The 271,723-nt window shown below is 46.9% G+C and overlaps 3 protein-coding genes across 3 annotated transcripts; 2 read left to right on the top strand and 1 right to left on the bottom strand.

Annotated features, from left to right (window-relative positions):
* Positions 1–1,797: 1,797 nt before the first annotated feature.
* Positions 1,798–25,256, bottom strand: MORN5 (MORN repeat containing 5; the record flags this gene model as incomplete). Its single annotated transcript, XM_079789799.1, is given in 8 exon segments — positions 1,798–1,877; positions 19,652–19,783; positions 21,408–21,519; positions 23,296–23,443; positions 24,770–24,819; positions 24,821–24,841; positions 24,845–24,872; positions 25,210–25,256. Coding segments are annotated over 8 exon segments (618 nt in total).
* A 179-nt stretch (positions 25,257–25,435) lies between these two features.
* NDUFA8 (NADH:ubiquinone oxidoreductase subunit A8) lies at positions 25,436–38,514 on the top strand. Its single transcript, XM_079789798.1, has 4 exons — positions 25,436–25,588; positions 31,149–31,312; positions 34,420–34,585; positions 38,207–38,514. Exons 1-4 carry the CDS (start codon positions 25,538–25,540, stop codon positions 38,342–38,344), a joined length of 519 nt encoding a protein of 172 aa, XP_079645924.1. The 5' UTR covers positions 25,436–25,537; the 3' UTR covers positions 38,345–38,514.
* A 27,151-nt stretch (positions 38,515–65,665) lies between these two features.
* TTLL11 (tubulin tyrosine ligase like 11) lies at positions 65,666–258,918 on the top strand. Its single transcript, XM_079789791.1, is given in 10 exon segments — positions 65,666–66,352; positions 66,355–67,004; positions 104,484–104,580; positions 111,487–111,620; positions 138,298–138,873; positions 149,028–149,123; positions 149,877–149,992; positions 220,399–220,650; positions 229,806–229,912; positions 251,946–258,918. Coding segments are annotated over 10 exon segments (2,349 nt in total). The 5' UTR covers positions 65,666–66,315; the 3' UTR covers positions 252,230–258,918.
* Positions 258,919–271,723: the final 12,805 nt, after the last annotated feature.

The following is a 271,723-nucleotide window of genomic DNA, read 5'->3' as shown; positions in this document are numbered from 1 at the left end:
TTGGAAGATGGGGGAGAATTTGATATGTTGATGTGAAGGGAGCTAGGGCTTGAACTTGGGCACAAGTCCCGGTCTCATGCTGGCCTCGCTAGGTTCCAGAGCCACCATGTAATCTGTAATCTGGGGAGTGAGAGAGTACCTTTCTGCTGGCTGCCACTATTATTATTATTATCATCATCATCAGAACAGTTTATTCAAGCCAAAGCTCTGCAGGAGAGGAGAGGCGTGGCCAGCACCTCCCCCATGCCAGGCGCCATGGCCCTGCGCAGTTGCCTGTAAACCTCAGCTCAGGGTGTACAAGGCCATCGCTCCTGCAGGGCCCTCCCTTTATTTTATTGGTTGTTGCACCTCCCATCCCTGACCCCATCTCTGCCTCTTCCCCCTCCACCCACCTATTTGTCAAATGTCGATTTAGATATATATGTGTCTTTGAAAATAGTTTAGTTTTGTGTGTGTGTTTGCATGAATGGATGTAATTTCTGTTTTCAAAACCCAGTTTGGAACTCCCCAGTGGGGCTCCACCCTACCATTCTACTGAGGTGTTGTTGCGCCAGAGGAGAGAGGTGACCCCCCAGGACCCCTCCGTGATGTAGCTGAGTGGGCCCAGGCTTCCCTCTGACTCCTGACTCTGCCCAGCACGCCACCTCTGGCTCCCTAGTTTGAGGGCCAGTTTCCTGGCTCCACCAAGTCCTCCCAGGCCTGACTCCCTCTTGGGCAGCTCCTGGTGAGCCATGGGACAAGGCACAGGAGCCTGCAAGATCCAGCAGCCTCTAAGGAGGGACAGCTATACAAAGATCCAGGATGCTTGTGGCCCTAGAACATGTCACTGCTTCCTCTTCTGGCTGTCAGTTGGCATGTGATCTCTGGGGGGTGATTTTGAGGAATAATTACTCCGTGCACAGCAAACAAATTATTCTTTAAAGCAAGCACACATTGAATACCGGCTAAGTGCCAGCTCCTTGGATTATCTCGTTCAATCCACACAGCTACCCTATTGTTTTCAGCACCATTATACCCATTTTACAGATGATGAAACAGGCCCAGAGAAGTGAAGTGACTTGCCCCAAATTACATGATACCTATGGTTGAGCTGGGATTTAAATATAGGTGTGTATGATGCCGAAGCTGCATTTGTTCTATAGCACCACGCTGATTCTGGGCTCAAATGGAGCAGCTGCCAGAGGGAGAGACAGCCCTTGGTAACCATTCCTGGGCCCACCCAATGGTACCAGCTTTGAGTCTGGGCACAGTCATCCCATTCTATTGCCCTGTGAGACCAAGACTGGTAAGCCAGGCAACTCAGTATAGTAAAAAGAATCTGTACTTTGTCTTCAGAAGGACTTGGATTCAAATGCTGTGTGACCTGGGGTAAGTCACTCAGTCTCTCTGAACCTCAGATTCCCTCTCTTGAAGGCTGTTGTGAGGAGCAGAGATAACACACACACATACTACCTGCACATATTAGTTGCTCTTTCAATTACATATATCTATTATTGTAAGGTGATGGTTCTCAAACTTCCATGTGCATAGGGAATACGAGGAAGCGCAAATTGCTAGACCCCATTCCCAGAGATTCGGATTGGCAGGAATATCTAGTTCACAGATTCGCCCAGGTGATTCTGATGCAGGTGAAATGAGGATCCTGTTCCAAGAAATAGTTTAACTACACTTGGGGCCATTAACTGCAGAAAGCCTTTATTCCCGAGTCAAGTTCAGGTTCTTAACTACAGCCTGCCACCAGGGCCAGCCGATGCCAGTAGAACAGAGGGAAGCCTCTGGCCGAGGTGGCTGCAGAGCTCACAGCGTGGGCCTGTGACCCACAAACTCGTCCCAGCCCTTCCGACACGTCCGGATAATCCACTCATGCTCATCATCATCTGCAAGGGAAGAGGAAGAGCTGGTCATCACGGGGGCTCACGGTGCCTTATCTACCCCGGGAGACCCCCAGGTGGGGTCTTGGGGTGTGGGTGAATTCCAGCACCCCGGGGTCGCCTTGGTGGCCGGTCTCTTTAGCCAGCTCTGTGTTGGGAAGGAACAGATCGTTCACTAACAATGGATCCTTCAGTTGCCTGTGAGGGCCTGGTCTTGGGGGAATTGAACACAAAAGGGTTTATAGCTGGTGGATGCTGCTGATGGAGGTAGGAGTGACACTGTCTGGCCACTCTAAGCTGGGCAGCCTAACAGGTACTCACAGGGCAGCTCGCTCCGGCATCTGCCCAGTCTGACATCCATAAACAGCACCCCCAGGATGGTCCAGGCCCTGCTGGCAGTACAGGGAGCCAGAGCCTTCGGATCTTAGTTTCCACTCTGGACCCTTCCAAGTACCTGTGGTTCCCAGGGGGCTGACACCCTCTGTTTACTCAGATCCTTCCAGTGGGCAATGGAGAGCATCTGATGTTCGTGAAGGCCCGACGTGTGTTTATCTCCCTTATCTTAATCCTTGTGACCAAATGACCACAACGATCCCACTGTTCTGCAGATGGACAAACAGGCTCAGAAAAGTCAAGCCACTTGTCCACAGCCAGTGTCAGTGTGTGGAAAGCCCAAACTTCAACCTCGGGCTGTTTGACTACAAGGCCTGACCTGTTTTCTAAACCTGAGAGAGCGCTGAGCGTAACACATTCTTCAGCCCACAGTCCACCACCATCATCTCTCTATTCCAGGCCCCTCTGCAGACTGACTTGATTTTTATTTTTCCCCTTATCCCCTTGCCCCCAACCAGACCCAGCCCCTCCCCAACCGTGACAGAGACTCGAATGGTGGGATATGTACCCCTAAACATGCATGCAGCTCTGTAAAATATGTATGGCTGTTTTGTGTGCGTATGTGGTTTTAATTTACACAAATGCCATTGTGCTGTGAATTTCATTGTCTTCATATTTTCACTCAGCGGTACATTTTCAAGATCTATTCTTGTAGCTACACATACATCTAGCTTGTTGCTTCTTGTGTTTATGCTGCTGAGTCTGCTCTGACGCCTGGTGACCCTGTGAATGAGTGAGGGCCACAGTGTCCTGTCCCCAGCAGCCCTGCTCAGCTCCTGTAGACTCACGCCTATGGCTTCTTTCATGGAGCCAGTCCATCTCGTATTGGTCTTCCTCTTTTCCTGCTGCCTTCTGCTTTTCCCAGTATGATTGTCTCTTCCAAAGAACCCTGCCTTCTCATGATGTGCCTGACATAGGACAGCTTCCGGTTTGTCATTTCTGCCTCCAGTGATGTTTGAGGCTTCATTTGCCCTAGGACCCACTGCTCACCAGTGCTCCCCTACAACACTGTATTTCAAATGAATCTTTTTTTTTTCCTGTCAGTCTTCCTCACTGTCCATCTTTTGCTTCTGTACATAGTAATTGGGAATGTGAGGGGGTGGATGATCTTAGCCTTGGTCTCTAATGACACATTGTTGCTCTTGGTGATCTTTCTTAATTCTTCCATTGCATGGCTTTTTTTTTTTTTTTAAGCTGCTGCCTAATATTCCACAGTGGGCTTCCATCCCGTGTTGCTATCCATCCTCCCAGTGTTGGACATGCAAGTTGCCCCCAGCTTCTGTTACCAGGAATAATGTTGGGACAAACGTTCTTGGGCACACCCCTTCATGGACATGTGGGAGAACTTCTCTGGGTTACACTCCATGAGAAGGGTCATCGCATCGTACACAGGCTTCATTCACCAACTCAGCCCTGGTAGCACCACGCTGTCTGCCTGCTGTCCCTCCCTCATTCCTGGTTCCCCCTGTGCCTGGCCCTGGGGACAGAGAGAAGTAGCCCAAACCCCTGCCCTCAAGCAGTTCACAGGGCTACAGCTCTTGCCTAAGAGAGGGAGGCGAGGACGACCCATCCTCCTTGAGTGACAAATGGCGGTAGCTGAGCAAAAACAAAAATCCTGCCCTCCGAATCAGACCCCCCTGCCCACCGTCCTCTGCTGTGGAAGCACCATGTCCAAGATCATGGAGAAGGCGGCATACTGACAGCCTTCTGTGTGCTTTGTGCTTTACAAACACCAGATCTCATTGATTCTGTGATCGCCCAATGGGGCAGGGGAGATGCCCCCCATTTTATAGAGAGGATGAGCCTTGTCCCAGGTCTGCATCCACTGGAATTCAAACCAAGGCTCATCAGACTCCAAAGCCTGACTTCCCACTCCAAGGCAGAAGCGATGGTGCTGGAGGGTGACGGTGCCCCCACCCCCACTATTTCTTCACAGGTGGCCTAAGGGAAAAGGCTGGCTGCCCGGCATGCTTGGAAGAATGCCCTAAGCAGCTAGTGGGCCTCAGTTTCCCCTGGGGAGGCTGCCTGGGAATCTGAGAGTGGCTGCCAACCCCGGGGTAGGGGTGGGGGGAGGGTGGCGGCACACAAGGAGTTAAGCGCTGGTGAAGCCCACTTTTGCCACCACACGGAGCAGCCTGGTTGGTAATTACAGTTCTGAAGTCTCCAGGCTATTCGAATCAGTGCAGCTGCAACCTCTTCAGTGGTAACCCCTGAAACCAGACAAACCGGGTGTATTGTGCGGAACCAGTCCTCGGCCCCTCCCTGATCGTTACAAATTGACAGCAATGGACTTAACAGCCCTCTTCACTACCCCTTTCACTCTCTACCTGGCTGCACAGCCACCAATTTGAATCGCAGATGCCTCCCCTCCCGGCAGCTGCTCGCCAACCCTCCCTCCACCTCCCAGGCCCGCAGAGGCTCCAGGCCCTGCCACGCCAGGGTGAGGCATCCCAAGCACATTTCATCAATATTTAAAATGGAATTAAACCTGCCGCTTTGATTAATGCCTCCCAGATCCGGGGAGTTGTGATTACTATTTTGCAAATTGCAATTGTTGGAATATGTTAATATGATTGTCTGAGAACATCTTCACCTTCTCAGATAATTTCTCCCCTTTTGGGCAGGAGGGGGGAGAAGAGGGGAAAAATGATGGGGAAAAACAACCCCACAAACTCTTTAATCAATTGTAAATTATTACCCTTGGCACAATTGCTGGTGGTTCAGAGGGAGGAGGAGGGAGATTTCTGGTTCGGTGCATTTATTTTGAAAAGTTTTGCCCCCCGCCGGTTGGCCCAGTAATTCCACTATGGGACACTATCCTGAGGGAATAATCTATTTAGAATCAAGAAAACTGAAATAAGCTACATTTGTAAAAAACAGCTGAGTGATTACTTTGTCATATATTCATTCATTTAACAAATTATTTCCAAACACCAACTATGTGCTAGGCATTGAGTTAAATTGGGGAGCGGGGTGGAGGAGGGGGACGGTGAGTCACGTGAGGGGATATTTAGCAGCAATTGAAAATATATGGCTATGAAGTCTGTATTGCAACATAGGAGAAATGTTTTTTTATATGGTAAGTGAAAAAGAAAGGTGGGAAGAGGCAAGACACAAAATTACACAGCATAACCTGTGTAAAAACTGTGCACAAGGGAAAAATTAAAAATAATAAACCGAATGTGACTAATAGTCAGCTCTGAGCAGTAGGACTAGAAAGGTTCTTCTATTTTGGGTAGTTCCAAGTCTCTCATTAAAGTGTTTCGACAATAGGAAAAAAATAAAAATAATTATTGGCTTTTTTCCTACCCTCCAATTTAATGCCTTGGTAATGCATTTTAGTAATTGAAATAAAATATTTGTAGGTTCCTCAAAATACCAATAGGGTGCTTGAACTTCTAAACAGTACAAAGACCCAGCATCAAAATGTTGATAACATTGCATAAAGTCGGAGACTAGGCAAATCTCCTGTGTAGAAGAAGTCCAAGTAATTTATGGGAATGTGCTACCTTCAAGGAGATGGAACATAACCCCACTTCTTAAGTGTGGGCTGCACAGCGACTTCCTCCCAAAGAGGACAATCGGGAAAGGGAGTGAAAAGCATTACAGTGGAGAAACCTGACAAGCACACTTCAGCCAGGTGGTCAAGGTCAACACCAACAGTGATCAGTCGTATGGACAGTGTGTAGCCTCGATATGATGTGATACAAATGGCGCTTTATCTCTATTGTCCAAAGGCTTGACTCGGGCATTCTTCAAGTTTAGATCTGACTGCTTTGGGGCAGAAATATTTCTCTGTCTCCTTCTGCAGCTTTAGAAGTGACCTTGCTGCCACCTGCATATACCTACCTCCTAACTCCCACCCAATGGGTCTCACCAATCGTTAGGAGAATTGGGCTTCTTATAGAGAAGAAAAGGAACCTGCTGCAAGAGAGACCCCAAATCTGACCACGGGCTCCCCTCTGAGAAGCCTTCCCTGGAAAGGCTCTCCGCTCCTTTGCCTGGACTTCAAGGCCCTCCAGATCCTCCTGCTTCTGAGCCTGCCACCCTCCCCCACTTGCCTCACACTGTAAAATGCAGCCACCTTAAGGTACTGCAGTTGCCCGTGGGTATACATGCTCACCAGGGCCTCTGGGCCTTTGTACATGCTATTCCTCATTGGGGAACACCCTTCCTTTCAGGACCTGGTTCAGGTGCAAGGCCTCCCGTTTCTGGGCCTTAGTACATATGTAAGTAAAGAAAGACCTAAGCGAGAGTATAATAGCAGTATGTTTTACACATGTACACTTGACAAATTAATGTTTTTAACATAAGCAACCAAATGTAACATAAGAGTGTTATTTCAGTATTTCTTTCAAAGAAGTATAAAGCCACAGTGCATTAGAGGCCGTGTGACCAGGAAAGGGGGTGTGAATTTAGAGTTGCCTGATGAACATGATTTTCTTTTAGTCCTGTCACAATCCAAACTGAAGGACCCTCATGCATGTGTGTGGCTGGGGCCCTGCCCTCCTGGCTGTTCTCTGCCCCCATGGGCCCTGCTTGGATGTCACCTTCCCTGACCCAGGGCCAAGGTCATGCTGTCAATCACAGTCACCGCCACCAGCCCGGGGCAGCCACATCTGATTCACTTCAGGTCTTCAGGCCCCAGCACAGGTCTGGTACTTAAAATGTACCTAATAAACATATGATGAATGAATGGATAAGTAATGTACTTTATCCATTTGGGGACATAAAAGTAATAGGTTTATTATCCTGTGGGATTTGGACAAATGGGGAAGAATTTCTTCCCCTCCCTCAGCAAACGGAGCTCCTGAGGGCAGAGCACATGCCAGGGCCGCCTCACAGTGAGGGTGGGAGGGGCTGCTGTTTCCTTTTCTGACTTGAGGCCATGGATTGAGCAGCCCAACCGCACCAGGAGGATGGGTTGTCTGGGTTCATACCGGGGCGCCAACCACACTCAGAAAGCTCAAAGCCCTGGCGGGCCTGGGGCCTGCCTCACAGTGAAGGTGGGAGGGGCAGGCCTGCACAGGCCACTGCGTGGGGCCCAGGTCACCCAGGGTGTCATTAGTGCAGTCTGCAGGTCAGCGGGCCGGTGGGGAAGGAGAGAGTCTGAAAATCTCACAACAGATGCAAGGCAATATCAGCTCCTAGCTGGTTGGCAGGGAGGCAGTGTGGTATGATGGGTAAGAGCCCAGGCTTGGAGCACGAGCTTGCAGCACCTCTTTGGGTCTCTTCCTCATCTATGAAGGAGCCTGCCTGGAAGGTTTCTTGTGAGGAGCAAGTGAGATCATTCCTCAGAAGTACCCAGCACAGTGCGTGGTGTACAGGAAATGCTCCAGACCAGAAGGAAAGGCAAAGGTTGTCTCTGCAATGTAGACGTCAGGGCCCGCGTGACAGCACAGCATGGCCTGGGAGTTCTGGGTCCTACTGAGCCCTGTCGCCAACTTTCTTGGTGACCTTGGACAAATCACTCTCCCTCTCTGAGCCGGGCTCCCTGTCTCTACGGGGGCTTTAACCAGCCCTCCCACAGAGGGCAGAGTGAAGACTGGTCAGGATGAATAACACCAGGGGGGCACTCAGGAAGTGGGAGCTAGGATCACCATTTTGACAGGTGTCTTCAAGGGCAAGATCTTGAGGGACTCATCAGAGCACCCCTGGGACTTCTGGTTCCTTGTGGGGAAGGAGGAGGCCTTTACACAAGGATCATCATCCTAAGGATGAAGAGCGACAGCTCAGCTAATGGTTTTTGTTCAAAGCAAGGTGGGCAGGCTGGGGCAGGCAAGCCCAGAGAGGGCAAACGGGCGGGTTCAAGTTCCTAGGACCCACAAGCTGAATCTGCTACCTTCTGGCACGCCTTTGAGTCAAGCACACTTGCAGTCACCAGGGCTATCCACCCTGGGGGTGTGGGGTGGGGCAGAAAAGGGAGGACACCTAGATGAAACAAGACGTCTAGCTTTGGGGGAAGGGTAGAGATCACTCTGGCCAAGTTCCTAGGAGGTGCCCAGCTCTGTGGGCAGAGGGTCATGTCTGTCCTCTCCTCAGTGAGTGAGATGGGGTTGTCCCCATTTAAGATAAGGAAACTGAGGCTTAGAGTGAATCAATTCACCCACCTTATTCCACCAGGGCAGAAAGTGTGCTGGTGCAAAATTCACACTCAGTGAGTCTGTGCATGGGCACAGACGGGCATGTTTCCAAATGGGTGAACGCGTGTGAGAACCTACGGGTGGTGTGTGTGCAAGTGAGAATAGGTGTGTACTGTGAGTGTGCAAGTGGTGGTACTGAGGTGAAGCGGAGAAAGTGTGCGCACGGGAATGGTCAGTGCGTGTGACACGCAGTGTGTGGCTGGCCGGGGCAGTGTGTGAGTGCCTGAAGTCTGAGCGTGTGTGTGATCAGATGCTGAGATGGCTCAGTGCTCATCCAAACTGCCAGGCAGGACAGGCTCTGGGGAAGGAGGTTCTGGCGTGGGGGCTGCACTCTTGTCCTGGGGTCAAGACCTCTGTGTGAACCGTGGCTCCAAGCCAGCATGGGAGGTACACCTGTGGACAGGTGCCTGTCCCAAAAGCCCAGCCACACCCTCTGTGCAAATGCAGGGCTACGTGAGCTGGTGGGGCGAGGTCAGGCCCTGAGCGGGACCAGGCCCTGAAGTGAGGGTGGCCACACCCTCATCACAACTCCTGACAAGAAAGAAGCTTTGAACTTTGCTGGCAGTGGTGGTGGCCAGAGGCCAAGGCCACAGCATCACCAATATTGACTGGGTTTATTGTCTAGGCACAACCTGCAAAAAAAAGGGGGGGTGCACTTAGGACTGCTCTTGCTTTTCCCTGCAAAGGAGCATCCTCTGGGTGTGGTGGGTGAAAGGTGGATTAGCCCCGGCTGCTTCGCCCACTGGGAACTAGAGGTGCAGGGCGCAGCACCCACAGGTTTTTCAAGGCCTGTGCAAATATAAGAGGCTTGGGAAAATGATTGGCTCTAAAATAAAAAGGGAATCTGTAAAGCTGAACTTAATGTTATAATTAATGCATTCAGGCTTAATTAATTATTAAATTTAGAAATCAAAACAATTTTATTACACTTGAAACCAATTTGTAGACTTGGTTTCCTCGTTTTTCAAGAATTCTCCAGTGTGCACATGGCTCTTCAGAAATTGCAGCCAGTTGTTAAAGTCTGGTGGTCACACAATTTACCAAGCAAAGTTTAAAAAATCCTTTCGAAGTGTTAAAGCAAAAAAATTACATTTAATGTGGTAGTGTGGATATGTTTTGTTTAAAAATGTTGAAACGAATGGGATGTGGCCTCCAAGGTCAGACCCAGGGCTGGACTAGGGCTGTGGCTGGGGAGGGCTGAGTCTGGGCAAGGACCATGGCTACCAGGCAGTAGGAGCCACTTCCATGTCCAGGTGCCATGCCCTGCACTCGGCAGGCCTGACCTCATGCAATCCTCATAAACACCTCCGTCACAGGCACAGCTCGGGTTGTCCCAGACGGGAGTTTTAGGACCTTTAGTTTGGTGGGTAAAGGAAAAAGTGTGCATCGTCATGACGACCCTTGGGAATCTCTTAGGAAGTCCCCGTGCAGTCATCTCATTGAATCCACACAGTCAGTATTCTGACATTGTTGGAACAGTTATTTCTGCGATTGAGGTCCAGATGCAGACCACGTTGGTAAAACATACATATCCTCAAATACTAGAGTCATCTTGAGTGTGGCAAGGTGCTCACATGACAGGAGGCACAGAGGGCCCAAGACCAACTGAGCCATGTCTCCCACATTCACTCCAGAGCGAGTGTGTGCTGAGCGGGGGCCGGGGCGGGGTGGTGGCGGCGGGAAGAGATCAAGTCACCAACATCAGCACCACTGTTGCTATTCTGCTTGCTTCCCCGATCCCCACTGTTATTTTTCAAGCACTCATAACTGAATTTGCATGCCCTAAACACACTCATGATGCCACTGCACACAGGCAGCTCTGGGAGCAACGCACTGAGGCCGAGGTCACTCGCTTGGCCTGACTCTGACCTCTGCTCCCTTCTGTCCCTGCTTTCCAGCTGGGTGTGGATGATGGACCGAAGGGCAGAGGCCTGGCTGTTGGGACCTCTGTCTTCCTGCTGGCAGAAGCTGAGGGCTGAATTAAGGCTGGGGCAGTGAGTCATTGGGGCTCAGTGAAGGTCTGTGTCTGGGGAGATCCAGAACAATGCTGAGGGTTGGAGAGAGAGCAGGGACCTGCAGGCCTCCAGTCCAGTCTTTGAATCAGAAGCAGGTGGGTGGAGGTCAGAGGGCAGTTTGTCAAGGTGACACTGGCTCCTCCCTTTGGAGCACAGAGTTAAGGAAGCCCCTTCTTCTCAACTAGCACCCCCACACCAGGTGTAAATAATGGCAACTGTGATCGCTGATGTGCATTAAGCTCCTCATGGACCAGGCACGGCTCTCGCTGTGCCCCCTGCATCATCTCAATGATGCTCACCACAACTAGGAAGGCCCTAGTTCTACCCCCATTTTTTCAGATGAGGAAACTGAGGCTCAGAGAAGTTAAGAGACTCGCTCAAGGTCACACAGCTGGCAAATGGCAGAGCTGGGATCTGGTGGCAGATCTGGCTGTCTCTAAAGCCGGCCCCTAACCATGCCTGCCTCTCCCGCCCTGAGGTCTAGCAGGGCTCTCAGCCAACTGCCTTGACTCCCAGAGCTTCGGCTGAGGAAGAGAGGTGTGACTTCTGCCCCTGCGCTCCGGCCTGGCATTCTCCTCTGACTTCTGTTAAAGGAGACAGAACACCACTGCAGTGCTGGCCTGGGATGATTCCAGCCAGGGAAGGGGAAGCTGTGTCCTCTGGATGCCTCTAGGAGGCTGCCGTAGGGGGCGGGGGAAGGGCTGTTACCAGAATCCGATGGGCACAGGCTGGAAGGGGAATTTCCAGGAGGGCAAGGGGCAATTCCCGAAGGTCAGGCAGGGAGAGGCAGCAAGCTGGGGCGGGTGGTTATTCCTGGAGCAAAGATCCTGGAGGGGCTGATTCCAAGCCCTGTGGGCAAAATTCTCTCTGTGGGTTCAAGTGCACTTCTTTGGGGAGGTCCACAGCACTGCCTGGATTCTCAAAGGGGTTCGTGACCCAGAAAAGGCCACAGCACATCCTGCTGGTTCAGAGCATGGCCTCTGGTGTCAGGGAGACCTGTTTCAAATGCCAGTTCCTCCTTTCAGTAGCTGCACCCGTTGGTAAATAACTTACTTTCTGATCCTCAGTTTCCCCTCAGTTTGAGGGATAGTGATAGATTCCTGGGAGGACTGGGAAGGGATTGAGTCCCTGGCACCGTGGAGGTACTCATCCTCTTCCTTTGTACCCCTTTCGCTTGTCGCTGATGCCCAAGCGTGCTGGCGGGAGGTGTGAGCTGTGCGGGCATTTTACTTGGCAGTTACAAGTGGGATATTATCCCTCACAAAGCCTTCATTATGGCGCTGCTAACAATACCACAGATAAGGCAGGGATGCGCCTGCCTGCCAGCCCCCAGGTGATTATACATTTAGGTAAATTGCCTTTTGTCTTGCTGAGAGATGACAGCGGGAGGGGCTGTGCGGGAGCCTCGCTGGGCCTGTTTCCGGAACCCACAAGGGAAGCCTGGAGACAGACAGGTTTGCAGAAGGAGGCCTGGCTGGCAGTGGGAAAGCGGGGGCCCAGCCTGGCGGTCCCGCGGGCAGGCTGTGTAAGGTCAGGCAGGTGTTTTGTCCTCTCTGGGTCTCCAGTTTCTCACCGACCAGGTGAAGGCAGTGGCTTCAAGATGAAAGGAGTCTGGGTTTGTCGGTGGCATGGAAAGACCTTCTTTTTCTTTGGCCGGTTTGAGCAATAAAGTAGGCAGAGAACTCTAGAGAGAAAGAGTGCCCTGTGGCAATCTTACTGTCCTGGGGTCTTTTTGTCTGTCTGGGCTATAAGGAAGGTGCTCGCTCTGGTCTTTCTTTCATTAATAAACTCCAGCTTCTCATTCAGAACCAGCTAAATGTCATCTTCAGCTTTGAGTCAACTGGACCTGGGTTCCAAGTCCAGCTCTGCCGCCTATAACCTGTGTGACCTTGGGCAACGCATTTCACCCCAACCCCGTTTCGACATCTGTACAGTGGAAACGCTGTAATCAAGACCACTAATTCACAGCACTGCTGTGAGGACTGGGTGAAACAAAATAAAATAAAATATGGGAAGTGCTCAAGCCAGGGCCTGGGACATAGTAAGTACTCAGTAATGCTGACTGTTAAACTGTCCTGCTTTGTCACCTGCATAAACTATGGGCGCCTTTGAGTATCAATAGAACCATTTCTTCACTCCCATGCTCATGGCTGCATTGCATTTGATGCTAAGAACATACCATCTATTATTCAATCAGTTCCCTCCTCTCGGGCATTTGGGATATTTCTGGTTTTCAACTGTTTAAATAATCCCAGAGAAACTTCAGGGACCACGTGCTCTTTCATTTCTAGGGGTTCACTCTGCAGCTTCTCTCCGGCTGGGTGGGAGCAGAGAAACGCCACTATCCGGGAGCACCACGCCCTGCCTCTGTGGACAGACGATCCTGGAGCTAGCCTGGCCAAGTGGAAAGAGGAAAACCTCTCGGAGCAGGGGATCCCACTTCCTGCCAAATTTCCTGGGGAAATTCTTTAACCCCACGGAGCCTACTTCCTCATTGGTCAGACAGGGATCATGCCAATATTCCCCTCCCCCTTAGCTGAGTATCCTGTGCCTGGCAAATGCTCAGTCAGTGTCGACTCTCACCACATGGTGATCTTCATCCTCCTTCTCCATCTGTCCTCACCTGGTGAAGCTGGAGTTATCTCCCAAAGACAGCAAATCACACAGGCCATCCCAAAGGGGACCCCAATTCACACCCTTTCTTCCCATTGTCCATTTAACTGAGCACACATTCAAATGAGGCTTGCGATTTGATTTTAAATTCTGTCTGGAACCCACAGGTTCAAGCACAGAGGGGCCCTCTCTGCAAATAATCACTCGTATGTGATATTTTTAAGAAGCCAAATCCATTGTTTCTGATTGAAGGAAAGTTGGTGCTATTTTGAAGAGCAGCACGATTAAGATTAAGCGCTGGCGTTATCTCTTTAACCATCGAATTACACGCTGTTTGAAAGATTTGTGAGCTCTAGGACATTTGCCAGATGTGCTTGATTCGACATTTCAGACAACAAAGGGGATAATGTTGGTGGGAATCTTAACGGCATTTCTGATGATCAGGATATTCTTTGAGGCTGGTACTGAGACCTTTCGGGAAAGAATTTCAGCTTTTACATAAACTAATTTGGGATGCTCACTCTCTGTCTTCCACAAAGCAAATTTAGTTCATTGTTAGCTGTATATGTTAAAATGGTTATGAGGGTTTTTTTCCTTTGAATATTAATAATGTGCCTTTCAGCTGAGACACTCGCCTGGGGTGTCATTAATTGCGGGGAGGGAGCAAGGATTAGTGGTGCAGTTATTCTGTAAGTGATTTCTGCTAGTAGCATTGAGGCAAGCAACAGCTACACGAAGAGATGTGTGTGCAAGCTGCCAACAGCTCTGGCTTAGCCTTCCCGGGAGGAATGAAGGTGCGGGTGGGGGGGCGGTACAGGCATAAAGGGGAAAGGGGCAGAGTCCATCTCTCAATTTCCCACCATATTAAAGGTAATTATCCCACATACCCTAAGTGCTTCCTTATTGGCTTGCAGTGTGTAAAGGACCCTTTACAAAATAAGACAGCATTTCGGTTTGGGAACTGCGCGGTGTTTTTATCTTACGACTCTAAAATGGACCGTTGCATTCATTTAGGAACATTGCTGTGGTCCCACTGGGTGCCAGGATCTGTGTTTGGTGGAGGAACAACTGTGAATGAGTCATGTCTAGGAGCAGAGATAGCTGAGGAAAAAATAAACTACAGAACACGGCTGACAAGGAGAATGGTAAGAACAGAGTTGGGACCAAGTTGGGTTCGACTCTGTCACCAGCCGTGTGACGAGGAGCAGGTTATTAACTTATCTGAGACCAGGAGTCCTCACTGCAGATAACCCACTGGGATGGTAGAAAAAAGCAGAGATAAGCAGGTAAGGCGCTTAGCAAAGGCCAGGCAAGGATCCCCCACAAGGACCATTCCTTTCCCTGAGTTGTGGATGAGAGGTTCTGGTTTGAGACCTCTGATGGCTTAAGCTTTCAAGCTTTTTGAGGTGCAGAGAAATATACAGTCATGTGCTGTATAACAATGTTTCAGTCAACCATGGACCACATATTCAATGGTGGTCCCATTAGATTATAATGGGGCTGAAAAATTCCCATCACTTAGTGACATCATAGCCGGTGTAAAAGGGCACAGTGCAACACATTCCTCATGTGTTTGCGGTGATGCTGGTGGAAACAAACCTATTGCGCTAATTGTATAAAAGTATAGCAGATACAATTATGTATGGTATGTAATTCTTGATAATGATAATAATGACTGTGTTACTGGCTTCTGTATTTACTGTACTTTTTATCATTATTTTAGAGTGTACTCAGACACCTCATGTTTACCATGTCTCTTGATTGCATTATTTTCTCCTGTGACTGATTCAATCTGCATTGTTTTGTACAGTAATATGCTGTACAGGCTCATAGCCTGGGAGCAATAGGTTATACTATACAGCGTGTGTGGTGGGCTAGACCATCTAGGTGTGTGTACGTGCACTTTGCAATGTTGGCACAACGATGAAATCACCTAACAATGCGTTTCTCTGAACGTATTCCCTATTGTTAAGTGGCACATGACTATGATGGGCTGTTTTTATTACTCAAAATAATGCATTGCTTATTATGTGCCCGGGGCTGAATATTATATAATTTGTTGAAGAATATGAGGGACCTGTGGGCAGGTCCTCTGCCCGCTTGCTTGCTTTCATAATCAGCTCTGAGTCATGGGACCTGTGTGAGGTGCCAGGGACCCAGTGATGAATCAGACATAGTCATATAATCCCTGCCTTCAGGAAGCTCCCACTCATGTGGGGGTGATGGGCAAATAAAGCTACTTCTGTCACAGGCTAAGTGCCATTAGTGAGGCTTGTGGGGCACAGAGAAGACACGCCTAACCCAGACAGAAAGGTGGAGGGGGAAGGAAGGAGGGACAGATTGGTTAGGGAAGGCTGCCTAGAACAATGGCCTATCGATGGCTGGCCCTGGCCCTTAGGGGGTTGTGAAATCAATTTTGCAGATAGCAACCAGCACTTTAAAAATTTAAATTAAATAAAATTGAAAATATCACAGTATATCACATGTAGAAAGAATACATACATATGTGTGCATGTGTTTGTGTGTGTACTGGGCCATGATATAAATCTTTCCTCACTGCCAGCCAGGGTCGAAAGGTTTGAGAGTCACAATCCCAGAGAATTCTTGCCTGCCCGATCGCCAAAGTCTGGCACATTGTAGGCACTCAAAGACGCTTTGATGAGTGGAGGGATGGATTTCAATCCTCTCAGCAATCCGGCAAGCAGGAACCATCCTCCCAGTAAGAAAGGCATTCTTGAGAACCCAGACCTAGCAAACCCAGACTGGTCAGGCGTGTTTGCAGTTTGCAGCTTAGCAGTCCCCGGCTTTCCAGTCAGGCCTAAAGCAAGCTTCTCTGTCTGGGGAAGAAGCTGAGGCAGTTCCGAGAGGCTCCACAGGCAAGCAACCCTTCTTGGTGCCGCACCCAGGTGGCATGTGCTTCAGGCCCCCGTGTTTACTCTGGGGTGGCCTCAGTCACCTGCCTTAGGCCTGCATGGCCAGCACCCCTGTGCCTCCAGGATGCCAACAGGAAGTACTGTTTATGGGGACAGACCGGAATGCAGGGGAGAAAGACCCTGGGGGAAAACAGAAGATGGACAGAAGCCCGAATCAGTCCCTGGCAGGGTGAGTCAAGGGTAATGACTAGGTGGCACTCACAGAGACTTCCTTTTAGTGGTTTTCCAGGACACTCCGACCTTGATTTGTCCTATAATATCAGGACCAAAATACCCCTTGGCTGCCTTTCTCCTCCATCACAGACTCTTCAGGTTGGGAGGACCCTAGAAATTACCCACCCCAATGCCCTCATTTTACTGAAAAAGAGAAAGGGGCCCAGAGGGGGAAGGCACTGACCCAGGGTGAGCCAGCAAGTAACCTGAGAGTGGGGTGGGGGTAGGGGTGGAGGGGGGGAGGACCTCAAACCCAGGTCTCTGTGCCACCACCAGGGGCATGGGGTCCTTTAGCTGTCCCTCCCTTGATATCTTGCCAGAAGGATCTCCTATCTAATTTTATCCCCTTTGTCCCTTCTCTATATGTAACCACAGAAACCTTCCTAAAGGATAAATCAGTTACTTCCTATCTGCCTGAAACCTTCCCTGGCTCCCCACCGCCCTTCAAATGCAAAGACACCCACTGTCTTTCCTATTGCCCTCACACTCCCCAAGTCTCTCGGGCTCCCTCCCTTGCTCTTCTTCCTCACACATTGCTGTCTCACCTCCAGGAGAGATGCGCCCCTAGAAGTGCAGGGTTCTCCCCCATCTCTCATCCTTTCATGTGCTGGTCCCTCTGCCTTTAACACTCTTCCCAACCCTGCTGCACTTGTCTGCTCGTATTTAGGTTGCACATTAGATCTTGCTTTTCCCAGGAAACCTCCCTAGCCTGCTGGCATCCTGGGTTAAGTATCCCTGTTAGCTTCTCTTGCAGCAACTTGGTGTTGTTATGATCCATTTTACTGTCAGTTTCTCCTGCTCCCTGACAGAAGAGGCCATGATGCTGCTATCACCTTCATGCAGAATACAAAGCCAGATCCATAGCAACTGTTCAATAAGTATTTGTTGACCAGACAATCATCAATGTCTGTCCTTCTTCAAACTTCCTAAGAATGGCCTTTCCTTCCCATGATGCATTTTTAAGACTTAATTTTTTTAGAGCCATTTTAGGTTCACAATAAAATTGAGATGAAGGTGCAGAGATTTCCCATATACCTCCTGTCTCACACATGCAGAGTCTCCCCCATGACCAACATCCACCACCAGAGCTGTACATTTGTTACAACTGATGGACCTATGTTGGCAGATCACAAGTACCCAAAGTCCATAGTTTATATTAGGGTTCACTCTTGGTGTTGTACATTCTATGGGTTTGAATAAATATATAATGGCATGCATCCATCATTATAGTATACAGAGTATTTTCAGTGTCCTAAAAATCCTGTGCTCTGCCTATTCATGCCCCTAAATGCTTTTTAAAGTTTATCATTAAGCATAGCTTTTGCCCACAGGATTCTGGGAACACAATTTCTGATTCCCCAGCCACACCATATTTTTACATGCCTCTGTGTCTTTGTACATGCTGTTCCCTCTGCCTGAAATATCCTTCCAAAACATTCCTGTTTATGAACTCCTTACTCATCTTTAAGACCCATCACTTCTGACACCATTTTTTTCTGACTGACACCCTCCACCATCTTGGCCAGGTGATTAGTTCTCCCTCCTCAATACCCTTTCATCCTCCAGGGCTTCCCCTGACCAGGGCCCATATCTCATTATATTGTGATTGTATGTTTCTGTGTCTGTCTCCCCCACTAGACTGTGACTCTCCTTGGGACCAGGATGTCACCTCAGTGAGATAAGACTAGAATATAGTTCAAACCTAAAAACCTGAAAATGAATCAGTTGCATTGTACCACAACTGAAGAACAATTATACCAACACAGAATTCCCAAAATATGTCCATGGAACCCTAGTTCTATAAAAATGCTCCCAATTAATTTATACAGTGCAGTAGAGGGGACACTGTCTTACTGTATAAATTTCCCTATGGGGAGAGCCTGCTCTCATCAACCAGGATAGGACTTCTGGTCTACCTGGCAGTTTCTTTCTCATTATAGAGCCGAGTTTCTTGATCTGGATCTTTAGAGAGACTATCAACCTCTTAAGATTACATACAAAATACGTTTATGTGTGTGTGTGTGTAACATGTATGCTTGTGTGTGTGTGTGTGTGCATGTCTATACATTTTTCTAGGAGGAGGTCCATAGTTGTTATTCCTAGTGAGTCCGACTCTAGACAAGAGAAAGGTTAGGAATCACTGTGTTAAAGGAAAATGCTCACGTTCTTACTTGTACAGGGTGTCCCAAAAATACATACATACTTTAACAGCTGATGATTTCTGTTTTATTTTGAAAACAAAATGTGTTTTAACAAACACTGCCTTTATAATTATTCAAAATGTGTATACATTTTATTTTTGGATACCCTGTATATTGGCTTCCTGCTAGTCTGGTCACTGTCAGTCAGTCCTTCTCAGTCTGATCAGCTAGTGTTCACTTACCAAATTGAAGTTCTGGAACCTCCAAGGTACTCCCCTGGCTGAAGGGCCACCGGTTCTCTTTGACCACATGGTATCACTCACATCTAGGCCTTTAGCTGTGATGTCTCCTTTGGCTGGAAAGCCTCTCCCTGTGCCTTATGATCAACTCACAATTATTCTTTGGGTCTCAGCTTAGCTGTCATTTCCTTCTTGAGACCCTCTTCAAATTTTCAATTCTGGATTCTTTGTGCTCCCACCGAAGCATTCCCACCTCTCCGGCCCCACCTCCTATCTAGGGCCATGTTTTTCCCTTTTGTCGTGCTTATTCCATGATGTAGTCAGCTGTTTGTAGGAATTGTCTGCTACCTGTCCAACTATAAACTCCATGAAGGAAGGGGTTTGTGTCCAGCTTTCCCATGTTTTGCTGCCCAACCAAGCATAGTGTCTAGCATACAGTAGGTGTCCATTAAATACTAGTTGAAGGGGACCATGCAAAAATAAGTACCTTAGCCTGGCCGGTGTGGCTAAGTGATTGAGCATTGGACGTGTGAATTGGGAAGTGGCTGTTTGATTCCCAGTCAGGGCACACGCCCAGATTATGGGCTTGATCCCCAGTGTGGGGCATGCAGGAGGTAGCCAATCAATGATTCTCTCTCATCATCGATATTTCTCTCTCTCTCTCCCTCTCCTTTCCTCTCTGAAATCAATAAAAAATATATTTTTAAAAAGTACCTTAAGCCTTTCAGTGCTATATTTATGTGCTGAATTCCCAAAATATGTCCATGGAACCCTAGTTCTATAAAAATGCTCCCAATTAATTTATACAGTGCGGTAGAGGGGACACTGTCTTACTGTGTAAATTTCCCTATGGGGAGAGGCTGCTCTCATCAACCAGGACCACTAATGTCCTTTCCCTCACTCTGTGACTGTGTATAGAATTGATAGTTTAAGATTTTCAATTAGTGAAACATTCAGATAATCAGTGTTTGTCTTTTATCGGCAAAATTTTCTTTCTCATCCAATGCATGTGTGTGCGCACATATGCACAAACCTGCGTGTGGATGAGAGAAGAGAGAACATGTGCCACAGGGTGTCAGAATGAACATACCAGCATTTCGCAGAAAGTGATTCTTATAGTCCCTGACGACCCTCGTTTTCGGGTTGTAGAAGCCATCTCCACAGTCATAATAGCCTGCAGGGATTTTTCTAGGCGGGTCCATATTGGAGAGTTGAGAGATACCTTGAAAGGATAAATAATGGATAATTAACTCACCACCAAGGCCAAATTCAAGCCCAGCCTCTGCCAAAGTCCACTGTGGGCCAGGTGCTCATGTGAATATTGGTACCACTGTTGGACTAAACACTCCCCATGGAGGGCCAGGAGCAAAAGCAGCAGGAGCAGTGCCCAGGGGAGTGTCCCAGAAATGGCTCAGTGAGGGGGCGTCTTAGGAACTGGACCCCCATCTCTTTTCTTTGACCCCATCTTCCATTTCTAGGGACACCATGATAAGGACACATTTCTGGAGTCGGAGAGACCCTGAGGATGCCTCCGAGTGGGCCATTTGGATAGAAGGCATGTAAGGAGAGGAATGGCATTCAAGGTGCTGGCCGAGGCCAGAGCAGGTGCTTACACCTCACTCAGAAGCCCGTGGAGTCAGGCACGTATAAGGAAGAACAGAAGGAAAGAAATGGGCCAGGTGGGCAGGGATAAGGTAATAGAGAACCTTGACTCTCACCCAAATTACCATCATAGCCGCCATTTATTGCTTATTATGTGCCAGGTATTTGGCTAAGTGCATGACTCCTACTATTTCACTTCATTCTCACAGCAATCCTGTGGCCCTGTTTTACAGATAAGAAAACTGAGGCTCCAAGAGGGCAAGTGACTTGCTAGGAAGGTTATCCAGCTAGGAAGTGGGTAGATACCCAGTTTGTAACCTGAATATTGAGTTTCTGCTATCAGGGGAGGAGAGGGCCTCGGCACCACTCCCAGGACTGGGGACACTGGAACCACCATGAGGGAAAGAGGAGCTGGTGCATCTTTTAGGTCATGTTGTACATCTTGGAATATGGAGGCCTGAGCAAAGGGGACAGGGTTGGGATGAATAACTTCCTGGGTTTCATTTAATTTGTGGTTCTTGTAATTCCCTGTCCTCTGGACTGAGGCCTGGATGCCCACTGAGCATGGCCCCATGCTCAGAGCTCAGAGTCCTGCACACTGTAGGCTCTCCTATGTTGGTTAATGATGATCACTAGGGTACACCATTGACTAACAATTACTGAGCGCACTCTCCATGCCGAGCACTTTCTAGCCATTCTCTCCCTGAAGCCTCTTGCACATGGCCATCTCCCAGATGCCCAGAGAGGTGAAGGGGCAATCCGAACCCTCTCCCTGCCCTAACAATGCCTGCCCTGGCCCTGAGGGGAGGCTGTTGGAGAGGTCTTCCGAGTGCTGAGTGACTTGGGAAGGAAGTGGGTGCTTAGGATCAAGCTGCTCTGCTGGGAGTCACAGGAGGAGAGGGAAGGGTGCAGGGAAGGTCATCACACTGCCTTCAGGTCTGAAGAGGCCCAGCTTTGGCCAAACCAGCCGCTGTGTGAGAGCTGGGGGCCTGTGGCCGGGGAGCTCTTTGCCTCTAGGCCTCTGTTCGGGTGAAGAGCCCATGACAAAGTCCAGGCCCCGTCATCACTAACCCAGGAGGAGCCATTTGTAAGTGTCTCAAGTGGCTCCAGGTCCTGGCTCTTGTGTGTTCTGTGGCCCCTGCTCGTTTCCTCCTCTCCTTTGGGTTACTTCAATAGGCCACGCCCACTTATTCAAAACTGCCTTTCCTCTCCCTCTCAGTTTGGGAGTGAAGGAGCCTGGGTACCTGTAGGCTTCAAGCCGTGGCAGATCTCGGTGTAAAACCTCCGGTCGTAGCCGTCACAGTAATGCCAGTTCTTGGCGTCATACTGCAGTCCGTCGGAGAAGGTGTACGTGCCCTGGACGACAAGGAGCACACAGGCGGATCTGAGGAAGCCCTTCTTTAACCAAGAAGGACAGAGGCCAAGGGAAGAGGTGACTGCCCTACCGCCACAGAAAAGAAGTGGTAACTTCCACAGGTGATGAGAAGAAATGGAGGTACAGTGCTGAGCTTGGTGCCTGGCACTCAAAATATGACTAAACGTGACCTTGGGCAGATGGCCTACCCTCTCTAGCCCTTTGTGTCGCCCTTTGTACAATTAGGATAACAATAGCACATATTTAATAGGGTTGATTCAGTGAAATTCAAGGAAATAGTAGATGCAAAGCATTTAGCACAGTGCCTAGCATGTAGTAAGCACTCAATAGATGTTTAAAGTTATTATAACTCTTTTATTGTTACCAAAACTCAAAAGGTCAGAGCCATCTGTCACAGTCCTTTGTCCAAACACATCCATTCTGCTTCTGCTGCCTTAGTGCTAAAGGAAGAAGCCCCAGGATGCAGACATCGCATTGGCCTGAGCATCAGGAAACACGGGTGGAAATTCCAATACTATTAACTCACTGTGTGACCTTGGGTAAGTCACATCCCCTTCCTGGGGCTTAGATTCTTTAAGCTATAAGACAAGGGGTGTTTCTTAATCTTTTATAGGTCATGAGCCAGCCTCATACACACCCTTGGTGAGACTGATGAAAGTTATAGATCCTTCCCCAGAGAAAAATATAGTCCCATACACACAAGACTTTTCTATATAAATCAGGAGCTTTTGCTGGCTCCCTGAATTCTATTTGTGACCCACAAATTCCAGGTTCAGAATCCTTGGATTAGATGACTTAACATGATAGTATCAGTGGTGGTGGCAGTAACAGCTAACACTTATTGAGTGCCTACTGTGTGCCAGATACTGAGCTAAGCACTCACATATACTGCTTCATTTACTCTCACAGCCATCCCAGGAAGGGCCTGATACTATTGTGGCAGGCTGAATAATGGTCCTCAAAAATACATCTGATCTCTGGAACCTGTGAATATGTGGACTGTACGTGGGAAAGGGGACTTTGCAGATGTGCTTAAATTAAAGATCTTGAAGTGTCAAGATTATCTTGGATTATCTGGGTGGGGGGCCCAATGTAATCACCAGGGTCCTTATAAGAGGGAGGCAAGAGAGTCAGAGTGATAGACGATGAGGTGATGACAAAAGCAGAGGGAGAGGAGATGTAATGATGGAAGCAGAGGTCAGAGTGATGGGTGGCCATGAGCCAAGGAATGCAGGCAGCTTTTAGAAGCTGGAGGAGGTAAGAAAATGGATCCTCCCACAGAACCTTCAGAAGGAATGCCGTACTGCTCACCTGTTTCAGACTTCTGACTCCAGAACTGTAAGATACATGTTTCTGTTGTTTTAAGGCACTGGCTTTGTAGTGATTTGTAACAGCAGCAAGAGGAAATTAATAAAACTCATCCCCAATTTATTAGATAAGGAGCATGAGTCTCAAAGGGGAAGTCATGGGCTCAAGGTCACACAGTTAGTGGCTTAACAGGATTCAAACTCATCATGGCCTAACTCATCAGGGCCTCTCCAGGGGCCCTTCTGGATCCAGAGGGAGAAGACCCCAGATCCCTGGATGTCAAGAGGCACTGGATAGGGAAGGCAGGGTGTTGTGTGTATGTGTGCGTGTGTGCGTGTGCGTGTGTGCGTGCGTGTGCGTGTGTGTGTGTGTGTGTGTGTGTGTGTGTGTGGTGGGAGTCCTCCTGTCTGAGGCTTTCTCCTCGGCAGTCCCCTTCCCAGGCTAATCACCTTAACAGCCAATCCCTTTTCCCAAATGGCATCGTATCGGCTCCCATTGGGGAAGTACAGGGTTCCTTGGCCGTGAAACATGCCGTCCTTCATTTCCCCAACGTATCTTGTTTCAGTAGGGAGGATGTATTCGGCATCGCCCTCCATCCTGTAAGGACAAAGGAAATCACTGAGCCCTGAGTGGCAGCGGGAGGATCTGCGCCAGCAGGCACAGGAGAGCAAGGAGGAACCGAACCCCAGATCCTCAGATGTTATCATCCCAGCAATATTCTGCTTAAAACCAAAAGTTTTGTGTTGTTTCCCTCAAAAGTTCAAAAATAAGAAGAGCTGATGAAGGGAGGCAGTGTGATCTGTTCCTCCTCTTCCTCACAGAGAGGCTGTCCTGAAATATCCGTCATTCCTGGGAACATTCCTGGGTAGGCCCAGAGAGGGGAGGGGTTTGCCCAAGCCACACAGTAAGCGCTGTGAAGCAGAGAGTAGGGCCAGGTTTCCTGGCTGCTGGCTCTGTGTCTTTCCTGCAAAGACCAACCCAACCCTACCCATTGCATCACAAGTGGGATATTTGGAAAAGTATACAATTTGGACGGGTTACATGGGTCTGCTTAAGAAATATGCTTTCATTCATTCCTTTATTCATTCTCCATTATTCTTCACTAGCTGGAAGTCACTGCTCCTAACTGAACTCCTTTAGGCTTTTGTTTGTACCTCTGTTGGACGCTTGCCTAGTAATTGTATATTTCATCTCTCCTATTTAATCAAAGCATCTAGGAGGAAGGCCTTGGTATCCTCAACTCTTAGAATCATGTTTCTTCTTAAACAGATGCTCTATAAACATCTACTGAGTAAGAAATGAAGGAAACAGAAAGGTCAGTGAGATGACTGAACGGATGACAGATGCCACTGAGCTCTAGTCCCAAAGTGTGAAAGCTCTGTGGTTAAAGCAGTTTCTGAGCCATGCAGACCTGGAGGCCAAGCCTGGCTCCAGCTCTCTGTGCCTGTGTGACCTTGGGAAAGCTCCTTCACCTCTCTGAGCCAGTTTCTCATCTGCAGAATGGGGATAATGACAACTACCCCCTAAAGGTGTTGAGGTAATTAAATGATGGCTACAAAACTGTAGCAGAATGCCTGGCATATACTAAGAGCTCAAAAACTATTTTGCCTTTATTCTACCTTAAGTCTTCCTTCTTCTTCTACCTCTTTGCTTGAGATCACATAATTTCTTTTTTTTTTTTTTTAAGTTTACATTTCCTTTAATTCTTGCTCTTGTACTTGGCTTGTGATCGGGAAACGTAAGTTAATAAACATGTATCCTTTTCTCTTTTTTTTGCTTAATCCCATCACATCATTTCTAAGCATAGTTTCCATCTAATCCTTCCCTGAGATTAGATCCCCTTTTTATTACTGTAAATTGGACATCATTTTCCTTCTATAAACCTTCAACAGACATCTCCAGCTCACCCAAAATGGAACTCACCCTCTTCTCTGCCAAAGCAGCCCCTCCTCAGAGTTCTCAATTTTCATGAAATGGTATCAGAATTCTCCAGGTTCAAAGCTTGGAGCTGGGCACTGGGCTGGGACTGGAAGCAGTCTCTGAGTAGGACCAGGAGCCAATCAGCTGCCAAGTCCTGGCAATAAAATCCCCAAACTGTTACATGTTTCTATTTCCTGCAGACCCACTGCCTCTGCCTTGGCCCAAGTATATATGGAATGAACGTATCTCAGCTTTGACGCTTGAGCAAGTTACTTCCCTTCTCTGGGTCTCATTTTACTGAACTGTAAAATGGGAATAAACAATCCTACCTGACATTGTTGTTCTGAAGGTTAAAAGAGATAAAGTTTGTGAAAGTGTCTGCTACAAGGTCCCTTTAAAAGGCACAGATGTTCAAGACATAATGAATCAAATGAGGCCCTTACCTCCCATCTACAAATTCTCCAATATATTCGCTCCCCGTGTACTGCATGGCGCCTGCCTGCTTACAGTTTCCAGGCCTTGGGAGCCCGGAGTCTCAGTGTATACCGCCTCACTATGACAACCAGGAGAGGTGGGCGGAGCCAACGCGCTCGCTCAACTTCCTGCATTGCGCACGCTCCCTGGCTCGCAGAAGCGCAGAGCAGTGCGCCTGCGTGCCGCCAGCTGCGCATGCGCAGGCGCTAGGTGGCCCTTGGCGGTCGAAAGGGGAGTTCAAGGAGACGGGGGCGACGCGGCTGCGGCTGCCTCGTCCGGGTCGGGGTTACCGACATCATGCCGGGGATAGTGGAGCTTCCTACTCTGGAGGATCTGAAAGTGGAGGAGGTGAGACTTGTCCGGGAGGCAGGCAAGCGGGGCATATGGCTGAAGTTTCCCGGTCCTGGGCCCAGCCCTGCTTTAATTCAGCGGACCCTGGGCCCAGGACCCCTTACCCCCAAACCCCCAACACAAACCGGTCAACCCCCCGAACGCCCCTTCCTCAGCTCCGGGAGTCGCCACTCCAGCCCGCTGTGGCTCGAGAACTCTCCCCCCTCCCCCACAGCGACCTGCTTCCTTACTGTGAGTTACAGTGGGTACTTTTTATTAAGCACCAGCCAGGGGCACTTTACTTACTTTATGTCACTTAATACTCAAACCTCCCTGCGAAGTAAGTATGCAACCCCGGCTGCTCACCGTCAAGGGAAAGAGAGAGGCATCATCGGTGCAGAGTGCATTAGAATGGAGGTAGAAACCCGCAGAAAAAGGAGATGATGGTATTGCAGAGTGAAGTTGCTAACAGCCCTGGGAAGGTGCTCGGCATTAGGACATTTAAAGCACTCAGTTATTCAAGAGGTACTATTTGAATAATTACCGTATGAACATACACTGGGAAATAACAGGTAATGTCCCTGCCCTCATAGAGTTTATAATCTAATAAGGAGAGAGACGTACGAGGAGCCCATTACAGTACAGTGTAGTTAGCGCTATGAGAAGTATAATACTAATTATAGCAAACCTGAGCAAGCCTTTTGCAGATGCCAGGTGGGATTTCCGTGCATCCTTCCAGCAACACCGAGGAAGGATATAATTGGTCTGGCCATGTTGTAAGTTAGGAACAGGCCATGAGAGAGGAAGGGATTTGCCCAAGGTCACATGGCTAGTAAGCGGACGAGCAGGAATAGGAACTCAGCTCTGATTTTAAAAGCCATGCTTTTAAATGAATATTTTGGGCAGACCCTTTTCTATTTAGGAAGACAAGTGCTATTTGACGTGTCTCTAGTGTTGGTGGGAAGCAGTCGCTGAGCTGGAAGAGATACCTGGGCTGAGGCGGGACTGGGAAGCAACTTCCACAAGGCCAGACTATAAGTGAGGCGATGGGGAGAGGTGGGAGGTTTTAAGGCAGAGGACTGGCAGGATCCGGTAGAAGAAAAGATCAGGCCACATTGAAGGAGAGAACAGCAAGACTAAAATTAATGTGCCAGAAATTATATCCCAGGTACTGTATTAAGTGGTTTACCTGCATTACTCCACTTAATCTTATATGGCTGTGACAATGGCAACCATTATTTTTCTCAGATGAAGAAATTTTTAGTTGTGTTCAGGGACGTCATCATCAAGTGAAATTTGCTAAAAGGTGGGGGGTGGCGGGGGGGTTGAGTGCTGCCAACAGTCCATCTTTTGTTTCTTGCCCCATGGTGAAGCTGGCTTACAACTTGTGTTTTTCATTGGAACTTTAATTTGGTACAACAAACAACTGAGGTTTCACTTTCTGCAAGTATTCTATATCTGGAATAAATTTGCCTTTAGGCTTCACACAGTTAAATTGAGAAACAGGTAATCACATAAATAACTAAAATACAAGACAGGATAATTAAATGCTATGGAAGAGGGGCAGACATGGTTTAAGCAAAGAGAGTATGATTTGCAGTTGTAGCTAAATTCTAGGCCTAACTGCTCAGTTACCTTGATTAGTCACTTTTAGCATTTGCAGACACCGTTATTTTATTTGTAAGGTGAAGTGATTCCAGCTGTATAATTAATTTCCTGAGGCTATAAAGGGAACAGAGAAAACACTTCTTGGGCATATAAGAATTATAAGCAGAGATGGAGTGAAGAGCTTTCTAAGCGAGGGTAGGATCTGAGCAAAGGTAAGGAGATGGGAGAAGGCAGGAGACAGAAAATGGGTCCTGGGACCAGGGAATTCAGGGTTCTGAGAGACCAGCAAGAAGTTCTCTTTTGAAGTGTCATGGGTAGAGGGCTTGAAAGGTGATTTGGATCCAGAAGGCTTTGAGTACCCCATAGGAAGTTCAGGCTTTCTGCTTCTGTTAAATCCTAATCCTTCCAGGGTTTTGTTGTTCATTTGTTTCAATAGCAGAGTAAACTAAGAATTGTCTTTTAGGAAAATCACTCCAACAGCTCTGTCAAGAGTGGATTGAAGAGAAGACAAGAAAAAGAGGGAGACTAGTCTTGGTGGCTAGTTGTGTTGACCCCAACATAATTGGTGACTGTGCTTACAGAGAGGAAAGAACAAATTTGTCTAGAATTTATCAGTCTTAGCCAAAACTTAGGTATCAGAAGCAGGAAAGGTTGAGGAATCAATGTCAGATTTGCAACTTGACATTGGGACTGAGGGAGCCAGAAGGAGGCTGAGGTTGAGAGGCAAGTTAAACACATTTTGGAACTCACTGACTTTGGAGTTACAGTACACCCTATGGACAAGGTAGTCAGAAGTTTGGGCCGGAAGATCCTTGTACACATTGACAATTTTCAGTGAAAAATACAAGCTAATACGATGTGCTGTCTATGTGCTAGGCACTGTTCTCAATATATTAATCATAACCGTTCTATCAAATAGGCACTATTATCCTTCATTTTACAAAAATTAAGTAAAATATAAGTCATAGCATAAATTAAGTACTATAAAAAGAGGTGCTGACATGGTTTAAGGAAGAGAGAACAGGACTAGAAGATTGGTTGTAGATTGTAAGACTTTTTCTGCCTCTTTTCCACACCTGCAGACGAATATAAACCTGTGCAGTGAGGATCTTGTGAGGATAAATGAGGAAGGAGGTTGAAGTTCTGTGTTCTTTGAGACAAAGGGAGCTGAATGAATTTGAGAGGGTATTCACGGTGAGCAGCTGTGAAAGGAGGTTGTTTCTATTAGAATTCGTCAGTCTCAGTGAAGAAGCAGGTGAAGGAGATGATGACATTCTGAAGTTCTGTGCCACCTCAGTGATAGTGATGCCATGGGAAGAGGCCTGGTTGGAGGTCATTCTCTGGATTCCAGTTCTGTGGTTGCCACTGACCTGCTATGTCAGCTTGAGCACATCTGTTTTTCCTCAGGATAGAGTCAATGTGTGGTTCTCCCTCTTTATTTCCCTGTGATAGCAGATGTTACATGCTCAGCAACATGGGTGTATCTAGATTTTGGTAGGACCTCGACTTTTATAGGAAAGTAAAGCAAAGAATTCTGTTGTCTTTTGGGGCATGATAGCTAAGAAGGCATTTGAGTTATTAAATCAGCCATTTAAAGATATTTTATTTGACAAAGAAATAAATATAGCTAACTTAATTTTTAAAATATATTAAGTTTTAAAAAAAGTTTGCGTCTTGATTTTTATTTTTCCAGTTCTTTATAGGTAATATAGCAAAATAAGTGTGTACCACTTAATTAACCTAAATAAACACTTATTAATACAAAATTTTACAGATTTTTAAATTTACTAGCATTGCCATGGCAAATTTCACTTATACTGTATCATAAGTAATTGCTTTGATAATTGTAACAATTGTAATATTAATAGACATGGTCATAGCATTATTTTCCTCTTCCTGTAGAATATAGATGAATTACTCTCTTCATCTTTCTTTGCTTTTTAGCTTAGTAATAATTTAAGCTAAGCTGGGTGAAATTCATAAAATAAAATTATATAATTTTTATTATAGAAATAATAATTATAAAATTTTCACATAAAACTCAGTGGTATCATAAAACATAATACACTGTGACATTCTAGATTTTGTTCTAGATACAATGGGTCAGTTTTAGAAAATCTATTAATGCTCTACCTTACATTTATAGATTAATGAAAAGGAAACCTGAACATTTCAGTCTTTCCTGGTGGAGAAAACAACAGTACAACTAAACCAATTAGGATTAGAAAGAAGCGTTCTTAATGAGGAAAATCTAAACAACAATATCCCAGACACCAGCAGCAAATGTCATTCCAAACTTTGAAGTTAAGAAAAAGGCATGGATGCTGCCACCATCGCTGTTCATCTGTGCTATCCTGGAGGTTTGGGTCTGAGCAATAAGATGGGAAAGAGAACAAGAAAGAAAGAAAGGGTAAATATCAGAAAAGAGAGGAAGCCGTTTCTATTTGTAAATAGAAATTTTTTTCATTAATTCTCTTGAGTTTTGCATCAGAATTGACAAGAGTTCAGTAAGGTATAGCTAGAGAGAAGAGGCAATGTACAAATAAGCAGTAACCAATTTGAAAATCTAATAGAAAAAATATCCTTGTTTATTCCTCAGTTAAAGTACTGAGGAATAAACAAGAAATGTGCAGGGTTCGTATATGAAGGAAACTAATTTTAATCAAAGGACACAAGAATAACCTGAATAAACGTAGTGACATACTGCATTCTGGATGAGAAGGCATAATTCATGTATTCTTACCTTATTTGTAACTATCGTATCCCCAGTACTTGGCACGGAAGTGAATATTCAACAGTTACTTCTGCTAGACACTATTTTGGGTGCTTGGTGAACCAAAGTAAATGTTACAATTTCACTATAGTTTGACATCTTTTTGGATCTGTGTTGAAAAATCCATATCCTCTTGGACCTTACATTCTAGCAGTCACACACAGGGTGACCTCTGATGCAAGCTCACATAGGATGATTAGAGAAAGACTCTAAGGTGCAAAATTTGAACAGAGACCCAATAATGTAAAAATGCTCTTTTAATTTAATATATAACTAAATATAATGCAGTTCTATTGCAAAATTTTTTGTGTGTGTGGAGGGCAGTGTTCATCTGGAAGAATAGCCAAGACAATTTTGAGAAGGAAGAATAATGGGAAGGGTGGTCCTCCCAGACAACAAAGTGTTCTAATAAGTTACAGTAATTAAAACATTGTGGTACTGGCCCAAGAACAGGTACAGAAAAGGCCAGCAGGGCCATGGCTACAGCAGCTGGTAGATAGGCCAGGTGGTACGCAGTTCCTGTGAGCTGCTGTAGCTGCCCTGGTGCCTCAAAAAAGTGTTCTGGAATCAAGTGAGACTGACATAGTTGTAGGGATTCACATTTTTTAGTACTTTATTATTAGTAATAACTTGCTGGATGACACGATTGTACTGATGCTTTCTAGTCTCTCATCTTCTGTGATTCTGTAATCTTATGGGAATTTTAGATATCTTTCTACTATTAGATATAGTCTACTAGTCTAGTACCTGTATTAGATAGGTGTTAGCTAATAGTCTTGTATATTCTGTTATTCTATCACTTCTGATCCTGGAGAGGAGACTCATGAAAGCTCCCCAGGGTTGATTTCTCCCATTACTCCCCAGAAGCCTCCATCTTTCTTCAGAGCTCCCTTCTTTGTCACACAGACTAAGGATTCTGTTAGGGCTGCCATTTCCATGTCTAAATGGGGATAGGAACATCAACCTAAAGAGATGGTCATGAAGGTGTGTAAAGCCATGGATGTGAAAGAGCTTTGTGATCTCCAAAGCAATGTAGATCATCAAGGGTCACTAGGGCAGTCCCCTTGTCTTTACTTTCTTTTGTCAAAGTCATAACAGCTGTCTTTGTGTCCCCTCTGTTTTGAAGCCTGAGGTGAAGTTGAGGAAGCATGTCCTAGTCACAGATCTGTGATCTTTCTCCCATTGCTCCTTCCCCAGGTGAAAGTCAGTTCAGCTGTGCTTAAAGCTGCGGCCCATCACTATGGCGCTCAGTGCGACAAACCCAACAAGGAGTTCATGCTGTGCCGCTGGGAAGAGAAAGACCCGCGGCGGTGTTTAGAGGAAGGCAAGCTTGTCAACAAGTGTGCTCTGGAGTTCTTCAGGTAAACATCTTTGCACATCAGTGCCTATTTGATTGAACCATCCAGGTATATGTATCTCGGTGAACATCAGCTAATTAAAGGGAAGGATCATTTTTGTGACTAATGTTAGTAGGCAGAGTAAGTCTTTGAAATCAGAGAGACCAAAGTAAGCACACAATAACTGATAGTTATTTTTGTTATTTGTTTTTATTATTTGGGAAGTTTTTAATCTTCATGAATCTCAATTTTGAAATTATAGAATAATACCTATCTTATACAGAATTGTTAGGAAAAATTTGAAAAGGCACGTAAGAACAACTCAGCTCAGTGCTCACTAGCAGGTATCCCTAGTTTGTTACCATTGCCATTACTACAGAACACACAGTTAGGGAGGAAAGAAAAGTGTGTTCAGAGTCAAGTTTTGGGTAGGCCACTGTGCTTGATACTATAAGTAAAAAATCCAAATTGTAGTTGTAGAAAAAAATGTTTTAACAGCCATATTAATCAGATCTCTACTAAAAGGGACTGGAATTTAACGCCAAGGGATTTGACTCATGCAACTGTTAAATCCAGAAATAGGACTGGCATTGGGCAGGGCTGGATTCAAGGCCTTAAATAATTTCACAACAACGTGATGTTTTTTCCTCTCCTCCCCTGATCTCTTAGTTCTGCTTTTCTCTGCCAAACTCATTTTCAAAGAGACTCTTTCCTTGCTATAGCAAAAATGGGCACCAGCTACTCCAAGCTGCTATGCCACTTGCTTAGCAGATGTAGACACAGAGTGCCAATTTTCCAGTAATATGAGCAGACCAGTAATATGATTGGCCTGGCTGGTTGACTTCATATGCTTATCTTTGAATTAGTTGTGTTGCAGGAGATAAAATGCTATGGTTTGTCTGGCCTGAAGTGGGAGTAGACTTAGCTTCATCTAAACCACATTGCTGAGAGATAGGAAGGGGCTGTTTCCCAAAGGAAAATTAGAAGGATGTTACAGAAGAATGGGGAATGACTGCTGGCTAGGCAAAACCCACAGATGTCTGCTAAAATGACGTTAAAGGAAAAAAAATCAAATTTTGTCACATAATAGCTGGTTTTCTTTTTTGTTTCTGCTGTCTTTGTCCACATGCAGAGATATTTTTGTGGTTTAAATAGTGTGTCTACATTTTAAAATTGATTTTTCACTTGAAACTGTTGGGAACGTTCTTTCAAGTTGTTATATTCCCTTCATGGTCATCATTTTTACTGACTATATAATATTCTATTGGTGGATAAACCAACCATAATGTACTTGACCAATTCCTGTTATTAAACATCATTGTTGTTCCAGCTTTGATTGTTTTGGACAAATGTGCAGTGTTTACCTTTGTGAGTAGGTCTTTTTCATTTTTAAATTAGTTCCTTGACATAAATTTCCCAGCAGTGAGATTATTTTATAAAAGGCTTTAAACATTTTTACATCCTCAGCACTGTATCTAGGTATACCTCACCAGCATTACATGTTGTTTAAATATTTGGTAGGTACAAAATGGTATTCTTGCTTGAATTTGCATTGATTTGATTGCTAACATTGCTTATTTTTTCAATTTTTCTTTCCTTTTTTTTTTTTTTATTAAGAGTTTATTTGAGCCAAAACTGACGACATTGCCGGGAAGCAAGATCTCAAATGGTTCTAGGCTTTTTATTTTCTTTATTTTAAAAAAATATATATTTTATTGAATTTTTACAGAGAGGAAGGGAGAGGGATAGAGAGTTAGAAACATCGATGAAAGAGAAATATCGATCAGCTGCCTCCTGCACACCCCCTACTGGGGATGTGCCTGCAACCAAGGTACATGCCCTTGACCAGAATCAAACCTGGGACCTAGAGCCTGCAGGCTGATGCTCTATCCACTGAGCAAAACCAGTTAGGGCCAGATTTTTTATTTTCTGAGAGAACGTTAGCAAAGCATTTCTCTTTTGGCCCAGAGGTAGTACATTGAAGTGGGAAAGATTTGTGTGTTTTTTTGTTTTTCTTTTTGAAGTGGGAAATATTTGGATTTCACGAGTTCCTGAGGTGTCTAATTGCCTCCAGGAGAGGAAGTTCTCACTGCTGAAGTTGCTTGTTGAAGGTATTGGTAGATGACTATTGGGTATGGGTGCCAGGGTGCCAGGGCCCAGAGTAGTGGTTTGCAGACCTTCTTCTACAAAACTCCCATTGGAAACAGTAGCTCACTGACAGAGTGATTCGCAGTATCACTTGCGTATCACTTTTGTGCACCATGGAAATCCAGCCAGGTGAGGCTAGAGGTAAATCAGAAGAGTTCCCTAGAGCTTTCATAGTCCTTCTTCCTTCCTGTTGCACACCCCATCACCCCCAAGGTTATACTTGTTGTACTCAGAATAGCTGGAAAGGGTACGTAAGAAACTGATAGCAATGGAACCAAGCAGAAATACAAAGCAGATTTTTCTGTTTCTGTAGACCATCTCTGAGGCTCTTTCTGAGCCATGATAAATAAGATTTCTATGTTGAGTGTAGCTAGAGTCTTGGAATATGACAAGCAAGTGGTTCAAAACTATTCTTTTGGGACAGGCGATGTTCTGCATTTCTTCCATGGCCTCAAATACGGCTTTTACATAAAATAATGGTATTTTATTTTTGCTTTAGTTTGCATTTATTTGATTACTAGGAAAGCTGAATGGTAAGAGAAAGGGGATTCTGAAAAATAATTAATATGCTACTTTGCTTCTTCGTAGAGAGCACCAAATATAATTTAATTTTATTACTGACAACAGTAATCTCTGATTTTTGTTTCGTGCATTAATAGAATGAGGACCTTGAGCTTTTGAGGAGTGTAGGGCATTTTGCCTCTAACCTGTATGCTCCCAGGATCTTCTGCTTGGTAGTTTGTGTATTTGCTTTTTATAATCTGTCCCCTTTGCCATTATCTGTCCCCTCTGACTTCTGTCAGCATGCCCATCTCTGCTTATGCCTCTGTCTCTTCTAAACTTGCTAAGTTGATAATCTTTAGAACTGGATCTAAAGAATAAATAGGCTCCAAGTGAGGAGGTCTGGTCTGTTCTTATTTCCCCCACATTTCTGTTTTTCATTGTTTTGTGAAGAGCCCCCCTAACCTACCCTTCTTTTCCAGGCAGATAAAGCGTCACTGTGCAGAACCTTTTACAGAATACTGGACCTGCATTGATTATAGCGGCCTGCAGCTATTCCGTCGCTGTCGCAAACAGCAGGCAAAGTTTGACGAGTGTGTGCTGGACAAGCTGGGCTGGGTGCGACCTGACCTGGGAGAGCTGTCCAAGGTATAAAGGGTGTCCTGCTGGCAGCTCACTTTTTCACTAAGGGGAGGTTAAGGCAGGACGTGGTCAGAAAAAGGTTCTCTGCAAGTACAGGTATGATGTGAGAAATCCAAATTTACCTAACAGGTTAATTAGGGAGTGATTATACACAGTCCCGAAGGGAGTTTAACAGAGATGCTCCTTTAAATAGATCTTCCAGCATGTGCAGATTTGTTTGTGGGTAATTAGCTAATTGAAGAACAGAAGGGAGTAGATGAGGATAAACAAAGTGTTAGGGGACAGACACATTGTTGGTTGAAAACATTGAGGTTATGGTGGAATTCATTGGGTAAATAGGATCAGGGTTATGCCGGATTTTTCAGGAACATACCTAAGGTAAAAAAAGTACATGCCTGTAGTTTAGACAGTAAGTTTCCTACCCTTTCTCCTGTATTTCCTGTCTCAGTTGTGATACCACCACCTGTTGAAACATCAGAGCTGGAAACCTGAATGTCTTTTTTCTTCACTTCCATTCTTTCTCCCTTCTTCATACAGTCATCATTCCTATAGATCAGCAGGAAGAATTTTTGAATCCTCTCAGTGTCCCCGCGTCTTGGGCAGGAGTTCCTAACCTGGGCTATGTGAATTTCTGGGAAGGGAGGTAGATCAATTCGGATTTTAGAAGACAGTGCATCCTCTGACATTGAAGAATTTAGGAAATAATTACATTTTCATGATAGGCATGATCTGTGTGGAAAATAAATCAAATGTCACTTTCTTTTTAAAAACTTTAGGGGCTCCCTGTTGCCTGCCAGATAAAGTGTCCTCTCCATATCCTGGCATAAAAAGCCCTTTCTGATCTGACCCATCCCTGCTTCTTGAGTCTCATCACCCTGCATTCCCTCTGGGACAGCATACATACCGAGGCATGGAGGGAAAACTCAGGTTTTGAGTGGAGACAGATAGTAGATTTGAATCTTGGTTCCACTTCTTAATTGCTATAGGATCCCAAGCAAATTGCTTAAAATTTATTATCATATCAGGTCTGGCACCTGTGTTAATCCCCAGTTTTCTGTGAGGATTAAGCTAGAGAGCTCGTGTGAATCTCCTGCCTCGTGTTGGGCACACAGACCAGTAGTTACTGTCCGTTTCCTTTTGTGAGTGTATATTGTCTGTGGTCTTAAGCTCAGTGTCATAAGAAGATGGATGGCTTAGCAGTTTGTTTTTGTTTTTAGTATCTGGCTTGATTATTTTACTTCAGATACCTTCTTTTGCTGCACTGAACAAATTATTTTTAATAGTCGATAATTGTAAATTGGAAAGAGGTGGAACTTACATATTTAATAATGAAAACTACCTTTTCTCATTTCTGTCTTTCATGAAGAGAGAATTAATAAAGCATGCTGTTAAGAAAGCATATTTATTTAGGAGTCTCTGTGTTAACATTTTTAAAACCCTAAAAAAAAGTATTGTTTCCTTTTTTCAAAAGTTATTTCTTTAAGGGGATTATCAGTTTTAGTTATACTGAAATCAGTATCCAGTCTCCTATCAGCTGGACAAAACCTGACTTTTAGCTTCATTTACTTTTCTTTTTAATCCTCACCTGAGGATATTTTTCCATTGATTTTCCAGAGAGAGAGAGTTTGGAAGAGAGAGGGAAAGACAGAGAGAAATATCGATATGAGAGAAACACATTGGTTGCTTGCCTCCTGCACGCACCCTGACCAGGGCCCAGGCCAGGGAGGAGCCTGCAACCTAGGTACATGCCTTTGACCAGAATCGAACCTGTTCCCCTTGTGATTCCTACCCACTTGTCTAGTGTCAGCTCTCATGTCATGTCCTTTGAAGTTTCTGACTCTCCTAGGAAGAATTGCTCTTTCACCCGTGATCCTGTTATCCTGGTAATAGTAATATTGAAAAGGACTTATGGAGCACCTGCTGTTTATACATCAGGCACTTTTTGTATATGATCCTAATAGCCCTGTGAGCTCATAGCCCCATTTTAGAGATAAGAAACTGAAGGTTAAGTAGGCTGCTCAAGGTCATTTACCTAGGAGTTAATTTAACCACATGCTTCTGCACCTTTTCTCTTTTGAGTGTGGTGCAGAAGAGGAAGTTGTTATTGTTCTTTCCACAATCATTTGTCTTTTAAAGGGTTCTTTTATTGCTTTCAGTTTGAGAAAGATTTTTCTCAGTTTCAGAGATATCTTGAATTCCTTCAAGGAGCTTCAAATGTCAGCTGGGGGCATTTGGAATGACTCTCTCCAGCAGTAAAGAACCAGTATCAATCTCTAATTACAGCACAGAGATGAGAACACTGTTTTAAAAACAAAAGACTACTCTGGACTTGTAGTCAGAAGATTTGGGTTCTGGCACCAGCTCTGACATTTACCGTGTACTTTTATCTTAGGCAAGTCAGCCACCCTGTCCTCATCTGTAAACTAGAGATAATAATGCTTTGTAGGGTGGTTATAGTAATAATTACTAATTGTGTACATGAAAGCTCTGTTCCTGATATAGGAAGACTAATCTGGTCATGTTATGTGGAGTGACTTAAGAGTTCAGACCATTAGATAACCAGACAGTAACTGTGGCCTTGTTGTGTCTGTCTTCTCTGGGCCTATTTCCTCATCTTTAAAATGAGAACAGTTTCTGCTGGGTTTTCAATAGAGATTTTTATGGCCATCTCAGGGGATAATGTGGGTGTAAACACCTCCCATCTCTCTCCCTGTTCTATAGTTCAGTGCTCCACCCTCTCGCCTGGCCTGTGAGCTCAGCTCTCCACTTCTGTCCACTTTAGCTTCTACACCTTTCAGTCTGCAGATGTGATTGAGTTACTTCCCTGCTTCAGGTTACCGTCAGGTTAAAATTCAAACACCTTGGCATATCCTACCCTTCATCATCTGGCCCCTGCCTACCAGTGTAGCATGCTATGGAAAAGCACAGGCTTTGGACACAGATCTGACTTTGGGAATTAGCTAGGTAGCCCCAGTGAACGCTGCACAATACCCCAGGGTGTGAGAATGAGGTGGAACAATGTGCCCAGCATCGTTTCTGACAGCACTGGGTGGTGGTTAGGTGGGTGCTCCGTTTCCCTCCACTCTCCATGCAGCCTTCCCTTTGGCCATTGTACAGACACGCCTCTCTGCCTTCATATGGACTGTTTATTTACTGGCAATCTTCCTAATCTTCCTAATCTTCCTGCTGGCTCCTGGTCATCCTTCAAGATTAAGCTAAACATTGCTCCCTCCCCTCCTGAAATAGTCCAGGCCCCTAGCCCTCAGGACGGGTTAGATGTGTGGAGTCCTTGCCATCCTAGCACTCGGTTTGTGTCTCGGTTACTGTAATTCGGTTAGGAAGTCGTTGATTTTCTTGTCTGGCTCCCTCACTAGACTGAGCCCATTGATAACAGTGTATATCTTGTTCCCTTCTGTGTCCCAAACTTCTGCCATGTGGAGTGACACAAAGTGAGTGGTCTTAAATGTTTACTCAAGGGTTAAATGAGTCTAAATGTGATTTGCTGGCGCTCAGAGAAGAGGAGTAGTTGGGGCAGAGAAGCAGAGAGGAAACAATGGGAGGCATCTGGGGTCACAGCCACTCCACCTGACTTTCACCTTTGCGTCTTTTCCTCTTCACCCCTCGCAGGTCACCAAAGTGAAAACAGATCGACCTTTACCGGAGAATCCCTATCACTCAAGACCGAGACCAGAGCCCAACCCTCCGATAGAAGGAGATCTGAAGCCTGCCAAACATGGCAGCCGCTTTTATTTCTGGACCATGTAAAGATGGGTCCATGGCCCACACTCAGCCACACACCCAGACAATGGATGAAAACTCACATGCAGTTAGCATCGACTGATAGAGTTCTTTCCGGGATCACAAACATTAACAAAAAGTTAATTTATGTGACTTGGCAGTTATTCTATACCATTTCCTGGCCATTAAAAAATTTAAAGGAAACAGTTGTATTTTATTATGTTTTATATAACCTTTTGGCCTTTAAAGATGACTTCCCCTTGTGTTTTCTTCTTGTGGTCCTGCCTGTTCCTCTCTCTTTGCTTTAAGTAGGCATTTGCGAATGTGGCAATTTGGTGGTAGAGAAATGACTATGATGGAAAGGCTTTGTTACCTGAGACAGCTGCTTGGGGCAAGGGGGGGAAGGTGTTCACAGATTTTGGAGTTGACTCTCTTTCCAATCTGACCTCTGAAATAGATTTCCTTAAAGGTCATATAAGGGGAGCATCCAGCATAGGAGAAGCAAAGAAATGTTTGAGCCTGTGACTCAGGCCACGGGAGGGGCCTCCTGGCTGAGTCCTAGGCAGTTTTGCTCAGGGTTTCTTAAAGAACCAAACTTCCACCACTTCCCCTTGATATCCCATCCTCAAGCATTATAACCCAGATGTTTTTCCTGATAGACCAGGGAGGTGGACGCTGAGCTCTCAGCTCCAAAGCCAGGAAGTCGGGAGGTCTGAGTGTCAATTCCAACCTTGGGTGTGTTCCTTAACCTCTTGTGAGAGGTTGAATTTGAGGACAAACTAAAGGGAACATGCTTATCTACCTCCTGAGCAGGTTAAAGCCACAAGTATTTATAAAACCCTGGTTCAAAGCCCTATTATGTCTTTATTTGCCCCTTTCATTCAGTTTCTTTTTCACTAGTAGGCTATTTCCTCTCCATCTGACTGGGTCACTTTACACCTGGTTGTGGCTTGAAATTGCATATGACCCTGCATGTCATTTCAACTCCCCGGGCGTGGGTTTCCAATGTGCAGAGTTCAAAAATGTGAAGTCATCGCATAAGAGTCTGTCTAAAGACCATTCCAACTCCCCTTCTAGATAGTCTAAGTGGGGAGATTGCTGGGAGGCCTTGGGCGGATGAGGTGTAGGACCGGTTGCCCCAAGTGTTCGGACACTCAAGACAAAGCACTGCATGGTCTGCTTTCCTCTATCCTCACCCAGTTTGACCCCACAGTTGGGATCATTTTAGGTGACCCTTCTCCCTCCTATTCTGCAAACATTCCTTGCCAGCTGCCTTTGCCTCATTCTCCAATTAAATGAAGAAAAATAATAGGTTCTTACAGTTATAAAACAGCTACGGCAACATCCATTAGCCTCTTGGAGGCCAAGTAATTGGACGTCACTTCTGATGTGAAAGTTTGGAGATGGCTCCAAGTTGGCATTTCCATGATACCTCAAGCTATGTGTTGCTTCCTAGGTCTCTTCTGCAAAGGAAGCTGGGGCTTGCATTGTGTGCCTTGTGCCAAGTGCTTTACATATGTCACCTTCAATGCTTAGAGCCCTTTGAAAACGATTCTATTATATGCCATGCCCATTTCACAGATGAAGGCACTAAAGCTTAGGGAGAAGTTAAGCCCCAGTCTTCTATGGTATGCAAATGAAGATTGTCTGGTTCCAATGGCCACACTTTTTTTTTTTTTTTAACATATTTTATTGATTTTTTTACAGAGAGGAAGGGAGAGGGATAGAGAGTTAGAAACATCGATGAGAGAGAAACATCGATCAGCTGCCTCCTGCACACCTCCTACTGGGGATGTGCCCGCAACCAAGGTACATGCCCTTGACTGGAATCGAACCTGGGATCTTTCAGTCCGCAGGCCGACGCTCCATGCACTGAGCCAAACAGGTTAGGGCCCAATGGCCACACTCTTGTCCTTCAGAGTCATCGGTGGCTTTCAGCCTTGGGTGCAGGCTACAATCACTGAGAGACCTTTAATTACTGGTAAACTGGATCCCACCCCTAGAGATCCGGATTTAAAATGTCTGCCTTGTGACCTGGGCATGGAGTTTTTAAATCTCCCCAGGTTATTCCAAGGTGAAACCAAGGTATAGGGCCACTGAATGATGTTATACATGAAGCATGTCCAGGAGGTGAAGTGGCTATGCTGAGATATAAACCCAGATTCATCTGATTCCAGAGCCCATACTTTAAATATATGCCACGGCTTGTGAAACACCTGGGGATCTTAGGAACATGAAGATTCTGATTCAGAGGGTTTGGAGTAGGACCCACTATTTGCTGGTCTGCAGACTACACTTTGGGTAACCAGGTGATAAACATTCTGAGAACAGAATCTATGAGTATCCTGCTTCAGTGTCCAGCCCTGGGCACTCCCCGAGTGTTGGTTCACCTCCTCAGAATCAGAGCAGCAGGTCCTGAACTGTTAATGTCTTTAAATTCAATTCTAGGATGTTTTAACTTTTGCCCAAGTTGGACAGCAGTTCTTGCCTTTCCCAACCTCCCCCCGCCCCCGCCCCATCCTCCCACCTTGCTTTGAATTCCTTGAACAAAGAAACTAACTTTTGGCTTTCCTGTAGTCTTGATAGAATTATACCACATCATAGCCTTCTAGGACCAAAGAGTCTAAGATAAAATTCCTAAAATCTCTCAGAACAAATGCATCTTGCAATTTCAGTAGGCAAAAGGTCACAGGACAATTTGGAAGTAGAGTAAAGGATCCCTGAGCAGGGCTCCAGATAATAGAAAAATCTTCCTGCTTGAGAATAATGAGACTGATTCCTTACATTCCCAAAGGAATTTTATCTGCCCCCTTTCCTCGGCCAAGCCTGTTCCTGTCTTCCCTGAGTTAATGGTGTCTCCATCCTTCCAGTGTCAAAACATGAGATGCACCTTTGACTCCTGCTCACTCCAGTACCGGGCCCTGGTGAGTTCCTACTATTATCTCTCACATTGGGACTTCCTCTTTTATCTCACTGTCACTGTCCTGGCCTGTTTTTGTCCCCTTGCCTGGATTTCTAACACTACTTCTGATGCAGTCTCCTGCCTTCATCTCACCCTCCAGTCCCTCCTCCACTTGCGGCATGTGCCTCTGCTGCTCAAAAACCTTCAGTGGCTCCCGAAAGGCTATTAACTACCGCCAAATCCTTACTGGCACGTGGATGCCCCACAATCTGGCCTTCGCCTAGTTCATTTTCCCCACCGTTATCTTACTTCTCCTTACCATGTACTCTATAGTCTCCCAAATGTCGTTTCTCAAATAGTGTTTTCCAAATTCCAAGTCTTTAATAAAGCTGCCATCCACTTGCCAGGAAACAATTCTTTTCCCATCTCTGCCTCTTGACAGTCTACCCATCTCTCAAGGCAAACACGAGTGCTGTCTTCCCCAGGAAGCGTCCCCTTCCTACAGCCAGAGTGGCCTTTCCTGCTCCTTTGTTCCCTTGACACAGCATAGCCTGCGGGTTGAGCACCAGGGCTCTGGAGTGGGCTGTCTGGATCGGAATGCAGGCTCTGTCAGTTAATAGCTGTGTGATCCTAGGCAAGTTACTTAACCTTTCTGTACTTTATTCTCCTCATCTGTAAAATGGGGAACAATAATAGTACCTACCTCCTGGGATGCCTTTGAGGATTTAATGAGTTATGCACATGAAATGCATAGGATAGTGTTGATAAATGACAGCGATTATTATAACACCCTATTTGAGTAGCACTGGTCATGGCACTGGGTCTCAGTCCTGTAAGACCTAGACTTCCACCTTATTTATATGTCTACATTTTAGTGCCCAGCACATGCCAGACATGCAGGATATGATCAACTATACACCAGGTTTATCCCCCCCCGCCCCCAATATATTTTTGTTGATTTCAGAGAGGAAAGGAGAGGGAGAGAGAGATAGAAACATCAATGATGAGAGAGAATCATTGATCGGTTGCCTCCTGCATGTCCCCCACTGGGGATCGAGCCCACAACCCGGGCATGTACCCTTGACCGGAATTGAACCCAGTACCCTTCAGTCCGCAGGCCAACACTCTATCCACTGAACCAAACCAGCGAGGGCTATCTTTCCATAGAACATCCAAACCCTCTCCTTGCCACAAAACAACAAACTAATTATGTAGAAATAGGAGTAATTCTTTGAGATTAAACTGCCATTTTGTAAGTATCAAATCCTAACTGAAATGTTTTGGTATAATAACAGATACATTCTTATACCCTGAAATGGATCATGATATACCTGGGTTTTAAAAAGTGCCAGCTGCCTCAGTTTGGGGGTTGTAACATCTTTGTGTGCCATTTGTAATGTGTGTCCCATGGTATTTGTTTTAATAAGATACTGACATTTACAAATTTATTTACTTTGCAAAAATAAATTAGAACAGATTCAAGAGATTAGCAGGCGTCCTCAAACTACGGCCCGCGGGCCACATGCGGGTGTTTTTGCCGTTTTTGTTTTTTTACTTCAAAATAAGATATGTGCAGTGTGCATAGGAATTTGTTCATAGTTTTTTTTTTTAACTTTAGTCCGGCCCTCCAACGGTCTGAGGGACAGTGACCTGGCCCCTGTTTAAAAAGTTTGAGGACCCCTGGATAGGAGGGGGACCAGGAAGAAGCCCCAGGTGTCACATCTGAGAAGTGGCCTGTCTGGGAAACAAATGGAGGTTGTCTGCTTCCAATGGCCTTCAAAGTCATTGACTCTCAGCCTTCAGTGCACACTGGAATCACCTGGAGACCTTCAAACACTGATGTCTGGTTCCCACCCCCAGGTTTTCCGGTTTAATTGGCCTGTGGAGTGGCCTGGACATACAGATTTTGTAATAACGAATATGACTCTTGCTCATTTACACTCAAATAGTCTTTCTTCAGGGGGAGAAAGAAGGATATAGTTGCAGCTAGCACCCTGGAAATCTATTGACTAACTCTAATCCATTGAGCAAATATTTTACAGCCTGCTAGGTGCTAGTTAGTGTGCCAGACATGGGTGATGCGCAAGACAGGCAGGGCCCTGCTCTCGTGGGCATCCAGCCGGTGGTGGAGGCAATGACTAGGTAAATACAGAAACAAGGTGGTTTCGGATGTGATAGTCCTGCGAAGGAACCGAACAGGTTCAGATAAAAGCCAGGAGCTCAGGGATGCGGGAGGGCGTGTTTAGGAAGAGAGGCCATTGAAGCTCTCAGAGGAAGCACTGTTTGCCTTCCTCCCAAAGGGTGAAGAGGAGCCAGCCAGCTCAAGGAAGAGTGTCCCAGTCTGAGGGAACAGCAGAAGCAAAATCCTGAGGCAGGATAGGGCTCAGTGCTTCAGAAAGTCTGGCTGCAGTGTGTTTTTGTGGGTTTAAGCCCCGTGCAGTTGTGGCTTACTTCCCCCTGTCTTTAATCTGACAGGGACACTTCCTGACAGGTGTCTCCACAAAGTTCTGCATAACGTCCACACTGCTCACTGTGACAGTCAGTCTCGCCAGAGTCTGACTCAGAGCCCTGCAGCTTCATCTCCTGCGTGTCTCCCCCACACTCGATCCAAATGAGCTCTCCTCTGTGCCATTTCCCACAGCTCACCTTTCCTTGTGCTGTGTCCTCGGCCCAAAGGGTCTTCCCACTGCTTCTTGGTGAACCCTTCTCTCGAGATGCAGCTCAAAGTCCCTCAACACTCCCCCAAGGTAAATGGCACCTTCCTCTGTGTTCACGAGCATTGTGCATTCTGGCCATTGGATGTATTATGAGCAAGAACCGCGTCTTGTTTTCCGTGGCATCTGCCTCTTCACAGAACAGCGGCTAGGAGATAGCACTTGGTAACGACTTGTTGAGTGAATGTCACCCAGCCATTGGCCTTCCCAAAAGGGAGTACCCTGGTTAAGCATTAAATGTGTGTCCCTCTGTGCAGAATAAACACGAGGGTGTTTTCTATTCAAAGAGAGGCTCAGATTTCCCCTGTAATGATTAGCACCACTGCAGGGGAAAGAGAACACTCAGGGTTTTTAAAAATTTTGTTTCTATTTTTTCCGAAAGCCTCCCAAATCCCCATCACGGTCTCAGTAAAAATGCCGCCTGTGAACTGAAGGGAGGAGCGGAAAAGGTCAGATTCGGCTATGGTGATAGGAAATATAATTGCATACTGGTATTCCTTTAATTTGAGGATTGAATGCAAATTAAGCAGATATGCCCTTTCTGGAAGCCTCGTTTTAATCAACTCTGCTCCTCTGTTGCAGGAGTTGGAGCTGAAAAGAAAATAACAGGAATGTTTCTTTCACCTGCAAACTAAGGTGTCACGTGATGTGACCGTGGTTTGCCATACAGGCTTTATTTATTTATTTGTTTGTTTAGATTGTGGAACGTGTAGCACCTTTGTGTTGCTGGGGTCATTCCCGAGGATCTGAGGTTCCCAATGGTGAATTCAAACCAAAGAACTTTCAAGAAAATTCTTGAGCAGCCTTTCTTCCATGTCAGTGTGCTGGGTAGCAGGTACCGCTGGAGGAGGAAGGTGGGTTCCTGTTTCTGGCTCCATCTCTGACCTTGTCATATGACCTTGGCAAAACACTCTCACCTCTGAGCCACTTTCTTTCGCAGTAAAACAAAGTATTGAGCCAAGGTGGTATGTAGGCTCTTTTCCATGCCAAGGGTTATACGAAACATAGTTTCTCTACTGGCCAACTTATTGAGGGAGATGGTAGAGTTTTGATGATCTTCTTGGGGTAGATCTAATCACCTGGGCAGTTCATTTTGGAAATTTTATTAAAATGAGAAGAGCATTTTGGGCCCTTGCTGTTTTTCTAAAAAGTCACCCACACTGACATTTAACGACATGACATGGAAGAGGTTCAGGGATTTTGTCATCCATCTCCCTCATTAGGAATGGTTTTGTGTAACTTTCTTGTTATTTGAGCCGAGGTTTGTTCAGAGGATTATTATGAAGGCTTTGATCTTAAAAGTCAAAGGACAGAAACCCTTTAGAGATCACAGCTAATTGAACCACCTTCTGATTGGGCCAAGTCCAGACTGAAGCCCTCAGCCCTTGTACGTTCCGCTGGCTGAGGCCGCAGGGTGGTGCTGGAGTGGGAAGGTCCCCCCCCCCCCCCCCGCGCCTCCCCGCCCCCATGGAATCAGACAGCAAGCACTGGGAATAACAGAGGGGAGCTGAACCAGAAGCCAAGGAGGCTGAAATGAGATAAACTGAGATAGGGAGTGGTTGGGAGACAAGCATCTTAATAGAAACATCTGCAAAGGCTGTATACTGGCAGTTTTCAGAAGAGAAAATCAGAATGGCCAATAAACATATGAAAAGATGTTTAACCTCACTAGTAGAACAATGCAAACTAAAGCCACAACGAGATGCCATTTTATTAGTTCAGGAAAACCATAAAAGGTTGATAATATCAAGTATTGATCCAGATATGGGGAAATGGGTATTCTCTTACCCTGCTGGGAGGAGTATAAACTGATACATTATGTTTGGAGGCCAATTTTCTGCACCATTCCACACCTGTAAAAATTTATACTACAGAAGTGCTGATTCAAGTATTTTAAGATGTGTACAAGGATATTCATTGCATGTTGCTTGTAAAAACGGACACACAGGAGGAAACAACCTAAATGTCCTTTGGTCGTAGCAGAGCAGTTGAATGAGTTGCAACAGTCAGACAATGCGATGCAGTCCTGAGCAGCAAGTGAACAGACAGGAGTGACTTTCTATTCACATGAGAGACTTCTATGAGATATGGCTCCCTTGTTGTCGAATTATACGGTGATTATTTGTCCCCAGGTCTACCTGTCTTTCTTGACTTGAGCATCTCAGAGACAGGAACTGTGTGTATGTTATCTCTGGCAGAAGCAGAATTTAAACTGAGACCTGATTACCTCCAAAACCTGGGGTCATTGCTTCACTCCAGACTGAGCTGTTGGTTTGGAGTTGGTGAATGGGAGAATTGGAAATGGGGGAGGAGGAGGAACAGGAGAGAAAATGGAGAGAAGTGGCTTGCCCAAGGCCCCTCAGCTCTGTCCACTTACTTGGCAAGCAGGATCCAAATGGCTGCTCTGTCTGGTGACTAACGAGATGGTTCAGTCCTCTGCTGGACTGGAGACTACTTCACTTCTCTGAGGTTTAATTTCCTCCTCTGAGAAATGAGGGTAACAAGCATGGCTCTGTTGATTTTGGTAACAAGATGGTCGTACAGTGCCTGGCACCACATCGATGCACAGTAAATGTGACCTCTTCAAGCTGACAGGTGCACCCAGCAGTGGGGTTGATTGACAAGCTGGACAGGCAGGGGAGCCCAGGTTTTCTAGAGAAAGGGGAGGAAGGCTGATGGAACACAATGCCCCTGGAAGGCATTCCCCCCCCCCCCCCGCATTCCCTGTGAGTTCGCCCACAATGATGCTAATGAAAAGGCCATGTTCCCCAACAAAAGCACCCACCCAGCTCCCAAGCCTGGAGACAGCTTGACTCAGTGGATAGCTCTCATCTTTGGGGAGGATTTCAGCCTGTGGGTAGACAGGGAATGCAGGGTCCCTCTTGTGCTGTGTCTGGCCTCCCACTTGTTGGCAAACCCAGGGCCAGAAATCTCGAGGGAGACTGGACTAACTCACAGGGCATCAGAAGGGGGAGGACCTTACAGACCAATAAATTCCTTTTACTTCACATATAGGGAAATTAAGGCCCACAGATAGGACAGGTTCAGATAGCAGCAATACTAGGACTGAACTTTGACTTCCAACTTCCTACTTTGGACTACCTGTGGGGCTGCAATCAGAATTAAAAAGTTGTGCTGAGCTGGTTGTGTGGACAATAGACAGGAAGGACTTGCCTGCAGGGGGAACAGCGTGAGCCGAGGTCTGAAAGTGGGAGGTCCATCATGGAAACGGTAATAAGCACAGCTAACATTTGGTGCCTACTCTTCGCTGGGCACTGTGCCAAATGTTTGACATTTATTGGCCCATTTATTCCTCATAACGGTGCCACAAAATAGGTATTCTTGTTGTTTCTATTTTGCTCTGTTTCAGAAGAAACTGGAGCTCAGAAAGTTATGGCATTGTCCCAGGTCACACAGCTCAAAAATGGCAGAACTGGGATTTAAACCCAATTTCGTCTGACTCCAAAACTGTAAGTCTTTCTAAAATTTTTATTAAATTTGTTGAGGTAACATTGGTTAGTAGCATTATATAATTTTCAAGTATACAATATTGGAATTTGATATCTGTAAACACTATAGCATGCTCACCACCAAAAATCTAGTTTCCACTAGTTTTCATACATTTGACCTCCTTTACCCAGTGTTTCCCTGTGCCCTCTGGTAACCACCATTCTGTTGTCTGTATTTATGAGTTTGTTTTGTTAGCTTGTTATTTTTTTTGTTTTATATTCCACCTATGAGTGATATCATATGGTTTTAGTCCTTTTTCCATATGACTTATTTCAGTTAGCATTATACTATTGAGATCTATCCATGTTGTAGCAATGGGAATGTTTCATCTTTTTTATGGCTGAGTAGTATTACCTTGTGTATATACCACATCTTCTTTACCCATTTATCTGTCGATGGACACTTAGGTTGTTTCCATGTCTTGGCTATTGTAAATAGTGCTGCAATGAACATAAGTGTGCATCTATCTTTACAAATTAGTGTTTTCACATACTTCAGATAAATATCCAGAAGAATTACTGGGTCATATGGTAGTTCTATTCTTAATTTTTTTTAAAGACCCTCCATACTGGCTGCACTATAACTCTTAACCAGTCTTAACACCCCAGATATAGATAATGCATGTGGAAATGCTGGGCACTTAGTAAGCTTGAAAAAGGTAGTTGACAATTTCCATGATTCAGTCAAACTCACATTTTCCAAATGACTACTCAGTGCCCAGCACTCCCACATGCATTATCTATGTCTGGGGTGTCAATTACTGCTTCTGCTACTACTGTTGTGATTACCCACTTGGATCAATGTGCCAGTTCTTCTAGTTAAGGATAAATTCCCAAGTTTTAGTTGGGGAGCTGAGGCCCAGAGAAGTTAGGTAGCCTGCTCACAGCAACACAGCCGGCTGGGGACAGAGTGAGGCATCAGACTCAAAGAGATAAGCAAAAAGGATGGCCTGGCCAAGTCTCAGGAGGTGGGGAGGGATGGGGCAGGCCCAGGCCCAGGGCAGCAGCCCCTTCCTGGCTTCCTGACAGCGCTATTGTTTGAAGCCTGTTCTTGGACATCCAGGAAATAGGCGACATCACTCCCAACAAAGGAGAGGAAGCTGCTTGAATGTTTCAGCTCCACCTCACGCGCTTGTCCTGGGGCTGGAGATGGGAGACCAGCCAAGGCCGCCTGACCCCTCAGCTCAGCCAGGCCATCCATCCCCCACCCTCGTGTCTCCTCTCTGCCTGTCCACATCCAAACCCTTCAAGCCCTAGGAGCCATCACCAGAGCCCCATTGGCACCCCTCTTGGTAAAGGTCTGTAGCCCCTCAAGTCCTGTTCTGTGGAACTCACCTTTCACCATGCTCCATGGCTGCACCTTTCATTCTGGCTCCAGCTCTGGCTCTTCCTCACAGGGCCTCAGTTTCCCCATCTGTGCAGAGGCAGAACCAATCAGGTAGGGCTCTTTCACCTCCGATGCTCTGGAATTCTGAGTCCAAGAACTTTCCTGCTTGGATGAGGAGGAAGAAGTGTCCTGGGCAGCACATGGGACCCCAGAAAGAGGAGTTCCAGGTAGCAGAGCTGCCATTGCAGGTGGGACGAGGCAACGGCATAAAGCAGAAATCGGGAATGGTCTTTCTCCTGGGCTCTGGAATCAGATAGGCTCTGGGTTCAAACTCCAGTTCTACCATTTACTGACAGTGTGAACTTGAACAAGTTACACCACCTCTCTGAGCCTTTGTGTCCTCACTCATGAAATGCAAGCAGTAAGACCTACTTGGCAGAGTGGTTGTGGGAATTAAATGGGGCCATCCCTGGGCATAAATGGGGCACGAGGCATGTGGCAAGAACGTGTTGCCCTTTTCCTCACTTCAGTGACTTTTCTGGCAGGAACTGGACTGTGATGGAGAAATAGACACTGCAATATCCTAATTAAGAAGCTCAAAGCTCGGGGGGCACGGGGAGAATAGACACTGTTCTGCTTCCTGACTCTCTGAGTGTGTGTGAAGCATGGCCCATCTGTCAGCGGGAGAGGTCTGTGTCTGGCATTTCCCAAGATCACAGGCCACTGTTGCCCAGGGTTGCAGTGTCCCCTGAGCATGTCTTGGTATAGAACAGAAAACACCGCCTGTAGGATTGGGACATGCCCTTGAGGGTCATCTGGTTCACCTTCTAATCTAGAACACAGTTAAGTGAGGCCTAGAGATGGCAAAAACTCCCTTCCCCGAGGTCACAGAGCCAGGCAGGACTGGAACCCAGGCCTCTAGCCTCCCAGTCCCAGGCTCTTACCACTGCGGAGGGCCCTGGGGTCTGAGAGGTTCCCTTAACTCCCCAGCTCTAGAAGAGACTCTTGGCTGGAAATGGGAGGGAGGCAGGCTCAGCTGTGCTCGTGGAGAAAGGATGATCCTGACCCCATCCTTCCCAGAGAGCCTTTCTCCTGGGGCTCCCCTGCGTTCCTGACCTGGCCCACCCAGCCGGGGTTGGTGACTTTGGCCCTTCTCTCCACCTCTCTGACCTCAAGCTCCTCTTCTGTTAAACAGACACCTTGAAAAACCCTGTAAAGATGAGGCGTTGTTTTAGACCTTTAATTTTGGTTACGGCTTATTTGAGACCAGAACTCCGTCTCTACTTCCAGGGGAGCCCCCTCCCCAATACTACACTGTCCCAGCCTGGCAATGGTGCCATCCTGGGGGTGGGGGAGGGGTGTGCAGGAGAAGAGAGGAGGGTTGGAGGTTAGGAGCCCCCTACCCTCAAGCCTCCCATCATAGGGAACAAATCTCCAGGAAGCCCAGCGGGGTGGCCAGGTCCCAGCGATAATTACAGGAGATGTCAGGAAGGCCCAGCGGTTGCCATGGCGACTTCCTGAATTGCAGTGCCTGTTCCTGCTGAGGCTTTAACCTGGGCAGCCCCTGCGCCTGGCTGGGCCTCTGCGAGGGGGCGGGCGCATGGGAACGTGGCATGCCTACTCATATAGAATCCGTGCACATGTGCGTGAGCTGGGGCAGCAGCGTGCGTGTGGCTGAAGCACACGCTCTGGCCTAGGATACTTGACCCGTGCAAAACCTGACAGTGAGTGGAGCCTCTAGGGATGACAACAAGCGAAGGAACAGAGGAATCCAGGAAGGGTGTTCATGGCAGAGGGAGCGGCAGGGGGCGCTAGAGAGCAGTACAGGGAGAGGCTGGTTGGAGGATGAAGTTGGTCAGGCCAGATCATGCGGGGCTTTGCATGCCAGTCTAAGGAGCTTGGACCTTCCCCTGGAGGCACTGGGGAGCCAGAGAGGCTTTCAGGCAGTGCGGTAGCATGGTTGGACCCAAGATCCCTCAAGCAGCCCAGGGAGGGTGAATGAAAGGGGAGAGAATGAAGGCAGGTAGACTAGTGTGGGGGCTGATCCTTCTTACCTGGCTGTATTTTGTTTTTAATTAGCATGTATCTTACTAACTCATATCATTTTCTTATTTATAATGTATGTTGTTTATTTTCTATCTTCCCCACTTGGATGCCAGCTCACAAGAGCCGAGGGGTCTGTCTGCTTCATTCATTGATGTGTATCAAGCACCAAGAAGAGTGTCTGGCACATAGGTACTCAATAAATATTTGCCAAATGAATGAATGAATGAATGAATGAATGAATGAGGCCTGGACAGGAGGTGTGCAGAAGGGATGGAGAGAAGTGTAAGGACTGAGAGAGAGAGGGGGGTACCAGGTAAAATGGTTGGTTGGATGAAGGTTGAGTTGGTTATTAGTAGGTGTATGCCTAAGGCACTTCTGAGTTGGTGGGGGTGGCCCTGGCAGGTGCTCTTTTGACTCAGGTTGAGATTGTGGGATGATTCCAGGTGGGATGCAGGATACTGGGGACACAATGAACTAGAGGGCCAGATGCGGAAATTGAGGCAGGCTCCATGTGCTGTGTGCTGGGCCTGAGGGCACTGGGAAGGAGCCTTTGGGTCACCAAACATCTAGAGTCTTCCCCTGAGTCCTCTGGGGTTTTCCGTCTTTAGCCTCTTCTAGATGCTGTCCAACGAGAGTCATACCATGTCATTTGAAATGTTCTAGTAATACATACAAAACTAAAAAGAGACAGGTGAAGTTAGTTGAATAGCACATTTTACTTAACCCAATATGTCCACAATATTATCATTTCAATAGGTTATCAATATAAAGACTTGTTAACAAGATACTTGACATACTTGTTTTTGGTACAAAGTCTTTGAAAACAGGTATCTATTCCACATTTAGAGCACACCTCAGTTTGGGCTAGTCACATGTCAAGTGCTCAATAGTCATATGTGACTACTGCATTAGACATACCAGTAATGAGGTCCTAGGTGGGGCTGAGTCTGTAGAGGTGGCGTGGGGACACCAGCTGATGAGGGATAAGGTGGGGGAAGGGGAACAACATGGGTCAATGCCCAGACTTTTCCTGCTGCTTTCTTTTGGTTCAGCCCTTCTCACTCCATCACTCAATCATGCAACACACTTTTAAGGAGCAGTTACTATGTGTGAGGTATTGTGCCTGGCATAGCAATTCTTACTACAATGATAGGTGATAGGAATATCACCTAGATGAGGAAGCAATGCCCAGAGAAGTTGAGTGTCTTTCTGGAGGTCACACAGCTAGTAAACCCTCTGAACTCTTTCCCCTGCGCCATGTTACATGGATCACCTAGAAAGTAAAACCCCCAGGAAGGAGGAGGCTGGGATACAGGTGGGATCTACAGAGATCTTTCCCAATGAAATGCATGCCTCTAGGCTCTACACCTCCCTGGAGACATGCTTCCTCTCCTCCCTCCTCAACATTCCCCCACCCCACTGCCTAGCTTTCAAGCCCAGGCCTCAGAACCAGTATTTCCTGATTAACCTGGGTTTAGGCCATCTTCTTCCTGGATCACACTCAGTCCAGCAGCCCCCAGAAGGGACAGTGATTGGTGGCTTTTGCTGACTTTTGCTGACCTGGTGACAGCTCCAGAGGCTTGACTGGCACCAGCCTGGATGTCCCCAACTGTTCTTAGTGTTCAAAGGTGAGGGTTCAAGTCCTGATGCCTTTTTTACCTGTTGGTGACCTTGGGGAAGAGACTTTGACCCTCAGGTGTTGGGTCCTGCTTCCACATAAGAGGAGTAGCCTGCCCCTCAGGAGGAGGCCACATGATGGCCCCAAATCACAGTGTCCATGCGAGGGGTCACACAGGGCTTGGAACGAGACCATTTTCCAAGAAAGACAAACTCATGTGACTTTTGCTTAGATACCCTGACTCAGTGACCTTCAGCAGCTGGGGGCCCGGAGGGAGGGTTCCTTAGGAGGAAAAGCTCTGAAACATGTACCTGGCCTCTGTGCTCTGGGGATAAATCTGGCTCAAGGGGTCCCTTCCTTTGAGCTCTCCTTCATCCTATCATTTACTAAGAACCTGGTGCCAAGTGGACACCAAGTGAATTAAATAACTCTTCTTTACCGATGAGGAAACTGAGGCACAGGAAAGTTTGGCAAATTGCCCAAGGACACCCAGCCAGGAAGTAGCGGAGCTGGGCTTTAAGCCGTGGCCTCCTGGTCCAGAGCCATTGCCGCTGGCCTCTGTCCAGCACACCAAGGTTCCAAGGGCTGTCCCCCAGGGGACGCTCCCAGCAGCTGCCTCACAGATAGCCTGGGTCCCTGGAGGGCTGGGGTTAGCCATGCAGCAAGACACTCGTGTGGGGCCGAGCGTGGCCGGATTCACAGGTTGAAGACTGTTCCTCTGGGCTTCCGGCCTCCGTGCCTTCCCCCACAGCCCCTTCCCTGGCCGCCTCCCTTCCTGGCCCGGTGCTGGGGGTGACCAGCGGGTGGAGTGGCATCCGGGCTGGGGCTCGAGCTGTGAAGAGGGTGTCTGGGCAGAGACTGATGGCCTGTCAGTTGGCTGCCAGCACATCCTCAAATTCTTTGTCTCTGCAGAGCAGGGACTATGCAGGGGGGTGGAGGGTGGGACACTGCAGAAGAGGGGGGGGGGGTGTCAAGTGGCGGGAAGTGGGATATCTCCATAGCCTGCAGTCTCTGCTCTTGGCTAGTCCTTAGGCTTGGTCTGTGTTGTGTGTTTGTGTGTGTACACGCAAGTGTGTGTATGTGCACACATGTGTGTTTGTGTCTGAGGAAATCAGGCCCTTGCCCCCTGTTTGGGGGCCAGACAGACAGGAGTTCAAATTCTGGCTCTGCTCCACACTTGCTGGGGAGCCTCAGGCACGTCTCTTTCCCATTTGCTCTTCCCTATGTAAAGCTGCGCTGATTAGAACATTTGGCCTGAAATTCTAGAAGCCTTGGGGTTCTCTCAATGAAGGGAGCAGCAGGGGCTGGGTCTCACAACAGGGGAGGTGAACCCCCCGACCCCACAGGGCCTGTCAGTAGGGCAAAAGCTCCTCTGCCCAGCCTGGGCATCCTGGCTGACTGCAGGGCAATGGGGCCGAGGGAGGGGCGGCCAGGGAGGAGGTGGGGAGAACAGAAGCTGTCATCAGTCCTGAAAGAAACTGCTCCCCAGCAGCGCTTGAGCCAACCACATACACGGTCCTGCCAGGTCACCTGGCTGTAAAGGACACCCCCCCCCCCCCACACACACACACAGAGTCACATAACCCTGCTCACACAGCCTTCCCGCACACACACAGCCACATTCAGTCCCGCCACTCAGCTCCATGGACTCACAGGGAGGGAGCCAAGCAACCTCTCTCTCTCTCTCTCTCCTCTCTCTCTCTCTCTCTCTCTCTCTCTCTCTCTCTCTCTCACACACACACACACACACACACAGAGTTACAGGACACATGGTCACAGGCACAAAGCCCTGTGTATAGTCACATGATGACTTGCAGAATCGTAGGTGCCCTGGGGCACACAGACCCTGCTGCCAGCAAGCATGAAGTCCACACAGGCAAGTGTGCCCCTTTTGGGGGGCAGCCACCCTGTGCCCAGCTCTTTGGAGAACCAGGGTGAAACCTCATAGACATTCAGTGTCACAGGGGCCTGCTCTGGGTGGGGCCTGGGGTCATGAGGAGCCTTCTGTGGGACCCTGATCCCCCTCTTTAATTAAAGGGGCTAGATGCCTCCCCCACCGCCCCCATCAGAATCCAACGCACTAGGTATCCTTTCTCTCAGCGGATGCCTCCTCTAGTTCTTGGGGGGCGGGAGGGGGAATGCAGTGAGCACCTCACCGAGGGGCAGACAGACTAGGGAGGAGGAGGCGGGAGTGCCCAAGGACACAGCCAGGAGATGTCAGAGACAGGATTCGAACCTGGGGTGGTGAGCCCGCAAACCCGCGCTCTCCCCGCCGCCCACTTCCCACCTGCTGGGCTAGGGCCCCGCCGCGTGCTCCGTGCCCTCCACCCCAGCACCCAAGGGCCTCAGGCACAAAGCCACTTGGCGGCGCTCGAGGGGGCGCGCGTGGGAGCGCGCGCGGGGGCCCGCGCCTCCGGCCAAGATGTTCCCTCTCGGCGTGATTGACAGGCTCGAGTGCCGAGAAACAAAATTGTTTATGCGCTAATGAATAAGGCCCTGATTGCAAGATCCTGTTTGGAAAATTATAGTGCGGCGGCGGCGGCGCGGCCGCGGCGGCCCAATTACAGCCCGCGCTGCATATTCATTTCGTCTCTCCTTTGCATCGAGATGAACGGGCGGCCCCGCGCCCTGCAAAGGCAACGCCAAATTTACTCCCAGGTTCCGCAGTCCTCCGCGCCATTGTCTGTCCCGCCACCTGCCTCCTGCCAGCCTGATTGCGGGCACCGGCGCGGCCCGGAGGCGCAAGGAGGGCGGCCCCGAAAGTTCGCCCTCCCCCTTCTCCTTGCGTCCCATCTCTGTCCTCTCTCTGCCTTCCTCAGCCGCCCGTCTCTGACTCCCTTTCTCTCTTCCCGGCTCTATTTCTCGCTCGTGTCTCTCCCTCTTTTCTTTCTCGTCTCTCCGTGTGCCTGACACACGTTCTGGGACTCTCTCTAGATCTCTATCTCCCTGTGTTCAGCTCTCAGGTCTGGAGCCTCAAGCACAGGGACTTTCAGCCCCTTCTCCCCTCCCTGCTCCAGCTGCAGACATTCGCTGGGTTCCTGGGTCCCTGGGAGCGGGATGGGGGCCTGTCTGTTCTGTGGAGGCCGTGGAGGTAGGAGGTGGATTCCACCACCACCTTGGCCTTGAGGATGGGGTGGCTGGGCCAGTCCCCCAAACCAGGCTGCTTGGGAGAAAGGTTCTTCCCTGGGGCTGTTAGCTCCCGTCTCCCCGCTGCGTCCCCCAACACATCCTGCAGCCCAGGCACCTGGCCTGGCCAGGCGATGCTCTCTCCCACCTGGCGCCTTCGCACAGGGCTGTTGTTCTCTTGCAGGCAACCCTCCTGTCCTCCAAGCCCCCTCCTAAGCAGCAACAGGACAGCTCCCTCCCCTGAGCACCCTTGTTTCCAGGCGAGTCCTTCTGTTAAAACAATGGACAGGGGTCCACACACATCTTTCTCCAGGGGCTTGACCTGTGGGGCCTGGGGACTGGGGCCAAGTCACCCTGGTGCCCAAACTAATACCGCCTCTGTGATATGGGGACACAGTCACCCCATCCTTGTTGTAGGGCGTTGGTGGGCAGGAGCAGAGGCTGGGAGGTGGGCCTGATGGCTCCCAGCCCACCTGGGCCCCACAGGTCAGGATCAGCGGTGCCTCCAAGCCTTGGACCTCGCGCCACAACAAGCACGTCTGCCTCTTCTCATTGGAGTCGCTGCCTTAGTTGACAGGCGCCTGCGGCCCAGGTGTGACCAGCATATCTCCTGGTGAGGGTGATGGTAGTGGGGCTTTCAGAGGGTGAGGACCACGCACACGGGAGGTTGTGCTCCTCCCTGGGGCCTCCTGGAATGACTAACACACTTCTTCTCGGGGTGGAATTGAGGAACTCAGATGTGCACAAAAATCATCTGCCATGTACACCAACTGTTGTAGACAAACATCCCTGTCAGAGACACACAAAATCACACACACACACACACACACACACACACACACACACACACACACCTCCCTGAAAGACCCACACCATCTGAGGCTGGTCCCAGGGGCCGTGTATGAGACAGCACTGCCATCTGGTGGTTGTTCTGGTACGCTCTTTGTCAGGCCAGACTGGCTTCCTAGAGTCACAGCTAAGCCATAATGGGGGCACCCAGACCCAGAGAACTGGGACTCCCAGGGAAGAAAAGGCATGCAAGTGTCCCTGAGGATGAGTTTCAGTTCCCTGCCCCTATTTCCATGTACCCCAGGAGCAGATCTTACTAACAGGAGGACCATCCAGGGATGGTGAGAGTGAGGGATGTCCCCATCCTGGGAGGTATACAAGCTGAGCTGGAGCCACCTGCAGATTGTTGGCCTTTTTTTTTTTTTTAATAATTTTTTTAAAAATATATTTTATTGATTTTTTACAGAGAGGAAGAGAGAGGGATAGAGAGTTAGAAACATCGATGAGAGAGAAACATCGATCAGCTGCCTCCTGCACACCCCCTACTGGGGATGTGCCCGCAACCAAGGTACATGCCCTTGACCGGAATCGAACCCGGGACCCTTGAGTCCGCAGGCCGACGCTCTATCCACTGAGCCAAACCGGTTTCGGCAGATTGTTGGCCTTTCGTGGCAGAGCAGACAACCTTGGAAGCCATCCCCAGCTTGGGATGATATATCCAGCCTCATCATTCCCCACCCAGTCCAGACACCCTCCCGTTCAGTTTGTTCATTAACCATCAAATTTGAGAGCTTCTCAGCACCTGGAGCATCGGTGTGGGATGGGTCCTGGGAGATGCAGTCGCCAAGGGTGGCAAAGCCATATCTCAGGGGCTTTCAAGGCCAGTCTTAGAAGCATTGACTTTATTTGGGGGTAACAGGGACCTGGGGACAGGCTCAGACAGGGAGGTGACATGTTCAGATGGGCATGTAAAAGCCCGCTAATGAGAAGAGGGTGAGGGCAGGAGGGCCAGCTGGGTGACAGCAGTGGCCTGGCCAGGGCAGGGGTTTGGCGTGGGTGGTGAAAAGGATGCAGATTCCAGAGCTATTAAGGAGATCGACTCAACAGGCTTTGGTGAGGGATTGGCCTGTGGTGGGAGGGAGTGGGGGGAGGGGAGCATGACAGTGAAGTTACCTCCGGGGATGTCAGTGCTGGATGGGGGTTCGGGGAGAGATGATGAGAACGATTTGGATCTGTTGAGCCTGAGAGCCAAGGGCACATCATGGGGAAGTATCCAGAAGGCAGGTGAAGTCAGGTCTGGTGGCATTCCCGTGGGAGTTGGAAGGCTATAGGTTGACAGCGAGTGAAAGCAATGAATGGGTGCCGTTACACAGGCAGGGCCCTGAGAAGCCCTAAGCACTGAAAAGCTGATGGTGCTCACCCTACCTTCATTAGTCAAACAGAAGGATGCTAAATTGTAGGCTATAACGTTTCGTGTGTTATACAAATGCCATTATCATCAAATGGATGGGTTCGTAGAAACTGACATTTTCCTCCCCCTCTTCCTGGTCTGATGGCGCTCTGCGGCTATCTGCCTGCCTGCCCGGTGATCCAGCTGCCAATCCAGGCAAGAGCGGCGAGGTCAGAGGCCCTGGAAACATCAACTGTCAGGGTCAGAGGGGAGCAGGTGTCACAGTCTGACAGGGAACAGTTGGGGAGTGTCACTTTGTTGGGGCCAAGGAAAGAGAGAATTTTAAGAAAAAGAGTGTGATCAGTCACGGGAAAGCCGAGAGGCTAAAGAGGTGAGGGCTGAGGATGTGCAGATGTGGCAATGGGGCTAGCAGGTGGGCCCTGATACAGACACTAGCTCAGTAACGGGAAGCTGGTCCCCCCTCCGGTAGGTGTCCCTGCCTAACGGGACCAGCCTTAGGTGGGAAAACCTGGGTGCTTTGACCTTGAGTTCCTCCAGACTGAGAAACTGGAGGGGATGGGACCCCAGGGCAGGGGTTGAGGGGAGCTGGCCTGGGAAGGAGAAAAGCAGACCAACCAGTACATCTATGGACCTACAGTAGTACTTCAGGGGAGCGGCCGGGCAGCTGGTGGGAGTCCTTTCTTTACCACAAGAGGGCAGCATAAGAACAGGTCATGTCTTGGCCCAGCATTCTTCCATCTAAGGACTGTATTCCCAGGCTCAGACAGGGAGGTGGCATGTTCAGATGGGCATGTAAAAGCCCGCTAATGAGAAGAGGATGAGGGCAGGAGGGCCAGCTGGGTGACAGCAGTGATCTTGGGCTCCCTGGGTATCAATTTCTTTCCCTGTAAAGTGTGGCAATTGGACATCATCATGTCCTAGAACAGGTTGGGGATCCCCTTCATTTCATAGGGAGAAACATAGATTTGCAAAACGTGCATAGATCCTGTGTCATTAGCATGCATATGCATATATGCACATACACACACAAGCTGAGGCACACACTGACACATGCTCACGGGCGCACGTAGAGAAACAAGCAGACACATGGGGGGATGTGCCTTCCTCAGAGCACACCTCCAGCCCTCCCTGCATCCAGAGCAGACATGCCCCACCCCTTGGCAGGTTCGGGAGGGAACTTCAACTTCTTCTTGGAATGGAAGACATGGAAGGTGTCTTGGGCCCCATCTTGGATAATGCCGGGAACTTCTTTAGGTCCAGGGAGTTGTGGAGATTCTGGCGGAGGGTGAGGTGCAAGGCATGACCTACAGCTGAAGCCACCAGGCCCCATGCGCTTCCAGCACCCAGGGGCTGAGGCTGAGCCGAGGGGCCCCCAGACCTATGGGCCCAGTCATGCAGCATTAAGGCCAAGTCCCCATCCTTTGGTGGCTTTGGCCTTGGCAGAGAGATAAGAGGTGCCGCATCATGCCCTGGGGTAAGGGTTACAGGGCCCCAGCCACCCACACAGGCAACAAACAGACCCAGGCCAGGCACAGCGGGGACAGGAAAAATTAAGGGATGCCTGAGTTTGCCATGGGGCTGGAGACTTCTGGGGACACCAGGGCAGCTGTGCCCTGTAGGAAAGCTATCCAGCCCTGCCCTGCAGGTAGTCCTTGGACTGAGCCAGGACTGGCTGTGGCATTGGCCTCTGAGGTATAAGGGCGCCAGGCAGATCCTGGCCACAGAGGGGGCTAGGAGGGGAGGAATGCAGACAGGCCAGAAGCTGCCCCAGGTCCTAAAGGGAGCCAAGCTAGCTGTTGCTGGGGTCCAGAGAGTTCCTCCTCTGGGTGCCCACTTGGGGCCTGGTGCTTTGCAGCCATTGCTCATTTAATCCTTATCAAACCTCATACCAAGTCACATCGATAATTCCTTTGGCATTAAAAAAAATTGAGATACAATTCACCTACCATAAACGCACCATTTTAAAGCATACTACTCAGAATTTTTGTATATTCACAGGCGGGCCTAGAGGGTCTGGTGGGCTCATCTGCCAGGCACTGAGCCCCTCTGTGCAGCCCCAGAAACTAGGAACTCATGGGAGACCGGCCAGGAAATACGCCAGAGGGATTGGGATTGTGCAGCGGCACCAGCTGGGGGAGCCACCATGGAGAGAGGCAGAGAATTGGCTGCTGTCGGGTCACTGCCCCAGCTGAGATGTGACTCACACCCAGGATCTGAACAAGGCTCAGGGTCTTTGCATCTGAGTACTTGGGGGGTGGGGGTTGTTGAAGCCTGCCCTCTCCTCTCTGTGTAACGCTGAGCTAGCCCCTGCCTCTCTAGATGCCACTTCCCCATCAGGACTCTCTGTTCTGGGACAGCACCCCTGAGATCTGAAGATGAAGATAGCCATCGAGTTCCTCAAGTCTCCTCCATTGCAATTTACCGAGCACCTACTTTTTGCCAACCCCTGTGCCAGCATTGCCTCCTAAAACCCTCTCCACAACCTTACGAGGAACCTGAGGCTCAGAGAGGTTAGGCGGCTGGCCGGAGGTCACACAGTAAGTATGTACTGAGATGAAATTCCAAGGACTTTCTTCCATGGCCCCATTCATCCTCCAATTCCATGGTTTTTAAGTGCCTCTGCTTCAGAATGTGCTTCAGTTTGTCTCTGTATTTTTAGGAATTTTTCCCTCCCCCACCTCCCAGGTTTAGTTGCAAAAGGAGGGAGCATGGAGGGGGCAGAGGTTGCTGTCAGAGAGGTCTCCTCTGCCTCCCAAATTGCCTCTGGATTCTTCCGTGGAAGCCTGGCAGCTTCTCCAGGCACACCTCCCTCCCTCTCTCCCTGCAATCCCCTGGCCTCTTAAGAAGCTGGAGGAACAATTGCTAATCAGCTTCCAAGAGAGAGACTGGGGAATGAATGGAGCAGCCAACAACAGGCCTCAATTGCTGGCAGCTGGTCCCCTTCCCCAGCCGCAGCCCCAGCGCTGGCTCCTCGCTCTCCTTCTCAATTCCAGTTTTCCTCCTCCTGCCCGATTTCCTCAGGTCTCTTCAGGTTTCTTCCTTAACTCGATGAAGCCACAGAGGTTAAGGGACACCTCCCCCTGCCTGAAACACCCATTCCTTCACTTACCTCCCCATGGTGAGGCCCCCAAAACGCCGATCATATTTTCATCTCCAAGCCTTTGCACACCCCACTCCTTCTGCACGGGCAGCCCTCCTCTAGCCGACAAACTCCTACTCATCTGCTAAGGCCCAGCGTACATGTCCCCTCCCACGGGACACCTGTTACTATAGGCAATGGAGGGGGGGTACTGCTTCCTAACAAGATTGAGAGCAGCAGGGGGTCCCCTGGGTGGTAGGGTTTTGGCTTGGAGGTTGCAAGCAAGAAGAATCTTTTCTGCACTTCCTCATTCACCGTCCCTCTCTCGTTTCCCTTTCTCTTTTCTCATTTCTGACTCAGGGACTCAGGCTAAATGACCTTCAAGATCCCTTCCAACATCCCATGTTGATACTTCTGCCATCATCCTTTGGGGGCCAGGTGACTCTGTATTTATTGAGTGCCAGCCACGTTCCAGGCATGTTCTGAGCATTTTACCTGCCCTCACCCTGGAAGCTGCCAGAAGCCCCTGAGCTCCCGGAGGGCCACACTACTCTCCTTTAAAGTGTGGTTCCGAGACTGGGGCCCACTACCCTGGTCCCTATCTGAGATGCATTGTGGTTGTCATGAGGGAGTTCCCTAACCACCTCTGGCTTCCTCCATCCTCACGTGGTGGGACTGCCTAGCTTCTCTTGCTCAGAGGTTTTACTTGCTCTGGTCAATGCTAAGTAAGCAGAACTGTCACGCATCACTTCCGAGTCAAACTTTAAAAACAAAAATACATGTTTGCATATAAAACCCGGTGGGAGCTGTTCCATTTTATTCAGATCCTTGATGGGAACTTCTCTGCACCTCATCCTCCTTCAGCCTCTTCCAAAACCGGACCTAAGGCGCCACCTGGTGGCAGCCTTTGGTTCTAACATGGCAGAAAAACCCAGCTGGAGTAAAAGCTGCCCACACCCCTCTCCCCTGAACTGTTTCTTTCCCTGGATATGAACTTGCTGTAAACGTGATAGAACAACAATTGATGAACATTTTTTCAATATTTTTATTGATTTCATAGCGGAAGGTAGAGGGAGAGGGAGAGAGAGATAGAACCATCAATGATGAGAGAGAATCATTGATTGGCTGCGTCCTGCGCGCCCCACACTGGGGATGGAGCCTGCAACCCAGGCATATGCCGTGATTTCCTGGTTCATAGATGAATGTTCAACTACTGATCCATGCTGCCGGACTGTATGTTGGCTTATTTGAATCCAATGTTTTTTTCTGTATGTAATTTTCACATAGCTGAGGATTAGTGTATACATATGTTTATGTATAAATACACATTCATATATATGGACTCAGTTACATTTAAACATATGTTGTATGTTTTTGTAAACAAAGTCTTGGTGTGGGAGTTGGTGTGGGTGTTGGGAGCCAGGTGCTAGTGTCAGACCACCCTGAGTTTGAATCCTGTCTTTGCCCTTACTAGCTGTGTGACTTGGGCAAGTGACTTCCCTGAGTAGCAATTTCCTTCACCATCTGTAAAGTATGGTTAATAATGGGACTTATCCTGGGCTGTTGGGAAGGTAATGACACGATGTATGCAAAATGCTTTATACAGTTCCCAGGACAGAGAGGTTTCTCACTGATAATAAATGACTATATAAAGCTTAGTCTGCCTTTCTGATTCGTAGCAGAAATCTCTAGAAATGGGATGAGTTTCTGGGTTCAAGGATATCAAGGGCCTCAACAGTGATACAGTTTGTCAAAATTGAGAGGAAGATTTCAGCAAGATCCCCAGCACCACAGCTGTTCTCATGTGTCTCTATATTCTCCAGGCCCTGTTTACGCAGAACAATTTTTAAGCATTGTAATTATAATGCTTGCACAGTTTGCTTAGTATTACATCGTCAACATTTTCCTGGAGGGCTAAAGCTGTCATTGACATTTGCCATAATTTGCTTAACTATTTCCTTACTGCTGAATATCTGAGCAGTTTTTCATTCATTCATTCATTCATTCATTTGCTATTGAATGCCTACTCTCTGCCAGGCACTGAACTAGGCATTGGGGTATGGGATCACCAAGAAGAGCACACTCCTTGCTTTTGGCACTTGGATTCTGGCCAGTGAGTCAAACCACTATCAGTAAATAGACAAGTAAAACTCTATCAGCAGTGGTGTGTGCTGTGAATGAAAAAGAGACACCTACTGGTGAGACCTACTTTTTAAAACATTTGTATATAGTATTTTGGAAGTAGTCCTAGTCCCTAACTCTCACCTGTTCTTGCTCCTCAGCAGCCATAACTGAAGCTTCTCTTTGGGGAATCCCATATGGGGTTGAATTTTCCACTAACATATATTAGAGCTTCCTGATAAGTCAGAGCTTTCAAACACCTGACATTGAGCTCAAACAGGCCTTGCTTCCTGTTCTTCCTTCCTCCAAGGCTTGTGTTTCAAACCGTCCAGCCTGCTCCCCACCCCCTCCCCCAAGAGGCTTATGATTATCATCATCTTAAATCTATGTGCACTGAGCCTTTTCCTCACCTTCCCCTCAACACAGGGCCACCACTAGCCCTAGGATCCTTTGAACCAATCAGCAAAGGTGCCCACTTTGGGCCGACAAAGCCTTGATGGGTGAGTCTTGGTGGGCAGGACACAAGTTGGATATCCGCTCTTGTGAGGCCTTGTGGTTCACTTGCATGATTCTATATGGCAGCTCTGCCCACAGCCTCCGGAATGACCACCTCGCCTACCTTCTATCTTCCTGAGTCTTACTCCATCAGTTTATATTCTATCTCTTATGGGAAGTCTTAGCTAGCATTCTAATCCACAGTAAATTCTTCATTCCTTGAAGCCCTAGTTTTTATTTTATTTTTTTAAAAACTATATTTTATTTATTTTTTTTACAGAGAGGAATGGAGAGGGATAGAGAGTTAGAAACATCGATGAGAGAGAAACATCAATCAGCTGCCTCCTGCACACCCCCTACTGGGGATGTGCCTGCAACCAAGGTGCATGCCCTTGACCGGAATCGAACCTGGGACCCTTCAGTCCGCAGGCCGATGCTCTACCCACTGAGCCAAACCAGTTAGGGTGAAGCCCTAGTTTTTAACTCTTTGCTTTATTTGGCACTTAATTGTATACTGCCTTATGATCCCTCTTGTATCATTATTTCATCTGAAAAGGTCTGATTTAGATTGAGAGATCAGAGGTATCTCTATAGATGTGTTATTTACACTGAGTGCTGAAGAAGTGGGCAGAGACCTATCGAAAGAGTGTCCCAGGCAGAGGAACGGGCAAGTGCCAAGGCCCTGAGGCAGAAGATGTATTAGATATAAGGCCAACACGAGTATCTTTACATGAAATGGCCTATGCAGGTTTGACAAATGAAGTGGAAGACACCTCACTAAGTTGTGAATTCATACTACTTTACGAGGCAACCTTTGTTCTAGCCCCTGGAAATGAGGCTATGGAGATTAATTGAACCAGACATATTCCTTTCCAGACTAATGGAGGAGGCTAAGATGATTTCAGGAGACAGACCATGGTGGGAGGTTATGATGCATGTCAGTAGAAGGGTAGAGGCAGTAACTATTTCTGCCTTTGGGGACTGAGGGAAGCTTGACCAAGGAGACATCCGAGTGGGGTCTGACATAGGAGTTTCCCAGGTAGAGACACAAAGGGAGAGGAAGTCCAGGGAGTGCCCAAAGGGATGGAGGCAGGAGAGAAGGGTGATTTCAGAGCGTGGCAACCAGGAAAGGTTAGGAAAATTAACATGCTTGGACTTAATCTGTAGGTAGTGGGATAGGGGAGGATCCTAAGCAGGAGAGTGGCTGGTCTGGCTGCCGTGCGGAGAATGAATAGGGATGTGGAGTCAGGGAGACCCATGAAGAGTCTGGTACAATGACCCAGGCTAAACGCTTAAATTGGGACAATGATTATAAGAATGCACAAGAGAGGAAAGATACAAAAGACATTTTCATGTAAAATCTATAAGGCTTGGAAACGGACTGGTTTTTGGAAGGCCGGGGAGAGGATGAGTTAAAACTTTGCAACTTTCAAACACGGGTGACTGAATGAAGGTGGTGTCCCTTGCTGAGACCAGAAATACTAGGAGGAGAGATAGGATTTGGGGGGACAGGTTGGTGGAGAGAGATTGGGGTGCTGTGAGAGCTTCTTTTTGGTACCATGGACAGCGCCAAGGTTCTCCAGAGGCCTTGGAGTACAATATGTAGGGCAGTGGTTTTGGACTGTGGCTGCCTTAAAATCAGCAGAGGAGCTAGTTTAACATGCAGGCTTCCGGCCCACGCAGATGTTCTTCATCAAAGTCTCTGGCGCTCCTGGCGTTAGGGGCCTACATTCTAAATAAGCACTCCTGGTAACTCAGGTGCAGGTAGGTGATCAGCTGACTGTACTTACACACCAAAATAAAGCCCTCCCCTGGATTGGCTTTAAAAACACCTGACAGCCCAAAAGAATTGAAAGCAGGGACCTGGAAAGGTACTTGTGCGCCCGTGTTTATAGCAGCATTAGTCACAATAGCCAACAGGTGGAAACAAGCCAACTATCCTTTGACGATGGACGGAGACAATGTGGTGGAATAGATACAACGGACATTATTCAACCTTAAAACGGGAAGAAGTTGTGAGACATGCTACAGCATGGATGGACTGTGAAGGCATTATGCTGGGTGAAATAAGCTGGTCACAGAAGGACAAACACTGTATGATTCCACTTAAATGAGGTACCTACAGGGGTCAAATTCATAGACAGAAAGCAGGGCAGCGGTTGCCAGGAGCTGGGGGATGGAGAATGAGGAGTTAGGGTTTAATGGGTATAGGGTTTCAATTTAAGAAGAAAAAGTTCTGGAACTGGATGTTGGTGATGGCTGTTGCTCAGCGATGTGAATGTACTTAATGCTATTGAACTGTACACCTAAAAATGGTTCAAATGATAACTTTTTTTGTTGTTTATTTTACCACAAAACCCGACATAGTAGGAAAAGTAGTGGTGAATGTCCTCAAGATTCCCTACAGATTTAGAGGGAATCTGTAGGGCTTCTCCCTGGCTTCCGCATCTCATAGGGAGCTCTCCGACCCCAGGAAAGGGGGCTCCCCTTCTCTGGATGGGGGCTCTCCCAGGCGCAGCAGGTGTTTCTTCACACGGTAAGCTGCTCCCTCAGGGCCTGGACTTGTCACGTCCATCATCGGGCTGATGGTGCAGTTCCTCACAATGGGAGAGGCTATGCCTCCTCCTGCAGACTGGCAGTTGTCCCAGGGCGTGGGTGGGGGGTGGGGCCTCTTGTTGGGGAGCTTTGTCTCTGCTCCCCAGGCCCAGGCCCAGGAGCCGCACGGGTGCCCGACACTTTTCTACCCTGCATGTCACCTCCAGCCGCTCTGAGCTCGGCGCCCTGGGCGGGCAGGCGGGCGCGCGCCGCTCCGCCCTTTCCCTGCCCCCCGCTCCCCCATTCCCGCTTTGCCCTCTTCCAAGATGGCCGCTGCCGCCTCTGTGACCGGCCTGGTCACGTGGTACCGCCGCCTGTGAGGTCGAAGAGGCCGGGACGGCGGCGATTGTCCCTCCCCACGCGCCGTCCACAGGCGTCGACTGCCCCTGTCAACCGGAGCCTGAGCGATCATGGCAACGGGCTCGGGCGGGGAGAGCGTGGCAGCGGTGGCGGCGGCGGCGGCGTCAGTTTGGTCGCGGCCCGGGGCGGCAGAGCGGCGGCGGCGGCGGTGGCAGTGGCGCTGGCACCGGCCCTGAGCGCCATGCAGCCGGGCGGCTCCGAGAGGGAGCTGGCGGCCGGGTGGGAGGCGGCGGCGGCGGGGCCAGTCCGCGTGGACCCTGGCGCGTCCGGGGAGCCGGAGCGCAAGGCGAGGGAGGAGCGGGCCTCGGCCGGGGCCCCGGCGCAGCCCCGGGCGGCCGAGGAGGGCGACGCCCGTCTCCTCCGGCGGTCGCCGTCCACGCCGCCCGGGTGCAGGCCGAAGCCGGCGCCCGCGCGGGGCCTCGGGCCGCTCGGGCCGCTCGGGAAGCCCCGGAGCAAGGGCCGAAGCGGCAGGCGGAGCCCGGGCCGCCGGTCGGACGGGTACTACTCCCTGCGGCCAGTCACCGTGGACAGCTCCAAGGCCAGGACCTCGCTGGACGCTCTGAAGATCAGCATCCGTCAGCTCCAGTGGAAGGAGGTGAGGCGGCCGCGCGCGTGGGCCGGGGGCGGGGGTGGGCGGGACGAGCCCGCGGGAGCCGGCGGCCCGGGCCGGGGGCGGGCGCCGCTCTCGAGTCCCTCCCAGAGGCTGTCAGCCCCCAGGCCCGTTAGCCGCCCCTGCCTCTGGCTCCCCTGCAGCGCTCAGCTCCTGTCCCCCCACTTTGTAGATATGTGTTTGTATGTCTGGCTCCTCCACTAGCTTGTGAGTCCCGGAGACCTGGGACCCTCTCTCTTCCGCTTTTTCATTCAAGTTGTATTTGTGTGGCCCTTACTGTGTGACTTTTGCGCAGTGGAACAGTTTGTACTTTGTAGGCAGACAGACCCGGGTTCTCACCCTACCCCGCTGCTTAGCCATGTGACCTTGAGCAAGTTGCTTTGCCTTTTAAGCCTATTTCGTCCTCTGTAAAGTGAGGCTAATAATAACTATCTCACAGTTTTGTAGGTATTAGAATATTGTAGCATAGCACAAGTGTGCAATAAATACCATACTCTCTCTCTTCCTCCATCACCATTATGACCATCCCCACCACCACCGCCGCCATTCTCCTCATCCTCCTCAGTGTAGGCACTGTATTTTATGTTCCAGGGCTTGGCATGCAGCAGGTTTCAGTCAGTGGTAGATGAAAGGGTGAATGAAGGAATGGGTTATTTGTTCCTGAACCCATTTTTGACCCCGTGGAGGCTGGGATGAAGCACCAATGACATCCAGACATGTCTGTTGCAGTTGGCTTAGTGGATAAAGTCAGTTGACTTTATTTGCAGCTCCTAAGACTATTTAACTTGCTTTCATGTGTGTGAGGACTGTGATTTAGGGTAGTCGAGTCTGGAGACTTAGGCCCACATGGCCTGCTGATGGGACAGGATCTGCCACAGGCAGCTTGAGGACTCGGGGACTTAGCCCTGAGCCGTGGCTGTGGTGGATGTCCAGGAACAGTTATGAAGTTGGAACATGCATAGAGACGGCCACAGAACGGATTGATGAGGTCACAGGTCTGATGTCCCAGCAGGAAGGAGTCATGTAATGTGGAGGGAAGTTAAGAATCAGGCAGGGCAGACTTCCAGGTAAGTAGATGTTAGCCATTGGGGAATAACTCCAGGTGTCAGGGTCCTCAGCCTTGGGGCTTGGGATTGAGGGGAGGAGTTTCAAGCCTAGGACACCTGGAGAAAGTGAGGGAGGACTCCCGGATCTGGACAGGGTCCCAGATTCACCCCAGAGATCTGAGGACCAGAACAAGATAAAATTAGAGAACTCATCAGTGCCAGAGTCCTGATGGAGAGAGAATCCAGGGACTGAAACCAGGCCACAGTGCCAGGCAAGCTGATTGGCCCAAGCAGGGCCTGTGCGTAGCTTAGCCCCGTGGGAGAGAGATGTGTAGCTGGCTAGATCTTGAGAGCCAGAGCCAGATGGACTCAGAAATCAGCAGGCATACATGCCAGCCCAGGTTTGTTCTCTCATTCCATAAGTGTTCACGGTGGATGCTGGGCCCTGAAGATCAAAGATGCTTAAGATGTAAGATACTCTTGCCCTCAGAGATCTTAAAGTTCAGCAAGGGATAAAACACAATGAAGAAACCACTGCAGCAATCACAGGGTCTTCGCTTCTGCTTCCTGAAACCCTCTTTTCCCAATTAGGTGTATGTCTGACTCTGTCACTTCAGATCTCTGATCAAATGCCACTTCCTCAGACAGGCCTTGCGTGCTGATCCCTCTTTATTCATTTATTTTCCATAGCACTAAACTCTACCTGACACTGTATTATGTATTGTTTGTTTATTGTCTGTTTCCCTCATTAGAATGTAAGCTCCATGAGGGCAGGTGTTTTATTTTATTTACCTCAGCTGCTTGGCACATAGAAGGTGCTCAATAAAACTTTATTGAATGAATGAATATGTCATGTGGTAAGTGTTTCTCTCTCTCTATGTAAAGTTGTATGTGTTGTGGGAGGTGGAGGAGGGCCACTCAGGGAGGGCTTCCTGGAGGAGAGAGATGGGAGCTGAGTGCTGAAAAGGAGTAGGCGTTATTTAAGGACTGTCGACTCCAATCCCTGGTAGAGGGAGTATTTGGGCAAAGCAGAGGTGTTTTGGGGTTCAGTATGGCTGGATATTGAGTGGGTGGCACAGTAGTGAGAGATGAGGTTGGAGAAATGGCAGGGATCAGATAGTGTGCCACACTGTGGGATTTGGTCTTTTTTTGGAAGGCTATGTGAGTCACTACAGAATTTTACGTTTCTTCCATGAATTGGCTGTGATGTCTTGGCAATTGCATTAAATGTTTTAGGCCTCAGTTTGCCTATCAGTTGGATGGAGGGGGTTGAACTGGTTCAGTGGTTCCTAGTCTCTCTACTGCTCCAACCACATAATGGTGGTGTTATTCTACCTGAGACCCTTACACTGGTGAAGCCAGTGGGGTGGGCAGTTTCCAGGGCACTACTGGTAACCGCCCTGTTTCCCCCAGTGTGAGTAGGGATGCTCATTCTAGTATATTTTATACCATAATTCACTCACAGTAAGATTTTACTATTAGATATATGATTATTTACTTAATGCCATTGTCTCCTATTAGTCAGTGAGATTCTGAGGACGGGTGGTGTCTGACTCATGTCCCTAGTGCCCAGCACATTGAGGGTGTTCAATGAATACTCACCAAATGATTGAATGAAATACTTGCAAAGGAGCCCATATCTCATCTGAACCTAGAATGTGGAGTTTGAAAAGTGCCAGACTAGGTAAGCTTTAAAGTTTCTCCCAGCTTTAAACCCGGATTATGGCATTCTTACTCCCGGCTACAAAGTTGACTTCATGACAAGTAACCTGTATGTAAACCAGGTCCTAACGAAGTGCCAGCACAGGAACTCTCCAGGCCTCGGTGTCCCATCTGTTACAGGGCGATGTTGGACAAGATCATCTCTAACGCTCAGCACTGACTTTCTAGCAGCAGGAACATCTACTGGGGGCTGCCATGCAAGGAATTGAGCCAGTGTCCCTTGCATGACATACTGTGCTACTGCTGCAGGATTTGAGGGTGCCCAGCTGGCCGGCTTTGGCAGGTGGTGGGTGGGTAGCCCAGGCAAGAAATAAGGTCATAAATACCAACCAGGGTGAAAGTTCTGTCTCCTCTTTTGAGTGCATAGTGAGGGGCTACATGACACAGTCCCCTTAGCAGGGTAGCACCCAGTCAGCATGTGAATTCCCACATTTGCTCTGCTACAGGGCACAATCTCTCCCTCCTTTACTTTTCTTCATTCCACGTTCATTTAACAACAACTATAACAAACCCTTATATAGCTCTTACCCTGTCGGACACTTTTCTGAGCGTTTTACATGCATATAATGATTTCATTCTCCCAACACCCCAATATAGTAAATGCCTGATTGTCTCCCTCTTACAGAGGAGGAAGTTGAAGTGCACAGAGGTTAACTTATCTAAGGCCACACAGCTGGTAAGTGGCAGAGCCAGCATTTGAAACAGGTATTTCATTTGAAGTCAGCTGTCAGTTCTGTCTTTCCCCCCTGCTCCCTCTGGCTCTCTGTCTGCAGACCTGGCTTAGGGGTTGCAGATACAGATGTGACTGGGATTCGTTCCTTGCCCTCCAGCAGTGCCCAGTGCAATCTAGTCCAGGGACAGACATACCCCAGACTGTTACAATCTAGTCTGGGAGTTGAGTGGGTAAAGGGCATTTCATACAGAGCAGGAACAAAAGCAAGGAGTACAGATCAGGTTTTATATGTAGGATGGGATGCTGGCAGCTTAGGGGGCATGTGGGAGCGTGGAGAGGGAGGGAGAAGGAGCCGGATCACAGAGGACACTGAAAGGCTGTACCAAGAAGCTCGCGCTTCTGCCTGGATGTGATCACAGGTTCTTGCCACATGCAGCCTGGGCTTCCCTTACCCACTCTCAGTCCCAAGTGAACCACGCCAACTGATGATTCCGTTTTAGCCATGTTCACTCTGGTCAGGTCTAATTCAACTGTGCCCATAACCTTAAAATTTGTTTGAAAGGAAAAATCGCATATGTTAGCTCTGTGATCTTGGAGATAAGATGTAAGTTTATTGTAGAATAGGAAAATCATGTTTACAGGGTCACCACTGAAGTTACAACATGAAAGAGAGGGATGGTTTCTGGCTCATGGTAGATGATCAAGAAATATTTACAAAATTGTATGGTCCACTTCCAATCATGTGAGCCTCTCTCTTCATCTCCTGTATATTCTTTTGTGGTTTTGACACACTCATTAAAGAAAACCTTAGGGAGAAGGCGCCTCAGAGAATAGATGCCATTGTCTTTGTGAGCTGCCCTCCCTGGAGATGTAGGTTGTGTATATGCGCACAGTGGTGCCATGGACACCGGCTAATGTGGATGAGAGATTTGATAGAGGGACCTTTGTTGTAAAGGTATAGAGGCCCGATGCACAAGCCCTGTCCCGAGATCTACGTATTGCCGTGTGAGCTCTTTGTTTCAGAGACTCCAAACCATGAGGACAGTGACCATGTTTCTCTCTGACACCTCTCCTTCTGCATCACATCACCTCGTGCCTTGCTGCCTCAGCTGCTGTTTGTGTACACATTTGCTTCCCTGAGTGTGTTTGAACAATTGTCTAGTAATTTTTATAAATGCCTCTTAAACCCTTAGCAGGCATTTCTGATGGTGCCTTCTCTTCTCTCATCTGCTTCTGTGTCATCTGAATAAAGCCTTCTCATCCTTAATGGAGCTGGGAGAAGAGGGCGGTCCCCCCCTCCCCACCCCCCACCCATGCCATCATCCCCAGGTGTAGTGTTACTTTTCTAGGAATTCCTTCAGTCCTCTGCCTAGGACTCTTATGAAGGCCAGCTTCCATATTTGCTCTTTATGCTGGTAGGGAGATTTTATTTCTCTTTGTGTTGGAACTATGAATTGTTGGAATTTAAGAAAGCAACATTGGAAAACTTTCTGGATGTCTGAGGTTATTTACAAATTCCTTTGTTCAATTTTCCAAAACAATATGTGCTTATAAAAACATATACAGTTCACAAGTATATAAAATAAAAATCAAAAATCCCTACTCCCCACTCTCTATTCCCCTCCCTTCTTCCCCACCATTTCTTCCTGGAGGCAACACCAGGATTACAGTTTGGTATGTTTCTTTTCAGATTTTTTTCTAATTCCTGTATGTATCAGCATAACTAAATTGGGCTATGGTAACAAGCAACCACGAAATATTAGTGGCTTCACCACAAAAGTTTATTGCTTGCTCACACTTAAGGGTTCAGTGTGGGTTGAGGGTGGTGGTGGGAGATGGGGTTCTCATCCATCTTGGTTATTCAGAGACCCACGCTTCCAGCACATCACAATAAGTCACTGAGGGAAGGGAACATGGGAAATTGTGGCTTTTAAGACTTCTATCCAGAAGTGACTGCTCACATCTTATTCATCAAAGCATGGCTAACTTCAGGGGGGCTGTGCTGTGCTGTCCTCCCCTGAGGGGGTAAGAGGAGAATCTGAATATCGTGCCAGGGACTACTCTGTAGCTATACTAAAACCCATTGAACTGTACACTTTCAATAAGTGAATTGTCTGGTATGTGAAGTATCCTATATAATAAAACCCTAATATGCAAATCGACCGAACGGTGGAACAACCGGTTACTATGATGCACACTGACCACCAGGGGGCAGACGCTCAACGCAGGAGCTGCCCCCTGGTGGTCAGTGCACTCCCACAGGGAGAGCACCACTCAGCCAGAAGCTGGGCACGGCTGGTGAGCGCAGCGGCGGTGGTGGCAGCCTCTCCTGCCTCTGTGGCAGCACTAAGGACCCCTCGGGGGATGTCCACCTCCCAGCTTAGGCCCACTCCCTGTGGCAGGCGGACAACCCTTGAGGGGGTCCTGGACTGAGGGACCCCCCCCAGTGCACGAATGTTGTGCACTGGGCCTCTAGTATTTCAATAAAGCTGTTGAAAAAATGCTACATGCTTACCCAGTTCTCATCATTGAAGAATTCTTGTCTTCTAGGTTGTAATTGCAAATATGCTTAGAAATTCAAATTAGTCCAGTGCACCCTGTTAATTCTGCATTGCACTATTGCCTGTTATTGGTACACTAGAGGCCCAATGCATGAAATTTGTGCAAGAGTAGGCCTTCCTTCCCCTGGCTGCCGGCACCAGCTTCCCTCTAGCACCCAGGACCCAGGCTGGCTTCCCTCTGGCCACCCACAGGCACCCGGGACCCAGGCTGGCTTCCCCTGTCCGCCCGGCTTTGTCAGGAAGGATGTCTTAAATTATGTCTGGTCTAATTAGCATATTACTCTTTTATTATTATAGACTGTAGGCCCGATGCACAAAGATTCGTGCAAGAATGGGTCTTCCTTCCCCTGGCTGCTGGCACCGCCTTTGCTCCAGCCCAGAGCCGCCTTTCCGCCTTCCCACTTCCCATGCTGCCCAGAGGCCTGGAGTGGCTGGGGAGGTGTGGAACGCCTGTGTCATCGCCATGGCAAATCAACCTGCCATCTTTGTTGGGTTAATTTGCATACTCACTCCTGATTGGCTGGTGGGTGTCATGAAGGTACTTCCAATTTGCATCTTTCTCTTTTATCAGTGTAGATGGGCTCCTTGGTTACCTGTGTCTAATGGAATCTTGTCCTGGTGGCGTAAAGTAGTGGCAGCTGTAACAGTTATTTGTTTTGTTTTTGTGGGGGTTAACTTGAATATTTGCCTAAAGAATAAAGTTTATGCTTCTTATGAGGGCTCCATATAATTCTTTCTACCACCTGAGATGCAGTATAGCATGGTGGATAAAAGCTTGGGATTTGTAGCCAATTTAACATTAGGCCAATTTTATTGTGAGCCTCAGTTTCTTTACCTATATAACTAGAGGCCCAGTACATGGATTCATGCACCGGTGGGGTCCCTCGGCCTGGCCTGTACCTTTCACAATCTGGGACCCTTTGGGGGATGTCAGACTGCTGGTTTCGGCCTGATCCCCACAGGCCAGGCCGAGGGACTCCACCAGTGCATGAATCCGTGCACTGGGCCTCTAGTATGCATATAAGATCTTTGGTTAATTTCTTCTCGCCTTCCCCCTTCCCCACTTCCCTCTGAGATTCATCAGTCTGCTCCATGTTTCCATGCCTGTGCATTGAGCATCTGTCCCCTGGGGGTCAGTGCCCATCATAGCTACTGGTCAAATGGTTGGACAGTCACTTAGGCTTTTATATATATAGATGGACATCATATACCAGTAATCAGACCTCATGGAGTTGTTTGTTGCCAGCCTAAAAAGATATAATCATGTCAAGTCCTGGTACATAAAGACTCGATTGAATTTTTTTTATTAGCATCTGGCCCTAAGCTTCTTTAGACTTTCTTCATATATTCCAGGCAGCAAACTCATCCTATCTTTGGCATTGCAGAGTTCAAGCCAGAAATAGAGAGCCAGCTGTTTGTAATCTTTGGGTTTGGGCCGGGTTTACTTTCCATGACAACATAGCTTTCTTTAGCCTGTGCACTTGTTCCTTTCTTAAGGAATCTTAGGCTCTGTGTGAAACTACCTACACAAATCCTTATCCTCTTACTGGATTTTTATGACATTTTCTTTGAAATTACGAAACTTTATGACTCTCTAGGTAGGTTGCAACGATGTTCCTCTAATGGTATGTTCTAACTGTGAAAACTTCTTACTCCTAAGACATTTTTTCTCGGAAAAAGGGCTGTGTGCAGGGAATAAAGGGAGAGGCAAATGGTCCCTCTTGGGTGACAGTTTAATAAGTGTCAGCTGGTCACTAAGGATTGTTGTTTAAAGAGTTTATGCAGCACTATTCCATTAGAATGTGCAGAAGTATTTCTGGAAAATATGGTGACTAAAGCATGCAGATATGATCTTAAGTTCTGAGGCTTTGAAAGGTCTTCATTATTCAACAAATATATGCTGAATGTCTACTGTGCCCCAAGCCCTGTGCAAGGCACTGTTAGTAAAGACACAATCAGACGCCATCCCTGTCTTGAACCAGGTCCACTTCTATCCCATACTGTCCTTTTGTGTGAATTAGAAAAAGGTGCCCCTGCTCCTTAAGGAGAAAAATATTAAATTAGTCAATATATTATTTATACTCAAAACAGATTTGTTATAGCAAATGGATTATTAGTGAGAAATGAATACTAGCTATTGAATAATATTTACATGGTAGAATGAAGTTCTTATTGATGTTAAACTTGGAATTCAGAAATATTCTGGCATAGTAAACATCAGATGATTGAACCCCAATATGAAACTTCACATTTATCTAGTGTACTAAGACAATGAAGGATTTTTAAGAAAAAGTTAAAGGAACTCACCAATTATACATCAGATGTAATAGCAGATCTTATTTAGAAACATGATCTATTTTAGATGTTACTGGACTAACAAAGTCTTTTGGTAATCCAGTTTGTCAAAGGAGAACATATATATTGTCTTGTTAAAATAGACACTTGACTACCGTGTGCCAGAAAATTCTCATCATAAATATAAAATTGCCCAAATCATCTGATATTTATTTACCCAACCAGAATATTTCTGAATTCCCTGCTTAAATCAACAAGTACTTTCATTATGATAACATGTAAAATTACATAGTACTAATATTTGTTATGAATAATCCATTTGTAGTAGAGTAAAAAATATAATTATAAAATATGAAAAGTGTTCAAAACATTAAAGATGTCTGTCTGTGGACAGCATCATGGCACCCTTCTGCATGACCTAAAAAGCCAGACGTGGTGGCCTTACAGGCCCCAGGCTAGCAGGGTAGACATAGCTGGTGATTCTAATGTGAGATGCTGAGTTCTACTAGCAGTGTGTATACACTGTGGTGGGAGACAGAGGGAGGCAAGACAAGTCAAAGGCTTGTGTGTGTGTGTGAGAAATGAGTAAGGAGCATCATCTTTTGACATATTTGGCTGTCAAGTAGCCTCTAAACCTTCTTTCTAGATTCCAGCTACTCTCTGAATAAGTGAGGTAGCTGAGTTACAGATTGGAGAGGCGTTTATACTTTTAATAAGACTGTGATGCTCTCTCCTCTTGCCTACACCTTCCTCTGTCTTTAGGTCTCTGTTATCATAGCATGAATCAGCTTTATTGTTATAGCTTGTTTAATTTTCTTTCTTTCCCTGTTATAAATTTTTTTCTTTATTTTATTTTAAAAAAATATTTTTTTATTGATTTCAGAGAGGGAGAGGGAGAGGGAGAGAGAGATAGAAACATCAATGATGAGAGAGAATCATTGATCAGCTGCCTCCTGCACACCCCACACTGGGGATTGAGCCCGCAACCCAGGCTTGTGCCCTGACCGGGAATCGAACTATGACGTTCTGGTTCATAGGTCCTCGCTCAACCACTGAACCACCCCAGCCGGCCTCTTTCCCATCAAATTTTAAATTCAACTAGTGCAAGAGCCACATTTGTCTTATTTATTATTGAATCCTTACACTCCAATGCACAATGCCTGGCATCTTATATAATAAGCTTTTGACAGATATTGGCTGAATGATTTTTTTATTCATTCCTTAGACATTTCCTGAACTCTCATTTTGTGCCATGGACTCCACTGAGCACAGGGCAAACAAAGAAATGACCCCAAGAGTGAATCAGGGAGCTCACTGTCTAGTTATCACGCTCTAGTGGAGGAAGAGCAGTGTTAAAGAGAGATGGAGAATAGCTGACTCAGATTCTGGCTCAGTGAGGGCCTCCTATAGCAGGGGCCTCTCAGCTGAGTCTGGATGGAAGAGAGGGGTGAGCAAGGTTTCCAGGGGGTAGAAACAGGACAAGTATTCAGACAGGGATCAGCATGTTGGCATGCTAGGGCACAAGGAATTGGGGGGACTGCAAACATTTATCTGGCTGGAGTACAGAATTTGAGGAAGGGAGAGCCATGAATGATTGGACCTGAGAGGTAGGCAGGAGCCAAGGCTGATAGGTTGGGGGAGCCATTGGAAGGTTTTGAATAGGTGTGTGTGTGTAACAAAAATCACATTTGTATATTGGACAGAACCCTCTGGCTGTGGTGTGGAAGGTGTGTTTAGGGGTTGGGTGGTTAATTGGAAGTAGAGAAAACCCTGAGGGCAAAGACAGTGGCTTCCTGGTCAATTTCCAGCTTCTGGCAGGGGAACCTTCCAGCATCCCTCTGATGCAAGTGGTGTTTATCTCATTAGCTCTACCTTACAGATGAGGTACCCAGGGCCGGGACTGACCGAAGGACTCAAACCCAGGTCTTCGGCTATGCCAAGTCAAGTTCAGTCTCCTTGTCCCATGTTGCCAGGCAGGTTGGCAGTGCTGGGGAGAGAATTGGCTCCTGGTGTCTCTTCTCCCCAGGGATCGCTCTCCTACTTTCTTATGAGGGAGGGGACTCTGTCTTCCAGCCACCTAATGTGGCCCTTCAGGTCATGGTACCGCCTTCCCTTAGCCTCCTTCCAGGCAGAAAGAGATGGAGGCCCAGGGGGAGCTGAAAGCTGTCCTCACCAAAGCAGTGGGGAGAGATTTGTGGGCTATTGGCATTCTCATTGCCTGGGTATCACGCTGCTATTTAATAAAGGCCTCATTGCTTGATGGGCCATTACATAACCAATGATATATTTCAACTTCATTGAGGAGGAAGATGCAGAGTTAAATCATATTCAGACAGTGTGGAAACAAAAGCACAAAGAGGCCATTCACATGCATGGCCCTCCTCCAAGGGGGAGGGAAGGGAACAAACCATCATGGGGTCCCAGCTAAACCAGGCACACAGGTTAGGAGCTTTTGCATTTTTTTTCTTACTTAGTGCTTGTGGAGAAGGTGCTGTGCGTTCTGTAGGTGAGGAAGCCGAGTGCCTGGGACACTGGCCATCGAGGTGGAACTAGCATCTGAACCCTGGGTCCGCCCTTGCAATGCCTGCTCCTTCCCTGCACCACGCTGCCTCCCCTGTGCACTCTGTTCTCTCTAGGAGACAAACCATGACTGATTGTTGTGCAAAGGATGAATGGTGTGGAGGTCAGCAGCCTGTGCCAGTTTAGAGTGAACACTCCCCGAAGGCAGGAGCTCATCTGTCTGCCCCTGGTCTTGGCGGGGTGCTGCACATGCTACATACAGGGCAGTCTTGACCTTCACCCTCTCAATCCTTTCCCTCTTGTCCGCCTCCCCTCTCCTCTGCTTCTCTGCCCCACTTCAATATCCAGTCAGTTATGAGCCTCACCATGAAGCCTCGCCCTCCGCACAGAAGCAGTGGCTTCTCCCTCTTCGTCCTCATGGCACTTGGTCCATCCCTCTGTACATATTGCTTTTCATGGGGGACAGTGATTTGTAGGGGTACCAAACCCTGAGCAGTTTGATGACAGTGATGGGGTTCCGTGTATGTGTGTGTGTGTGTGTGTGTGTGTGTGTGTGTGTGTGTCTAGTGCCTGGCCTAGAGCAGGTGCTCATGCAGGGACCTGGAAGAATGGAGGACAGGTGCCTGCGCTGGCCTCACCTGCAGCAGGGGGCTCTCACTTGCCCTCACCTGGGAGAGTGACCACCCCTCCCCCCCACTCCTCACCCCAGCCTCGCTTGTCTTCTGTCCTGACACCCTTGCTGACCAATAGTGAACAGACTTGCTCTGGAATATGTCTGATGTGACCACAGAGACAGGGCTTAGATACTCGGGCAGTTTCCCGAGGCGCAGAGAGAGACTCTCTTAGTCCTCGCTGTATCCCCAAGCTCAGTGACACTGTTGAACACCAAGGGATTTTGTGCTTCTCAGGATCTGTTTTCTTTGTTCACTGTGTGTATTTGTTAAACTAGGCTGAACTGTGTGACAAGGAGACACAACATGTAAGGGCTCAACATAATGGCAGGCTCGCCCTTGTGAACAGCCTGGGTGGAGTTAGTTTGGTGGGGTATCGTTCGGGGACTTGGGGTCTTTCCATTTGTGGCTCTGCCATCCCTCAGAGTCTCTGCATCAGCAGCCAGGCAGCAGGCAAGGAAGGTGTGAGGAGGAGCACACACGGGAGGTTTCTCTGCGTCCTGCAGGCCGCACAGAGCACTTCTGCCCACATTCCACTGGGGGGAGCTGAGACACATGGCACAGAGGAAACCTGAGTGGACAGGAGTGGCAAAAGCATTTTATTCAGGAGCTGTTGTAATAGGAGAAAGAGACCTGGGCATGAAAGTGGGCTCCACTCCAAGAACAAGTGAGGATTTAGAGCCAGGGAGCAGGGTGGGTCAGTGGGTGGAAAATTCCTAAGAGGAAACATAGGGGTAAAGAGGAACCCTGGCTAAACCAATTTGATAGGGTTCTTGCTGCAAACAGGCCAGGGAGGTGATAAGCAGGGTGGGAGATGAGGAGTCTGATTACATATCGAGGGGGATTAGATATTGGGGAGGTTCTTGCTAATATTAAGCAGGATTCTTGCTAAAACTGGGCAATGCAGAGACCAATATGGAAGTGCAAAGGTTGAGACCTAGAGGGAGAGGGTTTAGAGGAGCCTGATTGGAATTTGGTCAAGGAGGGAGTCTTTATCACTGCAAGGGGGACTGGGAAATGTCATCTACTGTTGTGTCCAGGAAGAGGAAGAGAAGGATTTTGGGGAACAGCCCGTGATCTGCCACAGTGAAGTGTGGAAAAAGGATTTGGAGTTTGTCAAAACCGGGTTCAAATCCAGGCTCTGCTCCTTGCTAGCTGTGTGGATTTAAATTAAATAACTCGTCCAAACTTGGAGCCTCAGTTTCCTCAGCTGAATAACGGCGGATAGTGACCCCTGCCCTAGACAGTGATTGAGAGATAAGTAGTACGTAATAGGTATCCAATACATTGTGACTATTATTATTACTCTAGGCACTATTCTCTTTATTATTGCCATGTATCTCAATTTTACTTGACTGAAAATTTATTAACATGTACATGATAAAAATCTACATAATGAAAGTATAAACACTGAATAATATGTATCTCACTCATCCTACCTTCAGTTCACTTCCTCAGAGGCAACCACGATGAGCAGTCTCTTGGTGTGTTTCCAGAGCTATGTCTACACAGGCGAACTAGTGTACACAGCCCTTTTTATTTACCTAATGCTTTCAGGTGATACACTCTACTCTGCACCTTTGATTTCATTTAACAAGTAACTTAGCTATTGATTTATATCAGTGTATAGTGACTTACTGCATCCTTTCTTTAGGGCTGCGTAACATTCTGTAGTAAGTGTCTAGCACTTACTTAACTGGGGGCCCACTGATAGCATTTAACTGTTTATAGTGTTTTGCCACTCTATAAAGCTGCAGTGACCATGTCCTTGAATATTTCTCTGTGCACTTGTGTGAAAACTTCCATAGGATAAAAAACCTAGGATTCATACTGTGCATTTAATTCTCTTCAAAAGTAGGACTTAACATTTGGAATGCTTCTCTCTGAGAGCTGTTGTGGAGAGAAAGGATTGGGAATTAGAGACTTGGCTTGTCAGGAGAAGGTGAGGGATAAAGTACCTTGTTTGTTTTTTTTTTACATTTAAAGCCATTACTAACATAAACCTTTATTGCCTCTTCCCATGATGCCTCAATTCCCGATTCCACAGCAGGGATATTTGGCAGATTTATAAACCAATGCAAATGCAAATCGGCCTTTAGCTTCAGAGTTTATTTTCCCACATAAACAAATTGTCAACCAACTTTCTAAGTTCTACACCCAACAAAGGAGTTGGATTGACCACAATAAAAACAAAAGTCTACTTTTTGTTTGTTTTTGAGTGGCAGATGCAAACAGCATCCAGTGCTTTCTCTATATTAGCTATTTTTCACACATTATCTCATTGAATCCTTGCAGACCTTTGAAATGAAAAATATTATCCCTGTTTTCCAAACAAAGAAAGGAACTTGCTCAGGGTCATGCAAAACCAAGGTCTGAACTCAAGTCTTGATGACATACTACTCAGTGATCCTGCTTTCATGGGACTTAGAGTTTAGTTGGGAGTGATGGACACTTCAAAACTTATTACAAAAATAGTCATGAGTGACCCAGCATGTATTCTTACTGAGGAAATCAGTAGAGCTTCACTGATTGTCAAGTTTTACCTATTGCATGAACATCTGATAATCAGTAGTGCCTCTTAACGATTTTGTGGCCTTTCGGAGGAGGACCTGTTATGGCTGCAAGCTAGGTATCTGGCACCCTTAGGCCTGACCTCATTCATCTAGCAACTCTCACGTGGCTAGTCCAGTCTGCATCTTTGGATGGTCTCAGCTTCTCAGTTCAATATTGCTCTCTGCATGACCCTGAACTCTGGCTTGGTGATTTGTGTCCTTCCCTGATGTCTTCCCCATACCCTTTATCAAACTTCTCCATTTAAAACACTTTCTAAATTGTATGCCATTATCATTATTAATGACTCACCACAACCCCACACCACCACTCTGCTCCCCCTGTTCCCCAGCCTTTGAGCTGGTGTCACCTCGACACTCAATCTCTACTTTTTGAAAACTGGGTTCAGTTCTTCTAGCTCCCAGGAGATCTACTGCCTATGAACAAAAATTGGTACATTAAACTCCCTCCCATTCCCACATTTTCAAACATCATATCAAGAGAACTGCATCCATCGTATCCTGGGGAGGGCCAGTTTTTCCATAACATGGCGTAGAATCAGTGCTTTGTGCCTGTGAATCTTTTATATTAATTTCATATATCTTATTAGCTGTTGGTTCCATGTTAGCACACTCCTCTTGTTGGGTTATAAATTCACTCTTGTTTTATTTATTAACACATTTATTAAAGGCCTGATAGCATTAGGCCACCACCTCTATTATCTCACTTATGGCTCAGAAATAACTCTGCAGAGGGGGTATTATTAGCTCCCTTTGCTGTTGGGGAAAGCAAGGCTCAGAGAGGTTCATTAACTTGTCCATGTTTCATCTAGTGAGTGGTAGGTCTGGGATTTGAACCTAAGTGTTTGGACTCTAATAAATCTGTAACCTCTCCCAGATGAAAGCTGCAGCTTGTAGTTTCTTATTAACCTGCTGCTTTGGTTACTCTACTCAGCTCCTTAATTAGCGATGACTCTGAATCAGTAGCATGTTACTGAGCCTTCAGGTGTGGGAATGGGTTTTGTTTTGACAGAAGTCACACAATCCATACTGAGAAGACATTACTTAATCCAAAATAAGAGACAGTAAAAATCCATAGGAAATCTGGAAGAAAGGAAGGGGAGCATTTTAATTTGACTGACTGACTGGCTGATCTCTAGAGGATTTTTATCCCCCCCTCCCCTCCAATTCCTTTTCTTCTTGGAAGGCTAAGTTACTTCAAGGAGCTCTGCCTGTTTCTTAAAAATATCCAGGAGCTGGCAGTTAAAAGTAAGCTCCTGTGTATTGGGTTTTAGGTTTCCTGAAGCCTTTACTTAGCATCTCCCAAGCTTGCCTGATCACAAGAATCACCTAGGGCATTTGCTAAAATTTGATTTCTCAGTAGTGGTGGGACCTGGAGACTTATTTATTTTTTTTAAACAAGCTCCCTTGGGCTATTCTTATGATCAGATGAGATTGGGAAACATTGAGCATCATCTTGGGAAATTAGACCCTCTTTGTGGAGTGGCCACCTTAGATTTGAAGCTGGTCACATTGTATGGCAGAGATGAGAACATGAATGAATTCTGCACTCAGAAAGCATGGGATTCAAACCCCCACCTGATCACTTAAAATGGTGTTATCTCAGGCACATAACCGAACGTCCTCATCTCCGGACCTCTGTTGCTATCTCCCCTGCCTGCAGACAGGACATGGTCTTCCTTTCTCTCACCACCTACCCTCTCCTCCTTTGTCTCCTTATTCTTCAGCTCTCAGGGGTGCACTCCCAAGTCCCCTCAAGCTGGGTCACTCATGATTATTTTTGTAATAAGTTTTGAAGTGTCCATCACTCCCAACTAGACTTTTAAGTCCCACGAAAGCAGGAACCATGACTCTCATGATTATTATCCTATCTAATAAAGAGGTAATATGCAAATTGACCATCACTCCAACACACAAGATGGCCACCCCCATGTGGTCAAAGATGGCTGCCCCCATGTGGACACAAGATGGCCGTCACAAGATGGCCAGCAGGGGAGGGCAGTTGTGGGTGATCAGGCCTGCAGGGGAGGGCAGTTAGGGGTGACCAGGCTGGCAGAGGAGGGCAATTGGGGAGGACCAGGTCTGCAAGGGAGAGCAGTTAGGGGCGACCAGGCCGGCAGGGGAGGGCAATTAGAGGTGACCGGGCCAGCAGAGGAGGGCAGTTAGGGGCAACCAGGCCTGCAGGGGAGGGCCGTTAGGAGGGACAAGGCCTACAGGGAGGGCAGTTGGGAGGGACCAGGCCTGAAGGGGAGGGGAGTTGGGAGCGACCAGGCCTGCAGGGGAGGACAGTTGGGGGCAACCAGGCCTGCAGGGGAGGACAGTTAGGGGCAATCAGGCTGGCGGGAGGGCAGTTAGGGGCGACCAGGCTGGCAAGGGAGGGCAGTTAGGGGTGACCAGGCTGGCAGGGGAGGGCAGTTAGGGGCAATTGGGCCAGCAGGGGAGCAGTTAGGCATCGATCAGGCTGGCAGGGGAGTGGTTAGGGGGTGATCAGGCTGGCAGGCAAAAGCAGTTAGGGGCAATCAGGCAGGCAGGCGAACGGTTGGGAGCCAGCAGTCCTGGATTGTGAGAGGGATGGCCAACTGCCCGTTTAGGCCCGTGGGATCGGGCCTAAATGGGCAGGCAGATAACCCTCGAGGGGTCCCAGATTGGAGAGCGTGCAGGCTGGGCTGAGGGACACCCCCCCCCCCACCCCATGCACGAATTTCATGTATTGGGCCTCTAGTTTATTACTATAATGTTTATTGTGTTAGTATTATGCCTCTTGTGTTCATTATTGCACACCCAACACTTAGCACAATGCAGTGTAAATGAACTCTGGGCTTTGTTCTCCTCATTTGTAAAAATGGATGAATATAGTCTATCCACAGGGGTACCTGGAGATTACTGGTAAATGAAATAGTGAGCGTGGAAGCTACTGATATACAGTAGGCATCTAATAAGTGTTAGTTTTTGCCTTCCTTTGGAGAACCCACTTATGACTATTGTTCTGGATAGCTGATAGGTTATAACTAAGGCTTTAAGGCGGTTTGCTTGACACACTATTCTAAAAGTCCCTAATATTTTTAAAGTTTTAGAGGTTAGTTGTCTATTTTCCTCCCAAGCCCAAAGACTGTCTTCCACTAGTCTTTTAACTTCATTCTGGTGATTCATTTTGAGGTCTCCAATAATTTTTCCTGATTTCCTTTGGCTAGCATTTCTTTAACTTTTCTTTATTCAGTTTGGTGCTAGGAATGAAAATGGCATAATTATAGATTGAATGTAGTATTTTAAAAAGATTATGCATGGTAGAATGGGTTTCAAAGATAGCTTTATGGTATCTCTTTTACTAGAATTCTTTAGAAGAGAATAAGAACATTGACTTGTGAAGATTTCTTCTAATCCTTTGACTGTGAAATCCAGGCTGATATTAGCTGAACCAAATTCAGAATTTTATCTTGTTTTCCTACCCAGTTAGGAATAACTTTTGCATGTGTGACTGCCACTCAGATTTAAAGTATAGGAAGACTTGCCCTTATGAGGTCTTTCCTCCCACATCTGGCCAATGGAGCTGCCAGTGCCCCTTATGAGGCTGAAAACTGAAGCAGTTTGCTTTACTTCTCTGTGCCTCTATATTCTCCTCTATAAAATGGGTATGAAAATTGTACTTACCCCTAAGGTTGTTAGCAGTTTTAAGTGACTGTATACCTTTGAAGTGATTAGAATCATGGCTGGCACATAGTAAGCACTTGGCAAGTGTGATGGTAGTGGTTTTTTTTAATAACTCAGCACCTAGTCCAGTAGCCAGCACATAATAGGCATTCAATTAATGTTTGTTGAGTGGGTGAACTAATTAATTAGGACTAGAATCTTAGGTCTCCTGATTTTTAATTCTATAATATTTGTACTTACATTATTTGCAATAGGATACAGGTTTTCCCAAGGCTAACTTTGCTGGTTCAATTTCTTCAGGATGCACCAGGAAAGCACCAGGTTTATAACACTGTGAAAATACAAAGGCGTTTAAACTGGTACCAGAGTGCTTAAAAACCTGTGGGCTGTGGAAGCTGACTGCAAGCCATGAGTGGGCTGGCTTTGCCTTAATAGACCACGTTAGCTGATCTAAAGGGTGATATACACTTAATGCAATTGCCCAATTATGTGGCCATCAGGGAAATGCCAGCTGTCATTGCCCACTGAGCTGGGCCATAAATCAGTTTGTCCTGAGGTCACTAAGTAAATTAAAAGGTATTACTTAAATACTTAGTAGAGACATAATATCCCATCACAAGGAGCAAGGGAAAGCAGTGACTTTTGCCACAGCTATTGGCTGTGTTAAGCTGTGAAAAATGAGGAGATTTGGAACTTGACAATGTAGTTCAACATGGGAAACAAAAGGAGACTCCAAAGTTTGATAAGGATGCTCATATTCTCACCCCTGCTCCATCTATTTGGTTGTTATTGCTTTTAAAATAATTTCTTTTAAAATTCTGAACAGAAGGGGTAGCTCTAGCTGTGAACTAGTCCATCGTCCTTGAACTGGCCCACATCGAAGGGTGTACAATTCCTTTATAAGGAATGAATTGCCTCATTCACCTGCAGAGTCATTAAGCCCTGGGCTGGAGAAATTGATGACCAGAGCCTGCACATATCTGCTGTATGCCTGAGCAGTTTCACATTAAGATTTGTTTTGAGGCTTATAGATTCTTGTTCCATTCGGTTCCCTTTCTGTTATAAGACCCCATAGTCTTGCTTTATTCCCTCCACACCAAACCACATGCCATTCATTTCTCCAGTATCTATTACTTGCCAACACCCACCATACCCCTATGCTCTTGGCAAGGCACTTGGAATACAAAGAGAATTAAGATGTTGTTCCTGCCCTGGAGAGACTTCTAATCATGTTCCCTCATGCTCTCATGCCTTTACTCCTAGGCTGACTCCTCCACCAGAGACTATCTTCCTGGCTCTGGGCTTAGCAAATTCCAGCTCAACAAATTTCTACCAAATCACATCTTTTCCCCCAGAGGAGTAACTCACATCCTGCTTCATGTCCCTCATGTGCTGGAGCATTTGCCACTTTGCATTGTGATTTATTTACAAGTCCACATCCTAAAGACAGGGACTGTGCCTTATTCTTCTCTGAGTCCCCAGTGCCTACCATTGAGTTGATGCATAATAATGTCTACTGAGTGAAAGACTGAGTTACTAGAAGACTATAGCTGTTATGTAAGGAGTGTAGGAGAGCAGAATGGAGCCGGAGAATAAAGGTGCTTTTCTAATATTTCTGTTACCAGCAGGGGGAGAGATGTATTCATAAATGTCCCATGGTGTAAGCCTTGAGTTTCTGTGGTCTGAAAGGCCCATGAGAGGCTCAGGGTCTTTCTGAGTGCCATCTCAAATTTATAATGATTACTTCAAGTAAAGTAGGTATGACCTTGATTAACCTGAATCATGTCACCTTATGGCAGGCTAATTTCTATCTTTCCTTTGAATATGTTGTCATTTCTTGTTCTTCTTAGGAGGGAGGTTAAGGAGTTGTGGTGGTTATTTATTCACAGATTCACAGTTATAGACAACAACATTCTGTCCACTCTGAACTCCTTTGGATGTAACATTGGAGCTTAGTTGTTTGTTCCTGGTACCCACTGTCTAGGACAGCTAGGAAGGAGTCCCCCTCCCTTTCTGACCCTTGCCCTTTGGTTTTCTCTCTCAGTAACCACTCAAAAAATGCACTCACCCTTTCTCCATTTCTCTGTGATTCATGAATTTGCACTTCTTGCTTTGACTTCTCTTCATGCCCATTCCGGTATTTCTAATCCTTTGTAAGCTAGTTCTAATTAGATGTCCTGTTGTCCCTTTGAGCTCAGTACTTCTAAAAGATAACTGTTTGTCTCCCATATGTACTCCCATTTCTATTCACTCTATTCCGTTAGTGGCTCTGCTGAGCATGGGAATCGGAAGGTGAGGGTTAGGTTTGGCAGAGGTGCCAGGAAGAAGCAGGCACTCAGAGCCAGAGTACTTTGGCAGAGGCGGTTCAGCACCCTGGAGAGCTCCCAGTGGGCCCAGTCCCCTACTCCGGACTCTACCCTTTCCGTTCCCCACACATCAGCCTTATTATACAGGGAGGTGTCCTTGTCTCTGGAATTTTATGGTTGTTAACGGAACCTCATTCATTTCTCCTAGGCTTTAGTTCTCTGGGGACTGAGGACATAATGGGCTGAGTTCTGTTCCCTGCTCTACTTACTGGATACACTACCAGGGACCAAGTTATCTAATTACTCTGTGCCTGTTTCTTCAACTGTAACATGGAATATGTAATATGTCTACCTATCTGACAGTGTTGTTGTGAGCCCTGATTGAGATAGTGCATGTAAAGTATGCAGCATGTAATATGAACTCAATAAATAGTAGCCACAATTTTAAAAATTATAGATACTATTGGTACGATTATATTTTTTTATAATATGTGATGGTATGATGAGTCAGTGGCCTGTCTCTGGGAGATTAGAGGCTGGTTTTAGGGCCAGGAGGCACAAAGGAGTTTAGTGGGGGCAGAGTCTATCCTCCTTTATCTAGTAAGTCCCCCAGGAAACCACGGTTTTGTCCCTGGGGAACATTATTAAGACAGCAGTGGGTGATTTGGGGTCAGCACAAATCATAATCAGTTGTTGGTAAGGAAGAGCAGACCCTCCTAGGTTTGCAGAATGGGAAATACCTGTGTGTGGCAAATGGGGAACAGGCCTGAAGGCAGCTCGGGTGTTCGTGGCCACAGACAGAGGAGGCCTGGATCTCCAGGCTCTCGCTTGCGCTTCGCTTGGTCTTTACACATGCTTTTGTTTCCTCCTGTGGAAACCCCTTTCCCCCTTTAGTCTGGCAACTTCTCTCTTTCTCATCGAGAGTCAGCTCAAATGTCCTCGACCTCTCTGAACCTTGTTTGTTTCCTTTGTAAAATGGGAGTAGAATGGCTATTCATAAGGTTGTGTAGCAATTAAAGGTGACAGTGTGGGTGAAGAGGGTAGCTCGGAGGCAGGTGTGTAGTAATGCTCAGTAAGATAGTGGCTACAGGCATTACAACAATCTGCTTAGGTGTCTGGCTCAGCTGCTTCACTCTGAGCTCCTGCAAGATCAGGACTCTTTCATTCATCCTATTTTCACCTCTCCAGCCCCGTGTCCTACCACTAACCCTCTGCTCCCATAGGTGGAGCCTCTTAGTGTTCCCTGAGCGCTGCCTGCCTCAAAGGCACAACTTGCTTGTATGTTGAATGGATTAATTGATGTCCTGGCTGAGCCAGGGTGCCTTTAGACCAGCTTTCAGTGGGAATTGCCACTGTGGAAAGTACTGAAATGTCATGGGAATCTGGTTAGCTGGGGATGAGCTGCCCCAAGAGGTGTCAGGAGTGACTTCAGGAAAAGTTGTTTGATATCCTGGCTGGGAGGAGTGCTGCTGAAATGGGAAACCTGATTTGCTTTGTTCCATTTCAGTTAATAAACACATTTAAAATTTTTATGTGGAAGAGACTTAGTAATTGGAGGCCTCGTGGTGGATTGATATAATTTACCCACAGTAAGGGAGTAGAGAGCAGAGAGATTACTGTTGATAATTTTGCAGAGCGTAATGGAGTTAATTTATAATTGATATTGGAGTGCTTTTCCATAGGCTGAATTATGATGGAATGGAGAGTCATTTAATGTGGTTATTTTGTTGTTTGTGTCACCCTTATGAATTGGAAAGTGGAAAAAGAACATAGTGCTAAATTGGTATCTAATCTTTTCAGACTATTTGCTAAATAAACTGGAATTTTAATTAAAACTGCAAGCTGAGAGGTAAATCACTTCAGAATTTTGTGAAGTGTTGCTTTTTCTTTTGCCTAATATAATTACTACTAATATAGATTCTTTACAGGCGGGAAATTAGACATCAGAATAAATAACTGGAGAAGATTGCTGCGGGACACTGAAATTATGAAGGGGGCAACGTTATCTTCCTCTGCTTCCAACATGGGCTTTTTTTTTTTCTCTGTAGTTAAATTGTTTGGTAACAATTTTGATCTCATTAAAAGTCTTTCGATCAGAAGCAGAAGCAAGGCAGAGGACAGGCCTTACCACAGCTCTTCCAGCTTCAATTCATATGTGTCATTTATAATGAATGGATTTAATAAAAAATACAACATGCTTTGTATTAATTCAGTGAACAGGGAATGGCATACTTACCCAGAGTAACATACTTGCGGTAAGGAGGAAGTGGTGAACAGGAAAGGGAAACTTCATAGATCATGAAAATTGCTACTTTCCAGCAAAAGGTTGTTAATTACTTATCCTCCTGCTGTATTTATTGGCTCTATTAGAGGATGAGTAATTATTGTCTTCCTGGGAAACCCACTGGAGCCAGATGCGCCTGTATTAAACTGGAAGGCTCCTCAGTGCCACTTATCCCTGTGGGGTCCTCTCCATCCCAACGGCCAGGAACCTGGAGGAGATGGGCCACGCGTGTGCCCACGGGCACAGAAGAGGCACAGAAGTGCATGGAGTGGCAGAGTAATTCTTACACACTGAACGATGCTTTCCCATGCTTCTTCCCAGAGCATTCTTTCTCTCTTTGCCCAGTCATCACCCCACCCATCCCCTTCCTCCCAGCCTTGGCTGGCTTCCTCGTCCTCAGTCCCTGTCCTCAGTCTCTAGACTCTACCTCCCCTCCACTCTCCACTCCTGCCCGGCCCAGCCTTGCCCTGCTTGAGTGAACCTTGGCTCTCTTCCACCTGCAGAATTGCGTTCCAATTCCTCAGCTTGCCCGTGAGCCCTTCGTGATCTGTCTTGGCTCAGAGACTGCTCCAACTTTGGCTCCAGGCACACAGAAGCTCTCATGCTCTCCTAGATTCCCTGCCCTGCAGGCGTCTTCCCACTGCTTGATTTCCCTTTCTCTTCATCTCTGCCTGGCAAATGCCTCCTTCCCACTAGCTCAAATGGCCCCTCCTTGGTTAAACTTTCCTCGCCTTGAGTGGAAACGTTGCTCCTCCTGGGCTCTCACAGCACTTCGTCACACAGAACCTGCTATCTGTTAACACCTCTGTCTCTATCCCAGGCTGGCTCCGGAATCCCCGGGGCTGTGATTCACTGCTGTTCTCCAGAAGGTGGATTTGTTGAGGGCCAGCCTCTGCTCTCTACACGGGGGATGTCTGGGGACTCTGCTTCTCTCCTTTCTCACCACGGGACTCAGTTAGGTGAGGAGCAATCTGGGAGGCTCACTTTCAATATTCTGTTATTGGACTAATTGAGCTCCTACAATGTGCCGGGCCTGTCACAAATGCTCTTTTACTTGCATAGTTGTTTTTAATCTTCACCACACCCCCTGTGAGGGAGGCTTTGCTAGTCCCCTTTCTCAGATGATGAAACCGAGGGCCTTAGTCATTGGCAGAGCTGAGATTTGAATCCAGATTCTTGACCTCAAGTCAAGGAGCTATCCTGCAAGCATGGGCTTTCTGCAGAGGTTAGGCGCCCACCCAGAAGACCTACATGCTGCAAATCCCCTGATGTAGCTTGTGCACGTTTTTCTTGAGGCTGGTCCTAGAAAACACCCTGCCCAGCAGCTCCTTTGGGTAATATCTTACCAGCCAGTAGATATGGGTGAAGGGTGCTGGGAAGGAGCAGAAGCGAGGAAGGAAAGCAGCATTGTTTGAACACCTCCTGCACACCAGGCATTGTGTGCCAGGCACAGTGCTAGGTGATCAGACACATTATTAATCCATCTAATAACCAATCACATTGCCATTATTGTCCCTCTGAGGTAACAGGCTTGACCTATATGTGGGCTTTTCCCCCAGCCCCATCCAGAGACACTGTGGTCATGAAGCTGGCCGGTCCCTCACCAGCACAGGGAGGCCTTTTCTCATCAGGCCCACTTTCCACAGGCAGGAAGGAGCCTGGCCCCTCAGTGGGGTGGTTGGTTGGCTTTTCTCACCTGGCTGAGAGGATAGCGATGCCATTGCTCAGAGCTGAGTAATAGAGTGAGCCGCCCTCCCTCTCTTAGGCTTGGAGAGGGCTCACCTTCCTTTGATATGCTCACATTTGTCATATAGAACCGAGTCCCATCTGGGCACACCCTTCAGAATTGGATGGATTTCCACCAGTATTTTCTTTGTCTTTCTTTCTTTCTTTCTTTCTTTCTTTCTTTCTTTCTTTCTTTCTTTCTTTCTTTCTTTCTTTCTTTCTTTCTTTCTTTCTTTCTTTCCTTCCTTCCTTCCTTCCTTCCTTCCTTCCTTCCTTCCTTCCTTCCTTCCTTCCTTCCTTCCTTTCTTTCTTTCTTTCTTTCTTTCTTTTTATTTAATATATTTTTATTTATTTCAGAGAGAGGAAGGGAGGAGAGAGAGATTGAAACATCAATGATGAGAGAGAATTCATTGATTGGCTGCCTCCTGCATGCCCCCTTCTGGGGATCGAGCCTGCAACCCTGGCATGTGCCCTTGACCAGATTCGAACCGGGACTCTTCAGTCCGCAGGCTGACACTCTATCCATTGAGCCAAACCAGATAGGTCTGTCTCCTTGCTTTCTTGATTGAAAAAAGTGTTAAATTTTTAGTCCATTCTTGAAGGGCAATTGCTCAGTCCTTTCTCTGTCTAACTGGCCTTCTCTGGCATTTCTGTGCCACATTCTTTCTTCTTTTTTTTTAAAAAAAATAATTCTTTATTGTTGAAAATATTACATATGTCCCCCTCCCCCCATTTTCCCCTCCAGTCCTTCACCCCTCTCCACACGCCCCCCCAGGCCTTCAGCATTCTATTGTTTGTTCATGGGTTATGCATATATGCATGCAAGGTCTTTGGTTAATTACTTTCCACCCACCCTCCCCACCTTCGCTCTGAGATTCTGCACTCTGTTCCATGCTTCCATGTCTCAGCATCCACTCCATTCATCAGTTTATTTTGTTACTTAGATCCCACATATGAGTGTGATCATGTGATACTTGTCTTTCTCTGACTGACTAATTTCACATAGCATGATACTCTCCAGGTCCCTCCATGCTGTCTTAAAGGATAAGATATTCTGTTTTGTTTGGTTTTTTTTACTACTGGGTAGTAGTCCATCGTATAAATGTACCACAGCTTTTTTTACCCACTCATCTACTGATGGCGTGCCACAATCTTTCTTGAAGTGTTAACCACAACTTAATTTTTTATAGTTATATTTGCTCAGGTTTTTGGTCACAGACTAATCCATCTATCCACCCATCTATCTTGGAACAGTCCAAAGAGCACAGTCTTTGGAGATAGACTAGCATGACTTCAAGTTCTGGTTTGCCACTTATTAGCAGTGGGATTGCATTTTAAAAAAAGTATTTTTGTTGATTTCAGAGAGGAAGGGAGAGGGAGAGAGAGAAACATAAATGAAGAGAGAGAATCATTGATTGGCTGCCTCCTGCATGCCCCATACTGGGGATCAAGCCCACAACCTGGGCATGTGTCCTGACCAGGAATCGAACTGTGACCTCCTGGTACATGGGACAATGCTCAACCAACTAAACTACACCAGCCGGACAAGATTGTATTATTTTATGTGCAAAATGAAGGCATGTATGTGCAAAATGATACCTGGTACATAATTAGTACTCAATAAATAGTTATTGCTATCCTATATAATAAAGAGGTAATATCAATGGTAAGATATGTACACATATAATACCTTAATAAAAAAATTGGAAAGAAAAAAAAAATAAAAGTCTACATTAGTCCTCCAAAAATAAAAAATAAAAAATAAAAAAAAATAAAGAGGTAATATGCAAATTGACCATCACTCCAACACACAAGATGGCTGCCCCCATGTGGTCAAAGATGGCTGCCCCCATGTGGACACAAGATGGCCGCCACAAGATGGCCTGCAGGGGAGGGCAGTTAGGGGTGACCAGGCCTGCAGGGGAGGGCAGTTAGGGGCATCTAGCTGGCAGGGGAGCAGTTAGACATCGATCAGGCTGGCAGGGGAATGGTTAGGGGGTGATCAGGCTGGCAGGCAGAAGTGGTTAGGGGCAATCAGGCAAGCAGGCAGGCGAGCAGTTAGGAGCCAGCAGTCCTGGATTGTGAGAGGGATGTCCGACTGAACATTTAGGCCCGATCCTGGGGTGGGATCTGGCCTAAACAGGCAGTTGGACATCCCTTGAGGTGTCCCAGATTGGAGAGGGTGCAGGCTAGGCTGAGGGACACCTCCCCACCCCCGTGCACGAATTTCGTGCACGGGGCCTCTAGTATTCATTATAAAGCTATATTAGTCTTAGATTCCTTCATTTTCAGAATGCTTTCCTTCTCCATGACCCAGCTCTAAAACTGGAATGGTGTATATAGTATCTATTGCTATGTGACAGATTTTCCCCAAACTTAGTAGCTTAAAACAACACACATTTATTATCTCTGTGGGTTAGGAGTTTGAGCATGGCTGATCTGGGTTGTGGCTCAGAGTCTCTCTCAAGGCTGCAGTTAAGCTGCGGGCCAGGGTCACAGTCTCTAAAGACTTGCCTGGGGTCCAGCTTACTCCCATGGCTGTGGGCAGGAGGCTTTGATTTCTTAACCTCTTCCTAGGCTTCCCCAAAATGTGTGATGATGATGATGATGATGTGTGTGTGTGTGTGAGAGAGAGAGAGAGAGAGAGAGAGAGAGAGAGAGAGAGAGAGAGGAGGGAGGTGCTTCAGTCTTTTTATAAAGATACTAGAGGCCCGGTGCATGAAATTCGTGCACTGGGGAGGGTGTCCCTCAGCCCAGCCTGCACCCTCTCCAATATGGGACCCCTCAGGGGATGTCCAACTGCAGGTTTAGGCCCGATCCCTGTGGAATCGGACCTAAACCTGCAGTTGGACATCCCTCTCACAATCTGGGACCGCTGGCTCCTAACCGCTCACCTGCCTGCCTGATTACCCCCTAACTGCTCCCTTGCTGGCCTGATTGACACCTAACTGCTCCTCTGCAGGCCTAATTGCCCCCAAATACCCTCCCCTGCTGGCCTGATCACCCCCAAGGCTTTTATTAGTATAGATATGACCCTGCACAGAAAATTTTACTAACCCTGCTTTACAATAAGGGCTTGACGATTGAATCATTAGGACCAGACACCAAGATTTCCTTTCTTTGAATAGTGGAGGGAACAATTATCTTGTCTTTAAGTTGCCCGGAAATTAAAATGAGATAATGACTTAGAAAAGTATAAAAGTAGCATATAAAGACAACTCTTTAAAATGAAAAACACTATTTTTATTCTCCCCTTTCTTTACAGCTTTTATTTAAACTTTGAAATTTATAAAAATTTCACTCCAATTTTCATTTCTTTATATTCAATATTATTTTGTATTGGTTTCAGGTTTATATTAGTTACAGAATAGTGGTTAGACAATCATATACTTTACAAAGTGTTCCCTGATATTTCTAGTACCCACCTGGCATCATACCATCATTACAACACTATTCACTATATTCCCTATTTAAGTGACAATGGGTTTACAGGTTCCTTTCAGTCTTTCTTTTGTGTTGCTCATCCTTCCTTTTCTTTCTCAATTCTTCCCTCATTTTCTTTATATAGTATCTCAATTGGCCATCAAAGCTCAGTGAAGGCACTGGGACACGCTTCATCCATTTTACAGACCAGGAAACTGAGGCCAATTCCAGTTGGCTGTGGAACTTGACTCAGCACACAGGAAGCCCTCAGAGCCATGCTCTTTGCGCTTCCTAGCGGGCAGCCACCCAGCAAACAGAACAAACCTTCCAGTCAGGCTTCCGAGCCTCTTTCTCGAGCACCTCTTCATTGCGGATGCTCCACATTCTTTCCTCTCCCCATCCCCTGCCCCCCATTCTTTACTGCCCCCGCTTCTCTGGAGCAGGTGGAAGGCTTCGTACTCACTGCCTAGGCATGCTCTGCCATGGGGCAGGGCACCACGGGTTTGCTTTTGGGTCAAGGCAGGAGCAGGAGCTTCTGAAGTGTGAAGGCCGCCTGAGCAAGGCCCATTAGCACTGGGAGCTTCTCTGAATCACATCAGTCAGTCCAGTACCCTGTAGTGCAGCACCCCTCCACTGAGGTGGCACCACCCCTCAACCCCCGCCTCAGGGGTGAGGGTCCTTGCCCCTCTGCCTGGGAGTCCTTCCATGCCCCTTGATCCCTGGCTGGGCTCTAGTACCCACCTGGCATCATACTATCATTACAACACTAATGACTATATTCACCCGCGTCTTGGGGCCACTTCAGAACCTGTCTCTCTGCAGATGAGACAGATCCCCTTGGTCTCCGCAAAGCTATGAATCTGTGGCCAGAGGCCAGGTCTGGGTCTCAGCAACCCATGCCTGCAATGTTCCCAGGGATCCCCGGGAGCGGCTAGGTGGGTCCGGCCTCACCTCCCCGGGGCAGCGATGTTCCCAAAGCCCCATGGGAGCAGCTAGGCAGGTCAGGCCTTGCCTCCGCCTCCCCCGGGCCGCGATGTTCCCAGAGACCCCCGGGAGCAGCTAGGCAGGAGCGGCTAGGCGGGTCTGGCCTCGCCTCCCCGGGGCGGCGATGCTCCCAGGGACCCCTGGGAGCGGCTAGGCGGGTCCGGCCTCGCCTTCCCAGGGCGGCGATGAACCCGGACCCCTCCTGTGCCGTCTGGCACTGCCTACCCCACCGCCTCCCCGACCATGGCCTGGTACCTTGTGGGCAGTGTCTGGCGCTGCCTACAGGGCCTCCTCTGCTCCCGATGGACCCGTACCCCCGGAAGCAGGCCATGGTGCTGCCTGCCCTGCCTTCATATGCAAATTATCCGCCATCTTTGGTGGGTTAATTTGCATACTCACTCTGATTGGCTGTGGGCATAGCGAAGGTACAGTCAATTTACATATTTGTCTATTATTAGGTAAGACTAGTAGTCCTGTGCACAAATCCGTGCGCCAGTAGCTCGCTGCCGCCCTCCAGTAGCTCTCCGCCTGCTGCCCTGCCCTCCTGTAGCTCCCCCCCTGTCCCCCCTCATAGCTTGCTGCCTTGCCCCCTCCTGTAGCTCTCTGCTGCCCGCTTGTAGCCAGTAGCTTGCTGCCACCCCTCCTGTAGCTCTCCACCCACTGCCCTGCCCTCTTGTAGCTCCCACTGCCCCACCCTCCTGCTGATCCATGATCTGGTCGTTACACTGTTGGTCATTACGCTTCATGGCGTAACGACCATTTGCATATTATATCTTTATTATATAGGATTAGCATATTGGAAGTATCCTAATATCTGAATGTCACTTGTGCTGTAGCTATTGGTCACATAGACCAAGTCTGTGACAATGTGGGTGAAGACTACAAGAGTATGAGTTCCAGGAAACAGGGATGGTTGGAGGCTCCCTACAACAGATGGGTAGGTAGGGGAGAGGGTAGCCTTCTGTCTGGTGGGGAGGCAGTCATGTAAACAGAAACACACCCCCAAAGTGGTGGCTGCATCACCCACATCAACAGGGTACAGAGGGGGCATTGGAGGGGACTCTATTAACTCTGCCTGGGGGCACCATGGAAAGTACCCCAAGTGCAGGTTACCACGGTGTTTTTATTCCAGAGATGTCCTAATGATGCTTGATATTTTCATGGCATCTTTTTACATTGAAGTTACTCATGAGGTGATTTCCTTGGACATTAAAAACAATAACCTGTCCTTTATAACAGCAATTTGCTGTTTACAAAATGCTTTTCCATGCATTGCCTCTGTCCACATAACAGCCCTGAGAGGTAGAAAGGTTTTATTGCTATTGTTTTCCTCTTCAGTAGATGAGCAGCTGAGGCTAAAGGGCCAGGGTCCACATGTCAAGGCCTCCGGTAGGGTGTGGTGGGTCGGGGCTTGAGCCAGGGTCTTCCCAGTCCAAGCATGGTGCTTTGGCTGCTACACTTTCTTTGTGTTCCCCCTGAGGCTTCCGGCCCCTCGTTTTAAAGCTGCAGTTTGGGTCAGTTCCCTCTGTAGATGCATTACACATATGCTTGCCCATATCAAAGCTTATTTGCCACTTTTATGCCCAATCACTTGAAAGATTTTCTGTTCATGAAGAAAATCATTCACAAAGTACAGAAATGTGAATTGTGCTTTCATCAGCATGCACTGTGAAATTTCTTTTTGCAAAAGCCCTTGCGGGGGTTCAAACTTGCTCTCTGGGTCATTAGAAGAGAGACCTGAATATCAGTTCCTTAAGCACAAATATGCTCAAAGGACATTTACTGATTTCAATTCTTGTCTGAGCCTGGCTATTTTGCAAGTGTGTTTTAGTCCTTTTGTGCAAGAGGGAAAGGGATTTTGGGTCCCTTCAGGTGTATTTGCTGAAGGAGGAACTTCCTTTGTGGAAAAGATGGTAGCATGTAGTGTGAGGGTAGTTTAGTTACTATAGTTCATGTATGACTGATAAATACCACTACAGTGATCAGTTCAAAATTAGTTGTGTGTAGCTGGTTAAGTACATGGGCCTTGGAATCAGGCAGACCTGGATTTAATCCTGTCTCTGCCCTTACTAGCTTTTACCTTGGGAAAGTTATTTAATCTCTCAAAGCTTTGGTTTCTTCAACTGTAAATAGGATTAATAGTAGCACCTTCCTCATAAGGTTGTTGTGAGGATTAAATGAGATAAGTTGTTTAACAATTAGACATAGCATTACCTAAATGTTAACTTTAATGATAACGATGATCATGATGATGTATTTGAGTAGCTGCTATTCATAACTTCACATATGCATTCTAACATGGTATCTCTTAACAGCTAGAGGCTTCAGGGAGTCTCTGAATCTCCTGGAGTAAATGTGATGATGTGACCTTGAGAAAAATGAGGAGTGGGGAGTCTGGGAAGCATTTGTCAATTTTCAGTTGCCCTATGAAAATCCATGCACCATTCCAGGCTACAGAGAGCTCAGAGTAGAGCCTCAAATGACCCCTTAGTGTCAGAGGGTGTAAGCAAACAGTTTTTGATGTTGTTTTATTATGGTAAAATATACATACCATCTTAACCTTGTTAGGTGTACAATTCAGTGGCGTTAAATACATTCACATTGTTTTTCAACCATCGCCACCATCCATCTCCAGAACTTATTGCATGTTCCCAAACGGAAACTCTGTACCCATTAAACAAATAATTTCCTGTTGTTCCCTCCCCCACCCCTAGAAACCACTATTTACTTTTCCTAGGAATCTGACTACACTAGCTGTCTCATATATGTGGAACCATACAATATTTGTCCTTTTGTGTCTGTTTTATTTCACTTAGCATAATGTCCTCACGGGCCATCTGTATTATAGCAGGTGTCAAAATTTCATTCCTTCCTAAGGCTGAGTAATAGTATATGTATACCACATTTTCTTTATTGATTGATGGACAGTTGATGGACACTTGGACTGTTTCCACTTTTTGGTTGTGAATAATGCTGCCATGAACATTTGTGTATCAATATTTATTTGAGTCCTTGAATTCTTTGGGTATATATCCAGAAGTGTAATTGCTGGATTATGTGGGAATTTTGTTTCCCACAGAAGTTGTTTTGCATTCCCAATGTGCAAGAGTTCCAATTTCTCTACATCCTTATCAACACTTATTATTTTTTATAATAGCCATCCTAATGGATGTGAAGTGGTGTCTCATTGTGATTTCAATTTTCATTTCCCTGATGATTAGCATTGTTGAGCATCTTTTCATGTGTATGCTAACCATCAGCATATCTTTTTTTGGAGAAATATCTATTCAAATCCTTTGCTTATTCTTTTAATTGGGTTGCTTTTTGTTGTTGAGTTGTAGGCAGTTTAAAATATATTCTGAATATTAATTCTTTGTCAGAGATATAATTTTAAAATATTTTCTCCCATTCCATGGGTTGCCCTTTCATTCTGTTGACAGTGTCCTTTCATGCAAAAAGTTTTAATTTTGATGAAGTTCTATTTATTTATTTATTTATTTATTTATTTATTTATTTATTTATTTATTCCCTGTTCTTTGGTGTCATATCCAAGAAATCATTGCCAAATTCAATGCCATAAATTTTATCCCCCATATTTTTCCTGTATTTTCTTTAGTGTTAGCTCTTAAGATTAGGTCTTTGGCTCATTTTGAGTTAATTTTTGTGTATGGTGTAAGGTAAGGATCCAACTTTATTCTTTTTGCATGTGAACATCCAGTTTTCCCAGCCCCATTGAATAGTTTTGTCATCCTTGTCAAAACCATTTGACCATAAATGCAAGGGTTTATTTCTGGGTTCTCTATCCTATTCTATTGATCTATATATCTGTCTTTGTGCTAGTACCATGATATTTTTTTATAACTTTATTTTCATTATTTTTATTTAGGGCTATAATAGGTTCACAGCAAAATTGAGTAGAAGGAACAGATATTTCCTTTATATTCACTGTCCCCACACATCACAGCCTCTTCCTCTATCAAAATCCCAAACCAGAATAGTACATTCATTACAATTGATGAGCCTACATTGATACATCATTATCACCCAAAGTCCATAGTTTATATTATGTACCCTTGGTAGGGTACATTCTGTGGGTTTGAACAAGTGTATAATGAGTTTTGCCTTTTCCAGAATGTCATATAGTTGGAATCATACAGTATGTAGCCTTTTCAAATGGGCTTCTTTCACTTAAAAATATATACTTAATACCTTCCACCATGTCTTTTCGTGACTTGAGAGCTCATTTCTTTTTAGTGCTGAATGATATTTCATTGTCTGGATATACCATGGTTTATTTTATATATATTCACCCATTGAAGGGCATCTTGGTTGCTTCTAAGTTTTGGCAATTATGAATAAAGCTGCTATAAACATCTGTGTGTAGGTTTTTATGTGGAAATAAGTTTTCAACTCATTTGGATTTTATATCAATTGTTTATACCAACAATTGACATTTCAACAATATTAAATCTTCTAATCCATGAACATGGGATGTCTTTTTACTTATATGTGTCTTTTTTTTTTCTCATAACATTTCGTAGTTTTCAGCGTACAAGTCTTTTGCCTCAGTGGTGATTTCCTAAGATCCTCTCTAATAAAATGGTAATATGCAAATTAACCATCACTCCGCTACGTAAGCCACACCCACCAGCCAAGCCACGCCCACCAGCCAATCAGGGCGAGTATGCAAATTAACCCCAATCCAAGATGGCTACAGCCACAGAGAGCAAGGTTTCCTAGGTAACAGAGTAAGCCAAGCTTTCCATAGCCGTTGCAGGCCTAAGCCTCCACTCAAGCTACAAAGTTTCAATTATAGAAGGTAAACAAATTCAAACAAATGGCGGCAGAATGGAGCTTGAGAGAGCAGGCCAGGGTTGCCGGCGGCAACAGGGGAAGCAAAGCTTTCCGCACACCCTGGCCGGGCTCACCTGCTTAAGGCAACAAAGTTTCAATTGTAGAAGGTGAATTAACTGCCACAGAAATGGCTGCCGGAGCCCCAGGCTTGGCTCCACTCCAGGCTACAAAGTTTCAATTGTAGAAGGAAAATAAATTCCAGATACCAGGGCCTCCCCTTGGGTTGCCAGGGGGCGTGGCCAGCCTGCAAACCACCACAGGTCCCTCATTCAGGCCGCCCCACACCCCAAGGGAACCCCCACCCTTATCTGTGACACCCTTCAGGGCAAACCAGCTGGCCCCCACCCGTGCACCAGGCCTCTATCCTATCTAATAAAAGAGTAATATACAGATTGATCATCACTGCAACACACAATATAGCTGCCCCCATGTGGTCAAAGATCCTGCCCCCATGTGGACACAAGATGGCCACCACAAGATGGCCAGCAGGAGAGGGCAGTTGGGAGGCACCCGGCCTGCAAGGGAGGGCAGTTGTGAGGGACCAGGCCTGCAAGGGAGGGCAGTTGAGAGGGACCAGGCTTGCAAGGGAGGGCAGTTGGAGGTGATCAACCCTGCAGGAGAGGGCAGTTAGGGGTGACCAGGCTGGCAGAGGAGGGAAGTTGGGGGCAAACAGGCTGGCAGGGGAGCAGTTAAGCATCAACCAGGCTGGCAGCAGAGTGGTTAGGGGGTGATCAGGCTGGCAGGCAGAAGCGGTTAGGGGCAATCAGGAAGGCAGGCAGGCAAGCAGTTGGGAGTCAGCAGTCCTGGATTGTGAGAGGGATGTCCGACTGCCCGTTTAGGCCCGATCCCACCAGGAGTCCCAGATTGGAGAGGGTGCAGGCTGGGCTGAGGGACAATCCCCTGCCGTGCACGAATTTCGTGCACCGGGCTTCTAGTATATATATATATATTATTTATCTTAATCCTCACCCAAGGAGTGAGGATATTTTTCCATTGATTTTTAGAGAGAGTAGAAGGGAGGGGCAGGGAGAAAGAAAGAGAGAGGAGAAAAACACTGACTTGAGAGGCACATCGATTATTTGCCTCCTGCTCGTGCCCCAATCGGGGCCGGGAATTGAACCTGCAACCTAGAAATTTGCCCTTGACCAGAAATTGAGCCAAACTCTTTGCTCCCAGGGCTGATGCTCTAACCATTGAGAAAACTGGCCAGGGCAGTATTGTATTCTTTTTGATGCTACTGTAAATGTAATTGTTTTCTTAATTTCCTTTTGGGATTGTTCATGGTTAATATATAGAAAAACAATGATTTTTGTATATTGATTTTGTATCTGCAACTTTGCTGAATTTGTTTATTTCTAACAGTTATGTGTGTGAGTGATCTTTAATGTTTTTTACATATAAAATCATGTCATATGCAAACAGATATATTACTTCTTTCTTCCGAACTTGGATAGCTTGTATTTCTTTCTCTTGCCTACTGCTTTGGCTAGAACTTCCAGTAGCATGTTGGACAGAGGTAGTGAAAATGGGCAGCATTGAAAAAGATCTTTTTTTAAAAATACATTTTTATTGATTTCAGATAGTAAGGGAAAGGGGGAGAGAGATAGAAACATCAGTGATGAGAGATAATCATTGATTGGCTGCCTCCTGCATGCCCCCTACTGGGGATCGAGCCCGAAATCAGGCACATGCCCCTGACCGGAACCGAACCCGGGACCCTTCAATCCGCAGGCCGATGCTCTGTCCACTGAGCCAAACCGGCTAGGGTGAAAAAGATCTTTAAAAGAGATGGGATTATGAAGCCTTTGACCTATTTAAAATTGTGTTTCTCTGTGTTCTCAGTATCTAGCACAGGGCCTGGCATGGTAATTATTGAATGAATGGATTTTTTAAAAAGGTAGTTTCTCAAAACAAAATGAGTTAGAAGCACTTCTGAATGAAGGGTTGATTGGGGAGAAGGTATCAAGGATTGAGTTGTGAGCATATGTGTGTTAAGGAGTCAACAGTTGTCCCCCGACAGAGAGCAGGTGTTGGTCCCACATTTTGAGCAGCAAAACCATTTTGCATTGTAGAAACTTTGCTGGGAGAGTCTGCTTTTGAAAGAGCTACCTCCCTGATTAAGTTAATTCCCTTTCTTCATATTAGCACTTACCAGCTGGAAGAAAATAACATATGTTGTATCTCTTTGTATTTATGACTACTGAATTAATAAGTTCAGTCCATTGGATGCAAAGAAAATGAGTGAAATGCTATACATTATAGATGGACTTGTTAATGCTAATAGAGTGTAACATATGCCTCACTTTGGCACAGTTTAGAAATAATGTGAATGATTTAAAGTACGTGAGTCTGTTTGCCTTCATTCTAATTGGGAATAGTTGGAAAGCTTCGAGTCACCACCATTTCATTAGTAATGCTGTGTTCTTCCATTGGAATGTAGCCCTCTCAAATTGGAGCAGATAAAAATTCTGATTAACTGTAGTCTTAGAGTGGGAAAATCAAATGATCTTATTAAATGTGTTGGTATTTCTCTTCATCTGGACTTTAAACAAGCAGGTTCTAAATATGGACTAACATGTCCTCACTTTTTCCTTTAACAAGGGTCATCTGAGTTACAGATTTAAAAATACATTCTGTAAATGCAGAATTTGGTAACTTTTACAACAATTCTGTAAATTCAGAATTAGATCAAATTTGATAATCTAGGCCAGGGGTCCTCAAACTTTTTAAACAGGAGGCCAGTTCACTGTCCCTCAGACCGTTGGAGGGCCGACTATAGTTTAAAAAAAACTATGAACAAATTCCTATGCACACTGCACATATCTTATTTTGAAGTAAAAAAACAAAACGGCAAAAACACCCGCATGTGGCCCGCGGGCCGTAGTTTGAGGACGCCTGCTCTAGGCTGTGGTGGAAAGAGCAGGCCCTTTGTCTCAGTGAGGGAAACCCTATAGCTTGTGCAAAAAGCAGGTGTGTTTTAAGGATACAAGACTGTCTTATAGGACCCAAGGACAGGAGGACAGCCAGGCTCAGGAGGTTCTGAGTCCAGGACCTGGAAGCCCTAGGTCAGTGATGGCGAACCTATGACACGCGTGTCAGCACTGACACGCATAGCCATTTCTGATGACACGGGGCCGCATGCCGAGGATGAAACATTTGCGACTAGAGTCTTGGAGTTAGTTTTTTCCTCAAAGTGACACACTACCCGAGTTATGCTCAGTTTTTTGGCGAAGTTTGACACACCAAGCTCAAAAGGTTGCCCATCACTGCCCTAGGAACTGGGGTCCCTCAGTATGTGTCTCCAGGGCCACAGCGTCTCACCTCTACGTTATCTCTGCACCTGCTCGTTTTCTGTCTCTCAGCAGATTGGCTGCCTTTGCTTCTCTGTGCACACAGTGAAGCACAGCTGCCTGGCTCTGGCTTTTTATCACTTCCAGTTCAAGGGCCAGCCGAGGCTGCCCAGCATCTCTGATTTCCAAATTCCTGGGAGAATCTGGTTATCTCATCTTGAGTCAGATGACCACTCCTGGTTTGTTCATTTATTTATTTAAAAACTCTTACTGAATGCCAGGAACTGTTTTAGGCACTGGGGATGCATCCTGCCCTACGGACCGTGTGTGTGTGCATGTGTGTGAGAGAGAGAGAAAGAGAGAGAGAGAAAGAGAAAGAGAGAAAGAGAGAAAAAGACTGTGAAAACTCATTCTTTGGGGACTGGGTTAAGAGTTGTAGTTTTCAGAGAAATAGAAGAATGGCTTGGAATCCAGATAGGCCTGGCTTTAGATCTTGATTCTTCCCTTACCAGCTATGCGTGACCTTGAGCATATTAGAATACCATTCTCAGCCCCAATTTTCTCATCAGTAAAATGGGAATAATCCTTGGTAGGTAGTTATGAGGATTAAAATGAAAAGGTACCTGTAAAGTCATGAGTGTAGTGCCTGCCACATGGAATCAGAACTCCACTCTCCTGGTTGTGACCCTGAGCAAGTTACTTAACCTGCCTGAGTCTGTCTCCTCACCTGTAAAATGGGAAAGAATATCAGCTACGGCACGTGCTTATTATGAGGACTGAATCATGTGATGTGTGCCAGGGTGCCGGGAGTTTGTACACAGTAGACATCAGTGTGGTCACTGCTCCTCTTGCTCTTGTGGTGATTAGTCACATTTTTTTCTCTTTCTTCTAGTTCCCTTTTGGCCGCCGCTCGCCCTGTGACATCTACTGGCATGGTGTTTCATTTCACGACAACAACATATTCTCTGGTCAAGTGAACAAGTTTCCAGGTATCCACTGTTATTTTTGTTGTTGGCATTTACAAATGTTTCCAGGCTGGGTCTCAGGGTACACTTGTCCTCAATAACATGACAGTGCTTTGAGATCAAACTCGAGATCTCTGCTTTGAGATCAAACTCGAGATCTCTTCATTGGAATTGCTGCCTGCACTCTGCCCCAGTGCCATCACCTTGGGAGGGATGCTAACGCAGAGGAATCTGGACTTAACCCACCAGGGGGTTGAAGATTGGAGGCTCAAAAACATCAAAAGACAGGCTTTCCAGGTCTGATTCCACTGGTAAAAGGACATGATTTTCACTTTTTCAGTTATAGATATAACATGGGGGTGTGGTGAGGGGATTATATTCTCAAAATGAAAAAAATAGACCATTTTACTTAAATAATTTGCAGGAAACAGAAGTACTAAAATTCAAGGAATATGTCACAGAAATGGGGTTAGCAGTTTTCATTTTCTTGAAGTATCACATTTGGAGGTACCGTTTTAAAAACCAAATGCACTTTTCTGGGAATAATAGGTGGCAGAACCTCTGCTTTTACCCAAAGCCATTATCCCAGTAAGACTTACCTGCAAGGGAAAGTGGCATAGCCAACATTTTAAGATACCCCCTCAGTCCACTCCCAACCACCCCTTGTGCCTCTACCACCCTCTTCTGCTGTGTCTGCTATTCATTATTTTTAATGGCTAAGTGAAGAGGGTAGTTACAGTGAGTGGAGGTGCTTGGGGGAAAGGAACATTGTTGAGCTGGGTCTGATCATAGCCAAAGCGTCTTCCACTGATTTTTTGAAATTTTAACAGATGGTTCCAAGCATGTTATAATATAATAATAAAAATGGTTTTTAAAAAGATCATCGCCTCCTTTAACAAAACCACAATGTGGATATTTCTGTATTTCCTCCCAAACCTTAACCCTGTTTATATATCTTTTTGACATAATTGCAGTCAGAGTGTAGTTGCCTGGATATAAGGTGGTTTCTCTTAGTGTTATATTATTTATGTTTATTTTATTTATTTATTTACTTATTTTTTATTAAAGAAATTCTCTGCTTTAAATATATTTTTAAAATTGATTTCAGGGAGGAAGGGAGAGGGAGAGAGAGAGAGATAGAAGCGTAAATGATTAGAGAGAATCATTGCTCGGCTGCCTCCTGCACATCCCCGCCTGGGATCGAGCCCACAACCCAGGCATGTGTCTTGACTGGGAATCAAACCGAGACATCCTGGTTCATAGGTCGATGGTCAACCACTCAGCCACACCAGCTGGGCTATGCTTATTTTAAAAAGGAGAATCAGTTTGTTTTTTCCTTTGGCAATACATGCCACATCTGTAAGAAAACACCTCTCAGAAAACCCAGTATCCATACATTATACACTGGCTGGTTGTGCCTTGTCCACTAGGGGCTTTTCAACTGAGCATGCAAACTGCCCCACGCCACACGTGGCTGAGATTCACATAGAAGGATATAGGTCAGGACATACAGCTTACCAGCGGGTCAGTACCCAGCATGTCTCTCCAGCGGAGTCTTTGCAAGGGTTCCAGGGGCTAGTGAGAGAAAGCTCAGGTGCAAGGAGATAAGACCCACATTGGTGGATGGGAATCTGTCTTGGCTTAGATGACTCATAGGACCCAGGATCTCATGTAGCTACTCCACAGCATAGCTTCCAGGGTTCCCGCCAGGGTCATGCTAAGTGACAAGCATCACCACTCTCAGGAAAGCCTGGAGTCCTGGCTTCCTACCTGGTATTTATGTAATTTGCCAATCAGGGTCATTTTAACCATATCCTTTGTTGTCTAGTAACACAGCTGACTCTCCACCTTTATTGGTTTCCAGGGGAACAGAATTAGAAAATTAACCTGAGGTCAAATTTGTCCTTAGAGAAGGAGAGAAGATTTTGTTACAGAACAAGAATGATGCTTGCAGTCAGGGTTCTTGCACACGGTCTAATGGAATAGTTATTGCTTTCAGTCTTACTGCACAGAAAAAGGTGACTTTTGTTGTTGTTGTTAATCCTCACCCGAGGATATTTTTCCATTGATCTTTTAAGAGAGAGTGGAAGGGAGGGGGAGAGACAGAGAGAGAAACATCAATATGAGAGAGACACATCAACAGATTGCCTCCCCCATGATCCCTGACCAAGGCCAGGGACCAAGGTATATGACCTTGACCAGAATCAAACCTGGGACTTTAAGTCTCTATCCACTGAGCAAAACTGGCTAGGGCAAAAAAGGTGACTTTTTGGTGCTACTAAAGGACTTATTGGGATATCAGGAGAGCATAATCTGAAAGAGAACAACTCTTTGAATGAGGACAGAGTTCCTAAGACCTGAATCTTAAGTGAGGCTTCATTTACATTTCTGATCTGCTCACGTGTCATCTAGAGAGAAGGAAAAAGGTAGGAGCTGTGACCCTTCATTCAGAACACAAATTAGAAATACAGAGAAAAATATTGCCAAAGGCGTGGCTTCATTAAAGGTGAGAAAAGGATATTCATCTCAAAGAAGCAAGTTTATCCCATCCTATATTCCACCTGCCAGTGATTAGCACATATAATTTTCCCCTTTACTAACAGCAGTTAATTAGCTCTAATGACAAAGTAGGACCTCGAACCTCTAGGCAGAGGGACAGTGTGGCCACAAACTTCTCTCTGAGAAAGACGGCAGTGCTCAGCAATGGGTGATCACTGAGCAGTCTGTCCTTTGGCTCCAGTTTGTGTCCAAGCTTATCTTCTGTCTCTGATATATCCCATTATTTAACAAATGCACTTTGTATGCATTGTATGTTACTTATAGCATGTCCTAGTGGACGTGCCTGGCAAGTATAAACACTTCCCACACTGAACAAGCAAAACTTTTGGACACGCATATGGGAGTAATTTATTTTATTTGTGTTAGCACGTTAGATTTTAGCCATTTTTCTATGGACAATTTCCCCCAAAGTTTGTTATTATATCTTAACTGATGAATTAAGACTTTCTATAAAAAATAATCTGCTTTAAGAAAGCCTGAAACTCTCAATTCTCAGCTTACAAACAAGTCTTTTGATGAGTTTCAGGGTCTGAGATGTTGACAGCACGTGGCGGTGGTGCCTGAGAGCCCACCCTGAGGAGGGGACTAGGGAAGGGGCTCCACTGAGGAATCCATGGGGGCAGCCACCTGGCAAGCACTGGGCTGGGCTGGGGACTCAAGGACATGGAGAGAGGCCTGTGGAGAGGGAAGTGTGATACCAAATATGTGCTGTGCTAGAGGAAACTTGGGATGCCTTGGGGGTTTGGAGCTAGGACACTCGCCCTCATCCAAATTCGCTTGGAATAGGTGGGGTGAGAGATCCTGGAGAGGAGGATTGACATGTGAGCTGAGCCTCCAGGGATGGATGGGCCTGAACCTCATGTAAAGCAAGGGAGCAGAGCTGGTGCAAAGACATAGACTGCTTAGAACTCACTGCTCACTCAGCCAGGGGAAGTGGCCCACGATGGTTAGAAAGGGTCACATGTAATAGGGGCAGCGAGTGATGCTAGGCAGGGACAAAAGGTCATGGGAAGCCGCTGAGGAATTTTAAGCCACAGAGTGACATGGGCCAGTTTGGATTTCAGAAAGGTCATCCCAAGGGGTGCATTGGAGGTGGGTGGAAGCTGAGAGAGGAAATGCAGAGAGAGCTAAGAGACTGCTGCAGCATCCAAGCAAAGAAGGTGAACTTATCAGTGGGGCTGGGAATGGAGGAAAGAGGATGGATCTGAACGGACTGTTTGTTTGACCTCTGGTTTGTGTTTCTGTTATAAATGATATTTGGATTGAATAATGCTTCCAGTGCAGCTCAGATTTTATTTTGTTCTTGTTTCTTGTTTTTGTTTTTTAAATTGGGCAAAGCTGTTACACTCTTCTGTAACTCCACACGGGAAGAGATCTACCAGGTCTTGGGACTTTGATGCAAAAAAAAGAACTCAGGCCTCGGGGGGAGTGGCAGGAGGCAAGATCTTGGTGTGAGAAGCTCCAACCTGCTTTAGGGGAACTGCCGAGACAGAGGCATCTTTGGGATAGATCTTGATGAGAAACCTAGATACCCAGTCAGCCTCAAAAGAACATGTTAGTAGTCCCTGAAGTCACAGACAGGAGGACTCCAGGAAGAACATTGGAGAGAACAAGGCAAAGACGTTGCTCAGGTACCAGGAACAAAGGACAGGTTTCTAAAATTTGGGGACAAAGCAATGGAACCCCAGAAAAGCAGTTGAACTCCTCCTCATTTAATTGGACTACAAAGTTGGGGTCAAAGAGTGCCTTGTTCCTAGTCTTGGGAACTGATGGTTAGACCTAGGCTCCACCTCAGGTCAGAATGGGTCCCAAAGCCTAGGGCAGAGGTCACAGATAGGGTCAGGCAGATTCTGGCAGTGACCTCCCTATTCACACATTTACTCTGGGAACATTGGCTCTGGCTCAGCTAGAAGGCCGGCTACTCTTGCCAGCATCTTATTGAGAGAAGATGGCACGCCTCACATCTGTTTCTGAGCCACTGCCCGAGGGTAGGGATGCCAGCAGCTTCCTCGTGGGCTTAAGTGAAGGGTGGAGACCTTCTTCCTGGCAGCACTGGGTGGCATCACAGCCAAGATATGGTAGCGGAACAAAGGCTTTGGTGGTCAGTGGACTGAGGGAAGTCTACACAGGTGCCTGCTGGAGACAGGTGTACTGGCGGGGTTAGGGCTGAGCTGTCTATAGCCAGCAGGCCGGCAGGGTCTGGGAAAGGTTGCCATTGGTGGGCAGAACTGCTTCTGAAGTTGACTGTTTTCAGTAGAGGATTACCTAGAGACAGACACAAAGGTAAACTCGGAAACAGATCCTTAGCTGGTATAGAGACCTCCAGTGCGCAGCACAGAAGGAGTCACTGCAGATTGAAAATGAGTATTTACTTCACTTGCTGGACCTCGATTTTCATAAAACTTTTCTGGAACATTCAAATGGCACTCCTGTTCTCAGAGCACTTCTGTCTGCATTGTGTGTGTCCTTCTGACCTGCTGAGTGGTTTCTGAGCCTTTCCCAGTTATAGCGCCCTGATGTGGAGCATACCACCACATTCTGGTCAGGAGGCAGCATCTGCGTGATGTAAGGTGCTGCGCCACAGTTCGTCCCGAGGGTTTAGTTTAATACTAACAGAGACCGTAGTCAGACATGAGTGAAGAGTTCCCAAGAAAACGGACAATTTGTTTTTGTGTCCCATGTGTTCAGCTCCAGTGTTTCTAACTCAAAATTTCATAGGGGAATAAAGAGGAATAGCTTTGATTTTCCAAACTCATGCATATTTCTTGGGAAGCTCAGGACAGTGTCCTCAGTGAGTTTATTTTATTTTATATCGAAGAGTCCACATTAGAGCCCAGTTTATTAGAACTTTTTAAGCCCCTTTATTTCTTGCTTAATCCTTCTCTATATCCTTCTAAAAAAGAACTAAGAACCTGGGCATTGACATGTTGAAGCTGCAATTTTTAGGTTTATCGCTCTTTTTAATATGCTGAGGGAAGCAAGAAGTAGGTTACTAAAACCTTCATTCTCAAGTGTTTACCCTTTGCTTCTTGAACATGGCAGTTTAGAGAAACTTCGTTCAGTCTGATTGTGGCCTCTTGGAAGGTGTGATAATTCGGACATGCCGAGCTAATATGAAGCTTGGTACTTTCTATTAACAAAAATAACTTCGCTCAGCCCTAGCTGGTTTGGCTCAGTGGGTAGAGTGTTGGCCTGCAGACTGAAGGGTCCCGGTTCAATTCCAGTCAAGGATTTAAAAATAAAAACCAAAAAACTTCACTCACCAATTTTCTAGTGTAGCTCTCTCAGGGTGAAGAACATTTTTTTGTTGTTGCTGTTAATCCTCACCTGAGGGTATTTTCCCATTATTTATTAGAAAGAATGGAAGGGAAGGGGAGAGAAACATCAATGTAAGAGAGACACATCAATTGGTTGCCTCCAGCATGTGCCCCACCAGGGCCAGGATCAAGCCTGCAACTGAGGTATGTATCCTTGACAGGAATCGAACCCAGGACCCTTTGGGCTAACACTCTATTCACTGAGCTAAACAGGCTAGGGTGTGAAGGCCATTTTTAGCGGCAATATTTGCTTTGAGAAATAAACATGCCTAAACATAAAATAATTTGCTTAAAATTTGCTAGGGTAAACACTTACTTCCCTTGTCAGTGTTACTCAAGATGTGAGAAAAAAAAAAAGTCACCATTCTTTTCAAATGTTTTATAAGTGAGATATTTCAGTTCCCTCCGGATAAATTAATGAGATCTGGTCAATGTCTGCATCAGTACTTAGAACTGAAGAACTCCTATGGATTCCATTTCCCCTTAAACTATAATTATGCTATGATATCTTCTCCAGTCCATGTCCTTATTCAGGGAGATAGATTTTATGCTGAAAGGTATATATACTTTTATACATTTAATACTCATGAAAGATTAAAACAAACAATTTAATTAAGCTTCTCATGATGTAAGCACAGTCTACTAGATAATATTCTCTAGGGTATAAGATGGAAGGAATCCCAAAAATAGGTATGGTGGCCCCAAATTTTAAAAAGATATTAAGTTTTAAGTGTAAGATATAACTGCGTCTCTTTATTCATTATCTAGGGGCTGACAAAGAATGTAGTAATAAGCTAGGGGGAAACTCATTCCTTTGAATTGATGTTTCATTTTTATAAGGAAAAAAATTCACCTATCACCTCAAGTTTGTCATTAATTTGGTAGGTCTTAACAAACCATGAGTCACCGCCGTGGGGAACAACTCATACCATTTTTTTTATCCAGTCTGAAAAGTGACTATGTTGGGTGGGTGGTTTTAAAAGTCCCAAACAATGGCTGTTTTATAGCTAGTGGCCCACTGTTGTTAAAACCTCACAGCTTCTCTCCTCCCCAGGCATGACGGAGATGGTGCGTAAAATTACTCTGAGCAGAGCAGTGAGAATTATGCAGAATCTCTTTCCTGAGGAGTACAACTTCTACCCTCGCTCTTGGATTCTGCCTGACGAGTTCCAGCTCTTTACTGCTCAGGTAGATGGCACTCCGTCCCATGGCCTTGAATCATACTGTGGTTGTGACCGTGTCCTGGGTCCTGTGTGCTGGGAGCTGGGGCCAGAGGTCCCCAGGGAGCTGAGACTGGCCAAGGGAGTTTCTAACAGCACACAGTAGGTGTTGGCAGCGACCACGGCAGATTGCAGAGTTGAACAGGTAGGGTGACAGGTAGGTAAACTGAAGAAGTCCTGACATGAGACGGTCCGGATACTGATATTTGAAGCTGTATCAGGGGGTCCGGGTTTGGGGAGCCAGGGAGACAGAGCAACAGAGCTGGAGCAGATGGCTGAGCACATAAGAGGACTGGGATTATGAGTGAATCTGGAGGTGTGGTCCCAGGGTATGAAATGTGGGAGATCAGGCTCCGCTTCAAGGCGTGGTAGTAGGTCTGACAAACTGAGGGGTGGGAGGAACCTTTTAAGTGTCAATTTGTTCCAGAATCAGTATTCAAATCACCCATTCCATATTGAAGCAGTATGTTTGAGCATGAAATATTTAGTTGAAAGCCAATTGGCCATATATGTTTTAGTCCGTTTCTGGACTCTACTTTGTTCCATTCATCTGTGTGTTTACTTTTAGCTAAGAAAGCTATGGCTTTATCAGGTAGTGCCAGTCTTCCCACTTGGTTTATCTTCAGAATTGTTTTGGCTACTTTTGGTCTTTTGCATCTCTGGATCAATTTTATAATCAGTTTGTCCCATTTCTACAAAGAAGCCTGCTAGGACTTTGAATCTATAGCTCAGTTTGGAGACAGTGGATATATTAACAATGCTGAGTTAGATACATGACTTTTTATTTTTTTTAATTTAAATATATTTTTATTAATTTTAGAGAGGAAGGGAGAGGGAGAAAGAGATAGAAACATCAATGATGAGAGAGAATCATTGTTCTGCTGCCTCCTGCATGCCCCCTGCTGGGATCAAGCCTGAAACCTGGGCATGTGCCCTTGACCAGAATTGAACCCAGTCTGCAGGTCGACACTCTGTCCAGTGAGCCAAACCGGCCAAACCCATTGACCCCCTGTACCTTCTTCCCACTCCCTCCCCAGGCCTTCACCAATCTATTGTCTGTCCATGGGTTATACATATATGCATACAAGTTCTTTGGCTATTCTCTTCCCACTCCCCCTTCCTTTATTTATATCTTTCTTAACTTATCTCAACAATGTTTTATAGTTTTCCCTACAAGTTTTTATTTTTTATGTTAATTGTAAATGATATTTTTGAATATCATTTTCCAATTGTTTGTTGCTAGTTATAAACATCCAATTAGCTTTTTAATTTTGAACTGTATCATATGACCTTGCTTGATTCCCTAATTAATTCTAGAAGTCCCTTTTTGTAGATTAGGATTTTCTATGTATACAATTAATTCATCTGTGAACGAATGTTATTTCTTCCTTTGTAATCTATGTGCCTTTTTTTTTTTCTTGTTAAACTGCCCTGGGCTAGGACCTCTATACAATGTTGAACAGAAGTGATTGGAGTAGACGTCCTTGCCTTGTTCCCAGTCTTTGGGGGAAGCATACAGTCTTTCACTGTTACATATGATGTTAATATTAACTAGAGGTTGTTCATAGATGCCCTTTGTAAACTTGATGATGATGTCTTCTATAATTTACAGAAAGTTTTCATCATGAATGGGTGCTTAATTTTGTCAAATGCCTTTATGTACCTGTGAAGATGATATGGTTTTTTTCTTTATTTTGGTAATATGATGAATCACACTGATTAATTTTTTAAATGTTAAACTAACCTGATACAAGTCCTACTTGGTTCTAATATATTATTCTTTTTATATACTGCTATATTTTGTTAGGATTTTCTATGTCTTTGTTCATGAGAAATGCTGGCACTTGATGTCTTTGTTTGGTTTGGTATCAGGCAATCTTCATTAAGTGATTTGGCAAATGTTTCTTCTATTTTTTGAAGATTTTATATAATACTAGTATCATTTCTTTCTTATAAGTTTGATGGAATTCATTATTGGAGGTATTTGGGCATGGAGCTTTCTTTCTGGGAATATGTTTTTTTTATTTTTAAAAATACATATAGGTAATTTTTCTTTCAAGGGACTAGTCCATTTTTTCTAAATTGTCAAATCAATTGACATAACATTTTAAAAAATAGTATTTCCTTATTATTTTTTAACATCTATGAGATATGTAGTGATCCTCCCCTATTTCATTGCTGAGATTGGTAATTTGTGTTTGCTTTTTTTTATAATCAGTCTAGCTAAAGGCTTATTAATATTGTTGCTCTTTTCAAAGAACCAATTTATGATTTTATTATTTTCTCTCTTGTTTGTCCATTTTCTATATCATCGATTTCTAATTTTTATTATTTCTCTCTATTTCTTTTGGGTTCACTCATCGCTTCTTTCTAAAATAAAAAGCTATTTATTTTTTTAATTTTAATTCTTTATTGTTTAAAGTTAAAATAAAAAGCTATTTTAAAGAGAAACCTAAGTCCATTGATTTTAAACATTAAAGCAATAAGTTTTCCTCTAAGCACTGCTTTAAATACATCTCAGAAATCTTTGTATGTTACATTTTCATTACCATTAAGTTTAAAATGTTATATAATTTCCCTTAAGATTTATTTGATCCCTGGGTTATTTAGAAATGTGTTGTTTAACTTTTAAATAATTTGGAATTTTACCAATATCTTTTGTTATTGATTTCTAATTTAATTGCTGACATAAGAGTGTGTATTCGGTATTACCTTGCTCATTTTAACTTCATTGAAAGTTGTCTTATGATTCATATATTGTCTATATTGATGAATGTTTCATGTGCATTTAAAAATAAAATATACTCGAGTTGTTGGGATAGCATCCTACAAATGTCAATTAGGTCAAATTGGTACTTGGTACTGTTCACGTGTCCCTTACTTATTAATTGCCTACTTGTTCTGTCAGTCATTGAGAGAGTATGTTGAAGTTTCCAACTCTCATTGTGGACTGTCTCCTCATTTTAGTTATGTCAGTTTTTGCTTTACATATTTTAAAATTCTGTTCTTAGTTTGATGATTTGACTCTTTTATAAGGTAACTTTCCTTGTCCTGAAGTCTACTTGATATTAATATAGCACCTCTGGCTTTCTTTGGCTTAGAATTTTCATGGTATATCTTTTACCAGTCTTTTACTGTTAACCTGTCTACATTTTTTAAAGAGTGTGTCTTTTTGACAGTGTGTGATTGGGGTATAGTATTTTATCCAGTTTAATAACCCCTGCCCTTTAATTGGTGTGTTTAGCCCATTCATACTTAATCTAATCACCAATATGGTTGGCTTCAAGTATGACATCTTGCTATTTCTTTTCTATTTATACTATATGTTTGGATTAATTGAATATTTTTAGTGTTTTGTTTTATCTTCTCTTTAAGCTTCTGAGTTATACTTCTTTTAAAAGTGTTTTTTGTTTTTGTCCTGCTCCTAGAATGTAGGGTTTATAATGCATCTTTAACTTCTCACATTTACCTTTAAGTATTTCCTACTTCAAGTAAAATATAAACACCTTACAACATTATATTTCTACTTCCACTCTTTTCCTTTGTGCTATTGTCATATATTTTACTTCTGTGTTATAAACCTCATAATACATTATTATTTTTTCTTTGAAAAGTCAATCTATATATATAAAAGCCTAAGCGACTGTTATGACCAAATGACTGGAATGACCAGAATGACCGGTCAACTAGTCGCTATGACATGCACTGAACACCAGGGGGCGGACACTCAATGCAGGAGCTGCCCCCCGGTGATCAGTGTACTCCCATAGCCAACCTCCCATGGCCAACAAACCTCCCTTGATCCCTCCCCCTGTCCTGCAGGCCCTGTCCAGCAGGCCCCGGCTGGCAGGCCCTCAGGCCCCAGCAGGCCTGGCCCCAATCCGGACTGGCCGAGACAGCCCCAATAGGCCCTGATCACCTGCCAGGTCTAGAGACCCCACCTGTGCACAAATTTCTTGCACCACGCCTCTAGTTATCTTATAAAGAAATTGAGTATATTTGTCTTTTATACTCACCCATACATTTACATTTTCAGAATTCTTCATCCCTTTGTGTAGCTCCAGGATTCCATCTGGTATTATTTTCCTTCAACTTAAAGAATATTCTTTAACATATTTCTTGTAATGCAGGTCTGCTGATGACAAATTGTCTCAGCTTTTGTTTGTTTGGAAATGCCTTCAGTTTTGTAAATGTTTTGAAATAATTTTGGACTTACAAAAAAGTTGCAAATGTGTAGTAGAGAGTTCACATATACCTTTCATCTAGCTTCCCTTATTATTAATATATTATACAAGTACTAAAACTTAGACATTAGCATTGGTATAATATTAGTAAACTATCTATACACCTTATTTGAATTTTTCCTATTTTCCTACTAATGTCCTTTTTCTGGTACAGGACCCACTCCATGATCCCTCATTGCATTTAATTGGTAAAAGTACTTAATAATTACAAAGAGATATACCTCCTGATTTTTATCTGCCACATGTGGGTATAGAACCAGCACATTGGTTTCTCCACCCCTCCTGCCAGTGTGGCATCTTCTTTATATCCTTAGTTATAGGAGTTCTGTTTAGCTAGATTTCAGGTGGTTCTAAATGATGAGTTTTCTGTAGTTTAGTTGTAATTTTGATGTAGTTGTGGGAGGATTTGAGTATCACATTTACCTACACTGCCATCTTCACTGGAACCCAGGTCTTCTTTAATCTCTTTGAACAGTGATTTTTTGTTTTTGTTTTTAATGTACAGCTCTTTCATATCTTATGTTAAATTTATCCCTAAGTATTTCAAATTTTGACACGTGAGCAATCTTTTGGTTTTAAACTTCAACTTCTTGTTATTCATTGTGAGTATGTAGAAATATAATTGATTTTTATTTGTTAATCTTGAATCCTACAACCTTGCTAAACTCTCCTAATAATTCCAGTAGCTTATTTTGAAGGTTTGATGGGGTTTTCTATATAGACTATCATGTTCTCTGAGAATCGGATGGTTTTATGTCTTGCTTTCCAATCAGCCCTTTATTTATTTTTCTTGCCTTATTGTCCTGGCTAGAATCCCCACATAGTGTTATAAAGGCAAAAGAGATGCTGAGGGTTGTATTAAGACATTATATCTTATGTAGGGAAGGACAGATGTGAGGGATATTTCGAAGGTGGAATCTACAGGTCTTGGAGACAGATCAGAGATGGGTATGCAGAGGAGGTACAGTTGATGTTTTCAGGAATCTGGTGGGGATGCAGTTGCCAAGATGGGAAGCCCCAGAGGAGGAGGAGGTTTAGTGGGAAAGATGGGAAGCTGAGTAAGTGCTTGTTGCTTAACTGTCAGCTTTCTGAGTTTAGCCATTCAGATAGACTCTTTATCTTCGGTAAAATGGGGGTGTGGGGGTTGGCAATTGCTCTATCTCTTTCTGTTTTAGCATTCTAAACTCTCAAGTGTCACAGTCCATTTGATTAATGCTGAAGGTACTTAGAATGGATAGTTCCCTAATATAAAGGAGGAATTCTGTGTCTCTTAAAGGACAATAATCTAGAATCTGCTGATTCAGGGTCTGGCACATGCAGAACAAGACTATGAAAACCCTATCATAGTAACTCACTGGAAAGCCCTGGTACCATCACTTATTTCTCATGGGATCTCAAGTAAGTCTCTTCCCCTCTCAGCCCCATTTCTCCAACTGTTAAATGGGGAAATGATTATAACCTCGGAGTGATTGTGAGCATCCAGTGAGTATTTGATGATGAAATGCTTCATTAGCTGCAAATCTGAATTTAAAAAGAATACACGTGGCATTCTAATTTTTAATGTCACCTTTGTTTTAATACAAAATTATACATTCAGTTTAAGAATTCAAATATAGGGATGTATAATGTAAAAAGTGGAAAAATATTCCCACTCCTCAGAAATTACTGGACACTTTAGTGTATATTTTTCCAGCTATTTCCTATTTATAAACAAATATGCACTGTAACACACATGGCTTTTTTTCTTTAAAAATGGGATTTTACCATACATTCTCTTTTTTAGCTCTTTTCCCCACTGAATATGTTTTAGGCATCTTTCCATGTCAGCACTATATAGTAATCAATTGTATGAATGCACAATAACTTTAAAAATTACTTCTCTGTTGATGGACATTTAGGTGGCTCTCAAATTCCTTAGTTTAATAAGTAATGCTGTTGGGCATTCTCTCAGATTTATATCTTTCTACACCTGTGCCAGCATTTCCTTCAGGTGGACATCTCAAAGTGGAATTACTGTATTAAAGGGTTGTGCATTTACATTTTGACTGGTAAAGCTAAACCGAAGGCATCATTAGAAATGGTGCATTTAATTATGAGGGTAAACTGTCTTGTCAGGGCCATGGCAGTGAGCTCTCAGAGCGTATGTGGGCTTTGCTTTGTGATTCTTGGTAGCAACAGGAAGAGGTCTGAGTAGCTGTGAAACATTCTAAAAACTGACACTGAATATTTTATTTCTGACATTAATTAGGATTAAATTTGCTTCATTAAAGAAAGGGGAAGATCCTCACTCCTCTGCTATAACCATTTGCAAAACTGGTTCCCAAATATGATCAGCAGGTGGCACCAGCGGGAAGCAAGTAGGATTCTCAGTGGAAATTTCTGTGAAAACTAGAGGTGGATGCAGGCTTCCTTTCCAATTTTAGCAGATGGCCAATAAAAAAATTCCTTGGAGTTTATTTTGCATATGGTCTCCCATCTGGGTATTTGAGAAAAGTACAGTTTTGTTATCAAAACAGTATTTATTATGGTGAAGGAGTTTGTATTTCGCAGAAGAATTTTTCAGTGAATAAAGCCAAAAAGCTGCTCAATAATGCTTTCAAGTTTCTTGGAGGGAACCAGTGAGCATGGTGTCCTTCCACTGTCCTCTCCAGTTACCCTCCTTAGTTAGCTTTGATTGATTCAGCTCCTCGAGGCTGAATGAAGCACATTATTTGCAAAACCCCCAGGGAACAATGTTCTCCACTGGCTTTAGAACTAGGAAAATGTGGACTTACTTATAAGTGGGTCAGAGTCCAGGCAGAAAGAAAAGCTGCAATATGAAGCATATGTTCCTTGTCCTCATCCCACGTTTATCAAATAAACTTCTGGTGAGTTGCTTATTTGCATAATTTTCCTTCATTTGGACAGCATGCTGATCTGACTGACCTTCAGGGCACCCTATAGTTGAAGTTCACCTACTGGGTGAAGTTTAAACTCCTACACATGCCTTGCAGAGCCGCTGCCCACCTCTGCAGCCTCAGCATCCAGTTTCCCACCTCTTCCTCTGGATCCTTCCATATTGAACTGCTTTAAGTACACACCTCTGCACACACCTCTCCTTTTGCCTGGAGCACTGGTCATTATCCTTCCTGCCCCTCTCCCAACTCCATAGCTGCCTTCTGTCACCTGACAAATTTTGCTAATTTTTCAGACCCCTGCTTATCTTTTACTTTCTCTATAAAGCCTACTCTGTCCCGCCCCACTGGGAAGCATTTTGGGTTTCTTTCTTCAATGTACACTGCACTCATGTTTATCACACTGTTTAGTGACTACATGTTTAGTTATCTTTCTCTCCCGCTCTAAGTTCCACGAGGACAGCGAGTGACTGGACCAGTCTTACTCATCATTGTATCCCTAGAGCTTGTCACGGTGCCTGGCTGTAGTGGGAAGTCAAGTATATTTGCCAAATTGAATTGCAAATTAATATGTATGGTTTAAAATAATTTCTCTTGTGAGTTTAGCCATCAAAAGTTAGCTTCTCCAAGGCCAAGGGTATTAGCCTGACCCAACCTGTCACTTTAAAAGGGTGTGGGCCACACCTGGGCCATGAGGAACTTACCAAAGTAATGCCATCCAGTGAGATGGTGGTTGGGCTGCTGACCTTTCCCAATGATGCCCAAACTCTACCCCACACAGAGTTCTGCACATGGGCAGCAGGCTTGGGAGCCATCAGGGAGACCAGAATGCCTTCTGCTTATGCAGCCTGGCAGCCCGGGAGGCCAGAGTTCTGGTGCATAACTAGTAGAAGACAAGACAGAAGTGAGGGGGTTCCAGCTGTCAGAAGCAGGCAGATGATTCAAAGCTGCTGGCAGAGATGCTGTAGGAGCCATGGTTTCACCTCCCTGGCTGCTTCAAGTTTTATTGCCTTTGTTGCCAAAAATAGAACTTCACCGCCTGCTTAGATATATCATGCTGTTCTTGTGTCCCTTGCTTAACAGCTCAATTTGTTTACTGGAAAAATATCATCCGAAACTCAAGATGGTGCTCATCTCTGGAAAAGCATGCTTAGGTCCTATTCATTAGGACATCCTTTTAATTAGCCCGAGTGACACTGGCATTTGTGTGGTGCTTCGCAGTTCACTGTGTGCTTTTCATATGCATGGCCTCTGTTATTCTCCCTCAATTTGAGGAATTATCATTATCTCCAATTTACAGGTGAGAAGACAGAGGTTCAGAATCAAGGGTTCTTGCTCATGGTTACACATGACTCTACAACAGCTAGTGCACTCAGACCTCTGACTCAGTACAGTTCAAACATTTCCTGAGACCTACTAAGTGCCAAGTGGTAGGGGTACAGGTCAATGTATCCTTGCCCTATGCAATCATTTAATGTGAAATGAAACACTGAACCAGGGTCAGGAGGCCTGCTCCACTTCTGGTTCTACCTCCTTTCTCCCCACCCCCCAGTTTTATTGAGATATAATCTACACTAATAAAAGACAAAGATGCAAATTGACCGTGCCTCCACAACACCCACCAGCCAATCAGGAGTGAGTATGCAAATTAACCCAACAAAGATGGTGGGCTAATTTGCATACACAGCTGCTCCAGGCCTCTGGACAGCGTGGGAAGGTGGAAAGGTGGCTCCGGGCCGGAGCAAAGGCGGTGCCGGCAACCAGGGGAAGGAAGGCCCATTCTTGCACGAATCTTCATGCATCGGGTCTCTACTTGAGACATAATATTGTATATTTTTACATCATGATGATTAGATGCACACATATATAGCAAAATGATCATGATAGTAAGGTTAGTGAACACATTCATCATCTCACATAATTACAGTATTTTTGTGGTGAGAACATTCAAGATCTACTTTCTTAGCAACTTTCAAGTATATAAACCAGTATTGTGAACTATAGTCACCATGCTCTGTATTAGATTCCCAGAACTATTTATCTTATAACTGGGAGTTTGTATCCTTTGTCCAATATCTCCCCATTTCCCTCATCCCTCATCCCTCATCCCTGACAACCACAATTCCACTCTCTGTTTCTATGAGTTTGCCATGTGTTGCAAATGGCAGGATTGCCTGGCCAGTGTGGCTCAGTGGTTGAACTTTGACCTATGAACCAGGAGGTCAGGGTTTGATTCCCAATCAGGGCGCATGCCCAGGTTTTAGGCTTGATCCCCAGCAGGAGATAGCTGATCATTGATTTTTCTCTCTCTCTCTTCCTCTCTGAAATCAATAAAAATTATATTTAAAAAAGCAAATGGCAGGACTTCCTTTTTTATGGCTCAATAATATTCTGAGAGAGAGAGAGAGAGAGAGAGATTTTCTTTATCTATTCATCTGTTGATGGGTACTTAGGTTGTTTCCATGTGTTGGTTATGGTGAACAATGCTGCAATGAATCTGAGAATGCAGATACCTCTTAGACATAGTGATTCCATTTCCTTACCCAGAAGTGGAATTCTGGATCATATGGCAATTCTAGTTTTAAATTTTTTGAGAAAGATCTATATTGTTTTACATAGTGACTGTACCAATTTACATTCATACCAGTAAGTGGGAGGTGACATCTCATTGTGGTTTTGATTTGCATTTCCCTGATGATTGGTGATATTGAGCATCTTTTCACTTACCTGTTGGCCATTTGTATATCTTCTCTGTTCGGGCCCACTGCCCATTTTAAAAAATATATATTTTATTGATTTTTTACAGAGAGAAAAGGAGAGGGATAGAGAGTTAGAAACATGGATGAGAGAGAAGCATCAATCAGCTGCCACCTGCACACCCCCTACTGGGGATGTGCCAGCAACCAAGGTACATGCCCTTGACCGGAATTGAACCTGGGACCCTTAAGTCCCCAGGCCGACGCTCTATCCAGTGAGCCAAACCGGCTAGGGCCCAGTGCCCATTTTTAAATGAAATTATTATTGTTATTTGCTATTAAATTGTATGAGTTCCTTACATAATTTGGATATTAATCCCTTACCAGATATATGGTTTGCAAATATCTTCTCCCATTCTGTAGATTGACTCTTCGTTTTGTTTATAGTTTATTTTGCTGTGCAGAAGCTTTTCAGTTGATGTCGTCCCGCTTGTTGATTTTGGCTTTTGTTGGTGTCATATCCTGCTGCCACCTCTTAGCTGGGTATGGGACCATGGCCAAGTCATCTACACCCCCATTTCCAGGCTTCAGTGCTTCCTCTACAAGAAGAAAAGATTGCAGAACATCACTAAGGTTCCTTCCACTTCTAACCTTTTGATTCTGTGAGTTTGGCTTTCCTGGACTTCCATAAAACTCTCTGCTGGAGTTAAAATTCTTCACAAATTTCTGTTGCCAAGGTTTTAGTTGGAGCACAAAGGGCCTTATGTAATCAATCATCTTCTTGCAAATGCTGGGTCAGTGCAGTCCTGGGCATAGGGAAGCGCTGATGGTGAAGGCTGCCCTGCAGCTGCTTCTGGAACTCCACGGGGGCCGGCTGGCTCCTCACCTCCACCTCACCCTCCCAGGAGGGTCACTGAAGCTGTATCTGCACATTCCGTCCTGAGCCCTATGGGGTGGTTGGCTGAGGCCAGCAAATATTGGCTAAGCCAAGACATCCTTCCTGTTGGTTCCCTCTAAAGCCCTTTCAGAAAGATTCATATCTGCCCAAGTTCTTGCACCTCTGACTGTCTCTCCTGCCAGGGACAACCTTCCTGTGTTTGTCCACCCGACAAGCTTTCTGAGCTTCCCTGTGTCAGAGTTGATGCCACCAAATCTATGAAGGTCTTTTCTGATACCCCCTCTCCCACTCCACCTCCCACTCTCCTGCCGCCCAGACCCATGGACAGTTCCTCTGGGACCCCTTCTGGACTCTCCCTCAATTATAGGACCCCCAACATGCTATTTTGTGGCAGTGCTTCTGGTTGAGAGATAGTGAGGCAAGGGCTCGGGTCATTAAGACCTAGGTTAAAATCCTTCCTTCATCACTTTTAAAGTGTGTACCTGGATAAGTTACTTAATTATCCTGAGCCTCAGTTTCCTCAAAACCTGTAACACCACAGGGATGCTATGAGAATCATACTCTATCCCCTCAGTGAATGGACATTTACTTATCTTCTGTCCCTGTGAAACTGGGGGCTCCCAGGGAGCTTGGAGAGTCATTTCCATCTCCCCTGCCCAGCACTGGGGATACTCAGGCATATGTGTGTGAAATGAATAATATGGAAAGAAGTTTTGTGGTCTTTGATGGAAATTTAAGCTAGCGCTAAGACTGTTTACACAAAGTATTATGGGTGTTTCTGGCTTATTGGAAATGGCCTTATTTTAATTTTTAATAAAAATCTAATCTTGAGACTAGTCATCTCATTATTTGATGATAGGTCATTTAGGAGGGAAAAGAGCTAAGACTTCTCTTTGACTGAATGGCATCAAGCTTGGCTTAAACATTTTCCTGCTAAGGTTCCCCCTCCCCCCCATAAGCAGACTAGTGCAATAATACTTTTAAAAGTAGAAACTCTATTGTTTAATTTCTACATTTCAATTGGTCCCAAATACATTTAACACTTTAAATGACAACTATTATAATCTTGCTGCTTTGCAGTCCTGATTTTGTATGAGGAATTTTGAGGTAAGTACTATCATTAAAGGGCTGGTGCTTTAACGTGTCCCCCACTCCCCTCTAAAGAAAGGCAAGCTGTGAAAAAGTGAAAGAGGTAAACATTTTTCTGGGAGACTGTTTTAAAGGTCAAGAAAACCCTGCTTTCTAAAGCGAAGAAAAGGTCATCTTTCACCCTTCAATTTTTGTCCTTTCATTTCATTTTGCAAAAGTTTTTCATGATGTCGCCTTAGTCACTTGAGTAGAGATGCCTAATTTTCTATAAGAAAATAGTGGAACCAATCTTGAGATAGATCAGTGCCTATTTCAAAGGGAAATTATGAAAATTGCTCTGCCTGTACCTTCTTTCCTCATTTCCAAAGAAATGAAGAAGTCTCTCCTACTCTGTTTCTTGTTCAACTTCTTTTCTGTGTAATGGCTTCTTGGAGGAGTGCTAATGAAAGGCGACGCGAAATCGAGATTTGGATTTAGAAAGATGCTGTAATTGAATTCTCTGGCCTCATTAATGAATGATTCTCTTGTCCTTCCCTCTCACCCAAACTTCCACTGACTTCCTCCTTGCCTCCTCCTGAAATTAACCCCATACATTTTCTAGAAGGCTTAGAAGAGTAGGATAAAAGGACTTGTTTGGTTAGAATAGATCTAATAAGTGCTTTTCTATTCTTTTGGAACTAATGGCTCTCTTCCATTTTCTTTTAACTTTTCATTTTGTCATAATTTCAGACTTACTGAAAAATTGTAAGAATAATAAAGTTTTCTGCACACCCTTCACTCAACCCCTACATTTGCGATCCCCCCTCTCCATTTTGAGAGTAATTTGCATACATGATGCCCTTTTACTCATAAGCATACCGTGCATATTTCCTAAATAAAAGAGTATTTTCTTTTATAGCCACAGTGTAATTATTGAAATCATGAAATGAACATCGACCAATACTATTTTCTAATTTAATCATATTCAGAATTTATTCAGATTTTGACTATTGCCCCTTTAGTCTCCTTTAACCTGGAAGAATTTCTCAGTCTTTTTTCGTTTTCATGCCAGAGGTATTTTTGATGAGCACAGGGTATTTAGCAGACTGCCCCTCAATTTGGGTTTGTCTGGGGTTTCCTCGTTAGGTTCAGGATATACATTTTTGGCATTGAATAGCACAGAAGCTGTTTTTCTCAGAGGTATCATCTCTGGGGGCACATGCTGGCAACATGTCTCATTACTGGTGATGTTAACTTTAATCATTTGGTTAAGGTGGTGTCTGCCGGATTTCCACGGAGGAGTTGCCATTTCCCTCTTTCTAATGATTAAGTATCTTGAGGGGAGATATTTAAGACTATGTAATATCCTGTTATTCCTCAAACTTTTACCTCTAGTTTTAACCTCGGTTAATGATTCTTGCCTAAATCAGTTATTATTGTGATGGTTGCCAAATGGTGATTAACCACCATTCCTTCTGCATTTGTTAGTTGAGTTTCTACTGCAAGGAAGAACTTTGCCTTTTAATTTATTTATCTATGTGAATATGCATGCACATTAGTGTGGACTCGTGGATTCTTATGTTATTGGATGAGTTATAATCCTCTTTTATTTATTTTGAAGCTCAAATGCTCCTCGATTTGTCCAGTGGAGCCCGGTGTCCTCTCAGCAGCCCCTGTTACTCTCCGAGTGCTCTGTTCTGCCACGACAAGAGGCCCCAGGCTTTTTGTGTTTTCCCTGCACCAGCCTGGGAATCAGCCAAATTTCCAAGAAGCCCTAGTGTTTTTGTGCTGGTGCTGTGGGTGCTCACTGCTATAGGGGTGTCATTCCAATGCCCTCCCCTTTTATAAACATATTTTGGGACATTCTCTTCACCATCCTGAATGAAATATAATCAACCTTCACACATATTTTTTCAAAGGACAACAACACCTAAATGTTGTTTAAAAAAGAAAAATAATAAAAAGTTCTTTATAACAAAATTTTATACATTTCAATAAGTAACTGCTCTGGGGGCACAGTTACATAAGAATATGTAATTAAGTGGCCTGATGTTTGCATCTAACTGTAGGCTCAGACCTCCCGGTTCCGTGCTTCCCTCCCACCACAGGGATTAGAAACCACACCTTATTTCAGGCGAAATCTGACCTTTCCGTGGTGCAGTGGAGTTCCTTTGAATCCGAATGTTTGCGCCAATAGGGGACCGGTGTTCTGGTGCTCGCAGCTGTTCAGTGTTTGCCTGCATCTAACTGTAATGAATGAGTTTGGATTTAAGGAAAGTAGGACAATTTGATTAAACATTATTCATATTCTTTCTCATATGTCTATATATTATACATGATATCATAAATATGATATTTTAAAATATTTGGCTTTTTAAAAAAATATATATTTTCATTGATTTCAGAGAAGAGGGGAGAGGGAGAGATAGAGATAGAAACATCAATGATGAGAGAGAGAGACAATGATTGGCTGCCTCCTGCACACCCCCAACTGGGGATCAAGCCTGCAACCTGGGCATGTGCCCTGACTGGGAATTGAACCACGACCTCCTGGTTCATAGGTTGATGCTCAACCACTGAGCACACTGGCTGGGCTAAATATTTGGCATTTTACTTACTTACTTACTTACTTACTTACTTATTTTTTTTGAGTTTCTTTCTGGGCCAACAGTTCTTTTGAGACCCAATTTCAATGTCAAACAGTTCCTTATGTGCACATGTCAGCAATGATATTTCAGTTCTGGATGGTGGACAAATGGTGGTAATGCAGGTCCGACCCTCTCTGGTTTCGTCCTGGGCAACCTGCAGTGACGCACAGCTGCTGACTGCTAGTATGGCAAGGCGACGTCAGCATCTTCCATCTCTGGACTGCTTCTCTTCTGTTTTCATGGCTGGAGTAGTCCTGTCGATTCCTCTCTGTTGCCGGAATCCACATGGTCTCAGAGTTGTTTTCTGAAAATATACAAACATATTCTCGACCAAAAGTTAATAAAGGAATATTTCCTATAAATTTGACTTGGGATCCTTTTTCATTTTTTGCCCAAATGATTTTCCTCTGGCTTGTTTTGACACCATGTATGTTTTTCATGGGTGTCTTGCTTTTAGCATTACAATTAATTTTCTAAAGTACAAATTTTCTAGATGTAATTTACTTACAGGATATTTTTCCTTACATGATATTCTTCTACTATCCCCCCTTTTTTGATTTAAATATTAGGAGGCTTTAATATTTGGCATTTTAAACTGTTCTTTACATATAATCACATTGTGTTATGTGGGTAACTCAGATAGCATAAGCCATGTGCCTTTAGTGACACAGTGCTTCTGAAATATTCAATAAAATTCCAGGGCGGGGGAGGTGAAGTATAAGTTTCCCTGTATTTACATGGTTGTTGCATTCCTGGAAAATGGTGGTGCTCAACTTAAATCATGTGGGAAATTCTTTTTGTTTACATGTGACAGTGGATAGGAGGTCTAGGCTATCTCTATGTATACACATAAATAGGTCTTTCACTTTATGAAGGTGTGGCGGGGCTGCCCAGTGCGTGGCAGTCTGGCATTCAGGCCCCTGCCCATCAAATGCCAGTAATACTCTCCATTCACTGGGACAACCAAAAGCACTCCCCAAAATTTCCAAAACCCTCCCTAGGTGGCAGTATTGGTCTCACTGAGAAACACTGATTGATCTCTGTGGAGCAGGAACATTTTTCTCTTCCTTTAAGAAACACAAATACCTGTAATGGCTTAAAGGCGTTTAATTTCTAACACTTTCCAGATTTGTGTCCAACACTGCAGGTTTCCCTGATTTCCACCTTACTTTGAGAATGAGGATTGACCCCGCTCTGTGTCCCTGCCTAGAGAGGGAGGCAGCCTCGGTCTCACTGCACACAGGGTGGGCGTCCCCACAGGGGAACAAGGTCGTGACCTCTCATAGCACAGTGCTATCCTGTAGGCAGTCTTGTCATAACCCTTGTTCTCCAGAGAGCTTCTAGAGAGAGTTCTGGAAGTCCTAAGCAGAGAAATCCCTCCATTGTATAGATGAGGAAACTGAGACACAGAGAAGGAAAGTGGCCTGGCCCAGTAACACAGCAAGTCAGAGATACTCCTGAGGCCTAGAGACTAGAGAATAAACAAATGTTAGGGATTGGAAAGGACCTGAGAAACCATCCAGGCCATTCCCCCTGGGTGACCAGGCTCCAGCCTGTACATGATCATCTTTAAAAATAGCTGGTTCCTCCTCTGTAAAACTCAACAAGGACTCTGCCTCATGGGCTGTTGGCAGACGCTCATGGGATGAGTATTAAATAAGATCGCTGTAGACCACCCACCACGATGCTCAATGAATGGCTGTTTCTTTCTCTTGCCCCTTTCCTCCCCCCAGTGTGACATGTTTAAAGCAACTTCTAGATATTTAGGAAGCGTTTACAGCTCGCGATAAAAAGGTTTATCAGAGTAAAAGCACTCAGACTTATCTCTGCTGTGTGTGGACTCCCCCTTTGTTAGATAACCGGGAATGCTTTAAAAAGTATCCGGGCGAACCACTAACAAGGAGATCAATCCTATTTGGATTCAAGGTGAAGGCAAAAGAGTAAATGGTCCCTCAGATTAATTGTTGTATATTTAGTGTTATAATACATATTGACTAATGTCACCATTGACTAATGTCACCGTGTCACCATGTCTTATACATGGAAATGATAATCAGTCCACATTATTAATGAGAATGTAGGTGAGCTCCTGTCGGTGTTCTCCAGGTGCATTACAGTTTTACAAGTGTTCCCTGGGCATGCATGGCTGGAAATGCTGGGCCAGAGAGCTTTATTGTAATCCCATTTTTTACATGGATGAGGTTAGTGTTGCTGTAGGGTAACAAATACCCTACTATTTTTTGTGCACATCTCTCTGTGACTGTTAGTTTATGGGATTGTATCCTGATATCCTGAAATGCTGTCCTGTTGAGTTGTAGCACAGCTGCCCTGCCTTTATGGGTCATAGGCGAGGTCTCAGAGCCGAGCCTCCCGGGACCTGATGGCTCCTAGGGCCTGGAAGACACTGCCTGCCACCGCCTGGGGGCACACTGAAGAGCCCTGGCACGCTGAGACCAGAGTCTCTAAACAAAACTATGTAGTTGCAGTCTCTCCTCTGTTTATCTCCCTTCTGCTCCCCTCGGGTCATTGATAAAGGCTTTTTAAAGCTTTACATCTGGTCCTGAGGAACTAAGGAAAGTGTTGGAGCCCATGCTTGGTTCCGAGCACTGAAGGGGGTCAGTGACTAGTGGTGGGACAGTGACTAGTGAGATATCCCCCAAGGGAAGTGGATTTGGGGCAAGAGACTGCGGAGCCTGTTCCCACATGGAGAGATGTCCTCCACTCCCTCTCAGATTTATTAAGGAAACCGGGAAGTTTTCTCACAGGTGACTCTGAAGTTAAGTGATGGCCAGAAGTTAGGAAGGGACTGCTGGGCTGACATTCCCTGTGAGCCCATGGAGAGCTGAGCCCAAGTTCTCGTTCCGTGGCCACCTCCCATTGAAGTGAAGGGGGTGGGGTGGGACCCAGTGTTTGTTAAAGGAAAAGTGGCGTACAGAGCTGGCCTTACATGGCACAGGAGGAGTTTCTTTGTAAAACTCGCCCAGCTTGGCTGCCAACCAGCGTGCTCATTTAGAACACCACAGAGCATCGGTGATCAAAGGCATGTCGGAGTAATTCCTTCCATGTCAACACCTTCCCGCTTCTCCCTGACATTTAAACCAGCGGCTGGAATCCAGCGCTTGTGGAGACCCTGACCTTACTCGCCTGATGTAAACCATCAGGCTAATGACTGTCTGGTCCCCGGCAGGCACTTGGCTGCCCAGCCTGGTTCTCGAGTAGATTGGTGTCTTGGCTTGCGGGTTTCCATGCAGTAGAGGGAAACCTCTAGTTACAAAATCCCAAAATGAAAATGCTGTTACTTATCTTGTAGATTAGATCTCCTGTGTACATGGTGACAGGCCTGGCCCAGTGCCTGGCGCTCGTCATTCCTGCAGTGGGTGGAAGGGCATTGGGAGGGAAGATGCCCGGTGTGAGTGTTGCAAAGTAGGACACGGATATTCTCATAGTTGTTAAAGTGCAGTGTGTAAAGTATGGCAAGAATGTAAGAGGCATATGAGGGACTCTGGTGCTGGGAAGGAGGAAAGCTAGGGCTTTTGATTGTAATGGAGTCATATACATTTGAGGTGAGCTAAAGATTATTTCGCCAGTTCATTAGCAGGAAAGCCTCAGTATCGGAAAAACGATTTTAGCTGGAAGGGGAGCTTACTCAGCAATCGAGTGTTGTGTTCAGATGGAATCAGCGCGATGCCTTCTGGGACCTCAGTAGGAGACTGTGGGGAAGAAAGGAAGGGAGTGAGGCCTGTGAGGCCAGGGCGGCAAACCAGGCTGTGGACTCTGCTGTATGGCCCAAAGGAGTAGAGGAAAGGCTGCCATCCAAGGGGACCAGGAAACAGCTGAGACAGGCCCAGTCACCAGGGAGCCACGCTGGTCTGAGATGAGCCTCAGTAGGGAATCTGGAGGACGATCAGGAAACCAAGGCAGAGTGATACAGTAGAAAGAACTGATAACAACAGTAGTGCTGTGCTAAGTCCAAATGTGAGGCATTATTTTATCCTTACAGCAGCATGGGAGCTGGGCACTGTTCTTCCTGTGATGGGAGAGGATACTGGACACAGGTCAGGGCCCTGCTGCTAGGAGGCAGCCGATCTGAAATTTGAACCCAGGTCTGTCTCCAAAGCCCGTGCCCTGCACTCTGCTGCTCCCCACGGACACTCAGATACGTGGCCCCAGTGAAGGTGAAGGGGAGCAGCAGCCTAGGGGGCCCCATGCCAGGGCCCTTAGGAAGTAGCTTCAGGCCCAGCAGGCCTGGTCTGAGCCCCTGTGCTAGGGATTCTCAGGGGGAGAGGGGGAGGGTGGGACAGGCCAGGCAGGGCTGACTGGCCTGGCCGGTGAACCAGGTGTCCTTGGGTTCTCACTCCCCTTATGTGGCTTCAGCAATAAAGGTTCAGGTGTTATGGGGGGAGCTGAAAGGAACGTGGACAGTCTCACAACTGGTTCCTTCCTGTTAAGCAGGATTTATTGTCCCAGGTGTGTTCTAGAGTGGGGCTTTGATTGTTCACTAATGATGGGTAGATTATGGCCACGTAAAGTTGCTATTGACTGAAAGTGGGATCCATTGCATTGCCTTGTCAACACCTGGATTTGGGCAAAGTGTGCAGAGTGGCTCCTCTTTGCTATTTGGTTGTCATGATCAGAAGGGCCAGCTTCCCCAAGCTGCCTCGTGATGCTGTCACCTCCCAGGTAAATTTGAGAGCACCTTCAAAGGAAAGGGCACCTGGGGCCCAGGACTTCTGGCTGAGGGACTGCAGGCTTCTTACTTTATTCTTTGGACCTCAAGGTCCTCATTCTTCCTAGAATGGAGATTTGATCATTAAATCAGGTGACAGCTCTGAAAAGCACTGAAATTTATTGTAATACCAAACGCACGCGATATTGTATTGAGAACGAGGAGAGAGTGCTTATTCCTAAGGTCTTACCTGAAAGACCACTCCAGATGCGCCCATCAGTTATGGTAGAAAGAACCTGGGGTTGGAAATCTGGAAATTTTATGCTGTAGTTCTGGCTCTGCCACTAGTTGTATGGCCTTGGTCACGTCTTCCGTTTCTTTGTTTATAAAGTGTGTGTGTGTGTGTGTGTGTGTGTGTGTGTGTGTGTGTGAGTGATAATTCCTTCCTGGCTAGATGTGGAGATATAGGCAACTAGCTCTGTGGCTGTGTGGAGTCCCTCTTCTTACCCTGCTGGCCCCAACTCAGGCAAGATGAGCAGGTTGGCTTGGCTATAACTTTGTATTCCCACAGTGATTTCCCTTCTTACTGTATTAAACAGAAGTTCCTACATCTCAACTGCTTTGAGTTTTCCCAAAGAACATAGTTGTCATGGAAAGGTCACAGACTTTTGACTCTGATCAACTTGGTTTCATTATAACTTTACTGCCCGTTGGCTGTGTGACCTTGACCCTGGGACCCCATCCTTTCTTGCAGGGCTGTTGTGAGGATTCCCTGGATGGTGGCTGCATAGCACATAAGGCAGGAGATGTGTCCCACGGGTGGTAGTTTTCCCTTTCCGCTTTCTTATCTTTAAAATACTTTTGTTTCTATAGAAGAAGTTAGTTTATCTGGCAATCTATCAACTAGATATATGTTAATTAATGTTTCTGGGTTCATAAATGCTATGGCAATCTAGCTTTCTTATCACTTCATTTTGGAAAACATTTATTAAGCACTCACTCAGCTATATACTGGGAATAGTGAGTAAAATAAGACCTGGTCTTCATCCTCAGCGAGCACATCCTCAAATGGGAGAGATGTCATCACAATCAATAATAATAGCCTACCATTTGTTAGCCCCGGCACTTCACATTCTTTGCCTTTTTTAATCCTTATACTAACCCTATGGCAGAGGCACTACCATTACTCCTATTTTCCAGGTTAACAAACTGAGGCCAGAGAGGTAAGGAAATTGTTGAGGGTTATGTAGCTACTAAGTGGCAATAGGGCTGGGCTCCATAGCACTGGAGGGAGTCTAGCTTCAGCACCCATATTCTTAGCTTTCACAATGTACTTAAATATCCTACATAATAAAAGCCCAGTGACCATAACGGCAGAACGACCAGAATGACCACTCGACCAGTCGCTATGAGGTGCACTGACCACCTCTTGGTTCCTTTCCCCAGCCGGCAGGCTCCCATCGCCCGATGGCAAACAGGGACCCAGGGGTGGGTGGCGGGGGATGCAGGCAGTGCCAGCCTGGCTCATTGTAGAAGCTTTAGCCATCATCCGCGGAACGGAGGACCCGGATCTCTCCCCCAACCTCCCAGCCCACATTTCCAGACAATTATAGAATCTCCCCAGCTGGGTGCCCTCTAGGTCCCTCTATCTAGCTCAACCTCTTCCCGGCATCCCCTCCAGTGGTCGGCAAACTGCGGCTCACGAGCCACATGCGGCTCTTTGGCCCCTTGAGTGTGGCTCTTCCATAAAATACCACATGCGGGCGCATACGTACAGTGCAATTGAAACTTCGTGGCCCATGCGCAGAAGTTGGTTTTCGGCCTGGGCGAGTCTATTTTGAAGAAGTGGCATTAGAACACTCAAGGGGCCAAAGAGCTGCATGTGGCTCGCGAGCCGCGGTTTGCCGACCACTGCCCTAAACCCCTCTTACTCCTCTTACATTCCCTGTGAATATAACATCATCCACCTAGACATTCGGAAGTTGTCCCACATGCTCCTGTCTCCCTCACCTAGTCACCCAGTCCTGTCGATCTTACCTCCAAAATATTCCTCAAACCAGCCTCCTTTCCCTAATCCCACTGCGAGCCTCGGCTCAGGCATTTTCCCTCTGTCCCTGACCGCATACCCTACCCCCAAACTGTTTTCTACGCAGCAGCCAGAATAATATTTCTAAATACACGGCTAATTATGTTGCTCTCTCCTCAAAACCTTCACAGACTCCTCATCACTTCAGGACATTGTCCAAACTTTCCAAAATGATATTCAGGGCCATTCCCTGTCAGGCCCTCTCTCATGCCCAAGTTTGGTCTTCCATTCCCCTTCCTCACATACCCCTCATTCATTCTAGACGTGGGTTCTGGAACCTGCCGCCTGCGCTCAGATCCTGACTCCAGTCCTGCTGGCTGTGTACCTTTGGCAGATTTTTTAACATTCCTGGGTCCCCATTTCCTCATCTGTAAAATAGGATTGTTGAGGATTGAATGAGATAGTGCGTGCGAAGTGCTTCCAACAGTACCTGACCCCGAATATGTGCCCGGTGGGTTTGGGCTGATGTGATTGTTGTTGCAGTGATCTGGCCCGGCAGGTCTCAGCAGTTAGATTTCCAGTGCACTCCCCGCTCCACCCACTCTCTGCTCTCCAGCCATCGGGGCACTTTGCAGTTTCCCAGACACATGCCACTCTCTCCTGCCTTCATAAAACCCATGTGGCAGCATCTTCCTGCTCAGATCTTCCTCTTTGCCTCAACTGCCTACCTCACAGTCTGGCCCTGGGTAGCCTAATTTTCAACTGACTCAGGAATTGCCTGAATGCTGGGAGTAGGGATTTGCCCTGAGTGTGAGGCTCGGTCTTCTGAAGCTGGAAGGGGAAAGGGCTGGTCCCTGCACCCTGTCCAGCATGTGCTTTGTGACATGTTTGTCTCCCCAGAGGCTTGTTTTTGCTTAAGATCTGCCTCTGCCTGTGCCATGAAGGGTCTGGGTTGCTAAGATTGAACATACATCCACCCGAGTGATAGAGGACTACTCTAACTGGCTTTGACTTCCCGGGTATTGCAGATACAGTTTCTTAAGAAATCGTCCTCCTACCTGCCCCTCACTGCTAATAGTGCTTTATGGCTTGGTATTCCTGTTGCTGAATTTCTCTCTCAAAATATTTTAGCATGCTTCCCCCAGATGCCCAGCCAACTTCCTCAAGTGCATCGTAAATCTCCCATCCAGATCCGCTCTGGTGGATTATCCCGATGTGCTGCTCACAGCAGCTCAGTATGAACTCTCCGCCGATAAATGTCACTTACATGTTTATAACACAGCCTTCAACTGTGGTGATGTCAAGATAAATCATTGTTAGAACCTGTGTGCTGGCAGAAGCCAGGAACCTTAGTGTGACCTCTTTATTTTATAGGTGAGTACAACAGAGGCCAGGAGGTCAAGTGACTCTTTCAAGGTCACTCTCCCAAGGTCACCTGACTGAAGTGGGAGTAGGAGCTAGATTTTCTGTCTTTCGCTTCAGTAGTCTTTCTATTACACCAAAAGCTATTTCTTTTCTATTTTTTAATTTAAAAAATTTTCAACTTTATAAAAATTGTGGGAAAATATGCATAACATAAAACTACCATCTTAATCATTTTTAAGTGTCCAGTTCAGTGACATTAAGTACAGTCACATTGTTGTCCAACCATCACCACCATCCATCTCCAGAACTTTTTTCATCTTCCTGAACTGAAACTCTACCCATCAAACACTAACTCCCTCCCCCAGTCTCTGGCGACCATCATTCTACTTTCTGTCTTTATGAATTTGACTACTCTGGGTACCTCATAAGTGGAAGCATACAGTATTTGTCCTTTTATGTCTGGCTTATTACTTCACTTAACATAGTGTCCTCAAGGTTCATCCATGTTGTTGCAGATGTCAGAATTTCCTTCCTTTTTATGGCTGAATAATATTCCATCGTGTGCGCACACCATATTTTTTTAAATCCTTCTTTTGCTGATGGACACTTGGGTTGTTCCCACCTTTGACTATTGTGAGCAATGCTGCTATGAACAAGGAGGTACAACTATCTGTTCACCAAAAGCTATTCCTTATAAAAATCTTTATATTTAGAGGCACTCACTGCTGCCTGCAATTGCTATTTTTTTTCTAACAGAAAGTTTAGAAAATACAAAAAAAGTGCAATGAGGAATATAATAATTACTGATTTTTATGGCATATATTTCCAGAATTTCATATTCATGTTGACCCAAATTTTAAAAGTTTATATAGGCTGAGAGAATTTAAACAGATAGGCCAATCTGTGTAGTAGGGAGGACCCTTGGAAATAGTTAGGACAGAGAATGAAAACTGAATGTGACCTTGGCTAACCCTGGCATTTTAGAGATGAGTTCATCCCAAAGTATAATCTTACCTTTACAGTACCACAGCTTTTTAGTGGTGCTTCTTTAAGACAATTTTAACATCTTAATAGAGTGTCTTACTGCTAAGAAGAGCCAGAATTTTGAATGTGGGGAGTGGGGGGTTGTCCCAGTTATATTTCTTAAATATCCACTAGGGGGCAGTAAAAGACACATAAATTTTTTAACAGGCCAGATGACTGCCAAGCAATCAGGCCACCACATCCTCGTGGTATCTCTTTCAGCCATCAATGCATACAGTTACAAGATAATGGATTTCACATCCAACAGCAGGTTTGGGTAAAAATGGAGATACCATCAGCTTTAGCCTAAGAGCAGGTCTTCCTCATGTTCAAGCTGACATCGATGCAGAAAACTTCATTTAGTATGTTAATCCCAGATTATCTTTTTAGTTAAGTCACATTAGTCCAGTGACTCTCAAACTGAGTGAACATCAGAGTCACCCACCATGCTTTTTCCAAAATACACCTGCCCAGGTCTTTCCCCACATCTATTAAGTCAGAATTTCGGGGGTTGGGGCCTGGTTATATAGATTATATTTAGATTCTGGTCCATGACTTCTTGCTAAGAACCAATGCATTAGTTCTTAACATTAATAACTTTAAATAGCTGGGAGCAAAGGGTCACCCTTGAGTAAAACCTCAGAGGAGAATGGATTTGAAATTTTAGAAAATCTCTCTCCCTTTTTAAAATAGAAGTTGCTGAAAGATCTGGGGGCTGGGGAACCACTTTCAGCACAACTATCTGGCTTTCCCATCGACTGTGCCAGGAACCCAGACAGAAGGTCCTGGCAAACTCGGCGTCTGTGCTTCCAGTTCCAAGGAGGCCATGCTCAGGGGCTACCCTCTTTAATGTGAAGACAGAGACCAATACTGTCTGCTCCATTAAGAGAATCTTTCCTATAGTATTCAGGAAAAAGAGACCTTTGATTTTATCTTATCAGAGGTAAAAATGACGCAGGGAATGTGCAGTGGGGTGAAAAGACCTCAGCTTTCAACTTCACCATCCCCTTAGCCAGTTGTGGGACCCAAGCAAGTCATGTCACCTCTCAGAGCGTCAGCTTCGGCATTTGAATTATAGAGGACTGGGCTGTGCTGATCTCCGAGGATCATTCCAATTCTAAAAATTCAGCGATTCTGTTAGCATTAATAATCCTGATTTGTATGGTACTACCCTGGCAAAGAGCAAAAGAAATATCCAGTAATGCAATGAATGGCAGAGACTATTGACCATGTAGTTTAATTTATTTAAGGCATATACTGGATTCAAAGGAGAAAATATTGCTCCTGATAATATATTAAACTGTTAGCATCTTCAGCATTGCAAAAGCTTTCCAGAGGGAGGAATTACCCATCGGTGCAAAGCTGACATTTTTCACTTCCTGATCCATAACTGCCATTTCTCCAGCACACTTCTATTTACTGTAAAGGGCCAAATGTATGAATGCTTTGGATGAATATTAAATAACTACACATCAACGTCAAGGTCACAGTTGTAAGAAAGGCTTGGTGGAGGGCCCAGGGAGGCTTGCATTGATCTCTGGTGAGGTTCCATTCTCGAATCCTGCTGACAAGGGGGAAAAATTGATGTGGGCCATTATTAAGGCTTTAAGTGTTTCTCCATTGTTAAAGATCTTTTACAAGCCTGGAGTAACTGATAGTGCCCAAGGAATTGGCAAAAGCTTCACTTAGAAATATAGGCTGGTCAGAGAGATAAGTAAAACTCAGAGTGCACATGTCCTGGGTTGGGCTTACACAGCAAAGGTGGAGGCCAGGGCGAGCCCAGCGCTGGGGCATGCCGCCTGCACTCTGAGTTACAGACTTCAGAATGGAAGGAAGGCCTGTTCTTGGGCTCTTTCATGCCAGATGTGGCAGAGAGAGTGGCTTTAAAGCCCATCCTTGAATTTCCTCCAGCCCCTTCACCCCGTCCTCCTGTGAAAACCTCCTCTCCTGTGTTCAGCCCATACATTCCCCACAGCTGCATGAAGGATATGACAAGGGTCCGGGGGAATTGGCTGCATATGAATTATGCAGACCTGAATCCAGACTGACTGTCTGGACTGGTCAAGTGGCCTGGATAATTATGTGAATGTCCTGCTGACCTGGAGCTGGTAGGACAGCAAATATTGTGGATGGCAGAATCTAGTTTCATAAAGGTCTCAATAGACTGAAGGATTGGTTACGTGTGCTAGGTGAGCCTGATAAGAGATATAAATGATGAAACTAGCATTTCTGTGCACTGGCTCTGTGTTTAGTATTGTGCTTGGCCCTTTGCAATTTTTGTTTATTTCTTCCTTACAATGATCCATGAGGGTTTGTTTTATATTCCCATTTTTAAGACAAGGAACTCAGACATGGCAGTACAAAAGGAGGTACAAGCACATTAGAGTCTTTGATCTGGATTCCAATCCCAGTTCCGCCCCTCTGTTAGCTGGCAAGTTACTCCATCTTTGAAAAACAGCCTCAGCTAGGCTTGATGGCTGCCTTGGATGTGTCAGGGCCTGTGGGCTTAGCCCTTTGCATTTATTATCTCATTCATTCTCAGAACACTCTTTCTCCTCTTTTACAGATGAGGAAGGCACAGATAACTTAAGTAATTTGCCCAAGGTCACACAGTAAGTAGTAGGGCCAGGATTCGAGACCAGGCAGCCTGACGCAACGCCCAGACTCTTAACAACTGATGCACCATCTCCTGCTTTCTGTATCATAAGAGGAGAGCCACCATATTTTCTTAGATAACTTACGTAAAGTGCCTGATATAGTGCCTGGCACATAGTTGGCACTCTTAAACAGTAATAGATCATCATCATCATCAATTACATGACTTGCTCAGGGTTATAGCTAATAACCAGCAAAGATCTGGGATTCGAACCCAGGTCTAATGACAGCAAATCCACTGTGTTCTCGATCTCCCTCTTGGAGGACAAGATTGGGGGGAAGCCTTGGGTTACTGTGTTGGTACCTAGCACAGTGTTATCTCCCTGGCAGGTGCTCAGTGAGTGTCACATAGGCAAGACTCAAGTTGTTACTCATTCACTAAACATTTGCCAACATCCTGCTCTGTCTTGGGGGTCCAGAGAGAAGAAAAACATCATGCTAACCTTTCTTTTCTCCCCCCAGGTTCAAATGGTGAAAGACGGTGACCCCTCCTGGAAACCCACTTTTATTGTGAAACCTGATGGTGGTTGTCAGGGTGACGGAATCTACCTCATTAAAGACCCCAGTGACATCCGCCTGTCAGGGACCCTGCAGCGCAGGCCGGCGGTGGTCCAGGAGTACATCTGCAAACCTCTCCTTATCGACAAGCTCAAGTTTGACATTCGCCTGTATGTCTTACTGAAGTCCTTGGACCCCTTAGAGATTTACATAGCCAAAGATGGACTCTCCAGATTTTGTACAGAGCCATATCAGGAGCCCACTCCCAAAAATCTGCACCACATCTTTATGCACTTAACCAACTACTCACTGAACATCCATAGCGGTAACTTTGTCCACTCGGATAGCACTAGCACAGGCAGCAAAAGGACTTTTTCTAGCATTCTTTGTAGGTTGTCTTCCAAAGGCGTTGACATCAAGAAGGTCTGGTCTGATATCATCTCCTTGGTGATTAAGACCGTCATTGCCCTGACTCCAGAGCTCAAAGTTTTCTACCAGTCGGACATCCCTGCAGGGAGGCCGGGGCCCACATGCTTCCAGGTAACCATCCCTGGTTCCCAGCCGAGAGTTCCCAGCCTTGGCCTCATGGGGGATGAGCGTGGGGGAGGGGGAGTGGCCGGAGATGGGGAGGGGTGGTTGCTGGTGTGATAAACCGGGGTCCAACTTGTGCTTTCTATTTGCTAGCTGTGTGATTTGGGGTAAGTTACTTCCCTCTTCTCATCTATAAAATGAGACAAATAGTATCTCCCTTAAAGGATCAAGGATCTTATAAGAATTAAATGAGACAACGTATGCAAAGCACAGTGCCTGCCATTCATTTATGCATTCTTTCTTTCGGCAATTTTTACCGCCAGCTGAGTAGGGGGCCGGGCACTGTCTGAGCTCCTAGTGAGACAGTGGCGTGATGGGACAAGGGTCAGAATTTAGGGGACTGAGCCAGAGTGTGGTAGGGAAGGAAATGAGGATGAGGATAGAGCATTCTTTCAGGTCATTTGGCTGTGAAGGTGAGGGTGGGGTGGGGGGTGGAGGAGGAGGGAAAGAGGGACATGGAGTTCAGGCACCCAGAAGGCACAGTTTTCTGCCACCAGATAAACAGAATGGGAAGGAGATAATAAGACGGAGTCTGGGACCCTCTCCATCTAATCTTTTAAAGTATCTTGCAGCATTTGTATATAAAAAAGAGTTCACGGACATATATGTAAGCATATATTCACAGAACAACAAAATAATCATCCCCAGCCCACCTCCCAACCCCAGAGTTCCAATTACCATGCTGCTCCCCATCCCATTCTGACCCCCGAAGCATCCATTATCCTGAATTTTATGTTTATCGCTTCCTTGCTTTAAAAATATTTACAGTACCCTGAATGTATCCCTAAACAACATATTGTTTGCTTTGCTTGCTTTTGAGCTTTGTGAGAACTCTGTTATAAGGTGTGTAGACAGAGTAACATTCTTTCCATGCATGTTCATGGGAATCACTGGTGCCGTTTGATTCCCACTGCTGCAGAGCCCATTGTGAGTGTGCACAGTCTGTTCATCAGTTCTCCTGCCAGTGAACACTAGGGTTGTTTCTAGTCCCCTGTCTAAAACCGTGACAGGGAAGTAACAGCAGAGAGGAGGCTGGTCCCGGAGGGGGTGGGGAGGTTGCACTCCAGGGAGGCTACCTCAGGCGCTGGGCACTAGTCAGCGGGATTTTCAGGCAGGCTGGTGGAACCCTTTGGGGGCGGGAGGGAATCCAGGCAATGATCAGTTTCAGGAGGGGCTAATTGTCATCCAGAGACCTGTCCGTAGGCTCTTGGACTCCCAGGCTTTGGTTCCCAGGCAGGATGTCCAGCTCAGCCATCAGGTACGTAGCTTATGGCATTAGAAAGGGTCAGTGGGCAGAACCTAGAGGTAGCACCAGAAAAAACAGGGCCTGGCCGGAGCCATCAATACGTTAGGGCAAAGGAGGCATTTGCAACGTGGAGGCATCCAGGGGTCATCCCGGGGGACTGTGTGGTCACATCTGTTTGGCCGTGACAGCTATTCCAGGAGTATCATGTGGGCCTGGCCTGCATGGCCAAGCCACAGAGCCCTGGCACAGTGAGAGTGCAGGGTGGAGGGCCAGGGCGGTTGTCTTGCTGTGGACAAGTGGCCTGGGCGGCCATTGGGGTGGAACCAGGGGCCCAAGCTGTGGGGAACTGGAGGGCAGACAGGGAGAGAGCCACTGGTTTGGACAGATCACATCTAGCAAATGGAACCCCAGTCCTGTGACCATTTTCCATTGCTTGACCACACTAAACGCTTCCAGGCCTGGGGTCAGGGGAGGAGCACAGCACCAGAAGTAAACTCCAGGGGGAGCTCTTGGGCCTCTGCTTCTTTGTGAATGACCACTCACTTCCCACCTGCCTCCCTAGGAGCCTTGTGAAGAAATGTAGGTGAAAAGGCTTTGACAACTAGAAAGTGTTAGGTATTTGAAATGTGTTTATCACACATTTCAGACTCATAGCAATTGATAAAATATTATCCTTTTCTCCTTGGAGTCCTCTCTTGCTTTTTTTATTCGTATCACTTGTTAAAACACTTGTTAGTTTGAGTTTCATACACCTGAATTAACTTGGAACCCAAAGATTTAGGGACAATGTATGGTTCTGCCATTGACTTGCTGTGTGATGTTGCATACGTCACTTAATTTCTCTGTGCCTCAGTTTCCTCAACTACCTTACAGGCTTGTTGCCCAACTCACATGAGATAAAGATTATGCAGGGCTCTGCAAACTATAATAATGTTCTGTGCATGTATAGTATGATGCATTGTTTCTTTGCTATGAAGCCTCTTTTGCTTATAGCTTGGGCCTGGCCCAGACTGCAGCATTCCAGGACATAAACGCCAGCCGGTAAAAGTACATTTATCTTAAACATGTGACTGTGACCCCTTTCCAATCATAGCCACAATAACTACTTGGGAAATCGTGATAGCCCATAGCGGCTGCTGGCGTAGCTCGGGCTGTGGGCAGGTTTCCTGCAATGTGTTGCCTAGGAACGTGGCCGCCCTGTCATTCTGGCCTTTCCCCCTGTCATTTCCCTGGTCGCCCCCAGCAACATATCCTCATGTCAGTCTTCTTGAGGGCAGAAGTGTGACCTTGGCTTAAACAGTGAGGTCTGTCTGGGTGTAGATGATTCATGTGGCAGAAATGCACAGGCGGAGGAAAAGTTTCCAGCTCAGCGTTCAAGAACATCCGATCCCAATTCCATTGCTCGGTCTCTATCTGCCTATAGCTCCGTGTCTAATTCTCTCCTTGGCTGTGACCTTCTCTCCTTCCCCCCGCCCCCATGTCTGGAGGAGACACCTTCCCTAGGTCCTCAGGTGCTTCTCCTCTTTCTTCATTGTTCTTGTGACTTCCTCCTGCCCCTTCAGCCCCAGACAGCCCATGGGAAGGAGGGGAAGAAACAGTCTATGGGTCTTGCAAGGCCTTGGGTTTTGTTCTCAGATGCCCTGGGTTTGAGCTAATCCCAGCTCCTCCTTCCAGCACTTCTAGCTGCAAGCTTGGCAAGTTAGCCTCTCTTTACCCCAATTTCCTTATCTGCAAATAGAGATACTATTTGTATCTACCTCACAGAACTGTTGTAAGATTGAATGAGAGAAAGCCATATGGAACATTTGGCACAGTACTGAGCACACAGTAATCACTTAATAAATGACAGTTTTAATTATTATATCATGTTATTTATAACAACAGTTCTCAAACTTGTCTCTGAGGAAGCGCCTTGAGGTTATATGGAGCCATGAAATTGTCTGGAACACCAGTGTTCCTAGGCACCTAGTTTAAGAACCAAGTCCTTAGCTTAGTGTTGGCTGCCTCCCAGCCTGGCTCCAACCTCACTTCCCCCCCTCACCCCCCCCCCATCCTTCCTGAACCTTTTAGGCTCACCAAATAGAGCCAATTCCTGTCTCTTGGGCATAATTTGTGTTTGTTCTCTTCTGTCTTGGCCTGCCATGCTCTCTCCTATTCTTGTAATTTTTTGAAATCCAATGCTTTCCAATAAGATACTGCTCAAATCCCATCTTCTCTGTTAAGCCTTCCTTGACCACTTCTGATATCAGGCTTTTTTTTTTCTTTTGGACTCTCACACACGCCCTGGGTACTCACTGAGACGAGCTAGTTGTGGGGTATGTGGGTATGGATGTGCCCTTAAGAGGTACACAGTTGAGTGGGGAAGACCAATATGTGGGAATTCCTTGTAATAAATGCTGTAAGAGGACACGTGCAGAATGCTGGGAGAGCACAGAAAAGGGAGTCACTAACAGCCTAACTCAGTTAGGGAAGGCTGCTCAGAGGAGGAGATGCTTAAGCAGGAGCTTACAGCATGAAGAATTCACCAAGCAGAAAAAGATGAGGGATACCATGCTCTCCTGGTTTCCCTCCTGCCTCTCAGCCCCTTCCTCTGGACCTGTCAGTGTTGGAGATTCCCAGGACTCAATACTCCGAGAGCTTCTGTCTTATCTACAATCACTCTCTGATCTCATCCAGCCCCAGGGCTTTTAAGGATCAGCTATGTGCCCTTGACTCCTAAATTTGTATCTCCAGTCTTGACCTCTCCTTGAGCTCCACACTGATATAACCAACTGCACACTTAATCTTTTTACTTGGATTTCTAGTGGGCATCTCCCACTTGACATGTGCAAAATGAAACTTGATTTCCCTCCTGAAACAACTCTCCATTGTCTTTCCTGTTTCAGTACATGAATAGCATTCAATTAGTTGCTCAGAACAAAAATCTGAGTCATCCTTAGTTATTATTTTTCCTCCTTTCTACATCCATTCTGTAAGCAACTCTTGCAAATAGGCTTTAAAATGTAACCACTTCTAACCAGCTCCACTGCTACCATCCTAGGCTAGGCAGCCATCACCTTGCACTTATACCACAGCAGTAGCCTCCTAGTTGATGCCCCTATTCCCATTCTTCTATCTGTAGCCTCTTTTTCTCACTGTAACCAAAGTGATTCTTTTAAAACATGTCAGATCAAATTATTTCCCTTGTGCAAACTCTCCAATAGCATTCTCATTGCATTTAAAATCCTGGCTCCTTACCATGGCTTACAAGATGCTACATGATTTGTCCATTGTCTTTTTACCTGACCTCATCTCCTACTACTTGCTCTCACTCTTGCTCCTTGATGTTCCTCACAAGTGGCCTTTGTTTTGTTGTTCATTCAGCCTGAAGTGCTTTAGCTTAACTCTCCAAATCACTTATTTGCTCACTTCATTCAGTCCCTGTTCATATATCACCTCTTGAGACTTTTGCTTCTGGTCATGATGGAGTAACAAAGACTGGACCTATACATACAAAACCAATACATTAAAAAAAAAAAAAGGACTGGACCTAACCCCCTGCAAACAAGTATAACACCAGACAAAATGCATGAAATAACTGTTTTAAGACTTTGAACAATAGATAGCCCAGCACTGGGATTCCTGAGGAAAAGGGGACTAAAACTACAGTTGCCTTGGTTTTCTGTTTGGGGCAATTTCTGGAACATGGGAGAGAAAAACCTAACAGATCCCTGTGACCTCAATGAGTTGAGGAAATGGAGATCAAATTTTGGGAAGGCTGAGGTGGCTGGAATTCTGTGGGCAGAATTCTGAAAAGGAGGGAGCTAAGGTGTATAATTATGTACAAAATTTTTAAAGAAAATATAAGCTTAATGAAGAGAAAATGGAAGTTATTAAAAAGAACCAAAATGGAACTTCTAGAGAAGAAAATACAATAACTGAAATGAAAATTTCACTGGATGGGATTAACAGCACATTAGACACTGAAGAAAAAATTATCAGTGAACTTGAAGACATACAATAGACTGTATCCAAAATGAAACAGAGATAGGAAAATGGCAGGAAAAATAAATGAACAGACCATCAGTGACCTGTAGTACAATAGCAGGTGGTCTAACATGTATAATTGGAGTTCCCTGAGCATAAGAGACAAGGAAGATACAGAACATTGTATAAAGAAATGGCCAAAGATTTCCAAATTTGACAAAAAATATAAACCCATAGTTCAAGAAGCATGAGAAGCTACAAGTAGGATACATAACCATACACACACATGCTCACTCAAGGCTTATCATAATTAAATTATGGAACACCAATGATGATAAAATTTAAAAGCAGCTAGAGAGAAAATAAACACACATTGTGTTCAGAGGAACAAAGAATAACCAACAAGTTAACATCAGCAACTGTACAAGTCAGAAGACAGTGGGATGACCAATGTCACCTCCTTAGAAAGGACTTCCCTGACCATCCTATCTAAACCACCAGACCCTCCCTTTCTCCCACTGTTACACTCAGTGTTCTTACCTTGCATTAGTTCATAATTCCCATGTTGTGTCTCTCTCTCCACTGGAATGTAAGCTCCAAGAGGGCAGGATGTTAAAACATCCTTTGCCTTGTTCACTGCTTTATTCCCAGTGCCTAGAACAGTACTTAGTATTTAGTAGGTGCTCATTAAATATTTGATAAGTAAAATTGTCTTCCAGGCAAAATAGTATAAAGGCAGAGGGGGAGTAAAGCATTCTAGAACTACTCATAGTTCGGCACAGTTGGAGCCTGAAATGTGCAGTAGTGAATGGGGGTTGGGATGGGAGGAAATAAAGCTGAGTGTGATACAGATGCCAGATCAGAGAGGAATTTGTAGGCCATGCTGTGGAACATGGGCTTCATTCTGTAGGTGGGGATTTTAGGCAGAGGAGTGTTGATATTCTAATTGCATTTTATAAAAATACTGTGTCAGCCCCCTGTGCCCAGGGAAACAAATGGGAAAGTCCCGGTACAAGATGGTGCAGACCTAATCCAGACTAGGAGCAGTGAGGAGAGGGCAGATTTAGATAGTTCTTTGGAGGTAGAATGTACAAGAGTTGGTGTGCAGGTAGATAGAAAGGATGAAGGAGAAATTTTTGGCTTGTGTGATTGGGTGATAAGGAATACTGTGTAGGCAAAGTCAACTTTAGAAAGATGGTATGTTAATTATCTATTGCTGTGTAATAAACTACCCCCAAATTTAGCAGCTTAAACTAGTAAACTATTGTCTCACAGTTTCTGTGGATCAGGAGTCTAGGCTTAGCCAACTGCCTGTGGCTCAAAATCTCTCACAAGGCTGCAGTGAGCCTGTTGGCCAGGGCTGCAGTCATCCCAAGGCTTTACTGGGAAGAGATCCTCTTCCAAGCTCACTCACATGGCTGCTGGCTCAGGTCCCCGCTTTCTGCCCCCGGCTGTTGTCCCACCTGGGCCTCTCCATTGGGCAGCTCACAACACAGGCTGGCCTCCCTCAGAGTGAGCGAGCAAGGGAGTTAAGGGAATGCATGCCAAGGTGGAAGTCATGATAGTTTATAACCCAATAGTGGCAGTGATGTTCCATTATTTCTGCCCTATATTATTAGAAAGAAGTCACCAGGTTCAGTCCACACTCAAGGAGAGGGGATTATACAAGGGCATGAACAGCAGGAAGTCGGGGTCATTGGGACCTTAGAGATTGCCGACCACAGATAGTGAGCTTGGAGATGTTTGATTTGAGGAGTCTGGGATCTCAGTTGGAATACCCTGGATGCAGATGGATGAGTAGTTTTGGATCTCAGGAGAGAATCCCCTCTCCTTGGAATGTAGCTTGGAGCTTTCACATTAGTGTTCTCCCCAAATTTGGAAGCTACTAGAAGTCAGAGATGAAGACTAGAGATCTTTGAGTCCCCAGGGTCCCCCTCAAGTAGGAGGCGAGCAATACATACGTGCTGACTGAATTACTTGGAGGAGGGCAGAGTATCACATGATCGAAAAGGTCTCTCTCTTCTCTCTCTCTCACCATTTGACAATTCCTGCTCTACCATGGAACCAGGGAGAGACCTCCCCCTTTCTAAGCTGCAGGTTTCTGGTCTGCATAAAGCAGATGTTAGACTAGCTTAGTAATTTTTTTCAATGGAACTTTCTCCAGTGCTTCCCCAGGAAAAAAAAAACCAACACCCCATTTTGAAAAATACTGGATCAGGTAAATCCCAATTTTCTGCCAGCTCATCATTCTCAGATTTTACAAGATCCACTCTAAGCTCCTCCCCGTTCTGTGATTCTGTTTATTGAGATCCATTGGTGCAACATATTTCATCGAACTTTTGAAAAGAAAATCATATTTCCTTGAATTTGTGAAAAAATACATATACTAAAACTGACTTTCATTAAATGCTTACAGTCAGGCACTGTGCAAAATACATTCTTTCTTTATTTGGTCCTGCTTCCCTGCTTCATGAGGGCAGGGACTTGGTCTAGTTCATCACTGTATTTCCAGAAGCTAGAATAGTTCCAGGACATAGGGAGCATTTCAATAGCTATTTTACAAATGAATGAACGAAGGTAAGGACTGTTCTTATTCCCATTTTACAGGTGAGGAAACTGGGGCCTAGAGCTGCTAAGTAACTTGCCTGTAGATACACAAGTTAAAGGCAAAACTAAAATTTGAAATTAGCTCCTCTGGACTCAAAGCCACAGATGTCATTTCTGGTCAGTGAGACGAGTAGGAAACTGGAAGGGGGGTCAGCATATGTTGAGTGCCTCCTATATGATGAACATAGTCCTAGGTACCTTTTCCTTCCATGATCAACTGCTCGGCAAGGTAGCCACTATTATCTCCATTTAGAACATACCTAGAGTTGTTTAGCTAGAATGAAAGACTGAGCTGGAATTGCAGCCTAGGTCTTTCTGACTCCAAACCATTCTTCAACTACATGCACCAAAGTTTGGGTTCTGGAAAATATTATGCCACTGGCAGGTTTAGGTCAGTATGGCTGATGAGGTTTTGTCACCCCTTCTCCAGCATTTCTATAGCTTTACATTCACGAAACCACTGTGTGTTGAACTGGAAAGAGCCCGCAGGCTGAGAAAGTATGAGTCCAAACTTCTAAGATGTAGCAAAAAGTAAGCGTTGATAACCAAGGATGATAAACGTTGGTACAGCAGCCCGCCATTCCCTGTGGCCTCATCCACATCACATGTCTCAGACCAGGTCTGAAGTTAGACAGATGATGTCACCAGAGTCTCTTAAAGGCCTCATCACTCATATCCACTTGTCATATATTATTAAGCAGATCTATAATACATGTAACATTTTCTACTGGATTTCCATTTTTTTCATTTCATGACCAGGGAAAGAAAAATAGAGTGAGGATGACTTTTCCCAGCTTCTCATCCTTATTGCCCTTCTTTGAAGAATAACCTTGTCTTGAATTATCCCCCCAAATGGTCATTTAGGCTCTGATTTCATTAATAAGGATAAAGCCACAGTTTAATAATTATCATTTAACTGATGCATATTCTATCTAGACAAGTAAATGGATTTCCTCCCATCTTTTTGAGTCTACAGAGGAGGGTGCAGCTATATCTTTTTCTTTTCTCACCTTTATTCTCCACATTATTTTTTGAAACGTTGGGATTGCATCAATTATGTTATAAGCTTTCTATCTTATCACCTCCTGTAGAGATAATGAGAGGTCTCTTAAGAATCTGAAAGAACCTGACATCCTCACTGTCTGAGTCTGAATCTAATTAGGACCTGTGATCTCAAGGATGAGGAGGAATTATCTAGGTGAAGGGTTGTTTCAGGCAGATGCACGGGTGGCTTAGGGCTTGTAAGGAATTGAAAGAGGCTAGAAGAGGAGAAAGCCTCACCGAGTCAGCATGCTGGGTTCAAGGGCAGATGGCCAACAAATGGTTAGCTTTTGGAGTTAGCTTTGGGTGTGGGCCAGATTCGTGAGCATGTGATCTGCACAATCACCCAGTGCCCCATGGTCAGAAGGGCTCCGTGCCTGGTTTCGTGCTCTGTTCTCACTATCGTGACATTGTTAATACTTTTTGAACAAGGAACTTTGTGTTTTCATCTTGCATTGGGTTCCACAAATTATGTAGCCTTGTCCTGGTTGGGTATGAAATCCGGCTCTGTCACTTACTAGGGAGGCGGCCTTGGGGAAATCCATTGGCCTTTCTGAGACTCAGTTTCTGCTTCATGGAGAGTATAATCTCTAAATACACTGTCACATGGATTAAATGAGATGGTGAAGTTACTGGTGCCTAGTAGGTGCTTATAAATATTCCCATCTCCTTAGCTAAGATGGTATATCAGAATCATCAGGGGAATTTGTTATTCAAAATACATTTGCCTGCATTCCACTCTGGAAGATTCTGACTCAGAGGTGTGGATTGGGGATGCACAGTGGTTGTGGAAGGGGTCCTTAAATGATACTGATATACACCCAAGGTTGAGAAAGGTAGCCTTGGGTTTTCAGAGATCTAGCTAAGAAGCAACTTAATAGAGGAGAGCAAAAGGAGAGGGAGAAGTTGATGGACTACTACTGATCCTTAACATAATGAAAAACCTGTTAAAGAAGAAAGAGGTCATCATCTATAGCACTTCAGATGATGGTGATAGTGCTGCAATGCACTGTGGGAACTCATCCCATTATCAAGGCTCCTATAAAATGTTCTGCCGTCCATTTGGCTTGACAAGTATGCCCAGAGGAAGAGGGGCTGCGGACAAGAGAAGCCAGGGTCAAGGCCCAGGTTGGGGGCCACATTTCAATTTATTTTCACTTTACTGACCTTTACACCAACCCCAATTCCTGAAAAGAAATTGCAGCTAGAGGGAGTAATTCTGAATTATTTTTATCCTGTGCAGATTTTAGGCTTTGACATTCTTCTAATGAAAAATCTGAAGCCTATACTACTTGAAGTTAATGCAAATCCCAGCATGAGAATTGAACATGAGCAAGAAGTAAGTCTTTTGAGTATCTCATTGAATATATTGCCTTATAGCTGATGTTTCTGCTCTCATATTATTCACTTGGCTAAACAAGATTCAGCTTTCCCAAATCTGCACAGCAAAGTTCTGTTTGAGTCTAAATAACTCCAGTTTTGTTGAGCTCTGAATGTAGTCTATTAATGTAAGACCTATCCGACCTGTGGTAATTTCCCAGCATGCTGTTCTTCTAGTTTTTTTTAAGATCTGGAAATGTAGAAGCAGCTGAGCCTTTCCATCAGTTTTGACATGAACTAATTAGCCTCGGGAGATGAACTAATTGAAATTCTATGAATATGATTTAGCCATGTCGACATGCTTGAATCACTAAGATAAATAGTACATTTAACAGTGGTTATATTACACCCCCCCCCCCCCGAAAAAAATGCATTAAAAAGACTGGAAGGAAATACACCAAATACTAGTAATAGGTTTTAGGGGGATTATGTGGATTTTTAAAATTTTCTTAACTCCTTTCAATATTTCTAAATTTTCTACAGTGAGCATGTATAGTTGTAATAACCAGAAAAACATACTACTATTTTTCCTCCTCATGCATTTTGTTAATTTGTAAAAGGAAACTGACATTTTTAAGGTTGTATACAGGGAGCCTTTAAAATAGTCTCGTCTAGATTAACATAAGCAAACTCGACCACTGGGTACAGACAGTCACTTGATACTGAATCCCTGAGTCTCTCCTCTGTAACATGGAATTCTTACCCATTCAAGCTTTCTCCAGGGGTGTTTGAAAATGTCCCCAGCCTTGTCGATGAGGAGGTGAAAGTGGCCGTGATCAGAGACACCCTGCGCCTCATGGACCCACTGAGGAAGAAAAGAGAAAACCAGTAAGTGCTTTTTGTATCATCTATTTCTATCAACTCTGCTCCCCATGCCCTATGCAGCAGGTAAGTTAAGTTCTTGGAACATGTTAACGTCATGAGTGAGATTTACATATGAAATAATCGAATGAATCATTTTTCATTTATGAATATCAGGCTCCAAACATAGTGATTCAGAGATGGAGACTTGCCTATGAATTTCTAGGTAGTTGTTATCTGGATCTGAAAGTCTAAAAGCCCACATCCCCCTAGTGACGGGGTCCCACCACTGTTGACGTGGTGCTTCTCTTTGAAATCCTCAAGCAGAGGGAGAGAGTAAAACAATCAGAAGAGGGCCACAGGTACTATGGACGTGGTGAGTAGATTGCTTCCTTTTTATTTTCTTCATGATGGCTGCACTCTTTGCAGTATAAACTTTTCGTTTTGACATTTGCAGAGCCAATTTATTGACTTCTGGTGCTTCTATAATATTTACAACAGTTATAGTTCCTGTCAGTCCCACCTACCCAGTGGACGTCATATTGGGATGTTGGTGAAAGCATGCCCCCCTCCCATGGAATCACCCCTGAAATGAATGACATTTCACTTGGGTATTTTGTTTGTTTTGCTTTCCGTAAATTCCTGGCTTCCACAAAGTAAGGGTTGAGTAAATATCACTGTGGTGGTTTTAGGCAGAAAAATCAAAGACAGGCGTTTCAAATAGCACTCCCCATACCCCGCCACAAATCAGATGGACCCAAATGCTCCCAGACAAGTAAAGTGCTTGTCAGCTATGGTTCCAGGCTGTGAGGAATGCTGACTTCCCTAAGCAAGTGGTGTTTTGCAGGTTCCTGGACTGCAGCCCCTCACCAACTGGGCTCAAGCTCAAATACTGTTAGAACCACCCTGCAGTACTGCCCTCCTCTTGGCTGCATTCTCGAATCATCTGGAGAGCTTTCAGACACACCAGTGCAAGGGCCCCCGCTTCTACAGATGTTGATTTTAATTAGCCGGGGCGGGAAGCCTGGCCACAGACATTTTTGAGGTTCCCTAGGCGACTCTACCGTGCAGCCATGGTTGGCACCACTGCCCTGCAGGAAATGTCACTCTGATGGAGTGTTTGTCATACTCTGAGTCAGGCTGGGTGGTGCCTGCTTGACTGAGTTCCCCTCCATAGTGCACTTCACCATGTGAGGTGCACACTGTCATTGTTGGCAAGACTCAGCCAAGGATGGTCACCTCTCATTTGCATGGGCCAAGCCTGCCAGATGTGGCTTTCACCCATTAGACATTTAAAGTGACAGCGTGGCAGGTCTGCCAAATCCTCGGGGCAACTCAAACACTATGGCAGCCAGACAATGTCCATGTGTGCATGCTTGCAGCTGCGTTCTTGAGCCATCTTTAAAGAAAAGCGGCAGATTTATGCAGCTTGGTCAGATTAATTGCAATATAACTCATTTCTCAAAAATCTATGATGAGTATCTAATGGTTATTGATCTCACTAGTAGAGATTAGGTCTTGAAAGACTGGTGAGATTTTGGTGTCATGCTGGTACAAGCTTTTTAAAGGTGACCTTGATACATTAGCATTCTGGTTCCTTCGGTGGGAAACAAGTTCAAAGGCCATTGTGTGGCCCAGCCCTCTCAAACTCTGCCACCAAAATCATTTTTGCATTAAGTGGACCTGAACGTGATTTGCTTTCTTTTTCTTGTTCTAAGTTGTTTTGCTTTACCTCCTACACCTGGCATTCGGCATAGCTCATGTGAGCTGTGGATGCGATTTTTAATAGCAGTGGGACACAGAGCCATTAGGAAGGATGGGAAAGGCATTTACAACTTATTAAGTCATAAGTGGCAGCACTTCATCTTTAATTTAAAAAGCATTGACTTTTCTTTTAATTGATAACCAGGAGCAGTTTGAACTTCAAGAATCTGACTTCAATTCTAATATAAAAATTCTTTCATCTCACCCTTTCCTTACCTACAATATTAAGGGTATATGTTAATAGCTAAATGTGATTACTTATATTTTCCCTTAATTTCATCTTTAAAAAAACACACCAGCAATGATTGTTCATGAAAGCACTTAGTAATATGTGAGGTGCACTTCTACGCAAGAGATTATTATGTTCATTTTGATAACTTTACCAGGCAGAGAAAAAGGCTGAAATTCGTCTCCACTCCTTTGTGTAGAAATGTTTCAGGATAGCTTGGAAAAGCACCATGTTTATGGCCACAAAAAAGGCACAGGGTTGCACTGAATCACCCGTGTCCACTGAGACCATGTCACTCCAACTGTAGGAAATGATGTCACATAGACTTCTCAGCTGGAAGTTACCTTTAGAAGCCAGAGCTTTTGCGTTTGCATAGGATGTGACTTAAACCCTTGAAAACAAATGGTATGCTAGCCTTTCTCTTCAACTTGTTAGCAAAAGTTGTCCCTCAGTAGCTCCTTCTTAAGTACATTTTGTCAGCAAGACTGCTGAGGTAGGTCTTCATTTTTCTGCACAGACTGAAGGCAAAAGGTTGCCTCAACTGCTCAGATCTCTAAATTCCTCTGAGATGATGCAGAGGGGGCATTAGAAGGGCCTAGGATGTGTGTGCATCATGCATCTTCACACACCCCGGGGGCCTGTAGGCTGCAGTTATGTTCGTGGCGGGACTGAAATCAGTCCTCATGCCTTTTCTGGGGTGAGAACTTGCTGATACCCTTTGGCATAGTTGAAAGAGCTTTTTCTTGATCTAGAGAGACTGAGATGCAAATTCTGACCAGGTGGATGTTGCAGAGCAGTTTTGAGCCTCAGTATCCTTTTCTATAAAATGGGGATAATAACATTTATTTTTTTTATTGTTTAAAGTATTACACATAGTATAAATATATATATCCCTTTTTTAAATGAAACAATGTGCAAAATTTGTAATATATAGTAGGCACTTAATAATGCTTCGTTTACTACCCAACAATAAAGTTATCTACTAAAACATTTAAAAAACCCACAAAAAATAATGCTTACTTCCTGTTATCTTTTCTGTATACTTAAAGTAAAATTTTGAGTTTAAAACCAATAATATATCCTAAAACTGAAGCTACTAGATCACTTTGACATTGATGCTGGTTGCCAATGGAAACGTCTGTTTCCAACTAGCAAGATGTAACAGGCCCAGGCATATTTATTTGTTGGGTTAGGAATAAAATCACTGTCATATGAGAACTATTTGGAACTCTGATAACATCTACTGGTATATAATAAAAGCCTAAGTAACTGTTACAGCCGAACAACTAGAACGACCAGTCACTATGATGTGCACTGACCACCAGGGGGCAGACGCTCAACACAGGAGCTGCCCCCTGGTGGTCAGTGTACTCCCACAGAAGGAGCGCCGCTCAGCCAGAAGCCAGGCTCACGGCTGGTGAGCACAGCAGCTGTGGCGGGAGCCTCTCCTGCCTTCATGGCAGTGCTAAGGAGCATTGAGCCTAGCAGTAAGGAGCGAGCAGGAGGGCGGTAAGGAGCGAGGGTTCCTGAACTGTGAGAGGGCGCAGGCCAGGCTGAGGGACCCTCCCCTCCCCAGTGCATGAATTTCATGCACCAGGCCTCTAGTTTTGTAGTAAGTAGTTAGTATATTCATTTTCATACCAGGGCTCTTTGGAGGCACTGTTGGGACATTGGAATGGGGAGGCTAGTGGGATGGGACTCTGGAACCATCATATATCTATACAAACACATATGTGGAGGTAAAAATTGCATAATATAAAATTAGCCATTTAAAAATGTACAATTCGCCTTGGTTGGTGTGGCTCAGTTGGTTGGAGCATCGTCCTGTACACTGAAAGATGGGGGATTTGATTCCCGGTCAGGGCACATGCCCAGGTTGTAGGTTTGAGCCCTAGTCTTGATCTATGAGAGGCAACAGATCAATGTTTCTCTCTCTCAAAAAAAAAAAAAAAAAAAAAAAAACTCAATAAAAAAATAAAAGTGCACAATTCAGCAGCACTTAATATATTCGCAATGTTGTGCAACCATCACCCCATCTAGTTTAAAAATGCTTGTCACCTTGAAAGGAACTTCTGTACACATTAAACAGGCACTGCCCATTGCCCCCTATACCAATCTACTTTCTGTCTTTGGATTTACCTATTTACCTATTCTGGACACTTCATATAATACTCAGTCTTTTGTGTCTGGCTTCTTTCACTTAGCAAATGTTTTTTTGGTTCACCCATGTTGTAGCATGTATCACAACTTTATTTTTATGACCAAAATAGAGGCCCAGTGCATGGATTCATGTACCAGCGAGGTCCCTTGGCCTGGCCTGCGGGGGTTGGGTCGAAACTGGCTCTCCGACATCTCCAGAGGGGTCCTGGATTGTGAGAGGGCACAGGCCAAGCCGAGAGATCCTACCGGTGCACAAATTCGTGCACATATACATATAAGATCTTTGGTTAATCTCTTCCTGTCCTCCCCTCTCCTCTGAATTTCATCAGTCTGTTCCATGTTTCCATGCCTATGGTTTCTGCTCCTGCATTGAGCATCTTCCCCCTGGTGGTCAGTGCACATCATAGCTACTGGCTGGTCGACCGGTCGCTTAGGCTTTTATATAGAGAGATAATATTCTATTATTTGGATATACTACATTTTATATTTATTTGTCACTTGGTGGACATTTGGGTGAAAGCCATCTCTTTTTCAACCAGAATGATCTGTTTTCTATTTTGGCATTCTACCATAGATTTCATTTGAGGGAAAAGAAGCTTTTTTGCTACAAGAAGTTTTTAAAACCTTTGGTTTAATCCAACCCCCTTATTTTATGAATGGAAGCACAGACTATTAGAATTGGAAGGGACCTTAGAAACCATCATGCCAATCAACTCCCTGGTTCAGGAATCTTCCTCCTACCATCCCTGACAGAGGAGCAGTGTCCACAAGTTACTGGACATGGCACCCATCAGGTCTGGGGTGATGTCCTCAATCTCTGATCATTGCTCCAGGAGCTTGGCCAAGTGGCTTTGTTCTCTGATCTTGTCTATAATATGGGATCCTGGCATTTCCTGGGCTGGATTGTCATGGTCGTCACATGAAATGACACATGGGGGAGAGCCTTAGACAAACTCGAGTTCTTCAGGTCACCAGGTGGCCAGTCAGACTTTATAGTTATGCTGACGGTGACAGCTACGTCACCAGCTATGGGGCAGCCTAACAGAATTGTGTGTATAGTGGTTCTGAATCGTAGAAGATAAAACTAAGAAGGAGGTCAGTAACTTGCCCCAAATCACAAAACTGGTTAGAGGCAGAGCAGATGAGCTGTGGGTCCCCTGACTTTTACCCCAGGGTTCTCTCTTCGCTTTGCTACAGTGCTCCATTGACCTTCAGCTGCTACTTCAATTCAAAGCTAAACTCATAAGATAAGGGATGGAAATCAGGAAAATCAACAGAAAATCCTCCCCTGCTCCCCTTATTAAAAGGTATTTGGGTAGCTTGAAAAAACTTTTTTTAAAATTTTATCAGAAGTAGAAGTGAATAAATTGCATTCCCTGATTATTTTAAAAACAAGATGATGCCATCAATTGATTAATTTGGGGGAAGTCAGTTTACCCCTTAAAGGAGCCATTTTACTCATATTTTGCTCCTTTTCTGGAATGTAGATATTTCTGGTAACCAGATTCCTTTCTCAGGAATCATAATAAGTTAGGACCCCAGAGTAATAAAAATGAAGCCAGAGACAGGCTTGGAGGACTCTAGGGGAATTTTCTTGCTATCACGATGCCATGCAGTGCCTGGGAGCTGGGTGTACACTGCTTGCCTCCTATTCAAAAGTGTATTTTTGGAACCTGCCTTATATAAGGCACAGAGGCCCCTTTCCCACAGTAACGTTTCCCCCTCCTCTCCCAGTTTCATTTACCTCTTGTCACCATAACAACCAGGCTTATTACACAGGCAGGGCTCAGCCTGCAGGGCAGCTTTTGCCCTGATGCAGAGAGGATTGTCCTCTGAGAGCTTCCCTGGGAGCTCAGGCTCCACTTCTTACCTTGACTCCAAGGATGGCCCCTATGCCATGTTCAGAACCAACATGTTAGGTGAATCCCCACCTGAGGTCCATTCCACATGGAATCTAGGATAGGTGAGACATTCTAAGAGAACAGAGATCACGGAATCTTTTGGTGGCTCCATTCCATGCCATCGCGGGGAGGGGAGGGGCTCATTTCTTCCACCAGGAACGTCCTTTTATCCGTTGTCTTATTTCAGATCCAGCTCATCCGAGGATGGTAACTCTGTCCAGGATTGTTGAGAGCACATTAATCAGAGGTCCTTAGAGCCCAGACCTCTGCCCTTAAATTGGCAGTACGTCCTACTGAAATCCCCTCAACACTAGACGAGAGGTTTCTACACTATCTCAACTAAATATACCTTCGTACATGTAGAACATCACCTTTCTTATCAGAGAGTGTTCTAGGAACACTTTTTTTCAGGAGAATGGCCTGTCCATGTGTGCACAGCTGAAATTTTGGTAAAATTCTTGGGTTTTGTTGATTCCTAAGGATTCCTTTGTGGCAAGACCACAAGCATCTTTGAATATTTCATATAAGTCAAGAATCTAGTACACTGGGAGATGAATATTTGCATATCAATTTGCATTTCAGTTATACCATGTGTGCATTTGAGAAACAGGTATTGATTATTTAGAGTTTTTATTGAGCACTTACTGTGTGTCAGGGAGAAGACTACAGAAGTGAATTAGCTCACAAGCCAATTGAGGAGGCAAGACCCACACATAAATATCTATGAGGTGGAAAGTGTGACAAACTGCCAAGGGAGGAAAATGTAGGAAAAGATTATTTTCTGAAGAATTAAAAAAAAATGACTAAGAGGAGGTGGCACTAGAGATGGGTTTAAAGGATGCATAGAATTTGAAGCATGAAAATGGATAGAAGGCCATCCCTGGTGAGGGAGACCAGGCACAGGGCTCTATTGGGGGGAACTTTGGGAATGTGAGTCAGCTGGGGAGAAAGTGTAGGAAGTGGATTAGTAGAGAGGAGGGACTTCTGGGAAGGGGGATGGAGACCAGAGGTGATGCCTTGAATGTCAAGCTAAGGAAACCAGAGCTTGTTTCTAATCAGGAGTACAGGAAGGATTTAAGGGTATCTGTGAACCCAAAACCACACAAAATTGTGTTTTTCCTGGAGAAAAGGCCAGAAATTCATCATAATTTCAAAAAGTTAACCCAATAGTTTTGTTATCATCAGAGGCTATAGAGAGCTGAAGCACTTTGTCCAAGGTTGGGTGTCCTGGCTTCAGATACGCTGTGCCCCCCTCCAACCCTCGAAAGTTCTCACGTTTTAGATGGCAGTCAGCAAACTGAAAAATGTGCATGCACGTTTTAGTGAGAGCAGACAGGACATGACTGCTGATAGGTGCATTATGTTGTGTGCAGGACATAAAACCAGGCAACTCTCTTCCATTGAAAAATGTGGAAGAATTAAGTCAGAAGTAACCAGCACGCGCCTCTCTTGCATGAAGTTAGTTGAGCAGGAACCATTTCTGAGGCTTATGGGGAAGGTGGAGTTTCCTGAGCTGATGTGAGAGTGTCTTTTCAGAAACCATTAGACAGGAGCCAAGCCGTCTGTCCGCAGGGAGCAAATGGGACAGCGGACAAGCATATGGCTGGTCCGTCCCCATTCTGGGGAAGTGCAGTGCGGAATCCTGCAGCGGCCCGTCCAGAGCCATTCCAGGTGGTAAAGGGATAGCAAATGTACTTGGAAACTTCCTTACACCTTGCTCCAGTGAGCCTTAAATGTCTGTGTGCTTTAAACCAGGAGCTGCTGGCATTGGGAAGGAGGTGGTATGGTCTGCGCTCAGGATACCAAGGTTTTGGTACCAATTCTACGTGACCTCAGACTTGTCACTATGCTTCACTGAGCTTGGTTTCCTCATCAGAGAAACAGTGGAGGTGAGGGCTGCCCCTCTGCCTCTTTTATCAACTGTTTCTGGAGTGCTTACCGTGTGCAGGACAGTAATGTGTCCACTCAGCCCCAGTTCAGCCTCACACAGCTGCATGCAGCCGGTGCCATCACTGCTCAGTTTATACTAGTAAGTGAGGACGCTGAGACTTGGTGAGGCTGAGTGACACCCCCAAGACCTCACTACTTACGCGTAACAGATGGAGACATAAAGCCGGTCTGTCTCACTCTCGCCTTGAGAGAGAATGTTTGTGAAGGTATTTAGCCCATCAGAGAGATGTGTGTCCATGAGGTGTTATCATTACCTGGTTGGGTTTCCGCCTTCCTTGTAAACTTTGGGGCACGGACTCATCTCTTTATCTGCAAGCACTGAACATGAGTAAGTGCCTATGGCTGATTGATTATCTCTTGTGAGGAAGCTCTGTGGCCATTTCATTTTCAATAACCTTCAAAACCAGAATGAATAAAACATAAGCCGGTGTGCAGAGAACACCAACTTAAAGCAGGATCTACACTTGAGACAAAAGAAAATAGTACCAGAATAAATTATTTGTGTGCAGTGTGCCTCCCGGCTGGCAACATTTCGAAGTTCAAAAGAGGGCTGGGTGAGCCAAGAAGTAGGTCCGACCATATGATGTCACCAATATTAGACCTTTCCTTGGATCTACAAGAATGGCATTTTTCATATGATTCAACCTAATAGCTGGCTTGGAGTAATCATGGCAGGCTTCTTGGAGGTGGTAAGAGCTTGTATTCACTTGAGCTTGGTTTGGTGAGAAAGTGTAAGTTTGGGGGAGGAAGGATGGAGGCAGGAAGCTGGGCCAAGGGGTTAGCAGGATCGGGGAGGTCCATGGCAGGCCAGGACCACCAACCATGCTTCCTTTGGGGTGGAGAGGACAGATGCTTCTCTGTTACACACTTCTTACTACATTTTTTTTTCTCATAGAAAAATCATATGTGGTTATTGTAGAAAATTAGAAAATGTTGAAATTTGTATAGCATGAAATAAAAGTCTCCAGCAAATTCAACCTCCAGACTTAAACTTTATTAACGCTTTAGTTCATAAAAACAGTAAAATTTTCTTCTCTCTATATTGTTTTAGAGTTGGGGCCATGTTATATAATTTTTTTTAAAAATATATATCTTTATTGATTTCAGAGAGGAAGGGAGAAGGATAGAGAGATAGAAACATCAATGATGAGAGAGAATCATTGATCGGCTGCCTCCTGCATGTCCCCTATTGGGGATCGAGCCCACAACCCAGGCATGTGCCCTTGGCCGGAATCGAACCTGTGACTCTTCAGTCCGCAGGCCGATGCTCTATCCACTGAGCTAAACCGGCTAGGGCCATGTTATATAATTTTTTATGCTGTTTTAGTTTCTTTCCATTTTTTGTGTGACAGTAATTTCCCCTTTTGATTAACAACTCTAAACATCATTTTCATCAATGGCTGGGGCAGAATCTGCCTCCGTGTTGGTGAGTGCTTCATTTATGTCCAGCATCTTGTGCTTAAAGCTCTGCATGCAATTTGAATGTTGTCTTAGGATGGAGAGAGCCCCTGAGGAAGCAGACCTGGAGATCCACTCGGGTTTGTAGTGCACAGGGGTGAGCAGAGTGAGTTAGAGAAGGGGCCCGGAGTCAGAGGCTTCATAGTGAATCCTGGCACTGCCATTACAGCCGTAAATGGTACGGTTTTCTCCCTTCTCTGAGCTTTGGTTTCTTCATCCATAAAAGGGAGTTTGCAGTTGGATGTTTTAAACCCGCAGAGCAATGCGGAGTTCTTAAATTGGAGGAAGGGAAAAATGTTACTTACTCCTAAGAGCCTTTGCCATGGGAAATGCCCCATCTGAATGCATTTAATTAAATGAAAAAAATATATATACAACCTGGCAGCTTTTTTTTTTTTTTTTAAAGGAAAAAGAATGTGAAGGAAGAGCTTGTGAAGTCAGTGGGAAGGGAGCTCCAACAGTGACAGGTTCATCTTTGGCTGTGGGGACGGGTTTGCTTTCCCGCTAATTATCTGCTAGATTAAAAGAAAAGAAAGATAAAAATTAAAGCCAGTCTTAGTAATCATTTGAAAGCTCTTGGTTATTACACCAAATGGTGGGGAGTATTCTCCAGCTGCTTTCTTTCCTTGTCTTGTTACACAATTTCCTTTTTTCTTCTTCTTCTTCCCTTTAAGCAGCATCATAGAGGCTGGCAACTCTCAGCACAGAGGCTAATGTGAGGGTGGGGAAGAGGGTGGAATCTGCACAGTTCAGCATGGGAGGATCCACCCCCAAGCTCATCCGAGCTGCGAGCTCATCACAGTGAGAATCAGCAGCACTCCTTGTCCAGCTGTGGACTGGCTTTCAGGGTGTGCATTTCCTGTCGAGGTGGATGTCTTCACTTGCTTAGAGAAGATGGCTTTCTTCCTCCAGACCGTCCCTGCCTCTGCAGCCCCGGGGTCAGCCTGGAGGAGCTGCTAGCACGTGCCTGAGAGAATGCAGGCCTGCATGCGTGAGGGAATGAGTGTTGTGGGCCTTGTGCTGGCGGCGAGGTCAGGATGCAGTGGCAGCTCCAGCCGTGAGGGCAGGTGGAGACAGTGAGAGGGGGCTAGGCAGGGAAAACAAGGCCCCCTGAGGGCCACAAGGCAGAATAGACACGGGACCCTCAAGGCACAGAAAGAACTCTAGCTGGGTGGTTCACAAAAGCTCCAAGCTGGAAACAATCGAACTGTCCATCAACAGGAAAATACATGCAGCATGGGTATTCACTCACTGGAATACCCTATGTCAATGGAAACGCACAAACTATAGCTCCGTGTGCTGATATTAGTGTTGAGCAGAAGAGACAGGTCATGGAAGAATATCTACAGCATGGTTCCAATGAAATAAAACTCAAAACAGGCTAACTAAACTTTACTTTATAGTGATGCAACCGTAATGGCAAAAGTATGAAGAAAAGCAAGGAACAATGAATGATCAGAGAGTTTACGGCGGTGACTTCTAGGCAGGGCTTGGGAGAGGCAGATGTGCCCTGCGAGAGGCACATGGCAGTTGGGATCCTGGCTCTGCTCTAGTGCTTACCCTGGGACAGCTGCATAACTGTTAGTCTGTTTTCTACACTTTGGGCATGTGTGATCTATCACAATTTTACAGGTAAAGGAAAGCAGTCCAGGGAGGTAGGCTGATAGAGAGTAAGCAGGGAGGGTTTCAGATGCTGCAGGACCTAATGGGTCAGGCCAGGAATTTGGCTTTTTTTCACCCTAAAAGCAATGGACACATTTTAAACAGCAGGGCATGATGAGATTTGTGTTTTAAAAAGATCATGTTGGCTGTAGCATGAAAACCAACCTGGAGCAAGGCGAGGATGGGTGTGGGGCCAGCAAAGAGTTTTGAGAGATGGTTGTGTGGATTAGATGGCAGTGGCAGGGATGGAGAGACGTCACCTTCAAGAGGTATTTAGGAGGATGAGTGGTAAGACTTGATGATGAATTGGATGTGAGAGGTGAGAGTGGAGGAGGGGCCGGTTTAACAGCTGGGTGGCTGTTGGTGCCAGGGAGCAGCTTTGTGGGGGGAGGGAGAGCACGATGCCGGATTGGATACTTCCACATGGTCTGTCTACTAGTTAGTTGGATACATGAGCCAGGGGGGCAGGAGAGGGGGTGGGTCCCATTATGAGAATAAATGTTCCCTAAAGTAGATCAAGGCATCCACATGGGCAAACCAGACACTATGTCGTCCAGGGATCTAGGGGAAACTGGTGAAGTGGAGTGAGCTGAGGAGGTCTAGGTGGAGATCCTGACTCTGCCCCTTTCTGGCAGATTCTTTAGCTCCTCCCAGCATTGACTCTGCGGCGGCATGCTCATGGGCTCACCCGCTTGCTGGCTCCATTGCTGGGCACAGAACCATCCCGCCCTCTAGGCACCTTTTGCACATCATCATGCTGTTTTAATTTACTTTTAGGCTCTCAGAGCTGTGCGGGTGCCTTGGTGTCCTTCACAAGCACCTGGCCCTGTGCCCTGGCAGGAGGAGTGACGAACTAAGCTCTTGGCGCAGGTGGGGAGGGTTTCTCTACTGCACCTGCTTTGGGGGGCTTCCCCAATCAGCCTCCTCTTCTGCGCATTTTCATCATTGCCATGGTCACCCCACAGCTGTACAGTGCTCTGCAGCTCAGGGAGTCATTTCAAAGCCAGTGACCTGGAATAATACTCATCCAGCCATGCAAACGAGGCAGGTGCGAATCATCATTCCCATTTTACAGGCAAGGACACGTGACATTCCACAGGCTTGGGTTTTAGGAGAGGGCATTGCCAACGATGGGAACATTTATCCACGTGTGCAAATCTAGCCGAGGCCTCTGATAAGTTGTACTTGTGCCCTCCATGACCTCTCTCAGGTGCTGTGAGGGACAGTGACTGGAATCTGTCCTCAGAGGCCCGATTAGAAAGTGGGCTGGACATCCTCCAATAGGAGGAAAAGGTGAGGAGAATAAAAGACCCCAGAGGATTCTTGCCATTTTTAGTTTGAAAGGTTGTTGTGTGGGAGAGGGGATAAAACTCTGCAGCCTCCAATGGGCAGAACAAGGAAACATGGCTGAAATTTGCAGAGAGATTTAAGCTCAAGGAAAGGAGAAAGAAACAAGTTACTTTACTTGAAATATTAAAGGTTGGATCAAAGGAGTAGTGAGTTCACGTAGCTGGAAGTATTTAAGACAAGACTAAGTGGCCACATGTAGGGAAGGTGCGCCAGCTCTGGGATCAAACAGACACGAGTTCAGTTCCTGGTCCTGAGATGGTGGGCCAGTCACCTACCCTCCCCGAGTCCCGGTTTCCTCACCTGCACAGTGGGATAAAGGTGCAGGTGGGCTGTGAGCATCCAGCAGGGGACCAAAGCAGACCGCCAGGTGCACTAACTCCACAGAGTCTCTTGAGTTCCTATTAGTGTCATGACATCCGTCATCTGGTTTAATTGTCACCAGGTTGCATGAGCAGGCCTGCCCCTCCCATCTGTGGGGCCTGAGAAGAGCACACATTGAGGTCCCAGCCTCCTGCCAGCCCTCATTCTCTCCCCCTCCCAACACCATCCACCACTGCACAGGGTGGGGAGGTTCCCCAGTTCACACACCTAAGCCCGGTGGGCACTGCTCCTCAGGTATTGGGGAGGGGGGGAATGGGGGTATACCTGAAGCACCATTCATCCTTAGAAGGATGGACTCCAGCCATTGAGGAGGGGACTTACAGGGTGCTGGGTGCCCAGAGAGCATGGGACACAGCCATCGTGTGGGCATGTCTCCTTAGCCTCCAGGACTGCTTGGCCCATGTGAGGGGGGCTGCCAGACTTGGCCTGAAGCAGGGCCCTTTCAGTGCAGAGCCCGGGCAGGGCCTGGTAGCCAAGTCTATGTAGCCAAGAATTTTCTGCAAGATTCTCAAGTGGTGCTCAGTTATCTTGGGTATGCTGGGCATGAGCAGGCTGAGAGGAAAGGGACAAAGCCAGAAAGTGGGGAGAGAGCAGGGGGCTGGGATGGGGTGGGACAGAGCCAGCAGCCAAACTGTAATCTGGATCAGGGATCTTATTTCCAAGACAGTGGCGGAACTGCATGGGCAGGGTGTTGCCCTTAGAGTCCATGGGCGGAATCAGGGAGCCTCCTGATTCTGGGCTGTCCAGACAATGGGAGGGAGATCTGAGAGCACAGGTGACTCCCCTGGGAGTGGGGCTGGAGCTGGGCTGGGGGAGAAAGAGGCAAGGACCAGGCCTTAGCCATCTAGCCTGAATTTCAGATGGAACTGCAGTCCTCTTAGCACAGCCAGCATGGCGGCCGGATGGCACAGCTGGATCACACTCTGGGTCTGAGTCAGCAAGACCACCGTAGAGCCCCTTGAACGGGTGCTTTGGCATCTGCTAATTTACCCCTGCTGAGACCAGCACAGGCCCTGGGCTGGATGGAGGCAGAGTCCTTGGATATACTAGTAGGGTCTTAGAGCCTGCAGCTAAGGAGGGGCCAACAGAAAAGGCTGTGAAGACTGTATGGGCAGCTCCCAAACTTTAGTGGGGGGCTAGAATCACCAGGGGGGGGGTCGTTGCTAAACCCAGATTGCTGAGTATCACCCCCAGTTTCGATTTGTTTGCATGTCTAACATGGTTCCAGGTGATACGGATTCTGCTGGTCCAGGCACAACAGGACACCAAGAACCACTTGCCTGCCAGCCCCCGGTCCTTTGTCTGTTCCAAGCCACTTGAGGACCCAGCCCCTCAGGCCCTGGGGAGTTTGGCACTGAGCTCTCACTGGGGTTGTCAGGGCTCATTCTTATGCGAAAGAGATGTCCGATGCCCCTGGTGAAGGAGGCGCTGGAGACAGTTTGTCAATAACACAGAGAACAAGACGCCCCAGTTTTCTATAATTCTACTCATAGGTGTCGCATATGCTGCATATGACCACAGAACTGAAAACACAGGGCCGCTTCATAAATTCACGTTCCTGTTAATCTGTTTCCTTTTCCTGCCTTTCTGTGCAGGTTTCTTAAGACAAGTGAAATATTAAGTGATTGTAAAAATCTAACCTTTAAGGCACAACGAAACCCTTATAACACACTTCTTCTAACGAGGGGAAATGTTGCAGATATTTCCGTCTCTTCTAGCTGGTTTGCAGGCAAAGTCCTTGACGCATCCTTAATTTTGACTCAGCCTTTCTCTACAGCAGAACAAGTGGTGGAGAAAATTTTTCTCTAGGCAACAGCAACATTTCTGTCTCATTTGTTTGGTTTTCCGCTGGAACGACAGCTTGCGGGGTTGCTAATTTGAACGTAGGTCCTTCTAGGAATGCAGTGTTCATGATCAGTAAATACATCAGGTTGCAGATTTTAGCCATTTAATTGCTGAAAATGGGAATGTGTTCTTGCTATGAATATTTAAAAATGAACAACAGGCAAATTGTATTTTACTCCCAAATTTCACTGTAGTTCTGAACCAGTTTCCATTTCAGCATCATCTGATTACCCGATGCTGTGAGCAATATTTTTCTTCAGGGAATTTAGTAGCGGGGTTACTTTGTTCCAAACCACAGACAAGGCATTTACAGGGAACAGGTCATCTTAGCACCATTTCGTTCATCCTCACCTTCATAAATACCCTTGCTGGAAATGGAACTTGAACCAGTACTTTTTATAAATGAGCTTGTAGCACCATGCAATGGAAAAGACAAAAGGTTCTAAAATTCAGTGGGTTTGAATCTTGACTTTTCGTCTTGTTCACGGTGTTGGGCGGGGCAGGTACTTAACTTCTCTAAGTCTCTGTTCATCTATAAAATGTGTTAATAGTAATAACTACTTAGGATTGTTGTGATCATTACATGAATTAAAGTACTTAAATGCATAGCATAATGACTAGACATGCTAACTTTTAATAAGTAGTAGATACTTTGTAATTATTCTTCCTGTGATTATACAAAGTGCCTCTCACAGTGCTGAGCACACAGGAGTTCAATAAGTGGTAATTACTACTATTATTATTATCAGTATCATCATAATTCTTATTGATGGACACATTAGATATACAGTTTCCACCATGCAAAACTATGCTTTATTTTTAAAGATATTTGATCCAATGGGAATTTATATGAGTAAATGGACAGTTTAGTAAGGTTGAAGTAAATGAATGATGCTCATATTAATACTTTAATGAAAATAATCACTCATGCAAAACATTTGCTCAGTTTGTGCCTCAAACTAAAAACGGGTTTTGGAGATTTTCAAGAACTCCTCTGTTGCACCACGGGTTACGGTCTACCCGTGGAAAGGCAGCTCTGACCATGGCAGATGACCTAGGCTGGGAGTCAGGGTCCTGGGATGAATGTCGGCCCCACAGCCACCTCTGCATTTGACCTTGGACAGGCCCCCACACTTCAGGCTGTGGTTTGTTCATCTCTAGAGTCAGCTATGGTGGGAAAATGCTGGGAGCCCCCAAGTGCATGTGATTTATTCCCTTTAAAAAGAGAGATGTGAAAAATTTTTAAAAAGAAGACTTCATGCTTTAAAAACCCTTAGACTCTGCACATTTTGCCAGTTGCTTTAAACCGCCAGCTAGTAGGTGCCAGATATTTGCGGCAGGCTTAATTGGAAGTTGTGTTCTTCATCTGCAGTGTGCGCGTTCACACTACATGTGCTTCTGACAGCTCTCGCCATCGGCCTCCTGCTTCCCACCCGAATGAGTTGCCTCTCCTCTGCATTCAGAACACTCTAGTCCTGGTCACGAACGTTAATTAGTCTGAAGAAGAGAAACGGGATTGTGCTTCTAAAAATAGTTCTGATTCAGTAGGCCATTTTTTATAATCTTAGTGCTTCATGAGGGTGACATTACAAGGCTTTGCATTTATTCTCTGCCTAAGTTCATTGCTAGCATCTTTGAAATTGGTGAACTGGTGCTTGTAATCAGGGGATGGAATGGTGCTTATCTCTGTGCTTAGCTATTGCACATGTGGTCCAGCATCTCCCATGGTTTGAATCTCAGCACTTACTCTACCAATTATTTGCGGGAAATCTTTCCTCTGGTCTTGGAAGCCTGTTGGCTTGGCCTGTCATAGGGTAATAGTTTGGAAGCATGATGTCCGAGAAACAGACAAACAGGTATCACTATGGGCAACACAATATAAGAAAAGGAAGGAGCGCTGGTGTGGGAGACCCGAGTCCTAGTCTTGGCTCTGCCACTGACTTGCTTTACTCCCACATGCTGTAGGCCAGGCACTGTGCTGGGACCTGTGGGTGTGAAGCTAATTCGCATGGCTCCTCTGCCCCGCTCCATCACCTGGGCTCTCTCTCTTCACCGAGGGGCGTGGGCTTGACTGCTGAGAGCTCTTTCTATTCTAACATTCTGTATTGGTAGGAATAGTCATAAATCTCAGGCTTGTTATTTAGTAGGCATTTTGGTAGAACTCTGGCAGCAGGCAAATCTCAGAAGGAGTTCCAAATTATGGATGGCTGTTTTCTTAGCTTGGTTTTACCTCCAAAAGGTTTGTTGTTGGCCTGTGTGTGTGGGTGTAGGAGGGGGAGTAATCTCCATAAACGGGTTCTTGGCTCCATCTTAGTAATTGGGAAAATTGCTTTCAGATTAAGATCTCAAGGTGGGTAGGGTATGCCCTTGTACTCGTCTTGATTTAGGATGTAGTCATTTGAAGTTGTTTTTTATCTTTTAGTTTGTTTTACATTTTAGTTTGTTTTACATTTGAGTTGTTTATCCCTGAACTCTCCCATTTTTCTCCTCCTTAAACTATGTGTCCTAATCTGAACTCAAGGAATTAGGTTCCTATAGGGTAAGAATGTTTGGGGCCATTTATCACGTATTTGCTGATGCTTAAGCTATCTCTTCTTTAAGAAAGAGCCATGCCTGTCTCGAGGTTTATCTGTGCAGCGGGGATCGGAATGGACAGACTCTCTGAAGGAGGCCCAATCCACAGCCCTCTCTTCCACCTAAATTCTGAATTACTGGAGAATAAGACACAGGACTAAAGAGGATAAGAGCCCAAATATCACATCCATTATGGAAATGGTGATGCTGGAGAATGTCTTAAGTCTGTGGGCAAATGAGACTCCTGGTGTTGAATCCAGAGAGATTCCTGCAGGCAGCACCGCCCCCATCCCTAGCAGGACTGTGGGATTGGGATCCAGGGCCTGGTGTGCAGCAAAAGAGGAAGTGAAGAAGGGCTGAGCATTTTCACCCATTTCCTCCCTCCAAACTCATAAAAAAAGACATTTTATTTCCTCAGGGGTAGAGCAAGGGTGGGGCAAAAAGAAGCCCAAAATATTCTCCTAAGTGGGTCCTGACCCTGGAAGAAAAATCAAGGGTCGGGAAACAGTGCCTTCCCCCAAAACAGCCACACTCACCTCACAGCAAGCAGATACTCAGAGGTTAAAAGGAGAAGCTTTGGAGCCTGATAGACCCGGGTTCAAATCCTAGTCTCCACTTATGGAGTGTGATCCCAGATGAAGGCCTCCACCTGGCTAAGCCTTACCTGTGAAGCAGCAGTCACAATCAGGCATTGGGAAGGCAAAGCGAGATCATCCATAGGATGCCAGGCACATGACAAGTGCTCAATAAAGAAGAGAAAGTCAAATGCAATAACGGATAGAAGCGTCCTTTGTAAATTACACAATTTCTATAACTGTGAAGAAGTATTGCTATGCCTGGTGGTGGGATTAATGAAATATAATGTAATATTCTACTTGCTATGCAACACTGTTAGTGCCGCCGATGTAGCTTATTTAAATAGGCTGGGGTACCCCGTGGCTTGTGCGCATCTCTTTTCTATCAGCGTTTTGCACAGAAGGTCCACAAGCCAGAAGGAGGAAGAAATTAAATTAACGAGAAACTTCTATGCATCAGCATGACCATTCCTCTGATTCCAGCTATTTTTGTAGATTCTCCTGAAAGCTGTCGTGTAATTCTCTAGCGGCCATTAGAAAGTATTCACTCCATTTAATTTATGCTGAAAAATCATTAGTGGGAATTTGACACAGGCCTGGCATGTTCACAAGCCGATACTCAGCTGTCAGGCTTCAAGGGACAGCTCCATTTGCCGGAGGCACCCTTGAAAGGGGGAGAGAGGGAGAGAGGAGAAGAGAGAAAGGGAGAGGGAGAGGGAAAGGGAGAAGAAGGATGGGAGAGGGAGAGAGGGAGAGGGAGAGGGGAAGAGAAATGGGAGCGGGGTGAGGCTGTGGTTCCTCTCTGCCTCCTCTTTGTCCTTCTGTGTCATCATCTGCAACATCACCCTTGTCCAGTGTTACCACGACCAGCTATTTTCTTGGTTAGTTTGTACCACAGCCCTAGGAGGTCTTACTATCTGCATTTCACTCTTACAAAGTCCACCCACTGACCTGGGCAGAGTCCGGCTTGGGAGCAGGTTTGGGTCATTCCAGTGCCCTGGTCTCTTCCTTGGGAGGAACCTTGATGACAAACTCTCAAAGGCTGGAGGAGAAGGCTCGTGTGTGTCATTGTGGCGTCCATGTCACTGACATTCGGCATGAACCCGCAGAGCAACCCTTTCCTTGGCAACTATTATATCTAGTCAATATCCTTGCCTCAATTTTCTCATTTGCATTATGGAGGTAATGGTAGCTGCTTCACAAGGCTCTCTAGAGGATTAAATGAGATAATGTACCTAAGGGCTGGGGATAGGGCTTGACATGTAATAGTTGTTCAATAAATGTCAGTGCTGGTACCATACATGAAAGCTCATATCTGTCTAGCTCATGCCTGGTTGTAAAAATAGGCACTCAGTAAGCAGTGGTTTCCTTTATTCCTTTTCCATTTACAATCCTCTTCAACCCCTAAAAGCACTGGCCAGCATATCTAGGCTTATAGCTATGGAGCCATGCTGGTGGAGGAGCCATGCTGTGAGGGAAGAATGCGGCTCAGAGCCGCTGGAACCCGAGATCACAGAGGGCGGGTCACTTCTGTTAGTCTCTCCTGTGCTTCCTCAACAGGAGGCTCCGATCCAGCGGTTCAGTATTGGAACTCAACCTATCTGGGCAGCTAACGCAGCGACAGGCTGCCTGGCCGCTGGTTTCAGTGAACATTTTCTATTATGCTCCCGGTGGGAGACAGGGAGCACCTCAAAACACCGTGTTCCACACTTTTACCTTCCATTTCCACTGCCGCTAAGTGGCTCTGAGCTGAGCTCACCCAGCAAATAGCAGCATACAAAGCGCACTGTACCCATGCGGCACCTTAATAAAATTACAGGTGTGCATTTTCTACAGGCTCAAGGTGCATTTCTTTAAGCCCCCAAACTCCTTCAGTGTGAACTGTTTGGAGCTGAAATCTTCTAAAATGCATTACATACCTGCTTCCTGAATTTGAAGGAACATAATTTGACTTTTTTTTTTCTCTCTCTCTCTTTTCTTGGTGCCTTGGTGTTAAGAGGTGTGCTGGTAAACTGGCTTTCAGAAACAAAACCAACAAAACCAAAAAGCCCTGATTTTGTAGTGTTTGCCTATGTCCATGGTGTAAATATTTCTACAGCAATCAATTTCAAGCTGTGAGTGATTTTTAACAACCAGCTCCAGGAAGGAGTCGATGGGCAGCTGGAGCTCCCAGTGAAGGGGGCAGCAGAGCAGGTTGGGAGGACAGAGCCCAGCCGTCAGACCTGGACAGTCCTGCCTTGTCCTCATTCCCTTCCCTGCCCCCCACACCTTGAGAGCTGGGTTATCGGGGCCAGGATAGTTAACCCAAACTTCTTTATATATAAACTGAGGTAAAATGACTACCCCAAGGATGATGGCAAGGACTCAGTAAGGTGACATGGGTTCGGGGTCCCAAACTCAAGTGCCGTAGGGGCCAAGCAGGTGACATAATGAAGGCAGCAAGCTGGCTGGATCTTTTGGCAAACAGCTAAAACAGCGATTCTTGAACGTGGCCAGGGAACTTCACCTGAGCCTGGGCCTCACCTCAGATCAATTAAACCAGAATTTCTGGGGGACCCAGGAAGGGGAATGTTTTTGTTGTTTCCAGAAATTCCTCAGGGAGAGCAGTTCCTATGACAGGATTTGTTCGTGATGGCTCATTGTGGACTACTTTCTTTAAAGGACTGAGACATTGGCTTTCAAAATAATTTCTCTCTCTAATATTGTCCTAAATGGAAACATTAAGGTTAGGGTGAGTTTGGGGAATTGTAAGTACTTTGGTTTGGATGGAAGATGATGGGTGTAGGAAGCAGCAGGGATGAGGCATGGTTAGATTACAAAGTGCCTTAAATGCCAAGCCAAGGAGCTCTAGATTTGCCCGTGGGCAGGGCGCAGCACCCGGCAGACACTTTAGGGGAGGGATAGCAGTGACGTGATCTGTGGTCGGGAGGAAGAATCATCTACCGCTGGTCCACTGAACAGACCAGTGGATCACTCACCCTCCAGAGCGGTCCTCCACCCCAGCTTGTGTGCCTGCTCTTCCATTTGCATAATTTACCTTTAATTATCGCTTTCATTATTTTCACAATCCAAGCTGGCAGAATGGTCTGATGCCAGGTGGCATTAAACTGATGGGACCTCAGAAGACCTCCTTTGTTCATATTATTAATCTTAGTATTTTTCAGAGATTTTATTAAAAGAGATCATCTGGGGTTTGTTTTCAGCTGTATTTTCCGGAGAGAGCATGGCCCACGACTGTCCTTGCGCCTGACTTCCCTCTGTGTGTGTGCATTTTTAAGCTGGTGTCACTCACAGCTCAGGGAGTGTCAGTTTCTAATTAGTTGCTTGTTAAACCACAGGCCTCCAGATTGTGCTGCTAAAATTACTAGCTTATTTGATGAAGAATCCCTGCTGGTAATTTTTTTTTCACCCTGAAAACAAGCATATCCGGTGTTTTACTCCTGCCACGTTTTTCTGAGATTGTTGTTGTTACTGTTACATGTTATTGTTACTGTGTATGGTGCCAGGGGCAGTGTGGGTGCTTTGCAGATATTATTGTTTTGTTGAATGTTCACAGGAACTTTGCAAATCCCGTCTCTTAGAGGAAGAAATATGATCTCAGAGAACCCAAGGTCACACAGCGGTAAGGGTCAAGCCCAGCCCAAGGCTGGGCTCAAGTCCATGTTCTGTGCTACAATCTCTTCTCTGTAATGTGCTCATTTTATCCACTTGCCTATGGTAAATTGGCCACATTTTATGATTTAGAATTTGTATTTTAGTTAAATAGCATCTGTAAAGTAATTTTCAAATGCATCTTAAAGAGTAGAGCAGGGATGTAGATTAAATACCACTAATTCTTCCCCTGACTGTTGTCATCCCACCTGAGTTCACTGAAAGGAACACATTCAATCTTTCCTGACTTACTACAGCAGTAAAGTCCCAACTTCTAAAATTACAGCAAGGGCAAGAATTCAGTTCTTCAGTGGTTATTCGTGGTGTAACCAGCCTTCCTAGGCTGCGTTTATCATTGTTAATTTGGTCATAGTTCATTCCTCCTCCCAGGAAAATGATAATTGTATAGAATCACTGTTGAGAGATTTTTAAAACATCACATTGCCTTGTTTGCTTGTTTTTAACTCTCTCACTGTTAGCTGTTTACTTTTTTATGAGGATAATTGTTATTCTTTGGTCAGACGTGAAAAGCGAGGAGGACAGGTTATAGAACCACTCACTCATTGACTCAGCAGACACTTTTCCGAGCACCTGCTATGTGCCGATGCTTTTCTAGGAGAGGGGACAGAGCCGTGGAGCAGACTCATGCCACCTGCTCTCATGGGGCTTGCATTCCAAAGGAGAGAGGGATGTTAAATAAGTACATTAAGGAGAAAGCGTGGAGAAGGGTGCTCTGGTGCCTGAGAGCATGATGATGGGCAACGAGGGAGACAATGAGGCATGATCCTTCCTCTGAGCTGCTCTCTGTATATACAGGAGAGACAGACGCTTCGACAAATAGATACAAATGCTGGCTTCTGGGCATTTGTCGGTTTAACACTTGCTATTTTCATTATTCTTGAGCAGTATGAAGATCTGCGAAATATAGCAACTTGTCATTTTGCTGAGCTGTACATTTTCTTCCATTGTAAAGGGAAAGATTTTTGCTTCCTGGTAAGATAATTTGGATATAACCAGTAGGTGAGTTAAGTGTCTGGGGGGTGGGGTGAATCTTTCCAGTGCCCAAGGAATCAATCTGCATAGGTCTTATTTCACTTATTACTTCAACAAATCTTTAATTTAGTGTCCGTATGTTCTGTATACCTAAGGGGAAAGCTGGACTGCCCAATCCCTGTGCTGGAGAAGGGAGAAAAAGATGCATTAAGAATTAGAGTACAGTTGGCCCTAGACAGTCATGAGGGACACTCATGAGGGACTGTTGTGACTCTTTTTTAAAAAAAATATTTTTATTGATTTCAGAGAGGAAGGGAGAGGAAGAGAGAGATAGAAACATCATTGATGAGAGGGAATCATTGATTGGCTGCCTCCTACAGGTTGGACTGAGCCCACAACCCAGGCATGTGCCCCTGACTGGGACCTTCAAGTCTGAAGGCCGACACTCTATCCACCGAGCCAAACCGGCTAGGGCTGTTGTGACTCTTTAAGTTTACTACTTATTGTTGTGCAGAAACAAACCAATTGTTTATTGATCAGCTAGACTCATTCATCAGTTAAGTGACTTACTAATTCACACCTGCCTTGTGGAAGGTGTGAATCAAGGTCATGCAAGTTGTTTTACATATGTCATCTCATTTCATCCTGGTGGCAATCTTGTGATCAGGATTTTTACCTTCATTCACTCTACTGCATGCTGTGACCTTCAGGATCGTCAATGCCAAGGGCTTACTGGGCGCCACCCCTAAGTTCTGTAATACAGCTGTGAAAGGACATGAGAACACTGAGCAGTCCACTTGCTTGTGGGGACTTAGATGCACCTTAGCGGGGAAGTTAGACGGAGTCTTTGCAGACTGAGAGAAGCCCGTCAGGCAGAGAAAGGGAGAGTATCAGACAGAGGAAACCACATGTGCAAAAGCATGAAACTTTGTTTTGTTTTTTTGTTAATCCTCACCTGAGGATATTTTTTCCATTGACTTTTAGAGAGTGGAAGAGAGGGTAAGAGACAAAGAAACATCAATGTGAGAGACACATCGTTTAGTTGCCTCCTGCACACGCTCCAACCAGGACCTGGGATCAAGCCTGCAACTGAGGTCTGTGCCCTTAACTGAAATCGAACCTGGGATCTTCAGTCTGCAGGCTGGCACTCTATCCATTGAACCAAACTGGTTAGGGTAAGGCATGAAACTTTGAAAGCACAAGATATATTTAGGTAAAAAAAAAGAGATCAGAAATTTGGAGGACCGGGTGGGGCAAAGAGATTGGATCCAGCCCTTGAGAGGCCTGAGTGTGCTGGGAGGCAGAGTTGACAGGATTCCTGTGGCCCCTAGAGGAAGGCAGGGAAAGGAATCAGGATACTCCTGGGAATGTGGTCTGAGCCACTGGAAGAAACTGGGAAGAGGGAGTTGGTGGTCTGTACCACCCAAATGTCTCTTGGGGGACAGTCCCACAGATGGACTGGAAGAATGAGAACTAGAGGTCGGCTGGCAGATAGGAAATGAATGCTCTGAATCAAGGCATTTGGCAGTGGAGCTGAGAGAGGGATCTACTAGAGACCATTCTTGGCTTGACTCAGTGGGCCGGGATCACTGGGATCCGATGAGGGGAGAAATTGGAGAACTCACTTATGGGGAGGTTGAGAGTGGAACAGTTCATCTAGGTCAGGAATGCAGCAGGGAGAATAGATTTCAGGGGAAGACATGAAGTCCAATTTGGGACAGGCTGACGTTACCTGGGGGACTTCCAGGTGGAAGAAGTCTAATGGCTGCCATAAGGCGAGCCGAGAGACGTCCTAACATGGGCTGTGAAGCAGACCACATGGGTGCAAACTCCAGCTCTGCCACTTGTCAGCTAAGTGACCAGGACAAGGTGCTTACCCTCAGGTAGCCTCAGTTTCCTGTGCATTTAAAATGAGGACATTAGCAGCACCTACACTACAGATAATTATATGTGTGATACATGTAAAAGAAGTTCACAGGGCACTTGGCATGTTGCCGGTGCTCAATAAATGTTGCCTAGTGTCATCATTTTGTCATTGTCATTATTGATTTCATAGCCATCAGTACATCGGTGGTAGTTGAGGCCATTGGTGTAGATAGAGCACGAGAAGGGGTAGAGAAAGAATGAGGTTTCTACCTCCGAGTCTCTTAGAAGCCAGTGCAAAAGGCATGTGCTTGTGTTCAGGGCTCACTTTCGTGATGGATGTGGCTTGACTTGAAAGTTTCTTAAAATTAATTGTAATTGTAGACGGTAAGGAGTCAACCACTGAATGTGTCTAGCGACCCTGAGGTCCCCCTTGTACAAGCGCTCTTCTGAACACGCGAGTAAGATAATGACAGGCTCAGCACAGCTAAGATATTTTAATGAGGAAAAATGGATGTAAACGGCAGAATCTTAAATGCATTAATTTTCAGCATTGTGAAATTAATTGGCTCCCACTCCTGGAGCAGTTGGAGTTCTGAGGAGCGTCCCGTTTTTACTGTTACCTTTAGCCAACATTTCTGGGTTCAATGGTGAAGAAAGACCTCTTTGTTTAGTTAGAGTTGAATCATGTTTTAAGACATTAGTATAATTAAAATTATATTTCCAGTGTCTATGAATTAGAAAGAGAAGAGATCAGCAAATGTTTAATGGAGCCTTCTCTGTACCTTGTAGTGATGCAGGGTATCTAGAGAGACTCCAGATGATAAATGGTGATAGCCCGAGGTGCTGTCAGAGCTCAGGGGAGAAGGTGACTCCCTCGGCCTGGCGGGTCAGGAAGCACTCTCCAGAGCAGGTGACATTTGTGGTGGGCCTTGAGGGAGGCCAAGAAGACAAGGGAGGATGCCAATCTAACGGGAGGCCAGGTAGGAGAACGTCACAGTGGTCCAGGGAGTCTGAGGAGATCTAACCAGGCACTGATACCAGGGCCATTTTACCTCTCCTATGGTGTGTGATGAGGTGTGGGTGCGTGAAGGAGAGGGATAATCAAGAAAAAGAGAGGAGGTCATAGCTCACATACAGTTAGAACTCCATGGGAGGGAGCGATGGAGAAATCGAAAGGGTGGGCAAGGGGAGAGGCTGTAGGTTACCATGAGCATACAATTTAATGTAATTTAGAAATAGGATTTATGACCAGCAATCAAACACGTATTCAAATAATCTAACGTTGCCACTGAAGCCCTTTGCTGGTACACTGTTGTTTGAAAGACTGGATAAACTTTGATTTGTGCCATTGTTGGAACCCCTGAGAGTGAGCCGATGTCAGGTTCCAGTTATGAAGGAAGACAAGCCTCTTATGTGTATATACCTCCATGAGATCTCGTGATTCTGTCACTCTCTCCGTCTTTACTGTCACCACCCTATCCAAGTCACCGTCCTCTCCAGTTTGGATGGCTCTAAGATTCTCATAACTTATTTTCTCCTCACCTATCTTTTCTCCACCCGTTTTATTTTTCCTCACAGCAGCCAGAGTGATCTTGCACTCAAATCTAACGGATAAATTCCTGCTTAAAACACTTCAATGGCTTTTCACTGCCTGATAGGCTAAAGATAAAAACCATCTGAAATGCCTAATGAGGTTGGCACAACCTAGTCTAGACCAGCTGTTTTCAAAGCGAGGTCCTCCGACCCCAGACGCTCAGGGTTCTCCAAGATCTTTTCAGGATACCTGGAGGGTCAAAACTGTTGTCGTTATAATAATACTAAGACGTTATTTGCCTCTTCATTGTGGTGACTTTTGCACTGATGGTGTAGAGCAGCTCTGCGTGCAAACAGCTTTGCGTGCAAACTAGCACTCACTGTGTTCTTCGCTGCCAGTTTAAAACAAACGAAAAACCAGATTCACATAAGAAAGTCCTTGAAGAAACAGTGCAAGTTATTAATTTAATTAAATCTCAGCCCTGAGTGCACTTCTTTTTAATATTCGGCAAGTATAAGCTGAAGCACTTCCGCTGCCGCCTGAGACACAGTGCTTGTCTGGCAGAAAGCTCTCGAATGATGGTTTGGGTTGCAAGCTGCACGAGCCCCTTTCAGTTATTCAGATGTGGGCATTTGGCAGATATTTCCTTAAAACTGAAAAAAAAAGTGAGCTTTTTCAAGGAAAACAACCAATAGCATTTGCCACCAATGATAAGATGGGAACTTTTAAGCAAAAATTTGAATTTTAAGAAAACTTATATCTATCACCATGAGCTTAACAGCTTTGCAATATTTAAAGATTTTTTTCATGAGCTCAGTGGCAATATTAATGAATGTAATCTTTGAGTATTGTATAATGAATTGTACAACATTTGGACGATCTGCGTAAACCATTTTTTTCCAAATGTCCAGTGCATGATGTTGGAATATTCTGCATGGGTTAAAGAATCATGCAAAGTGCAAGAAAGACCAATAGATTTCCTAAAAGAGTGCAGAGAGTTTAGTAATATGATTTCAGCTTCCACGTTGGGACTGACCTTTAAGAAAGCGCCATTTGACAAGGTTTTTATTAAGCCAGACATTAAAGCAATTTGTACAAATATAACAATATTTTATCTGTTGTTGTTTTTGGGAAAATATCCTCACAAAAATGTGATTTACATTAACATATAATGCATTTATTGTTATTTTTAATGAATTTTTTTAAGTTGTCCATTTTAATTTCTATTACGGTAAATTGGTAGATTCTAAGAACATAAAAGGACTCTTGAGACCCAAACATTTGAGAATCACTGATGCAGACCCTTAGCCTAGAGATGCAGACCTATGCCTCACCTTACATCACTCCTGATAATCCCGACTCCCCCCAAACTGCCTTCTTTCCATCACTCCATCACTTTGTGGCTGAAAAAGAGGCCACATACTAAACCTGACAAGTGCAGGGGAGGCCTGCACAGTGGCCTTACAAACTCAGAGAACCAAAGTAACCACACAGGATGGTCTGAACACAAAAATTCCTAACTAGAAGCGACTCATGGTGGGTAGTCATGTCCTAGGTCAGTGGTCAACAAACTCATTAGTCAACAGAGCCAAATATCAACAGTACAACGATTGAAATTTCTTTTGAGAGCCAAATTTTTAAAACTTAAACTTCTTCTAACGCCACTTCTTCAAAATAGACTCACCCAGGCCGTGGTATTTTGTGAAAGAGTTACACTCAAGGGGCCAAAGAGCCGCATGTGGCTCGCGAGCCGCAGTTTGCCAACCACGGTCCTAGGTGTATAGTTTCCTTGACAAAGGTCAATCTTTACCTTAAGTGAGCCTGTCTATTGTATTTTCCATCTAAAATAACACACTTTTGAAATGTCAGGGTGATCTTCTTCTCCAGACCTCTCAGGGCACAACCTCCCATCAAAGCACGAGACCACAGAACCTCTCATGTTATCTTGTCTCCCCGCCGCCATGCCATCTCTATGTGCTTCAAGTGTTTATTAACTATCATGTACCACCCCCCAATGTAAAGCAAGTGGGTGTTTCTCTATTTTGCCTTTTTATCCCATCCCAGAGACTTCCCCCACTTTGCTTTCTCCTGCCCCCTTAATCTACCACCCATGGATTTCATATAACCCTCCCTATGTCTCCTCCTTTTATTCTAATGCATAAAATAAGCTACAAAATGGTCATTCTCTGGAGCATTTTCTCAGTCTATTGAAGTTTTGCTTCCCAGCAACTGTCATCAGTTTGGCCTCAAATAAACTTATAAAAACTTTCTACAGGTTTGGACTTTTCTTAACATCGACACGTTTCTCCATTCTGTCTCCCTTCTGCTTCAGGTCCTCTGCACATGCAGTTTCTTCTGCCTAAAACACACTTGTTCCCCATTCTCCAGGTTTCTCTTATTACCTCTGCTCATTCTTACCCATCACAGCTCAGGAAAGCCTTCTCTTCCTGTATCCGTTATGTCCACTCTCGACCTTCCCTTCTACAGGCTCCATGTTAAAATATACGTGTTCTTCCACTCTACCTTCAGATCTAAACTTTTTTTTAAATATATTTTTATTGATTTCAGAGAAGAAGGAGAGAGAAATAGAAACATCAATGATGAGAGAGAATCATTGATTGGCTGCCTCTTGCACAGCCCCCACTGTGGATCAAGCCCATAACCTGGGCATGTGCCCTGACTGGGGATTGAACCATGACCTCCTGGTTCATAGGTTGCTGCTCAACCACTGAGCCATGCCAGCTGGGCTAAACTCTTGTTATGTCCCTCCTTTATCATTTTCCCTTTGTGCCTCTTTTGCAAGTACCACCTCCTCTGATGTCTTGTATTATATTAATCACCACCTGTCTCATACAAGAGAGAGGAATAATTAGCCGACATTTCCAAGGCTAAGGGAGCTGCTGATGAATCTTATCCTTGAGATTTCATACATTTTTAAGAGCATCCTCACATACCTCTTTACAGGCTCCAGTGTCATATGCTCGCTGGTTTCTTTTCAGCTCAGGAAGAAAAGCATCTGCATTTTGTCATTAATGAAGCCGATTTTCCTGTCTCTTATAGTCTGAATTCCCTGCAGTGGGCACTTATTTTTTGTATCTGCCAAACAGCTCATTTTAATGGTACATCATCTTTTCTGTGAGCCCCAACCTCTTGAAGTGTAAACTCAGACCTCCCCTATCCTCAAGATCAGTGGGAATTAGCCTTATTATTCAAGTTTCCTTTAAAAAAAAAAAGGCAGGTTATCGGGATCTATCAGTCTGCCATACTGCTGTGAAAGGTTTGATGCTATTTTCTTTTTGAACTGTTGGAGAAAGCCTTTGTAGTAGCTCAGGCCTCTGTGCCGCTGATGAGGTCTGGGAGTGGAGCTCCTCCTGGCAGCTAGTGACCCGGACAGGCCTCTTCCCCCATTTGTGAAATGAAGGGCGTTCACCAGAGCTCATCCTGCTCTGAGACTGTGATCCAAATGCATCCCGAGAGCCTGGTATGTGCCCAGGCTGCGCTTGCTACCGAGCCGGGCTGCAGCCGCAGGTAAACGGGCTTGTGTTCCCAAAGAGGACAGTGTCCTTGGAAATCAGATGCTAAATTAGGTGCAATACACACTGATACTCGTTTTATAGTATATACATATGTACACACGTGTGTGTATGTGTGTGTGTGTGTGTGTGTGTGTGTGTGTGTGTATTGCTCACCTTGTGCCAGGATCCTTGCTACATCCTGGGCACGGTGGAGGCAAGTGAGTACAGTGTATGAAGGTCAGCTCTCAAGAACTCATGGGCTTGTAATGGAGACAATAGAATGTACAGCCCACTGGACCCCAGAGCTCAACAGGCAGGACACATGCTGTAAGAAATACAGACCGAGAGGCCCTCAGAGTGTGCTGACATCATTGAGAAAAGCCATAAAGGAGGATGGCGAGAGAGGAGCCAGGGTTGGCACCAACATTTCTTTGCTTGCTGAGAATGCAGTAGGACTTGTGGTACCCTTAGGAAAACGGGGTGAGTGAGGTGGCTGGCCTGATGGGACAGTGCCCTGTGGGAGGATCCTCTGTAGTGTCTTGAGGCATATTTCCAACATTCATCAAATTGTTTACAGTCTGTGGGCATTTCAGTTCTTCCTGGGGGAGGGGAAGATTGAGTAGAACAGGCTGGAAAGACAAGGGTGGGGCAGTGTGGGAGAACATTTTCCTCCCCTCACCCGAGTCTGGTAATAGAGAATCTGATTTCAGCCTCTCAGCCACTCAGCTTCCCCTGTTTCTCTCTGGGAGAGGTCTGCGTGCCGCAAGGCGCTCTGAGGATGTCGGTGGCCCGTCACCATTAGCACGTGCTCTCTGCCCCGAGCGCATTAGATCATTACTGAGCGCTCTCGGCGCTTGACAAATGTGACAGCTGCCGCTCAGGCAATTTCCTAGTGAACGGCTGAGCCGGGTGGAGTGGGTAGATAGCTGGCTTCACCGAGCAGGGAAAGCTAATACTAATCATTAGGTCTTTGAACCTTGCCATGTTACCAATTAATGGGAGAATAAAGTGAAACGAGTAATTAGATGGGTTCCAGCCCACTGGCTGTGCTGCCTGCCCGAGTGCTTCCCGTCTCCGCACTGTGTAAAGGAGTACAAATTCAATTACGGGGAAGAGGGGCAGGGTGGGATTATATGGCTTCTAACGCTGATGGCCGCCGTCCACAGAAAACATAAAGTGAGCACTTACTATGGGCCAGAGTCTGTGCTAGGAATGTGCCTTTAAACACGTTTCCTCAGCACTGCCCTTTGAGGTGTGGATGGTGTCTCAGCTACATCTCAGACACCCAGAGGTCAAAGTGCAGGGAGGCGTCGTGACCGCCAGCACCGCCTGACTGTGAGTGGCACAACTGGCATTCAAACCCATGTCTGCCGACCCCAGAGTCCGAGCCCTAGCGCTCTCCCTACTGTCCACTCTGCACGGGACACCATGCTGCTGCTCACATGCACACGTCTCCTTCAAGCCCCACAGCACCCTACCAGGTGGGGAGTGAGTATGCATTCTGAATTCCCCCGAGAGGGACCTGAGGCCAGAGAGGTGGCTTGCTTGCTGGGTCCACTTGGGGAGTTGCAGGCAGAGCCTGGTTTCTGCCCGACAAAGATGTCCTCTCCATTCCCTAGGGCTTCTGGGCCTTGTCTACACTGGGGTAAGCGCCCTGGGGCCCTGATGGCTCAGCCTTCAGCATCTCAGCACCCCTGTAGCCCGTAAGGCCCTTGTGACAGCAGCAACCCGGGGAGTTAGGAGCTCCGGTCCTTCTGACCCTTGGCCCAGGATTCTCCAGTGCCGGCCAACTGGCTGGTGCTGGGTGAGCCATTTCCTCTCTTGCAGCAGGTGACTTCCAGGACTAGCACTGTCTGGTGCAGATTGATATGGGATTGAGTTTAATTCATCACCAGCCTTAAGCTTTATTACTGAGTGACACGTCTTAAGATGTGAAACATGGTTTTAGTAATTGTGTAACTGAGAAAATGAACCAATTTGTATCTGTATTTTCCCCAAATGATCACTTCTGGTTACTCTCATTCGCCCTCAAACTACTAAGTAAAAGAGCTCCTGGAGGCCAAGTGCCTTGAAGAGCTGAGCGCCTTTCTCTCTCCCCCTGAGCCCAGTTACCGCTATTGCATGCTTTACCCCATAACGTACAAATCACAGCCACACGGTGCCCCTGGGAGTTTCAGCTGGTCCAGCCAGGAGCATCACTGCTCAGTTCTCTTTTGCCTCGAATTTACTGCGTGGTCAGAATAGGTTCCCTTGGACCTCAGTTTTCTTAGATGATGGAATTAGACTGGGCCATCTTTAAGGACCTCTTCTAGTGCTCAAATCCCGTGATTTTCCATTTACTGACCTCTCATTGCCTCTCATTTGAGGAATAAAGTGTTCCCTGTAAGTGAACTCTTTTGAAAAGACAGGCACTTATTCCATTTATCACCAAAATTTAACAGTTTAGTTACTCACAATTGAAAATCTTTACAAAAGCTTACATATATTTCTTTTCTTAACTACAGTAGATATTAACTTTTTTAGGGTCATCATTTTGCATATCAAACCATAAGACCTTATTGCCCCAAAGAACTGTGATTCACCCCCCTCCACATACACCTTGTTCTACAAATGCTCAAAGGAGCCAAGTGGCCTGTGCACTCTGCTTCCTTCTATCGGGCTCTGATGAATTGCTGCCCTGAGACCTGGCCTGTGTTCCCAGCACTCAGCTGGCACAGAGCGAGCACTGATTCCTGTTTCAGGAACAAGTGAATGAGCGCATATCCCTGTGCACGGCTCTGCTTTGTAGCACTGGTGTCTGATTGTGATATTTTGTTCCCCCCCCTACCCCCCCCCCCACATTTTTCAGACACTCCTACACCAGGAGAGAAGCTACGAATGCCCCTGGCTCTCCTAAAATAAGATGCATGAGTTTTCTGGAAGCTCTGTAGTCCTGGGGCCTTTGGGCTCCCTTCATGTTGGAGGCTATGTTTTGACAGCTGAGGGCCTGTTCTACTGAAAATCACAGGGGTTGTCTTTAATAGGCTAAAGATTTTTTTTTTTCCAAATAAGAAGAAATAAGTCATTTAATACCAGTGTGGCAAGTGTATGTTGTGTATGCACATAAAATTGAACAAAAGTTTTTAAGATACTCTGCCGTGACTATAAAGAAACAGCATCAAATTTACCATGGAGGGGCCGATTGAGAAGTGGTTCTGAAACAGAATTCTTGATCTTTCTAAATCACAGACACCATGTGTCCCACACCCCTCTTCCCTGGTTCTCAATCATCTACTCTGATAGGCTCTTTAAGATTGTGGTCCCTGGAGCACCCCCATCGAAATCTCCTGGCTCCGTATTAAATAATATCAAAGTCTCTGGGCTTGAGGCGAGAAACACACATTTTAACAAGCTCCTTGGGTGATTTCTTAAGCACACCAAAGTGTAAGGGTTATTGGCCTCTGTGGTAAGATCCAAACCCAATCCCATGGGACATATAAGGTCCTCCATGACCAGGTCTTGCCGCCTTGCCAGACTAATCTTCCACTATCAGGGAAGATCACAGTGGTCCCAACTGTAAGACCAAATAAATTATAACTCCCGGCCCAGCACTCACTGCTCTTCCTTCTGCGCAGAGCTCTTATTCGGCTCTTGCTTTGCCTGGCTGACTCCCAGTCTCCCACCAACATCCTGCTCAGGACGAAACCCCCAGAAGTCTGCCCTGACTTCTCTTAGCGTCATTAGCATCAAGAGATGCCCATTTTCTGTGCTCTTGTAGTACTTACTATTTTATTTCAAAACTATTAGCCATCTTCTTTTCACTCACAGACTGCGAACTTCCTGGGAGCAAGGAGGGGGCCTCATATGTCTCTAGACTCCTTTACCTGGCAGTGCCTTTGTAGATACTCCATCCATGGTGCTTTCTTGTGTGTGTGTGTGTGTGTGTGTGTGGTGGTGGTGGTGGTGGTGGTGGTGTTGTTGTTGCTTTGTGTTTTTTTGCTTTTTGAGATTTACTGATTTAAATAGCTGGATAAGAGTTCAAGGACAGACAGTTGATAGAGGAATATGGTGCGGACATTTGTTGAACAAAAATAGTTACCAGGAAGGTCAATTCCAGGGGAAAGTATAAAACCCAGAGACAGTGATGATAATAAAATCTCTCTGTGGGCATAGGTGTACCTATGGGGCATGTGCTCTGTAAACAATTTCAATTCATTTTTACAATAGTGCTGGGGTGGGGGGGAGCATTATTCTCTCCATTGGCTGGGTGAGGAGACTGTTTTAGAGACATGCAGTGGTGTGCCGAAATACAGCTACATTTGTGGGATCCAAAGCCAAGTGTGTCTGATGCCGAAGCCAGTGCTTCAACCTTGACGAGAAAGAATGACTGAAGAGAGACACAGCGGTGACATGGAAGAGAAGAATGGTCTTAGCTGACAGCAGATTGGAACCGAAGCCCCACTCTGCCACTGCCAGCTCTGCGACAGGCCACCAGCTACGCCTCCTCCGCAGCCTCAGCTTCCTGGCCCGCACCAGCGTGATAAGAGCGCCGCCTCTGAGGGCTGGCGGGGCCTCCTGAATGTGCCATCCTTAGCCCAGCGCCTGGCACTGGGCCCACACATAGTAGATGCTGGCCGGTGTTCCACCGTAGGGTTGTCCTGAGAATGAAAGGAATGAACGAATATGAGTAAGTACTTAGTAAAGTGTATGGCACTGAATAAAAGAGGAGTTATTTTTAGATTCTAAACAAAGCGTGGTGAGCAGAGGCCTGAAGGCCGGGTGGAGCGAGCATGTGGGTGGCAAGGAGAGTTTGGAAGCGCCTGGCGCCCCAGGCCCCAAAGCCTTGTGCCGGGAATGGGACGTGGGCAGCGCCTGGCCTGCCCAGCACATCCTGGCAGTGAGCCCAGACCTGGCCCCTCTCTGAAGCAGAGGCTCTGCACATCTAAAAACTCGTGGCTACTTCCTGGCAGGCACCAGTGAAGGGGAACTTCAAAGCGTGTGATCCCCTTATAACTAAAGATTGAAAAACCCCTCAAAAGGCAAAATAGCCTCAGAGCCTTCACGTGGGTAAACGGGTATCTTTGAGAGGAACACAAAACCTGGGAGAGATTGATGTGCCAGAGCTCCCGTGGCACAAGAAAAGCAGGAAGGCAAGATGAAGGCTTTGTCTTCAGATGAGCGCCCTGTGCCTTTGATCCTGAGATCAGAGGCCCTGGATGCCCACTCCCTTCCCCCCCCCACCCCCCCGCAGTGGGTGGTGTTCTTCAACCAAGGGTGTTGGAGGAGGGGAACGGGAACCGCCATCCTTTCATTCATCCCACAGACCTGCCTGGAGCCGATGCTGTGCCAGGCTCTGGACGAGGCTCTGTGCACAGAGAGATTGCGAAGGCCACCGAGGAGCATGTGGTCTGCCCAGGAGGCAGCGTGGGAGCCAGGAGAGTCCTGGTAGGAGAAGCTATGGGAGCCTAGGGAGGAAGCAGCTCGTTCGGCTTAAGGGTGTCTTAGGGGCTTCCCATGAATTGGAAGAATGAGAAGCTGTTTGTGAGAGGAGGAGGGAGGGCATCTTGTGCAGAGGGAAGAGCATGAGCAGAGGCCCAGTCATGAACAGGCCTGGCGTGTCCAAAACGAGAGGAGAAGGGTCATCAGAGGAGGGGTGGGCTGGAGGCCAGAGGCTGGCATGGGTGCTGGGGGCCAGGCAGTGGGGGCCTCACCCACCCAGCCTGGGCTCCTGGGCCTCTGAGCCGCCAACAAGCACCGGGCTGACATGGAGTCACTTTCTGTGGGTTTTAGCTTCAGCCTCAGGAACAAAACTGTACATCCTCTGCCTGTCATGGTCCCTTGTCCCCCCTTGAGAAATGTCCTGGGAGAAGATTGGGACTGAACATCTGCCGTGTTAGACACCCACAAAGAGTCTTTCAGGAGAGAAACGGAGCGCCAAGTGCCTGACTCGCTCTCCTCAGTGTCCACTGAGCCTGTTCTCCTTGCCATGAGGAGAGAAATCTCTTGTAATGAGATGATATCGTTGGATTAGAACAGGTTGAAAAGAAACAGAATCAATATTTTGCCGTTTGTTTCATGATCTAGAGCCCCAAACCTGCTTACAGACATGTTGGTTAGCTTCCAGCCCCTGTGACAAATGACTGTCTGCGGGAGAGATAAACGTCTCTCAGGAGCCGGGGGAAATCTCCGGAACGCATTCGAGATGATAAAAGTGGCTGGGCTTGACGATTTTGCTCAGGTTAAAAAAAAATGCTTGTTATCCCCACAGGTATTTCTGCAGGAAATTGCCTGGGTCTGTTTTTTCTCTCTTCTTTCTGGAAGAGCCCAATTTCACGCTGACCCCTGCCTTTTCATCAGGGCTCTCTGCCAAGCTCTTCTCTCCACCTGCCGTCTTCTGTTTCATCCTTAAACTTCTCGTCTTCATCCACAGAACCCTCGCCTGCCCTTCCCCCGTGCCCCGCTCTGCCAAGTCTTTTCCATTTTCCTCTGAAAGGCTTCTTCTTAGCGTCTTCTAACTCTGAATTTACGTTGTGGTTAAAACTAACAAAGCAGCCAACCTCAGTGCCGTGTAGAGAACTCAGGGACCTGGGAAAACCAGGTCTCCTCCTGCTCCCCGCGTTGTAAAGCAGCAGCCCCGTTAGGGAGCTGGGAGGGAGCGAAATGAGTCTGATTCAACAGCATTGCTATGCACTGAGCACCTACTATGTGCCAGACCTTGTGTTGGATGCTGGGAGCATGAGAGAGTTGGTGGCTCACCCCAGTTGGTGATGTCTGGGAAGACTGTGGAAAGCCGATGACCACACTAGTCTGAAAGCAGACACCACGGAGGGAGGAATTCTCTCATGTGAGGATGAAAACCAGAGTGTCCCTTCCCTCAGAGCTAAAGGGAGGCAGGGTGACACTGGAGCCAGACAGCTCAGGGTTGGAGCCCTAAGTAGCTTTTGTTAGCCCTGTGAGCAGGGAAAGCCACTTACTCTCACTGGACCCGTTTCTGCACCTGTAAAAGGAGGTGCCGGACAGCTAGCGTCCTTGGGAGCATTAAACGTGACTACTCTCTTAAAGCACCTGGAGCAATACCTGGCCCACAGGGTGTCTCCATAAGTGTTGGTGTCACCTGTTTCCAAAAAGGTGCTCTTTGCAGTTTTTGAACAAATTAGTAAACAAAGAAACAAAAAACCCCAATGGTAATGCTAAAAACAATGAAATAAAACCCAACCTCAACTTCAACTTCTCCCAACATAGTGTGTGCTTCTCCAGACCTGTCTGTTTGCAGGTGTGCCTTTAATACTCTGTTGTAATTTGCAAGCGATTGACTTCTGTGAGTTTTCAAGGGACTGGATGGCTCAACCCAGTGGAGTGGGTTTCAGAAACGCCCTCTGGAAGGAGGGGGTGGAGTTGAAGAACAGCAATAGCAGCAGCGGATGTTGAGGGAGTGCTGACTGCTTGCAGGTAGCGTGCCCAGCTTCTTAGAGGTGTTGTCTCCTAATCCCAGAAACCCGGAGGAAAGGGGTTTAGTCTGTGACGGTCATGCTTCCCCGGTTCCTCTGTGGGCTGAGGCGCTCTCCAGGGCAGACCATCAGCCCCTTGTACGTTTCTCGCCTCTTCCTTCTAAGATTTGGGATTACTTCCCTATATCTGCCCTTCGAGGCTGCCTGCTTTGCTTTCTTGCTCTCTCCCTAACAATCCCGTGCTCCCTCTTTGTCTAGCCATCCCCAACTGGAGTGCCTCCTGACTGCGATCACTAAGCTGGAATCCTCAAGGTGCTGAAAAAGCAGCAGAAACAAATCAGCAAGTGCCAGAATTTCTCCTAAACGGGCTCAGCCCTGGGGAAGGATCACTGAGGTTTAATTTACACAGCAGCTGTGCTTCTAAAAGGGTGTGTAAATCAGACCAGGGGTAATTGAAAGGCACTAGGAAAAAAATTTGTTACTTAGAGGAATCCTATGGTGAGCTCTTTTGTCAAACAAATCTCACTGATCTTTTGAGGTCCAGCTCTAAAGTCACCTCTTCTGGGAAGTTCTCTCTGATCACCTCCCTTCCCCTGACTGGATTAAGCCCTTCCTCTAAGTGCCCTTAGGACATTGGTTGGTGCCTCTGCCTAGCAGCCTGATCCAACCTGTCTTGTGATATAAATAGATCTTGGCACCAAAAAAGGTGTGAAATGAATGTTTGCTGAGTGAAGAAAGAAGGAACCAGTGAATTAGACTCTGCTCCCCGAAGAATAGACATATGTCTGATTTAACTCTTCTTCTGCACACCGCCAGCAAGTCTTCCACCAGGATCTCCCTCTTCAAGCAGTTATTTGAGTAACCGACAGAAAACAAATGAGTGTCTCTTATTCATCCTTTATGCAAACCCCTCTGTTAACAACAAAGCGATAACTGATTTTAAGATTAGAAATTGATTGGCAGGAGTCAAGGTAATTAAAAGACAGAAGGATGTCCTCCACACTGTTCACATTAATTGAACGTCCTTTTTCTCCTTCCCTTCCCCAGGCAAAGGGGTCCTTGGGCCTCGGTAGTAGGTAGGGGTGTTCCTCCCTCTTTGAGAGCACCTCCTCTCCTGTGATGGGGCTGCTACATTTATATCACTGAGATGAAATGACCATGGCCATATTTGGTGGCATGAATGCGGGCCTACAATCTTAGAGACTGGTCTTTGTTTTTAGAGCGGACACACGACAGTTTTGAGACGGAAATCTTAGCCTTGGCCTAGATTCTCCCTTGGCCCACTTCTGTAGGATGGGATGGTCATCTATTCATGTATAAGTCTTATTAGACACATCAACTTAAAAAAAGGATTTGATTGACTACCAAAAAAATAGCTTGGGTCCACATTTGCAAGACAGTCTATCTACTTCCCACTGATTTGCTGCCTAGTGACATCCAGGAGTTTATTGAAGGACATGGGATCCATGTGATCGCGATCGTTGTTCTGGGGACATTGTTCCACTGCCTTTCCTGACTCTGCTCCGGTGCTGGCTTTGCGGTGGGAGATGTTATAAGAAGCATTGGTTTTAAATTTACATTTCAAAGAACTGAAAACAGTGCGTGGCACAGAATTAAATCATATGAAAGTGTTAGCTGTTAGTGTTAGGTTGCTAGGGAGGACATCATGCCTACCTCACTCGTTGGCTCACCCCGGGGGATATTTCTCTCTGGCATCAGTTCCAGGAAAAGCTGGGCTTCTCCTTGAGCAACTGGCATGTCTTCTGTATCGGAACAGCTTGCTGTCAAAGTGGAAGCTTTCAAATTTTGTTTCTCTCTTTGGTTATCAGGAAGCTTGGAGCCAAATCTGTGACCCGTGCCCCACCATCCACAGTGCCAACCATTGGAGCATGTGTTTCTTTATGTTTAGTTCACCTTTAACCTTGTGTTCTTATCCTACCCATGCTCTTTCTTTAACACTATTTACATGTGGATCCATTTTAAAGCATCTGTCTATCTATCTACCTATCTACTATCTCTCTGCAAGCCACTGCATATCCTTTTTTTCAAAAGGTCATGCATGTGCATGTGTTTTTTATTATTTTATTATTTTTTTATGCATGTGTTTTTTAAAAAAATCAAAATTTAAAGTATTTCAAAGGCCAAAGCCATTTAAGTGTTTATCTCTAATGAATGGATTACGAAAATGTGGTATATTCATACTGGCATATTATTCAGCCTTAAAAAGGAAGGAAATCCTGACCTGTGCTACAATATGGATGAACCTTGAGGACATTATGCTAAATGAAATGTCAGTCACGGAAGTACAAATACTATATGATTCTACTCATGTGAGGTACTTAGAGTAGTCAAACCCATAGAGACAGAACGTATAATGGTGGTTGCCAGGGCTGGGAGAGGGAGAAGGGGGGTTAGTATTTAACAGATAGAGAGTTTCAGTTTTACACGCGGAAAAGAGTCTGGGATGGATGGTGGCAATGGCTGCAGAGCAGTGTGAATGCATTTCATGCCACTGAACTGTACACGGGAAAATGGTTAAGATAGTACATGTTATGATATATATATTTTAACACAATAAAAATCACACTATTTTAAAGTATTTCAAAGGGATGAAACTCTTAAAGTTATATTGCCATCTTTAAAGTCACCTAAGATTGATTTTATTAAAAAGCACAAAAATGGCCATAACTGGTTTGGCTCCGTGGATAGTACATCAGCCTGTAGACTGAAGGGTCCCAGGTTCGATTCCGGTCAAGGGCAAGTACCTTGGTTGCGGGCACATCCCCAGTAGGGGGTGTGCAGGAGGCAGCTGATCATGTTTCTAACTCTCTATCCCTCTCCGTAAAAAAAAAATCAATAAAATATATATATTTTAAAAAGCACAAAAATGAATACTTTAAATTTATAATCAATTAAATTAGTCCCTATTTTCTCCATCATGTATTCTAACTTCTAATCTTTATAAAATATCCCTGTTAAATGGACATTTACTTTTTTATTGACAAGTACCATTCACAGAGAAAAGCGCATGATTTATGCTGCATTGCATACTGCTCAGTGTATTGTGTACTGCCCAGGGAATTATAAAGTGAACACACTGGGGTAACGAAATCCGGAACAAAAAATGGAACACATCAGACGAAAGCCCTCCCCTCCAGACCTCTCCCTCCACCCACTGCCTTCTCTGCACAGGTAACCACCGTCCTGATTCCTAACACCATCTGTTCTTTTTGCCTATTTTTGAACTTTACATATAAATGCAGTTTTACATAGATTCTTTTGTGTCTGGCTTCTCGCACTTAACATTATGTTGGTGATAGTCATCTGTGTTGTTGCATATAGTGGGAATTCATTTTCATTGTTGTATGGAATTATATTTTGAAAATGTGCCCCAATGTATTTTTTTCTACGTTCTATAATTATTGAGCATTTGGCTATCATTTCATGTCCTTTTGGGGAGCAAGATCAGTAAGAGAAGAAATTAAATGTGTGAATGAAGGAACTTTTTAAATTGTCACAGATATTGCCTCTTCACTCCCAGTGGCTGGGCCATAGAGCCCCTAGGGCCAAGTTCCTCCCCCATCGGAACTTCTTGGAGAGCCCCTGTATTGCCCTTAATGCCATATGTCCTAGACTCAGCTTGGTGGCACCATTTATTCATTCATTCAGCAAATACATATTAAACCTCTACTATGTGCATGCATTGTTTTGGTCTCTGGGGATACATCCAGCATGAGAACAGATGGCAGTCGCTGTCCTAAGGGAGCACAAGTTCCAATGGCATGGAGTTCCCCCGCCAACACTCTAATATTTCCCATCACTCTGCGACCTCCGGTCAGTGCTTACCTGCGTCAGCCCTTCCCTGTTAGGCCTCACTGAGCCTGGCCCTGCACATTCAGCCTTCAATCAAGGATGTGAGGAGCGCCCCCCACCCCAAACCCAACTGCTGCTCCCAGTTTCCCCACCCCACACTCCAGACACCTCAGTCCACACACCTCAGCTCCCAGTGCTGATCTCGGCGTCAGCAGCTCTGAGAATCGGCTGCTCCCCACCCCTCTGGCCCATGGCCTACAAGGCGCCTGGGTAAGTGAGGCTCACCTCCTGCTTCCCTTTGTTCAAGGATCACAGGTCTGCACTGCCTACCGTCCAATGATAACACTTTCCTCAAAAACTGTCTTAGCTTTATGGTTGTTTAAGGCAGGAGTGTACATTTGCTATAGCTCTTTCACGGCCCAAGGAATTGTATGCTTGTTGTTTTAATGGCCCCATATTATTCCATTATATGGGCAGAACTTGATTCTAGTGGATTTTTTAAAGTGCAATTTATTTCCTATAGAGCAATGAGAAATTTAAGATTTAGAGATTATACCCCTTGTCCCTAACTCATGCTCACTTCACTAGATGCTGGGGTTGCCTTTTTCCCCTTCTTTTTTTTTTTTTCCTTTTTTCTTTTTTTTTTCCCTTCTTTTTTTATTGTTGTAAAATATACATAACCTGAAATTGACCAGTTTAGTGACTTTAAAGTGTACTGTTCAGTATCATTAAGTATATTCACAATGTTGTGCAGCCATCAATTCTAGTGGGTTTTAAAGGTAAGTGTATTTATTGAAGTTAAAGTGACTTCTGGCATGAAATAGAAAGCATACTTGTGAATAAAATATATGACTTTAACCTGTCACTGGAAAGAATATGTTTTAATTTGTTGGAATGTTTTGGCTACCGGTAACTGAGAACCCAACTTAATTTGGCATAACTCAGTTCGAGGAAATGAATTGCCTCCATGGAAAGATGTCGGAAGCTGGAGTGGCTCTAGAGTTGGTTAGTGTGGTGGCCCCATGACATCCGAGCATCCAGGTGCTTTCCCGCCTTTGTCCTCCATCCTCAGCACAGCGCTTTGTCCTCAGGGTTGTTCCCCTCGAGTCACTGGGTGGCCCCAGTTTCAGGCATTGTATTCCAAATTAGCAGCATCTCCAGTCAGGAAAGGGGACCACCCCTCCCCACGTGTCTCTAGAGAGTCAAGAAACCATTCTTAGAAGCCCTCTGTAGATATCTTATTACATCACAGCCAGAATTGGTCACAGTCCCAAACCTACATCAATATTGTCCATCGTGGGAGTGAACTCACCCCGTGCTGCATCTTGGGCTGGGGTCAGCCTCCCTTGAGGCATGTGACCTGAGAAAGAGCATGGATTCCTAAACAGCATGTGAGTTCTGCCAGGAAAAGGGAAGGGAGGAAATGGATGTTGGATGGGCCATCAATCATGTCTGCAAACTTCCAAACCCTAAAATAACTGGCCTGGGTTCTGAGTAAGAGAGATTTACCTGGTGAGAAACTACATTTGCCTAAATAAAATCACAAGAATCTTCACTAGAGATCAGGTTTCCTAAGAATTTTTCTAACCATCTGACTGTCATCAGCTACAAATCAAAGTCTAATGTGGTTAGCCATCCTCAGGCTCACAGAAGCTCATGATTCCTTCAGCTGGGGTGCCATTTCCTCCGTTCTTACTTCCAGCCACCTTTTCAAGCCCCACTCAGTAAGAATTTCCTCTGACACCCTTCCCTGAACCCCAGAATCAAAATGAATTTTTCCTTTTTCTGTCTTTTCTTTCATTCTGCTTTGCATAACCACTGTATATCCAGGCTTATCCCCCACCCCCCTTTTTTTTCTTTGTATAAAAACTATAGAAGTAATACTATAACTTCCTTGTAAATAATTCAGACACTGTGTCAAGTATATAAATTGAAGGGCCGATTGTCCCATTTAGCCTTTCCCTCAATCCTAGGCCCACTTTCCAGAGATAACCACTGTAGTGATTGGCTTTATCTGGTGTTTTAACCTCCAAAGAGGTGTCAGTTTGTTTTCCTATTGTAAATTTTAGAAAAATGGAATCACACTAGGCACTCTACTGCTCGTGTGTCGTTCTATGACTTGCTCTTTTTACTTATCAGGATAGTAAGGGCATCTTTCATATCAGTAGAGCCAGCTATAGACATTATTGTTTCTATGGTCTGAGTGTTATTCCATTTGGGGGCCTTACCATACTTCTTATAATCCCAGATGATAGGCACTTGTTATTTCCACTTTTCCACATTTCAAATAGTGTTACCAAGAATACCCCCAACCCCACCACAGTGTGTGTGTGTGTGTGTGTGTGTGTGTGTGTGTGTATTTGTCTACATATGCCAATATTTATGTAGGATATATTCCTAGAAGTAAAATTGCAAGTTCCAAAAATAGGTGATTTAAAATTTTGATAGCTCCTGCCAAATTTTATGAGTGGGTTTTGGGGCCAGCTGCTGCTGGTATAAGATAAGTAATTTCCAGACTTTCTGACTTAATAAACCAATAAATGTAAAAACACATTGTGGAGATAACATAAAGTAGCCAACATTTTCTTTTTCTATGTAAGGAAAATGGGGCGGGGCGGGAGGAGTACCTATCATTAGCTTGAACCATGTAAAACTGACATTTTTAAAATGTCAAACTAGTCTAGGTTTGTCTGAATAAAGTAATAAGAATATTTTTAAAAGTATATTTTTATTGGTTTTGAGAGAGATGAAGGGAGAGGAAGAGGGAGAGAGAGAGAGAAACGTTGATGTGAGAGAGAAACATCAATTGGCTGTTGGGCATCCAGCAGAGCACTGGCATGTGGATGGAGGGGGGGGGGGGACTCAAGAACTGATGGGGAACACCCCACCCCTAGCCCCTTGGCCCAGCTTCCTCTCCCTGGACCTGTCCAGGGACTAACACAAAAGAGTAGGAGGCAGGACTTGTAAGGGCTGACAGAATGAAATGCTTGGGACTTGGATGTTATTTCAACATGAGCACTGGGCAGAGACATAATGTCCCTGGTCCTCCATGCACACAGCCTTCAGGTGTCAGTTCAGTAGCATCTCAGTTTTATTACATCCATCACAAGCAGCTTAAGGCTTCCAAAAACACCGTCCAAGACAGGTGTTGAGCCTGTCAGTGGATTAGAAATATCCTTTCCATTAAGCATAAATTAACTTAATCACCGGGTGCGAAAGATAAGCAACATAAACAGCATCCCCCGAAGCTTTCATTAAAATTAATATTCTATTTAAAATTTAGCTTGTATTTTCTAGGACCTGAACCCCTTCACAGAGGTAATACCTGCTGTAAATTTTACACTGAACTGAGTGGCAGAGATGAGCGGGCCGAGGACAGTGATGTACTATGCAATTTAACTTTGCCTCCTGGACTTCTTTTCGCCAACGGATGGATCTGTACGTCTTAAGGAAATAATTAGTCTCATCTTTGACCATTTTCAGAGGCCGTCAGGCTGATCCAAAAAAATGAAACTCCGAGTCAAGATGACTAAGAGCAGGGCTTCAAGGCTCACTGTTGAGATCTGTGTTGTGGAAAGTGCTCTGAGGGTAAGACAAGCAGAAAGCGGTGCTGATAATGAGTCGCCAGGGGCCCCCTAAATGGCTTGTTTGTCTGGGGTGGAGCGGTGACTGGAGAACAGAGACAGTGTCAGGGCTCCCTGCATGCCTTATCAAAGGTCACAGGAGAGACGACCTTGAGGGAATCCAGCAGGGTCAGCACGGTGCTCAGGCAGACCTGAGCTTTGGATCCTGGTTCTTTTTCCCGACTCTGGTCTTGGGCAAGTCTCATAACTTTTCCAAGCATCGCCTTCCTAATCTGTAAAACGAGGAAAATAATGTCTGCCTCATAGAATCATTGTGAGGGTTGGGGATCATCTTAGTGCCTGGAATTCACCCCATCTTGGTGCTTGCTGAATGCTTACTATTATTTATTCATCTCAGAAATAGTTGTTGAACATCTGCCCTATGCCAGATTCTAGACAAAGTGCTGAGGATGCAGAACGTCCTAAGAGCCAGCGCCGACTCCCGAGATGCGGAGAACTACTTCTCAGCATGTTCTAAATACAGGAAGTGGTTCGGTGCCTGAGTTCTGGGGGTAGATTTCCCTGCTACCCTGTAGTCTTGTGGTGATTGCTTGTACTAGCCCTTACCCTTCATCTCTCCTCTCTCACTGCTCTCCCGCACCCGCACCCCTTAGGCTCCTCCTCCATTACCTGAGTTCCAGAAGTGGGCCCATTCTGCCCACGCTCCTGTGTGTTTAAGCACGTGGTTTCTTTTGCATGGGTTTCAGGCATTTCTCTCTTCCTACCTGCCCCCTTGAAGGCTCTACCCCAGTCTTTCACCCTCTCGGCCCCAGCGCAGTCCCCCATGGCAGGGAGGGCCCTGTTCCGCTTTGTACCTCTAGTACCCGGCAGTGGTACAATTAGGGTTGGAAGAATGAATGAACAAGCAAACAAGGTACTCAATTAGGGTTGGAAGAATGAATGAACAAGCAAACAAAGGATTGAATTAGTTGATTACCTATCATGGGCTGAATTGTGTCATGACCAAAATCTGTATGTTGAAACCCTAACCCCCAGTACCAAAGCATGACCTCATTTGGAAGTAGGGTCTTTATAAAGGTAACAAGTTAAAGCAAGGTTGTTAGGGTGGCCCTAATCCAGTATGACTGGCATCCTTATAAGGAGAGGAAATTTGGACCAGGGAGAAGACGGCCCTCTACAAGCCAAGGAGAGAGGCCTGAACACCAGCTCCTAGAGGACAAACCCCGTCTGCATGCGTGTTCCTCAGACTAGATGCTCGTCCAGCTGGAGAAATCTCTGACCGTGTGGACAAACAAATGAAGAGATATAAGGGGAGAAAACCACTTGAAATGAAAGATGACTTTATTAGTTTCCAATATTTTATGGGTTCCCAGTGCAGCACTGGCAAAATGGAAGATGGATCTCTGCATAGTTCATGAAACACCGGCATGTGGCAGGATTTTCTCGGGCAAGTGCTAATTATTCTGCTTATAATTATAATAGGGAGCTAGGCTGCTGGATATGTGAAAGCCTGAATGAGTGTCATTATGATGGCAGTGTTGACACTGCTCTTGGCTGAAGAACTGTCCCCTGCCTCACACACTTGATAAGAGAGAAAAAAGGGGTCTGATAAAACTTCAGAACTGGGAGGGGCATGGAGTCATCTATTCCAGCCTGCTCATTTTACAGGTGGGAGAACTGAGGCTGTTCGAGGGGAATGAATTGGAGTCACCCAATGCCTGGGCTCCTGTTCATTCTTCTACCCACCAGAAGATTTCTTCTCCTGTAAGCCATCCACAGGCCCTGTGTTTGGGCACTAGATATTCACACCCAGCCTGTAGACAGCCCTCTGCTTCATCCACCCCCCACCCCTTCTTTTTTAGGAGGTAGGTATCATTATCACTCTTTTATAGATGAGAATATTGATCAATGTCATTGGATTAATAACCAGCAGAACAGGGACTTTATCCCTGGCTGTCTTACTCCCAAACTTCCCACCATTCCATGCTTTTTCTTAATGAATCTTTATCCCTAGGCCTCAGACATTTTTTCCCCAGATATGTATAACATATTTTAAAATACTATCCATTTGATTAAAAGTAATACATTTTTCATGGCAAACCAGCATATGTGTGAGAGTCCCTGGAGAATCAAGTGGTAAGATTTAGCAGATTTCGAAGGTCTTACCTTTCTTTGGGAAGTGGCTACCAAATGGAAATGAGTGAGCAGGTGACCTAGACACAGGCAGGTACTGGGTCATGGTGACTGTCCAAAGACTGTTGAATGATTTGTAGAGAATTAACTAAAGGCGGTAGTCTCCAATTAACGGGAGACCAGACTGTCTCCTCTGTTTGGCATGCGTACTTTCCCTCGTCCATAGATAACCTTTCAGTAGGATCACTGAAACCTCTGTGTGGTCGTCGTTTCTCCGAGAGCTCTGGGAAGGCAGAAAGGATTTCTCACAGTCACCCCTCCCCGCCCTTCTCTGCGGTTTCCCTTTCTGTGGTTTCAGTTACCCTCGATCAGCTGTAGTCTGAAAACATTAAATGGAAAATACCAGAAATAAACAATTAATAGGTTTTGAATTGTGTGCCATTCTGAGTAGCATGATGGTATCTCATGCTGTACTGCTGTGTCCCACCGTGACGTGACTCACCTCTTTGTCCAGCAAGATCCATGCTGTACACGCTCCATGGCTGTTACTCACTCGGTAGCTGTTTCCATTATCAGATTAGTTATCAGAGAGACACAACACATTCACATAGCTTTTATTATGTATGTTGTTATCATTGTTCTGTTTTATTATTAGTTGTTGTTGTTAATCTCCGACTGTGTCTAATTTCTAACATTTATTGCAGGTGTGTGTAGAGGAAAGACGTAGTATCTATAGGGTTTGGTACTACCTAAGCGTATTGGAACATATTTCCCGCAGAGAAGGGGGGACTGCTGTATTCTTCTCTGGGTTCCATCACTTAGCACAATGCTACCACCTGGGAGGTCCTCCATAAATATCTGGGAAAGAATGAATGAATTTTTCTTTCATTTTGGACCCACAGGCTTTTTAGCAGAAATAGTCTCGTCTTCTGACCATGGCTGTATGGACAGCCTCAGGGCTGGCATTACACCTCCTTCTGTTTTCCCTTTGGGTCCATCCATTACACCAGATTCCTAGCAGCACACAACCCACGTGCTTACCGGCAAATTGAAAATCAATCCTCCTACCATTTAGGTGTGCCTGTTATTTGTTGATCTTCGTGCTCAGACTTGGGAATCACACTAGGTATGCCTGCTAGGAGCTCCCAGCCTAGCGGGCAACGTGAACAAATAACTCAAATCTAATGAAGACCAAAGCAAGTATTAACTGAGGCCCCAGCGATGAGCTATGGGAGGAAGGGTGATTAATTCTGCCTGAGGGAATCAGGGGAGGATTCATGGAGAAGACAAATATTTTTTTTAAATTTATTATACTAGTATAAATGCATTCTGAGCAGCTGACATCCCAAGTTCACATTCTACACAAGAAACTCAAAAATAGAGTTCACTGTTTCCAATGCTGGCTGTTCAGGATGCTAACTTAGGCTCGGACTCATAGCTTTGAGAGCTGGATATAAAGAATAATTAGAGATACAAATCTCAATGACTGTTTCCTATGATTAGGAAAGTGACTATGGGTCACTTGAAAAATATTGCTTAATCTCAGTTCTTCTAGTTTCACACTCTCCTATGTGAAATATTTTTAAACCCATGTTTGTGTTGAAATTAATAGAAAAATGTGTCACCCTATTTTATTGTGATGTAAGTAGTTAACTTCAGGGCAAACAAAAGATTATAGATTTAAAAACTTTGAATCGGTGACTATGAATTTATTCCTTGATAACTTATAAGGTCACAGACTAAAGCCAGATTATATACCAAGGGCCTTAAAAATGTTAATATCTCTGTTAACTCAGAAATTTCATTTCTGGGACTTTACACGAAAGATATAATAAAAAATTTTAAGAAAGTCTTCTGTAAAAATGTTCATCCAAGTAGTAAAAAAATCAGAAACAATATAAATATCCACTAGTTTGAGAGATAGTCATTCAGTCATTAAATATGTTTATAAATAATTGTGGTGGCCGAGACTGGTTTGGCTCAGTGGATAGAGCGTCGGCCTGCGGACTCAAGGGTCCCAGGTTCGATTCCGGTCAGGGGCATGTACCTTGGCTGCGGGCACATCCCCGGTGGGGGGTGTGCAGGAGGCAGCTGATCGATGTTTCTCTCTCATCGATGTTTCTAGCTCTCTATCCCTCTCTCTTCCTCTCTGTAAAAAATCAATAAAATATATATAAAAAATAATAATAATTGTGGTGCTTGGCAAAAGGCATATAATAAAACTAGGAGCCTGTTGCACGAAGTTTCGTGCAATAGACTTTTCCTTCACCTGGCTGCCAGCACCAGTTATCCACCAGCAGCAGTTTTCCTCTGGCCACCCGCCAATCAGAGCGCCTCCCACCAGCACGATCGGCCACCCCGAGAGGAACTCCGATCGGGAGGCGCTCCGATCGGGTGGCCAGAGGAAAACTGCTGCTGGCGGAAAACTGGTGCCAGCAGCCACGCAATCGGCCACCGCGAGTTCCCCCACCAGAGTCTTCCGCAGCGCCGGCCTAAGCAGCGCTGGCCGTTTAAGCCGGCGGGGGGAGCGGGGGTCGGGGACTCGCGAGTCCCCACCCCCCGGTCCTACCACCAGCCAATCGGCCACCCTGAGTACCGCCCCCGCGCCTCCAGCCGGCCCAATCGTGGGCGTAGCGGAGTGATGGTAATTAGCATATTACCATTTTATTAGATATGATGTTAAATGTAGAAGCTGGCTCCAAATTTGTATATATAGTATGATTTCAACTATGTGAAAAAAAATTATATTCATAGAAGAGGACTGGAAGGGAATTTGCCCAAATATTAAAAGTGACTAGAGGCCCGGTGCATGAAAATTCATGCACTGGAGGGGGTCGTCCCTCAGCCCGGCCTGCCCCCTCTCACAGTCTGGGAGCCCTCAGGGGCAGGAGGTGACCCGGTGATCAGGGGAAAGCGATGCCCCCATCACACCTGTGCTGCTGCCACTGCCGGCAGTGCAAGCCTAGGCCGGCCCTGGTTACCTGAGCTTCGGGCAGCCCTGGGAGGCTGGACAACCACCATCTGAGGCTTGCCTGTGCCTCAGGCCAGCCCTAGGTGGCTGGGCAGATGACATCCGAGGCTTGCCTGCGCCTTGGGCCATCCCTAGGCAGCTGGGCAGCCACCATCCAAGGCTTGCCTGCGCCTCAGGCCGGCCCTGGGCGGCTGGGGGGCTGAGGGTGGGTCTGGCTGCACTGTGCGCCTGCCACTCCCCCAGCGGGGCTAAAAGAACTGGGGGACTCTGGCGGGGCTGAGGGGACTGGGCGTTGCCATCTTGTGGCTATGGGTGTCGCCATCTTTGTGATGGTGTGACGGTCAATTTTCATATCCCCTCTTTATTAGATAGGATAATTTCTGGATAGTGAGATTATGTATAAGAGTTTTGTTCTCTTTTTAAAAAAATATGTTTTTATTTATTTCAGAGAGAGGAAGGGAGAGGAGAGGACTAGAAACATCAATGATGAAAGAGAATCATTGATAGGCTGCCTCCTGCATGCCCCCTACTGGGGATGGAGTTCGCAACCTGGACATGTGCCCTGACCAGGAATTGAACTGAGCCACACCGACGAGTGAGAGTTTTCTTCTCTTACCTACATAGTTATTTATTTGTTGCATCTTCTACAAAGAGACATGATATTACAATATGAAAACCAGCGATATTAGAGAGAAACCCCACAACTTGGACTTGGGTAGGAATATACAGCACTGGCTAGCTGTATATTTGAGGTCCTGGGCAACGTGAGACAGAGCGTTGGGAACTTTTCAAAGTGGAAGAGCATGACCAACCAAACTCGGATTGTCTGGGTCCATAGCTGAGGACACGTGATGTCAGGAGGAGCGTGGAAGGCCAGGCACTAGTCCACACTGGTAACCAAGCACTGGTGGCCTCGTGGTTTCATGAGCTCGCTTCATTCTCCCAAACTTCCCACCATTCCACACTTTTTCTTAGGGAATCCTTATCCCTAGGCCTTAGCATGCAGGAGTACGGAGAATGGGACCTGCTTCCTTGGTGGACGAAGCCAGCAGAGAGCCAAGTCAAATGGGCAGGGACCTTGGTCAGGCATCCTCCTAATGGGCAGCTCCTGGGGGGAGTGCCAACCAGGCACCGAGGCAGAAGCCCCGGTGGGTGGAGTTGACCACCTCCATGAGAATGGGGTTGGTAGCCACTAAGTCAGATTCGCCCCAGGCAGGAGGATTCCCAGCTTAAGCTAAAAGAACACCCTGGGCTCAGCTGATTGCAGTTCTGCCTGCTGGGCCAGGCCTGGCTCAAGGTTTGGGCAGGGCTGAGCCACTGCCCGAGGTCCCAGGACTGACTCTGTGGGACTCCAGCTGCGAGGGCTGGCTGATGAGCTCCAGGTGAATGTATATTAAAGGCACAATCCTATATAATAAAAGGCTAACAACCAAACAACTGGTCACTATGACGTGTGCTGACCACCAGAGGGCGCGCGCGGAACATGGCAGGTGTCAGCTGTGGCAGAATAGTAGAGCAGGTGGGCGAGGGCACCAGACCAAGGTGGGGCGCCGGTTGCTGTCATCGGGGTGAGCCTCTGGTGGTTACTGAAAATTCTTTGCTCCCGCGTGCGCGGTACCGCCCGGCACTCTTACCTGCTGCAGGCGCTGGCCCTGCTCGCACCCACTGCTGGCGCCAGAGCCACTGCTCACACCTGCTGCTGGTGCCCGGTGCTGGCCCAACCACTTGGCACCATCAGCACATGTGAGCGGCGGCTGCCGCCCTGATTGCCCCTCAGGGCTTCTCCACCTCCCCCTGCTCCTGAGGGGCAATTGGGGCAGCAGCAGCCACTTGTACCCACAGTGCTAGCCCCACTCGCATCCGCTGCTGGCGCTGGCCCCAATTGCTCTGTGCTGTCAACGGGTGCGAGCAGGGCGGTGCCGTCAGGGCATGGGAGCAGCAGCGGCGGGAGCGGGGCTGCTGGCAGACGGGACCAGGGGCTGTGGTAGGAGGGGCCGGGCTGGGGCACGGAGGATGGGCCAAGACCCACCCCTGTGCCCATTGCAGCTTTGCGGCCCACAGTTCCTTGAAGGTGCATGAATTCGTGCACTGGGTCCCTAGTCCTATCTAATAAAAGAGTAATATGCAAATTGACCATACCTCCACTACACCACAAGCCACGCCCACCAGCCAATCAGGAGTGAGTATGCAAATTAACCCAACCAAGATGGCTGCGGCTGCAGAGCGAGCAGGAGGCTTGGGTTTCCCCGGCAATGGAGGAAGCCAAGCTTTCCGCACACCCTGGCCGGCCCTGGACTCCACTCAAGGCTACAAAGTTTCAATTATAGAAGATAAATAAATCCCAACAAAAATGGCAGCAGCCATGGAGCTGGAGAGAGCAGGAGGCTTTAGTTGCCCCCGGCGATGGAGGAAGCCAAGCTTCTGCAGCCCTGGCCTGCCTTAGCCTCTGCTCAAGGCTACAAAGTTTCAATTATAGAAGATAAATAAATCCCAACAAAAATGGCTGCAGCCATGGAGCAAGCAGGAGGCTTGGCTCCGCTCAAGGCTACAAAGTTTCAATTATAGAAGATAAATAAATCCCAACAAAAATGGCTGCAGCCATGGAGCAAGCAAGAGGCTTGGCTCTGCTCAAGGCTACAAAGTTTCAATTATAGAAGATAAATAAATCCCAGATACCAGGGCATCCACTTGGGTCACCGGGGGGCATGGCCGGCCTGCAAACCACCACAGGCCCCTCGCCCAGGCCGCCCCACACCCCAAGGGAACCCCCACACTGATCTGGAACACCCTTCAGAGCAAACCAGCTGGCCCCCACCCGTGCACCAGGCCTCTATCCTATCTAATAAAAGAGTAATATGCAAATTGACCATCACTCAAACACACAAGATGGCTGCCCCCATGTGGTCAAAGATGGCTGCCCCCATGTGGACACAAGATGGCCACCACAAGGTGGCCAGCAGGGGAGGGCAGTTGGGAGGGACCAGGCCTGCAAGGGAGGGCAGTTGGGGGCAATCAAGCCTACAGGGGAGGGCAGTTAGGGGTGACCAGGCCAGCAGAGGAGGGAAGTTGGGGGCAACCGGGCCTGCAGGGAAGGGCAGTTGGGGGGGGGGGGACCCAGCCCTGATGGAGAGAGCAATTGGGGGGGACCAGGCCTGCAGGGGAGGGCAGTTAGGGGTGACCAGGCCTGCAGGGGAGGGCAGTTAGGGGCAATCAGGCTGGCAGGGGAGCAGTTAGGCCTTAATCAGGCTGGCAGGGGAGTGGTTAGGGGGTGATCAGGCTGGCAGGCAGAAGTGGTTAGGGGCAATCAGGAAGGCAGGCAGGCGAGCAGTTGGGAGCCAGCAGTCCTGGATTGTGAGAGGGATGTCTGACTGCCCTACCGGGATCGGGCCTAAACGGGCAGTCAGACATCCCTCGAGGGATCCCAGATTGGAGATGGTGCAGGCTGGGCTGAGGGACACCCCCCCGCCCCCCGCCGCCGCGCACGAATTTCGTACACTGGGCCTCTAGTCATATATAAAAGCCAAGCAGTTGTCACTGTCCCTTTGATGACCATTATTCAAGATGGAGATATTTCTAGTTGTTAGATTTTCTCCAGTGCTGTTTCCAGAGAGCTTTGTCATGAATGTGGGAATTCAAGCAGTTTAGGTTTCCTTTTCAGACTTGGAATGTGAAGCAAAGTGAGCCCATTTATTTAACCCAGGCTGTATTTAGTATCCCTGAGCCATGCTGGGGAAGCCTGCGGATCTCTAGCTGTAAATGACAGGATAGATATTGTTCCATTCAAGCACAGAAGAGCATACCTCAATGTCTTCTTTAAATATTTTACATTTGCCTACCCCTAACCCTTTTAACCACATTACTGCATCTGTGCTCCTGGACAGGTCTGTGAAGTGTGGACATGGCCAGCCCAGAGAGCTTGGTGACTGCTCTATACCAGCCACTGTTTATACCTACGTGTGTGTGTGTGTGTGTGTGTGTGTGTGTGTGTGTGTGTGTGTAAAATGAGTGTTCTGAAACATTTTACCAAAATAATATATAATCTCGTATTTTATATATTATATGTATTTATATAATATATTACTTAGTCTTTATAGCAACCTTGCAAGGGAGCTATCTCCATTTTAAGGATGAGAAAACAGGATCAGAAGAGCTAAGTGACTTGCCCAAAGTCACACAGCATCTAAGTGGCAGACTTGGGACTTGAACCCCACCTGGATGTCTGTTACTCTCCCAACAGCACAGGAGGGGCTTCCTCGGCGCTGGGGTCTGTGCCGTACTCCTTGCAGGTCCTCCAGGCTCCTCCCTGCAGTCCAGGCACCTGCACTTTTCCTTCCACATACCTTTCTGTGCAACCACGAACATGTCTGTTCCCACCAATGAGAAGTGTGAGTCACTCCTGTTGGAAATAGTTAGAAAAAAGATGACCTGGGAGTTGGGGAGGGAAGAGGGAAGAGGGAGAGAGAAAGGCAGCACAGAGCAGGTTGGCCACTAAAGCTGAGAGGGAGCCAAGGGAGCTAAGAGATGTGGCTGGGCTTTAGGAAGACTCCCACGTGGTCAAGAGGAGAGGAGTACCTGGGTGAAGTGGGCCCATGGTGCGGTTCCTTGGCCTGGAGTTAGGAAGTGGGGGAAGTGGGGCTGGAGCCCCCTGGAGCTAGTAAAGGGTGCGGGGAGTGTGGTAGGCATGTCAGGAAATTGCTCAGTATCTGAGCACCGCCCTGACGTGGGAGCACCAAGGATTTCACACTCACATCAACCATGTGGTGCTGGTAGGATCCGAAAGATGGGGTTCAACAGCTGGTTATTCTGTTAGAGTAACTTAGTGTGTAGAAGTGGAATACACACACTCACTCACACCCACAGAAGCACACACAGACACAGACACATAGGAACAAGGCTCGTCCTGAGCCTTTTCTGCAGCAAACAGGACTTGTCCCAGTCGTCTTGTTCAAACTGTGAGGGAGAAGCTCCCGAAGATGTCTGGGAAGTAAAGCGTGGCAGCCTATTGTTCCTAAATGGGAGCTATGTAAGGTAAAGATAAGATGCAGTATTTCGTCCTCTGTCTTTACTGTTTTATTTCCATGCGCATAGGGCTGTCATCCATTTGCTTCTGCCCTGGCCCCCTTCCCCCAACTTTTCTTCTCAACCATGAATTCTTTCATCTGAAAGGAATCTGACCTTGAGGTTCTGTGTCTGCATCCTTTAGAGCTCTCTTCTCTCAGATGGCTCCTGCATCAGCTGTAAGCTCCTTGCCAAGTGTAAGCCCTGTGCCCAGTTTATCTGCTTGGTGCCAACTTAAAGACGTTTGGTACCTACAGCTTTGTCAGACCATTTGAGAAAGCATGGAACCCAGGCCATCGCTGCGCCCTCCCCACGGGTGTGTAGTGTCCCCTTTCGCAGCTTGGCTGGTGGGGCTGGAGGAGGCCTCCAGGCCATCCGTCCTGCAGCCGCCCTGTAGAAGTTACTTGTGTTTGTCTTATGAGAAACAGCTTGCAAAAATAGTCCCTATGCCTTCTGATTTCAGCTTCCCATGTGTTTACCTGGACAGAAAACACAGATCTCTCTAGTTTTTGACAGAATGCCTTCAGCAAAGCTTCACCTGTCAAAGCTTTCCATAGTCAGGTGCTGGGCAGCCGAGTCACGTAGCTGGAACTCTGCATCTCCCACACCTGTAGCTGCGCCTCTCATCTCTCAGTAGAGGACGGTCCAGCGGCATGGGCAGGAGGATGGGGCAACAGGAGTAGAGATGTAATGAAAACTATTCCCAGTTCTCCCTTAATGAGTGGGAAGCAGCCTGGCAAGAGGGGAGAAAGATTTTGACAAAAGAAAAACTCGACATGAATCCCTGTTCAGCCATTTATCTGCTGTGTGACTTTGGACAAATTACTTGCACTCTCTGAGCCTCAGGTTCCTCATCTGTAATATGGAGATAATAATACCCAACCCAAGTTAAAAGTAGTTTTTTGTAGAAGGGAGATCACAACTATGTGAAAGCTCACATGCCGTGCACACAAACACATAATTGGGAAAGGCAGGGGCACGGAGAGCCATGCTGGGAAGAGGACACCAGCGTGTGGGCAGTGGCAATGTGTGGGTGGTGAGACAAAGGCTGACTGGACTCTCTGGTTCCTTCTTCTGCTTTTCGGTATCTTTAAATATTTTTTCCATGAGCATCTATTGACTTCATAATGAGAAAAATAGAAAATAAATAAGAAGCATAAAATAGGAAAAAAGAAATATTATGCTGTAAGTACCAAGCATCAGTTGGCTTGGTAAATGGTAGCTATTTTTACTAATTAGTCATCACACCTAAAAATAATCATTAGGAGTAATGCTTTCCTCCGGGCCAGAGGTTGTGCATTGGTCTGCTGGTGGTGGCGGATAACTCCCACTCCCTTCCCACTGAAAGGGGGTTCTGGGTTCACTTCCAACTGGGGCCACCCCTTGCTCACCTTCCTGATCCTTTCACCAACATCCTGAGCTCCAGACTCTGCATGACTCCCGCCACTGCCCCCTCCACGCAGTGCGGCCTCCAACAGCACCCCTGTGCCCACGACAAAGGGGAGAGTGGCTATGGCTGTGGCTGTGGCCGGTGGACACTGCCATCCCTCCGTCGATGGCAGGCCATTTGTCCAGGGGCCAGTAGGACTGAGAGGATTGAGAGTCACATCTATTTCTTCTGTTTGCATAGCAGAGAAGGTCCCTGGGAAAAGTTTCCCCACATCTAAAGTGAACTTGATGCTGCTTGTGGGAAGATTATGGAAGTACAAAAGGTTTCCTTCTGTCTGAAGTGATTACTATACTGATGATAAGGTCAGGATTTAGCTGAAGTGAGAGTTTTAGACTAACCTATCAAATTCCTTAAGGTCCACTAGGTTCAACCAGAAAGAATTAAAATTCTGCATTAAGGAAGGAGGAAGCGAAATCCCTGCCTAGCTGTGAGCCTGTGAGCAGGTCGGTCAACCTCTCTGAACCTGTGTCCTCAGATGGAAAGTGACAGATCCACACAGTTGGTCCCTGAGGCGCCGGAAGCTGGTTATAAACACAGTCAGTTCTGAGGAGAGGACTTAGAGGTCTTCTCTGCTCAGCGGGCAAGCTGCCAAAACGTGATGGCTAAGACAGTGAAGGACAGGAATTCTCCCTGGAGCCGATACTTCTCAGTGTGGCCCCCAGAGGTGAAAGTGATGCCAGGACTTCAGCTGGTGGCTTCTAGAACAGTGGAAACAGCAGATCTCACACAGCAGATCCCTCTGTTGCATCCAAGTGCCAATACTGAGCTGCTAGGTGTGAAGTGGCCACCCTGTGCCAGGAGCGGTGGTAGGTGCCGCCCATTCTGTACATTGTTTCTAATCCTCGGGTTCCCTGCAGGAGCGGCATGGCCCCTTTCTCACACATAAAGCAGTGGCGACTCAAGAGCTGGCTCATTTTCCCCTAGACATTAGCTGTGCAACTGCAGTGTGCTTTGGTACATGCTTTGAGAATCGAAAGTGAGTGAGATTATCCTGCCCTCGTGGAGCCGGGCGTTTAGAAACAGCTGCTGAGTAAATGAGCAATTACAGTCTGCGTAAGACTCCAAAAGAAGTAAAAATAGGGTGCCATGGAGGGTACTGGGGGAGGGCATCCGTGCCAGCAGAAGGGTGGGGCGAGGTGACATATGACATTCTGGGCAGAGGCAACAGCACGTGCAAAGGCCCAGGCCGGGACATCACAGAAGGACTTGTGAGCAGCGCAGTCTGGCTGGAGTTGACACGGGAATGTGGTATGGCCAGGGCTGAGAGGGGCACAGCCAGAGCATGAGAGGACTTGACCAGGCCAGAGAGTTTAGACTCCATTCTGCAGACAGAGAGGAGCCAGCCATTCACGCATTCACTCACTCAGCCAACACTCATGGGCACCTACTGTGTGCCAGGACTGAGGAGTCAGTGTAAACAAAGCCATCAAACCCCTTGCCTTTGTGAAACTGACCCTCTTTATTGAGTTTGCAGGGTAAGAGGGCAGGAGATGGACAATAAACAAAATATAAATGAGTGAAACCTATACTCTGATTAATTGTGGCAAGTGCTAACAGGGGCTCTGGAGGGCTGGGGGCGCCTGTAAGCAGAATGGTGGAGGTCACAGGATGGGCTTGCCCCCATGGCATGCTGGGACCCCCGCAGTGGACTGCTGAGGAAGGGGTCAATGATGAGACCAAGAGGAGCCTGGAACCCAGAGATATGGGGTAGGGACTGGAGGCCAAGGCTGCAAAGATAGGAGTGGAGACTGCAGTGGGGAAGCTCTGGGCTCACTGGGAAGTGGGCATGGCTCACCCCAGGCCCCCGCCGCCCCACCCCAGAGCCATTCAGGCTGGACTCCCAAGGAGCACACCCGCCAGCTGCCCTGGAGGAGACTGTCTGAAGGCAGGCGTATTCTGGACTTGATCTGCCTGTAGGGGCGGAAGCACTCTACTCGGATCACATCCCTACCCCAGGGACAAAGGAGAGGACAGCTTTCTGTGTCTGCTCCCAAGGAGCCTCTGCCCGGAGGATCTGGAGGAGTTTGCATCTTCGGCCCACATCCCCGCTTCACCTGCGGGACTGCAGGGAAAGTGTCTGTCACGTTCCTAATTGCTGGTCTGCCTTCTGGCCCTCTCTCCATCTCATGCCGAGACACGATCCGCTCACTTCACATGGGATGCTGCTCAGGTGCTTTCTTATCTGAGTTGGAATTAAGTTAAGTCCAGCAAAGTTCAGTCCCAGGGATCATTGATATGTGCACAGGCAGTGCATTTCCCATTCAAGTTCTCAGCGGCCAACTGCAGCCGATTAACGTGGGGAGAGAAATTGCAGGTTATCACTGGACCACTGCGGGCATCCATATGCATGAAGCCCGGGGACCTGACTCCCTTGCAGAATTAAGCATCACCTTTAGAGGGACCAATTTCAGAGAGCTCGCTACTCCCCACCCCCACCTCTCCCAACTGCTACGCTGCTGCAGGTCTGCAGGCACGAAGGAAGCCAAGCCGCTTGGGCTGCCCACAAGCAATCTGTGTTCTCGAGGAGTTTGATGGGCTTCTGCCACTTAAGATATTGGTCACATTTAGAAATATTCAGCTCCAGTGAACATGTCATGGCTGAGTATAGGAAAAACATACCATTCTCTCTAGAGCTTGCCTGAAACAACAGGCTTGTTCCTGAAACAGATGTTTTGTGAAACCCACTGTGACAGGCTCATCAGAGCTGGAGCCGGGCCAGCACTAGTTACCAGCCTCACAAGGACACAGACGTCTCTGCCGACTTCCGTTCATCCCCTGCACCTGGGCTTGGAGCAGATACTCCCTGTGGCTCCTCCTTCTGGCTCTTGGGTTCTTAAGTTAAACATTTTACAAACCTGATATTACAGACGGAGGCAGTTCGCCAGGGGTGCCCTGGGGAGAAGTTTCCAAGATAATGACTCAGAATTTCTTAGTTTGGTTCAAGTAACTTGTGTGGAGGACCTACGGTGCACCAGGCACCATTCTAGTTGCTTTTCAGTTACATGATCTCATAGTAGCTCTCCGAGGTTACCCATTTCAGAGATGAGGAAACTGAGACCTTGTATGTATTGACTTCCTAGGGCTACCATCAGATGTTACCATAAACAGAAATGCAATCCCTCACAGTTCTGGAAGCCAGAAGTCTGAAATCAAGGTGTGTTACCCCTCCTGAGGGACTCTCCCAGGAGCCAACCCAGGTGACCTTGGGCAAATTAGGTCACCACTCTTGTGTCTCATACAAAAATGGGAGTCCTGGTGAGAATCATGGTAACCTCAAAGGCTGTAGTGAGGATAAAAGGAGAGCAGGTGCTTAGCACACAGGCATGAAATCAGCAAGAGCCCAGGCACCTTGACCCCACAGTCTCTGTGGAACCGCGGCACTTACTGCTTCCGCTGCTCGGACTCCCCAGAATATTTGAATCAGAGCCTCTGAATGTAGAGGGGACAGTGGGGGCCTTCAGTACGGGTCCCCAGAAACTAGGGTGAGCAAGAGAGAGGAGCCAAAGCCTACTTGAGGGTTTTGAGCTTGGCTCCCTGGGAGGCTGAATTTGCCAATAACAACATGGAAATGGCAAGAGGCCGTTGGGGGGGGGGCGGGGGCTGGGGAGCAAATCCTGTTCAATTTGGATGCAAGTGGGATGTCTGAGTGGATTTGACTGGCAGGTGATGGACTTAAAAGGTGACTTTTAAAAGCCAAACAGAGCTTAAGAGTGAAGGGAAGCATTGAAGCACTGTCACGGATGGAGCCTTTGGGGAGGCAGACGCTAATCAGGAAAGAGAAAAGGAAAGGGTCAGTCCTCACCAGTTTGTGGTTGTAGCACTCAGTTTTCTTGCCTGCAAAATGGGCACACTGCTTTATTCTTCCCCAGCTGCATTAGACCACAGATGGGAAACACAGACTGGGCACTGCACTGTAGCAAGAGGCACCTGTGCAGGCGCGAGGCCGCCGTTCTCCAAATGCTGAGCATGACACAAGGCACAAAAGGCGCTTTCCCTCTCTCTGCTGAGGAGTCTACATCTGCTCATTCACCAGGTTTGAACTGGCCTTTCTGGTAGCCTCTACATCCAGTTATCACCAAAGGTCTACAGGATAAAAACTGGAATTCCTCCATTCCCTGGCGAGGGGTGTACTTTTGCCAGCAGTTTTTTTAACAGATGAGAGTATTTCTCTCATGAACCTGGCCCTTCATCCCCCCTCCGCCACCTCCCAAATGTCCCCCTTGCTCCCCTGCAGGACAGGGTAGGTCATGGTTGCCATGACCACCAACAGAGGCCAGCTCTGACTTCAGCTCGCTGTTCATTAGTAGGGAAACCAGATGACAGACTCACTTTTGTTTTCTTTCTGGGAGAGGGGGTCCCCACCACATGCACACTGGCATGGAGACCTTGTATTCCCACCAGGTAAGTTGGTCAAGTGGGATATTCATGCGTCTGAATGGTGCTTGGAGAGGCTGCTGTGAAAGAAGGAAGTGTCAGGACTGGATGATTCTGGCCACTGTTGTCCCAATAAATACACTGCTCATTAAGGCTGTCCCTTGAGGGGGTGGCGAGTGTGCAGCAGTCTCTAGACCCCGATCTCGGAGATGTTTAAGCTGTCTCGTATTGAGGACCAATGATATGTCTGGCATTCTTCACATTTCTTTACATTTGGTGTTCCATTTAATGCTCACTAAAATCCTGTGCACCAATTTCCAAATGAGGAAACTGATGCTCAGAGCAGTTGAGTACCTTCCCCAAGGACACTCAGCTAGTAACTGGCAGCATTGGTGCTAAAACCCAGGCCTGCTTGATGTGTAATCCCTACAACTCTGCCTCCCTGCCCTAACCTTATACTTGAACTTAAGCAATCTCTGAGAGTCTCTCGAGCCATCAGGGAGACATCACTGAAAAGATGTACCATGATAACTAAACATTTAGTACTTCTGTGAGAAACAGCTCTGTGAACTGTCTGGATGTCTGCTTGGGGAATTGTGCAATGACAAGTGAAATTAAATACTTTAATGGATTTTGACAACAACTCTGTTAGGGGAATTCAAATTGCATGAAGAAAAAAGTTCGACTTGCTCTCTGGACCTGATTGCTAATATGCATGCCTAATTTATTAGCTGCATTTTTTTAAAACCTAATTTTGTTAGGATCAAAGTTCTCGAAGGAAAAGAACGTTGTGGACTGGAGGAGGCAGTTAAATCTTCCCGGAGGAGGTTGGGCTTGCGCTGACCCGATGGCCCTGATTTTTGAGGAGGGTATGCTGTAAATGTGTCAAGTGAGTGATAACCACCATTTCTCTAGCACTCCAGCCAGGATGCCTGCCTCTTGTTTTATGTCATCCCATTCCATCCAGTTTTACAGAAGAGAAGCAGGCTGAGCAATAGTACGACTTCCCCAAGGCCATTCACTTAGTACAGAGTGGACCCAGGATGACTATTATTCTTATTACCATAAATTACTTTGGTTGTATTATTACGCTAAGCAATGTCTTTATAGAACCTTAAGCTGAAAATGACACCCAGAGATTACCCTGTCTGTTTTCTTGCCTTTGGGCAAAAGAACACCAAATTCCTCATTTATTTGTCCTGAAGAATACGTATCTTACACCGTCGTTTCTAAGCACATCTGCTTTTGTATCACCTATTACTAGTAAGTGGGGAATACTATGAGGGGAGCAAAAATGGATTTATTTTCTTCAAACGCACAGTCTATGGGAGAAAGAAGCCACGGGCTTCAATGGCCATAATGTAAGTTTAGAAAATGACAGATTCCACAAGAAAGGAAGTACTGTGGGAAATTGGAAGAGTATTTCTGGGTGGGAGGGACCAGGGGCGGCCTGTCCTGGCATTTGAAGTGAGCTTGCAAGGACGAGCAGGATTTGGACCTGGCTGTGGGCAAAGGGGTGAGCAGGACACAGGCAGCCAGGCCGCAAGGGGACCTTGGAGTCATCTCTGTGTGTGAATGAGGTGGCCCCGGGAGGCTATGCAGGGCAGGAAGCAGGTCAAGGACAGGCTTAGGCACCACCTACCAGTAAGGGCCCTCAGGGGAAGAGCAGAGAACAGGAAAACTAGGAGAATGCATGGGCACAGATGCATTCAGAAAGAGTGGCCAACTGCATCAGATGCTGTGAAGAGCTGAGCTGGAGAAAGAGCAAGGTCAATGGCAATCAGGAGGTCCATGGTCAACTCTGAGAGACCAGTGTGTTTGGAGCAGTAGAGACAGAAACCAGTGTGCTCACACTGAGGTCAGGCAGGAATAGGGTGTGCAGAGTGACTTCCTGTAGGTCATGCTCCCAGGGTGAAGGCTGAGATTGTAGTCTCCTAGTGGGGGGCCAGCAGAGAACCCCCTAGGATTTCCCTAACCTCGATTGAAGCCTAGAAAAAAACAGGACCACACAAGTCAGACAGACCCAGGTTACCACATGATACCGTTAGGTGTGTGACCTTGGGTACTTCATTTAACCTGACTTTAGCTTTGATAACATCTACCCCCTATTGAGTGCTTACCGCATGCCAGGTGTGGATCTAAATGCTCTGCTTGTATTCACCCATTTAATTCTCACAGCACTGCTATGACAGGGGTAGAATTATTATTCCCATGACACAGATAAAGACACTAGTAGGTTAAGACCCTTTCCAAGGTCCCCAGCTTGTTAGGGACAGGATTCCAACCCAGACAAGCTGGCTCCAGAGCGTAGGTTAATACTGTATTGCCCTCTTAGGGTCTCAGTGTGGCCTAACCAGGATAATTAATGTGTTGGAGAGTTCCTGGCCCATAGGAGGGGCTCAGTAAGAGTTACTCTCCTTTCCCCCTGACCAAGTGCAAATGCAAAGTCAGGGCTGCATTGCCTCAGACAGTCTGTGGGATCAGCTCCATGGACCTCACTCACTAGTGCAAATCCCATACAGAAAGACACACAAAATTGCCTTGGAAAGTGGGATGCAAACGCCACGAGCCCCTGGGACACAATCCAGCGAAGATGGTTGTGCATTCAACACCCGGAATGCAGGGTTGACCGGCAGGACGCACTGGACCCCTTTGGTGGGGAGCACCCTCAAGGCAAATCAGTAGCAAGTGAAATTCACAAAGCCACCATTTCATCGGAAATCTGAGAGGGAAGGATATTTGACGTGAGACACGCCTACTGAATGCCTGGATCCTCATCACGGGGCACACAGTATACAAAGGAGAATTAGGATCCCTATAGAAAATGAACTGAGTTTAGAAGAAATTGAATGCCAAAAAGAATTACAGTCTCGACAAAAAAATAACTTCTACACATGGTTTTCCTCCTATTGTCTGTATTCACACAGCTCTAGACTTTGGTACAGAACTGTGTTTAAACACTAAAACGCTTTGTTTTGCAGATAGACACTAAGCATGTAATTAAAAGGATCCCTTCATTAGCAGAACTAGACAATGAAAGCCCAAGTTGGCCTTCTCTGCTAATTTTGGAGGTTGTAAAAGAGGCTAATACAACTACTGATTATGGTTGTCACATAGTGCCTTGCTGTTCTCCAGAGATAGACAGGTCTTCCCAGTAATCAGAGAGAAAAAGAGGAAGAAAGATTCATTCTGGAAGCCAGAAGCAGAGGGCTGTGGTAGTGTAGGGGTTAAAATGTGGTCTCTGGGGACAGCCACCGGTTTCAGTCTCAGCTTATCACTTAAGCAGCCCACTTAAACTCTCCCAGCTTCAGTGTCCTCCAACGTGAACCTGAGCCAATTATTGTGTCTAATTAATTGAATTGTCATGAGAACTCATTGAAACAGTTACTATATTTACTGCCAGATATTCTGAGCACCTACTATGTGCCAGGAATGTATTGAGGCTATAAATGCAGTCATAATAAATGAGAGCACCGCCTGCCCTCCCAGCTGTCAATCTAGTAAAAGAAACAGGTATCAAACAGTTGCACAGATCACCCTTTCAGTCGTGATAATGACTGTGAAGAAAAGATGATGATGATGATGATGATGATGATGATGATGTACAAATCTGGAAGGTTGTCTAGAAAGGGATGGTTGATTCTATCTCCAATAGCTTTGGGAAGCTTTTTGGAAAAGGTGGCACAGAATCTAAGATGGGAAGGAAGAGCATTTTTCAAGGGGAAATTGGGAACGAGCATTTAAGAGAGAAGGAGGGGTGTGCAATGTGGAAGACAGGGCAGTAAGCAGGCAGTGACCAGACGTGCCTGCCCAGTGGGGCCCTGGGCAGCCAGCACAGACAAGGCTCAGAGTTTGAAACATCCTTCTCCGGGTTTCTGTAAGAAGCTAGCACGAGCCTAATCGTCCACAGAGAGACAGGGGTGGTGTACTCAAAGGGCTGAGGAGGGACTCGGCAACCCTTTGGGGCAAAAGAATTCTGGGCCCTGCCTGCCGGAGTGGCTGGGAGAGCCTGGAGCTTCTCCCTCAGTGCGAGTTCCAGCCTCTCTGGCATTTCAGCCCAATTGTGATGTAGTTTTCTCCTTTTTTTAAAAATTTTCTTAAGGCTCTGGACAAGGAGTCAGGAGAAGTGGGCCTGCCTTTGCCACCACCTTAAGCAAGTGGCGTTGCTTCGACTTCCCCATAAAGGAAAATGAGGTCACTGCTAGTGCCCCCTCTAAGCCCACAGTTCAACTTGCTCTGTATGCGGAGAGAGGCAATTACTTTGTGGCGTTGTTTTGTGACATCAGTAACCCTCAGTAGAGAGCCAGGGTATCAGATAAGGGGCAAATGTCTAGTGGGGCTTGAGAAAATGGGACTCATGTGGGGCTTTAGTTAGGTTGGGACAAGAGGCAGGTGCAGTCCGAGCTTAGGCAGTCTGCGGTGAGATTCCCCAGGTGGCCTAGAGGAACAGGGCCACCGTCTGGTGTCCAGTTACGTGGGCTGGGGTGGGGCAGAATGTCGGAAATTGGTTAAAGAAACTCCATACTTTCCTGAGTTCCCTTTGAGGCTGGTGACTGGACTGGGGGCCTCTCGTGATGATGGCACACGGGAGATAAAGATGTGGTGAATCTAATCAAGGTGTCTCACAGGTATTGAGGCTGTGCTAAGCACCATGCTTTCCTTTGCTCTGTAATTACATCAGTTCTGAAGGTTAGTACCATTATTATTCCCGGTCTACATGAGAGGAAACTGAAGCGGTGAGGCTATCTGACTTGCCCAAGGTCACCCAGGTGGAGAGTGCAGAGCTGGGATCTGCAGGGAGCCTGAGCACCCCCTGCCTCTCCCTCGGACCACTTGGCCGCACCCCTCCCTGGCCTGTGAGACGGTACAGCTCACTAACTGCCCGAGCTCTGAGACAAAGAGCAAGTGGGATGAGGCGGAGACACCCGCTCTGGGCAGAGGGCAGAGCAGAGCCCTGTTAGAAAAGCAGCATATGGGAGGTCTTTGAAAAATGAGTCGTCAGTTCCTTCATCCAGAAAATGAGAGGACTGGGCCCCATGAGCCCTGAAGGCCCGCCCAGCTCCACAGTAGTGTGAGTTCTGGTTGTGGAAACGGTAGCCATAGAGTAAGCCCCCGAGAGTGTCCTTGTTTTCATGCGTTGCCTGGCTTGGCAGGAAGATGCTCCTGCAGAACCTGGGTCAGGCAGCTCTGGGGATTCATCCCGAGCAGGGACAGAGACCTGGCCTGCTGCTGCTGCTGCCGGCCCGTCGTTAATTCACACGCGACAAACTGTGCGTCAGTGATTTATGTGAGCCCAGAGCTGATTTGTTTGGCAATCCGTGGGACAGCCCCGCCCAGACAAATGCGGGTCCCTCCCAGGTCATCACGTGGAGGTCAGTTACAAGCCTCTGAGCAAACGCCTCTGGGTGCTTTCTAGAAAGGCTGTGCTTTGTCCTAAACAGTTGTGTGCTGGGCTTAGGCTCAGCACCCTCCCAGCCACTCTCCCTTGTAAGCCTCACACCACCCCATAAGTCAGAGACTTCTGTAGGGGAGGAGAAAAGGAGTTCAGAGAAGTTGTGTAACTCGGATGAGTTGTAGTGTGATAGAGTGGAAAGCACCTGGGCTTTGAACTCAAATAGATCCAGGTCAAATCCTCATTCTCAGCCATTTAGTAGCGGAGCAGCCTTTGGAAAGTGGTTTAACCTCTCTGAAGCTGATTTTTTTCTCATCAGGAGAAATAGGGCCAATGGGGCCACGTACTGTACCTAATCTATAGGCTCATTGCCAGGGTCAAAGGAGATGTGACAGGTAACCCACCTGGCCCTCAGGTGCTCAGTGCCTGGTTACTCCCGTGCATGGAAGCAGCATCGTGCAGTAGTTAGAAATAAGGAACTCTGCCTCCTGGGTTTCTGATCCACAAGTTGTTTAGTTTGCATCTTTGTGCCTTGGCTTCCTCATCTGTAAAATGGGAGTGATGATAACACCCCTTCATAAGATTTTATAAGATTAATTGTTTTTAATGACAGTTCCTGGCACATAGTAGGTGCTGCCAGTACCGTCAACACTGTGTGTCCCTGTTGGTGTTACACGATGCCATGGAAGAAAGCGGCCAAGTGAGGTGGAAGTGGCCAGGCAAGCGTTCAGAGGCCAGCGGATGAAGGGGAGCAGGTGGGAACAGACCCAGTGTGGGCCTAGGTCTTCTAGGGACTTGAACGTCAGACAAAGATCTCTCATTCAGACTTTTTCCTCATCAGTTTGGAAACACATGCCTCACCCATTCTGTAGTCTGTCGCCTTCTCTTCAAATAGCATAGCATCACCATCAAGCAAATGGGGCCTCTGTGATGGCAGACATTTATCAAGTGACAGAGCTGGACGACATGGTAGTTATGTTTATTTTTAGTGCCTTCATCCTCCAACTCTTTAAATTAGCTGCTGAGCTAATTTAAGGGACGTCTGCCACACATAGCTAGCAGTTTCCTCAAGAATGCCAACGTGCATGTGAAATTCCAAGTGACTGTGGGGACAGGTCTCGGCCAAATTATGGGGGAGGAAGCCCGCTTACCTCCCTTGGCCAGTGCAGTGCCACTGCCCACCAGGCTCTCCTGCTGGATCACAGGATCGCCGGGAACAGGAGCCAGGGCATTCTGTCCCCCATGGTCAAGCAGTTACAGTCACCTTTCAGCTAGACGTTAGCCAGCATCAGCATCAGGTCAGGGCTTACTAAAACAGATTGCCCACTCGCTCACAGGTTCTGAGTCCACAGGGCTGGGTTGGAGCCAAGAATGTGCATTTCCAACAAGCTCCCGGGTGATGCTGATGCTGCTGGTCCAGGGACTGCCCGTGCTTTCGGAATTATTGACTTGGATGTTCCAGTAGCTTCTTGGTATCACCCATCCCCGATCAGGGTCAATCCCGCTGACAGATTCAGATTCCTTCGTCTTCACCGCACTTCTCTCCCCAAAACCCACCAAACCCAAGCCCCCTTGTCTGACATTCCAGATCCCATGAGACCCAGGCCCACATGGGCTTTCAGGTCATATGCCCACCTGTTTCTCTTCAGGCATACCGCCTCCTGCTGAGACCCAGCAAACCTGCTCTTTCCACATGCTCTGGTCCCCAACTCTGGACACTCACGTGGCCACCTCCACCTCCTCAACGATTGCTATGGATGGGGCTTGTCTTTCCCCACTGGGTCAAGTGCTTCTGGACTGTGCGCACCTCACCTGTGTGTCCCAGGCCCCAGGGACAGGTAAGTGCTTGGGAAGTGGCTCATGAATGAATAAATTGTCGAAGGGATGCTTAACTAAAAATGGAAAGTATTTCTCTGAGAGAATTCGAGCGCCTTCTCTGAATCGGCAACTTTACCTTGCTTTGTCTGCCTTTCTCTGTTGTTAATTTCTGGGAATATATATGGCTTATACAGAAGAAGAAAAGTCTTTCCTTTGATTTCAATCAAATTATTAGCATAAGAATTATATAGTGAACTAAACATAGAGTGTTTAGTGAGACAGTCCTGAGTATAACTTCTGATCCCACTATTGATTTGTGACGTTGGGCATGTATTCAGGTTCTCTGGGCCTCAGATTCCTAATCTGTAAAATGGGACCAGTTTCTACCTACCTCACAGAATTGTTATGAGGGGCAAATGAAATGATATGTTGCTTGGCACAATGCTTGAAATATATATAGCAGGTCCCCAGTAGATACTGGTGATTTTTGACAGTTGGCTTGCCAGGCAAAATAGAGATTAGGTGCTTTTTCACAAGAGTTTTAATAAAAATAATTCCATTTTATTTGAAAAATGATAATAAACCATTCTGGGATGCTTTCCCCTATTTTAATGAATCAAGGATACACCAAATTCAATTTTAAAAAACTACCCCAAAGGACTAGTAAACTGGATTTATATTTTTTACTAGTCACTTCTATTTCATAAGCCCGACATTTCCATTAAAGTGCTATTAAGTAAAAACAGGATTTTATAGTATTTGTGATAACCTGGATCTCAGTGTGATAACTGGAATTATCTCCAGCAAAGATACTATTTCTCATTGTTTTATTTCCTCTTATATATCAGCTATATCTTTACTACCTTCTTCCAGTCGAGTAAAACCCTTCCCCCTGAATTTGTGGTTTTGAGTCCAGGAAAATGGCTTCTGTGGCTTGGGAGGCCCTTTTCATCTTGAGGTTGTTAATTGGGATGCAGGAAGGAAGGGAATGGTGGTCATCCACCCGCTAAGTGCTGCAGCCCTTGAGAGAAATGTGAAAGGCTGTGTGGCTCTGGGGGCAGGTGGGATGCAGGCTGTAGACCCTGGAGGGAGACATCCTCTGACATGCCATCGGGAAGACCTGAGAGGTCCCCATCACCAGGACAACCGAGCTAAGGCCACCACGCTGGAGGGCCTGCTGATTAAATGGCCCGTTGGTACTGATGTCTACCTAGGATTAAGGTTTTTTCTCTAAAATGACATAATTGTGAGACTGTTCTGGAACTAGAGAGGGTTTTGTAACATTGTGAAGGTACTAGATGCCATTGGGTCATACACTTCAAAATACTTCAAAATGGCGAGTGCATGTTATGTACATTAGACCATAATAAAAGGCAATCGATGACGTCATTGGACAGAATGACTCCAAGGCTGCGTCTAGTCACATGTGTTGTTTCTGAGGGAGCACATCACTTAGGTCACCTGACTATTCAGTCAAAGACAGGCCATGCAGACACTCACTCCTTAGCTCAGTGATGGTTCAGGCACAATACAGAACGTCGCGTGTCCATGAGAAATTGAGCTCCTGAAAACATGTTCAGTGCCACAGGAAGATACTTACAGCGTGCAAGTGGAAGGATTTTAACTGCGTGTCATGTGATCCTAACTTTACAGATAAATCAAACCGTTAACACAGTTCATCCCTGACTCGTGGGGTTACAAATGGTTTTGATTCCGTAACACATTTCTCAAGTTGTCTACAAAGGGCATGAATTACTATTAGAGCCCATAAAAACGATTTAAAGCAAACAATAAATAGCAGTACTTAGGGTTTTGTAAGCCCCGACGTGCATGTGATGTGCTGCAGAGTAATGATGGCAAAACGGAGTGAGCACTGGTGAGAAGCACGGGTTTACGACTCGGGGCCAGCCAGGGCGCAGAGGTGCCCCACCCTGCTGCGCCTCAGTGTCTCCATCTGGAACGGGGGTATAATAACCACAGACTACCTCACAGGGCTGCGTGAAGAGCACACGAGAGCGTGCAGGTGGGACAGTTGTGTCGATTGGCACTTTTTCTGAGCTGTTTTCCTGGTCACTAAGTGACTTCACACCGTACATTTCCCAATCTTCCCTTTAACAACAACTTAATGAGCGCTTATAAAGTTGGTGATTGCCACTTATCCAGTAACTTAAGCGCTAACTTCCAGCAACAGTGCCGCTTGCTTTTTCACATCTTTCTTCCTGTAACCTTAATAGGAGAACATTTCATTTCATCTGAGAAGGAACCACCTGGCTTTTACTTCCTGTCTCCAGTTGAAGGAGATGAGGATAAAGCCAGTTTGGCTGCCGGAAAGTTGCGCCCCCTGGTAACTTGGGCTGCTCCCCTTTGCAGGAGGGAGCATTTGTATCCCCAGAACACTGTTGAATTTTCTTGAATATCAGAATAATTTCATACAACATCCTGACTAAGGAATCACAGTAATATAAGCATTTTTTGTATGAGTTCCAAATAAGAAAATAGTTAAGCCCGAAAATATAATTGTGCCTATTCCTAGAAACAGATAACTGATGTATCTTTGCAAATTGTTCATTTAACCGTGCCTATGGCTTCTTGCCAACCCTCAATGAGATTTTTATATTTCTTAATTATTCAATTACTACCCATAAGTAAGAGTTTAAAAATCAAATCTAGACTGTTTCATAATAGAGTATTCTCTTGAATCCTGAGTACATATAGTCAAGGAAGTTGTCCTATTGGGAAACCGGGAAGGTAGGACGAGGGAAGCATAAGTTTCCAGTGCAGGCCTGTCCTGGGTCTGAATCCTGGCTTTGGCATGGACTGGCTCTGTGAGTGTGGGCAGGTCGCTTCTCTGAAGTCAGTTCTCTGGTCTTTACAGTAAAAATGGCGACAATACCCACCTCCCGAGGTTGCTATAAATCTAAAGGAAAGATTATGCAAGAGAAAGTCTCCCTGTGCTGTAAAGCCCGCTCCAATTGGTTCAATCCTTAATGCCTTGTGTGCTTCAGGTCTCAGCAACTGGAGAACCCACCAGCCGGAAAGGAAGATCCTTCCAACAATGATCTGGCCATCGCCTCGGAAGGCAACCCCAAGCCTGAGACCCACCTGCCCTCCATCTGCCTCAAGCAGGTGTTCCCCAAGTACGCCAAGCAGTTCAACTACCTGCGCCTGGTGGACAGGATGGCAAACTTGTTTATCCGGTTCCTGGGAATCAAGGGGACAATGAAGTTAGGACCAACAGGCTTCCGTACCTTCATAAGGTCAGTGAGACCAGCCCTTCTGACCTGGGCTGTGGGCAGGGTAGGGTCCAGCCCCACTTCAGGCCAGTCCCATCTGCCCTACTGCTCCTGGGTGGGGGTTGTGGTGCTGGGTCAGGGCCCCCTACGGTTGGATCTGACCAGTGTCGTCTTTGTTGAATGAATGAATGGATATTATGAGTATGACAGCATTCACAACCTTATGTTGTGGTAAAAAAAACAATTCTGTGCTACCTTGAACTAGATCCTTAAACCACATATAAGTAATTCATTACCCCCTGGACTCAGACAGACCTGGGCTTCCTGAACTGGGCTGATGTTCTCCCAGCAGCATGTGGCTGTGTGGGGAGCGTTTATGAAGCCACAGCCAAGAGACAAGTACATCTTTCCAAAGTGTAAGTTTCAGGAGAGAAAAGTTAAATAATTCAGTCAATAAATAATTTAACACGTTTGCTCTATTATAAAGATAACAAGGTTATATTATAGAGTATAATACAAATTTTGCATGATTTTCAAGATAAAACTAGATTTTTGCTGACGCCTGCAAAATAAGCCATTGCCACTTAATCTCTTTAGATTATTCGTTATTTGCCTCTTACCTGGGACACTTGGGGGCAATACAGGAGCACGTGGACGTACTAGCTGTGTAACCCTTGGGCAAATGAATGACCATCTCTGAACCTCAATGGACCTATCAAATGGGGTGAAGCTTCCTGTACCCCAGCACAGTGTGTTGTATACCTCAGACAAACTGTCAGCATTGATGCTGCCATTGTTTTTCTCATCGTTGGTTTTACTATTTCTACCTTGCTCCTCAAAGTCACACCCTTCATGGTTTATTCACTAAAGCAAATAATTAGAAGTCTTGACTCAGGAACGATTTTTGTCCTAGTTTTCTCTAAGGGAATTTTACTCTAGCCCTCTGATGTTTCTGAAAGAATGGTAAACGGCAGTATCAGCAGAATTTTTGCCATTTCAGTAACCCTGAAGTAGTATTTGCTCGGTGATTTTGAGAAGAGCTTTGTGTTAGTTTCAGGGGCAAAAGGAAAGCTAGTGGAAAAGCACAGGCTTTGGGATCTGGCTTCAAAGCCAAGTGCATTACTGTGTAACTTTGGGCAAGTCCCTTGTCTCCTCTGAGTCTCATCTGTAAAATGGGAACAATCTCTCCTGCCTTGCAAGGTTATCATGAGGTTGGGATGTAATATATCATAAAACACCTGGCCCAGTGCCCAGTTCAGGAGAGCTGTTTGTTAAATGGGAGTCTGATTATTATTTCTAGTAGGCAGTTGAAATTTTCAAGAAAGTCAACAGACACTTGTTATTTCCCTGAGAAAATAACAACACCCTCTGACTCACTTAGGAATTGCATTGGATGTGCAGTAATAGATACCCACCTATAAATGGTTTAGATAGTATAATTAGTTTCTGTCATATAACAGGAAGTTTGGCAGTGGGGGGTTCTAGGGCTGGTTAATGACTCCACAAAGTGATCAGCACCCCACTTTCTGTCTTTCTGCTCATCCCGCCTAAGCATGAGCTTCTAGCTTCAGAGTTGCCTTGTGGTCACAAGGTGGCTGCTCAAAATCCAGCCATCATGGCCAAGTTCCAGGCAGAAAGAAGGAAGAAAAGAGGATGTGCAGAACGCCTCTTGCTAAATGAATTAGACCCCTTTCCAAAGCTTTCCAGAAGCTATATTCAATGACTTCCATTTCATCTATCTTCTTGGCCACTGCCATCTGCATGGGAAGCTGGGAAATAGAATTTTTCTGTATATATTGCTGTCCTAATATAGTGACGATGAGGAGGAGGAAGAGAAAAATAGGTAAACATTCTCTGCCCCTTTGTGATTGCTGTGGCCTGGGACCTAGGGAAACAGCTCAGTGACAGGGGCCCCACGTCATGAGGGCTCTTGAGGTGCCGTGGAGTGTGCAGGGACAGAGGGGAGTGATGAGGGTGCGCAGTCTTCTCTCACATGACACGTCCAGGGGCTCAGACCTTCCGGAGCTAAGGCCGGAGGTTCCCGGACCCTTCCCAGCCCCTGTGCCGCTGCACAGAAGGGTCCACTCAAGACCCGCAAGAGTGAGGGATGGCTCGGCTTTATGTGGACACAGCCTGGGCGCTGCAGGGGACTGGCCCTGGGAGACCTGCTCTGTCTCAGCCTCGTGTGGGGAAGGACAGTGTCTGGTTTGACCTAACAACTTCTCCCAAGCACCCGGTAGCCATAGGACAATCAGAGACAAATAATGGCACCCCACCTACCCTCAGGGGATTCTCAGTCTAACGGACAGCACACAGGGAACAAGTCAATAAATGCAATCCTGGGCAGAGCCATGGGGTAGCAGACAGAATAGGGGACAGAGGAGGGGACCCTTCCTCTGCCTGGTGGAATCAAGGCAGGCCCCCCAGAGGAGGCAGGTTTGGACTGTTATAAGCCGGAGTTTGCCTGCGAGTGAAGGAGGCCTACCCAGTCCAGGCAACGGGGAGAGCCTGAGAATGGCGTTCATGAGTGGCTCATGTTCAGAAATTAGGAAAGGTTGATCATCAGGCTAAATTGATGGTGGAAACTGAATGCTTCCTTTTTATTCCTAATAAAATTCAACTAAAATGGAAGATGGGGGGATTAGAAAAGCTAGTGTACCATAGGAACCACAATCTCCGGTGGCTCCAGGAGCAGGCGGGAAGCCACCCAAGCGCAGTGACTGACCTGGAAGAAGGAGGGGAGCACGGCCTGGAGCCTGGAGAGCGCACCCGCGGGGAGGAAAGACCTGGGCTAGTAGCCACCAGCTTGTGATTTTTCGGGAGAAACTAGAACTACTGGTTTCTGTGTAGAACCTCAATATACGTATATCAATGTTGGCCATTCAGAAAATAACTTTTAAACCCTATGGGGGTTCAGTGAAAGCGCGGCTGCCCTCGAGAGCACGGGTGTGTGAGCTCCGGTGTGAGAAGCCAGGAGCACAGCAAGAGGACTGCTGTGTCCACACACTGCCCTGAAAAGAAAGCAATGGGGAATGGTTCTCGCCAAGAAGATTCCTACAATGCGCTCAGACTGGAACTGGGTGACGTCAGAAATATCGCTAGAGATCTGTCTCTGTGTGATCAGCTTTATGCTTTTCCATCCCTTTGTTCTCTATAATTAAGGACATTTGCATGAAAAAATGAATTTGTGATGTTGGAGACTGTTAGGTCCTGCAGCCGTCATTCCCCATCTGTGTTAGTGTGTGTTAGAGGGAGGACAGTGACCGTGAGAAGAGAGCTGATGTCTGCAGGTAGGATAGCGACGTCTGCAGGTGGGATGGCGACGTCTGCAGGTGGGATGGCGACGTCTGCAGGTGGGACAGCGACGTCTGCAGGTGGGACAGCGACGTCTGCAGGTGGGACAGCGACGTCCGCAGGTGGGACAGCGACGTCCGCAGGTGGGACAGCGACGTCCGCAGGTGGGATAGGGATGTCTGCAGGTGGGATAGGGACGTCTGCAGGTGGGACAGCGACGTCTGCAGGTGGGACAGCGACGTCCGCAAGTGGGACAGCGACGTCCGCAGGTGGGATAGGGATGTCTGCAGGTGGGATAGTGACGTCTGCAGGTGGGACAGCGACGTCTGCAGGTGGGACAGTGACGTCTGCAGGTGGGATAGTGACGTCTGCAGGTGGGACAGCGACGTCTGCAGGTGGGACAGCGACGTCCGCAGGTGGGATAGGGATGTCTGCAGGTGGGACAGCGACGTCTGCAGGTGGGACAGCGACGTCCGCAGGTGGGACGGCGACGTCCGCAGGTGGGATAGGGATGTCTGCAGGTGGGACAGCGACGTCTGCAGGTGGGATAGGGATGTCTGCAGGTGGGACAGCGACGTCTGCAGGTGGGATAGTGATGTCTGCAGGTGGGAGAGCGGCAGCAGAGCAGACGGGCTCAGACAGTGAGCCGCCCCCACCTCCCCCTCTCCTGTCCCCCTCTCCTCCCAACACACACACACACACACACACACACACACACACACACCCGGCAGCAAATGTCCTGAGTAATTAAGATGCAGGAAGAAACGGAGAAAACGTTGCACGGCTGTTAATAGATTTTTCCTTTTTCAAATGTACCAAGAGATCCCAACAGCAACTTAATCATGAAAGACAATACCCTCTGCTTTCAGATTTATCTGAGTATGTTCGGCCTTGCCAGCTAAATTTAACAACAAGCATTTTCTCTTGCTAACAACTATTCTCTCTCTCCTTTGTACTCGTTTAAATTTCGCTTCATTATGAATTAATAATATTTATGCCATATGTCAAATTGAACCAAGTGCCTTCTCTGGAGCACTGCTCGGGAGACACACGCTGGCCGGACAGACGGAGCCTCCGTTCAGAGCCCACACAGGGCAGAGGCCGCCCTTGGCTTTCATCGCTACCACCACTCTCTCTCCACGTTCCTCGAACAGAACTGGAGGGAACAAAATAGCCAACATTCCGCTGAATTTATTTCCAGTGACCATCGCTCACAGTGTGCTGCACAGATCAGCAGTTTCAGGAGTGAGTTATGCTAATGCCGGTCCGGCCATGTCCTATTTTTCTCTTCCACCAGGAAATGAGGAATAACGAACTGTCGTTTTCTTGTCTAGACTTAACTGTCTAACCAGCTTTTCCTGTCATCTCCTCGGGAGGCACATAAGAGTAGCACAAATTACCATGAATTAAGTGCCTCTTTCTCTGTCTCCTCTTTATTATTATTTCATAATAATTGCTGGGGTGTGGAGACTTCTCTTTCTCTGAGAAACAGAAATGATCTGGCTCCTCAGTGTGACAGCTTCCTTTGAGGGAAATGCATTTGTGTTGTTTTCCTGCGCCTGGATTGCTAATTTGGGGGCGTCCTGTGTAATTCACTAAGAACACGGTTTCCGAGCGTGTCCTCCATCAGGATTTGACATCAGTTCCCACACACTGCACTGCCATCTCTGGAGCCTGATAACTAAACAGTTTGCCGCAACTGGGCTGGTTTCTAGACAATGGAGGCGGCTGCCCCACACTCTGAGCATTTTTGCTTCGTGCAGACTGTCCTGCTTGGAGATCCCCGCTCATCCCTCCGTGGTCTCTGATCCTGATCTCCTTTTAAATTAGAGAATGGTTTTCTCTTTTTCCCCATTCTGCCCCCTTCTCTCAAAAGGAGATATTAATAGGCTTCATAATGGGTAGCTGGGGGGGGGGGGTAATTTTCTGAGAGGCAACATGGTGTGTTAGAATGTTCTAGAAGGGAAGCGTAAGGAGTCTTGCCTCTCCTCTGTCATTAACTCCTCCATGACTTTGAAAATCCCCCTCTTCCCTGATGACCTCTTTCTGGCAATATTGTGAGAGTCCACACCTGGGGTTGCAATAGCCTTTAATATGCTATATGCATTGTTAACCGGAGCTGCTTCCCCTCGCCCCCTAGGTGTTTAGATAGTGGCTTGTGTTTTTTAAAACAAATATTGATCATTTGTTAGCTTCCACCTTATAGACACGTCTCCAGGTAAAAATAAGCTCCCTCTCTGCACAGAGAAGGATGAACACAAAAGAAATTCTATAAATAGGATTTTATGGAGTGGAAAAAGTTGGCGTCTAAATTTCCCATGAGGTGTCGGTAGTTGTTGAAAGGAAATGGGGATGATCATTTCAAATCCTTCTATACTTGGGATCCTAATGAACTTGAATGATTTGTGATTCTCTCCCATCATCTGTGCCCAAATTCCTTTGATTCTAAAAACAAAACATCTCTTCAAGCTGGTTCTGCATCATGGAGGAAGGCTGGGAGTATTTGCCACTTCCCCACATGTTCCAGGCACTGAGCTAGTCCTCAAAACAGCTTCGTATGGTGAGTAGCCTGATTCTTGTACAAATAAGGAAATTTAGATGCAGAGAGTGTCAGTGCCTTGCTCAAGGTCACACAGCAAGTTCAAGGTTCAGGATCCTGTGCGTTTGGCTGCACAGCTCACTTTTCCCATGTACATTGCTAGCCCATCTTTTCTTAGGAATTTTTCTGGCTTCTCATGGTACCATATTGCTTGGACTCCTCTTTTACTGAAGAATTTATTCTTTAGTCATTTGAAGAACTGCATCCCAGGACAAAAAGGGAAACTGTTCTTAAGGATTCAGGGCTACCAAGGCTTCACATTTTTACCCCAGGCTCCGAGGCCACTTCCACTTCCGAGAGTGGTACCCGAGACTGACTCGGCTTTGCATCACTTACTGGGCCCACAATACTACCTGCATGTAGTGGACACAAAATAAAGTCTGCATTGAGTGGATGGATGAATGAAAATTAATTCTAAAGTCTTGACCCCCAGAGTCCTTCCCTTTTGGAATGTCTATTGAGAAAGTTATAGCCACAGATACGAATCTAGGAGGACCTGTATCCCAGTGACCCTGTCATTGTCCCAGCTTTATATCCCAAAGATTCCCAGCGTGGGCTCTCTAGAGTCTCCTGATTTCCTGCCTCCCCCGCTCCCCCCCCACCGGCCCCCGAGACTTTGTGTCTTGCATCTGGGTTCTTCCTGGGGCCCAGGGCTGGGCCACCTCCCCCACGTCTCCTCAAAGCTCCCAAGTCTACCACTCTATCCTCCAGGGGATGACTTGATGTGGATTCCAGCTGTGTAATTTCTAGCTGAGTCTCAGCTTACCCATCACTGAAATGGGACTAAGAATACCTCCCTCGTAGAGTAGTTGTAAAGATCCAGAGAGCTAATAGGCAGGAAAAGGCCTGGCATGCAGATGGTGCTCCCAAAATTGCCTACAGAATCAAAATCCTTTTAAAACACTTCCTGCCCACTGCAGCCAGCATGGATTCCTCCCATCCCCGCAGCAGATGTTGCGATCAACTGTACTTGCCGACATCACCAGGGAGAACGAGTTTCCTTGGAAAAGGGATAAGTGGAGAATTCTTTTTGGTAAATTACAGCTCCTGCTAAAAGTTCGACACTTCTATTTTCCACCTGTCAGGAAAAAAAATAACTACATACCAGCGGTCAGTTCGGTTTCACTCTTTATACTCTATTAACCCACAGAGCAAGCAGCGGCACTCCTGTCCTGGGGGGAGCAGGGAGCCCAGAGGACACTGATATGATAATTAGAGAAAACCGTGGAGTTCCTGATGAAGCTTTGGAAGGGAGCCGTGCAGGGTGTTGGAATACCTGGGGAGAGATGAGCCCCGCCCCAGGGAACCCAGTAGAGATAGTCATCGTGGTGACCGGGGACGTGACAAACTGCGTCCACTGACATGTTGTTACTGAGGTTCAATAACTGTGCGCTGATGTGCTTTGAAGTCTGCCACGGTGACTGGTGATTGAAATATGGAGCCAGCCCAGGAGGAAGCGGATGTGAATTGATGGCTTGAGAAACATGCACAGGGCTGGCGGGGAAGAAAGGGAGGTGCGGGGAGAAGCCAGAGAGTGTGTTAGCGTATAAGGAGCACCAGCCTCGTCCAGGCACCTGCCGGCACACTTCCGGCACCCTTGTTAGGGATGTGCGTGGGATTGGAGAGGGGCCTCTGAATGCCCAAATCCTGCTTGCCAATCAACCCCTGGCCTGTCGGGTTCCTAAGAGAGATAGTCTCACAAGGAATGATGATAAATGGAAAAGCAAAGAACCCCTTTATCATTACCTGGGGGGCGATGGATGTGGACATGTTTGGAAAAGTTGAAAGCAGCATTGAATGTAGTTCGGCCAATGGACAGCTGGCCCAGGGGTCTGGCTTTCAGGACTTTCAGGCAAATACAGCCAGTGTTGGGACTCTCCTCACAGCACAGGCCAGGCCAGGGGAGCTGAGCCCTGCACCCACACGTTGACTGGCCAGCAGCGTTTCTCCAGACTGGACAGGGCCACTCACCACAAGGTCAGCCGCAGGCAACCTCTCACAGGCCGAGCTGGTTCAAGTTCTGGAGGAGGAGAGGAGAAAGGAAAGAGATAGAGAGGGAACCAAGAGTTATCGCGGACCAAGCAGGTGCCAGGCACCATGCCGGCTCCTCATCCCATCTTCACATCAGCCATGTGGGCGGGTATTATCTTCATTTAGAGAACAACAAATAAAGGCTTGGAGGTTTAAGTAAATCACCCACAGTCGCAGGATTTCAGTCTTGGTCTGTCGAATGCCCAAATCGTGCTCTTTTTTGTGTGCCAGACTGCCTCCCACATTTCCAGACCAAAAAAACACACCAACAAATAAGACACAATTGGGGAGGAGGAGGATTCTAAACACCCTCTGTGACTTGGACAGGGCGCACCATTGCTGACGTCAGACTGAAAACCTGGCTCTCTTGGCCTCTCTGCTCCTAAACTAGGGGCCATCTGAAGCTCAGAGCCCTGCCCTCTCCCTCCTCCTGTGTTCCCAGGTGACTCCCCTAAAGTCAGGAATGAGCATCAGGGGTCCCCAGCGATGCTGCCTCAGCCCACACACAAGGGCGTGGGGATCCTTGCCATTCTGCTCTGTGAGTCCTGGGCTTACAGTGCTGACTTGGGCCACGTAAAATCTCTGGGTGACAGACAGATGGGTGAAGTGCAGAGGCCTCGAGCCCATCTGCAGATTTGGCCCCAGGACTCTCCTGGTGAGTGTTTCCTGCAGCGGGGGCGGGGGGGGGGGGGTCGCTTCTGCACAGCAGTGATGCCTTCACGGGTGCTGGTGACGCGCTGTTATCATTGGGTCACCTGAGCATGCCTCTGTCAGCTGTGGGGCACTGGCCGGAGAACACGGCACTGCAGGCCCAGCTTTCCTTCCCTCTGCAGAGACCAGCGGAGGGGAAAGGGAAGACACGTGTAGGGTGTGTTTTGGAATGTGGAGTCCCCATTTCCTCTGCAGAGCAGACAGAAACCTACATGGATGTGTAGGGACAGGTGCGCACACTTCATTACAGATGACTGCTCTTTGCAGCCTGTTAAAACCCTAATTAGCTAATACAGGAGCCCACATGATCTAACCTCAACTTACATTTCCAGCCTTCTCTCCCACCATTCCCTGCCATGTACCCTTCCTTAGCTCCAGCCCTGGGAAGGGAAGGCCTGTCGTATAAGGAGCACCAGCCTCGTCCAGGCACCTGAATATAATTAGAGAAAACCATGTAGGGACACAGCCCAGGCAGAGGCCTGGACACAAGACAGAACAGGACGAGTTTGGCCCAGCAGTGACGTGTCCTTCCTGTCTTTTACAGGAATTGCAAGCTGAGCAGCAGCAGCTTGTCCATGGCCGCTGTGGACATCCTCTACATCGACATCACAAGGAGATGGAACTCCATGACCCTGGACCAGCGGGATTCAGGTACCTGGCGACTGGCCTCTACCATGTCCCGTGGGAATTCAGTACATTTTCTATTCCTTCTCTTTCGGGGTCAAGGTGGGGGAAGGAGGAAGGTTATTCCAACAGCGTGAGGGATTGTGCTGAATTTGAGTTCAGGGGCACTGTCTGCTACAAGGCTGTGCCCACCCAAATTCTAATTCCCCCAGTAGAATCCCTTGTTTTTTGCTTAAGGCTTTGGTTCTATTCATACTGGGAATACTCTGTCACCTGTTCATTCATTCTTCCCTCTGCACACACTCACTGAACACATGCTGGGCCAGGCCCTGGATGGACCAGAGTGAAGAGTGCTCGGTTCTCACCCTGAAAAAATGTGCTGTTGAATGGGAGGCAGATGAGAGCACAATACTAGTGCCGTGGGATATGAGCTGTGGGAGGGAAGCACGGAGAGGCTCTCGGGGCACCCAGGGGGCGCTCCTAATAAGGGACACCCGCAGAAGACGTCCTGGAGAGCCAGGAATGCCATCAGCTGATGCACAGGGTGGGACAGACCGCCTCCGGCAGGGTGCTGCCTGTGAAAGGCTCTGGGAACCCCAAGTGGCTTAGGTGGGCTGGAGCGAGAAGGGAGGGGAGAAGGGGAGGATGTGGGTTTGCAGGGGCTGCTGAGGCCTTGAAGGTCACACGGACATTTCCACTTGAGCCTCCAGGTTACATGGCGTCAAGGCTTCAGTTAGAAGGATCCACCTTTAGGTGGATGAGTTTCTGATCTTTTTCCTTATAAAGGGTGTTTTTCTACAAAGTCATAATAACCATACCTGACATTTGTACCGCTCATCACAAAGTTACAAAGTGCTTTCATGCGTACCCCTCAATAAGTGTCCCCGTGTAGAAGGTATCACCGGGCTCATTTCACAGATGAGTAAACTGCAGCTCAGCTCACCTGGCAGCTCCGGTCCCTTGGCACCGGCTTCCCTCCGAAAGGGACTCGCAGAGGAGGGGCACCTGGGAGCAACTTGCTCCTGTGATTTGGTGGCGAAGACATGCAGTGGGGTTGGGAGGTCCAGGTTGGAACTGACTCTGCCTGTTCTAGGATGTAAACTTGAAAAGCCATTTCACCTCCTAATCCCGTTCTTCTCCTGTAAATGGTGCCAACGATGCCTGCTCTCTAGGTGCTGAGGCCTCCTGTGTCAGGGGCGTGAAAGCCATTAGAGCCCTTGTTGGCAGTTAATCTTGTTAGTAGGCACCCCTTAGGGAGAATCTGGGGTGCGCCGTCTGACAGCACACGCTCCCTGCCAGATCCCGCGCACACCTGTGGTCTGCCCTGGGCCACAGCCTCCTGACACAGGGACCAGCAGGCCCTTTCTGCAGGCTCGGTGCTCAGGCTGCGTTTGCTGATTGGCTTCACAGTTGATAATGATGCTCCCACCTGCCCATCCATTGTCGGGTGTTTCCTACGTGCCACGCCCTCTGCCGGGCCCTTTACATGTGCAGCACTGGCTAGAATCCTCCTGGAGACAGGTGTGGTTAGCTCCATTGTACAGAGAGGGAAACTGAGGCTCAGAGACATGGCTGGTAGGTCAGGCCCTCACTTCACACTGCCACTGCCCCTTCTCGGTTGCTTTGTCCTACTACTTGGTCCTAGAGTAGGATGACCACCAGCTCCCAGCCTTGCTTTAATTCAAAAGCAGACCTCGGGGAATAGCAACATCGTTGAACCCACAAGGTGAGCACTCCCGTGCGTCTCCACAGTGGGCGCCCCTCGCAGCTTCCCTGGCAACAGGAGGGTAGGCAGATTAATTACCATCTCGGGGGCCAGAGCGCTCATGTGACAGTTGAGCAGACAGCTTTTGCTGACGCCTTCAGAAAGTAAAGAGTGTTTGCTCTGTGAGTTGAACGCGGGGAGTGGTGGCAGGATCCCAGGGAAGGGGGCAGCCGAGGGGGTGGGGTGGCAGTGGAATTATTAAATATTGAAATTGATCAGGAGTTGCCGCAGGAAGCTATTTATCATGTTTTATTGCTTCAAACTAGCATTACCATCTGGCCCATTGTTAATTCTGAGCAGCTTTTCCTGTTTTGTTTGCCTCTTAAATTGCTCCCTGGACATGGAATCCATGGGGGGTGTCCACAGTTCAGGCAAGGAGAGATTTTCTGGGGTCTGCCAGCTTTCTGGGGTCTGCTGACCAAGCTAAGGAGATAAGAAAAAGACTTATTTTTAGCGCATTCTGACAAGAGAATCCCCGGCTGGGACCCTCCAGGCCTTGCGCCTGCCTCAGCCGAGAGTGTGGAGTAGTGATAGTAATAGCTACAGTGTTGAGATGGTCTTGTAGGTGCACACATCATTGCTAACCCTCACACCAGGCCTGTGAGGGGGTGAGCGTATCCCATTTTACAGATGAGGGTCCCGAGGCTCCATGAGCAAAAGCGACTTGTCTAATATCCATAGCCAGTGCATGGCCTCTGGCCCAGGACACCATCCCCAATCCAGGGCGACGCCAAGCAGTGCTTCATCCTTTGATTGACTGAGGAGGGGTGGGGCTTGTGAGGCAGGAAGGTGAAAGGTCGACTCTCAGCGCACAAGACCTGTGCAGGAAGGAACTGGAGTGGGAGGTGGTGCGGAGTCCAGGTGCCTGTCTCCCCTTCCTTCACGCTGGAGCTTGTGCCCCATTTCCATCGCTTCTGAAAGGAAATGACAGGGTCTGGGGGAGAGGTAGTGCGGGCTGGGCGTGAAAGCCAGGAATGAGAGCCCGTCTGTGCGGTGATCTCAGGGTCACTGCCGTCTCTGGCTGGTGCCCAGTCCTTGCCCCCTGAGAAGACTGGTCCAACGCCCTGATTCCCAAAGAGAAGGAGCTTCTGATGCCTCCATGTTCTTAGGACCATCCAGGAAGCGACTGATGGCAAAGGAAGGCATGGTGGTTGAGTGGTGGTTCTCCTTTTGGCGAGTCAGCAGGAGACCAGGGGGTCCTTCCTTCCCCCCATGGTGCTGGGTCCAGGCGTCTCAGTTAAGTGCTGGCCAGAGGGGTGGGTGCATGTTCCAGAGCCGCTGTGGGGCTGACAAGAAAGAAGTCAGAAGAGTGGTGGAACAGGGGTTCTCATTCTCAAAGGGCACACACTCCTTCATTCACAAGCAAGGACTGAACATGTTAGCGGGTATTGGGTCCTATGGAAATATATCAAGAGAAGTCATATTTGTAGATCCCACTGTCAAGAAAAAGAATAGTAATAGAGACCATTTGCTGAACATTTACTATGTGACAAATAAAAAATACTTGTTATGAATGCTTATTATGAGATAAGGGCTCTTATTCCCATTTGGCAGATGAGAAACCTGAGGCTTAATGAGAGGATGCTGGGATTTCAACCAAGAGCAGCCTGCCCATTGCCTTTGCATTATTCCCAGTTCTGTAGCCTCTCAGTGCAGAGGACGCACAGTTGACACATAGGATCAGGCAGGGCCAGAGCACAAAGAAAAGCAGCAGAGGAAAGATGCTGTGAGGGTTAAGAGCGAGAGCACGTATAAAGCACTTGGCATGATGTGTGACCCAGAAAAGGCACTCACTATGTGTCCTGTATCCCTGAGGGCCTAGCACATGGCCCAGAGCACGCAAGAGGATCTCGCTCGGTGTCCAGTGAATGTCTGATGAGCAGACGAATGTCAAAATAAAAAATGCCCGCATCCCCGAAGCAGGGAGATGTGAGTGTGGGAACCAGGGCTTGGAGTAGCAGTGATCTGCTTGACAGGGTCTCCCTTTCTTGTCCTCACTGTCCAGCCAAAAACGCCAGCCAGTTTGGATAAGATCATCACCCAGTACCCACACCAGCTGTGTCCAAGTGCTCATGCCCCGTCCCCTTTCTACAAGGTAGCCCAGACCTTCCTACTGCCCTGATGAGACTTCGGTGCCCACGCAGGGGGTTAACCTGATTCCTGAACCTTTATGAACCTACCCTTGAAATGGAGAAGAAAAGGGGTTTGTAAAAAGAGCAGTGAGGGGGAAAGAACTAGTAAGAAAAGGCATGCACGTTCTAAAATCTAAATCTCAGACCATCCTTTTGAATAGGCTTGTTTTCTATTGATTTTTGTTTCATTGGGCCAGGTGCACAGGATTGGATTAATCCTAATCCTTGGTTCATGAGATACTTCCATCCTGGTCCATGCACAGCCTACTTTTATTTAGTTAACTTACCTTTAATAATGGCATAAGCATTCCCTAACTCACCACCCAAAACAAGAGCTAAGACCTGACAGTAACCCACATATAACAGGTGGCTCTTCACGACACCAGCCCATTCCCCGCCGCTCCCACCCAAGGGACCCTCCCCTGCATCCGGTGCTCATGGTCCCTCAGCAGGCTGCCTTCCTCCCTGTTAGACTGTCAGTGACTGTTCAGGAGTTGATGGAATTTAGTAATTCGCAACCTCACATTCCCCAACAGGCCAGTGTAATTGTCATTTAAAAAAATTAAAGATTTCAACTTCCAATTTTAGCATTTCTAGCAAAACACAGGAATCCAACTGAGGGCATTATCAGCACCACTGGGGTGTGGGAGCCTCTGGTTGCACAGCATCAAATGAAGAAATGAGTCTGTCAGTGAAGTTGAAGTTACTTCATATAAATTGTGCTCACGAGCTGCTCCTCATCATTGAGACTCTGCTCTCAACTCTTCCCAGAGTGGCCTCTCACTTCTCTGTTGAGAGACGAGGACAGCATTCAGATTGGGCAATGAAAGGAGGGGTCGGTGGTGTTCTGGTTGAGAGGCAAACATCTCACTTGCGAAGGGGACATGTGAGCCCAGCACCTGGGCATCTGACACAGGACCAATGTCTTGGGGCTTCTGCCCCCTAACAACTGTGTTCACTTTGTAGCCAGATGTTTTGCTGTTTTAAGATATAAGCTAAAGGTCCCTCCAAGTAACCAAGAGAACAAGATTGCAAAGCAAGAAAAAGTAGACTGGAGAGTCCCCCCCCCCACCACCACCACCCATGTGAACATGAGTGAGGGACACCTGTATGCGTGCACAGCACACATGAGCACATATACACATCCCTTGTTCACAGAGAGAAATCTAAGAGTGACATGGCTTAATGTCTGATAGACGTTTTGACCGAATAAGAAATATTTCCTCCACTGATTGAAGAATGCCTGAGCTCCGTGCCCTCCCTCCTGGGGCTGCCTCGGTTTGACTGGCAATATAACCAAAGCCAGGGGCTCTGGGAGCCGCCACGCCTGCCTTCGAACCTGGGCTCCATGACTTGCTCCCTATGTAGCCTCTGCAAGTTGTGTACCTTCCTCTGAGCCTTGTGCGCGCCCTCTGTGAAGTGGAGCTGATCATGAAATCATTGACATGGATGAAGCGAGACAAGGCGTGGGAAGCACTCAGAGCAGGGTCTGCCGCAGGGAACGCTCAGTAAGCGGGGGCTGCTACTGTTGTTACCCTGTTACTCTCACTGCACCCCTCTGAGGAAATGCATCCTGGACACTTATGCCAGGCGCCTGCAGGTGTTGGGAGCAAACAGGAAGAAGTGCCTGCCTTGAGATGCTCACAGCCTGGGAGAGGGATGGGACAGGTGGCAACAGACATCCCTTGGTGCCCGACAGAGTGTTGGGCCCTCCTCACCTCTCTCTCCAAGACTGCCCTCCCGCCTTGGCCTGGACTGTTGCTGTAACAGCCTAGTGCCAGGCTGCCCCTTTGACCTACACTGTGTGGCTGAGGACAGGAACCCCTGGGTGCAGCTCAGACAAGTGGGGGCGGTGGGGACTGAGAGGCCCGGGAAGGCTGGGTTGCAGCAGGACATGCAGCGAGGAGGCCTCAGGGCTGCAGGCCTGAACAGCCAGGACCAGTCTCTCTTTGGTCCTGCCGTGGTCTCTGAAGACCAGTCTTTACCATTCCTCCGTATGTCTGCTCTCACACTGGTGGGCACTTGCTGACTGCCCTGGGATGACCGTGTTGGCCACCAGCCCTCTTCTACATCACCTCTCAATTCAGAGCCGACCACCAGCTGCCTGCAGTCACTGGTCTCATGACTCCAGCTCAGTGAGTGGGGGCCTGGCAGACTGGACCCCTTCCCACTCACAGGCCATCAGTAGCCCCACACACGCTCGCTCCCGCCAGGTGGCCGGCCACCTTGGAGGTCCTCCACTGAAGGCACTCGGCTGTGCAGGAAACCCCTCCCCTTGCATACACTGTCGCCTCCAGGAGCCTTCCTCAGCCCTCCAGCTGGGCTAGTCCCCCTTCCCATGGCTCCAACAGCATCCAGCCCTGCTCCTTGACCACACAGATCACGGTGCTAATTCAACACTGGAATGAGAGTGTGGTACCTGCCCCTTAAGCTGGACTAACCTCCATGAAGAAGAACGATTCCCCCCTCAAGCCTGGCGCTGTGCCTGGCACAGCAGGTGCACAGCAAACCCAAGTCCAGTGGAGGAGGCATTAGACCCTGACAATGAGCTGATCCTGTGGGTGCCTGAGTCGTGTTACTGTTTCTCCCCAAATTTCCTCAGTGGACTTCAGATCACCTGCCTCCTATATTTTCATTAGCTGGAATGAGCCCCACTGAAATGTATTTGGTTAACTAGGTACTGAAATATTTGAAAGTATTTTTACTTGGAATGTTCAGCACAGCCTCGCTTATGCACATACACGGACGCCCCCCTCCCTCTGAAATTCGGGGACCATGGATAAACTAGGCAGGTTGCACGCAGCGCCTCACACGACGTGTCTGGCACAAGTGACATTCTTCAGCCTTGAAATCATCTTGGAGTCAGATGGGCCTCTCTGGATGTGCGCCCTACACGCTTACCAAATAGTCAGTGTCAGAATTATTTTAATAAAAGCAAGTGAGCCAGGAGAAACGCCAGCTCCCTCTCCCTCGCACAGACACCTCCTCAGCCGTTAGCGGCAGGCTGCGCTTTCTGTAATTCCGCTTTCCCTTGGTGAGGACCTCCAGGAGCCCTGTGTTCACACCACAGCCCCTTCGTCAGGCCAGCGCCTGCTCTTCATCATCCTCTCCTCACCTCCCGGATGCAGGGACCAGGAGCCCCGCCCACTGTCTGGCCTCAGGACCCTAAAAAGAGAAGAGGAAAACAGGAATGGTTTTTTATGCAGCAGTCCCCTTTTCTCAGACTCGCTGCTTACCCTTTCCAGATCTTGCAGGAATAGCGGCGGCAGTATGGAGTGTTGTGGGAAAAGCATGAGCAACAGAGGCAGACAGGCTGTTCAATACCCCGCATCTCCCTCTGGGAGCCCCAAGAGGGGGCACTTCAGCTCTAGCAGCTGCAGTTTCTCTTAAAGTAGAACGGGTGACATCCACCTTGCCTTGCTGTAAGGATTTAGTAAGTAAGGAAGTGAATGGGAGCTCTTTTTCTCTTTGTTTTAACCACCATAGTTGTTCCTGGCACGTGCGTATGGTTTACAGATTACAAAACAGTTTTCCAGTCCATTTGCTCATACTCCCGTGGGCTCAGTCTTACCCACAGGACTCCATTTAGGGAGGAGGAGACCAAGGCTCAGAGGGGTAAAGAGGTGCTTGGGGGCAGAGCTGGCACTGGGTCCTGAGATCCGTCCTGTGCTGTCTGGGGAAGTGACAATAGTCACAAGCTCCTGACAGTGGAAGGACCATGTCAATCCAAAAATGTCCCCAGGCCCAAGAGCCCAATTCGGTGATTGGGGCATCCCTAAGCGCTGGGCAGAGCTGTGTTTGGTATCTCTGAACCATAGTCCATGGGATGGATGCACTACAGTTTTTTAATCCATTCACCTACTGAAGGACATCTTGGTTGCTTCTGATTTTTGGCGATTATGAAAAAAGCTACTATAAACATCTCATTTGCAGGATTTGGGTGAACATAAATTTTAAACAAATGTGGGCAAATACCTAGAAACATGATTGCTGGATTGTATGTTAAAACTATGGTTAGCTTTTTAAGAAATTGCCAGTCTTCAAAGTGGCCTTACCATTTCATATTCCCACCAGGAATCATTGCGAGTTCCTGTTGCTTCACATCCTGTCAGCACATGGTATTATCAGGTTTTTTGATTTGGCCAATCTAACAAGTGTGTATAGTGTGTTATAGATATTCTCTATCAAGTGGAGGAGTTCCCCCCATTCCTAGTTTGCTGAGAGGTATTTTTGTTGTTTGGTCGGTTGGTTGCTGCTTTGGTTGATTGGGTGTTGAATTTTGTCAAACGCTTTTCTTGCATCCATCAATGTGGTCCTATGATTTTTCTTCTTCAGCCTGTTGTTGTGAAAGATTACATCATTTGACTTTTGAATGTTCAGGCAGCCTTGCATGCCTAGAACAAACCCCCCTGGTTATGGTGTAGAATTATTTTTATACATTGTTTGATTCAATTTGCTAACATTTTGTTGAGGATTTTGGCTTTGTGTTTATAAGAGATATTGATCTATAGTTTTCCTTTCTGGAAATGCCATTATTTGGTTCTGATATTAGCGTATGCTGGCCTTATGAAATGAATTAGGATGTGTTCCCCTCTGCTTCTGTACTCTGGAAGAGATTGCAGAGAATTTGTACTGTTTCTTTCTTAAATATTGGGTAGAATTTATCAGTGAAGCCATCAGGGCCTAGTGCTTTCTTTTTTGGAAAGTTATTAATTGTTCATTCAATTTCTTTAATGGATACATAAGCCTATTCAGATTATCTGTTTCTCCTTGTGTGAGTTTTAGTAAATTGAATCTCTCAAAAAATTGGACCATTTAATCTTAAGTTACCAAATTTGTGGGCATAGAGTTATTCATAATATTCCTTTATTATCTTTTTAATGTTCACGGGATCAGGAGTGATTATCTCTTTTATTTCTGATGTTAGTAATTTTAAATTACTAATTAATAGTCTAGTAAATCTTCTTTTTTTATTTCTTGGGTTGCCTGACTAATTAGTCCTTAATACATTAATTATTGATCTTTTCAGAGACCCACCTTTTCTGTTAATTCATTTTCTCTATTGAGTTCCTGTTTTTAATGTTATTGATTTATACTCTAATTTTTATTATTTCTTTTCTTCTGCCTACTTTGGATTTAATTTGCTCTTCTTTTTCTAGTTTCCTAAGGTGGAAGTTCAGATGATTGATTTTAGATATTTTATCTTGTCTAATATATGCATTCAATGCTATAAATTTCCCTCTAAGCACTGCTTTCACTGCATCCCACAAAATTCAGTAAGTTCTATTTTTATATTTATTTAGTTCAAAATATTTTAAGATTTCTCTTGAGACTTATTTTTGACCCATATGTTATTTAGACATATACTACTTAATCTCCAAATACTTTGGGACTTTCCCGTTCACTTTCTGTTGTTGAGCTCTAGTTTAATTGCATTGTGGTAGGAGAACAAACAGATTTTTATTCTATTAAATTTGTTAAGGTGTGTTTTATGGCCCAGAATGTAGTGTCTTGTGAATGTTCCATATGTATTCTGCTCTAGTTGGATGAAGTGTTTTAGAAATGTCAATTAGATCCAGTTGATTGATGGTGCCATTCATTTCAACTATCTCCTTACCGATTTTCTGCCTGCTGGATCTGTCAATTACTGATGGAGGGGTGTTGAAATCTCTAACTATGATAGTGGATTTGTCTATTTTCTGTGCAGTTCTATCAATTTTATATGTATTTTGACCCTCAATTATTATGTAATGCCCATCTTTATCCCAGATAATTTTCCTTGTTTTGCAGTCTGCTTTATCTGAAATGAAAAAGTGATTCCAACTTGCTTTTTGGCTGATGTTAGCATGATCTGTCTTTCTCCATCTCTTTACTTTTTAATCTATGTCTGTGTTTAAGGTAGGTTTCTTATAAGCAACATGTAGTTGAGTTTTGTTTTGTTTTTTATCCACCCCAATTAAAAAATAATTTTTGTCTTTTAATTGATATATTTAAACCATTCACATTTAAAGTAATAATTGATATAGTTGGGTTAATAGCTACCGTGTTTACAACTGCTTTCTACTTGTTGCACTTGTTCATTGCTTTTTTTTCCAATCTTCCCTTCTTTTCTGCCATCTCTGGTTTTAAGTGAGCACTTTATATGATTTCATTATTTTTCTTTTTTAACATATCAATTATATTTCTTTTTTTTAATTCAGTTGTTGTCCTAGCGTTTACAATGCACTTTTCCAACTATAATAAATCCATTTTTAAATAACACTATGCCATTTCATAGAAAGTGCAGGTGTCTTGTGATAAAACTATTCCCATTTGTTCCCTCCTGCCCCTCACAATGTTGATAGTATTTATTTCACTTATTCCTAAAATATTATCACCTAATACATTGTTGCTATTATTACTTTGAACAGTAACCTATTAGATCAATGAAGAATAAGAAAAATTAAAAGATTCTATTTTGCCTTCATTTATTCCTTTTCTGGGTCTGTCATTAATTTTGGAAACTTCTCAGCCATTATTAGTTCATATAATCTGTCTCCTTTCTTCTCCTTCTGGTATTCCCATTACACGTATATTACACGTTTTGTCATTGTCCCACTGTTCCTGGACATTCTCCTTTCTTGCATTCTTTTTTCTCTTTGCAGTTCAATGTGTGATGTTTCTATTGACATATTTCCAGCCTGACTGATTCTTTCTCTGGCCATGTCCAGTCTACTGGCAAGTCCATTATGGGCATTCTTCATTTCTTTTATGGTGTTTTTATTTCTAGCATTTGCTTTTGATTCTTCCTTAGTGTTTCCATCTCTTACCTACATTACCCATCTGTTCTTGAACATTGCCTATTTTCCCCATTAGAGTCCTTAACACATTATTTATCTTTATTTTGAATTTCCCATTAGATAATATTCCAACATCTTTATCATATGTGAGTCCAGTTCTGATGCTCACTTTGTCTCTTCAGACCATGCTTATTCTTGTCTTTTAGCAGGCCTTGTAACTTTTTGTTGAAAGCTGGACTTGATATATCTGGTACTAACTCAAAACTAAGGCAATCAGGCTTTTAATGTGAGGCTTTATGTTAACCTGGCTGGAAGCTGGGCTATACTTAATGTTCACTGCAGCCGTGGGTGCCAGAGGCTTTTGTTTCCTTGGTTTATTTTCTCTCCCTCTTGCCTTTGGGTTTCCCAAAAACTCCTTTTTAAATAGAGTCTTTGTCATGCAGCCCACTCAGTTGTAATCCACGGTTGTTATATTGGAGCCCTACTGATGTGGTGGTAAAGTACTGCGGAGAGAAAACACTTTATAACCTTGTAATTAAATCAGATTCTTCCTGGACTGTGACTTTAGAAGTGTTTCTGAACCGCAATTCTTTGTCTTTAAATTCTAATGGCCTGTGAAAAGCTGCACAAATCACAAGCATTCCAGAAGTGTTCATCATACAAACGCTTTCAGAGATTTTCCATGGAATCCCTGGTGAAATCTGGGTTTAGTCCTTTAACCTGAGAATGAAGTGAGAACCTCATGAGCTATCTGATCAGGTTGCTGTCTCTAGTCAAGTAGATGGTCGATTTAGCCAAGACAGAGCCTTACCATCTCTCTCATGGGGCCAACTCCAGTAGTCACTGGTAGCATTCTCTGATGTGTGTTCATCTTACTGCCACAAAATGGTAGTATTTACAACCAGAAAGGCCTTAGAGATCATTTATTCCAATGCCCATACTTCACAGATGAGGAACTCTGAGACCCTGGCGAGTTAATGGGAGAACCACCTGCTTTTCATTGACTTTCTACCTTCCCTCCCTGCTCTGTTTCTAGATCTTTCTAAGAAGTAAATCACACATTTCTTTTTTAGATAGCCAGCATACAAGTTTGTGATGAAAACTACACTCTGCTCATCCTTCGTCCCATGGAGAGAAGAGAAAGTAGGGTCATGCCCTTGGAGTGCCCAGCATCCCACGAGAGGACTTGGGAGACTTCCATGGCTGGGTGTCCTTGACCTCCATGTATTCCCTGAGGTCTAGATAAATCAGTGGTTCTCAACTGGGGGCAATTTTGCCCCTTCCCTATGGGACATTTTTGGTTGTCACAACTGCGGAAGGAGGTTGCTATTAGAATCTAGTGAGTAGAGGCCAGGGATGCTGCAAAACATTGTGTAATGTACAGGGCAAACCCCACAATAGAGTCCTCTGGCCTCAAATCTGAAAGGGGTTGAGGCTGAGAAACCCTGAGATAGAGTATACCCCTTGAGTATCTCCACAACAGCTCCATGTGTACTTGAAATGCTTCCCAGAAGGCAGTCCCCAGAGCTGTGGGAGCAGTTCCCTGTGCCCCACCACAGTCATAAGATGCAGCTGCTGCCCAGCTCAGGGCACAGGATGGCAGCCTGCTGGGAAAGGGAGCACACCTGGACTGTTCATGAGACCTTACATGACTGAGGTGCTTTTTTCTCGGTAGTAGGTGGGTATCTCTGCCCACACTTCCCCACAAATTGCGTCTGTGAAGGGAGGAGCAAGCTTATATAAGCGCAGCCTCATACAACCTTCTGTCGCTTTGGCACTCCAGGGCCTGGGACACCCGCTCCCTCCTGAAGTCTCAAAGGAACGTGGTTCTGTTCTGAACAGGCCCTGCAGGATAAAATCAGAGTTCTTCAGCCTTGAGATTGGCCTGGCCAGCCTCCTGTCCACCCTCTGCCACCCCAGCCCCCAGCCTCACCCCACTCTCCTCCCACACACCCTGTGCAGCAGCCACAGGCCTCTCTGGCCAGGCCAACACGCTGCCGTCTATGCCTCTGGTCAGGCACATCGCCCTGCCTGCCATGCCATTTCCTATCTTGATGGCCTGGACAGTGCTCACATGTGAGACCTTTGTGAAGCTTCCAGGCCCCTCTCCCTCCTTCCTGTCAGTCATGCCCTCTTCTGTGCTCTGTGGGTTCCTGGCACATTGGGCCCTTTATTCTCAGAGTAGCTATTTCCTGGACCCCTAAGGGTTCCCTGTTGCTCACCTGGTTAACACAGGTCACATGACCTCAACTCTACCCCTTCTTCTGCCATTGATGCTGTGTGATCTTGAACGAGTCACTTGCCCACTACACTCGGTGCACCTGGTAACCAGCGGTGGCACTGTAGTGTGTTCCTCACATGGTCCCAAGTAGAGGAGGTGATAGAATCCTCACCAAGCTCAGAACTCTCCCTAACTCCCCATTTGCAGTGGTCCCCTCGCCCCTACCCAGACAGCCCCCTGCTCCTGAAGTGAGTACGGGGAGAGAACCGTTTTCCTGCACTAATAAAATTACCTTCTCTAAAGAAGGCAATTTGCATGTTAATGTTTTGGGTAATTCTGTGCAGCTCCAATGCCCTCAGGGCTGCAATTTCTCGCTGACAAAGTGACAAAAATAAACTCCCGCATAAAAGAGCATTTCTCTTCTCTCATTTGTACTCTAAAGTGACATTCTTAATGTGAGTCAAGTTGAAACCCACCTCTCTGTCTTATTTTTGACACTGATCTGTCTCCCCTCACCTCTCCAAGTGACAGGCCGGTTCCTCAGAGCTCCTCAAAGGGGTCTCTCCTGAGGACAGGGCTCAGTCCACCTGCAGGGCTCCTGCCTGGACTCCTGTGAGTCCCGGAAGGCCCAGCCAGTTCACTGGGGCAGGCAGAGGGAGCCAGGCAGCGCTGCCTTTGCTGGCTGAGAAGGCGGTCTAACTGCCCCCAGCTGGACTATTTGGGAAAGGAAGAACAGCTGCAGTGGATGGAGATTCTGAGCCTCTGTCCCCAGCAGCAGACGGTTTCTCTGCCAGGCTTAGCCCCTCTGATGGCTTAAAGACAGTGAAGAAAGGTCACATTTACAGGGCATCTTCCATGGGCTGGACACCAGGTGGGGCCGCTTCCCTCTATGAAACCTCCCTCACCTTCCCCCTCCAATAAGAGCCAGGCAGGGTAGGTAAGAGTTGAGGCTCCCAAAAAGAGCCAGAGTCCCCTAGCAGACCCTGGGTTTGACCTTAGGTCTCTGTGATACAGAGTCGGGTTCTATCCTAAATGGATGCTGAAGGCTTGCTCACAAAATCCGTCAGTGACCCAAGCAGGGAAGGGAGGAGAGAATTGACATTTGTCAAACACCTACCACGTGCCATGAGCTACACAGATCGATTTCATTCAGTTAGTCAGCTGATGTTCAGTTAGTCAGCTGATGTTCAGTGAGTGCTGACCACATGGCAGGTACTAGTAGTGATGGGATGTGCAGTGACCAGTACCCAGGCCCCAGGCCCCTGACAGTCTAGGAGCAGAGATGGACAGACATTAAACACAAAAATAAATGTGATGACTTCTATGAAATAAAATAACTGTTTTTAAGGAGAATAGCAGAGAAGGCCTGATTTATATTAGGAGGTGGATCAGGGAGCTGAGATCTAAGTGCAAACTGGGTGGAGACCAGGGAAAGGGTGTCTGGCAGAGGGACGGCCCGTGACAAGAGCCCCAGCTGGGAAAGTGTGTGGCAGCTTCTAGGAGATGAAAGACAGCAGGGCGAGGGGGCAAGACATTAAACATAGGGGCACTCAGGACAAGGGGGTGCACTGGGTTTGGAGCGCTGCAGAAGAGGCTCAGAGCAGGCTACCGAATATGGATTGGGTTCCGAATGTTGTGGGGCAGCTTAAAGCAGGAGAATCCCCGGCTTGGTTCCTGCGTCTAAAAGGTGCTCTGGGCTCTGGTAGGAAGGGGGCAGGGTGGACGCGGGGACACCTGCCAGGAGGCTACAAGGGAGCCCAGGGGAGGGATGGCCTCTCCCGCTGTGGATGGGTGTGGTGGTGACGGTGGAGATGGAGAGCAAGGGTGTGAGGTACTCCAGATGTTGGGGGAGGAGTTTCAACAATGGTTCTTGGACTTCTGGCTTAAGCAAGGGTTTTATTTATTGAAATGGGTAGGATTTAAGGAAGAGTAGGATTCGGAAGGGAAGACCATGAAATCTATTTCTAAGGGGCTTTTAGAAATGCTAATGAGATATCCCAGTTTGGGGGTCAGGGGGAGAGCAGTCTGGCCTGGAGATAAGGACTGGAGGCATGGCTATTTAAAGCCTAGGCAATGAAGGACAGGAAGAGAGAAGAGAAGCTGCTGGGCCTGGGCCAGGTGAAGCAGAGAGAAGCCAGCAGAGGACAGGTGAGCCTGAGCCGGAGTTCCCAGGAAGATACAAAGAAAAGCAGGCCAGTGGGGTGTCAGAGCGAGAAGAGAATTTTTCAAGAAGGGAGGTGTCCACGTACATTAACAAATGCTGAGGAGAGAGCGAGCTAAGAGGAAGGGAAGGGACAGTTCCCAATCTTTTGGCAAAAGCAGTCGAATGTCCCCCAATGAGCGGAGGAAGGCCGTGGAGACAGCGGAGTGGCAGCATCTTTCTGGGAAATTTGGCTGATCAGGGAGCAGTGATCGAATGCCCAGTGAGATGCCCTGTCAAGGCCACCTCTTCAACAATGCAAGACCCAGGGTGTATCTGATGGCTGATGGGCATGATCCAGGAGAAGGGAAGAGATTGAGGAGCAGGGGCAGCAGGCACTAACTCCAGACCCCCTGCCTCTCCTTCCTTAGGGTTCTGTACGCTTGCCTGCCTCTCCCAGGCAATTCCAGGCTTCTCCTTTGCATTCTAACACTCCACTCCCCAGTTCCACAGCCCTCTCTCCCCTCCCTGTGTCCCCTTCCCTTCTACACAAGGGCTTGCATCCCCCTACCCCACCCCCACATCCACCTGACAGGTGGTCAGGTGGTATTAATCATCGGGCTGCTGCCTTACAAATCCTTCAGAGCCAGGCCATTGTGGGGAAGCGTGAGATTTGCTCTATGGGAAAGCAGCCCAGTGGGGAGGCTTTGCACATGTCAGCTCCGAGGTAGAGCACACACAGCGAGAAGGAGCCTCCTAGGGACGTGCTGGGCACCCCACACTGGAGATGGCCACGTGTGGGCTAGATGACCGTTGTTTGCAGTGTCAGGGAGGGCAACCTCGGCTGTGAATCTCACAGGGAAAGTACGGGAAGCTAGACAAATAGTGCTAGAATCAGTTTTGCCAACTCACGATTTACGGCTTCTTCCCCGCCTCTCTGAGTAAACCTGACACTGTGAGGGCAGACTCACAGAGCCTGGGTTCAAATCCCACCACCACCTCCAGTCTGGGACTCGGGGGAATGTCTCTACCTCCCTGCACCCCAGAAGCCTGCAGGGCCAACCAAGACAAAAGCAAAGCTTCGATATGTCATTAAACACAGGTGAACAACCAAAGGTGGAATGGGATCCTAAATGCACCTACCACCCAGATTGCGTTTAGAGGATTACCTGAGAGGGTCCCAAAGAGCTTGCCACAGTGCCTGGTATGTACTAAGCATGCGCCGTATGCCAGCTGCTCTTATTCATTCTTGTTGTTTTTGGTGTTATTATTATTATCATGTTAAGGTCTGGATTGCGTGATCTTCAAAGTCCTTTCTGGATTGCGTGATCTTCAAAGTCCTTATTATCATGTAAGGTCTGGATTGCGTGATCTTCAAAGTCCTTTCAGGGATTTTGAGCACTTGCTGAGGAGTGAGTGTTGAGCCTCAGAAGGTCCCGTTGGAGCCATTAATCACACAAGAAGTGTCTGGAATAGCACGAAGAAGTTGCAGGAAGTGGTGACCAGTCCTAAGACTGTCTTCCCAGATCATGACTTAGGGACTTGTGTCCATGCCGTGTGGAATCAGGGGTGACGCTGAATGGGACTGGACCTCTGGGGCAGTCTGGGGCAGTGGTGTGACCTGTGGTCAATGAAATGATGGAACAGCTGCCTTCATCTTTGATTATGTTTGTTATTGGTGCTGCAGGCCCCGGGGGGGTGGGGAGGGTAATGGTTTTCTGCAAAGTCTGTTTACGGTTCCTTCCTGACCCTTATTAGTTTTTCCATCTAGCCAAGGACAAAGGTGACGCTTAAACACTATGATTGTGAGAATGTGACTTCCGTGCCGAGCTCTCCCTTTCTTCTCTGGAAAGATGGGCTGGTGTGGGGAGAGGCCATGTGGAGCAGTGTTGGCTCTCAGCCCCACCACTCTCCCAACAGTGTGACCTTGGGCAAGGGAAGTGTGACCTTGGGCGAGGGAAGTGTGACCTTGGGCAAGTGGCTGGGCTGCTTGGGTTGCCGTGAGATTAAATGAGCATGCACAGGGAAAATGCACCGTAAGAGTCCTGGCAGGCAGAGCGTCCTCAGTAAATGTGGTGTGTGATTTTAGTTACCATTTTTAAAACATTCCGTAGCTGCCATCATCCCAGTGCTTCTGGAATCCAGAGAAATCGCCCAGGCTGCCGCTCATTTTACAGAGGGGAGAAGTGAGGCCAGGCGCTGGAGGTAACTGCTCAAAGCCACGCAGTGCACAGGCACAAAGACCTGACCTCCCTGCAGCGTTTCCTCCTGTGGCCCAGTCCCCACTTTACAGGCAAAGAAACAGAGACCTTGAGATGTGACAGGACTCACTAGAGACTAGACAGCTAGTTAGTAGCAGAGTTGGGACCCAGCCCAGCCCGTCTGACTGCCAGTCACTGTTCCACAGACCTGAATGCCACCTCACAGGGAATGCCCAGGTTTGCTGTCCCTGTGCAGTTCCTCGAGACACCCCCCCTACACACACACACACACACACACACACACACACACACACACAGGCCTGGAGAGACGCAAGTGATGTCTGGGGCCCGTGCGGCAGCAGACGGGGAGCCAGGCTGGGGGTGCCCAGGAGTGGTGAGCGGACTGGGAAGCTGGTGATTAACCACCGGAGTCACGCCGCCTTCACAGATCGCTCTTGTGGGGAACATTCCACCGCACGGAGAGGAATCACTGAGCTAATTCTAGTCAAGATCGCTCAGCTTTATTTCCTACCGACGCTTCCAAACGGAAGGCTGTGTACTTACACATTTAGGATCGCACTGTGAGACAGAAACGTCTCTTCTGGGTGAGTAATGGGAAGGAGATTTAAGGGCTGGGAGAGAGAACGGACTGGGAAGCGCTGCCCTAGCCCAGCTCACCAGCACTGTGAAACCGAACTCCTAGCAAGGAGCTCAGTGTGTTCCAGAGGAAAAGAAACCTCTCCTAGCCAGTCTGGGGCAGTGTCTCTGGCAGCCGACAGTGATTTAATTATCTCACATGCAAATGTGCCCTGTGAACTAGAAGATGATTCGTGGATGTCAGATGTAGGCAAGAGCGTGCCATAGGCAAATGGCTGGGCCTGGGAGTCGGATGGGCGTGGGTGTAAGTGCTGCCTCACCCACTTAGGGGGCCATGACAAGCTGCTTGCCTGTCTGGGTGTGTGTTCCTCAACGGTAAATGGGAGCACTTGCAGCAGCATCGTCTTCCAAGCATTGCTCTGAGGGCCAGATAAGGAAACGGATGTTCTTTATAAATTGGCAAGTGCTGTGCACTCGCAGGTATTATTCTTGTTTCCATCCTTAAGCCCCAAAATAGACGATGGGATTATCAGAGAGCAGCCACCAGGGCTGTCACTAAGCCAGTGCAGGACCCCTCCCTGGGAGCGGAGGGGGGAGGACTGGAGCCAGAGGAGCCTGTGGGCCCGCCCTCTGCTGCCGGATTGACAGAATGAGGCCATCTTCTGTCAGGGGCCGCATCCCAATATCCAAGTGGCCGTCTGGGTGAGAGACGTGCGTACGGCTACAACTGGAACGTTTCAAAGGCCGCTTTCTCCAGCGACATCCGTCAGCCCAAATGGAGTTTCAAAAAAATACTCAACAGCTTACCTTGGGGCGTGGGAGGCAGGTGGGGACAGCCTTGTGCAGAGCCTGGCAGACCGACGGCGCCTGGCTGCTGGCAGCCCACAGAGGAGGAGGCCATCCCTCACTTGCTGCAAGGCGGGCGTCTCTTCTTTCTTCTCAGCAACTGGAATTAACACTCCTTGCAGCCGTGGAGTAAAGAGTCAAGATAGTGGACCTGGGGTCTGCCGCCTCTCAGCTATGTGTGACTTAGACGGACCTCTAATGCGAAACGGGTTTGAGTTTGATGCTTCCACCTACCTGCTTCATACGGTTTCTGTGGAATTAAGTTAAATAACCACACTTAGCCCAGGGCCATGCACTTAATGAGGGCTCAATAAACATTCACTGTTATTGTTTCCTTTCATTACTTTTACTGTAATGGGTCACTAAAGCAATGTTACCAAAGACATGCTTCCAACTCTGATCAGAGCTGCGAGGGGTCTTAGGGGGCAGGGAAGAGGGTAGGATTAGTTATATTTCTGATGAGTGGCTCAGGTCATTTTAGAGACTTGGCTAGTGGTAGGAGAGTGTCCCCAGGTGCTGGGGTGCACCTTAACAGAGCTGAGCATGCTGGGGTGCTGTGGGCTTGATTGTGTCCCTGCCAAGTCCATATGTTGAAACCCTAACCCCAATGTGACTGTATTTGGAGACAGGCCTCTAAGGAAGTAATGAAGGTGAAATGAGGTCATAAGGTTGGGGCGCTGATCTGATGGGACTGTGTCCATATAAGAAGAGAGGCTAGAGAGCTGGCTCACTCTCTGCCATTGAGGACACAGTGAGAGGCGGCCGACTGCAGGCCGGGAAGAGAGACCTCACCAGAGCCAAACTGCCGGCACCTGACCTCCGACTTCAATGACGTCCCTTTCCTCTTTACTTCCTCGTCTATTTTCCACATGTGTATTAGTTTATAGATGTCAAAGTAGAACATATATGCAGAAAGCTTACATTGTATTTTTTTCAAAGTAATACAAGTGCATAACTTCTAATTTAAATAGTAGCAAAGAGCTCATAATTAAAAGCAGCGGCCCTTGCACCCCCTCTTTCCATGGCCTATTTTAGAATTCTTATGTGTTTACTACAGAAAATATAGACAAGCAAACCTAGTATAACATTAAATCCCATTTCTCATTTTAGAATTTCTTCCAAATCATTTAGCCATGCATTTTTCCCCGGGAAAGGTCCTCAGTGTATTTTTTCTGTGCATTATAGCTCTAATCACTGTCTGCCTTCGATTAAGGGGAGGAAACAAATATTTGCTGAGTAGCAGGCGCTCAGCCCTTGCTGCTCAGAGTGTGTTCTGAGGGCCAGCAGCCAGGCATCATGGGAGCTTGTCAGGAATGCAGGGTCTCAGGCACCACCCCAGATCTGTGTTTTGACAGGATTGTGGTGCCCGGGATGCATGTTGAAGCTGGGGAGGGCTGTATGGACTCGAGCTGCTCACAGGCACCGTCCACACACTGCTCCTCACAGTCCCGATCAAGAGGCTGAGCCAGCATGCAAACACGTGCTGCCGCCTTTGTTGGGAAACGTGCCTCAAGATGCTGCCAGCTGAACTAAACAAGGTGATTGATGAGAAGGGGATTTACATTCGGGCCCGAGCTCCTTATCTTGTCAGGGCCAGGACACGCAGTTCCTGGACATGGCACCAGGCTGCAGACCACACCTTGGGTAGTGCTGTTTAGATCACAAGCAGGAAAGTTCGGGGCTGGGACGGCACTGGATCGTGACCTCTTCCACTCTGCATGCGCCTGACTCGCCCACCTACAGTGACACACACGCACAGGCAGGCACATCCTAGGAGAGCCCTGGCCCCGGACTCGGTGATTAGGAAGCGTCTGCCTCTTGATTCCCTGCCTCTCTGTCCCACCAGCCCTCTGTGTGCGTTACAGGGTTTTACACCAGGGTTATTGTTCCCATTGTCAACTCCTCCTGTCAGGGCCAAGCAGAGCAGGGGACTTGCAGCGCATCTGGAGTCAAAAGAAGCCGAGCAAAGAAGCCATGGTGGACTTGGAAAGAGACAGAACAACTTTGCTCAGCTCAAGTTCCCAAGGCGAAAAGAGCTCTCAGATCCCAGGGTCCACATAGACCCCAGAATTTACAAACTCCAGGCCTGGCTCCGCCTGTGGTGGCAGAAGTGGGTGAAGAATGCCTCTGAGCCAGAAGCAAGGCCACTGGGAAGGTGTGGGCCGGCAGAGGCAGAGCCAGCCTCACCTCGGGCACTGCAGGGTCTTGGGCACCACCTCAGATCAGAGTCGGTCCAGCCTGTGTCACCTTCCCCGAGGAGCCCAGGGAATCCCCTAATTTGGGTCATGGGTTCATTTTCACTTGGCCATTGGGAAGCCTGAGAACCCTTCGTGCCGCACAACTTAGTTAAACGAATTGGGAGTCAGAGTTTGAACTTCCAGGCCACTGTTCTCTGCTGTGTGACCTTAAGGAAGTTACTCAACCTTTCTGAGTCAGTTTCCTCGTCTGTAAGGTGGGGCATAATACTGGCCTCGGAAAAGCGTAAGGATTAGTGATAATGTCTGTAAAGTGCCTAGAACCAACTCGTTCATTCATTCAGCATGACGATCTGGAGCACCTTTGGGTGCCTGGGACTGGAGGTGCAGTGGTGAGCTGGGGCTCAGAGCCAGCAAGGAAGACAGAGTGTCAAAGAGCCACACAGACGAGCACTGGGCAAGCCGTGGTGTGCGCTCCAAAGGGAAGTGCAGGCAGCTGTGGGGCCGGGTCTAAGCTGGGAGCCAGGGAAGGTCTCTGAGCAAGTGGTTTTGAGCTCAGATCCCAAGAAGTAAGAAAGGATATTGCAGGAGCACAGAGGGGACTACTATTAATACGATGCAGAATATAGTTTTGGGTAGAGCGAAGGGGCCAGTTGTATTTTACTTTTTGAGGTAACATTTACATACAGCCAAATGCACACATCTTAAGGTCCAAGTTGATGACTTTTGACAAATACACCCACAAAGCCAGCACCTCTATCCAGACGTGAAACATTGCCATCAGATTGGGCTGACCTGAGTAACTCTCCGGTCTGGTGGAATCAAAGTCAGGGCCTGGCTTTTAACAGGAACATTTTTTTGGTGGTGCAGAGGGCTATAGCTTTGGACCAGGCTTAAATCCCAACTCCACCACTTCCTACCCAGAGGACTTGGCCCAGGTCTCCCCACCTCTCTGAGACTCAGTTTTCTCATCTGTAAAATAGGGCTAATTAAACCTACTGCATAGGGTTGCTTAAAGGATTGAATCTGCCAAGGTTTGTACATGCCCAGCTGGGCGTGCGGTGGGTAGGAGCCTGTGATTGAGCCCTGTTTCATTTCCAGAATGGGAACTCTGGTGGGAAGTGCTAGTGATTGGAGTCGGGGCAGCTGTCGCACACCGGCTAACACTGGTCTCTTCCCCACAGGGATGTGCCTGCAGGCCTTCGTAGAGGCTTTCTTTTACCTGGCTCAGAGGAAGTTCAAGATGCTGCCCCTGCACCAGCAGGTGGCCTCGCTGATCGACCTGTGTGAATACCACCTGTCCCTGCTGGATGAAAAGCGTCTGGTGTGTGGCCGGAGTGGCAGGTTTGGGAGCCGGCCCCCTCACGGTGGCATGCCCCAGGAAGTCACCCCGGCTGCCCCGCTGGTGGAGGGCCACCTCCCACCCGGCACAGGCAAGCTCTCCCAGTCCCCACGCGCCCTGTCCTGAGGGCCACTCTGTCCTCCCAGAACATGCAAGCCCTTCAGGGCTGGAGAGAGGCCCTGGGCTCCCCACGTGGAGAAACGCCGGCTGCTGGGATTCCTGCCGGGACTCTGCGAGCTATGGGTCCTGCGCTTCGGGAGGCCGACTGACTCGCGCCCACCTTCCTCCCAGTGCCTCGTGGTGGTAAACCTGTTTACAAGTCACAGTGGACATATGACATCCCAAAGGCGACAGGTGGCATCTCCTAGTCTGAGCTCATGGGAAGCGACAGCGGGGGTGAAACTGTTGTGTTTGGGGCACCAACGGCCCCAGACTGCGCTGTGGTGAGGAAAGGACGTGAGGCAGCCGAGGCCTGGGTCTGCGGGCCCAGAGGGAGCACTGGCTGAAGCCCGGAAGCATCATGCCTACTTCCTGTCTCCGCTCTGCGGGATGGAGTGCAAATACCCGAGACTCTCCCATCCGATCATGTGCTACATTGGTGTAGTTAACAGATTAGCCTCATTTATTTCATTAGCTTGCCTTTGCTGCAGTGTTCAGTTTGTTATTAATTAAGAAATAATTAACTAAGAAGTCACTAACTACGGCTCCTCAAGTCTTCAAGCTGGCAGGAGCCACAGGGGTCATTTTGCCTGATTTTGTTTGACCTTGACCCCAATGCAGGAGTCCCATGGTTGTATGGCCTCTGACTGAAGCCCTCCCCGTTTGGGGTGCTCTCTGTGTGGCCAGCACTGCCCAGGGCTCCTGTGTGCTGGGCATCCTGGGTGAGAGGAGGAGGCTCCTGAGGGGAGGAGACAAGACCGGGTGAGGGTTAGGAGGAGGAGGAACATGAGGCCAGACCCAGGTGCCAGAGGTGGTGGGAGGAAAAGGGGAGCTCCTTGCACAAGAGTGGGCTCCCCTCCTGTTACCTGTGTCCCCTCCTCTCAGAGGGGAAGCCACAGGGGCATTGTGGGTATGGCCACGGGCAAGTGCGGACCTACGGCCCACCCACAACACGTGGCGGAGGCTGCCCTTGCAGAGTCACGCTCCCCACAGCGTTGTTGGATTTGGGTTAATATCGCCCTTGCTCAGAGGGTCCCCTTTCATGCGTCCTGGAAGCCCTGGGAAGAGCTGACATCACACTCCGAGTCAGGAGGATGCCAGGTCTGAGGGCATCAGCACAGTGCCTGGCACACAGGAGGGCTCAGGAAATGCTCACAGAGGAAGGGCAAGGAGGAGGGTCCTGTGGGCAGCAGTGTGCCCCGGACCAGCACGTCTGTCCTCCGCCTCCTCGGCTGTCCTTGTCTTCTCCCTCCCACACCCCGCCGTCTCCCGAGTCCCCTTCGCTCAGGCCCACTGGAGCAGTTGAGGCAGCACACAGAGCCGCACACCGTCCCCAGCAACTTGCACTCAGCCTCCCAGGAAAGTTTCTAAACCCAAAGAGAAGGTTGTTAATCAAGATCCTGCCCACTCTTAGCCAGTTATTTTACAGCAGGAGGCCCACCTGAATCCTTGCTGGCCCTTCCTTCCAGCCAGCCATTCTCTCCAAGAATTAACACCTGCTTCCCCTGCATACGCTCCCAGGCAACGCCCTGTCCTGCGGCCTCCTCCCTCCTGCTCCTCAGAGCACAGGCTGCTCCGCCAGGGTCAGGGTCTAGATCTAGAAGGGTCCCCATCCCTGCAGACACAGCAGAGTAAGCCCCGCCCCCCACGCCCCACGGGGTATTAGGGAAATGAGGCTGCTGGTTTACAGAAGGCCTGATGGACCGGCCCTGTTTTCCCGATGCTGTTGATCAGAGGCCGCTCCATTGCCAGAGTGAGTGATGAGAGACCGTCCCACCTCTTCAGTGTCTTAACGGAAGCCCCACCGTGTTCACCCTGCTGGTAACTGGCGCCGGTTTTGCAGGGTGTGACTGAAGCAATAGCCAAAGCAGACATCTCCTTCCTCCTAGCAGAGAGGCTGGACCCGGAGCCCAGGCCAGAGCCCAGCCCTGTGCTTGCCTGTGGGATAAGCCCGTCTCAAGAAGGCCCTCGCCTCCACCCGCCTCCCCTCCCCCCTCCCTCCAGCTGATTCCCGCAGACGGTCCAGCCACCGGCCCTCACTGTTCCCCTGGCTGAGTCCCTGGAGGGCAGCCTCCAGCACGGGCTCTCCTGCCTTGTTTGGGGTGCGTGCATCACTGGGCATGGGTGATGTCGCCGCGGCACCGCGGCCTGGCCAGAACAGGGCAGCAGAAGGTGCTTGTAACTGCGCGTTGGGTCCAGTGCAGCTGTTAGCAGGGCCTCTGGAGACGGCACCTCCATCTCCTAAACATGCCTCCTTCCCCTGTCTCCCTGGGGCTCTGTCCACTCTCCCTAGCTCAGACCTCATCATCTCTCACCCGGAATTCATCTGTCTCCTGCCTCTCCACCCCTCAATCCATCCTCCATCCCTCGGATGGAAGGAACTCGGAGAACCACAGGCTGACCACAGGAACCCCTACTCCAACCCTCATCCCTTCCCCGATGAAGCCCCAGCCCTTGACACCAGCACTCAAGGCCCCTCATAATCCAACCCCTTTCTTCCTGAAACACCCTAGATCCACTCCTGGCCCACAGCTCAGGCGCTCTGCCCAGACCCCGTGCTCCCACTGCTCTTTGTATCTGTTGTTGTTTTTTAATCTTTATTGTTGGAAGTATTACATAGGTACTTCTTTTTCCCCATTAACCTCTTCTAGCCCACTCCCTTCTGCCCCCCGCCCCCTCCCCCCAGGGCCTCACCACCCCATTGTCTGTGTCCACGGGTTATGCATATAGGCATACAAGTTAATTGGTTGATCTCTTCTCACCCACCTGCCTTCCCTCTGAGGTTCAATAGTCTGTTCATGCTTCTATGTCTCTGAGTCTATTTTTGATCATCAGTTTATTTGGTTCATTAGATTCCACATATGAGTGAGATCATGTGATACTTACCTTTCTCTGACTGGCTTATTTTGTTCAGCATAATACTCCAAGTCCATCCATGCTGTTGCAAATGGTAAGAGTTTTTTTTTCTTTTTTTATTGCCACATATTCATTATGTACATACCCCAGTTTTGTTTTGTTTTTTCACTCATCTGCTGATGGGCACTTAGGCTGTTTCCAACTCTTGGCAATAGCTCTGCTATGAACATAGGGGTGCATATATTCTTTCTGATTAGTGTTTGGGTGGCTTAGGATACATTCCTAGAAGTGGGATCAATGGGTCAAATGGCAGTTTCAATTTTAATTTTTTAAAGAAACTCCATACTGTTTTCCATACAGTCTGCATTCCCACCAGCAGTGAACTAGGGTTCCCTTTTTCCACAACCTCTCCAACACTTGTAGTTTGTTGATTTGTTGATGATAGCCATTCTGACAGGTGTGGGGTGATATCTCCTTGTCGTTTTGGTCTGCATCTCTCCGATGATTAGTGACTTTGAGCATTTTTTCATATGCCTCTTGACCTTCTGTATGTCCTCTTTCGAAAAGTGTCTATTTAGGTCCTTTGCCCATTCTTTAATTGGATTGTTTGTCTTCCTTTTGTTAAGTTGTATGAGTTCCCTATATATTTTGGAGATTAACCCCTTATTGGGCTCTCTTGTTGTTTTGTTGATGGTTTTTTTGCTGTGCAGAAGCTTTTTATTTTCATGTAGCCCCATTTTTTTCTCCTTGGTTTCCTTTGCCCTGGGACAGTGGTCGGCAAACTCATTAGTCAACAGAGCCAAATATCAACAGTACAACGATTGAAATTTCTTTTGAGAGCCAAATTTTTTAAACTTAAACTTCTTCTAATGCCACTTCTTCAAAATAGACTCCCCCAGGCCGTGGTATTTTGTGGAAGAGCCACACTCAAGGGGCCAAAGAGCCGCATGTGGCTCGCGAGCCGCAGTTTGCTGACCATGGCCCTAGGAGATGTATCCGTAAACATATTGCTTCGATAGCTGTCTGAGATTTTGCTGCCTATGGTTTCTTCTAATATTTTTATGGTTTCATGTCTTACATTTAAGTCTGTTATCCATTTTGAGTTTATTTTTGTGTGTGGTATAAGTTGGTGGTCTAGTTTTATTTTTTTGCATGTATCTGCCCAATTTTCCCAACACCATTTGTTGAAGAGACTGTCTTAACTCCATTGTACGCTCTTGCCTCCTTTGTCAAATATTAATTGAGCATAAGGCTTGGGTCAATTTCTGGATTCTCTGTTATGTTCCATTAATCTATATGCCTGTTCTTGTGCCAGTACCAGGTTTTTAGTATAGTGGCTTTGTAGTACAACTTGATATCTGGTATTGAGATCCCTCCTACTTTGTTCTTCTTTCTCAGGATTGCTGCAACTATTCGGGGTCTTTTTTGGTTCCACATAAATTTTTGGATAGTTTGTTCTAGGTCTGTGAAATTTGCCATTGGTATTTTAATGGGGATTGCATTGAATCTATAGATTGCTTTGGGTAGTATGGACCTTTTAATGATGTTGATTCTACCAATCCATGAATACTGTATATTCTTCCACTTGTTTAAATCTTCCTCAATCTCTTTTTTCAATGTCCTGTAGTTTTCCGAGTACATGTCTTTTACCTCCTTGGTTAGGTTTATTCCTAAGTATCTTACTGTTTTTTGTCTTTGTATCTGTTTTCACCATGTGGGAAGAGAACATTCTGGTTCTTACCACGATGGGAAGGCCACAGGGTGCGGGCCCACTCTGTGCTCGCCTGTCCTTGCATTTGCTGTCCCCTCTGTCCAATGGAAACATTTCTCTTTCAAGGTCAAGCTCAAATGTCCCCCATGCAAATCCCCTAAACAGAATGAACCACACCCTCCTAAACCTGTGAGAACCTGGGAAGTTCTTTAATTATTACACCTGCCCTGTGGCATCACAGCATTGCTCCCACCAAGCAGTGAGTTCTTTCAGGGGCAGGCAGGGGCAGGGTTCATGCCGGCCCCTGGGTGGTCCATGTCGGCGTCTCTCCTGCTCAGTAGCAGCCTGCCATTGCGCGGGGGTGGGGTGGGTCAGATCAGGTGATCCCCACGAGAGTGCTGACAGTGGGGTGGGGTGGTAGGACCCGCTGCAGAGGAGCCCACTCAGAATGGCGCTCTGTGCCTTTTCTAGAACCAGCTCCCTTCCCACCGAATTTGACATCAGTTCAACACAGCAGTTTACAAAGCACTTATACAGCCCCTTCTCATCCAGTCCCCCTCAGCCCAGCAAAGGATAGGGGTTCTCATCGCCGTCTCTTCACATTTGGGGGCTAATGTGCAAGGCCTCGTGGCTGAGCCTGGACTCCTAGGGAGGTCCCCTGGCCCCAAACCCCATGCTCCTTTCTCGGCACCATAGCTGTGCAACCCAGCAGGGGAGGGTTTGGGCCCATTTCCCAGATGTGGAAGCCCGCGTCTCAGAGAGGCTGGGAGAGGCTGGGGGCTCAGCTCAGGGCTGTCTGGTCTGACCTCCCCTTGCTGAGCCCCCAGAAGGGCTCTGTGGGCCACGTGCATCCTACGGGCTCCGGGTCCCTGAGCCTCGTGAGGGGGCACAGGCCTCTCTCACTTGATCTCTGGGAACGCAGAACGAAGAATGGAGAGGATGGTACACATAGAAGGTGTTTCGTAAAACAAAGTGCTGCCCAATGCTGTGTTGTCTTCAGACGGGCTCTCGTGTAAGCCAGGTGTGGGGGGGTTGGGTGGGGAGGAGGGAAAGGTTCCTTCTTGAACGTTGTAATCCATCAAGACAGACGCGGCAGCCGCCCGCTCCCTCAGTGCCTCCCCCATCCTCCCACGTGAAGACATCCCCGGGCTGAGAAATGGCCTCTGCTGCTCCCCTGGCACCTGGCGTTTGCCTTGTGATTGGCGGAGTATCAGAGCAGAATAGCTTAATTGTTTTAATGTCTTGATTAATGGCCCTGCAGTTGAGAATTGGGCTTGAGATGCTGGGCATCTGAGCGCCTTCCCTGGAAGCTCAGAAACGGCGCCCTGTCCCCTCTGGGAGCCCGGTCCTCTCTGAGGAGTGTGAACTCACCGCAGACCCGCCTCTCCTTGATGGAGCCTTCTGCCAATCTCCTGCTTGGTTTGATGGATGTGAGGGACATTTCCCCGTGTGGCATATGGATTTCTCCCTCTTGGGATAAGTTCACATTTTTTTCTGTACCCGGGGACAAAGGAGCTTTGCAGAACAGTCAACATATTCAATTACCTCCATCTCTAGTAACCAAAAGTCTTGATTTGTATGTAACTAGAAAGGCCCAGTGCTTGTGCATATGGTACACACACACACACACACACACGCACGCACGCGCGCGCGCGCGCGTGCGCACATACGTGCACATACGCACACTGAGCACCACTGAGCTTTGGTATAAAATGACAAAATGACTGATGTTCTTCTCGTTTCTGACCATTGGCCTCTGAGTCTCATGTCGGGAGCAGAGAACGGGGCTCGGTGCACAGGGGGTAACACATGAGCCCACCAAGAGCTCGCGGAAATGCTTGCTCCCACGCGGAGGCGTTTCCTGAGGTTCAACCAGCACCCTCGTCTCAGGCCACCGGGACCTGCCAGCTTCCCCGGGTCCCTCCCGGCCGCAGAGGCCAGGCCAGGAGCTGGACAGTGAACGAAATCAGCGGGATGCTCTCCCTTCCGAGTGGGGAAGACGAGGGCTGAGAATCCCAGAGGAGGCCCTGGGTGATGGTGGGAAGGGCGAGGGAGGGGCTGGGTTTTGCTGTCTGTCACTCTCACTAAGTGACCAGGGACTTCACCTCTTTGCCCTCGTCCTGGCCTCTACGGGGGAGACCATGCCATCATGAGTGTGAGGAGCCTGGCTTGGGACCTGGCACCGGGGAAACATCTTAATAAATGTCTGCTGAGGGAAGGAAAGAGGGAGTCAGGGAGTCCTCTGCCCACCTTGTGGCTCCCTGCGGTCTGGCCAGAGGGTCTGGTGCTCGAGCCTCCTCCCTCCGTGGGGGGCTTTGCTGCTTGCTAGGCTGCTCCTGCCTCTTACCGGCTTTTTAAAATTCTTTATTAAATTTTCATGGTGCATAAAGTCGAGGTTCCATCATTCGGCCTTAGTTGTCTTGGTAACTTTGTAAAATGCAATAATAAAATGAAGCTGAGTGTTGCTAACAGTCTCATTGTATATAAACGGCCGCAAAGTATTGATGATTTTGTTCTGTGTGATAATGTTTGACAGCAAGTCCACCGGGATGGACAAAGCTTATTCATTTTGGGACAATTGGTGAGAAAGGGGCTCCTTTTAATTTTTCCTTCCCTGATGGCTGATGTTGGCCTGGGAAGCTAAATGTTGCCTCAAGGAACCTGGGAGACCCCGGGGCAGCTGGAGGGAGGTGTTTGGAAAAAACCCCACCTTCATCTACAGGGGACAGTCACCCTTAGGGAGGGAGGGACGTGTCCCTGGAGTTTGGACACCTGTCGGGCTCTGTGGCAATGGCGGTGAGGCGGGTGGCTTGCTCCCCTTCTACAGCCGAGGCCACCGTAGGGCCTGGTGGGACAGCATGGAGAGGGAAGCAGCCGAACACATTATTGCAGGTCAGCAGGTCCCAGGCCCCCACAGAGCCACGACACCACAGCCTCCTGCCCCAACGCCAGGGCTCCTGGCTCCACGCAGGGTCCGGGGACGACACTTCCTCTGTGCTCACACGCCCCGTGCGAAGTGGCACCTGCTGGCGGGGAAGGACACGAGCCTCGTCCCGGCAGAGAGGGGCCTTGGCGCAGGGCTCGGAGCCCCTTGCTTCAGGGCAGCCGGGAGTGTCCCCACGTTCCGCAGTCTCCACGTACTGAAATCTGGAAGACGGTCATGCAGTTTACATAGCTTTCCTTTTTTAAAAAAAGCTTTTGAAGAGTTTTGAGTCTGGTGGTATATCTGGAAAACTCACCTTCATGGAAATTCATTCTTCAAGGAGCCTGGGTAAAAATGAGAACCACGCCTGGGAAGGACACTCAGCTACTTGGCATCTTGTTGCTTTGATTGTTTTTTAAAACATGCAATGGCTACACACACACACACACACACACACACACACACACACACACACAGTGCACACGTGAGGGTAATGCATATATATATATATATATATATATATATATATATATATATATTTAGCCAACAGCACAGAACGACATACATTGACAAGTCATTTTCTATTCACGCCTGTCCCTCAATCCTCTGTCTGTTCCCAGAGGCAAATACAGTTTCTGGGTTTGCGTGTCCTTTCCAAGCCAGCCCCACATGTGCAAGAATCCTCACACATGAGTGATACCCCGTGTGAGTGATACCCCTTTCCTCCTTTTACACACTGACCTGCAGTCTACTTTTTTCACTTAACACTGTTTCTTGGACATCGTTGCAGGATGCGTATGTGCAGGCTGCCTCAGTTTTTTAATGGCATCACGGCATGCCGCTATATGACGCGCTGCAATTACTTATAACACTTGAGTTTACGGAACTGGTCCCAGTTGATGCTTTTAGGTTGTTTCCAGCTTTCTGTTGCTACATACAGTCCTTCAGGGATGTTCTTGCACATGCATCTTTCTGTATAGGAATGAGTGTGTCCTAGAGTCGAATTGCTAGGTCAAAGGGTACATGCATATTAAACTGCAATCGCTATGTCAAATTGCCCTCCAAAGAGACTGGACCAATTTTCAGTCCCGCCAACAAGGTGAGAGGGTCAGTTCCCCCTCCTCCCAACATAGCTACTGTCAAAACGGTGACCTTTGCCAACTGATGGGTGAAAAACATGTCACATCCTGATAATAAATGTAACGTCTGTTTCTCTCATATGATGAAGTTGAGACTTTTATGTGCTGAAAAGCCATTTGTATTACCTTTTCTATGAGCTGGCTGCTCACATTCTTTGCCTATGTTTCTACTTGTCTTTTTCATGTGGATTTGTAGCATCTCTTTGCAGATGAAAAGAATTCACCTTTTGTCATATTTTTGCAAAATATGTGCTCTATCTGGGCCGTTTTTCAGCAGCCAGCTGTCTCTCTGCTTCCAACACACTCTCCGAAGGCTGCCTGAGTGGCCTTTCTCTAATGCCAACTGGGCCTGGCCGGTGTGGCTCAGTTGGCTGAGCTTTGTCCTGTATATTGAAAGGTCGTCCGTTTGATTCTGGGTCAGGGCACATACCCAGGTTGGGGATTTAATCCCTGGTTTAAATTGGTTGCAGGAGGCAACCTATTGATGTTTCTCTCTCCCTGTCTCTTCCCCTCTCTCTAAAATCAATAAAAACATATCCTCAGATGAGGATTAAAAAAATAAAATGCCAGTCTGATCATGTCACCGTCCTACCTAAAGATATAAAACAGCTTCCTGCCACCTGGGTCCAGCTGAAACTCCTCCCTTGGTTTTGGGGGCCCTCCTTTTGGGGCCCAGTCTTTCCCCAGCCAGGCCAACAGGGCCACCCCAGCCAGGCCAACAGGGCCACCATGTGCAGCCTGAAGGTTGTGCACCGCACTGGGGCGGGGGTGTGGGGGTGGGGGGGTGGGGGGGGGAATGACATACAGAGAACCTCAGGTGCGCCCCCTGGAGGTGAACAACGGCGCAGGCTGCTCAGCCAAAGCCTCTCTCCCGGAACCTGACCTCAGGTCTCACCACACTTTTGGCCATTCCCCAGGGCTACACCCAGGCTCTTCCTCTGTCCCTAACACCCTTCCATCCCTGTTCGCGGTGAGCTTCCTACTCACCCAGCAGATGACAGTCACCTCCTCTGCAAAGCTGATCCTACTCCCGCAGGCCGGCTCATCCCTGCCTCGGGCCCCTACAGTGTTCCTTTAACCCACTTCAAGGTGATTCTCACTCTAGGGAAGGACAGTGCTCATTCATGTCTGGATCCCACCCCAGCCAGAGCCCAGCACAGAGGAGGTCTCAGGGAATGTGTGGAATGAATGAATGACTGGAGGTCGCCTTCACGTGAGGAGTGAGGGGTGAAGCCCAGCCTCTCCGCCTTCTCAGCCTAATGCAAAGTGCTGCGTTTACCCAGCAGGCTGTTCTTCTGTCTAAATGTCCCTTCAACCCTGCAAAATGCAAGTTCTTAAAAAGGCAGCAGACAGGTTCTTCCCGGGAATTCCAGTCTGCAGTGGAGGCCTTTGTATTTAGTAGGTGTTGCTCTTTTCAGATGATAAAGCAAAGCCCTTCCAGGGAGCAGGTTGCCTTTCTCCGCTAATTCCCTGGAGGGGCATCGTAATCTACAGGGACACCTGCCGTGGGGATTGCCCAGGGGCCCGGGCCCAGGGCGCTGCCCGGTCTGTAAAGGTTGATGGGGTGCAGACACTAACGCAGCTCCTTCTCCCCAAACGCCCTCCTCCCACCCCTGTTGGGTCAGCCCTCACCGCCCATCCCTCCTCAGATGGGAAATGTGGCCACAGCTCTCCTGCTCTGCTGTCATCACCCACTGAGCACCTGCGGGCCTCCTGCTACTTGGCTCACCTCCTGCCCTCTGTTGACCTTTCCCCTGCATCCTGGGGACCCTTAAAAGTGTGAGTTGGGTAATGGTCCTCCCAGCTGCTCTTTCCCCCATGGCTTCCCCTCACTCTGAGGATCAAGGTGAGTCCCTGCCTGGCCCCTGTGGCCCTTACAGCCTCCCCATGCCCTGCACCCCATGGGGTCTGTGCCTTTTCAGCCACCCCCCCCCCCCGCAGGCACCATGTCACCTGGCGAAGGCCTGCTGAGCCGGCAGGGCTCCGTGTCACCACCCCTTCCCCCGCTCCCCACCCCCACTCCCCACCCCCACTCAGTAACTACTGAGGACCTTCTGAGCGCCAGCCAGGCCCTGGCGAGGGGACAATGTGAGCGGACCTGGCCCTGCCCGCCTGGAGCTGAAGGGCAGACAGCGGTTAACAGGTGCAGAGGCAGAGGCGAGAGCAGGAGGAGGGCTTTGCAGGGCTGGGTGTGCTCAGCTCCGAGGGGCCGGCCAGTGGGAGATGTCCTCCTCCTCCCGCGGGAGGGAGTTCAGAGGACAGCACGCTCAGGTTGTGTTTTGGGAGGTAACGGAGTTTAGGGTTTGGAGGGTGGACTGTGGAGCTGGTGGAGCACGCCTGGGCGTGGAGAGGCTGCTGCAGGGCGTGGGGGTCCAGGCGGGAGGGGATGCAGCTGGAACCCGGGGGCACTCAGGACTCAAGGCTTATAGGAGGAAAACGGATGGCCCCTCACATCACGTGATTGGATGCCATCTACCTCCCTGCGCGAGGGCAGGGTCTTGTCCGTCCTGTGGGCAGCACTCACAGAACCCAGCACAGGCTCCATCCATCACAGGTGGAAGTTCTGGGAGTGAATGAATGGGTGAGTGAGTGAGTGAGTGAGTGACAGGTGAGAGGGAATCGTGTGGAGTTAATGAATTTAACAGACGGGGAAATTGATGCTCTGTGTTGTGGGGTGGGGTGTCAGCTGGGGGAGCCGGTGACAACCGTGGGGTGGGGCACAGCCAGCAGCAGACCCAGGAGGGAGGCCACAGGCTGCCTGCCCAGGCCCCGTCTCCTCCCACCTCTCTCACAAATCCCTGTTTTCATAACTTGTCATTTCCCCACACACCCACAGGCAGGAACACACACTGTCCCAATAAATAAATCTGGGCCACTTTTCAGCATCGTTTAACGTCCCAGGAAGGTAGGATCACGTGGCCGCCAGCAGCAGCCCATTAGCCGGCAGGCTGAAGCATATCATATTAAATTCCACGGCCGGCGGAGCCCGCGAGACCCCGTGCGGCTCGGAAGTCTGCGCTGATTTATTAGAATGCGATCCTGCTGCTTATTTCCCATAATGAACACGTCGCCCCTCCTCCTGCCAGGACCCTGTTCCCCAGCCTCCACCCGGGAAACAGGAGCGGAAGGGTCTTGCACTCACTCCCTGCCTACAGCTGGAAAGGAAGAGGACGACGTGGGAGGGAAATTGTCGGGGGCAGGTTCTGGGCTGGGGGTGAACCTGGATGCTGTTTGCGGAGTCAGACTCAAGGCATGGCGCTACCTTCCTGCCCGGCCCTCTGCCCACTGCTCTCTGCCCTGGGTCTCCCCCATCACCTCTGGGGAGCCTTCAGCACAGGCGGGCCAGGCACACCAGCCTCAGCTGTGCACAATGGGACGCATCCCCACAAAGCTATACAAGCCACACCTGACAGGCCCACGTGCAGAGCGCACCCACGGATACCCACCCATTCCAGCGTGCAGGCTACACCTGCGACGCCGAACACACCACACCCATCACAGCTAGTATACCTGGTACATACGCACACACACGCACACACACACGCACACACATTCTCATACACACACGTTCACTTCTACTTGTGAATTTCCAAGCAGCAGATGAACTTTGTTATTAATTGCCTCTTTTATTGATGGGTGGTAAATATATATATATATATATATATATATATATATATATATAGCCTTTCCTTTTTTTGAACCTACTAACCTACTATGTGGCAAGCATACAAAGTTGCATAAACTTGGACCCAAATCCACATCGACAACCTGAGGACCCCTCTGCCGCAGAGGGAAGCCCAGCGCTACGTTCTTTAGAATATCGCATCTATTTTCCTCTTAGGTTGGTTCCTTTCTGTTTCTGTGACTTCAACACTGCTGGCCCCCAAAAATGGCTATTTCATGGTTATATTCATTTGCTTTTCTTGAATTATTAGTTTAGATGAGTGTATTCTCATTTACTTATTGTCCATTGCTATTCCTTCTTTGCGACTTGTTATTTCATATCTTTGCCTGTTTCACTGCTAGGATAATTGTTTAATTCTTCAAACTTCCAATTATTTGTCTTTTGCGATATTCTCAGATAATTCTTTGAGTTGATGTTCTAGAATGTATCACAACTGACTTTTTTTTTTTTTCCTGCAAAAAGCTTTATTGTTTCGTTTGGTCTCATGCATGGGAGAGGCTTCGGGGTGGTTACAGAATGGCTAGTAGTTTCGGGGAGAGGCTCAGGTAACAGCCAGACACCAGGGGATGCAGAGGGGCCCCTCAAAGGCCTCGGGCTCCAGAGGCTCCCAGTCGTGCTGGAGGGTGAGCCTTGGAAGAGGGACTCGCCCCGCCCAGCCTGGGGGCCGGCAGCCTGCGGAGGTGGCAGGTGTGGCCCATCTTCTCGATGAGTTTCCCCTCCTCACCCGGAAGTGGATCTCCGGGAGGTCACAGAGCTGAGGGTCTGCACCGGGAGAACCCAGGGCCGGCAGCTCCCAAGGGCCTGGTCCGGCTCCTCTCCAAGGCCAGGGCGGCCCGTGGCTGAGCTTTGCCCACTCATCTGGGGAGGCCTCAGCCCGTCCTGGAGGAGAATGGGCCACCGCGCTGGTTTTGCACCTTTAAGAGCCGCCCAGCGCCCTCAGCTTCTTCTCCGCCAGCTCGCAGAAGGAGTGCCCCCCCCAAGACCACACCCTCATGGAAACAGCAGCCCCGAGAGAGGTAGGTGTGCGGGGCCCGCAGAGGCAGGCTGGCCAGGCGGTTGACCGCAGCCTCCATCCACCTCGGTGGAATAATTGTGACGAATTTGGGAGCTCATGGTTGTTCGGCAATGAGGAAGTTAAGATAGAAAACCAAAAAACCAAAAAACCGGTGTGTTGGCTGGTCCCGGAGGTGGTTGTGAAGGTGGTGACTGGATAAGACGCTGGAGAGTGGCTGGAGGCTGGAGGAAGGGGCGTCCCTGGGTCTGTTCCGTCCAAACACCGTTGAAGCAGGAGACAGGTCCGGGAACGCCGAGGGCACTATCCATAACTGACTTTTAAGCCCCATGGAGTTTTTGGTTCTTATCAGTGATATATATTTTTTTAATATTTTTATTGATTTTTAGAGAGAGAGGAAGAGAGAGAAAGAAAGAAACAGAGAAACATAGGTGTGAGAGCAGGATATTGATTGGCTGCCTTCTGCACGCCCCCTACCAGGGACCAAGCTTGCAAGAAGGAATTGAACCGCATTCATTCAGGACCTCTGGCTAGGCTGCCGCAGACCTGGCACGCTAAGGCCGGGCGCGCCAAGGAGCAACGCAAGGCTCTGGGCGGTCCTGGTTGGCCGGCTCAGTCTGCGCCTGTGCCCGCCCCTCCCTCAGGGCAGGCTGGCAGCTCCACCTTCTCCCCCTTCAGGTTGCTTCTCCTCTCATCAGCCTACACCTGTTCTTCCTGCCTCGCTTGATGCAGGAGTCACCAGGATACTTGTTAAACTTCAGAGTCCATGGGACTAAGGTATAGAAACAAACTCACATGTTATAAAACACGTCTATTTATGTGCACATGCATATGTGTGGATGTATACTTGAATTGTAGGTATATGTGCATACGTATATACATTTATTTCCTAACTGTCTGCTGAAAAGGTCAACAAGAAAGGGCATTCCAGTCGCTCAGATCTAGCTTTGTAATTTCATTCCCCAGGGCTTTCCAGAGACATGACTAATTCCATAGCTGGGCGAAGGTAGGTACAAGGTGAGCTGAGACATCTTGTAATGCCAGAAAGTCAGGAAATGCTTGGAAACAACACTGGGGACATGTCGCTAGGACACGGGCACCAGTTTGAAGGGGCTCCCTGTGGCCAAATCTGGGACTATTTGAGCACCAAAGTAATTAAGTAGAGTAATGAATTATAAACCCTTAATAATAGGACTTTATGAGTCCATACCGATAATAAGACAAAAGCAAGTACATGGGGAGAAGGGAGGAGGACCTTTGCGGGGAGTTAGCTGGTGACGTGGAAAGAGTTCTGGAATTGACAAATCTTTTGCAGCCTTCCCAGTAAGGACTGGATCAATCTCCCAGTAAGGACTGGATCAATCGAGAACCATTATCAGCCCCAGCCGGTTTGGCTCAGTGGATAGAGTGTTGGCCTGCAGACTGAAGGGCACCTACCTCGGTGGCAGGCTTGATCCCTGGCTCTGGTTAGGGCACGTGTAGGAGGCAACCAATCAATGTTTCTCTGTCTCTCCCCTCCCCTCCATTCTCTCTGAAAATCAATGGAAAAAATATCCTCAGGGGAGGATTACCAACAACCACAAAAAAGAATCATTAATAGTTGCTAAATGTCTAGGAGGACATTTTTATAAGGAGCAGGATTTTGTGTGGTTTCAAAAGGTCTCCTCACATACTGCTCATTAGTTGTAAGCAAGGCAAAAAACCAAAACCCAGTAATCATACAATGGCGACATTGGACTACGCCTTGGGCAGGTGATCAAGATTAACATCACCAGCGAGGGACAGATGGGCGTCATAAAGACTTACTATGTGTGTGTGCGTGTCATGTGACATTACATGCTACCCTGTAGATTTGTGGCAGTAAGGATGCAACCCCGTTGCCTATGGTTCTGTGGCCCTGGAGGGCACTGCCTAGTTTTGACCAGGGCCACAGAAAAACACACCATCACGCAGCATAACTTCACCATTTCTTATGGGGATCCCTCACCAAGACTCCCCACCAGGGATTCTCATCTCACTCTGGCCCGTGTCCCCGGCTCCCCCTGCCTTCCGCTGGGCTCCTGGCTGATGAGCCCCGCTCTGGCCGAGTTGGGGAACTCAATGCTGCGCCCTGGAGGGGTCTTTGCATCTGTTGTGCGGTTCTTTCATCCTGGACTCTCGAACTGCCTTCCGCTCTGGAAAATGCCCTTTTATTCGTCCTTGATCTCTTTCTCTTTTACCCTTTTCTCCCTCCAGGGGTTCCTGATAGCTGGACCGTGGACAGCCTGGATTGAGGCTCCAGTTTTTTCCCCTCTTCTACTCTCTACCTGCATATTTTGTTCTGCTTTCTAGGACAATACCTCAACTTGGTGTTCCCGCTCTTCTATCGGATATTTTATTTTTATTAAAAAGTCTAATAGGAGCTCCTTCTTGATCTTGATTTCTTTTTCATAGCATCCTGTTCTTGTTTTTATCTCCCTGAGGATGTTATAGTTCAGAGTTTTGTCGTTTTCTTTTAAATGATCTTCTCTTTCCTGCATTGTCTCTATTTCCTGTCTCCCTTCTTGGGCTGGTTGATTTGACCTTTCCCTTTCATGCTGCGAGTTTTCTTTGAGCTGTTATATTTGCAAATAGGAGGTTTTGTTGCCATTGTGAAGCAGAGGCCTGGGGAAATTCTCATCTAGTGTCTGTTATTCATTGGGCACTTCCCTCAACTGTCTGGGGGGGGGGGGGGGGGCGGGTCCTGGCTCCCTGTGCTTTTTGTAGGTGTGTATACACACTCACAGGGCATGGCGATTGGCAGGGGTCATTCTGGGATGCTGCGACTGATGTACTCTTTGCATTTGGGGGAATATCTGCAGGTCTTTTCTCCGAAGCAGCCAGTTTTTCCAAACAAGCATGTTCCACCCAGTTACTGGGGGAAAGATGCCTGGCCCTGGGCATTCTGGAAGCAGAGAAGGCTCTCATGGGGTGGGCACTACTGAGGGAAGCAAACGAAAGCTCACCTTACGCCTCCCACCTGCTGTCCCCCACACCTCACAGAGTCCTCTGCTTTACCTGGTGTCCCCCGTCAAGAGCGTAACTGTTCAGTTCCTTCAGAGAAAAATGTCCAGTTCCTCACAAGGAGTTGGGGGGTAAAGAAGTGTCCTGGCTGGCAGAGCAGGAGGAGGTGGCTGGGGTCCGGGCATCCTGTTTCCAACCTGGTGCCCTGGCTGTGCCTCACATCAGTCTGGGCCTCTGACCCCTGAGCCTCTTGACCAGCTTCCATCTGTTCTCTTATTGACTAACTAGAGGCCCGTTGCACAAAGATTCGTGCAAGAATAGGCATTCCTTCCTCTGGCTTCGCTCCCGGCCGCCCAGGAGCCTGCAAGTCCTTGCTCCCAGCGGAGCACCACTCATGTAGCTCCCTCCGCCTCACCTCCCTCCCCCTCATAGTAGGCATCCAGCCCCGCCTGGCCACTTCGCACCTGCATATGCAAATTAACCTGCCATATTTGTTGGGTTAATTTGCATGCTCATTCCTGATTGGCTGATGGGCGTTGCAGAGGCACAGTCAATTTGCATATTTCTCTTTTATTAGTGTAGAAGATATCTCCTTCCATGTTAATTTTGGCCACTTTGGAGAAGTGTCTAGGTCCTTTGCCCATTTATTAATTGGACTGTTTGTCTTCCTTTTGTTTCGTTGTACGAGTTCCTTATATATTTTAGATATTAACCCTTTATCAGATGTATCATTGCCAAATATGTTCTCCCATACAGTGGGCTCCCTTTTTATTTTGTTGATGGTTTCTTTTGCTGTGCAGAAGCTTTTTACTTTGATGTACTAATAGTTCCATTTGTTTACTTTCTCCTTACTTTCCTTTGTCCTAGGAGATGTATCTGTAAACATATTGCTATGAGAGATGTCTGAGATTTTGCTGCCTATGGTTTCTTCTAGAATTTTTATGGTTTTCCAACTTTTATTTAAGTCTTTTATCCATTTTGAGTTTATACTTTTGTGTATGGTATAAGTTGGTGGTCTAGTTTCATTTACTTGCATGTACCTGTCCAATTTTCCCAACACCATTTATTGAAGAGACTGTCTTGACTCCATTGTATACTCTTGCCTCCTTTGTCAAATATTATTTGAGTGTAATGGCTTGGGTCAATTTCTGGGGTTTCTGTTCTGTTCCATTGATCTATATGCCTGTTCTTGTGCCAGTACCAGGCTGTTTTGATTATGGTGGCTTTGTAATATAATTTGATATCTGGTATTGTAATTTTTCCAACTTTGTTCTTCTTTCTCAAAATTGCTGCAGCTATTCGGGGTCTTTTTGATTCCATATAAATTTTTGGAGTATTTGTTCTAGATCTGTGAAATATGCTGTTGGTATTTTAATAGGGATTGAATTGAATCTATAGATTGCCTTGGGTAGTATGGGCACTTTAATGATGTTAATTCTACCAATCCATGAACACGGTATATTTTTCCACTTGTTTATATCTTCCTTTATCTCTTTTTTCAACATCTGTAGTTTTCTGAGTACAAGTCTTTTACCTCTTTGGTTAAGTTTATTCCTAAGTATCTTAACGTTTTTGTTGCAGTGGTAAATGGGATTGTTTGTTTAGTTTCTCTTTCTGATAATTTATTATTGGTGTATAAAAAAGCCATTGATTTTTGGGTATTGATTTTGTATCCTGCTACCTTACCAAACTCATTTATTAAATCTAGTAGTTTTTTGGTGGAGTCTTTAGAGTTTTCTCTGTACAATATCATGTCCTCTGTGAATAATGAGAGTTTACTTCCTCTTTTCTAATTTGGATACCTTTTATTTCTTCTTGTCTGATCACTGTGGCTAGGACTTCCAGTACTATCTATAATAATAAAAGCGTAATATGCTAATTAGACCAGACAGCTGAATGACCTTCTGGACATCATTCTGGATGTCCTTCCGGACAAAGCTGCGGTGGCTGAGGCAGAGACAGGGGTGATCAGGCAGGCAGGCAGAGGGGTTAGGGACAATCAGGCAGGCAGAGGTGGTTAGGGGCAATCAGGCAGGCAGAGTGATTAGAGGTGATCAGGCAGGCAGTCGAGTGGTTAGGGGTGATGAGGCAGGCAGGCAGAGTGGTTAGGGGCAATCAGGCAGGCAGGCAGGTGAGCGGTTAGGAGCCAGCGCTCCCGGATTGGGAGAGGGATGTCCGATTGCCAGTTTAGGGATCCCTGTGGGATCAGGCCTGAATCGGCAGTCAGACATCCCCTGAGGGGTCCCAGATTGTGAGAGGGTGCAGGTCGGGCTAAGGGACTGCCCCACCCCATGCATGAATTTTGTGCACCGGGCCTCTAGTGTTGAATAATAGTGGTGAAATCGAACATCCCTGTCTTGTTTCAGTTCTTAGGGGAAATGGTTTCCGTTTTTGCCCATTGAGTATGATGTTGGCTATAGGTTTGTCATATATGGCCTTTATCTTGGAGATATGCTACTTCTATTCCACTTTGCTGATAGCTTTTATCAAAAATGGGTCTTGGATTGCCCTGACTGGTTTGGCATGATGGATGGAGCGTCAGCCTATGGAGTGAAGTGTCCCGGGTTCGATTCTGGTCAAGGGCACATGCCTGGGTTGTGGGCTTGATCCCCAGTGAGGGGGTGTGCAGGAGGCAGCTGATCGATGATTCTCATCATTAATGTTTCTATCTCTCTCTCCCTCTCCCTTCCTCTCTGAAATCAATTACAACTATATATATTTAAAAATTGTTTAAAAAATGGGTGGTGGATTTTGTTGAATACTTTTTCTGCATCTATTGATATGATCATGTGATTTTTGTCTTTCAATTTGTTTATATGATGTATCACGTTTATTGATTTGCATCCCTGGAATAAATCCCACTTGGTCATGGTGTATGATCTTTTTAATATATTGCTGGATCCGATTTGCTAATATTTTGTTGAGGATTTTTGCATCTATGTTCATCAGGGATATTGGCCTGTAATTCTCTTTCTTTGTGGTGTCTTTATCTGGTTTTGGAATTAGGATAATGCTAGCCTCATAAAAAGATGTTGAAAGTGATCCTTCCTCTTGGATTTTTTTGAATAGTTTGAGGAGTATAGTTGTTAGTTCTTCTTTGAATGTTTGGTAAAACTCCCCTGTGAAGCCATCCAGACCCGGGCTTTTGTTTGC

Source organism: Cnephaeus nilssonii (genome assembly GCF_951640355.1).
Source record: "Cnephaeus nilssonii genome assembly, chromosome: 14".
NCBI lineage: Eukaryota > Metazoa > Chordata > Mammalia > Chiroptera > Vespertilionidae > Cnephaeus > Cnephaeus nilssonii.
The sequence above is the reverse complement of the archived record's forward strand: the minus strand, read 5'-3'. Positions and strand labels throughout refer to the sequence as shown.

Bases quoted from the DNA above. Each gene is read 5' to 3' on its own strand.
- NDUFA8 (XM_079789798.1), top strand. From the start codon at position 25,538: ATGCCGGGGATAGTGGAGCTTCCTACTCTGGAGGATCTGAAAGTGGAG. The intron at 25,589-31,148 runs GTGAGACTTGTC...CTCCTTCCCCAG, and splicing joins AGGATCTGAAAGTGGAGGAG to GTGAAAGTCAGTTCAGCTGT. The intron at 31,313-34,419 runs GTAAACATCTTT...CTTCTTTTCCAG, and splicing joins TGTGCTCTGGAGTTCTTCAG to GCAGATAAAGCGTCACTGTG.